The 288,358-nt window shown below is 41.5% G+C and overlaps 3 protein-coding genes across 4 annotated transcripts in view; 1 reads left to right on the top strand and 2 right to left on the bottom strand.

Annotated features, from left to right (window-relative positions):
* Positions 1–36,487, top strand: part of TMEM255B (transmembrane protein 255B) — a 72,197-nt gene extending 35,710 nt beyond the window's left edge. The window contains exons 5-9 of the mRNA XM_030458515.1: positions 22,303–22,383; positions 26,202–26,287; positions 28,444–28,603; positions 33,416–33,559; positions 36,320–36,487. Coding sequence (XP_030314375.1) covers positions 22,303–22,383; positions 26,202–26,287; positions 28,444–28,603; positions 33,416–33,559; positions 36,320–36,487 — 639 coding nt within the window. The remainder of the gene's footprint in view (positions 1–22,302; positions 22,384–26,201; positions 26,288–28,443; positions 28,604–33,415; positions 33,560–36,319) is intronic.
* A 4,014-nt stretch (positions 36,488–40,501) lies between these two features.
* Positions 40,502–85,089, bottom strand: GAS6 (growth arrest specific 6). The gene is made up of 15 exons (XM_030449973.1): positions 84,844–85,089; positions 84,228–84,394; positions 70,048–70,072; positions 69,198–69,260; positions 63,255–63,377; positions 61,545–61,664; positions 59,710–59,835; positions 58,462–58,583; positions 57,577–57,695; positions 56,988–57,177; positions 49,167–49,331; positions 47,480–47,648; positions 45,728–45,900; positions 44,720–44,948; positions 40,502–41,095 (listed from the first exon to the last, which is right to left on the bottom strand). Exons 1-15 carry the CDS (start codon positions 84,902–84,904, stop codon positions 40,944–40,946), a joined length of 2,004 nt encoding a protein of 667 aa, XP_030305833.1. The 5' UTR covers positions 84,905–85,089; the 3' UTR covers positions 40,502–40,943.
* A 58,327-nt stretch (positions 85,090–143,416) lies between these two features.
* Positions 143,417–275,224, bottom strand: RASA3 (RAS p21 protein activator 3). 2 transcript variants are annotated; one of them, XM_030466200.1, is made up of 25 exons: positions 274,897–275,167; positions 236,070–236,187; positions 226,399–226,502; positions 213,547–213,641; positions 199,206–199,282; positions 177,435–177,515; positions 174,625–174,697; positions 170,255–170,334; positions 165,985–166,089; positions 165,342–165,498; positions 164,362–164,510; positions 162,274–162,388; positions 161,326–161,400; positions 160,685–160,808; positions 159,439–159,545; positions 158,714–158,791; positions 157,683–157,760; positions 157,064–157,137; positions 156,011–156,058; positions 153,209–153,315; positions 152,184–152,266; positions 148,761–148,972; positions 147,863–147,966; positions 145,883–146,066; positions 143,417–145,273 (listed from the first exon to the last, which is right to left on the bottom strand). In XM_030466200.1, the coding sequence occupies exons 1-25, from the start codon at positions 274,949–274,951 to the stop codon at positions 145,198–145,200; spliced, it is 2,559 nt and encodes an 852-aa protein (XP_030322060.1). In that variant the 5' UTR covers positions 274,952–275,167; the 3' UTR covers positions 143,417–145,197. The 2 variants fall into 2 exon arrangements, with proteins under 2 accessions (XP_030322060.1, XP_030322070.1); XM_030466210.1 differs by lacking the exon at positions 156,011–156,058 and having other exon boundaries at positions 274,897–275,224.
* Between the last annotated feature and the right edge of the window lie 13,134 nt (positions 275,225–288,358).

The raw sequence follows: 288,358 nt of genomic DNA, 5'->3' as shown, positions 1-288,358 counted from the left end.
TAAGTGTTTGTCAGTTTGCACTCTTTTGGCTTTGCATTCCTTTCACATATGTTACTCAGCTATTCTAGAAATTACACCACTTCCTCTCTAAAACAAAAAAACAACAGCATATTAGAATATTATTATACCCTTACATCTGAAGAAGAAGCATCTCATATGTAATAACTAGAGTTTATATTCATCTCTCCCTTATTTTTTCATAAATAGCTGTGTGGCATTGCTTGCTGTCCTGGCATCCCCTCAACGTGTCATTACAGAATAAAAAAGTGATTCAGTTCATTTCAGTGGACTCTGGGGAGACAGCAGGCCAGTGAGTTATAGAGGGAGCACCAATTCACAAGGTCATTGCACTTAACCAAGAAAAAAGCACCTCACAATCTTGGGTACAGTTCTGTACCTGGTTAAGTCAGGGGCTGGGTACGACTGCATCACCTGTGCAGAGCTGCACACTGGAAAGAGTTTGCTGCCATCCAGCCGTGGTGACAAAGTGCTGGGGATGCACAACCCTGTGTCAGGAAGATGCTTCAGTCACGTCATGACGTGCTTCATGGAAATCTGTTTCAGCTGTTTACACTGGGGCCCACGTTTGTTTATCACATCTCTCTCTTCTGGTGTCTTTCATGTGTTTAAGAAAAAAAAATACTTAGTAGTATCATTTGCTGGAAAACTAACTTGCGTGTCAACATGGTTGCACTCAACCTCATTCTTCTCTCTAATGAGGAATTCATTAGGATCAGGTGAAATAACGGTGTACATCACCTCATTTCCCTGACTAAGACACCTGGGGAAGTCTGTAGGGGTGACAGCGTAAGTACACTCTGAATTTGATTTACAGGAATGGTGGGGCCTTATCAAAAGAATAACTGTGTCATGCAGACTATGGTGTCATTGCCACTGTGTTACCTTCCCTTTGCATCTCAAACAATTGCCTTCAGGGAGAGCAGGAACACCATATTCAGTCTATTTCCCAGTGCCAGACACTTTCAGACCTCTGGTGTGGTGTTGCTGCTTTGGCCACTGACTTTAGGGGATAACTACTGGAGAATCAGACTAAACCATCCTCTGCTCAGGGAAAGGACAAACTCCTGGCATATCAGAGCAGGTGCCCAGGTCTACACTAAAGCCCTGAAATTTTTGTTCAGAGGAGTTGGGCAACATTCACTTTTCTGTCTCCAGAATCAGGGTGCAAGATTCCAGTTCCTTTTTCTCTTGCAGGGAGAAGTAATAACTGAAGCCTCAAGCCACCAACAAATACAACAACCTTCACATCAGTTTGGAATAAGAAATGCTTCCTGTTTTTCATTTTATTTTTAACTTCGTTTGAGTTGGGAGGGATTTGAAGAGGACAAATCACATTATCATTATAGATTTTTTTTTTAGTGTGTGCCTGCTGTGGCATGGAGAATATTACTGTCACACATTTTTCCCTGCTCTTGTATAAATGTGGATAGAATGTTTAAATACTTTCTCTATTTCACTTTATTCCCAAGAAGGCATAAAATTGACAACAAGTCTTCCAGAAAAGGAACTTATTTCAGAAAAGAGATATTTAAATTATTTAAGACTCATTTTAAAACACTTTGCTTCATAGGAGGCTCCGGAGCACAGCCATTTACAAAATTAAGAGTACTGAAGGATAATCAGTTAGATTGAAAATAGCAGCAGCTTATTTTAAAAATACTGCAGATATAATTTACTGTGTAATGTTAATTTCACCATTGGTCCCTTCAGCTGCAATTTTCACCTCCAAAAAACCAGAGAAGCCACAATAAAAGTAAACAAATCAAAGCTGGAATTAATGTGCAGTGATGTTATTTCAGAAAAACATGGTGATCCCAGGAATCCATTATCAGCATTTGTGTTTGGTTGAGACATTTTGTTATTTAGCAGATAAAAATAGCCCTGTTGTGCAACATTAATGGAGATAATTCAATAGCTTCCTCTCACACATAGGGAGACCTCCAGCCCAAGCTCACGTACGCATTTTCTGCAGGAACTGCTGCCCTCCTACCCATGACTGCAAACATTGACCTTTGCTTTGCAGTTTTGCTAAGATTTCTTAGCTTTTCAGTTATCCCCCAGGCAGAACCTAAAGTAGCCAGAAACAAGAAACCCAGCTATAAGATAAGGAAATTGCCTGCAAGAGCTTCCTGTGAACATTAGGAAGATGACAGGTAGCAAAAGCATGGGCAGGTATTTTAAGCTGTGGGGACAAATGCTTTGTATCATCTTTTCCCATGCTCAACTGAAAATCATGGAAGATTGGTACTGGCACATGGCCAGTCTCATTTTCCTGAAGTACAGAATAAAAATAACCTCAGACATGCTTGAAAGCTCCAGGGGAAATGAAGGGCTTAGCCAGGGGAAGTCACAGAATCACAGAATTACTTTGGTTGGAAAAGACCTTCAAGATCAACCTCCAAGAGTTCAACCATTAGCCTCACACTGCCAAGTCCACTGTTAAACCTGGGCACCACATTTACAATGTCTTTTGAATACATCCAGGGATGGTGACTGCATCACTGTCCTGGGCAGCCTGTTCTGGTATCTAATAAGCTCTTCAGTGAAGAAGTTCTTCCTAACATCCAGTGTAAAGCTCCACTGGTGCAACTTGAGGCCATTGTCTCTTGTCCCATCACTCTCTGTTTGACTATAAAATCTGCTTTTTCATCTCATTGAGTGGAATTTGCAGACCTCATCCAGACAGATTTATTAGAGGGAATACACTAAAAAGAAAAAGCTGAGCTGAAGTGCTTGGGATAATAACAATGAGAACACCAGAAGACAGAAGTAAAATTGCAACTTGGGACTGTTGCCATTATCCTTTCTCTCTGCACCTCTTTGACTTTGTCTTCTTTATAACAATTATTCAGGTAGTTCAATGCAGCAATAAATATACCCCTAAGCCTTCCTGTCTCCTCATTGAACAAGCCCAGTTCATTCAGTCTGTCCTGCCACATCCTATCCTTCAGCCTTCTGATCACTTAGTGGTCCTCCACTGGTCATACTGTAATTTTCCAAAGTCTTCCTTACATTGGAGAGGGATTAAAATTGGAGACCATGGTGGCCTCATGAGCTTCAGCAAAAAGGAATCATCTCTTCTTCCAGCCTTCTGGTGATGGTTTGCTAATGCAGCCCAGTACCCATTGGCCATCACTTTTGCAAAAGCACCCTGGTCACATTTAGTCCACTGGCCCACAAACTTATCAGTTTTTATTTCTTTGCTAAGATGCTACAGTCAGCCTGAACGGGTGCCTGGGGTTATTCCAGCATTTTACATTGATGCTGCACAAAAACTAATGGAATACAGTAAAAGAATCTAGGTTTAGGTTCAACTGCTTTTCAAGATGCACTAGATTTCTCTCTTAAATTTCCAGAACCAACAGAAAAGAATAAAAAGTTTTGGATGCTCTATAAATTACCATTTTGTTACAATTTTTGTGTTGAGTTCCTCTGCCACAGAGAGCAGTGAGGTGCAGTGGAAAGCTGAGCCAAGGCCTGTGTAACTATACCAAGATGTTCCTCTGAAATAACAATTTCAAGGACCTCCTAAAAGCAGCCTCAATGATTTTTGTCTGGGTGGGTTGAATGGACACATCTTTGAATAAATGCTTGGATAGAGTAATAGGTGATGACCCTGTGTAATATCATAAGGTACTTACAACTTCTGATTGGGAATGGGGAAGTAACAAATAGGCAGAATCCTCAGGTTAGCTTTTACAAGTAGCCAACAATATGGGTTATTTCATTGCTTTATTACTAGCAATTTGAGAAAACACCATGATAAGGTACTGTACTAGGAACTGAAACCTCAAATGGAATATGCTAAGGAAAATCATAAGAGCCTGAGGAGTGGAGAATCTTGCTCTGTTGTTCTGCAAGTCCAGACCTCTATTTTTATACAGATAGACTCTAACGCATTCAAGAATTTTCTAAAGTCTCCACAAATAAGAAACTGAGATGGTGGTGGAATGTGAAATGTTGGCAAAACTGGCCCAGGGAAAGAATAAAATCCATTTATCTGTAAGCTTGTCCTGCCAAAGATCAGTGGGGGTTTACTCATCTCCACTAGGGAACACAAACACAAATACTTCCTTTGTTTATGGAGATCTGGGGACTTGTTTTGTTCTTGCTACAGACTGCCTTGGATCATAGGGTTGAAATGGTGGAAGAATAAGAGACCATCTGTAGGTTTTTTGTGATGCGGGATAATTCTGTTGACAGTAGTTATTCTGAAGGAAACTAGATCCCAACTGTAATGCCTCTGGGATAAAAATGTGTGACTTTGAAATTGTATATTGTACATATCTTGTCTAGCTGAAGCATTTCAATGCCACTGAATTTATGTGGAGGAAGGGTTTCTTGGTGCCTTAGGCATGACATCACTTGTTTCAAGCAAAGAGTCAAATTTCCATCCTAAAAGCAAAAACAACACTTCAGATTCTGATTCATAATAGCAGATTCTGACCAACTGTTCTCAGCACTTCAGATATGCAAGAACTGGAACAGAAAAAGAATCAGGCTCTAATCCTGGGTTCCCATTTTGCACTCTTCCTAACTTTGTGTGCCAGCTTTAAGTAGATGACAGAAGTTATTAGAACTCATGGAGATGTTAGAAGGATGTGTATAAAAAAAAAGAAGGTGCAGTGGAAAGGTAGAGTTGCATGTCATCCATGAGATCTAAAATGCGTATCAAACCAGGCAGTGTTAATTTGTCCCTTGGATTCCTCTCTGCTTCTGCAAAGCCCCTTCTCTGTCACATTGATTTAATTTAATTTTCGTATGATCTTGTTTCTTCCTCTTGATGATAGTGGTTTAAGGCATTAATTAAAATAGGACCTATCATCAGGCACTAAGACATGAAATGAACCTGTACCTGAACCTGAGGACTCTAAAACACTTATCCCTAGTATGAGTACTGCACCCACAGGGTGCAGAATGCAGACTTCTGAAGCTTATCATCTGAGTATACCTGTAGATTTGGGAGTTTAGAAGCTAAAGTCCTCTTCCTTTTATGAATGTTAACTCAAAATGCTGTTTAATAAAAGTGGTATTATGTAAACTCACCTTCTGGGAAGCATAGAGACCTGGAAATGGGAAAGTAGTCTTAAATTTGGGGATTGCTGATGAGTTGAGCTCTGGATGATAGAGCTGCTTTACTAAGTAATACTGAGTGATGGCAGCACCCACCCAATGAACAAACTACTCCATTATAGACCTATAATACCAGCAAAAACCTCAGCAAAAAATGATATGAATGGGTGTGGGTTTTGGTTCCTACAGCTTATCCAAAGGACTTCGATCAAGCTGCTACAGATACCAGACCAGGGACATGTGTGCTGCTTTTTCTCTCAGAGAAAGAGTGTGTAAAATACTCATAGTTTTGTTGTATTTTATGCCTTTAGACTGATAAGCTGCAAAATTTGCATGGCTTCTCAATATTCTAAGTTCTCCTAGGAGAACACTGAAGGTGTGTTAGCTGAGCACCTCACTATAGGAGGGACATAGAAGTGCTGGAGCGTGTCCAGAGAAGGGCAACAAAGCTCATGAAGGGCCTGGAGCACACACAAGTCCTGTGAGGAGGAGCTGAGGGAGCTGGGGGTGTTTGGTCTGGAGAAGAGGAGGCTGAGAGGAGACCTCATCACCTCTTCAGCCACCTCAAGGGAGGTTGGAGTGGGGAGGGAAACAGCCTCTGCTCCTTAGGGAACTGTGATAGGACCAGAGGGAATGGATGGAAGCTGCACCAGGGGAGGTTTAGGCTGGATGTTAGGAAACATTTTTCTCTGAAAGGGTTGCCAAATGTTGGAATAGTCTGCTCAGGGCAGTGGTGGAGTCATCAACCCTGGAGGTGTTTAAAAGGTGTTTGGGCCTGGTCCTTAAGGACATAGTTTAGTGGTTAGCTTATGGTGTTGGTCAAAGGTTGGACTGGATGATCTTGGAGGTCTCTTCCAACCTGAACATTCTCTGATTCTGTGAGGTTTCTGAGGTTTATCAATCTCAGCAAACACCAGTGCTTTCAGTATTTTACAAGTTACAGAGTACAGGTCAGCTGCTCCCAGTAAAAAAAAAAAAAAATAATTTCAGAGATTTTAAACAGGCTTGGCTGTCAAAACACTGCACCCTCTTTCCCCTGGTTTCATGGTTCTGTCTCACCTCTTGTACTACAGGGCAGGAACCTGCTTAGGGCAGACTGAAGGGAAAACTCATCCCTTGTGCTTTTATTACAGACAGAGAGTGCCAGTCCAGGGTGAATGGTGGGGTGGCATAGCAGGAGGGGTGGCAGGACCAGGTCTTGGGGCTGCAGCATTCACTTGGCTCAGCTTAAAGCAGGTTTTGAGCCAAGTTAGGAGCAGTGAATCCAGTGATGACTGAAACAGTCAAACCTTGTGGGGCCTCTACTCGAGGTGTTAGAGATGTAGAGTCTGAAATGCCATGGAGATCTGAGGATTTCCATTGAAAGCACAGGGCCCCAGGCAGAGATGCCCACCCAGCAGCAAGCTGCAGCTTTCCTGCTGCTTTCTTCCCCCGGCCGCGGGCAGAGGCGGCAGATGCTCCATGGCTGAGCTCAAGAATTGGTAGCACCATCTGGTGGTTGCACATGCAAAGGCCGAGAATTTCCATCCTCCTTCCACCTTTGACGCTTCTTGTGCAGATTACAGACCCTCAGTCAAGAATGGCAGCAGGGGTGCCCCTCAGCTTTTTTGACAGTCACTCCATTTTACTATGTAAGCCCATGGCTTGCATGTCATGCTCCAAAGTGTTTCCCACTTAAGGCCAAATCTTCTAAAAAGCCACTTGAAACTGTTCCTAACAAGCCTGTTGGACTTTCCTTTGAAGAAAAACCCCAAATAGTTGTATTCCACATCCAGTGCAGTTGTTACCTTGACAACTGGTGGTAGAAAGCACAACTCAAAGAGCCAGTAATTTCTCATTGCAATTAAGTTAGCTAGGTACTCTGGAGAAGGACACAAAATGAGTTTTACTTTCTCCATGATGCTACATGAGACGAAATTACAGCTAATTACTTTTAATTCCATTTCCACCCTGTATGACTCATTAATATAATAGCATGGCAGAGCAGAAACCATAAAGGCTTTTGTTGCGTTTTTTCTTAGCACAGTTTGTAGCTGAAAGTTAGCGCCAGCTCAGTAGTGATTTTTATAACAGTGGTCCACAAAGGTGAAAAATGTTTTGCTGATGAACTTAGACTCATAGAATCATAGAACCATAGAATTGGCTGGGTTGGAAGGGACCTCAGAGATCATCGAGTCCACCCCTTGAACCACCGTTGCTGTTGCTAGACTATGGCACTGAGTGCCACATCCAGTCTCTTTTTAAATATCTCCAGGGACGGAGAATCCACTACTTCCCTGGGCAGCCCATTCCAATGCCTGATCACCCTCTCTGTAAAGAAATTCTTTCTAATATCTAACCTAAACTTCCCCTGGCACAACTTAAGACCATGCCCTCTTGTCTTCTTTAATACCAAGTGCTTAAATTTTCAAGCAGTGTGTTTTAAAGCCAGTTGTCAACTACCCCACAGTATTCGTATTACACCTTGTATCTGACACAGAGATTGGAAGCCCACACTGCATTCCTACATTACTAATTACTTACAAGGGGAGATTAAATTCTTTTTTATGGACTTAATTTAAGGGCTGAAGCAAAGAAGGACTCTTGCAACCAGCTTAAGACAACCTGCCAAGATTTCTCTTTTGTTCTGCAAGTGACCACATTCATATAATAACGTACATGAATCCTAATGCAATTCAGTATACTGTAAATCAAAGGACAGATACTTTGACCATCAGAATTGAGATGGTGGAAGAGCTCCACATGCTGGAGAGGCTTCCAGCCTAATTGAGAGCTGCAGATTATCAACAATCTTGTGCTTCCAGCCCCATGAGAGCCTGGAAACTCTTCATTGCTGTCTGTTCTGTCATACACTTAAATCAAACCCACCTCCTTTCAGGTAAAGTTTTCCATCATAGTAACCACAGTTAAATTGGTGCAGTTGTCAATTACTGTGGTTTTGCCAGAAGAACCTTCCTGGGCCAAAGGAGGTCTTTTTACATGCCTTTTTACCATGCTGGAATTTCCAGCTGACACATAAAGAGCAGAGTAGAGATAAAGGATATCCCAGCTCAAGGATGGAGCCACTGTGTTTATAAAAGCAGCAAGTTTAAGAAGGGATGAAGCATCAATACTGTAAAAAATCAATGTAAAGTAATCTTCCAGGGAGATACTGTAGCTAATTGAGCTAAAATAACCCATGAATTACTGGACAGGAATGTCTACTAGCAAGACAAAGCCGAGTTACCTACAATGACAGGTAATATGTAAGGTATTAGTGGCCAGGTCTTCTCAGCTGCTATGGAAGAAACTCAAGCATTAGTGAGTTGCCACTTTACCTGAGTTTCAGACTACCTGCACAAGCTCTCTTGAAAATTAATCCAAACTAGAGGGACAATGCTAAGCTGCATGGATGTGAGCAGTGTGGATGGGACCATGTGGCCACAGGACTGAAGATTGTCTCTGGCTTTCATCTAGAAATTCAAGTATAGCCTGTAATATAGATTACTGACTCCAGCTCTGGTGTTTCTTTGTGCTGTGCAGAGGACACTATCAGCTTGGAAGGAGTTCAGAGAAGAAAAATTTGTGATTTGGACTGGCACCTTTTAGCAGCAGTACTCAGAGATTTAATTTATTTTGGTTTTCAAAGAAAAGGTTGGGAGGTGAATTGATCTTGCTCTCTCTAAGTTATCTAGAAAATCAAAGGTTATCTGACAGCAAAAGGCTTTTAATCTCCCACACAGGAGCACAAATAAGTGCAGTGGGATGAAGTCAATGATAAACGGATTCAAGTCATGAAGCAGACACAGTTTTGACAGCAATGAATTACAGGAACAACTTTTTCAAGTGCATGGATGGTTCTTCACTGAAATATTTAAATCCCTAGCTTCTTTTTACATGATCTTATGAAGCCTATCCACAAGTTATGAAGCTGATGCAGATGTCTTGGGATAAAATAATTCAGCCTGTGTTATTCAGAAAGCCATTCCAGAGCAGAGTGTTCAAAGAAGGATCCTGTGAACTGTTATTATGGTTGATGGAAATTCTACTGCTTCTAATCAGCAGATCTCTCTGGGTAGTGCCAGGACCTGTTCCCTGCTGGAAAATGTTTAAGAGTTCATAGATTAAAACCAGTTGAAAACCATTTATCAAGATCTCTGACACAGATCTGCTGATCTTCAAATCTGCAGAGGAAATACAAATTTTAACATGAATATAACTGAAATAATATCTCTACTAAAACCACTATTCCTCAAATATTGAATAGCACACCTGTCAACGCAATGAATATATTGGATGCATCTTAGGGTTTGCCAGAAAAGCTGTCATCTCAGTGGTGTTTTCTAGGCTGGAATGCAAGCACAAGAGAGAGCTTCAGGAGGATATTTGTTACCCACAAATCTGCAGTCTGATATTCCTCTGTTTCCAGATAGGTTAATTACTGTATACACAGTCTGTATGTATTAACAAAAAAAAATTTTGTTTTTGGAGAACCTCAAGTTCCTCCCCTCAATTTGCAGAGCCTCTCACTTTGGCAGAGGCAAACCCCCCTGGTCATATTCTTTTTTTTCCTACTAAAATTTCTTTCTGATTTGTAGATTCTTTAAAATCCAGTTTTTATTTCCCTGCTGTGATTTGGTTTCCTGAGGGAAAAGGGCTGATATTGTGCCAGACAAACAGAAATGTCTAAAATGCTGAGCAGCACACACATTATGTTTGGATTTGAAGAGCAATTTGCATGTCAATGAGAAGGCAAAAGAGAGATTCCTGGTTCCTTGAGCAGCATCTCTACCACGCAGTTCTCCCTGTGCTATTCTGCAGCCCCCAGAGAGAAGCAGAGATAAAGCTGTCTCAGGTCCTCCTGGCTCTTCATCTACACCACTGTGTAAGGCAAAAGCCTCCACTGCTGGAAAAAAACAGGCTTGGTCCAACTTTTCCTAGCCACATGACACAGACATTGGTTTACCTTGTCAGAGATGTAGCAGCCCACATTTAGATGCTCACTGATGCCATTAGTTTGGTCACTCAAACTGCATTACTGCAACTCTGAGGTTAAAATTCCTGGACGATGCAATAAGGGATGTCCTACTACAATTATATGCAATAGGGAGGAAGACTACTCTTCTATTTTAAATTAGGAGTTTGCACTCAGACAAAGCATTAAGAGGGTGACCCACACATCTGAGTATACTGAGTTCAATGCCACTGCTGTTTAATTACATGATCTTATCTCCCAATGTACAACAGGGCAGAATTTTTAGTGCTTGGTAACAGCAAATCAAGCACTTCCAGTTTCTTTGGCTCTGAAAATTAAATAATCTTCTTTTAGCCTTGCTTCCAGTGTCATTACATAGGCATAAACTCCACTGAGTTTATTGTAAATCAGCTCCTGAGACATGGAGGGAAATTCTACACATTTTACTTATATTAATAGAGAATGTGCACATGGTTTGATCCATGTTTAAAATTACTCTGGTATTCGAATATTCATAAATTATTGTCTTCTGTATTTGTACATGGGTTATAGTCTTCTACAATCTGCATCTGCTTCCATGGATTATAGCTTTCTGCATCCATGTGGCTACTGTACATTCAAAACTCAGTTCTGGGGTGATTTACTTAGCAATGTAGAATAGCAGATTGGATCAAGGGAGCTTTACTCTCTGCTTCTATCTTTATCCTTACTTTACAGAGCACTAGCCATGATGGAATTTATGCAAAGCATACAAAGCAAATTAGTCACACTTTATTTCTCAGAAAGGTGGGTGACTGGGGCAAAGGACTTTCAGTCTGCTCTGAAAAGTGTAATCTACCTCTGACGTGCTGCCAGCAGAAGATAATTGCCTCCATTGCTTCCTGTTCTCAGAAATGTTTCTGGACTTTCACAGATGTTTCTGTTCCGTGTAAAAAAATTCAGACCAGCTACACAAATACATAGAGGAGAGTGGGAGTGACCACCTGCAGACTTCAGTCTACAGAAAAAATATATGGCATTTCTTTCCATCATTTGTCAAAGGAAAAACAGTGCTTTGAGTTGCCCTGTGCAGAAATAGTGTCTATTTACAGGAATCTAAAAAATCTGCAAAGCATGTAAAATTCTTAAATTCTACTAAAAATTTAGGTAATTTTAAATATATTGCATTTTGCTCTAGCACAAGATTTCAGAAAGACAGGGGTTTTATTTGTTTCACCTTTAAGAAGAAACCATGAATATATGAATAGTAATACCAGGCAGCAGAATTTTCTCTCTCTGTGAGTGGATGATTATTCAGTAGCAAAAAGTGTCCATGAAAAATATTTTCCCAGGTACTTAATAAGTTTTGATTTATGATTATTTATGGCTCTACTAAGAGCTTATTAAAATATGTGTTGCATCACAGGAGGTGATGGAAGATCACACTCGTAATATATTTATTCAGTCTTTGGTGAGAAATTCCAAGTTTGAAAAAGTATGTTTTGTAAGATAATTATATTTTTTAAAAATGTTTTCTCACTGAACCTGCCTACAATTTCCTTGTCTGTATGCCCCAGTGGAGTTTGAACACTGCTGATCTGAAACACATGTGAGCTTTAAAGTGACAAGCCAGTGGGGATGGGGAAAAAGCTTATTGCAGCTGAGTAATCATGGTATGTGTGAATCATTTCACTAATTGTTTAGGTCTTCTTAATTGTATAACTCATGTCTTTCCATTCATCCTGGGGCTTCTCTCATGGACTTCTTACTCTTTTATACTTTGAGGTCATTGAGTCCCTTCCATTTGGACAAACCCTGGCCTCTGGTGTTCCATGGTGTTTTTTGCTGGGGGATTTCCCTTTATAGGGATGTTAGGGAGCTTTGATGGCAAATCTCTGGGCATCAGCTCCTGCTTCCTGTGTGTCTTCTGCTCAGCACTTAACAAAATTTTCCCACATAGTGTTGTTATTACGTTAGTAAGATTATGATGGGGATATTTAAAGGTCCCTGTTAGTGGTGTGCCATGCCCTGAAAATTGAAATCAACACTGCAACATTAAGTCTCCAGTGTTTATATGGATATGTAGATATTATATATATATATATATATATATATATATTGCTCAACTGGATGCATTTAATGCAGCCTCTTTTCTCTCTTTTTAATGTAAATAAATCGAAAAATTTATTTATAAATAAATGTAAGCTCCCTACATTATACATGTAAAACCCCTACATTTCAGTCAGCAGGATATTCAGTATTTCAGGCCTGTAAAAGGATAGTATCTTGCAAAATGACAGTATTATATTTAGAGACTTCTGTATTTCCTACATATTCTAATAGCATTAAGGCAAAAGGGAGGAGAGACAGGCTGTATTTAATGTATTTGAGTTACATTACCAGAAACTGAAAAAAACCCCAGTTCTTGCATTCTTGTGGAAAAGTTAATTACTCACATGGCACAACATCATTATAATCAAGATAGAGCAATCAGTTCATATAACAAACCCTATAATCAAGGTAATGTAATCAATGTGAGTAATCAACTGTAATAAGCAATTAAATTTCTAACTGCATCAAGCAATAACTAAAATTACAGCCTAGTATTAAATCAGCTAATTGCATGATTAGAAACCTGTGTAAAAGCCAGTGGTAAATCTAAGTTTTTAACTATGCAAAAAAGCCATTGCAGTTATCCTGGGAAGGTCTACAGCCTCAGCATGAGAGACATAGAATCATAGAATTGGCTGGGTTGGAAGGGACCTCAGAGATCATCAAGTCCAACCCTTGATCCACTACCACTGCAGTTCCCAGACCATGGCACTGAGTGCCACATCCAGTCTCTTTTTAAATATCTCCAGGGACGGAGAATCCACTACTTCCCTGGGCAGCCCATCCCAATGTCTGATCACCCTCTCCATAAAGAAATTCTTTCTAATATCCAACCTAAACCTCCCCTGGCACAACTTAAGACCATGCCCTCTTGTCTTGCTGAGAGTTGCCTGGGAAAAGAGACCAACCCCCCCCTGGCTACCCCCTCCTTTCAGGGAGTTGTAGAGAGTGACGAGGTCTCCCCTGAGCCTCCTCTTCTCCAGACTGAACACCCCCAGCTCTCTCAGCCTCTCCTTGTAGGGTCTGTGCTCGAGTCCCTTCACCAGCCTGGTTGCCCTCCTTTGGACCCACTCCAGCACCTCAATCTCCTTCCTACACTGAGGGGCCCAGAACTGGACACAGGACTCAAGGTGTGGCCTCACCAAGGTTGAGTACAGGGGCAGAATCCCTTCCTTGGACCTGCTGGCCACGCTGTTCCTGGGCCAGCCCAGGATGCCATTGGCCTTCTTGGCCACCTGGGCACACTGCTGGCTCATGTTCAGCTTCCTGTCAATCCAGACTCCCAGGTCCCTTTCTGCCTGGCTGCTCTCAGCCACTCTGTGCCCAGCCTGGAGCTCCCCATGGGGTTGTTGTGGCCAAAGTGCAGGACCTGGCACTTGGCTGTGTTGAATCTCATCCCATTGGAATCAGCCCAACTCTCCAGTCTGTCCAGGTCCCTCTGCAGAGCCCTCCTGCCTTCCAGCTGATCGACACTTCCCCCCAGCTTAGTGTCCTCTGCAAATTTGCTGATGATGGACTCAATCCCCTCATCTAAATCATCAATGAAGACATTAAACAGAACTGGCCCAACACATGTGCTAGCAAAACTTGACTTAGGAAAGCAGTCATGTTCGTCTGCCAGGCTTGCATTTGACAGAGGTCTGGGGTTTTAGCATAGATCTTGGCTTTCTTGCTGGAGCCTTGTGTGGTCCCAGCTCCCCAGTACCACCAGAGCAATGGCTCTGATGACATTCTGGTTTGCAGCACAGCAGCCTGCATGTGTGCCACTCTGCATACATCTCTTTTTCTTCCTGCCACCACCCATACCTGCATCAGCTCAGGGCACTGGGGCTGCTGAACCTCTGTGGGGATGTACAAAGAAATCACCTCCTGTTCCTTCTTCTCTTCTAGCTGCACTGTGTGTGCTGTGAAAGCTGATGGGTCTGCCCTCCTGCATTTGTGCCAGGCAGAGTGTGTCCAAAAGTCTTTCAAAGAAAAAAACCACAATATTTTAAGACAATTTAGCCTCTCTGAATAGAAGTGTCCGTCTGAGAACAGACCTGTCTGTGCACATCATCTAGCAATGGGCCAGCTCTAGCATCTGGAGGCTTTTCATTTGACTTGTAGCAGTGCTACCAGTCCAGAAATTTGTCCCAAATACAGGAGGGTGAAACTGAGACTGCCACTTGAAACTATTTTAAACAGAAGAAAAATGAGAAAATACAAAGTGAAACTGATCCATGTATGTGTGTTTTTCAGCCATGACAGTATTCAGGTATTCTGAATACTTGCCGGTTTGTAAGAGCTGAAATGAATCAGAAGGCAGAATCCCAAAGATTCCATAGCATTGAGTCTTTCAAATTAAATAAGAATCCTAAAAAGAGCCCCTGGAAGGCACAGTGTGAGGCAAATGGGGTTTGTGAGGGCAAAGAAATGTTTAAGCCACACCAGCTGCTTTTCCTATTTTCGGCACTGGAGTCAGGTTATTTCAACAGAGCAAATGAGACAGGCAGAGTTCCTAGGCTAGAGCCCAGCATTTCTGGAAGAAGATCAGCTCCTAAGTTAAGTTCATAGAGGACAGATGGAGAAGCACCAGAAGGGATAAGTGGTGACTGGAGTCTGAAGTGAAACTCTCAGCATTGCTCTCATGTCATGGACTCACCCAAAGAGTGTGAACAAATAGTGTTGTGAATGCTTGTGAAGTATTTAAACAGAACTGGGGATGTATCATTTGCAGCAGGGGATCACTGTTATCTTGTAGTTGCCTAGCAGAAGGAGTATGGCATGGACAGAAGCATCTTGTCTGTCTCTACATCACCTTGAAGTTTCTGTTCAACTGTACCTGTGGGAATCCCCTGGGTTTTTAAGGTGGGAGGAATGCATGTAGAAAATGAATCAACACACACACACACACAAGCCTGCAGGTTAGATCAAAAGAATGTGTGAAAAGTTAATTCTAGAGCTCATAGTTTCTTAATGTAGTTTGCTAATTCAACATGGCAAAAAAATTTGAAAACATTCTGTTCTTGATGGCCCAGTCTGTGGAAGCCCTTGTCAGTAACATAACCTCAGGCTAGGCTGCTGCTCAGATGTAGGACTGTGGGAATCCAGAAATGGATTGCTCTAGTTTTTTAGCCCTCACCCTTCCAAATCCCAGATGTGCACTGTGCACTCCCTGACAGCCCAAGGTGATGCTCTCAAGAGAGCAAAACACAGAGGAAAAAGTAGAAAACAAACACTGGTATCACAGGGTAGGAAAACTGCTGAAATGAAGAAATGGAAAGACCTGGAGCCCTACTCGGTGAAGTAAAACCACACTGATATTTGTATTCAAAAGGTAATTATGAGCTTGGTGGCCATGAGATGCAAACTCTTAATAACTCTAGAAAACACTCTCTTGGTGCATGCACAAAATATGAAGCAAGTAGGAATGATCATAGAATCATTTAGGTTAGAGAAGATTGGTAAGAATGTTGAGTCCAACTCCAAATTAACGCTACCATGTCCACCAGCACTGTTAATCTTTTTCCCATAACTGTGCTTTCCCAACTTCCTTAATTTCAAATAAAATTGAAATAAAAAAAAAATATTTATTTACTTGTACAATTCCTGTCATTCAAGCATCTCTCCATAGTGTTCAAGACTTTGTTTTTTGTAGCTTCTAGACTTGCTTTCAGGATCATAGTTTTTTGAAACCTGGGGTTTTGTAGCAACAACAACATTCCAGATTGCTGACAGCCAAGTGCTTGCAGCAAATTTATGATGTGTTCTGAGTTTCCTAGTGAATGAGAGAGCCAGAGATGCTATGGCTGGTTCAAGTGTCAGCCCCTTCAGCATCACTGACACTGCAAGAGTACCTCTGCTCAAGCCAGTGCACCAAAGGCCAGGAGCTGGTTCCTGGCACTCCTGTAAGAGCAGTCCCTGCCACTGAAAGGACTAAAAAGAAGCCCACTGAGCCCCACAATGGGGGTGGGCAGCCCTAGGGCACTGGCCTGTCCTGGGGGGCACCTTTGCCATGCGCTCTCCTGCCCAGAAGCTCTTGCAGTTGACCATTACCCCTCTCTTCCTAGCTGCCCTCTGAAATGCAAAGGTTATGAAAATAATACCAACACATGTAGAAATAAATTTGAATAAGGCATATAAGGAATAATATTTTAATAAACGTCTAAAAACTATGTCTAAAAACATTTCATGTGTCATGAATTATGGGCAAGGCATGCTGTTGGTCTGCCAGGAGGTTAAGGAATTACTACCAAGCACAAAGGAACACACGGGTCTGTAAGAAACTAGCCAGTATAAAATGGTTATGGTCATCAGTTTAGTTGCTGTTCCATTAGTTGATGTGGGTTCAGTATTTAGAAATCTGGAATTGGAGAGTTCAGGGAGGGTATTACTATTTCTGCTCTTAAAATAGTGAAATTACACAAGACAAATTGTTTGCTGAAAGCCTCTTCTGCTCCAGGCATAGCAAGCTGAAAACTGAATTGCATGTTTAGGTGCCAATGAGTAAAAGCCCAAAACAATTTCCAAAAAGCCCCACCATTGTTTCTGGTTCCAGAAGGTATAATCATGTGCTTTATATGAGAGTTTTAAGGCCAGGAAGCAAACAGAAGTATAAGATGTTTTGTTTCTTAAAGTTGATACCCCCTCGTCACACTATTGAGGATACCAACAAGTACCTTGGACTCAGACATTCCTTAGCACTCACCTTGTTACAGCCAATGTGGAAGCTGATCATAACATTTTTAAAATTTTTTTTCTTTGTTTATGATTGAAAGCACAAAGATGTTTGCACTTATCTTTCCTATGAATCTCTGGGTTTTCCTAGCAGTGATCTTCCTTAGGAGACACCCATCTCATTGAGAATGTTGTTGAAAAAGACTGAGAAACATCTCTTCATCAGGAATGACAAAAGATCTGTAGCATTTCCTCTCGTTATTTGTACAGGAGGGGATCCAATCCACTTTATCTCAGATCCAGGGACAGTAATACAGGCTGCCCGCTTTCCCAGATTCCTCATCTCCTGGCATCTTCTTTCATGAGATTCTTCTCTTCTTGGGTCTGCAAGCTCTTGGGTCTTTATGCTGCCATGTGCTCTCAGATAGTGAGTGTGAGGCAGACAGACACAAATGCTCCATCCAGCCCTCCAGGAAAGCAGAAGAGCTGGTTGCTAATAACATCTGTTTGTTCATGTTTGCACTCCTGCTTTCAGAAAATTAGCAGAGAGCCTGATCTTGAAGAGTGATAATCTCCAGAACACCCAGCTGCTGGCACAAGGCTGAACTGGCACCGAAGGGTTATGTTTTGGTTTGCTTTTGGGATTAAACTAGAAAAATCTTGGCAACTCTCTCTACTATTCATTGCTGGCAATGCTGTAGGTGAAAAGGACCTGCAAAAATGTTGTAGGAAGAAAACAGAGAATGAGAAGCTTCAAGGTAATGAGCCACTAAAAACATTAGTCTGCTTTTGGACTCCTCAGTTTTATCTATATTTGTCTTTTTGCATATGCCCAGGGCTGTTCTGTGGTCCCCAGGCCAGCTGGCATGGTGAAGCCCACGTCTGTACTCTGAATGTCTCTTCGTGTCCCAGGCAGCAGGGCAATGTCCAGATTACTTACTGGGAATCGTTCTTGGCCCATGCTAATTTCTAAGCCATGCCCAGAAATGATTTTGGAAGAGTGATAGTTTGCCCTGGCCAAAGCCATCATGGGCCCAGTTCTAACAATTTAATGGACTAGATGATCGAGTTTCAGGCCTAGGAACATTCCCTGGCACTGATTAATCTACGCTTCTGTCGATGCAGCCATGGAAGCTTAGACTAAATAAATACTGTCATTAGGAAAAAATAGCCCTCACTATAGAATTACTTCAATAAATTATTAGCCATGTTTTATGTCTGCAAACTATGGCATAAACTTCAGTCAATACAGCTTATGCTATATCTCGGTTTTCAGAAATAGGACTTGCATGGAGATGGAATTTTCCCTATATTACCCAAAATATATTGTTTCTCCAAGGAAACAAGAATTGGGATAGGAAAATCCACTTCTCATACCTCAGTTTATAGCCATACAATCTCCTCCCCACAGGCACTGTATCAAAAAACATGAAAGATACTATATAAAGAACACGTTCCTTACACAAATAATGTGTTGCAGTGATTCCACCATCAAAGAGCATGTGGTTTTTTTATTGTATGCTCCCTAAAAGAAATTAAGCAACCAAACCAAAACCATCTATATTTGGATGAAATCTTCTCTTCCTTGGCATAAAGCCTCTGCTCTTAGCCATCTGTTCATCACTCCCAGGTTCTAATACACATGCAAGAAAAATACTGAAATAAAAGCTGTGCAAGAACAGGGAGAGCTACAGTTTGCTCTGTAGAGTTCAAAGCTGAGCAGTTCTGATTTTCCTGAAATTAAAGGAAATTACTGGGTATCCAGATTTTTTTTTTTGACACCTCTGAAAATTTCCTAAAATAAGACTGGAAATTTAATTTTAAATCATCTTTTCCAGTGTTTGGAAGGAATGAATAAAAACCATTCATTTTTCCTTTACATCAATCAATAAGCTCAAGCATGAAACCACATCTTTACACAGAATTCTTCCCCTTTTTGCCATCTTGCTGTGTTTGTCTTCTATGCATATCAACAAACCTCTAACCAGTAGGTCTTCCCCACCAATGCATGTCTGTTTAGAGACTTACTCAAAGAAGCAAAGAAGGGTAATGAATTATTTATTATATATTAATATCCTAATATATTAATATTACACATTAGTGGGAGGTAATGCATGGGTCTGTTCCAGTAATAGTGGTTGAGGATGTTCCTGGTATCAAAAGCATATCAAATTAGTTAAACAGAATGTTATTGCTCTATACTTTAACATCTGTTAATAGATAAAATATATAAATACTTATGTATGCAGTATGTAAAGTAGCTCTGTCTCTACCATTATAGCTATAAGCGTTAGAATCATGTAGAATCAAGGACTGATAGGTACCCTGTATTCACACACAGTCTGCAGTGAGCAATATGAAAAAGAAAGTATTTAATGAACAGTTTGTCAGGAATAGTTTTCTAGCTTTAAAGCCCGTCTCCTTTGCCTTTTTTATTAGAGAGGTCTATAAAATTCAGTGGGTGCTAATGTGGTGTTACATGCTGTTGGATAACTTTAAACACTTTTTACCTGTCTGTGTGGTGCCTGATTCATATAAACACCTTAGTAGACAGACAGAGCACAGCACCTCTGTGGCATGCAAATCTAATCCAAATGGAAGCTTTTACCAATGAAACATTTCAGCATTCCCAGTTTACCTCAAAAGCTTTGTGCTTTAGGTGCCGAGTCCTGTGGATATCTGGAAAAAGTCAATGTTATTTAATCTTTGTTATTTTTGTACACTTGATCATCCCTCATTCATTTTGATTTGGGGTCGTCAAATGTCACAGCTCTGACCTTTTTGCTGCACAGCAATATGAAGCAATAATAGCTGGTATGGATTTATCCATCACCTCTCACCCCAGGGAACAGTGCTGCTTCCAGTCACAAGCAGACCTGGATAAAAAGCATGCTTGTTTCTCCCACAGAGAATGAACCAATAAAATGACCAATTTCTTTTTTAAGGGTAAGGAGATATAAAGGGCAGGAAACCTGTGTGAGCCAAGGGGGCAGGGACAGGGTCAGAGTATTCCTGTACTTGATGGAGGCAGATTAGACAGCTCTCTCACTGCCTTTAACAAGACAGAGAAGTGTTTGAGGGGAGTATCTTAGCATCCTGGGCCAGACACAGCCTCCTTGTGTGACAGTGGTGTCACTCATCAGCAACCTATAGTAAGAGTATTCATGCCTTGAAGATAAGGTCAGGGAGCACCTGTCTCCAGGTGTTAAGGTATATTTGCTAAATTAACAGCCTGTGATACTTTGAGAGAACTTGTTAGTGTTCATATCGAGAGGTAGGCTCTGACCCTCTGCACAAAATCATGGAGTTGCTGAGGCTGGGCTGCACCTCTGGAGGGTGTTTAATCCAACCCCCTCTCCTGAGAGCAATGTCAGCTAGAGCATGTTGCTCAGAACCGGGTCCAGTTGGGGCTGGGTATCTACAAGGACAGAGACTCCACAACCACTTCAGGGTGGCTGTTGCAGTGTTTAATAACCCATAGAGTAAAAAAAGTTTCTTCTTACATTTGGATGGGATTTCCTTTACATCATCTTGTGTCTATGGCCTCTTGTCCTTTTCCTGGGCACCACTGAAAAGAGTCTGGCTCTGTCTTCTTTATTCCCCCCAGCATGTATAGATCCACACTGATAAGGTACATCTGAGCCTCCTCTTGTCTAGGCTGCACAGTCCCAGCTCTCAGCTGCTTCTCTCATGACAGATGCTGTAGTCTGTTATGTATCTACATGGACCTTTTCTTCATTCACTGTAGTACTTCCATATCTCTTTCATACTGGGAAGCCCAGAACTCCAGATATCTCTCATAGTGCTGAGTAGAGAGGAAGTATCAGCTTTCTGGGACCTGCTGGTCATGCTTTTCCAAGGATACTGCTGGCCTTTTTTGTCACATGAGCACATTGCTGGCTTATGTTCAGCCTACTCCCCACCATGACCCTCAGGTCTTTCTCTGTAAATCTGCTTTCCAGCTTGTCAGCCACCAGCCTTTTCTGGTGCATAAGATGATTCTCCAAGATTATTTGCTCCATTGCCTTCCCACCACTGTGTAGTTCTTTGGCTTCTCTTTCTTGCCATTCTTGAAGATGGGAGGGACATCTGCTTTCTTCAGGCCCTCAGAAATCTTCCCAGAACACCATGACATTTCAAAGAGAATGGCTTTCCATGGACATCACCGAGCATCCTCATTACTCCTGGGTGCATCCAATTAGTTCCCATTTATCTCTGGTTTCTTTAAACATTCCCTAACCTGATCCTTCACAGCAGGGATAACTCTTTCTTGCCCCAGATTTTCCCACTGGTCTCCATTGAAGACCAAGGCAAAGAAGGCATGGAATATCTTGGCCTTTTGTCAGTAGGTTCCCTGCTTCATTCAGTAGTGTGGTTGCACTCCTTGTACACCTTTTTATGTCTGAGTTGTATTAGGGAACTCCTGCTGCTTGGATCCCCACAACTCTATGGGACCAGATGGAATCCACCCAAGGGTGATGAGGGAGCTGGCAGAAGAGCTTTCCAAGCCTCTCCCTATCATCTACCAACAGTCCTGGCTCACTGGGGACATCTCAGATGACTGGAAGTTGGCAAATATCACGCCAAACCACAAAAAGGGCTGGAAGGAGAATCTGGGAAACTCCAGGCCTGTCAGCCTGACCTCAGTGCCTGCCTAGCAGAGTTATGGAGCAGATCATCCTGGGGGCAATCACACAGCACCTACAGGACTCTTTAGTTGTTAAACCCTCCCTAGGCAAATATGGTCTAATCCTGAAACTGATGGAGCTATGCATCCCCCTAGCCTGCAGAGTGGCCATTTGCTAAGCTCAGAAACACACATCTAGCCAAGGATATTTCATTGACTTCTTCCTTTATATCAGCTCATGGGGACTGTTACAAGCACAATATGAAATATGAGCAGTGAATGCATCTTTTGCAATAACTATAAATGGTAAATAAGACAAAACCAAAAAGTTCACATTACTTCCCCTTTGTGCCTTCATTTCTTCATTTTTCTTTCTTTTTCTTTTGGAGTTTGAAGTGTGTGTAGTGCTTAAAGTATGGAATGCTTAAAGTACTAGCTATTTTACTTTGTTTTCACCATGGATATTGTTGAAATCCTTTAAAGAGAAGTCCCATATCTTGAAGACAAAGAGCAAAAGAATTGTGCCAGGTAAGAAACTGCACCATGAAAAAGAGTGACTGGACCATTCACACAGAGCAGTACTATTTAACATCAAGGCAGGGGACGGTTAAATGCTGGATGATGTCTTCATAATAGAGGTGACTGGTACAGAGAAAAAGAAATTATACTCACATAGCTTTGTGGCAGAGTGAGGAAGAAAAAGGTAATCCTGAGGAGATCCATTCTGGAAGGAAAGCCAAGCCAGGGGGGTGTGAGCAGCTTACCCAAGCATCTGCATTGGTTTTAGCTTCCACAGAGCTCTAAGCATCTGGCACAGGGACCTGGGGCCTTCACACTTCCTCCAGACTGAGTATTTTATTGGCTGTTTTTCTCTTTACAGGAACCCAGGCCTTTGTATAACAAAAGGTGCCAGTATTATTCAAGTGGAACAGGATTCCTCTACGATGCCTACCAGACAGAGGTAAACAAACTGGCCTCATCCTGTGTTCATTTCTGCTGTGCTTTGAGGGGCCAGGGAGAAGGGAGGAAGGTGTTTGTGAACATGTCTGGGCATGTAGGTCGTGGACTGATAGAAATCCTACTGTTTTTTTCTCTCATGAGTGACTTACTGCTCGTCCAAGCCTCTGATGACTGCAGATCATTACAACCACTGAGGTTTTGAGTCATCATCAGTGTTTTCATCCAGTGTTTCTATTACTCTGGGACTGGAATGATTCCTAGTCCATCTATACTGTATAATAGCTGTCTGGGATTTATTTGTCACCTTGGCATCTTTCTCTAAGGAGCTTTTTGTAGACTTCCAGTGTAAAAGGAAATATCTAAATTAATCTATTTGCATTGTCCAGAAGACTTAAAAACTGCTCTGTATTTATTCAGCACAGGCCAAGAGCGTCAGCGGTTTGAATGCAGGTTTTTTTATTATCTCAGTGACATGAATATGGTTGGAAAAGTGCACATACCCAAATGGCTAGCTTCTTGAGAAGTCCAGATTTAGTTTCTTTTCCTATTTTTTGTGTTATTATTGTGGTAAATTGGTAGGAGTGAAAAGAAAAACAAATAGAGCAGGACTGAGAACATTTAAACAGTGGTACAACTTACAAAAATCCAGTTGTCCTTCATCACTGTTCTTCCAAGGCTAGGAAAAGATGTATGGGGACTATTACCATTAATAATTCCAGATGGCTTCACAGGTTAAGCAGCTAATATTCCTAAAATTATACTGCTTGGGCACCTCATTGTTGGTTCCAGAAAATGTGTGACAAAAATATTTCATTGACCTCCTTGCCTAGACACCTGCCCAGACCAGCTTATGATCTGTGGCAACACCTTTTCCTGTATGTTTCACTCTGTCCTCTTCTAAAGTGTGTGTGTACACTGAGACACAGACATGACCTGAGAAATGCTTCTGATTTCTGTAATAACCATGTAGCTGACATCACACTGAGCACAATTCCCTGCAGGTGACCCCAACCTCAGGCTTTTTGCCAGATAGGTTTCCCCAGCTCTGCAGATTCTGGAAGTGTCTACAGTTGGACCACCCAGTGTTCCTTTTGCTCTATTCTGGCAAAAACCCTTTATCTTTCTAAAGTTTAGTTAGTTTGTAATAACATTTTTTACCGAATGACTGATCAAAAGTCAGCATTTACAAAATCAGAGTTAATGATCTGTAGCATTTGAACTTGGCTTTTGTTTTTCCAAAGTTAGCCAGCTAGTGAGCAGGAGACATGCTCTGCATGCCAGGCAAACACATAACTAGGAAAGCAGATTGTTTACTGAGTGCAACTTTCCTTTTGATTGCCATCTCCAGCCTGTGAGTTGTCTCCAGCTCAGTTCTTCTCTTTGCTTAAAGCAGAAAGAATTTGATTTTCTTGCAGTTACCAGGAGGCAAGAACATCTCTTCAAATGGTGATGAGGAGATAGACAAGAGCAAAAAGCCAGAATGTGAAAAAGCTAAATGTCTGGGCACTGAAATGAAATAATAGTCCTTGACATTCAGAATACCCACAAATGACCTGTTTTCACCATCCTTGCTCACACCACACAGTAATTTGTTTATTTTTGTTTATTCACACTTCTCCTAAAAAGGAGTCTCTTTGCATTTTTTAAAAATATAGTGATAAGTATAGAAAAGTACAGTAACTGCCTTGGCCATAATATAATATGTCTTTTAGCCTAGAAGCAGCTGGAAACAGATCTTGCTGATCTCCCTCTTTTGTACTTCTACCTTCTACAGTATAAAAGGGCCATATTGATGCTTGGAGAGGGAAAAACTACTCTTATTTCCTAGTAGAAGTGATACCTAAAGCCATGCATCCCAACAAACCACCTTTTTAGCAGCCCCCTCCATCTTAACAGCTACCAATCCCAATCATTCATGTCTAACGGGAAAAGAGTATTTTAGCTCCAGGTCCTGGGCCATTTCAACTGCATGCAGATGGTTAAAACCAAAGTCTTTAAGTTCCACTCAGTGCAAAAGCACTCGGTCATCCCAATAAAATGGCTGTGAGCATTGGCACACTCTGTTCCAGGATCAGTTTTGAAAAGCAGCCAGGTGTGACATTTCACTCACTTCTTAGTTGGATCTTGATTAAGCCGACGCAGTCGTGGGCAGTCATGCACTTTTCTTCTGCAGTAAATTGCAGCTCAGAATGAGGGCAGCTGGAGCTGAATGTCAGTCCAACAAAGCCCTTATGAGAAATTCCAATAAGTTCAGACACAACAGAACGAGGCTGATGAAATGAGATCCTATCCCAGGGTGAGATATTCCTACAACAAGTCAGATGGGCGTGTATCAAGCTGTGAGCTGCATTTCCAGATTGCAGCTAGACTGAGACTGTCCTATTATAAGCTAACTTCCATTTTGGGTTAGAAATGTTGATTTGTATGAGACCCTAACCACAGATACATCCTTTTCTTGGCACCAAAGCAATCTCAAGGCATCATTTTAGCTTCCTTTTAACTTTGAACTTTTAACTTTCACTGCTCAAGCAAATCCTGCTAAGGACAAGCGTGGCAAATCTGAGACTAGCTGCAAGATTAATGTTTTCTGGTGCTGTGTGTTTAAGGCTTTCTTTTTTGCTGGGAACAACCATATGAGAAGTACAGACTCATTAACAGTGAAAGTTTTCACACTAAAAATGATGCACAGGTCCAGAATTCAAGAGCTGCGAAACATCTGGTTTAACATCTCCTGTGGAGACTGTTCCATAGACTAACACCTTGTTCATAGCTAAGCAGAACTGTCTGACAGAGGCTTTTCAAAAGCCTAAGCAGAAGTATTCCTAAGAATGCTCCTTCTACTTTCATTAGGAGGATTTTTCCATTCAACAATACACTTAATTTACATTTTGGGAACAAAATACTTCTCAGTAGTTGCAGTACATTTTTTCTATCAAAAGGAAAACTTTAGAATATATTTTCTGACCTGCTAGCTTTTAAAGCCTGACAGCTCCCCTGGATTTTAAAGTCAATAAGCTAAAAATCTCAGGAAAAAGAAGCCATACATATAAAACATTTCAATTTGTCTGTAATGCCAAGTAGAAGTGATTAATGCTTACCACACTTAAGGAGTCAGTAATATCATTAAAATGATTTCTTGTCTGGATGGAGAATGGCTTAGGTGTGCCTACCTTTATTGTTCTAACATTTGTCCATCTGTGCAGTTCCTGCATACACAAATAAATCATTTCAGTGTTCTGCTCAAAAGCCTGCAGGTAAAGGGCACTTATTTACTGGAGTGCTTGGATAATTTCTGAGAATTTCTTTTTTGTGTGAGTTTGAAAATTGTTCTTCTGTTCCTAATAATTTCCTTCTTCAGACGGGTGCTGAAGGAGGGAGCTCCCATTGATTGGAAACTATTCAGATAAATTGTCATCTTTGTCCATTTCTTCACTGCAATGGAATGGTATTCTTACCCATTTCAGTAGCTTGCAGTGATATCTCTCTCAAGACCCATGGTCTCTGCATCACAGGGATGGCACCTGCAGATCCTGAGTCTCAGCAAAATGGCACAAGGCAGTGCAGCAAAGTGCTGGAAAACTCTGGCAGCCCTGGCTGTGAATCATTGCTGGGGGCTCTGGGCTCCATAGTGCAAATGCACCAAGATGCAGGGGCTGATGTCTCAAGTGAGGGACATGCAGCTTCATCCATGCATGCATGAATTTTGGAATCTAAGGATACTTCTGCACAATGGGTAATGAAACAGGAGCTGCTTCTTTGTGGTCAGTAGGATGATTCACACAACAAACACTAACAGTCAGTCTCTTCTTATTTTGGCAGGTGACATGTTACACCTTAAACAGCAAGTGCCAGCTGAAAGTAAAGAGTAATACATGCTATTGCTGTGACCTGTACAACTGTGAGAAGTAAGTACCCATCTGCAGTCAATGGCCTTTGATAAATCCTTGGTTGTCTCTCCCCTTAAATGATGAGGAGGCCTAGAGAAGCAGCACAAGAGGCTTGTAAGTTGAGAAATCCAGTTCCTCTGTGGCTGAAGTCCTGATGCTGGCAGGGAAAAGGTTAGGGGTTGCATATTACTGCTGGCATTATTTCAGGTTTTTTTCTTTGATTATGTCCATAACTTTTTGCTGTGTGATCAAAATCGAATAGTCAATAGTACTGTCAAGATTGACTTTTGATTTTGCAACACAGTTTTCCCTTTAGATTTAATGATTTTTTTTTTCCTACCAACTGGGGGAAACAAAATTAATAGGAACACAGGCATCCATGAACAGAGATCATGTCATAGGCATGTGCAGAGCAATTTGGTTAGCAACAATTTCTGTAGGCATGAAATCTCACTGAATTACTGTAGGATAGATACAAAAGATCTGGTGAATATTTTCTGAAGCTGTCCTTTTGATTTCATCAGTACTAAAGTATGAGATGTTAGATGAGAGGAAATGTCTGGCTATGCTTCTGAAGATCAGCTGATTAGCACTGGCTTGCCGTGCAGCCATTTAACATGAGTAAAAAAGGAGCAACAGCAAAGTCCAAGGGTTTATGATAGAAGACAAATGAAATGAATTTGCACAACTGACTGACCACCTGGCACAAAAACATTTCAATTGCAAGTAGCATCATGTATTAGCACATATTGAGGAGAATGCCCCAGAACAGGTCTTCTGCCCGAGTCACCCTCTGTGCACCTCAGCATCATCTTACCATGCACTCCTTCCCATGCAACCTCTGCAACCCTCAACAGTTCACCCACAGTCTCTTTTTTTTTTCTCTGTATATTTCTCAACTTTCTTCCTTGGCAATTCCAGTTCATAGGTTGGCTAGCAAGAAGTAGGAGGAGACATAGTCACACAAAGTCACTTGATGTCATCCATGCAATAGCCTGATAGGCAAGCAGGATCATAAGTCAGACTTCCTCAGCCTCATGGAATCTAAACTATAGGTTTACTTAATTAACCAGCATCTGGACTTATGGTAGGGCCCAAATGGACTGAAGATGAACAGTTCCACAGTAGGAGGACCATACCTCACAACAAATGATTGAACATTTCCAAAAATTACTGTACTTGGATTAGTTCTTCCCAGAAATGGTGTGGCTTTCTCCATTCTTCTCCCTTCCTCTGCAGGCCTTTCCACAGCCACTATCTCCACTGCTGCCCCATGCACTGGGGATGGAGGAACAGAAGAGTGAGCACAAATAGTTCACTTCTGATTTCCATCATAATCTGATGGCAATTTTCTAACTGCAAAAACAGACTTGGCATTTAAAAGATCTTTCCAACTCAAATAGCTGCTCTCAGAGCACATCAGTAGTGTAGCAATAAGACAGGTGCTGGAAAGAATGGCAGGAAGCTGTGGTTTTAAATTTTGCAGTAGGATATTTCTGACTTCTGGCAAGACAATGAAGATTAATTTCACAATATGCCTTATTTACAATAATCAGTTCAGTGTAGAAATAGGAACAATGAAAGATTTCTGGATAGTACAATCCATCATGTAAAGGCACATCTTTTTATTGTACTCTGTTGCATCTGGTAATTTGGAACTGCAGACACCATAAACAAATTTAGACAGCTTGTAAAAATCACACTTCCTGTTGTTGAATTAATGCTTATTCAACTTGATTTCCCCAGTTTCAGAGATGCCAGCAGATATCCAGGTATGTTGGGTAAAAAAAACCCAAAACCAATACTCAGCAGCAAGCTATAGCTGTGAAGGACAAGGGCAGCATCTCTATCATCTGTGTCATCTGTATGCCTGTGTTCAGAGACCATTAGCAAAAAAAAAAAATAAAATATAAGAGTCCCTTTTGGTGCACAACACTGATCAGCCAAAGTAGGGTTGTTATTAGTTGGACCGTATGTTTAATGCTGCCATTAATAGAGCCAATTTTTGTCTACCAAAAAGGTTTCTCCAATCTATCTCAGCAGGGTTTGGTGGGAGCACGGGTGAGGACTTTGCCAAAGAGGACAATAAGCAGGAGGGATGCAGATCCTCTGGTGGTCTGGATTATGTGCAGAACCTTTCCCACCACATTGACGTTGTCTGCATTCCCTTTCAGTTCAGAGCAGTCCTCCAGCTACTATGAATTTCTTGGTGTGAGCAGCTGCCAGGATGTGGTTCACCTGTACAGGCTGCTGTGGTCCTCCACAGTCCTCAACATCATCGGGTTGTTCCTGGGGATTATTACAGCAGCCATTCTTGGGGCATTTAAAGACATGGTAAGGCTCACAGTCCTCTGCCTTATGCGAGGACTTCTGTGCTTGTTGACATTATCAAATGTGTTAAAACCATGGAGGTCTTGCAAATGTACAGATGTACTAAGGAAGCACTTTAAACATGTTTCCTGTGTGATCTGGGAGTCTGGAGTCATATCTTTAGGCTAAGCTTTTGCCAGCTGCTCACAGCTAAGTAGGTCAAGCCTGGTCAAATACAGGGATGGAAGGGAAAAAACAGGCCTCTGTGTGCACAGATGTTGGCAATTCATTTAGTGACATCTTTTTTTCCCCTTCTAATTCAGCATTGAACACGGGGGCCAGCACACAGTTCGAGGATGCTAATTTGTAGCTACCACATAAAACTCAAGTCCTAGGTGTGACTACTTACCCTTCAGCAGTTCTTTTCCCAAGAATAAACTATTCCAGAGGAGAAAACTAAATAGAAAGACAGGCAAAAGGAAAGAAGAGAAGGATAGAGCAGGGAAGAGAAAGTGAGACAGGTCACATGTACACCAGGGAAGAGATTGCTCTGAGCTGGTGGCCAGTGAGCCAAGGACCCAGTCAGACTGGAGATGATCCAGGCCCTGCTCTGACCATGCAGCATCCCATAGCCAGAATGTGCAGGCTGTCTACAACATACGTTGGGTTAAAACCACATGGCAGAACAGGACCATATAAAATTGAAATTCACCTTTGTTAAGAGCTGTAAAATGTTTTCTGGAAATATTCCTCTCTGTGACTGAAGGCAAACAGCACCCTGAGCTTTCACATGAAGGAAATGTGCAGCTCAGCTGTCCTTTACATGAGGGAACTCTTGCAAGGAATTGATAACAAATTACAGCCAGCCAGGAAAGCGTTGTGACTGCCTGATGGGAGGGAGTGGAAGCAACTTTCCCAGTTTGATTCATCCCCTCCCTGTGAGAGGAAAAATGGTAGAACAGAAGTGTGTTGGTGCTTCATAGCAGGCTGAGCTCCATCCCAGGCACACCTCTGTGCTGTACAGGAGCCATTGCTGCACTGCTCATGAGGGATGCCAGCCTGAGGAGATGTTCCTGGAAGAATTGGTGTCTCCAAGACCTGGCACATTGCCTTGCAGAGTGAGGACTCAGGCAGAGTCTGAGTCCACTGATGGGATGGTGCAAAGCCTTGCAGAGTAGCAGTGGGTCTGCAGCTTCCCCCCAGCCTGGGCTGGAGTGAGTCTGTTGGGACTTCTGCTAAAAACCTAGTCTGAATAAGATGTTTAATTTCTCCTCTGCAGCAGAAAAAAAGTAGAAAAATGCCCCTCACTGTCTTAAGGGAAAGATGAGTTTGTTTCAGTTGCCTCAGCACAGGAGCCATGCTTTTGGAAGTGTTAATAACACTGCAATCCAAAATGCAATGCCTGCTCCTTGCTCCTGCCTATGCTTTTTCAGGGTCCTTTTGAGTGATTTACCAGAGCTGGTCTCCTCATCTGCTGCTTGCTTTTATTACAAGAGGAGTAACTCTTGGGCAAAGATGGGGGCCAGGAAAACATTAAGCAGAAGAGGGAGAGAAAAGGCCATGGGACTGAATTAAGAAAAAACATAATAAAAAACCTTATAAAAATAATTTTAAAATGTGTGGGAGAACATTTTCTTTCTTTCTTTCTTCTTTCTTTCTTTCTTTCTTTCTTTCTTTCTTTCTTTCTTTCTTTCTTTCTTTCTTTCTTTCTTTCTTTCTTTCTTTCTTTCTTTCTTTCTTTCTTTCTTTCTTTCTTTCTTTCTTTCTTTCTTTCTTTCTTTCTTTCTTTCTTTCTTTCTTTCTTTCTTTCTTTCTTTCTTTCTTTCTTTCTTTCTTTCTTTCTTTCTTTCTTTCTTTCTTTCTTTCTTATCTTTCTTTCTTTCAGGATGTCACCTTCCCACAGAAATGCTCACTGGCATTTTGCAGGGAGAGCTGCAAAGCCCACTGAAACACCCCAGGGCATTGCTCTGAGCTTGACTTGCAGAAAACACAGGGCTAGGCTGGGCAGTCAAACAAACACCATCCTGCTTATCTCTTGGGGAATGCTGGCAGCCCAAACATGTTAGAAAGGGGAGAGTTTGCAAAACAGTGCCCCTGCCTCTAAACCCATTGCGTTTCCTGGACAGGAAAAAAAAAAAGAAGTTTTTTTTCACTTGTTGCGGGTTTCCTTTCTTGTGACAAATTCCCTGCAGACCCTGGCACGCTCCCTATGGTTTTGTCGCCTGCCAGAGGGCTCTGCAGGTTTAGTAGGAAACATTTTGTGTGCTCATCGTGTGGTGTCAGCTCTCAGTGGCCCCTGTGTCACCGATGGGGCTGTCCTCTGGGAGCTGCTGGGAGCTGCAGTGGTTGTGCCCATATCCCTCCTTTGCCAAGCTGCTGTGTGCTTGGATGCTATGCAGTTGTCTTAAAGTCATTGTTAACAAAAAGCAGGTTAAGATATAATGTAATGAGAAGCAGGTACTTGGGTATCTAAAATGGTAAAAACCCCTGATTATATCTTACAGAAGACAGAGTTAAAGAAATGCATGAAAAACTTAACTTGCTGATACTAAGAGTTGATCTATAAACTCCTTCCTCTGCCCTGGTATTCATCTGATGACTTGTAGATGTTTTCTTAACACACCTTGCCAAAGAATCTGCCTGCCCTGAGTTCAGGGTTGCATTACTCAGAACTACAGCTGGTCCTGGCAGGGAGGAATAGGGGGGAGGAGGTTAATGTCCTTTTGTTTTTTGGTTTGTTTTTTTTTCTATTTAGTCTCCTTCTTGTTGTCTGCAAGAGAATGTGAACAGATTAAATATCATTCCTTTATCTCCTCCTCTCCCACCCTGCTCTGAAAGGAGAAACAAAAAAGAACCACTGAGAACTGAACTACTTGCCAATGCATTGATGTCTTAGCACTAAAGGTGCAGTCTGATACTAGAAGTAGTCACAGCTCAGAAATAAAGGCTTTGGCAGGTCTGTGTTGGATCAGCCATATGACCTGCCTTGCTCTGCAGCCACAAAGCCCAGCAGATTCTCTATCCACAGCCTTTCAAGGTGCCTGCATGGCACTGTCAGGCTCCTTGGCCAGTTAACACCTCCTTCTCTCTTTGTCTTAGGTGGTGTTTCAAGTTGTCTCTACCTACCTTTGTATTTTATTTAACGATGTAATTACTGGAAAACTTGATAGAAGCATCTAACCAGCCTAAATACCTGCAAGTTGTTTTTGGCTCCAGGCTGAAACCGGATAGCCTGATAATAAAGTGCTTTGATCAGTGATTTGGGGTGGATGATTCCCCTAACCTGTCTTGTAGGACTGCTGTGATGCTTGTCATTGGCAAGTGGATAGTGTGGCTGCTAGAGGTGGAGAGAACATCAGAAAACATTGAGAAGTTCCTGGGAGAAGGAGAGCAGCACCCAAAAGGACCCACAGCAGAAGGCTGGTGACAGATGCAGAAGAGGCACTTGTGTTTTGACTCGGGCAAAACACATTTATGTCCACAGACAGAAGAATCTGGTTGCCAGGGTCTCCTTCTTTCAAAGAAGGGAATGCTCCAGCCCCAGCTGATAAGGGCCATATTCCTGGCCCCAAATCTGTGGATCTGAGGCAAGCTTGCTAGCTGCTTCTGGCTACTCCTGCCTAAAGGTCAATGTCTCTCCATTTCTGACCCCTGACATCCACCCAGCTGGACAAGTAGAAAGGAGGTATTTTCAGGTAACCTCGTATGGTACATAGTGACCTACATGATATTTTCCGTGTACAAACACAATTAATGTGTTTGTTAACCTCTTTCTCAATCACAGAGGGATCTTGCACTATCTCCAGAGGATACACTGGGTTATGCCTCTCACTGATATATCTGAAAGAAAGTGCCAAAAAAAGAAAAAAAAAAATCTTGGCTGATGCTTTCAGCATTTGTTTGGCAGCCACAACATTTTAATATTTTGTTAAAAACAAGATTTCCTGCTCTCACGAAGAGGAATCTGCTAATAAAAACAAAGAGAAAAGAAACCACGGGATCTGTCTCACTCAACAAAGCAGAGAAACATAAAAATGTTTCACAGAATTTTGGTGTCCTTATTTGTCCTTGTCCTGTTTATATAGCACAAGGTTTTAGGGTTTAACACAAGTCCCCTTTCACATTTAGCTTTAGCTTTTGTTGTTGCCTTTTTTTTTTTTTTTCATGTCTTCCCCAGTTGTATGATCTGGTTCAATATGAGCTATGACTTCTTTCTCCAAACCTCATCTCACATTACAGTGTAGAGACATGCCAGTAAAGCAGAAGATACAGTGAAGGATTTTGTGGAGTCAGAACGAGATCTGCACATGGGGGGTGCTACTGGGCAGCTGGCAGCAAACTCCATTTAGTAAGTGAAAGGGAGCTGGGAAAGAAGAACCAGTGGTCTGGAAAGGGAGATCTTTGTAGATCTGTGTAGGAAAGCAGAGAGAGAAGACATGAAAGCATCAAGCAGTTGCTATTGGAAAGAGTCTGCAGCAAACTGTGAAGGACTGGGTGCCTGGTGTTTGAGTGGATGAGGCAGTCAGAGCTTGTGCTGTGCTCCTCAGGGTGTCTCAGGGCTGGAATCCTGCCAGTGCTTCTGTAAGTGGTGCTAGGGAAGCACCAGCAGTCTTTTTCCAAGGGAAGTAGATTAAAATAGCTGTATATTTCTAGTCAGAAAATTGACTCCAGATACACCCTCTGTCTCATCCTGTCTGCTCCTCTGCACTCTTTTTTTTTTGTAGTACTGGTATTGTGTTGAAAAGCAGAAAAGTTTTTTAATTGCCTAGTTGCTTGTGTTAAGGCCCAGCCCTCCCTGCACTGGCCTGATATATTTTTGTCTTCTGTGCTCAACAGGTACCTCTGTCCCAAATTGCTTTCAGTGCTGCACCTCCTCCTCAGATCCTGTACAATCCTGCTCAGCAGATCCTGACCTACGCTGGGTTCTGTCCTTCTGCAGCAACTATTTCTACATACCCATCTTACCCATTGCCTCTTCAGGTACAGTACAAAATGTCACCATTCTGACTCCATCAGAAAGAAGTTACTACTCAGTGCAAACTCTGTGGTGGTAAATCTCGGCTTCTGAGGGTTTGAAAAGAGGTAAAGAAGTTGGATCCCAACTCACAAACTCACCTCTGGGATGACTTAGTCTGGGCCTTGCCTGTTTTCTGGGCCTATTTTTCTTGCCTAAATAGTCTGGGCCTATTTTCTCTGGTTGTCCTTTGGACTCCATCTGCTGACCAGGAACCCCAGTGTGGGATTAGAGCTGTGCTGCAGTAGTGATGAAGGTGAACACAGTCTCCACATTGAATAAGATAAAGCAACAACAGAGGCACTGCAAGCACCTGATACACAGAGGATTTGGCAGGAAAGTTTACACACTTTAGTCCACCTTACTTACCTTATTATGGAGATCAGAAGATTAGGACTCATCCGATGGAAAGGAGACAATAAAGGGGAGGAAATAAGTGAAACTGAGTGATATGGAAAAGACTGTAGATGATGTAAGTGATAACTTCTAATCACACAGCTTTGGTTCCCACAGCAAAGCTACTAGGTGGCAAGATAAGCCAGAAATAGGAAGTGTTTTTACACATCATAACATTCAGAGCTGTCCCCAAGCCACAGAAAGGTTAGTGAGAAGCACTGGGATCCAAAAGGGAAAGCACTTAATACATTTCCTGGAAAAAAAAAAAAAAAACAGAGGGGAAAAAAAAAAAAAGCAAACCACCTCTCATTGTGTATAAGCTCATTATGTTGTAGTTTGGACAGAATTGATTTCTGCATCAATATATGACTTAAAAGACCATAACAAACTTACTAAAAGTTACAAGTATTAGAACAAGCAGTTAGGAACAACCAATTTAGCCATCATCCTCCTCCATTACTTGAGAGTTGTGGGCTGAATCCATGGGTCTGGAGGTCTTCATGACCCATCTAAATGCCCCAAGTAGTATTGAGCTGCTGGATTCAAGCCTTCACAGACCCTCTTCATCTTGTCCTTAGGGCAACTTACAGACTCTGGGGCTGGGATTCATCTGGCTAAACAAAGAGGCTGCTGGCATGCATGTAGTGCATAAGGAGATCAAGCAGTCAACAGGCACCTGCTGCCACTCTGGGAGTTCCGGATCCTGTAGTCCCTGTGTCACATCTGTGTGGATGTCTGGGATATCCTGCAGCATCCTAAAAGGGTTGGATGCTTACATGTGGGCAGTGGAATGGAACTCCAGCTGTCCACTGTGTAGGAGACCCTGCATGAGGTGGTCTATTCTTCTGAGTACATGTACAGAGCCATGGATTATTACCCTGCACCTGTTCCCCATTTTGGGGCAGGGTCACACACATGGTGGTTCAATACAACAAAAGGAGCAAAACCTTCTTCAGCTAAGAGCTGGGGGTAGACAAAAGTTAAATGATGCTAGTTAATGAAGTAAAGCAGTTAGCAATCGATTACCAACTAATAACTCTAGTTTGAACTCTCATCTTAACCAGAGGAAAAGCATAGTTCTTCCAACTGGGAACATATCCCACTTTGGATTATTCTGGCATACAACATGCCAAGCTTAAGTGCTTACCCCATGTGCATGGACTGAAGCCCCATTATGAACCTGAGTTCACCTGTGGCTCCCACCATTGAGCAGATTCATTCCTATTCCTCTACTGAATCCAGTATGCTACTGAACAAACTGAATAACTGCTTGCTGGAGAGGCAAAAAAAGTCTTAAAAAGTCACACAATGGTGAATGCTCCTCAGTTCACCCTGTGCTTCCTTGTCTACAGCAGAAATCAGACAAAAAATAAAATAAAAAAAGAAAAAAAGGTAATAAGAGAAATAGATTTTGACAAGGATGTAACCAGCATTTTTTTTTTAATTTACTAACAAAATTATTCATCTCTTACTGGTACAGTTCAGTCACAACTAGTCTTGGTAACAGGCCTGCCAGCTGGTCAGGTAGATTGCTAGCTGTGCAGGGACTGGTGGGGTAACAGCAGAAACCAGAGAACTCATTACAGAAGCCAGACAGATGGAAACAGTGGCTGCAGTTTGACTGGGATGTGTTGGCATATGAGGGGAGGAGTGAAATCCTCTTCAAATCAATGGCAAAATTTGGTTTAGAGTAGTAGTAGGGGTTTCTCCAGAACATTAGTCCCTACATGCATTCTTTGTTTTAACAAACTCTGCTTTTTCCTGAATATAGGCTTCTTCCTAAGCTCTATTTTCTGTGCCTTTTTCAGCCTTATTGTAGCTGAGACAGCCAAAGGGAAAGACCTACAGGGAGACACATGCCTATTTGTAGAATTTCTCTTAGGTGTCTGAATTTGGCACAGGAATAAAACCTTGCACCTATGCAAGTACTATGGATGAGAGTAATTATATCTGTGGTAATTTAAATTTCACCGTGATGCCTGGAAATGAGCAGCTACATGTAACCTAATCAGCCAGTCAGGTGCAGTGCCTCACCCAGGAAGCCAGAGCATCTTCTCCTGCAGAAATTCCTGTTCTGCTCTATTGCCTGGCTGTTTGTTCAATGCCCATTAAAACTGACTCAGGTTACAGATGGAATCTGTCTTGTTTCACCAGACACTGTCATTGCTATACTTAAGCAGATTCTTTAAAACTAAAGGCAAGAGTTGTGCTGCAATGTGTGAGAGATTTAGTCACAGAGCTTATTATAGAACACACAGCGAACAATGCAGAACTGCAAATGGGGTTGTGGTCCTTTACTGAAGATGGTATTTTTCCTTGTCTGCATACAGCCTGCCAGCAATTTTCCAGGAACATCATCTACTGACGTTTCTTTATCAGATGAAACTCAGCCTCCATCTCAGTCCAGCTCCAGCTATGGTCTTCCCCCCAATGCTCCAGCCCTCTATGCACCGACTTACTTCTTGCCTGGAGAAAAGCCTCCACCCTATGCACCATAGAAGAAAGAATTTCTTTTAGGTAGCTGGTAGGCTTTTATTTTCTTTTTAAGAAACTTCTGGAAAAACTGTGCTGTGCAAGCACTAGACCTCACAAGGAAACCACTGCAGGATGTGTTACAGCCACTCTGCTTCTACCTGCATCTCACAGTGAGCAGAGCAGGACCTGGAAACATCAGAGCAGGCACCTCACCAGCAGGGTGACCATTTACCACCCAGTCTGCCTGCAGTCAAATGAGTGTTGCTTTCTGGCTACCATAAGCATGTGATGTTTCCTTCTGGGTACACTGCAGAATGAATTTTCTTCAACAGGAGACGTGAAGAAAGCTGGATTTTCACTCTGGATACTTGTTCTGCTTTCATAAACCACTATGGAAGGCTTCTAGTCTGTGTTGTCTGAGTCAGTCGTTTTGATTGAAAGAAGAGCTCAGGTGTTTGTTGCTTGTAGTATTTACTTAATTTTTATTTTTTTTTTTTGTGGAAGTGTTGTACCAATAAAAGAAGTGTGGCAATTATTTTACAATAAAATTTACTGTGTATATTTATACAGTACCTAAGGCCGTGTATACGTGTAATACAGGAAAGCAAAAGAACAGAGGGAAAAGTGCCCCACTGAATACTCTTCTCTTTCAACTTTCAAACAGAAAGGTTAATTTTCTTAGGACCATTTTACCCAAACTTTGTGACAGTCTAGTTTGGATAGTAAAACATCATGTCAGTGTGCCAAAGATGCAATTTCCAGACAGGTATCTAAACTGTGTTGGTATTAATTCTTTTCTAGTCAAAAGAGGACCATAACAAAACTACTTTATCATAAACCCTAGTTTTTTTATTTTTAAAAAAGGTCAAGACCTGATCTAGGCATTTTACAATAACTGAAACAGCGTGGATGAAGGGTCAGAAATCCTTCATATATATATTTTTTCCTCCTATTTCTTTAACCAAAAAAACCCCAAACAAAAAACCAAACCAAATCAAACCAAAACAAAAAACCCAACCAAAAACATTGGCAAGGCTAAGAAGCAATACCCATAGCAGTGCTACTGGCAGGAACAAAGTCTTGTCTCTGTTATGTGCACTCTGCCCCATTGCTGGGCATCACATTAGCTGGGATCCCTTTTAGCATGTCTGTTATATTTTGGGGCAGGAGTGAGTGCACCAGCATGAAAACCCATCAGACTGCAGCATCCCTACACTGCATGCTGCTCATGCAGGAAGGGTGATGGTGCTGCCTGCTCTGTAGATACTACAGTCTAGACAGCAATGAAGTTATAGAAATTTCCTGAAAAGTCAAGGAGCAAAGCAAGGAAAGGAAGGTATTTCTCACTGACATTTTAAGCAGCTGCTTCATATTATGAAAATATTAAAAAAACAGCCTACTTGACAGTTTCCCTTGAAAGGAAGTGACACCATCAGACCAGCAGAAAATAGAACAAAGAATGATCAGCCTTTTACATAACATTTTCCACCTTTCAAGGAATTGGTTAATTTATGTGTTGTACCTCTATGTATAAAAAGCACATTCAGTACAAATACACATAGGATCAGGGATTAATTTATATGGGCTGTGAAAGCCATGTTCTGTTTCATTTGGAAGAAAATTCTGAGATGCAAAGTATTAGGCCAGAAGTGTTAATATTGGTGACAAGGTGCCTTACATGTATTCTTGACAAGGTGAGTTATAAGTTATATAAACCTGGTTAAGAGAAACAGAAGTCAGAGAGAAGACCATTATTTTTCCTTTAAGCATTAATTCAATTAATCCAAAATGCCTCATTCTTGTGCAAATGCATGCTGTGAAGAACATAGTCCCACTGATCATGAAATGAGTGGAACTACGTATTTATTTCTTTTACTTACTATGAATACTGCCAGGGGGCTACCAGGGTTCATTTTGGGGACTCAAAGCCCAAGACTCTCACTTTGAGCTGAGCACCTAGACTGTTAATGGAACAAAAATTAAATCAACAATTCTCTTGGGTCAAAGCACAGTCACTGAGAAGGAATGAAGGAATGCTCATCACTTTTTTCTCTTTTCAATAATAAGTAGAAGAAGCTGCCTCTTCCTTCAGCTTGCTACTGTTGTAGGGTATTAAAAACAGCCCAGCTTAAGATTCTCCAGACTTACAAACTCTGGCCTTCTCTTCTTAACCAAATTTTGGGGTTTGAGGCATTGTGGTCCACCTAAAATATTTTTGCATACACGCACATGTGTGCACAGATGGGAGAAGGTTTTGCTGTGAATTAGATTGGCTTAGAAAATAGAATTCTATTTTCTTTTTCACATAATATTAAGTCTAAAACTGCAGAGTACCGCGGGATTCATGTTTCCAGGATCCAGAATAATTCTGACTGCATAAATAGTACCAATTACATTAACACAAAGGTCAGATGTGTTTGTGATTCATTTATACCACTTGGTAGATTTTTGGGAACTACCGCAGAAACTATACAACGCCAGACATTAGACTATTTTGCTAACATGCTTCTTTTGAAAAGAATAAACTAAACCTGGGTTTGTTTCATCTACTTGGTTTAAAAAATAGTAGGTGTCTTCCAAGTTTGTACTCTTTTCAGTAGAGCTACTCCAAGTAAAAAAGATGAGCGATGTATTTTGGTAAAGGACTAAAATAACCATGAAAAACACACAGAAAACAGAACACTGAAGTGTGGATGTGCTATTAGCCACGGTATCTTCAGGATTCTTGTCTCTCATTCTAGCAGAAAGCACTCAGGAATAACATGGTTTCCTTAATTCAATTAAAAGCAAAAACATAGAGCTACTTCTGGGCTTTCCTGTCCATGCACACTCCACCAATAAGTTATTCCTGTCTAGTGAGTGAGCAATCATCCTGTCAAACTTGCATCTGGTCACAGCTGAGTGTCTTTTTTTGGGTCCTTCTGTATGGGTAAAGAGTAAGTTGATGTAAAGTGGTAAAGCTCATTTCTGCCCTACTGCATTACTGCTGGCTGATGTGGCCCATGATACAAGATGTCATGCTGCCCAATGGCTAAGAGAGCACCTTCCTCCTCTCTGCTAAATAAAGCAGGGATCCTTACTAGGAAGCATGTTTGGATAGTCTTCCCCTTCTTCCATCCTTTTATATCTCCATAGTTTAGGCAGAGATATTGTCATATGTGTTTGTCATGTGTTGTCACAGGTGTCATTACTGCATTTGGCTGGGCAAAATATGATGTACAATGACCAGGAAAAAATTATAGAAGACCCTGTAGAATCAGACCTTTTCCATTTGACTCTCTGAGGTGTAAGGTAACCTTAGCCAAATGGTATTTGGGTTTTCACTGCAGCATCCATCCATCTTTCTCAGTGAATTAATATGACGCAAAACAAAGACCAAACTAAGCAAGATTGAAGTGCCTGGAAGCAGGCTAGGCAAAGCCCCACCCCAGCTTCACAAGGATAGCCTAAAAATTGAATGCACTTTATGGCTCTAGCACCTCTCCCGAGGAAACACCCACACATATTCTCAGCACACTGCAATTCTGCCTGGCCAACTCTCAGAGCCTCCAGCCTCTCTGCTCCCACCAGGCTCTGAGTGAATGAGTCAAGCTAAAAACTTAAGCACCAAAACCATGTCATCACCAGATAATATTCCCCAGCTCTTGACACCTCATCATTTGCTTCAGCAGTTATTGACACAAAAGTCATATGGCTTTCAACTTCCTGAGCTGAAGCTTCCTTCTAATTGTTTCCTGCTGACCCAACTTTTTCCCGTTTTCTCTTGAACAGGAGTTTTTCTAAAGGTCACTACTGAGTCCTCTGTCTGTGGAACCAGAAAGAGAAACCCTAGGAATATGAATGGCAGCAACCATTTACTCACTAGCCCAGAAGATACACAATACTGACATAACCACATTTTGAAAACCCCTATGTCCAAACAAAAACCCCAAAAACGATCAAACAAAAAATCCCAACCCACCAATGTAATCTCCACATCAGGCGTAGCCTGAATCCCGATCTCCAAATAATAGAATACAGAATAATCTCAGTACAAGTAAATTAAAAACTTGTATGTAAATATTTTATTCTCTTGTATTTTGCAAATCAGAAAGCAGTGTTTGGTAATAAAAAATAATACAGAATTATTATTTTTTTTCCAGTCCACGCTCATATATTACCAGGTTTTCCACATTACAGATAAAACTGTCTCTCACAGTCTAGAGGTAACATTCATTTTCCGTATATTCTGTACTTTTGGCTTATTTAATATTAGTCTTTTGAACTATTTACAAATATATTACAACCTTTAAACCTCAAAGCAAAGGAGTATTTCAATAATCAATCTGACATAAGGATCAGTAGCTCCTACATAACTTCAGTGTTTAAGAGAGTGCGGAAGGTCTGAATAATTTATATCTTTTTTTAAAAAAAAAGGAAAAAAAAAAAAGAAAAGCATTGAAAGTTTCTGAATATAAAACTTTCGTATTGCAGTGGTACCTACTGACCTGCCTCGACTGGAGGACAGGAATGTGAGGTGATGTCACTGTGTTTGTAGAGAGCCTCATCTAAGTCCAGTGCCTTGTTGCTCAGCTTGATGGTCATGCAGCCATGGTAGGACGCGGTGACAGGGGTGGAAGTCACAGGAACATCTGTGTGAAAGGGGAGAAAAGCATCTCTGATGGCTGGTTTGAACAAATACCTGCCCTACCTCTGCTCAGTCAGATGAGCATCACTTCAATGAATTCAAGCTCTCCTCCACTTGGGGATTTCTACCTCCCTGCTGCTCCTCTCACCACAAGGCAAGAGCAGAATCCCAGATATGGGGAAAGCACTGTCTGCTCTCATGCACAAAAGCCCTTCTGAAGGGCTGAACCCTTCCTTGGCTGCTCTGTGTCTCTGCAAGTTCTCCAGCACTGATGAAACTGTGTGCTGGCCTCTAATGACATCTGTTTAGTCACTGGTGGGGTTGTGTTATTCCTTCCTCTAAAGCTTTCCCTCTCTCTCTACCAAAAGATTATCTGAAGAACTTCATGACAGGAGGGCTCCTCCTATATGCAGCCTCGACCACTTGCCAGACTTATCTTTACCATGATCAGCACAGGGAGGTTGCTGACATTCATCAAGCTGCTGGAATACATCAGTTGAGTCTGTAAAACTAACAAAACTAATTTTTTTCTTAATGGACATTCACTGGTGACATACTTCTCATCAGTTTACCAGAGGCAGAAAACAAATAGCACGGAAGAAGATACTAAATACAATCCAACAGACTACAGGAAATTAGTCAACTTTATGAAGTCAAACTTTATTTTAAACTGAAAGAGGGTAGATTTAGGCTAGATATTACCAAAAAAATTCTTCGCCATGAGACTAGTAAGACACTGGAATAGGTTGCCTAGGGAGGTTGTTAATGCCCCATCCCTGGAAGCATTAAAGCCAGGCTGGATGAAGACTTGTGCAAGTGGAAAGTGTCTAGTGGGAAGTGTCCCTGCCCATGCAGAGGGATTGGATCTTGATGATCTTTAAGGTCCCTTCCAACCCCATCTGTTCTATGATTCTATGAGTACTTATTAATTTTTGCAAAATCATATACACACTGACCTTAATAAATAGCCTTCCACAGTAACATGGGAACATGAAAATTTACATGAATTGTGTCCTCTACCCTTCCCCAAAGGTTAAATGTTTACTTACAACCCAAAGCTGACCAACTCAAGGTGGTTGTGCAATGGAAATCAATGAATGTCTCAAAGATTGTTTAAATTTGCAGTAGCTAAACAAACCCCTTATCTTTAAATTGAAGCAAGAACAACCTGAACAATAGGTTGTCCTGTTGGCCAGAGATTATATGCAATTTAAAGGGTTCTGCCTGGAGACATGGGAGCCCAAGTTGAAGCTGATGTGGTCAAACACAGGTCTAGGACTCTAGGACTGAGTGAAAGAACATTTGCATGAGATCTGTAAGCCACAAAGAGATACTATGAATTTTCAGCTTCCTGGCTGAAAATGACCATATCTTTGTAGTTCCTTAAACTCATCATTGTGACTGTTTCCCTTTCCCTTCCCATTTACTAAGTTTCATTTGTGAAGTCTGCTTAAGAGAAGGTGGCAGCTGTGTGTACAATTTGGTTGGCTTTGTAAGATAAATTTTGACTCAGAAGTTAGAAGTGTTGGCTTAGTGGCTTGAAAACTCATCTAAGGAACCATGCAAGAGGGCTGTTAAATGTACCACAGGGATGACTGAAACACAGCGTGGGCTTTCAGAGGGATTTGTAAGATACTGCAAAAAAAAATAATAGAAAAAAATTTTTTCTTGTGTTATAATTGCAAATCAGGTCAAATATTTGATTTTCTGTTATGACTAGCAACGGATCTGTCTGAAAAGTGATCCTGTAAAGACTCAGAAAATTTGTTTAAAGGTTTCTTTACCTGGTGGCATACACATTGTGTGGAAAAAGACCTATGCATTACATAAATGACATTATTTAGGGCCTACCAGAACTGACAATGCCCTAGAAAAGATAGTAAATGCCTGATATTAGTAAATGCCTCTTACCTCTTGAAACTCAAAATATTATTTCTGCATCTTCAATATTATCTGTGCTTAGGATGGGACATACATAAGATGTAGTATGACATACTACATATTTTGACCCAGAACTCTTTGTGGCAAGTGGAATAGAGATGTTACATGTGACCACTATACTTTGTTTTTTTTCCAGAGAGTATGGAAACGGGGAAAAACAAAAATGACATAATGCTTTCAAAATTTGAATGATCCAAACCCTCTTGAATCTGACCATTTGGTATAGTTATTTAACCTAGAGGGATTAATCCAGCCAAGTGCTGAAATATTTATTAGTTTGGCAAATGATGAGGTTTCTCGAGTCAAGCACTGGGTTTCTCTCAATGGCAAAAGCACACCACAGACAGATATTCCCATTGCTGAGCAGAACAGATCAAATGGGAGAAGTAGTTGAACCTGCAGAAGCCAGCTGAGTCTAAACAGCCATGGCTATGATATCTCACACTTAGCTTTGGCTAATTGAAAATGCTCCATCCAGCATGGTTATCCTAAGCAAACCACAGAGAAGCCAAGGCAGTGACAGAATGGGATTGTTTTCTGAGCTGTAAAAGTTTCTGCTGTGCATTTGAGAGCTCATTGAAAGAAAGCAGGTGACCCGTCTTGGATGTGCAACAGACTTTGCAGACAATTCAACCTGACACTAGAAAATGCATCATTCGGGGATTCAGTCTTGCCCCTGACAGTGTGTGAGGATCCCAGAGTGTGTGGCCTCCCCTTTTAAGCTGTGATGAGGAGTAATTTATATCACTGGCACAAATACTCTGTAAACTCTTTGTTCATGGTAGGAGCAGTCACACCACATGTCCTGCTGGCACATGTGGCACATCAGACACCCTCTTCCAGCCTGACTGATTTAGCACCTACCAAGAGGCTGGCATTGCTGTCCTGCCCTTGCTTGGGCAAGTAAGGGCAAGATTTTGTTTAGCTGCTGGCAGTAAAATAGGATGCATTGCTGTGCATCAGAGACATAAAGTGTTTCCTTAATTGCATTCCTCAGCAGTAGGGACTGATAAACCAGTTCATCCAGAAAAGGAAAAAACCTCCCAAACTTTGCCAAAATTCATGATGGGGTGAAAGTTCAGAATCTTCTAGGTTCAGAACACAGGAACAAAGTGATCTCCCACAAGAAGCCCTGTTGTTGCTGAAAAGCCAGCAAAACTATAAATGGTGGCTATCCCTTATTTGTGTCCTAAGTACTTTCTGCTGGGAGGAAATCTGTTGATTGTGTAGTGCTGTGATCCATTCAAAAAGAACATCAGCCAGGGAGAATCACCACACTGGGCTTCAGTCAAAACAATGTGAGGCCCTGATAGTCCCCTCAAGGAGTGCTCACATGTGTTCATTACATCAATGAAGCACTGCAACCAACTCCTGTGGTTTTTACCAAGTTTAAGAAAATGACCCTGCTTACAGATATCCTTCAGATAAATCATTCCTACTGATGACCAGGCAAGTCATCAAAGTCCTTTCTAGTTTTAACTTCAGCTGTCCTCAGAAGGACACCATCATTCCACAAAACAAAAAAAAAAATTAATTGTCAAGCACACTTTCACATACATTAAGATCAAATGCCTGCATTATAGACAAAGCCTGCTCAAGCAGAAACAGAGAAGGAGGCTTTCCTGACTGCCAGCTCCAAAAGGTGAGTTGGGAGTCTGTAGTTTATGCTACAAAACTGGATGCTCACCTGGCAATCCTCCCACATACGTCTTCACCGGTGACTGCAAAGAGCTCTCCAGGATGGACAGACTGTCCTCTAACTCAGAGCTGCTCAGTTCACTCTCTCCTGCTATCCCATCTACTCTCAGGGATAAGTAATCTTTCTTGAGGAGGATGTCCACAGAGTGTTCCTTCTTATCGCAGAGATTTATTGCCAGTCGGGACACAACTGTGTTCTCCAAGGCCACAATGATGAACTGGACAGTGGGGGAAAGAATTAAAAAAGAGGCAGTGAGCAGAAATATACCTAGTCATGCTTATCCAGGACCAGAATGACCCCCCTATGGCCTTGTTCACAAAGATTTTGAAAAGCATCAGAGAATTAGTCTCACAACTATTGCTGATCATGTTCTTAGCTCATTTGAATAGATGAAAACCCAGCAGAACCAGTGGGACTAGTTGTTGGTCAGAACCACTGTCTTCTCACAAAGAATTCTTACTGGGTCTTCAAGGGGTTGCTATATTGCACTGGAACAACACAGACTACAGCTGCTGTACTATAAATGAAAAGTTGGCTTGGAAAAGCTGGTTTTAGTTGAAATCATTCCTGATGTACACTCATGTAATGCCAGAAATCTAGTCCTTTATACCATTAAACTGGTTGCTTCAGCACTCCAACACAGGTGTCCTTTCATAGCACCTGAAGTGATACCTAAGCCTTCCTCTTGATTACCTTGGGACTATTACTGATGAGCTCAGAGAACAGAAATTATTTGCTTCTGGCATTAAACAGCTTCTGTGCCATAAAAACATAACAAAATACATCTGCATTCAACAGACCAGTACCATCTTTTACCCAGACCACACGTGTGAAGAGGTCCCTCTGACATCTACAGCAAAGCACCTCAGTCTCAGACCATGTTCTGAATTGGTGGGTGCAAATAGGAGGCAGGCAGCAAACCTGACAACTCTTTTTTGAGAATGACTCTCAGCTCCCAGGAAATGGCAAGGAGCCTTCTCTAGAAAAATGCTGTACCTGTTGTTTCAGTTTTTTTGTGGAGTGATAGTCAATCAGGGACAGTGACAAAGGGACAGATGCTTCTTCTGTAACCAGAGCAAACAGCACACCAGTATCTGTTGCTGGTTGAATTGCAGCATTTACTTCTATTCCCCAGCTTGTCTTGCTTTCATTTCCAGAAGAGGATTGGACTACAGAAAAAGAAATGCATAGCATGAGAAACATTGGACTAACAGGTCAAATGTGCAGGCTGTGCAATTTCTGCCTGGAGAAGAGGATAGATGGATGACACATGGAGGGATTGACACATTTCCTTTACTCAAAAAAAATTTTCCAAAGCACCTTGACATAAAATCAGAGAAGAAAATGGCATCAGTTTCCTCTTGTCAGCTTCTGCATTCTGCTACCTTTCAGCATGTCAAAGGACAAGGTTAAACTTTTTTATCACAAATAGAGATTGATAGTCCTGAAGTTGTTGATCCAACACATTCAAAGAACTGCTGCAAGACACTGCACATGTTTTTTGCAACATTTCTGATTGTCCACAGATCACTGAGGATATAAGTCCAAATCTGATATACAGGAAACATTTCTATGAAAGCTGGTGTTAAACTGCAAAAGTATATAGGCATTCTACACTGCTCACCCAACTAATAACTTCTAGATCACAAGCCTCTCAGAAAAATTGGATGTTTTATCTCATCTGTTGAACTCTGAATTACACTCTCTGGTATCTTACTGACCCAGTACCCTTGTAATTTAAAAGGTGATGCTGGCTACAAAGAAAAAAATTCAGTACTGTTTCTGCAACCTCTTTACATAATAGTATTAGCTTCACTGGTCAACCATATCTGGAAATATTTTAAGTTCTTTGTAAAGCTTATCATTACAAACAAAACAAAAAAAGGATGATGATTCTTTGTAGAAAAAGGTATAAAAATGCAGGTGCTGAGGCCTTTAGTGCTGTCAGTTGCTCTTTAAATGCTGCATTGTCTGCACTTTGCAGGGTTTGAATCCATGTGGTAAACAAGGTGACAAGACACCTGACACTCCCTGATCTACAATGGCACAGCAGAAAAATCCACACAGTGATGAACAGAAGGTTTCTGCAGAGGAGGACATGCACACAAAACTAAAATAGACAGTTTGCACTTGTGCAGGTTTAAAAATATACACAGTTGATTGCACATCTAAACAAACAGAATAACCTGAGACCTAAATCTGTATGGTTACATTTGGGTTGAAACTTGTTATTACTCTATCTAGGCCAATTTCATTCAGTTTGTATCAGGGATATGTTTACTATTTTTGTCCCAGGTGCAACTGAGTGAATCTCATCTCTGACATTTTACTACAGACAATAATGATTTTCTGTCCATCATAAACTCAAGATACAACACTGTGGCTTGCAGCTCTCCCTCTTTAGCAGGAAACAGTGGATCTTGCTCGAATCACCTGCTGATAGAGGGATGTGAAGCCCCTAATGCCAAGGATGAACTGGAACCATCTTGAATGTGAAATGCATTACTCAAGCTACACAGAGAGAACCTAATCCATCCTGGTGAGATTCATAATGGCTCTAACCATCATACATTATCATTCCTTTGCTTTGAACCATACATTCAGCTATTCTCTCTCCATCCACATCTACCAGATCTGCACTGATCAACACTGAGTCTAGCATTCATGGAAGTCTTAAATTGTTTACTAGCCAAGCACAGTTAATGACAGGACAACAAGTCAGATATAAAAAAAAAAAAAAGCACTTACTGTAATTAAGATTAAACACAGCAAAACCTCGGCCAGGATAGAAAGATCCTCGTCCTGCTACAGCAAAGCACTGCATCTTTTCATTCATCATTACAGTCTCTTGGATAGTGGTGTCCTCCTCATTCAGCCAGTTCCATGCCCGCATGCAGCCATCTAGCCGAGAGTTTATCTGGGAAGATAAAGCAGTATCTCATGCCTCAAAGTACTGTTCAGTGAAGAATAAATGATTTTGGGTGCAGATGAATACTGAATTATATTATCATACTAAATAGAAGAAACCATTTTGATGTCTTATGCACACAAAAACCAACTGGCAGCAACCCAAATCCTGCAACTCCAAGCAAGGAACTGGTCAGTATTCCCCAGGAAAGTCCCCTGAGCTTAGCTTCTTTCCACAGGACAGGAGGGCATCAGTTAATGCAGGTGCTGATTTGGTTGTATTGATTCTGTTCTTGATAGCTGCTTCTACATGCTGCACATCACATTAGTGTGATTTACTTCTAAAGCTCTGTACCCAAAGCTCTGTAACCCCTGCAATTCTAAATTGCAGATCCTGGTAGCTAATTTGGAGTTAAAAAACTCCAGTGCTCTGTGTCATTGCAAACAGCCTTCATGACACACAAGATGTTGCCTCTGATCCTGGTGTAAGTTGCTGGGTTCTGGATTAAAGGAGGGGTGCTTGAACCACAAGATGAGCACAGCACTCTGCACACACCTTGCTCCTTCCAGCTTTTAGTTGCATTATCCCACACCAAATGTCAGCATTAAAGATGTGAACAGTACATAAAGAGAAGCCTCCTTGCAAAGCGTCTCAATCAGCACCATTATCACCAATTAACTGAAGCAGAGACAGAATTAAGTGTCTGAGCCAGGATAAAAACCTCTGGAGTTTTTGGCTCACAATCCTATATTCAGACCACACCTCGGGCTTAATGCTTTAAGACAAGCAGTGGCCCTGAATGACTTGTTGTGAGGAACAGGAGCCTTCCTCAGCTGCTGCACTTCCAGTCAGAGTGCAGCAAGCTTCTCACCTCATTTAGAAATAAAGAGATGCCAACTGGGGTTGCCAGGTGTCAGTTCTGTGTGTGGTGGGCATTTAAACCAGCCTGAGCAGTAGCTGAGAAACAGAGCAATCAACCCATCTCACGCAAACAGTGCCCTAGCTTGTATGTCCTATCAACTTGAATTAGGAGGAAATAAAGAAAAATAAGATGCTATGTTTCCTTGGGCTTCAGTATAAGCTGAAACAGTAAAAGCAAACAGCAAAACTTTAATGCAAGGTATATGAAGCACAAACTTCGGTCACAACACAAAAAGTGCCCCAAATGCTGTTTCCAGACTTCCAGTGCTGTGTCCACTGACCCCCTGCAGCATCACAGGGTCACAGCATGACCACTGTTAATTTTGTCATGTGCTCCAGGTTTGTTGTGTCCTAATTCTGCAGGCTAAGGGTGTGATAAGTCTCACCCCAACTTACCAACCAAAAAAAATAAGGGGTCTCACCTTTGCTACTGCCTTAGGCTCCCTCTATAGTCAGTGGAGAGAAAGCTGTATCCAGAAGGTGCTAATTCCACCTGTTTCAGGGCAGGTTGAACTGCTCTCAGGAAGGACCTACATTACCCCAAGAGAAGATGAAATCAAGCCCTTCAAGCATGCAAAACATCATCAGTGATTGTGCTATACTTACTGGTAGAATAAGGTCCTTTGTTTTGAAAGGAATGCCTCCTACTGTCAAGTTCAGCTGATACAGTCCTTTGTCTAGAGTGAACAGATCCCCTGAGACAGCAATTTTCATAACTGCATCCCTGTTGACCTTTATAACCAAACTTCTCTCAACTTCTTCAACAGAGATCTGAAGGAAGAAAATTGTAAATAGCAAAATTCAGTATCTAAAGAACTCAGTATCTGCAGCCTCAACTACAGATACCACCAGTGGAATCCTAGTGGAGAAATATTTTCTGTCCCCAAGCCTCTTTGTCTAACTTTAGGTTACATTTCATTTTGATATATAAACCTTTCCTCTAGAAAGCAACTTGGGGTGGCCTTAAAGGCAAAGACAGTCCAGCTACTTCAAAACAGCTACACAAGTGGATTGACTACATGACACTTGTAGGTTGCTCTATGCAAAATATGCAATAATGAGTTATCAGTGAGGAATTTCCTATTGCAATGGCATGTGAAAGGAAAAGATGGAAGGGCAGAAAATGTGAAAGATAATGCAGAAGCTTTCCAGTCACACTAAGTCCAGTCTGACCTCTGAAAAAAAGAACAGTAAAATATGCCATATCAAGGGTAATAAAAATATTTAATAGGAACTATTTTTTCTTTCAAAAGCTCTCTGCAAGTTTTACCTCCATGTCTTGATTAGTTACTTCTAGGAAGATTCTATCACTATTAAAATTTCAAAAACAGCTCATAATTTTAATTACAACCAAGCTGCACAGAGAAGCACTCTAAAGCAGCCAGCTCTGTGAAGGGAGAAGAGGAAGCACAGCACAAAGCTGACATGCAGTAGGCTGCTGAACAACAGCCCGGATGCTGTGGGACTTGGGTCCTGCCACCGATGGGGTGTTCTGTAGCTGTCATGGAAGACAATCCCTTTCTTCCTACAGAGAAGAACACCTCCTTTACTTCATTATCTTTAAGACATCACTCCTTCTCAGTCTATGACACAAACTCCACCAAACCACTTTTCATCCATACAGCTCTCCTTACTAGGATAACCAGATGCTGCCTCCATCAGTGAGCCACTGGATAGGACCAATTATCTATTTCAGTGGCTGCTTAGACTTGTTCTTCCCTCTCCCTGCTAGCAGCTGAGGTCATGAGCATTTTTCTCTTTGCATTTTGAGAGTAGCTGCACCAAAATTGTTCCCATCAGCCACATTGAGCTCTCTCTCTCTGTAGCTGTAATGTGAAGGATGAAAGGGTTAAGCAGGTTTATTCCTGGACACTCCCTTTGGGCTGCAGTCTTCAGTAAAGATTAAGTGAATTTGGCAGTCAAAAAAATTATTCACAGAACATCAATTTTTTTTTCTTCTCTTGAGGATTCCAGTCCAGTCCAGTTTATATTCATCAAACACTGTTCACACCCGATGCATTGCACCCTGCTGTATCTTGCAGGACATGAATTTACTTGTCTGAAGCTTGCTTGTTTAGAGTAATATCTACACCTTCCCACTATGGACCATGGAAACACATAAACCAGTCTCAAACAGGCTGTTGTTTTTTTTTTTTTTTTGGAGCACTGGCAGGCTGTGAAGTCTTCTCAGCAGGTGGAAACATGAGCCCACAGGTCCTAGCAGCCAGAGTCCAACCGGCTCAGCTCCCCTGGCTATTGAGCTAATTCTCACTCAGATCCCTCTACTCCATGTCACGGACACAGCTGCCCTAATGCACCAGGGTGCAGAATCATAGAATCACCTTGGCTGGAAAAGAACTTCAAGATTATGACAGTTGGAATTCATGATGTTAAAGGTCCTTTCCAACCTCAATGATTCTATGAGCACCAGGTCAAACCATCTAGCCAGCACACTGCAAAATCCTCCACTAAACCATGTCCCTAAGTACCACATCTACACTTCTATGAAATACCTCCAGGGATGGTGACTCCACCACTTTCCTGAGCAGCCTGTTCTAGCGAAGAGATTCTTCAGTGAAGAGATTTTCCCTAATATCCAATCTAAACTTCCCCTGGTGCAACTTGAGGCCATTTCTCCTTGTTCTTTCACTTGCTGCTTGGGAGAAAAGACCAGCCCTCATGTCACTACAACCTCCATTCAGGTAGTTGAAGGGAGCAATAAGGTCCCTCCTCAGCCTCCCTTTCTTCAGGCTAAACAACCCTAGTTCCCTCAGCCAGTCCTCATAAGACCCTTCACCAGCTTCATTTCTCTTTTCTGAAGTCATTCCAGCACCTCACTTCTTGTAGTAAGGGGCCCAGAACTGAACACAGCACTTGAGGTGTGGCCTCACCAATGCCAAGTACAGGGGCTCCATCACTTCCCTTCTCCTGCTGGCCACACTATTTCTGATACAGGCCAGGATGCTGTTGGCCTTCTTGGGCATCTGGGCACACTGCTGGCTCATGTTCAGTCAAAGCACCATAAGGAGCTGGCACAGACCATCTCCCTGCTCCTAGGATGGATTGTGGGCAGCCACAAGCAAATGGAAATGGGAAAAAGCTGGCTGCAGTGTTACCTGGGCTGCGTTTAATCTGTGAAGAAATCCTGCAACTGGCAGGGCCACCAAAATTCAGAGCCTTCTGCAACTTTATTGTATTGTATAGAAAATAACAATATAGAAATATGAAAATATTAGACAGAGTTCTTAGCTGATTCTGATCTTGAACATAAACTAGATGAGTGGACAGTGAGGTGCCATGAGAGATGGCTGTGTGACAGGCCTCAGAGGGTGGTCAATGGAGCAGTGTCAAGTTAGAGGCCTGTAACCAGTGGTGTCCCCCAGGGGTCAATACTCAGTCTGGTCTTGTTCAACGTGTTCATCAATGACCTGGACAAGAGAGAAGCTGGGAGGAGTGGCTGACACTCTGGAGATCTGTGCTGCTGTGCAGCATGACCTGGATAGGCTGGAGAGCTGGGTAGAGAAGAACCTGATGAAGTTCAATAAGAGCAAGTGTAGGGTCCTGCACCTGGGAATGAAGAATCTCAAGCATCAATATAGGTTATGGGTGGGCCAGCTGAAAAGCAGTTTGGAGGAGAAGGATGTGGGAGTCCTAATAGATACAAAAATATCCGTGAGCCAGCAGTATGTCCTTTCTGCTAGGAAGGCAACCAGAACCCTGGGTTGCATAAAGAACAATGTGGCCAGTAGGTCAATCAAGGTCATTCTCCCCCTCTACTCTGCCCTGGTGAGGCCACAGCTGGAACACTGCATCCAGTTCTGGGCTCCCCAGTTCAAGAGAGACAGGGAACTGCTGGAGAAGAGTCCAGTGGAGGGGAACAAAGACGACTGGTGGGTTGGAGCATCTTTCTTGTGAGGAAAGGCTGAGAGAGCTGGGACTTGCTAGCCTGGAGAAGAGAAGGCTGAGGGGAGACCTTTTTAATGAGTATAAGTATCTAAAGGGCAGGTGCAAGGAAGATGGAGCCAGACCCTTCTCAGTAGTGCCCAGTGAGAGGATGAGGGGCAATGGGCACAAGCTGGAACACAGGGAATTCTATTTAAACATAAGAAAAAACTTTTTTAATATGAGGATGACAGGGCACTGGAACAGGCTGCCCAGGGAGGCTGTGGAGTCCCCTTCTCTGGAGATATTCAAAACCCACCTGGAAGCAGTCATGTGTAATGTGCTGTAGGTGACCCAGTTTTAGTGGGAGAGCTGGACTAGATAGTCTCCAGAAGTCCCATCCAACTCTGGTAATTCTGTGAAACCCATAATCAGTAGAAACTTCCAGAGGAGAAGTGGTTAAACCCCATGGAAGCTCTTAGCAAATTCCAGAGTAGTTAATTATGTTCAGCCTGCTTCACGCTGCCCTCTGGCAGTTTTGGCTATGGTTCCTTATATTCAAAGCTTAATTGCTGGTGCACCACCATCATCCATCAACCAAAAGGAGAAGCATTTCAGTAGTTAGCAGACTCCTGTAGTTCCCTCCTTCTGTTGCAAGGAGTAGGTGGCTGATGCCCTCGGTAGTCTGCCTGGGGATGATCAGACAGGCAGCTCTCATAGTGAAGGGTTCCCATATGGTGAGCCATAAGGGCAGACAGCTTTGTGTTTTGGATCCCTGTCCCAGATATCTCACAGCACAGAGCCTGCCTATCAACTCTGCTGAAAAGCAGGTGGACAAAACTGAAAAGGGATGAGACTAAAGGCAGCCACAGGGTTAAAGCCAAATACAGATCTGCTTGGAATTGCTTAACCTTCAGTCCTGACATTTAACAGTGCAGGTAGGTTATTATTTTTGTTAATCATACTTTCCGCATTCCAGTACTAAACTAAAACTGAAAATAAGACAAAATGGTGGCTTTTTTTTTTTTTTTTTTTAGTGCTAAACAAACAGAAGGTGAATGCATTCTCTACTATCATTTCATACATGCCACTTCATCCAGCTGGATTGTAACTACATCGTAAGTTTTTCCTGAGGCTTGCTTGTTTGTGTTCTCAGTGTTGGAGAATGGTAATTTAAAAATAGATTAGGAGGGATTAACATCAGAGAAAATACCTAGGTAGAAATACTGGCCTGAAGTTTTGAAAATGCCTTTGTATCTTCATAAAGTATGCAAGATTTGCTCAGGAGACCAAAAGACATACACTGCTTGTGTTTTTTCTTGTTTTGCTTTTAAATAGCTATTGTTTTTTTCATCTGCTGGAAGTTAAATAGTAAAATTACTACTTTATCACAACCCTTATAAAGCTCTCCCAAGTATCCAACTCCATGTTCTAGGTCTAAACAAAACTAAAAGCTTGATCCTGTGCACACTGAATTCCAGGGTAAGGCTTCAAAACTGCATTTGAATCTGGACTCTGATCTCTGTTGTTGGTTTTGTGCTTCACAGAAGGTCAGATTGAAAACTAAATTCAAATCCATAATTAAAATTAACGATGTGACTATATGTTTTATAAAAGGTGACACATCAAAAGAAATAATCCTTCCTCAACAGGATTTCCCAAATCAAAAACCATACTGGACAGAGGAAAAACAGGAAATGAGGGAGGGGATAAAATGGAGTAACATCACTCAGTCATACAAATTAAATAGCATTTAAAGACAAGGGTGACACTGGATGAAGAGAACAGAAGAGAGCAAAAGAGAACACAGAACCTACAGAGCAGAGACGAGGGAAAAGGAAACAGAGCAGAGAAGGGGGAAATCACCAGCACCCAAGCAAGACAAACAGCATCTTAAATCTCAGAGGTAAGCCAACCATGAAATCAAGAGACTAAAGGCTCCTTCCTCTGCTCCCCTCCTTTGAGATGGCTCCAGTCCACCTGCACTGCTCAGGGAAGGTCCTGCTCTCACAGCACCCACAGCTTAGTCTGCACTGCCCCAAAAAGCCTTGGGGTTTCTCAGGGCATTTATACAATCTCTAAAAAAAACCCCACAGACTGTGTGGCTGCAGTAACCAAAGCAATTTGTTGGTTATGATGGTACCTGGGGATAACAGCCCTAACACTGCTGGCTGGCAGGAGAACAGTAATTCTTGCCTAAAAATGACACTACTTTTATTATACTGGCTTCTCTCCCTGCTGAAAGCAAACACAGCCTTTGTTTATCTCCCCCTAACTCTTACGTGTTTGAGAGCATTTTTGTATTACTTGAAGAAAGAAAATACATTGCAGCTACTACTGCCCCCAAAACTGACACAGGAAAATTTGTAACTACTTCATAATAAGGTCTGGCACTTAATAAGTATGCTACATTCCTGTGTTAAATTGTTTAATGTGGTAATGACTGCTTTTTGTGTCAAGTGTCACTAACTCTGCTTTTCACATCTTCCATTGCCATCCTCCCTCTGCAAGCAATTACAAGTTCAAATTTCAAATTAGCAGAACAAATCTTACAACATATATGGTAAGCACTGGCTTGAGGCTTTTCCTAAGTGTAAACATACACTACAGCATCCATTTTGCCTACAGCTTTGCTGAACCTCTACAACTCTCCATTTGGAAACTAAAATTGTTTCAGTGGCAGTAACTGAATTAAACATCATCTCATCTGCTGGAAACACTACCAGATGTCAGTGGTTGACAATGAGTGCTCTCAAGGACTTCTCTGTGCATTCATTAGAAACAAAAGTTTTCCCACCTTGCTTTTTTTTTTCTTTAATTAATAATTCAGGTGTTGCACTAAAAAAACTAAATCATAAAATTATTCAGTTACCAGTCTCATATGCAAGTTAATGGAGAACTTCCCACCCCCTCTCCAAGAGACACATCAACTTTAAAGTCAAAAGATCTATTTAAATAAGAAAAAATGAAAGCAGGAAAAAAGGCACAAGTGAGAACATGCATATATAAATTGCTAATCTAGTATAGGTCATACTACAGGGAGGTTTTTCCTGATCCTATCACAAGCAGTAAGAACCAGGATGCTTCCTGAAGCACCAGCAGGTGTTCTGAGTGGGCATCAGGAACATGAATCCTTACAAGCTCCAGGATGCAGTGCATCATCTTGTGAGATTGCTGGGATTATTTTATTAGTAAGCAGATATCCATTTAGTTTCTAATGGATATCTTTATGAGGGAAATGGACTATATTGTATATAAACAACTCTAAGAGAGTTTAAAAAATGATACTGCAGCATAAGGGATTTGCCAAGGGCTCAGACTATCTGAGCCTTGTGACTAAACAAACAGATGAATAAACAAAACCAACCATGCACTCCACATGCCAAACAACTGACCCCTAGAAACTTCCTTAAGACAACAGCTCCTGAGTTCCTTCCCTCTTACTCCCTTACCATAGCCAGAAGACATCTTCTGAACTAACATGAAGAAATCTCAGCACTGCTGCATCCCAGAGGAACTGTGTCTTCTCTGGCAGGCTCGAGTTGTACAGATTAGTGACCAGCCAAGTTTGCAATGGATATAAAAGTATAATTCAATTTCTTAGGAAAAATATCCTGCTGTGACCTTAGGATGTATAATGTACCGAAAGAGGGAAGATGTAAACTAGATATAAGGAAAGTGGTTAGACACTGGAACAGGTTACCCAGGGAAGTTGTGGAAGCTCCATTCCTGGAAGTATTCAAGGAGAAACTGGGTGGGACCTGAAGCTACCCGGTCTTGTGGGAGGTGTCCCTGCTCATGCAGGGGGGCTGCAACTAGATGACCTTTAAGGTCCCTTCCAACCCAGCCCATTCTATGATTCTTCTGTGATCTATGATACTAACATGCATTGAATGGATAGATTGGAAAAAAATCTTCACAAAAATACAGCGAATACACAAAGTGCAGCTGTACTTGCTAGACCTCATCACAGAATCATGGAATGTTTTAGGTTGGAAAAGACCTCCAAGATCATCCAGTCCAACCTTTGACCAACACCATAAGCTAACCACTAAACTATGTCCTTAAGGACCAGGTCCAAACACCTCTTAAACACCTCCAGGGATGGTGTCTCCACCACTGCCCTGGGAAGGCCATTCCAATGTTTGAAAACTTTCTCAGTGAAAAAATATTTCCTACCATCCAGCCTAAACCTCCCCTGATGCAGCTTCCATCCATTCCCTCTGTTCCTATCACAGTTCCCTAAGGAGAGCAGAGGCTGCTTCCCTCCTCACTCCAACCTCCCTTGAGGTGGCTGAAGAGGTGATGAGGTCTCCTCTCAGCCTCCTCTTCTCCAGACCAAACACCCCCAGCTCCCTCAGCTCCTCCTCACAGGACCTGTGTGTGCTCCAGGCCCTTCATGAGCTTTGTTGCCCTTCTCTGGACACTACTCCTGTAGTGAGGAGCCCAGAACTGAACACAGGACTCAAGATGCTGAGGGTACAGAGGGACGACATCAGGGACAAGCCAGGCAAGGGTGAGACCTCAGCAGTGCTCTGGACTCACCGTCTGCCACATGCCATGGTTGATGACTGGTCCGCTGCTGGTGACGCGGCCGATCCCATTGTATTTCAGCTGCAGCTCGAGCCGCCCGTTGCGCAGAGCCAAGACGACCCAAGTGCTGTCTCGATGGCCTCCGGCAAAGAAAAGGATACCTTCAGGATCAAAGGTTCTAAAGTCGAACTCGGCCACAAGTCTGACCGCACAGGTGCCAAGAAATAGATTAGTTATGCAGAGTTCAAAAACCACAGAGTACTTTCCACACAGATAGCATCAATTCTAACAGACACAATGCTCTGATAAAATGTACTAGCTTTTAATGCACTCCTGAAAGGCTTAGGCTGGGAAGATGGATTTTAAAATAATTTCAAGAATAAAGAATATATTGCTGGGCTTCAGTAATTATCTCAGGAGCTCTGCGGTCATGGCTGCCTTTCTCATTTACTGGTTTGGATAATGTTTTGCCTTACGGGACTCCGTAATCCAAACAAATAAGGAACAAATCATAGGAATAATTGCCATTGTAACAAATTAACTCCATTGCATGCATTGATACTGGGCAGTGCATCCGACTGCCATTCCAAATTGTCCTCACCTCGTCAGTTGCTTCCTTTTGAAGCGCAGCCTGATAACAGGAGTGCCACTGAACATCCTCCCCAGGTACAACGATTTAATACTTTTTCCAACAGCAAAAGGCACGCACGGTATTATGTTCTATAATCAAAACACATTTTTGGTGTTTATTCTCCTCATACAGCAGAATCGGGGAGTAAACCTCTTCTTTTTTTCAGGTAGTTGCTATACATATAAGCATGTTAATGCACTTCAGTGTTTATATTCTCAAAACACAGTTGTTTTGGCACTGAGAACATTTCTTTTTTTCCTTGTCTCCACCCTCCTATCTGCCTCGGAGGAATGATTTCCTGTTGCAAAATGAAATTATACTCATAAGAGTATGCATAAGGTTTTGTACTGCAGCATCATGCCTGCAACAGAAAATGTGCTAAGAACTTGCTGTTGATGGTTGGTTGGTTGGTTGGTTGGTTTCCACAGAGGCATCCTGCACCACTGTTCAACCACCTCAAATGCCTGGAAGATGAGAGTGTCAAGTGCTGGTCTGTAACTTACACCTCAGTCCCTGAGACATTTGCACTGTCCTGATGGGTCTAATTCAGAAAAATGTGTGCTGCCAGAGGCAACTCACAGCCACACCAAGAGCTGTCAGGGCTAACACTGGCAGGCTCTTTTTGGAATGGGGGCAGGAGAAGTCTGACTTTAAGGGGAAATACTGTTTTCAGGAGAGCTGCTGTCCCCAGCTGATGTGGCCTCGCCAATATGACTCCCTCCTGCTGGTCACTCAGCTCAGATGGCTTTGGTTTCATCAGTTATTCTTAACTGAAAACATAAAATGAAGGCCTGATCTGCAGTTACAGCAATGAAGACTAACAGAGAATCACAGAATCATAGAATGGATACATACCTCACACGTATTCATGTCCTGGGAAAGCTTTACTCCTCCTCTGCCATCACAGTGACAGGTATAACTCCCTGGTGAGTTCACACAGGTCTGTTCACAGAGTTTTTCTTCACATTCATTTATATCTACACAAAACCAGCCAAGAAGAGAGAAGAAAACAGCAACTGAGTTTCTTTAAACATGAAAAAAACCACTCTTGGTGTTGTTTCATAGCACCCTTCATTGGAGCATTCCCAAGGGCTCCCCAGCCTATACTCACCCTACACCACAACTTCACTGGAGGGAAGAGTTGGAATTAGCATCTAGCACAAATCTGTTTTCACAGACAGATTTAAGATGCCCAAACGCACACAGAAAATTAGTGGGAAGGCTGGAAGCTGAGCTCAGCTCCTTGTCTGCTGGTTCAGAGACCAGGGCTTTAACTTCTAGACAAGACTTCCTCCCTTCAGGCCCCTTCTGCTACGCCTGTGCTGCTCCTTCAGCTCAGGTTCAACTCAGGGACTGCTTGCTTCATTGCTACTCAGAAGCTGGATCCTCATCAGACAAGTAAAAGCTGACTTTTTCATTCATTATTTTCTTTTTTTTTTTTTTTTTTTTTTTTCCCCTTGGGCTTGTTTTCATCTGCTTTGCAAACAAATGGAGGAAAACAATCAGCCATGGCCCACAGGGATCTCTTCAGGCAGAGATGAACACTTAAAGCCCAGTAGGGTTGGCTGGCATGTGATTGAAATCATTACGTTAACTTAAGATAAAAGGCAGGGAACAATGGTAGTCTTGGAATTCTTTCAAAACTTACTCCACTGAGAGAGCTTGCAGGCAGTGTAGCCAGCAGAACTGTGCATGGTTTTGATGTATATTAAGCTGCTCTATCAGAGTAATACCAGAGGACAGGCTTTGAAAGAATAACAGCTACTGTTTTAACTTTTCTTGACCTACAAAGGGAGGCAGAAACATGCACAGACGCTTCTGACCTTCCACCAGATCTTGTACTTGTCATAAATTCAAGAAATCTCAGTATTCTGGCTCGTACAGCTTGATTCAAGTCATCAAAGATGACTGCAAACGCAGTGAGCTCAAAGATGACTGCAAACTCACAGCTAGGGAAATGGAGCAGAAATCTAGTGTGTAAGTACAATTAAATAAAGAAAAAAAAAATAAAAGCTTTTACTGAAGCCTGAAATAAAACTTCTGGGTTTTGATAGCTTTAAATAATGTAATAAACACCAACATGATGTTTTTTCATGAACTTACCCTGACAAGTCTTTCTCAAGTTATCGTACTTGTAGCCAGCATCACAAACACATTCATAGGAGCTTATTAAATTTTTACAGTGAGCTTCTCCACAGATGTCTGTTGATGCCATGCATTCATCTATGTCTGCAAAACAAGAAATTAAGCAACACTTCTTCAGATGAGCATAATCACTTCACCATTTGAACACAGGAGTGGGCTCAGGGTCAAATGATCCCTCCTTTATTTTTTTAACTGAAACAAACCAGCACCTTTAAGAATTTGCTTTCAAGGTTAGTTATAAGAAGTTACTTCATACTTTCAAAACCAGATGTTGTTCCTTTCTTTAAGCTGTTAGCCACTATCAGAAAAAACAATGCAAAGTGAGCCAGGTGAACAACTGTAAGCAAAAAATGCTCCCACAAAGCCAAAAATTCCCACTCTGTCCTGGGGGCTGAAACTGGGTTAAAATGCAGTATTATTTCCACCAGAACACAGAAGGAACACACAGCCTGCAGAGCATCACAGATTTCCATACTCCTTCTTCAGACAAGCAAAATACCCTTTATCACACATTCACAAAACTGAGATCTCAATCTGCTGCTCTGTAGTGGTAAAGTGGCATTTAAGCAGCCTAGTTTGTCCCAGAGAACAAGTCATGCCTGAGAGATGTTGTGGGATCTCACCACAAAGGCAGGCAATCGACTGGAACTAGAGGTCCATAAAAACCAAACAAGTGCCTTTTCTAACATGTTAACTAACACCCAGCAAAATCCTGGTGTTGACAAAACATTTGCAGTATCTTCAGAGTTTAATATTTACTTTTGCCTTCTAGTACAGGTTAAAACTGCAACCACATCACACTTTGTGATTTTCCCAGGTTTGAGTGAGCTGGCCTATGCTTATACACTACATTCACAGTGCTATTATACAAACACACATAAACATGAAAACAAATGTAACTGTGAGCCCATTTGCCATCCACCTGCCCATGCCAGCTGGCACCAGAGGACAATTCAAGAGAGGAATTGGCTCTTCTGTGCAGCTGCTCCCATTAGAAAGGGATACGGTGTAATCACTTTAAACAGTGGAAGTGACACAGAAACAAAAACCTGCTCTTTGTGGCTTTGCTGGTAGCATCACTGTTCAGCTCAGGTGTGTAAACTGCTTTGAAACATCTTGTGACATCCATCTGTGAGAGGTATTCACAGAGACTTGCCTGTTTTTTCAGGAGACAGGCAATACTTTAACATCCACTTACGATCATTAATGAGTCCATGTCTCAGCATGCAATTTCTTAACACATTTAAAATCTCAGTTGCTTAAGTTCTGGTTATGTAAATTCTTGCCATGGTTTCAATCAGATACTTCAGATCCTCACATTCTGTTCTCAGCTACTGTGTGAAACAGTTGCCAATCTCCAACAGGGCCTTTCTACAGCTATTAATACTCGGTTGCAGGGAATTTATCCATCTGTATCTGCCTGAATTCATCAGCTGCTGCACATACCCAAGTTTAGAGATTAAGAAACCCACAACAGAAAACAAAAGGGCTCATATACTACCGCACCATGAGCCTGGAAAGAATCAAAACCAGAACCAGCCCACCCTCCCCTGAAAGCCAGGCCGTGAGGACTGACCAGCTGAACTAATTCAGCACAACCCATGCCACGAACCACCCTGTGAATCCCACCAGTGTGATGGAGCAAGCCCGGACCTGCAGCGCCGGGCTGGGGCACCCAGGACACCAGTCCCGTCTGGGCTGGGGAGTGGGCAGGGGATGCTCAGTGCTGCAAAATACAGCCAGAAGCCTCTGAGCATCCCCTGAAGCAAACCTGAGAGACCATCAAAACTTACCCTCACACGTTTTGCTGTCCTTGAGGGCATACCCACTGTAGCAGGCACAGCGGTAGCTGCCGAGCTTGTTGAGACAGAGGTGGCTGCAGCCGCCATTCTGCGTCCTGCACTCATCAATATCTGCATCAAAAGAAAGCATCAGTACTAGGGTCAGGTTTTCACTTCTGTAAGTAATCACAGAGGGTAAGAGTGGGGCAGGCCTTGGGAAGGCAAAAGGCCAAACAAGAAACCCTATTACAGCTGCAACTCAGTGATTATAAAATAAAAATAAATAAATAAAAAAAATCACAAAGGTTTTATTCAAACACTACAAGTGCATTGGCTCAAGTTCATTAAATCAAAAAAAAAAACAAAAAAGGCAGAAAAAGAACTGTAACTGAGTATGTCCTTCAGAGCTCTGAGAATGCACAAGAGTATCTTCAGTGATGGTGGAAGCAAAGAAGTTTTTTGCAGAAGCAGTATAATTATAATGAATATATTTTACATCATAACTAATTTTAAAAATTATACTATGACCAATAAGTTCAGGGTGAAAGCTTTAAATAAAACAATATATTCCTACTACTATAGAACTCGTGAGAACACAAAGTTTTGAGTTTACAGCTCTTGAGCACTGTGAGCTATACAGTGCTCCACTGAAGTTAGCAGCAAAATCCCATCAAATTCAGTAGTGCCTGGATTTCACCCTTCATGTCCCCACCTCCTCATTGTGTCCTGCTTGTACATGGGGCTCTGGAGTGAGCTGATGGGTAGAACAGCACATTGCCTGGTGTAAGTAGAAGAAGGGATGTGCTTCAGACTGATCAGTTGCTGAGTTCTCAAAGCAACTGCTCAGATGACTGCCTCAAACACTCAAATAATCTGCCTGTGAGTGATCCTATAATCTCCTCACAGTATTTACATCAGAAGAAGAGGATTTGGATCTCCTGCTGTCTTGGTTGCCACAATACTTGATTGGCTGAATGCGATTTCTGGCAAATACTTCTGGCAATTATTTAACATTGGCAGGAAGAAAAGCAGTGGCCCTGACAGGCAGCCTTGAAGGCAGAAATAAGAAAAGGAACCAAAAAACATGAGGAGGGAAAAATAACTTCACTGTCTTATAAAAGAATACAGAAAGCCCTCTTGAGGCCTGGGAATTCTTGTACAGATAATTTCTGCCTGAATATTGTCTTTGGAGATGGTGGAATACACAGTGGGATGTAAGTGGAACTGGAATGAGGTCCTCCTTGCAAGGATGCTTTAGCAGACAAATTTAATCTGCTTGTGCACCATCAGCCATACCCCAATTGCTTGCTGAAAGTTGCTGTCCTCATTGCAGAGGTGCAAGAAAGGAACATGGAGCAAATTCCCAGGGACAGCAGTCTGTGATCTGTTCCCCTGGGGCTCACTGCAACAGGGGGAGGCAGTTCTGCTGGAAAAGCCACTGCAGCTGTAGTTCTGCTGCCACTTTCAGAGGGGTGGGAGAGAGAGTTGGAACACAATTTCTTAGATTTGCCAAGACCAAGCTGAGATCCATTCAAGGCACATAGAAAATGCTGATCTTACAATTACCACATTCACAGAAGGGTAAAGACATGAGAGGTGTGTAATCCAGGTTCAGTTCTGTGACTTCTGAACTGTGCAGCACAGTATCAGTGACCATTTGAGAATACAGGAAAACCCAATACATCTTTGCTAGAGATATAAAAGATAATGAAACCCAATTACCTTTTTCACAAGTTTTACCCTGCCAGCCACGCTTGCACTCACAATAAAAGTCCCCCTTGAGATCTTCACATTTGATGGTCCCTTCTTTGTGACAAGGATCAGGAGAACACTGGTTTGGCAAATCTGGTTTATGTCAGGAATGAAAAAAAAAACAAACAACAACAGAACAGTACATTGAAGTTACTGACAAACTGGTAATTCACTCTCATTAAAAGTCAAGAAACTTAAACAGTAATGGGGAGTCACTCAGAAATACTCACACCCAGCAACACTGGAAGCTAAATCTTAGTGCTCACATGCCAAACAAGCTGTGCCAAGAACTTTGCACAAGCAGCAGAATTCATTTTATTGCAGAAGGGAGTGAGCTACGCCCCTATCTGAAGGTCAGTCACATCCTAAAAGAAACAACTCAAAGTAGCTAATTTTTAAATAAAGTTCATTCTACTCCCCCTGGTTTTGGAGAAAAGAAAAAGCAGGTACCAACTAAGGTACTCAAGGAAGAATGGATAATCTTTTCAATTACCTTTAGTAGCTCAACTGGGGACCTTACCAGGGCTGATAGATTTGCTGCTAGCAAAGGTTTAAACCTGTAATTTTTGTCAGAGCTACTGAACTTGTATTTTCTCTTAGACAGAAAAAGAACAAACAAGAAACACTAATGTATTAGTGGTGTAAGGGTAACAAACCAGTTTGCAGAGGTAGACAGACAGACAGACAGACAGACTCTCTCTGTTCCTATGAGACCAACACAGAGCGAAATCTCCCACCGATTTTAAGCCAAGCTCCAATAGTTGGCAATGTATTTTCTCCACAGGAAAGAAGCAAGAGTGACCACCATACTTTGGGGAGGATTGGAGGAACATACATCAAAATATCATGACTGCTGGAAAAATAGAAGCTACCTGTCCAAATTCACCTACTCATTTAGCAGAATATCCAGGGCAACTGCTTTGCAGAGATAGCTAAAGGCAGGATGAGAGAATACCCCTGTCCCTATAAAAAAATAGTTGGTAGCTCTCATGTAGTAGTAAACTGTTACACAGGCATTCTAGATCAGTGATCTTCAGAAAACATAAATGTGTTAACTGTTTCCACAACCTTAACCAGAAGGAGCAGCTCATTCTGTAGACTGCAAAGATCACATCATCAGAGGGCTTTTCCCCCTTCAGCAGTGAGGCTGGGGAGAGAAAGCACTTCTGCAGACCTTCTACACTTGAATGAACTTTAGACATGGTCCAGTCTACCCTGGATGTCACTTTCTACAGAAAGCATTTGAACCTAAGCAGAGCCATAGCAAGCCAAAATGTATGTATATTCCCAATGGGACTGACTTTCTACACTGGAGCAGTTACACGGTTAGTCCCACTGTTCTCTGTGCTCACCAGCACATGAAAAGCAGTGGAAAAGCAAGTCCTATGACATGAAGGTATGATGTCCAGGCTTCTCTTGTGGTGAACATATGGGGCAGTTTGTTGTGCCAGTGAGGGGCTGGGGGGCACATCTACAAAGCAGTGATTCTGCCCAGTCCTTTTGGTGCAGGATACAGGGATTGCTGCAGCTGCTGCAGTTAGCAGAGATGCTTTAAAGGAAGAACTGCTGTCACTAACAATGCCTTCTGCAATCCTACAATCTTAGCAGCACATACTTACAACTCAACAGGAACCCAGTTCAGTACAGATAAAAGGAATAATTTATGAAATGTGGACCAGACAAGTATATTCAGTGCACCTGATTAGTAACAGCTCTCTGCAGGCCAAGTTTAGTCTGTGATACTAGATTTGCAGTGCAAGAAGTCCTCAGTGTGTACACACTGAGTGAGCAGCAGCAAAGAGCCCTTTTCATGCACTCGTTCTGCTGACACCAACGTTCAGTAGGACCAAGGTGCAGTATGTACTCCTCCTGATACTGGGAAACATGACTTGTGAATTGATGGGCATATGGGGCAGCAGGGAGGCAGATAGGGAGAGGAACTGTTTGCAAATTAATAGCCCAGTTAGACTTCTGATATGGGGTTTATTTAAGAACTGGATACACTCCTACTTTCATCAGGATTACACTCTTTCTACATGTCTTTTTAACTTCCTCTGTGTGACCCTGGAAGTCCCCTTCAGGACAACCTGCTTTGAAAAAATTTCACTATTTCTGTGAGAGCAGGCAGAAGCAACACCCACTGATGTCCAGACAGCACTGTTGTTGCACTGACTGCCTTAGATGTGAATCTCAGTAATCATAGACTGGTTGAAATTGGAGGCATCTCTGGAAGTCACATGTCCAACCCCATACTCCAGCAGAGTCACCTAGAACTGGTTGTCCAGGACCATGTCCAGACAGTTTTTTAATATTTCCAGGGCCAGGCACTCTACAACCTCCCGGGGCAAGCTGGGTCAGTGCTGGGTCACTGTTACAGGCAAAAAGTGTTTCAGTTTGTCCCATTATCTTTTTGGTTTGCCTTTTGGAAAGCCATTAAAACCAGTGTGATGTCAGGCATAAAAATAAGGCAAGAGCATACACTCTAATATTGGATAGCATTTCTATTATGATTATCAGTAAAAATAGTCAGATTCTTGGGCTACACTGCATATTGAATTACCTGAAGTTTGCAGTTACATGGCCTTTAAATAGTTAAAGGAGGCTTGTAAGAAAAATGGGGACAGAGTCTGGTTTGGACAGGACAAGGGATAAAGGTCTTAAACTCAAAGAGGGTAGATTTAGACTAGATATAAGGAAGAATTTTTTTACAGTGAGGATGGTGAGACACTGGAACAGTTTGCCCAGAAAGATGGCAGAAACCCCATCCTTGGAAACATTCAAGGCCAGGCTGGATGAGGCTCTGAGCAGCCTGGTCTAGGTGACTGCTCAGTGCAGGAGCATTGGACTAGATGACCTTTAAAGGTCCCTTTTAGCCTAAACCATTTTATAGTTCTAAGCTAGCAGCACACAGTGTTGCACGCAGTTTATCAAGATTACCACACTTTATTTGCTTTACATGTGGCACTTTGTGCAATATAAATGTTTTCACCACTCCTTTCACACCATCAAAGATGATTTGCAATGGCTATCATTAAATATAGTGGTCTGAATCAGTTAGTACAAAATAGCTGAAGCAAAGAAAGGAGCTCTATAAAAAGGTCATAAAGAATTGCAAATCTCCACAACTAAAATAATCTCTATTTCTAATTGTGATTTCATCCACCCCTTTCAAAATACAGCCAAAACATATTAGATCCAGACAGTGTCTCACTTTCCTCCTCTGTAACCAGCACAGCTTCAGCCTCTAGCTAGGACTATGCCATGTAGAAGATAAGCATTTATCCTGAGCCTCAGGAAGGTGTTCCATTGTAGGCAAGGAGAACCCAGGAAAACTCTACAGGAAATCCTAAGAGCCTCACAGAATAACCACCCACTCACTAGAAACAAGGCCTCATTATCTTTCTCCATCACCACTCCATCTGTGCAGAGCTGTATAAAAGCCCCAGCCAAGGCAGATGCCTGGCCACACACAATAAAACACAGCTCCACGGGCTGTCTGAACATCCACCAGCTGGATACCTCCCAGTAAATCACTGCCTAGTGGGCACAGGGCTGCAGGTAGAGGAGCTGGGGTAGGAGAAGCTGGGCTAAGGTGGAGGAGATGAGCCTTTCTTTTCCTAGGCATACCAGAATTTGTATACAGTAAATAGAAATGGATTAGGTATAATAACCCAAGTCTGTTTTGTTGTGTTTTGGGTTTTGTGGGGGTTTTTTTGTTTGTTTGTTTGTTTTTTAAGCAGCACAAACTAAGCCTCACAGTGACATTTTAAAGTCACTTGATAAGCAAAAAAAGTCATCAGGGTAACGCTTGATTTGGTGTATTGTCAAGTTCCTGATTCTTCTGCTCCTGATGGATTCTGATGTGCCTCTCAGAACCAGATGGAAATAACCCTGCCCAGCAGAATACCACCCTATCACAACACCTGAGAAATGGCAGGACAACCACAGACACTGCTATCACATTAACACTGTGCTGATAATTTGCTCTTCTTGTCCTGAGAACTTGAGAACAGGAGATACAGCTTTACACTCTCCTGGTGGCTTCACAGTCATGCAATTCTGCCAGCTCCCTAGAAGGTGCTCCTGATATAGGTCAGTGGAGATGTAATCAGTACAATAAATGGATCTCATTAAATGATTCAGCTCTCCCTAGCATAGACACGACTTGGTCAGTGGAACCCCTCAAGAACTCCAACTGCAGATTAACTCTCCACTGACTGTGATGGGAATACTGCTCATGTAGGCACCTATGCTGGAAACCCCTGCATCTACCTCTCCGAATCCTGTAACCCTGATCTAAAGATCTTAGGAAAATGATAATCCTCAAGTACTCTGCTAAGCTGCATAATCACTTCCACAGTTAAAATCTGTGCCTTATTTCCTCTATTAATTCATATAGCTGATCACCCTCCGGCCCTTAGGTTGTGCTATGTCTTTGTATGTCAGATTAAAAGAACCTTCCACTACCTTGTTCTAAGGGAAGACAGCCTGTTAAGAAACACAATTTAAATGCATCATCCAAGCACAGCCCCACAGAGCTACACAACCTTCTGGCAGCATCTGTGAAAAATTAAGAATTGGCCAAGCACAAAGCCTGTCATCCTTCCAAGTGTGTTTCAGGCTCCTTCTCCATTACTTCTGTGAATTGGCAATGGCAAGCCAAAATTCAATCATCTAAAAACATTTTAATAGGGGAAAATATTATGGTTTTTTCCCCAAACCACTGCATCTGCAATGGGCAAAAATCCCTGAAAACTATTATTCAGCTTTCATTGTTTCAGATTTTTTCATCACTATCCTTTAGACTTGCACTTCTAACACACTATTAGCTGTTTGGAACAAGTGTTCCCAGTTGATGCCATCACTTTCAGCAGGAACTCACACCTCCTGGCTGTGCCACACAGGAGAGTAAAAGCAAGCATTGGGCCTTCTGTGTCACTATGAACCATCTGGTGTGACAAAGCTGTTGTGGGTACCACAGGTCTGAGAATTCCCAGTTCAGAGTACACTGACATCCACAAATGCTACTGCTCCACTGGGTCAGGGCAGGTCTTGAGATAGCAATTATTAGCCTTGGGATTCACTCATCAAAAAAGGATGCTGCAGTGCAGTTCATCAATGTCAAAGCTCGACTAAATTCTGATCCTGCTCTGGTAGCACTGGTGTGAACGCATGGCTAATGAAACTTGACCCCAGTAAGAGACTGGACCACAGGGGTAAAAATGAAAAATACATACACATACATGTGATTTTCTCCCCATGTGGACTTATCTGCTCCCAAAAGAATATTCTTTACATTCCTAGCATTGTTATGAAGGAACTGGAAAGGTATTAGAAGAGTTCATTAATTCTGATCTCTGTTAGTGATGAACAAATACTCCTTCCCCTTCTGCACAGATACCAGTTTGACTTCCAAATTGATCTGAATTTTTACAAGTTGCAATTTTTAAAGCAGTCGTGCTAGGTGTGAAACTGATGTTCTTACCTAAAGCTGTGAGAAGCCTGACACAAGCCTGGGTTTGAATTTAAGCTTTTTTTAAGGTTCCATAGCAGGTGTAAGCCAAAGCTAGCATCCAAGAAAAAAATAAAATTAAAGGCCAAGCACAGAGTATAACCTCCTGATCAACCCTATTTCTCATCCTTCTTCCCTTCACACCTTGGGAAAGTGGTGAGAAAGAAATATCTTGCATGTTAAAATACCAGGGCACTGAAAGTGAGATGGCAATAGATTATAAAAGGGAAAAGGCTTTGTTTTGTTGCTTATATTGGACAAGTGATAAGGAGCCTCAAGCCTAGAGAATAGGAAGGTCAGTACTAAAATATTATAACAAATGGAGATGGCTGAGCTGCTCCACTCCTTCAGATAACAATGAGAGGACATATAACTACAAAATACAAACCAAAAATGCTTACTATGAACGCATGTAAGGAAATCAGGACTCCTTGTATACGGCGACCCATATTTCTGAATACAATCTGAAGAACAGAAAATGAAAATGTTATTATTATAATGATGGCAAGGCAGATGTTCAAAGCATGTAAAATCATACCTGGCCAGCTGATTCACTAAGAAATTATTTGAAGGGTAGGAGCAAAATCTATGCAATATTATAACCTCCCAGATACTCTAGAATTTTTAAGTTCATCAACATTTTTTAGCTCTGATGTACAGTAGAGCTAAAAGCCATCTGAAGAGGATGATCACTCTACCAGATGCTACTATGGTTCTAAAAGCATGTTAGTAGCTACTCAAATTTGACCTACTAAATCTGTTTTTTAAAAATCTGAAAAGCATACAGTCTTCTAAAACAGCTGGCATTTGTGATTTTAAGTACTACATATTAAGCACAAACAGACAACAATATGATGCCATGACTATGCTAAGGTTAGTAGAATAAGCCAGTGGATCAATCAGTTATTGTTTTAATCAGGAAATCAGGTATGTGATAAGTTAATTAAAGAAGGGAAAAGGTAGAAGACTTCAAAATATTTACTATTGCTGCAAGCTGCAGATATAAATGCAACACCAACATTTTAACATGAAAAAAAAACCCATAAAGGAACTCTGGATGTAAATCCATAAATAAGTAAAAACTGAAATCACATAAAGGACATACTGTCTGTCATTAAAGTTAGAAATGCATGTTTACTGCAATCAGATTTCCATCACTTTCCTTAGCAGAGGCTTCAGCTGTGACAAGCTCCAGTGTTAGGCACCACATACCTGCACTGCCACAAAGTGAAAGTAAAAGGTGCAACTCACCCAAGTATCTCGGGTAAAAATATTCCTGTAGGAGGGGAAAAAAAAAAGATTTATTGAGTAGTATTTGCTTCTATTGTCATACTATTTAAGAGGTGCATTTAGTTTGGTGGTCTTGCATGGCAGTTTTTTTTAACAAGGTCCAAATACAAGCATCCTCATTTCTTTTTATTCAGAGTGAGACATAGCAAAATATCATACATGCATTTTGTCTTTTGCAAAGGAAAGAAACATTAGCTCCAGTTTCAAGGTATTTTTTGACAACAGCTGACTTGGTAAGTAGTAGTGACTGGATGCGAAGCCACGTACCAAGAAGTAAAGGTGCTGATGATGGCATGAAACTGAGGAAGGAAGAGGAACCTGGGGACAAAAAACTAAAGGGAAAGTACAGAAACATTTGGTCACCCCATGCCTCCCCTGAAGGCCATCTCCTGAAGCAGGACATGAGCAGCACCCTAACACCATAGCCACTAAAACAAAAGGACACCTTTTTGTCTTACAACAATGAGCACCCTATAACTTATCAGCACCCTTTGCCATATCCCCCACTCCATCACATCATGGAGACTGCCCCCTCAAAAAAGAGAATGCTTGTAGAAAGTCTGCAAGTGGGGGGAAAACTGAGTTTCATTAAATGGACTGCAAAGGGCATTCCCACTCCCATCGTGGTCCACATCCATGTGTTACTGCTCCTTACCCTGTGTCAACAAAGAGTAGCAACACAGCAAGAGCTCCCAGTAAGACAAGAGGAGCATGGACTTAAGCTCTGCCAGGGGAGTTTTAGGTTAGATATTAGGAAAAAATTCTTTACAGAGGGGGTGATCAGGCATTGGATTGGGCTGCCCAGGGAGGGGGTGGTTTCTCCATCCCTGGAAGGTTTTAAGAAGAGACTGATGTGGCACTCAGTGCCATGGTCTGGGAACCACAGTGGTAGTGGATCAAGGGTTGGACTTGATGATCTCAGAGCTCCTTTCCAACCTGGATGATTCTGTGGTTCTGTGAAGAGCAGCAGTTTGCTGATGTGATGTGGATCTAACCTTGCATGTTAGAAAAACACTCAGCCTGGTGAGGTCTTGCCAGTTGCATGCTTGCTTGCACCAACACAGAGAAACAGCAGGAAAACGCAGCTGTGCTGCACTGAAGGGTGGGAGATTGGCTTAAGCTGCTCATTAAACCACTTTCTTGAAAAAAAATTTAAAAAATCAAGGACAGGAAAAAGCATTTCTTTTTAATTTCACTTCATACTGGATTTCATAATGTGTAAGTCACTACTTCCAGTGCTGCTAAAACTGTAACAGGGGTGTGCTATGAGGAAAACTTGGGAATTGTATCACTGCTTTTTGCTGTTGTTGTTAAATAAACCATTTCTCAGATAATTATGAAGGCATATGCATAGTATAATTCTCTTTCATACAACATGAGCAATTTTCATATAACACTATCTGCAGTAAGATTAGGACAGTAAATATCCTGTACTTTACTAAACTCATTTTGCCTATCTTGGACCAAGATTAAAAATTATTTTATTTTCTCTTATTATTATAGATATTTGTATAAACTCATGCATATACACAGATATGTCCATACAACAGAGACAGGCATACATTGTGATACAATTTGACTGGGACTATCTAATGCAATCAACTGATTGACAAAGCCATATAAAAGTTTTGCACTGCTTTCATCCTTCAGAAAAATCTATCACTTCTGGCAAATACTGAAATTCCAGCTATGGAAATGCCCTGTGTAAATATTCAGCCCAAATCATATGAGCATCAATAAAGAAGTAGAAGTAGCTTACACTTACTCTAATTTTCACTTCTGCCCTGAGGATAATAGACTTGGCAGCTGCTGGGGTTGAGTTTTGTCATATCTGTTATGGGTTAACAAACTGAGTGTTAAACAAATTCAGAACTCACTACAGTCCTGCAGTCCCTTTTTTCTTCTAAGTTTAGTTTTAGAAAAGACAAGTCCAAAAAATAATCAAAATAAAAGTAAACCTAAACAGTGCCCAGCTGTGTTATAACCACAAACTGAACTTCAGGCAGCACTGCAGGACAAAAGGATGGTGGCATGTGATGAAATATTCCAAACATTTTTTTCATTATTTCCCCTTTATTCAGTATACATCACAAGAATGTACAGATGTGTTTAGCAAGCAACAGGTTAATCCAGACACTGTCAAGAACACCTTTTTCTACACTCACATGACAGGAAATAGGAATTTTCACATTATGGCTCCAAGTTGGTGATGGCAAAGGCATAAAAGTTCATTTTCTCCTTGACTTCAGATGAATTAGTTGAGTGATAGTAAAATTGTATAGAGTTTACTTCTGAACGAAAGATTAAGGCAACTATTTATTTTCATTGCACAAATAGGCTTCCAAATGCAAGCTGACTGTATATTGATTCAATGACAGCTGAATACCAGAAGAGTGAATCTCCAAGACACCATACGACCACAAGCTTCATTTCATGAGGTACATAACAAAGGTAAGTGATTCAAAAAGGAGGCTATTAATAGAAATCTAATGCATCTTTCCCTATATTTATCATTTGCTTATGTTCTACAGAATTACTTGCTGATCAATAGCACTTCTGCAGGTCTACAGGACTTGCTGACAATACCATTCTAAAATAAAGCAATGTGATGGCAGGTTCTAATATTACTCATTCTTGTATGATTAACTTTCCATTTTTCTCTGTAATCAATTTTCCTTACAACAGGCTTCTGGAAACACAATGACAACGTATTTCCATTCAGCCAAAGATTAATCAAGAATGAAGGACGAATGGTCTTCACTTCAAGAAAAGGGAATTTGCTTAAACTGCAAGTAGCAGCCCCTCTTCAAAAGACACTGAAGAGAAGTTTTCCCAGTTAAAAATTCAAGTTGTGTCTTGATTCAAGTTATGCTGCACAGAAAGGCAGACATGCATTACTTCTTCTGTGAGCACACAACTCTGCAATGCCTTTTTAGTCTTCTGCATCAACTTAGTGACTTGCAGACATCAGGGAAGATGAAAACCCTAAACATGCTTAGGTCTTTATTAAAAGACTACAACACATCTTCTCTCCACCCCAAATCCTCAACTGTATTTTCAGGATCCAAGAAAAATGCCAAGAAAAATGCTTTGAGGCTTGCTGCTGAGGAGCTAGCAAAGATTCTGTGTTACTACTATGCTGATTTCTCAACTAGTCATCTTCAGGCCCATCAAAAATTTCACCACCCAGAAGAAGAAATGCAGGGAGTTATTTAGCTGTGACCACTGTGGTAGCAAGTCACCACAGAATTACATTGAGTGTGTTAAACTTTCAGCCTGGACTCTGGTAAAATAAGACAATGTTTAAATGTTGCCAGCCATTCTCCTTGGAAATTCCTCTCCTAATTAATGATGAAAATAAAAAGCAGGAGCAAGGGGCTTTTTAGAATTTAAAACTAAACAGAAATGCATTTTAGACATAAAGATCCTTTGGATAATCTGTCATGTACACAAGCTTTCTAACCTATCTGTCAACTAGTAATGTTCTAGTGCATGCAAAAGGCACTGACAGTATCTTGCAGCAACCTCCACATGAGAATAATTTTCACAGACATAGTTTGAATGATGCCAACCTCTGTGCCTGCTTCTATCAAGAAAATCTTAATGCATTTCTAACTCTGCTTTTTGTGACCCAACACACAGTCAGGCTCCCACCTATCAACCAGCCAGGGACTGGGACACCAGAAGCATCAGTCACCAAGGTCCTGGCACCGTGACACCAACAGCCTGCAGACCTGTGTGGAGCATCAGTGACACACCACGTGCCACGTGTCACCAGAACTACAGCTCAGCAGACAGCTTGGGTAAAGTGGGAGAAACAGGAGTGACTGCAAATTTCCTCACATCTACAAGTCCTCCCTTTAAATGAAGTGGAAAGCAGGGCATGAAGCCAGTCCCTCCAAGCAAGTCCAGGCTTGCCTATTTCAGCTCAGTTCAAGAGACCTTTTCCTTGCTGTCCAGGACACAGAGCTGTGCCTTAACAGAACAATTTTAAACTCTACAGACCTGCCCCCTGCACACAAACACATAGAGGGTAGAATCAGGTCTTTCCATGCATTAAGCACAATTAATGGTTTCCACAGTAGCAGTGCAAGACCTAAGAGTGCATGCTTTTATTTCAGGGCAGAGTCACACCAAACATTATTTTTATGGAATTTAGAATCACAGAATCACAGAATCACAGAATCAGCAAGGTTGGAAATTAGCTCTGAGATCATCAAGTCCAACACTTGATCCACTACCACTGTGGTTCCCAGACCATGGCATTGAGTGCCACACCACTCTCTTCTTAAAAACCTCCAGGGATAGAGAATCCACCCCCTCCCTGGGCAGCCCATTCCAATGCCTGATCACCCTCTCTGTAAAGAATTTTTTCCTAATATCTAACCTAAACCTCCCCTGGCAGAGCTTAAGTCCATGCTCTCTTGTCTTACTGGGAGCTGCTTGGGAGAAGAGACCGACCTCCCCCTGGCTACCCCCTCCTTTCAGGGAGTTGTAGAGAGTGATGGGGTCTTCCCTGAAGTTCCTCTCCCACTTACATGCAAAACTTATCCCTTCCCTTATAACATAGCCACTGTGGACACCTAAAATGAAAAGACAGTATAAGTTTATAAGTGTCCTCAAAAAAAACCCAAAAACAAAAACCAAACAACAAAACAACAACTCAAGCAAACTCCCCTCAAAAAATCCAGGCTCTTCATTTTAAAATTGGCTTTTTCTTCCAAATATTAATACCTGCAGTGAAATAGTTAAGAACAGCTTCTGTGGACCCACCCCTACAATAAACTGCATTGAAACAGCTGAGGAGAACAGCAACATGAAGGTAAGAATTCACAGCAGGGCTGTGGAATAAAAGGGGCAGAAATACCTATGCCAGCTTCCCTGCCAGAGGAAACCTACAGCGTGACTGGGGTCACCATTTATTTTCAACTATCATTAAACTCTCTCTGGGTGCCAAAAGCCAGAAATCAGTGGATTTATACTGTGTGTGCATTAGTCCCACTAAGAGTGCTTTAGAGAAGAACACCAAATCAGAACAGGCATTAACATGAGTCACTGTATAAAAATAGACCTTCTGAAAACATAACAATGATCCTGTCGACACCAGGAAAATGCTCTCACTGTTGCTTAAAGTAATTGGCAACATTGGGAAGCTCAGCCAAAAGGGCCTGCCAGCTGCTTCTGTTGGTTTTGCTTGAGTTCTAGGTCAGGTAAAGCCTGATCAGCACTGAATCTAATCAAAATTATATTTGAGCTGTAGTGGCAGCAGATAAAAGACATAGCCTACAGAGGGACTGTTCATGTTCCTAAGCAACTGGCTGAAGGTGGCCCTGCCTGAGCAGGGGGCTGGACCAGATGACCTCCAAAGGTGCCTTGCCAATCCCAGGGATTCTGCAATTCCATGGCTGCAGCACTGCCAGCACTGGAGGAGCTCACAGATTTGTGTTAGCAATTCTAGAAAGCACTTTCTTAGTTACCTAGTTACCTCTTAAAAAACCTCCCACATTATGCCCTTTTCTCATTTCCATATAATGAGTCCCTCTTTTCCTCTTCCCTTGGAGACTGAATGTTTGTCTTGGGCATGGCCTGACCTCCTTGTTTACAAGTGCTCCTCATGTTTCCACACCACAGGCATTCATTATCCTTACAAAGAAATGACAACTAACAACCACATTTGGCTGTAACTTAGTGCATGACAGTTGTTTAACTTATAACCTGAGAATGCAAAGCTCATTAATGCTCAAGAGTTCCTTGCATTTTTTTAAAACTCAGCCCTTGGCTTTTGATGCATAGCAACTCATGCTGAATGATTAGGCCTTCCTCCTGTATAATGTAATTAAACAGTCCTACAATTCAAAATTTTAAATTTCAGAAAGATATGGTTGTAGAAGTTATCCTCAAATCAACGTCACATTGCTTGTACAAGCTTTCCTTCTCACTGTGAGGAACCCTACCCTCAGGTTAGTTTGCGTCCTATTTTGCTTTGGGGCAGTCTGCATTCTCCATGCAAGGAGCAAAGAGAAGTTCTCACCAAAATTTGGCAAGTGAAACTTTAAAGAAGCAAGAAGGTCATGTTGCATCAAAAAGCTTGAAATCCCATCTACCACCAGAGTTACTGTTGTTTATGGTAGCTTTTAGATTTTGCATCCATTTGCAAAGTACCCATTTTACTGTTCAGCTATTCTGGTATATAAAGACTATATGCCTGCCCCTTCCACCAAGCAGCTCATCTTTCCAAACAGGACCACCCTTTCCAGCATCACCCCTTTCATAAAGACCAGGCAATTCTGCAGAATCCTGAGGACAGAAAATTAAAAACTTTCTGTTGTTGCACCTTCCCTTGCCCTCTTCTGAGATGCAGGACTATTTCCCCACTACATACTGAGGTGCCACTTCAGCAAAAGATGTTGCTCTGCAGTGAGGAAAACCCCACCAATTATTAGAATGCACAATTAGAAGAAACAAATTAATCAAAAGGGAAAAAAAAAGTTCCTGTATGTCACAGCCAAGCAGAACAGATACTTTACGTTTGTGGTGATGTACAGGGCACAGAGATTATTTCCACATGTGGCCTGAGGCAGGATTTGATTGGACAGTAACAGTGTGAAATGGATGCAACTGCTGCCAAGGGCCAAATATTCCAAGAAAAAGCATCTGTAGAGTGATTCCAATGAGTTGGTTTCACGTGCTTTTAATTTATTCGCAACTCAATCCAAACACAAATTCCCTGTGTTTTCCTCCACAACTTCAGGACTGAAAGGCTATGTTCCCTCCAGCTATATCAATCTGCAATTTGAAAAGAGGATCCCAATTTGATAACAGCTCTCCACTCAGTGCTGTTTGTTTGAATCCTTACTTATTGCAGTAGTTACAATATTTGTACCCATGCTTAAACTAAATCTCACTTAGAAACTTCAGTCAAAGAAAGCAAACCAGGATCTTACTCCAGCTGCTTAGCTTCCAAATGGGAAACCAAAGCCTGAAAATAACTATTATGTGAATGGAGAAATAACCTGGATGGATCCCTTCCCCTTGCCACTTCTCACTGGTTCTGTTTTCAAATTGCCATGGTGTTAGTCATTTAACACTTGCTAAATTACTTCACTGGGGGCTAAAGTATAATGAACATTTTTGCTGCTTCTTTAGTAAGTCTCCTGCCTCAAAGTTCCTCATACCCCAGCTCTGTGTCCCACAGTCTCCAGAGCACTCGTGATGCCTGCAGCTCCCTTGCTGTGTCCATTCTCAGTTTCTTCTAAACCTCTGATGTTGAATCCATTCTTATTGTTCACAGTTTCTAGAAAGTCACTGCTTGGAATTCATTGACTTCACTTGGAGCTTGGAGCACACATGAACCACAACTACCAGTTCATGCAGATTCAATGTTTCTTTTACCTGATTCTCCTGTAGTTGTACCAACAAACTCTGTATTAATTCTCCATAGGCTACTCTTCTCTTTTTTTTTTTCTTCTTTTAATTTAGAAAGAAAATTACATTATCTCTTAGCCACAAAAAAAACTTTTCTTCATCCTTAATTGGCTTTTTTCCCCCTCTCACTCACATATTTATTAAAACTTACTGCATTCCTCTAAGAATCTCACTTAATAACTTTCTCATTTTTTCCATTATCTCCTTTCTTGACCTAAAATCTGTATAATCCCTGTGCTTCAATTTACCATTCTTAGCATCTTTTTCCATCCTATCTTCAAACAGCCCCTTAAGTGGAATATTTACCACTTTTGTTCTCTCTTCTTCCCTCCCTCCTGCTGCACAGGAGGTTTAGTGTATAGTACTTTTGTGATGTGATGTTTCAGTATTTCCAGCTCTGTTCTGAGCTCCTGGGCTAAACTCACACAAGTGGAAACAGATAAAGATCAGGTAGGCATGAGTCCAGCAGAGTTGGTGGAGCTGTGTCTGCTTCCAACAGCAAACTGCTCACCCTTCTCAATACCTTTTGGTAAAGAAGCATTTAGCTTTCTAGGGCAGACAGGAATATTTTTGTTACCCTCCTGAACTCTGCCACCACAAACAAATGCTGTGTCTGTACCACCAAGCAGACAGATGCATCCTGCCCCATGGTCCTAATCTGCTTGCCTTTCAAACCACTTAGATCTACTGGAGTCTGGTATGACTCTCTCCCATCCTGTGTTTCCTTTATGAGAGACTACAGGGAGAAGGAAGAACCGGATAGGAGAACAACCAGTGCTCACCCAGATCCCATCACAGCAGAAAGCTGGGAAGATGCTGTGGCATCCATGTGGGCACTCAAACTTTTCTATGCCCTTCACCTCTCCTTCAGCCATTACTGGAGAAAAGTCTACATCTCCCCTTACTTGCTTTCTCAAAATCTATTCAGAAGGTACCACTGTGCCTGGGAATTCATCCTTCCATATACTGAGTCCTGGCAGGTTAAATCATCAGCTCAGAATTCTTCAGTAACCCCTTCCCTGTCTCAGATGAATTCTGCACCAACTAGAAGAGATACAAACATTTATACCAGCAATAGTTCTAGCCCTTCCTTCACACTGTGCAAAAATGTAATAACCAATTGGAATACTGAGAATGGTCACAGCAAGTAAATCTATATTTCTGCCTGGATCTAGAAAGGAATATTTTTTACAGGGCTGATGACATCTGTATTTAAAGATAGTGTCAGTATATTTCATGTCTAGACTACACAACATTCACTAAATTACTCAAAGAAATGTTATACTGCTTAACTCTCCCACTAACTCCTCTCCTCCCCCTACATGCCTTCATACTTTTCTGATTAGTATTTACAAATGTGTACCTACCTTGCTATTCTTAGAAATAAGACCTAAAATAAGAAATAAGACCTAAATATTGTCTCCCAAGCACCCCTCTTAGAAGATCAGCATAAAGTTTTAATTACTCTACTCCATGCGTGCAGCTCATCTGTGTTATCATGACTGTATCACATAATGGAACAAATAAAGAAATGAAACCAGTGAGTCAGCAACACTACAAAACACAAGCAAAGTGACCATTATCACACCCTACATATTGCTTCATCTGCTTTTCAGCTTCTCGATAAACCCAGCCTAGCAGAAAGAATGCTGACATTACAGGATGCTTCTTTAGGATCAGTTATTTTTAAGACACGACTGCCTCAAAAAAGCCTGGTCTGGTCTCACTGCTGTGAGTGGGAGACTGGAATAGAGCAGTGGACTAGAGACCTCCTGAGTCCCTTTCAGCCCGAGTTTCTCTGTAATTCTCTGCTGGTTTCTCTTGACAATCCATTGATTTTAATAGGCCCTTGGATGCAAGCCCTTCCAGAAGGAAGGGCTCATGTGGATGCCTGTGAATCAGATGTTCAGTCTGCACACGTATGAAAACCAGCTGGCTTTCCACAGGACTCTGTTGAGGGACTAATCCATAAGCAGTAAACACAGGCAGCCAGGCTGACCTACATCAGTGCTTCTGGTGGGCCAAAGAGCTTTCAAAGTACTCAGCAACAGCAGTTTCAGTGGTGACCTGCACCAAGATCTTTGCAATTCTTCAGCAGTAACAACAGCAATCGTGCAGTGACAGATGCTGCACTAATAAACTATGGTACCAAATGATAAGCAGCTCCATTCAAACACCTTCCCTATGCTGAGCCTTTCAAAACAGAGAAACGCCTTGCACAAGGGCATGTTTTTCCTGTATTTATTCTTTTAGTGAAATCCAGTGTTTCCAAGAACAACAGCAATTACTCTCCCTCCTGCCCTTCATTTTGCATGCTTGGATGACCACATTTTTAGAACAGGTCAACCAAATGCCTGAGCAGTTTATCAGTCAGTTAACAAGCTGTAATACCTTGACTGCACACCAAGGTCAAATATTTCTGCAGTGCTGCTTTTTATAAGGCCTCATCAACATTTTAAATAACATTCTTATCTATATATCCAAAATATTTTGCAACTTCAGCCTATCTATCACACTTAGCATATCTTTTTAATAGATCCCATTTAGAAAAAGTTTTCATACCTCCCATGAACACATTTTCCATCCTTCATTTTTCCTACCCTATTATCTTTTAATTTTTTTTTTTGTTTGGCACCTCTAGCATAAATGGAATGATGAACCAGGAGCTATCCCACAATTCTGCAGTAGTACCTAAGGATGTTATAATCAGCCTCATGGAAAAGATGGGCTGCCAGACTCATTAACCTAGGCTCACACTTGTTTTTACCATGTATAGTCATACAACTAGCACAGAATGAGATTTGTTCTGCCTCCTATGAAGCAAAACAAAACAAAACCAACAGCAAAAAAAAAACCAAAACCAAAAACCAATCTAAAAATGCTTCAATTGATCTTCCTTCCTCCAGTCTGGGTGAGCTGATATTTATATTTTCCGCAACATGAAAGACAAAAGCTGCACTGGCCTGCAAGTGAATGGCTATTTAGCCCTGGATAATACACTATTCTTAGCAGCTGATGTAAGTAATCACACATGTGGCAACACCCGCATCCAGGTTTCAGAGAACATGTATCTTCTGCTGACAGCTTGCAGATGTTGCTTGGGAAAGATGATCACTGAAGCAATGAAAGGCACGGAAAAAGGGTGCTCTGGTGTAGGTAGACAACGTGCCATTCCTGTTTACTGATCTAACCAGTAGGTAACATTCCATAAAATGTTATTCTTGGCTAGATGTTATTTTTTCCTGTGATTCTGTGAGATGTTATAATTGGATGGATCAAGCTGGGTTTTACTCAGGGAAGTGCCACGCAAGCTACGCTACCGCCTTGCTGCATCTTACCTAAACTTCTGGTGCTGTCATACCACACCTTTATGTCACAGGTCTGGAAATCAGGCCTTGAAATTCTCTTCACACAACCACAGAAGAGTTAAGAATTTCAAGGTTAGGAAAATTTGTACATTTCATTAGATCATCTGATGGGAGGAGATGGGGAGGAAGGACAACTTTGTATTCATGTCACAAGCCTTTTTTGAGGTAAAATAGAAGCAGCAAGCTAGTAACTATTCTTAAATAAACCTTCAGTTGTCAAGACTGCAAGACCATTGTTCCCATGGGACAGCAAACAGTCAGATGCCTACATTTGTGCCATTTTGGTGCTTTAAAGCATAAAATCTGGGAAATGCAACAGTATGGATGAGCAGTGCACTGATGCATTCCCCACAGCTTGCCTTCTACAAGGTTAGCAGCGGTGCTAAGCTCAGGGCAAAAAGTGCTATAGCTGTCTCTTTCTGTCATGACTGAAGTAGTTCATCCCAGTGACCGTGTTCAGCAGGCAGAGACAAAAATGTCAGCCATCCTGAAATGCAAGGAACCATCATCTATCGAGTCATCTGTACCATTGCCCTGACTGATAAAATGTCCTCACCTTACCAGCAGGGACCAGCTGCAGCCTGACAACACGCTGAAGCACAACTGCAGTTACTGTAATTCCTCAACCAGGCATTGTTTGTCAACAGTTTTCATCTTTCCTGAGTCAACTCTGTCTCAGCTAGCTTCCTTCTTCTGTCAGCTACCAGGAGAGAATGTACAGGGCAGCATCAGTGAAATGACAGCATGATATCTTCCTACTGTTTAAGAAACACTTCTATTACCTCAGCTGCACAATAAAGAGATGTGAAAAAAAAAAGAGATTAAGTCAGATGAAAATGCAGATGGGGAAAAAGGTCTCAAGTTGTGCCAGGGGAGGTTTAGGTTGGATATTAGAAAGAATTTCTTTACGGAGAGGGTGATCAGGCATTGGAATGGGCTGCCCAGGGAAGTAGTGGATTCTCCATCCCTGGAGATATTTAAAAAGAGACTGGATGTGGCACTCAGTGCCATGGTCTGGGAACTGCAGCAGTAGTGGATCAAGGGTTGGACTTGATGATCTCTGAGGTCCCTTCCAACCCAGCCAGTTCTATGATTCTATGAATACCCTGCCCATCAAATCCACAGATACTGCTGGAGAAGTAGTCACCTATGCCTTACAAAACATTGAAGGCTTCCAGTGTTTATAGTAATGACAGCCTGCATACATGACCCCTGTCACCATGCATTAGAAAACTGCTCCTGAACAGCAGCTGCTGCCTTTATGTCACATGCTGATTGCAAAATGGATAGCAAGGGCCATAAATCCCTCTGATAGGCAGTGGCACACTGGCTTCCCTGTCAAACTGAAGCAAAGTCACAACAAGGAGTAGGACATTCTGCACATAACAAGCACACTCACAGCTGTTACGAGGCTTGTGTCTCAGAAAAGGTAAGATCTTATGTCACTGCAGACCTAAGTATTGTAAAATACAGTACTTCAGCACAGAAACACATGTAAAATAAACAAGGGGGTACAGACACTAGAAGTTTATTTAGCCTTAGTGAAATTTTTTAGAGGTTTTCAGAATTAGGGAGAGACCTAGCAGCACTAACAAAGGAAATGCACAACAAAAAAACCCAAACATCATAATCATTTGCAATGACAGAAAGTTTGCACTGTCCTGCAAAACACACTTAAATTAAATAAATGGATCTTAAAGAATTTATGTAACACATGAAGAGATTTTAAACCAAAATTACTTGACTGTTTTCATTACAGCAGGAGAACTGTATATTTTTTCCAATATACAAAACAAATAATGAATATTGTTGAAAAATCCCGACACATTTACACAGTGTAACACACTATAAACTGACCTATCAATGCATTGCCCTTGGCTACTTTCTTGGCCAGAAGCCAATCAGCAAAACTGGTGACCTCAAATCACCTTTATTCCAGAATGCTACAAAATCACATTTGGGCTATTTTTTTTCCCCTGCATTTGCTGCTTTGTGGTGAATGTTTATACTGAGCTTAAAGTTATGTTATTCATCATAAATATGGAAACATTTGTGCCAGCCATGCTCACCACATTACGGGAAGTTATCTATATTCTGTATTAGCTCAGTTTTATGGGACAGAAGCAAACACGGCTGCATACGGATGTGACTTGCATGTACTCAGAAGAGCTTTACCACTGAACACTGTCTTGGCAAATGCTCCATTTTAAGTTCTAAACGGTTCCAAAAAAAAAGAAAACAAAAAAAAAGAAAACCAACATCACAATTTTTTGCCATACGTACTACTGCCTTGTGACAACAAGCCAATGCACCGTGTATCCAGCACTGAGCCTGCTAATCAAGCACACATGTCAAGGCTTGTTTGGCTGAAGAATAAAACATCTCCTCAGATGAATCCCTCCCTTGCCTGTGTTGCATGTGTCTCTATACACACACACACTCTTCTGTCTTCTTCCTAGAGCATCGTACTATTAACAGGAACATGCTGTGCAGTATCAAGCTTCAGCTGAACACCAAGAAAATTCACTTCCCACTGCTAAATCAATGCCAGATAATCTCTGCCATGAACACAGCCTATCCACAACAGCACAAAGAGTAAAGTAACTGGAAAAGTAAGACAAGCTTAGCAAAGCAACATGACTGCATTCATATGCTATCCAAAGTGACATGAAGACTGAAGTGAAAGTCAGGGTTTTTTAGAAGACTGGGAAAGCCAGCTCTGCATGGGATGTGCAGGCTGTAACTGTGCGAACCTACGCTCAGTGTCAGAAGTGCAGCATTAACACATTGCCATACACGTGCTCTCCTGCTGCTGCAGTGACAGGTCCTGAACCTACTGATTCAGAAAATGCTGACCAAGCTGAGTATGGCTGAAAAAGGTGACTGTGTTTATGCCACACTTCTGAGAAACCCCTTTTCTGACACATGCCACAACTTTAGGAAGATTTCAAATACAGCTGGGATGGGAGGGCAAAAGAAAGAGGGATGGTGATGTCCAGCCAGGGAAGCCATAGCATCATGTTGCACAGCTCTTGCTACATGGATTTACACCGTGGGTGAAGAAGGCCCTTACACTCTCAGGATACAGCACCCATGCCAGCTGGTGCCAGGCTGGGCCACTCACCCAGACCATTCTCAGGGCAGCATTTCTGGCCAGTGTTGACACAGTCCTTGCACAGGCTGAGGGGCTAGTTACACTGTCTGGCTTCCAGTCATTCATCTAATGGCTCTGGTTCCTTCCCCAGCTGTGCAGGCAGCTGGCTCCCATCCACAAATGGATGAAGAGGAGGCAGGAGGGCAGAGCCGGACAATCCCACACAAATCTCCACGCTGGCTTTGCTCCCTTACCGTCTCGGGGTCGTTCTCAAAGACTTCCCGGGCCTCCTCCTTGCTGCAGTGCTCCTCCACGCACTCCCTCTCCAGGTGCCCTTGCTTGGTCTCCTCGAATATTTGGTAGGCTCGCTTCTGCCTCTGCCGCAGGAACTGAGCAGCCTCCGAGGCGCGGAGCAGCACGGCTGGGACGCCGATGGCCGAGGCCAGAGGGTCGCAGGGGAGGTCGGGGGAGAGGGGACGAGGAGGACAGGAGCAGGAGAAGGGGGAGGCAGCGGTGAACAGCCGAGCCCTGTTTGCCCGCCCTTCACACGCACCCCAAACCTCCCCGCCGGGGGGCACCGAGCCCCCTCCCTGCCCTTGGGTGTCCTCGGCCCTTCACAGTAGCGACCCCGCACCGCCATCTCCCGCCACCACCTTCCTCCCCACAGCCCGGCCGTGAGGCTGCACATCCCGACCTTTCTTCCCCACCCCACCCACACTCCTCCACAGTCGCTCGGCGTCCCCAAGCCCCGGCAGCTTCACCCCGCATACACACTCACACGGTGCGGCGAGGGATGCTCGGCGGAGGGACAGGTCCCCCCCTCCTGGTTCCTCCCCCCGCTATCCCCCTCCTCCGTCCTGCGGTACTCACTCTGCGAGGAGTCCACCGCCAGCAGGACGAGCAGCAGGGCGGCCCCGAGGGGATGCGGCATGATGCGGCCGGGGCCGGGCCGGGCCGGGGGGCTGGCGGGGAGCGGCGCGGAGCAGAGCGGGGCGGGCGGGAGTCGGCGCGGGAGGGGAGGGCGCTGAGACTGCGGGAGCCCAGCAGGGGAGCCGGGGAGCCGCTCGCCCGTCCTTACCCAATCGTTCGCCAAGTCGCCGCCGAGCCGCCGCACAAGGGACACACCTCGCCCCCCTCCCACCCCTCCCACCTCCCGGCTTCCCCAGCCCCGCCCCAGCCCGGCCCGGTCCGGCACCAGCGTACCTGCCCTGCTGCTTGTGAAAGCTTGAGGAGTGTGTGTCTGTGTCTGTGTGTGTGTTTGGGCGGGTAGGAGGGGGTGGTGGTGGATTTCGGGGTAGCCGCGCTGATGGGCGGACTTGAGGACTTGGGGAGCCGTCGGGCTGTCTGCTCCGCCGCTGGCGGGCACGGCTTTGTTACAGCTCAGGGGCTGAGCATGAGAGAGGGAGAAGCTGGCTCTCAACCCTGCCCGCTCCTGCCTTCAGTTAGAAAATCGGGTTCCCCCCACACCCCAGTACATATTGTCTGCACAAGTAAATTTTCAGTTTGTTCCAGCGTTTGGGGATAAAATCCTCAGGAAAAAGATGGATGCAGTTTGTGACATTAGGTTGCAGATCATCCTTTATTGTCCCTTGTCCATCCATAGTTTATAGATAGAATGTGTCCCATGTGGGAAACCCCGTTAGCCAAAACGAAGAGCTGCAGGAGCTACATTTACCTTTCCCATTGCCACCGTTTTTAAAGCTACTCCTGTTCCCTGTCCTGCAAACACATTAATGAGACAGATAGCTCAAGTAACACCAAATCATAGAACCATAATCATAGAATCATCAAATGGATTGGGATGGAAGAGACATTAAAGATCATCTGCTTCCACCCCCCACAGTGTGGGTAGGGACACCTCCCACTAAACCAGGGTTCTCAAAGCCCAAATCCATACATTCTTCAAGATACTTTTAACAGTACAACTCACATGCAAAAAATAAACTGTCCAATGTAATTTTAGTATTTAGATCTGTCTAAGAGTTATTATTGTGTCTCCATGATAAATAACTGCAAATATAATGTAACTAATGTAAGCAATACGTTTATACTACATATAGTTGAGGTAAAGTACATGAAAATAGAAGAGCCAGCCTACAGGTTCGGTGCAGTCATTCCCATGCTGGTATCTTCTGCCTGGCAATGGCCAATAGTAGACTTACAGGTAAGAGGTATAAAAATATAAAAACCACCACTGAGTGGTAGTTTCTTTCTGTTTTCAGCTTCTGAGGTGCAGAGGAAGAATTCTCAAAAGTAAAAATTCTGCCCACTGTTATGCTACCAGGCACAAATATAACCCTTCTTCACAAATTTGTCAAATACTTCTTTATTACTTCTGGCTTCCAGAAGTAGCAGAAAGGTCGAATATGTGCACAAAGGCCAGAGAGGACCTTTTCCCCACCGATTTTAAATCCAATACTTAATAATTTTATAGGGTAACTTGAATTTCTGTTTTCTAAGAAATACTGAATCATCATGCCCTATTTGTTTTTACCATGTCATTTTGAAGACCTCTTTTATATGCTTTCAGAACCATCCCTTTTCCTAAGCTATGGAGCTTTAGTCTATTATTTCTTTCCACACCCCTTTAAGCTGGCATTGCTCAGAGAAGCAGTCCCATCAGTCCCCATTGCTTGTTCCTGTCCTTTGGTCACGTCTGCATCTTGTGCTGGCATGCAGTGAGTCTTATCAGAGCAACCCAAGAAAAATGATTAATTTTAATTCAGTTTAGAGCAGTTCCTCCACTGAGCTGCTGCACACCTGCACAAACACCAACAAGGGAGAGGCTTTCACAGGTGGCACTGAGTATCTGCAAGCGAGGGGAAAGTGAATCTGTTCCTTTCAGCAGCAGACTTGGCCAAAAAGGCTTGTGAATCTATGCCTGCAGGCAGAGGTTTTGTAGGACTGGCTGCCACATTCCCCACATTCCTCCCTCCACCTTGTCCCCCCGTGTCCACATCTGGAGATGTGGCTGTGCCACTTCAGTTCACTCACCTGATGGGAAACTCTTCCACTTTTTCAGTGCTTGTCTGTTTTCTACCAGGTTACTGCTCAGATCCAGCACAGTGACAGGACAAACAAGGGTGGAGTGGGATTGCAGCAGGAAATCCATAGGCACAGGAGCCGTTCCCCATCTCTGTTTTCATCCTTCTCTATATCTTTTCTATTCATACTTTTTCCAGTTGAAATGGACAAAGACAAATGCAATATTCAAGATGTGGGTTTACAGCAGCACTGTCCTGCTTTGGTCTTTTTTTAAATTTTTTTTTATTTTTTTTTTTTTGTCTTACTATTTCCAAACATTGTGTGAGTTCATTTTTACTTCCTGAGATGTTATTTTCAAAGATCAGTTCTGTGTTATCTGCAAACCGTCCTCGTGGTATTAAACTTTTCCATAAAATCCCTGGAGATGTTGAACAGCAGAGATTTTTGTGGGTTCTGGAAACTCCTTTATGTTGTGTAATCCAGTGATGAGATTCTTTTCTTTTAGACAGTTTTTTATCTCACTGCTTTCATTCCATACAACTGCACTGAGAGCCTATGGTGAAGGACCAGGTCAAAAGATTTTTGAAAATCCAGGGATGTAATATTATCTGAACCACCAGATATGGTTCCTGTATAAAAATCACTCCTTGAACCTAGACTGGGTTTGCAAAACATGGCATCCTACTTGATATGCAATGCTGATTCTTCTCCAGCATGTCATTTAGTCTATGAATTCTATTCTTTATTATAGTTTCCAGAAAGCTCCTGGCACAGACATCAAACCCTGCTTTGGGTGAGCCCTGAAGTCGTGTTGGCAGTCACATTTTCCACCTTCCATTCTTCTGGCACTGTAGGATTTAAGGCAGATTAAAACAATGAGTTGCATGAAGCAGCAGTTTTTTCTTCAAAATTCATGGCTTTATACTATTTTATCTCAGCTATCTCAGTTAGGTCTTAGAGAACATAAAAAACAGGAGAGAAAAATAATGCAGAAAATATTGAAATAACATTGTATGAACTCCTTGTACTCTCAGCATGTCGATTTTTAGACTCCCTTTTTGACAATAAGTCCAGGCACAGAGATTTCCAGACATAAATCTGAACTTGCAGAATTAAGTTCCATCAGTTACCAGGTGCTAACCAGAAATAAATATGCACCAGATCTAACAGATTTTGAGGACCATGATTAAAAATAACCATGTGAAGTATTTGTTAGAGGCCAAAACTTGAAAAATTATTTACCAGGCAACAGAACGTGAGTCAGTTATTCCAAATTCTGATAAGTATAAATGGGTCCATCTTTCTTACCTAGTCCCCCCTGAGAAAAACCAAGGCAGCATTTGTCTTTCAGGGCAAAACAGGTCCTTAATTTCTCGTGGTACAAAAATAGCTGGTAGATTTCTGTAGGTACCAAACAGCAGAATGAAACTAAAATGTCCTAAAAAGTGTAAATTGGCCTCAGTGAAAAAAATGAGTTATGGAAAAGATGAAAGGATTCCCAAACATTTGCTTCCTTCCTTCTATTCAGCATCCCTTCAACCAAGGGCACTACAAGAGGTGGTTCTTGTTTTCTTCTGTAGAACCAGCTTCTCCATATAAAGTACTTGTTTGAGTTCAAGGAAAAATTGGTTTGACTTACATCCACTGAATTGTCTCACACTGACAGAGTATCTCAGATTTTAGAGACAAGCAACTATTTCTGTTCTCACTCCATGTTCAAGTCTTAAACTTTTTCCTTCAATATAGCTACAAAGATTAAATTCCTTTTCTTCTTTTTCTTTTTTTTTTTTCTATTCTACAAGGAGGAAGGAGTAAAAGAATGTGAGATTAAATCAGAATATTAAAAAAAGCTAAATTGTTGTCGAATGCAGTGTACTTAACCTGCAAATCCTTATGAGACTCAGCAAGCTGATTTCATGGTCCTTGACCTAAATGCACTTCAGAGTGGGCACATGCCAAATATGCTCAGCACATTAAGATCTGGAACTTGCTGCTCAGTTGTGTGAACTACAATTCACAGCGTGATGCCAGGAAATGACCTGGAGCTTTCAAGGACAAGAATCTCTAAACTGTCATTGTCTTCTCTGTGCCTCTCTTGGTTCCAGGTCAATGGGGTTTCCTTTGACTAGAGCTCAAAACGGTGACTGAAAATGACTTTAGGCACAAGAAAAAACAACCTGCTAATTTGGGCAGTGACACTACCTCTGCAGCAAGTGAGGCAATGTGAAAAACCTTGGGTAGAACATGTCACCATCTTCCACGGGTGAGTCCTCAGTGGCACTGACCCAAAGCAACAGATCCCCTGCCCCAGCCCGTATACAGCACATCCCAGCTCCTTGTTCATTAAATGTGGCTGCAAGTCACAAAAAAGGTGAGATGGGGATGCAGGAACAGAAGTTCTGTTTTCTGTGCAGTCTGAACCACCGTAATACATTTAGCACGAAGCACCTGGGAGGAAGGAAACCCAGTGGTGCTTGTTGTATTTGTCCTGGCAAAAGGAGGTTGCAGAGAAGAAGGAGGAACTGGAGGAGGCCCTTATATAACTTATATAAATTCTTGCTTCCTTTGCACAGAACACCTTTGCTTTCCTCTGTTTGGAAAAGTCATCTGGCCAGGTTGGATGGGACTTTGAGAAACTTGCTCTAGTGGAAGATGTAACTGAGCATGGCAGGGTGTTGGAACAAGATGATTTTTAAGGTTGCTTCCAACCCAAAGCATTCTCTGATTTTGTGGTCCCTGTCATAAAACACTAGATTGGGGAATTAACTGCTTTGTTAAGGAAGCCCAGGTCCTTCATTCTGTTCCTGCCTTTACATGTCTGTTATCCAGTTAAGAATATTAAGTTAAAGTGTAGCAGATTTCTTGCTTGAGAATAAAGCACCCATCGTACTGCCACTAAATGATTCTGTCATATCTCCTTATGTTGCTATTTGGAATTAAAATTCTGTAGAAGTTGAAAAACTCCTACGTGTGAGTAGGCAGAGAAGGGAGCTCACACACAGGAACCACTGTGGGCAGACAGACTGTAAATAGTTCTAGGGGGTCCCTGAGAGGTAATTTGCATCAAAAAAACCACAGCACCCCAAATATCCCACTGTCTTGCACACACAAAGAAAATAAAAATATTTGATTGTCTGGAACAGTCAAGCACAAAATCCTTACTGAAACAGTGGTGTTTGGAAGAAGAGATAAGGATTTGCATTTCTGCTTCACCCAGAGATGAAAGAGCTCCTGGAGCAGTGCATGGAGCTTCTGTAGGCAGAGTTAAGTTAATGAGAAAAGGCTGGGTTCCCAGTCTCAAAGTGTAAATTTCTTCTTGTCGTCAGCACAACTGAGCCCAGAGTGCAAAACAGGAACTTTTCCTGGTACCACTGTGATTCCCTGCTGCTTGGGAAACCCCTGTAGTGGATCAGGCTGGACTTTCCCTTCAAGTGCTGCTGATGTGGATGAGCTGGAGCTTTTTGCACAGTGCACACTTTCCTTTTTAAGAACAACAAAAAACATGTCAGCTTCATGTCTGGCTGTAAACCGAAGAGAAATAAATCAAAATTATCAAGTGTTTGCATTTATGAAAAAAGAAAGCTGGAAGGGTTTTTTTAGCTGGATGGAAGCCTTCTCAGAAGATTTCAAGGCATTCAGTGCAGTGATGGGTGGTCAGGCAGCTCTGCTGAAAGGTCTTACTAATGTATGTGTGAAACCTTGTTCAAAGACACAGAGTGATGTAAAATGAGAATGGTGATGAAAAAGCATCTGTCAAAAATACACGAAACTGCAACTAAAAATTACTAGATGCCACATTTTCATCCAGGCTCTTTTCAGGTCCCTGGGTAAAAACGAAAAACTACTTTCCCCTCTTCCAAACAGAAATCATTCCCAGAGCCACAGAAACACGTATTTTTGTTTAGATTGGGTTGACTTTTTTATAGGAGGATGCAAAATTCAATCAAGAGCTGTCCAATAATGCTGATGCCATAAAATTCCTCCTATTCAATATGGTCAAATTAAACATTTTCTATTAAAAGAAACATAGAAAAGGTCTCATTATGCTGCTTAACTGTTTTGAGATATTAGTGTAGTGAAATGAGGCAACCAGGTGCCACTAATTGCCAGGGAGTGAGCATGAGCTTGTGTCAAGCCCACCTGTGCCTGATTAGGGTGGGCCCCCACTGCAAGAGTGAGTCTCTGGTGGCACAGCCGGCTAAGACCCAGTACTGTAATGCTGAGGCCCCGGGCTCGAGACTCCTCAGAGCCTCACCCTGAGGATGATGAGCGCTAGTGGCACAGTGAAGGTAATACAGTGCTCCAAGAACAACTGACCTCTCTGCTGGCTTGCTCAGGACTGAGCTGAGCCTGTGTCTCAGGCCTCACCTTTTATTGGCCCCCTGGTCCTGCTCATGCGCAGTGGGGGCCTGCCCTAATTAGGCACAGGTGGGCTTGACACAAGCTCATGCTCACTACCAGGCAATTAGTGGCACCTGGTTGCCTCATTTCACTACACATTAGCATATATTAACTCAGGAAGAGAGGGCTTAACTTTCAAAAGATGCTTAATTTTAGTGAAAGAAGAAACTAATGAAGAGAATGAGCAAATATAGATTAGTGAGAGAGAAAAAAAGATTTTTATCAAGAAATGGAGCTCGATGCATGGGAAGAGATGGAGAAGAAAAGTTATTAATCTTTCACACATTGTGTACTCAAGAAGAAATTTCATTAAACACTCCATAACTTGTATATGTCTCCAAGAAGGGATCAAAATCTCATTTTTGACAGTGAAGCATTGTGATGGAGGGAGAAAAAGAGAAAGGCTCCTTTTTCTGAAGGCGTTACTCATCCCCAGGTCCATATGCTGGACTAATAACTAGAGGAATAACCTCTGCTAGGTTCCAAGTTTTGTTCATAGCTCTTGCTTTGCCTCCTGAATGCTCCTCTGCAACTGAGACAGCTGAATCTTGTTTTGAAGCACTGCACCAATATGGAAGGATCTGTTTCTTCTCATGTCTTTGCTGTCCTCATCCAGCTGGCAGCATGCTGAGTTAAAACATGGGGCATCCCTGGTAGTGAAGGAACTATGGCAAACTGTCTGATGGTTGAGAAAGAGTCAAGACAAAAGGCAGTGAAAACATACAGAGCCCGTTTCTGATTTATGCCCCGGACAAGAATACAACAATCTCAAATTCTGAAGCAAGCTCTCTGAACATAAATGGACTTTTGAGTGATGCAAGGATGTGATTTTTGTTCTATTAGACCAGCTGTATATTAATATACAATGTATGAGGTCATGACTGTTTCTATTCCTATACATTCCACATGTGCTTATTCTCTAGGACATTATTAGTTGCTTGAATACAGCCTAAAATAAATATAAATAGTTTCAAGAGTGACATGAGGAGTAAAAGAACATTGCAGTAAGAACAAATATAATGCATACAGTGTACTAGGCCCTACAAAGCTTTATGATGCATTTGTTGGTCTGCTTGCTAACTCAATGCAATAAGCAGGTAACTTAAAAATTGTTTGTACGTGAAAAAAAGGTCACCTTAGTGGCTGATAACCCAATACAATAAAAAGGTGACAGACAAAGGCATGGTCTTCAGGACACGTAGCTCTTGTAAATCCTCTAAACTCTTTGAGGGAACCCAATACTGGAGCAGCCTCCATGGACTGATCTGGGTTTGGAGAAAAGCAGAACTGTCACTGCACAGCAGTTCCTAAAGTCTGCTCCCTGGGATAACTGCTGGAGGTTGGGGAGAGTTGCCTGGTAACACAGAGCTGCTGCCTTCTCATTTCCACCTCTTAAATTGCATTGAAAGGAGCTGAATAATCCCAAATGGGAACCTAGTTTGTAATTTAATATAATAAAATAGGAGCCATTTAAACTGTTTATGTGGGTAACATTGTTCCTTACTGGCAAAGGCAGCAAAACCGTTTCAGCCTTTTGCCACAAGGACCATTTCTCTTCTATATGGTTTTTATTTTAAGTGGGTGGAAAATCTGGGAAGCGATCAATAGGTGCCTCTGGTGATCAGCCCAGAGATGCTTTGGTTTTGTCACCCGCCTCATTCCTATTAGCAGAAGGGACCACTGAGCTCCTTGCCAAAGCCACACACATCCATTCTTGTTTTGCCCCTACTTAAAAGGCAAACAGAAGGGGTCACACAAGTAAAAATTCCACAGATTTGAAGAGCCTTAAACAGAAGCCAGTCACTATTTCTGTGTTATGTGCATACACACTCCTGGCATCCTGCTTATGTGTATGCATAAATATACAGATTCAGTGGCTGAAAATACATTTACTAATTATAGCAAAGATGAGATTTTGCCCTCTGGACTACACTATTATTATTTTATCTTTAAACGAGACAAGTCTTTGCAGCTGAGTTGTAGTGGGTCCATGCTGCAAAATGAGTACAGGGTTTCTGTAATCTTTTATTGATTAGCTTCTTGTTTCAACAAGGTTTGTCAGTGGGATGCTGTAGCCTCTGGAATGAGTGAAGGACAGGGAAAAGGTAATAACAGAGAGGGTTGTATGAGAGTAGAACAAGAAGCAGACATAACTGAGAAACTGAAAAGACGTTTTTGGAAAGTTCATGCAAAGATATGTATTAAAATATCAAAATATAGATTTAGTTTTTATATGGAAAATAAAATAGCCGATGTGTTGGTTTCTCCATCCAAATGGAAATTTGTATGTTTATATTTTGATGATGAGGATGACAGTATTGATGATGATGATGATGATAATAATAATAGAAGTCTTCCACAGTCTAAGTAAAGCCTGAGTTTAATTTTAGACCAGAATTTATTCTCTTTTGGGTTTGGTTTTGTTTTGAATTGTTTTGTTTTGTATTGTTTGGTTGTTTTTTTTTTCTGGAACAGAAATTCTGTCTGTCCAGTTTGAGAGAGACTGAAAAGTGGATCAGGCCTTTTAACAACTTTCTGGGAGACAAAGTAAAGTTGGAGTTGTGGTCAGGCCAGAGCAGATGATTATCCTGCTGTAAGGTTGCCATCACTGAGGGAAGGAATTTCCAGATGTCATATTTATGATCAACCTGTGCTTGATTGCCAGGAGACTTCCATCTCCCAAGGCTGTAGGAAAGGAGAATGCCACAACCCAAAAGGGAGGTGTGAGGTACAGAGGACATTCCCATGAATCCTGGGAACAAAAGTGACATTGATGTGGGCTTGGGTGTAGGAAGCAGCCCAATGAAGAGCTGCTCACCAAGCATGCATCTGCTCTTGCAGGGGGCACTGGCAACAGCAAGAAAAGAAGGCCCATTTTGGTTTAAATTTAAAAAAAATATAGTTCAGCAACATGTTATTTCACCCAGGAAAATAAGGGAGCAAGAGGGATAGTTAGGTGAAGTTTCACTATCCTTTAAAATTATAAATTACTCTGAAAGACATGGGAATGTCTACAGTACTAGGGACAGCTGGTTTTGAGCCCTTTTTGTGCTGCATTTTTCAAATACCAAAACCTTCTAACATTGGTACTTGAAATAGGCAAGAAATATATGTCAAAAAATATGTTTTATTTATGTGCAGGCTGGCCTTCAGGTAAAAAGATCCATATTCTCTAGTCTGTAAGAAATCTTTGTGTTTTAGGAAGAGAGTGATATTGTACAAAGATAAAAAACAGCAGGCACACACAAAAATAAAACCAGTCTGTACCTCCATCCATAATATGCATGTATATGTGTCTCCATATCCACTGAATATGCATTATCATGTCCCAGCACCCTACAAACATGAATAAGTTAAGCTTCTTACAACACTTCCCTAAGACAGGAAGGTATTATTCCTGTTTACAGACTAAAAAGTTGAAGCCTCAAGGTGAGGAAGTTCAAATGTAAAACCCAGGAAGAGATGGAATTTACTTGACTTTTTTTAAGTCCAAGGTGGGTTTTTTTATGTCCAACGTTTACAATACCATCTTTTTTCTCCAGTGTTTGACTTGATTTCAAAATTTCTATGGCAAAGAGACAAAAACCATGATATAGAATAGCATTCAAATAAAAAGAGAGAATTATTGTTTCCTTTTAAGCTGAGAGACATAAAGCCTTCTCCTTGTCTTAGCTGGTATCAGAACAGCAATCAAAAAAATAAGATCTGATTCTTCAAAAATCCAGGTATTTTTGCTGTCACTGATGCCAGCTGAGTCTATATGCTCCACCACAGAAACAGGTGAACAAGAAATTGAGAAAACTTCTGGATTAATTACACTTCTATCATTATAATTAAAGCCCTTCTTGGATGTCAAGGACAAGGACCAGGAAAACAATGGTCTGAAAGACCTAGTTCAGCACCACTGAATTTTAGTGTGGGCAGACCAATGCACCACATGAAACACATTATTTAAAAAAAATAAATAGGGCAAATCAGTTCTGGAGAGACAACAACCCATTTCACAGACTGGAGCAAAGGGGAGATTAATCTGTCTCAGTCTCATGATATGGGCTGAGGCTTTCTTCAGTGTGTGGTGCTGTCACTTTGTCTCTGACGAGTCCTTCTCCCATCTTAACCTCTTTCAGTACTTCATCCAGTGACTCTATGGTGTATACAGCATCCAGCCTAACTCTGGATACTGGGCTCTGTTGCAGATTCTTCACTAGGTTTACTCATTAAAGACTTGTATTGACTCTCTCCAATGGAAACCAGGTCACCCAGTAGTTACCCTTTGTCTATAATAACTTCTATCTTTGGTTTGGCACCAGCTGCACCAGGCAAAGCCATATAATTATAGTTTAATTCTAAGTTATTTAACCATAAATTCAAATTTTAAGTCCCATAAATTACATGTTGGTTATAACTAAGAAAAAAATTCAAGTATCCTTTGAAGGAGCCAGTATTAAGCAGAATACTCCTGAGTAAAACAAATCAGCCACAACAAAGCCCCTCAATATCTGAAAAAACCCTTCAGTTGTTATCTGGCTAGAAAATTAAGTTCAGCTGTTTTCTCACTAGTGTTCCAGTTCTTATTTTTATTAAGTGTGCATTGTTTATATGTTGTCCTCTAGAAATATTTTATAACATAAATGTTTGTACTGAGGGAGGGAGGAAAGGATGGGAAAAAAACCCAGCAAACAAATCCAACCTAATTAAGGCTTTCAGTCTGCACATATGCTGCAAGGAAGATCCTCACAGAATGTGCCAGGTGCAGTTGCAGTCTGAAAATGGAACTCAGCTTTCCAGAGCACCAGCAACTCTATCAAAAGCAGAAATCTTTGATACATCCCAGTATCAAACTGGATAGACACCAGCTCTTATGGCCAACGCAGTATTTGTCGATGCACAGTTTGGGGGTGAAGCCTGCTAAGCCCCACTTGCAATATCCTGCAAGCAGAGCACTTGCTGCAGGAGATGCCCCCTGTCAGCAGAGGAGCTGCCCTCTCCATGCAGTGTGTTGGGGTTGTAGCAAGGCTCACCAGAGCTTTTCAAGGTGTTTGGAGGGAGACGAGGGTGAAAGATGCTGTACCCGCTGCACTGCTGCCGTCCCCTGTCTCCCACAGGCACTGCCGCCGTCCCCTGTCTCCCACAGGCACTGCCATAGAATCATAGAATTGGCTGGGTTGGAAGGGACCTCAGAGATCATCAAGTCCAACCCTTGATCCACTACCGCTGCAGTTACCAGACCATGGCACTGAGTGCCACATCCAGTCTCTTTTTAAATATCTCCAGGGATGGAGAATCCACTACTTCCCTGGGCAGCCCATTCCAATGCCTGATCACCCTCTCTGTAAAGAAATTCTTTCTAATGTCCAACCTAAACCTCCCCGGGCACAACTTAAGACCGTGCCCTCTTGTCTTGCTGAGAGTTGCCTGGGAAAAGAGACCGACCCCCCCCTGGCTACACCCTCCTTTCAGGGAGTTGTAGAGAGTGATGAGGTCTCCCCTGAGCCTCCTCTTCTCCAGGCTGAACACCCCCCAGCTCCCTCAGCCCTCACCTCACAGGACTTGTGCTCAAGTCCCTTCACCAGCCTGGTTGCCCTCCTTTAGACCTGCTCCAAAGGACCTCAATCTCCTTCCTGAACTGAGGGGGAAGAATCACTTCCCTGGACCTGCTGCCCACGCTGTTCCTGACACAGGCCAGGATGCCATTGGCCTTCTTGGCCACCTGGGCACACTGCTGGCTCATGTTCAGCTTCTGTCAATCCAGACTCCCAGGTCCCTTTCTGCCTGGCTGCTCTCAGCCACTCTGTGCCCAGCCTGCAGTTCCCCATGGGGTTGTTGTGTCCAAAGTGCAGGACCTGGCACTTGGCCGTGTTGAACCTCATCCTGTGCCATGCTTTAGCCTGCAGGCAGAAAAGGGCTCCCGAGGTCCAAGGTTTGAGTTTGGTGCATAGCATGAAGTGAAGAGACTGTGGCCAATGGCACTGGTGTGATTCCTGCATACTGGCTAACCCATAACACAGATGAGTTCATGTGGGGTCCCATGTGCTTACATCTTGCATAGCTGTCTGTGCTCATCTCACGTGGTGGAGACTCCTGCCCACAGGGGTGCTGAAGGATCCTCAGCTCAAGATGTTCAGCTCTGGCTGCATCCAGAGCACTGTGCAGGGAGATGATAAAACCTTATCCCAGAACCACCAGCACATGCTAACCCAGGGGGCATCCAACCTCCACCAGCAATCTCCTTCCCTCTCTCCCTGTGTGCCAAGGTATCACCTGAGTGACCTCCACAGCCTGATGGCAGCCACAGTGAAGCTGTGAGACAATCTCTGCACTTGAACTTCTCTCTTCATCCTGTGCCAGGGCACTGGTGCCCCTGTCAATTCCCTTGGAGGGGGCACAGGCAGCTCCTCTGATGTCTGACAGTTCAGCTCCTCCTGCTGCACCTGGGAAGGCTGCCTCCACCTTGAAAGGGTCCCCACAGGGTGCCCGTGCTCAGCTTCACATATGTAAAACTATTGTGTTGTGCAGCTTTCAACAAGGGCTGATAATCAGATTGCAAAGGCTCTCTTTTTTTTTTTTTTTTTTTTTTTTTCCTGGAAAAGCAGAAAACCAGTGTAAATGACATTCACCATGGCTTTTGATATGTGCAGCTTGATGCTTATCATCCCAGTTGATGTCAGTTATTAATTGAAATAAGCTAAATTTTGAGGGGGAAATCACATAAAAGAGAAGAAAGAGACATGCAGAATAGAAAGGAGCTTACATAACCCTGAAACATCAAGAATTAGAGAAAAACAGTCAAAGTAGTAAAAAATTAGAAAGTAGTCAACAGCCTGTCCTTGAGACAAGCCTGCAAAAGAAAAAGGATGGAAGGGAGTACTCCTCTCAACTTATATTGATTACAGCCTTGTGCACTAGGTAGAAATCACTGGATAATGGCATTCACTGTATTAACATCTCATCAGCATATTCATGTACTATTAGCATGCTAAAATTCCCACCCATTAGCTAGAGGGACCTCTACTAACAAAAAGATTCCTACTCTTTGAGCATGCACAGGGAAATCTTTAAGCATTGTAGCTTGAAATGGAAGCAAAGAACCAGTTAACCAATCAGGTAGGTGAATGATAGCATCTAGTTAGAGGTAATGTAGTTTTACATGTTTCTGTGTATAAAAGTGACCCTTGTTTTTTGGGAAGCTGAGCTTGTTTTGTGGAATACCAGCTGGCTCCCTTTTCTGCACAGAACTGGAAATCAAATATCCAGAGTCTGTGTGTGGATTGGCTTTTTGCAGAATGAGTGACAGACCCTGTGTTTGAAGACAACACAATTGTACAAAAAGGGAAAGCAATGACATGGTTGCTCTCCCTGCCCTGTGGGACAGTCAAGCATAACTGGGGCCTTCCCATTTCCAGAAGTAAAGAGGGTTCAGTGGCCAAATTAATGAAAGTGGAGAATTGCCAAAGAAAACATTTTTGTCCAGCTCAGATTATCTGATGTTACCAGCATGTAGTGATACTTTATCGTAGGGAGTTATTTCCTCTGTTAAACATAGAAGCAACAGCAAATATGGATAAACAATGCATGCAACCAAACCCCAAAAGTTTGACTATTCTAGCTAAGCGTGGCAGGAAGCAGGGGAGGAGGGGGAAGAGACAAAATTAAGCATTCCTCAAAAAGCCCAGCTACTGCTTTCTGTGCTGGAATTGTCTCCATCAGAGAAGAAAGCCTGGAGCACAGAGCACTTTGCTGGCTGGCAGCCAAAAGCTCTTGCTGAGCCCAGGTCTGTTGCGAAAGTCAGGGTTGGGATGGGTGACTGGGGAAGACATACCTCAGATCTCCTGGTTTGGAAAATGCACAGGGGGAAGCAAACATCTCACCTGCCTTTAGACATGCCTGGAGCAAATATTTGTGTCTGATCCTCTCACCCCAGGCTTTCCTCATGAAAGCAAAGGGATGGATACTTCTTCAGGGGCAGGGTTTGTCTGAGCTGTGTCAAAAACCATTTGCTTTGGGATTAAATGATTCACACCCTGAATGCACACTCATTGGTTGAAAAGAGGTTACTCCATAGTGGGTGTTTGAGTAACAAACATCAATATTTCATCCAAAAAGCCCAGAAGCCAGCACAAGATTTCCTCATGGCTGTTGCCATCCGTCATCAGCTGTGGCCACTGAGAGCTGTGTGGCTCTGCCCACCTGAGTGGCAAAGGGAGGAATAGGGAAACACAAACTTTCCTTCCTACCAATAAGATCCTAACCCTCCAAAGCAAACGTGACAAGGAGCAGTGGCAAAGATTATCTCCTCAGATAATGTAGTTTCACAGTAAAGTTATCCCTCCATCCTTGAATCTTACATTGAACTATCTAGAAAATTCAAATGTACCCCAGACTAGGAGCCTCTGAGGGGAAAAAAAAAAAGCAGTACCTATAGAAAAAATTAAAAGAGAAAGCATATGACACAGTAAGTGTTACTCATTACCATTATAAATCAGTCTTTAGCAGAACATTTTTGCTACAAAGCTGTTTGTTGGGAGCATAAAGTTTTATGCTGCCAAGATAATATATGAAGAGCTGAAGAGATTTTCCAGGGTGAAGGGCTGGAAAATGTTTCTGTGGCTGTGACATGGTTTTTTGTGCAGTAGCAGGATCTCTCTGGATGGAAGATGGAGAGCACATGAGGACACCAGAAGGTGACAGAATGGTGTTAGGAGGTAAGGCAGAAACTGATCATCCCCACAAGGGAAGTGATGACCAATCTCATTTGGTTTACAATTGCTTGAAATTCTTGTTGGTTAATTACGGTTTAGTGTGATGCATCCATGGTGAGTTGTGTGGGGTTATAAAAGGAAAGCTTTGGCTCCACATCCCAAATGAGGTCTAGATTGTGAAACCTCTGTGTGGTGGCTCAGCAGCTGCCAGTTCTGGCTCAGGTAAGACTATGTCAGCACCCTGCCACCCATCTCCTTGCCTGAGAGTAAGCTGTGATCATGGATGTTGTTTCCTCCCTGAATATCCCTATGCCAATGGGTCTTTTTTTTTTTTTTTTTCCCTCTCATAAAAATGTACTTTGACATGTCCATCTCTTGCCTATAATTTTCAGTTAAATTGGGGAGGGTGAGACACAACCTCTTCCATAGCATATACTCATTCATAAATTAGGACATGGGCACAGCAGCAAAACGTGTTAGTGAAACCTTGTGGATATCAAGCAGGTGCTGATGGTAAAAGCAGGTCCCATTCTGAAGACTGAACAGACTACCCTAGAGTCATCTCATTCTCTGTCAGCAATCCTTGAATGCTCTGTAGTTTCTTGAGTTTAGTTCAGTTTGAACTAAGAATTAGCAAGAGAAATGTGTTAATATCTGTGTACATAGATGTAAAAATATCAACGTACAGAAGACAGTATCTTGGTAGCCTGCATGTAAGTCTAAGGGAACACTATAAAGACAATAGCTGTGTAAACATTTATATCTTTTCCAGTAGACACTTAACAGACAGTTAAAATTCATGATGCTGAATAAGATAAATCACCACTGACTCTCTGGGAGGAGCCTGTGCTTTGCTCTTCATTACACTGTCGCATAGTGGTGTTGAGATTTATCTTATCAGACTTTCTCAGTGTCCAAGAAGTCCAGAAAACCTCTCAAATGTGCATGACCTCAAGTGTGCAAAAAGACCCTTTCACATCTGTGTTTTGAGCCAGGCTCAACATGTGGTGTGCATATTCATGAGTAGGATCCAGATCACAGAATCACAGGATGAGAGGATGTTAGGGGTTGGAAGGGACCTCAAGAGAGATCAGCAAATCCACCCCCTCCACCACAGTAGGATCATGTTGTGTAGGTCACACAGGAACACATCCAGGTGGGTTTTGAATGTCTCCAGAGGAGGAGAGTCCACGAGCTCACAGATCCCAAACAAGACTTGAGAATGTCAATGCCTTTGTAAAATGAAACCTCTCAGTCAAGCCCTGGATATTTTCCTCTAGACAGTCCTTAAAACTTAAAATTGAAAAGAGAGAGACCAAACAGATCATGAATCTAGATGCAGTATAATTAGATTCAAGTCTACAACAAATACTCTTATCAAGAAATGGAGAGTAGGGTGAAATCTGCAGAAAGTACTTACAATCCTACTTTACTTTAAACTCATTAAAAAATAAACTCAGCAACATAAAAGCCTATTCTAAGCAATCTCTGCTTCTCTTCTGGAGAATTTAACTAGTTTATAAAAATTAAGCTAGTATAAACCCCTGCAGTAAAGAAGGCTCCAAATCTTGCAGGAATTTGTTGGTGGTTTGCAGTAGGCTGTGATGGGACCTATCTGAACAGGGGAAGGTAGGATAAGCTGTACATGGATATCCAACTGCACAATCATTTTCTTAGTGAGCTTGCAGGCTTGTCCATGTAACACCTAAAACTAAGTCTTGCGAACACCCACCATTCTGTGGGTGTGAGCAGAAGAGAAATAAAACTGCAGCAAACCAGCCAACAGATTGCACTGTACAGGAGAAGCTAATTCAGCATTTCTATGGGGACAGAGTAGCCTCACCCACACTGAAATAGCTCATCCTCACTTACTATGGTCCTCCTTATGGACACTTACAGTGTCCTCAGTGGCACATCAGTTCAGGGAATGAGCTCAGAGCTCATACAGAGCCAAGAGGAATGCAGAATCCTCTCTTTTAGATGTATTTTAACATCAACATAGTCAACATTAGTAGGTTGTATTATGGATCCACTCATAGTATCTGCAGGAAATATCAAGACCAGGGCACCTTGGACCATGGCCAGCAGCTTGACTGCTCTCATCCATTGGCCTAACTCCGACACAGGAGGTGATAGTAGAAAACCCAAATTTCAGCAGTCTTGGCTTTTATTTCTTCATCTGTGAGAAGTGCACGGAGGACTGTGATTGGGATCAAAGGGTTTGCAGTGAGGAAAATAAGAAAACCCAAGGGATGCTGAGTGCTTTGAAAGACTTCAAGTTTGTTTACATCCACTCATTTTTTTCTATTTCCTCATGATCTGGGACTTTGGGAATATGGTAGCACAGATACATCTTAAAGAGGAAAGTCTGGGACACTCATGGAAAGATACACACTGAGGTCCCAGTATCAAATGAAGATCTTATTACAAGCAGCAACAATGTCCTGCTCTGGGTTACTTTCATGGGTGGTCTCCAGACTTACACAGACTATTTTGACTCAAAGGACCTTATGGCTCCTGGCAATTATAAGTGACTGAATTTTTCAGTGGTCCTGTTTATACTTATACATTCTTGTCTGGCTAAAAAATCATTTGGGTTTTTTTCTGTCTTTCTGAGTCCTTTGTGTTTTATCTCTGACTGAAACATATTAAAAACAAACAAACAAAAAACCCCAAACAAACTGAAATATCAGCTATTTTCAGAGGAGAAAACAGTGACTGCCTGCGATTACTCGGAGCACTACAAGAGAAGGATGATAAATTTATCTGCTTTTATATGTAAAGGACTTTCTTAAGTCTTCCAGGAATTCTTTACTGTTTAGACAATTTTCCCTGTCAATGGGGAAAACAGAAAATTTTGGTACCTTGCCAAGAGGTGCTCGTATCTTCAGAATATCCTGAAGATTCCCATGCTGTAACTCATCTCCCAGCTCCTCCTTCCATCACAGCTACGTGCACCTTCACTCCAAGGCTTTCCTTTGGCATGAAGTTGTTTGTCAGGGCAGTGGTCACACAGCTCAGTTTGAGGGTACTCCCTTTTCCAGATATCCTGTCACAGCTCTTCCTCTTCTATTGCCTCTGTGGCAGAGCTCAGGGATATTTTGACACATTTTAAGAGCAGTCACAAAATTTAGATCTACCTCTTCTTTGTAAATAGTTGAGGGGAAAATTTTGTTGTTTTGTTTTTTTTTTTTTTTCTCTTCTTGTTTTAAAGTTTATTTACTTTCCAAAAAAAACCCATGTGACAGAAACATGACTTCTCCCATTATAAATGTGTTCTCCCATAATAAAAAAAACCACTACAAAACCATTTCTTAAAGAATTGAATGTGTTTCTTCTAAGCCTATGTTAATTTGAGAAGCTAGCAAAGTTGAGATAACTGCTTAAAATAATGGGGTTTCCTCTCTCTGACGGCCTTTTCACCATTATTCCATCAAAGTCAATAATCTGAGTCAGAGCATAATAATGGAAATTTTTCTGACATCTCTTCAATGCAAGGGAAGATCTAAAAATGAAACATTTCTCAAGCCTTTGCTGAAGAACCTATCCACTACCACACATCTTTCTGCTTCTTTTTTACAAGTAACACTGTTTCCAACCTTGCTGAACTCTCTTCTGAAACTTGTTTTACTGTCTTGTCTTCCTTCTTCTCCTTATCCATCTGCACTAAGCAAAAAGCACTTTCATTTCCCCTTCTGCCTCTCTTTTTCTAACTCTTGTCTCACAAAGCATCTCCAGTGGCTCATGAGGAAAGGAGGATTCTATCATCTGTTGTGCAGAAGAGACATGCAGAGATCAAGCACACTCTTCACTATTTTTTGTAACAACCTGACAATACTGAGTCATTGCATCCTACAAGCTGCTGAAAGATGCAAACCTAACTGTGAATCTTCACATTCCTCTTACTGAATCTTTTTTTTTTCAAAGTATAATGCTAACTTATCAAGATCTTTTTGAATTCCAGTCCTGTTCACCAAAGTGCTTGCCATCCTTCCAAATATAGTGGTCTACAAAATGAGAAGTGTGAAATATTAAGCATGCTTTTAAGTGAATTATTTGAGTTATCCATAAAAATATTGAATAGTAGAAGGCTCGGGCCCTTGTAAATGTCCATTTCACACCCCCTTCTATTCTGACAATAAATCCAACTTTCTGAATACAGTTCTCAAGCCACTTTTTATTTCTCTTATTTTACTGTATATATGTAATGTGCATGAGAACATTGTGAGCTAGTTTCAAGATATTGCCAAATTGAAGAGATATTTTGCCTCCCCTATCTACAATAATATATTGAAATAAACAATTAAGTCCATTTCTTTCTCTTAGAAGGACTTTGCCTTATTTCAGCATGACTTGTCCTTGAAAAATTTGTGCCAAGTTATCCTTTGTCCTAGTTTAGTTGGGTTTTTTTTCCACATAAATTGCTGGATTCTTTTTGGCTGTAAAGTCTGTGAGTAGTAAATGAAATTGCCAATTCAAATCCAGATAGAAATAAATGGAAAGTTTTTTAATAGCAGAATAGTGTAGATTTTGCAAACAAAAAAGGAAGATGGTCTCAACCCACTTTCCAGTAGGCGAGTGTACAATGATGTTCAACGGGGATGAAGAAGCAGAGCAAGTGCTGATGCCAGTAGGCATCTTTTCATCTCTAGCTCCTCAGAGCTAACATCTTTGTCAAAGCACACTCTATATAATCATTTAGTTTTTACCCAAACACCTACATGCCTAATGACAAGATTATTTGGTTATATTTGGCTTTAAAATTGCATCCTGTGGGAGGCAGACTGGGAGGGCACACTGTATGGGAAGGATTTTCAAGTCTTCCAGTATTTGCATCCCTCTGTTCCAGTAAAATCAGGGGCAAAACTCTTGCTGACTTTGGAGAAAGCAAAACTGGGTGATCTCTCTGTGTGTTTGAAAGCTGTTATGTATTTGATCCACCCAGCTAATTGGCTGATACATAGATTAAATAAGAACCTACAATGGAAAGCTCTTCCCTCTCTCCCACACACACCAAAGCTGTCCTGCTGGGAGCTGCAAAGTCCTCCACCTTCCTTTACAAAGGATGGCAGAAGATGTGAGAAGCACTGGGGTTCCTGATGACTGGACCTCAGCCCAGCCCACCCCATCCCATCCCTCTGGCCCATTGTGCCATTCCCACCAGGGCTCCAGGGGCTGCAGGGCTGTTTCTGGAGGGAGCAGTGGGAAGCTCAGGGGTCTCTCATCCCAAGGTGAGATTAACTTCTAGAGTTTAATGCTCTAAAAATTCAAAGAGTGTGGCTGCTTGTCCATAAACCACCCCTGCTTGCCACGACTTCATGATTTACTGTCCCCTCCAAACCAGGCCTGTCACGGGTCACATCCCAGAAGGCAATATTCAGGAACTTTGTGGCAAATTGCATCCAGTTTAACGTGTGGCTTGTACCCCTGAAAAGGGACATTGCCTGCTCATGTGCATCAGAGATGGTAGGATTAATGCATTTTATTGTACCTCAAAGTGCTCCATTCTGCAGGTCACTCCAAGCCTATTTCTGATGTTAGTGGGACTAATGTAATGCTAAATACTAAGTACTAAATATTCCTCTGCTAGCTAGGGAGTCCAGCCCACTCATTTGACTTAACAAAAGTAAAATAAACATAATCTTTTCCTTCTAAAAATAAATGGAAATAATAGCTTAAAAAATGAACCTAAAATAGATACTTAAGTCATGAAAAAGACCTTTCCTTTTTTATTATTTCAAACCATAATAGGCTGCATTCATTCTGGCTCCTTCAACAGCAGCCAGTGGTAACTGAAAAAGATCTTAAATCACTGAATCAGAGCTTAGTAAGCCATGTAATGTTGTGACCTATATATTCCAACTAGGTGACTTGCTATACTCACATGGTTCCAAGTTGAAAAGAACGTGTGTTTCTTTAGGAACATATATGATAGTTGGAAAAAAAAGCAAATACAGGATAATAAAAAAAAGGATACAGCTGAACATGGAAAGACAAGGCTGCGAGTTACTGCTGCTGTACTTTTTCTCAAAATCCATCTGTTTATCATAAATTTTCATGTCTGTGCAAGCATATTAAGAGATATTTGGTGATGTGGTAGATTTTGGAACCATTACAAAAACAACAGACCTGAGGAGCAAGCCAGTTTTGCAGCATTTTATTTACTATAGAGGACAAGCCATAAAATGAACTTGTAAAATTTTGAAATGTCACTGTTACCCTGAGCAAGCATTCTGTAAGAAAAGCCCAGTTTTACATCAGGTTTCAATTACATCTGTAGTGGATTTCAGGGCAGTTCCATCAGCTTTGATAGCCTGGGCAAATCAAGAGGATGATTAGTGGTGGGTGAATTGTGTAAATAGGAAGCTTGTGATTCTTCTCTTGGTTATGCCACCTCCATTTTCTTTTTCTAACACACAACTTTCTCAAGAAGCAGTCAGTGAGAAGACTGCCTCTTTCAGAAGAGGCCTGTAATGAACTGTAGGCAGGATTTTGCCTTTTCAGAGATACTGATACTGCCTTCCCTAAGAACTCAGAAGTACATGAACATGGTGGCTGTAAATTTGGATCCTCCATTTATTCTAAATCCTTACATTACACAGGCACAATTTCTATTCCACTATTTAACAGGAAAAAAATCCAAAACATTAGCCACATGAACATTTTCCCTATTTGAACATTAAGAAGCACATGATGGTGTTCGAAGTTTTAAATGGGAGGGAGGTTTCAGAAAAAAAGATGAAATTGCTTCTTATTAGCTGATGGTTTAAAAGCAAACCAAGCCTTGGAAAAAAAGAGTGGGAAGCTAAATATGACTTCTATGAGCTTCAAAAAAAAAAAGGCCAGTAGAGTCCTGCTAAGCCTTTAGGAAGACAATTGCAAAATCCAAAGCCAAACACCACCATCAAGTGCTTGTCTAGACATAGTCCTCCCACCTCCTTTCCACTCTTTCTCCCCAGCCATTCCTCAAATACCTCAGCATTAACTTACTGCTCATCCTTGCAGACAAGCAAGAAATCACCACATCACAGAATGTTAGAGGTTGGAAGGGATCTCCAGGGATCATCTAGTCCAGCACCCCTTGCCAGAGCAGGTTCACTTAGAGCAGATTGAACAGCATGGTATCAAGGCTGGCTTGAATGTCTCCAGAGATGGAGACTCCACCACCTCTCTGGGCAGCCTTCTCCAGTTCTCTGCTAACCTCAAAGTAAAGAAGTTCTGCCTCATGTTTAGACAAAACTTCAAGTTTGTGCCTCTTACCTCTTGTCCTGTTACTGGGCACCACTGAAAAAAAGCTGACTCCCTTCTCCTGACACCCAACCTGTAAGTATTTATGAGCTTTGATAAGATCCACATCAGTCTTTTCCAGACTAAAAAGACCCAAATCCCTCAGCCTTTCCTCATAAGAGAGATGTTCTATTCCTGTAATTATTTTTGTAGGGCTTTGCTGTAGCCTCTCCAGCAGTTCCCTGGACTTCTTGAACCAGGAAGCCCAGAACTGGACACAGTATTCCAGGTGTGGCCTCACCAGGGATGAGTAGGGAAGGATAACCTCCCTTGACCCTCTTGCCACACTCTTCTTGTTGCACCCCAGTATATCCTTGGCCTTCTTGGCCTTGCTATCATCCAAACATCCAGGCTGTTTATTTCTTCCTGCTGTTATTCTTGGGAAATAAGTTTCCTCAGAGGAAACTGAGGAGGAAGCGTAGGTCTGAAATGATGTTCTGCCAGTAGAAAAAGGTGAATGTAATGGAGGAGGTGTTTCACATAGACTCGAGGGGGCTGATGTGTGTGTGGCTGTGGTGGAGGCTGCCCATAAAGATGGTGAGCTTGCGAAGTTCTCCAAAGAGGGAATCATTGTTGCTTCCACCAGTGCTCCCAGCAGAGGGGCCTCCTGTGGGTGCAAGAGCTGTGAAATGTCTTCTAGGACACAATGCAAGCTGCAAAGGAGAACTCTTTGTCTGTACACCCTTTTTTTCGTCTTCCCCCTCTCCTCTCAGCAAACTTGAAGACTGTAGGAGCTGCAACCAATGATGAGGCTGAGATGGAGACAGATGGAGTGGCTCTCCCTGCCCCCAGGAGTGTTTGGCTCTGGCCATGAACCACACATGCTCTGGGGTTCACAGTGGCAGCTGTAGATCCGAGCTGTAGGGAAGAGGTGTGTTGGAGGAGGGCTGGTTCCTCAAAGCATCCCAGGGCTCATGGAGAGCGTGGTCCTTGTGCAGGTGCTGGGACGACAAGAGGATGGTAGAGGTACAGGGTGTTTCAGTGGTCAAGAAAGCTGTGAAAATGTGTTTGCTGGAGTGAGGGTGGAGGAATGGCTTTGATGGAGTGATAGAAATGCTGTAGCCCACAGAGCCACTGAAGGGGAACCTGCTAAAGGGAAATCAGTTGGTTCAGGACTGCAGAGATCTGGTGAAAAACAGGATAAACTCCCCTTCTGTTGTTGCACGGTTGGCCAATGACTTAAGAAGAGATTCGGTGCAATTTTCTTTCCAAAATAATATGTTGTTTTGAAGTAAGCATGTTTTGCAAATGTGCCAATATACTGTCTGGCCCAGCTCCTATAACAGAAGAAGAATATATTATTTTTTCTTGACAGGACATCAAATAAAGAAGAGAATGGACTGAAACTGCATTCCCGTATATTTGTTATTTCCAAGCTCCTGATTGAGAAAAACAGAGTTGCACAATGTTTTTTGATATTTCATCTATGATTGTTCTCTGAGGGATCAAGCATTACAAGAGACAGTCATTGTGGACAGCCTGGGCAAATATCTTCTTAAAAATTCCAGCAGCAGAAGAACAAAAATTTCTGGAAATCACTCTGTGCAAAAACTCTTCAAATTCCATTTGAGCAAAAAGGCACATTCACAAATGAAACACACAGACAGCTTTCAGGCTTCAACAACAAGTCCTGTTTAGCTCAGCCTCCTCTGTCAGGTAGAAGGATTCCTGTACTCTTAAAAACACCATGTGAGCACCAACACTTTGCTGTTTGTTTGTTTTTTCCCCTGGAAGGATCTTCTGTTTTTTAGCTTCTCACTTTTGGAGCCTTCAGCATGAGACGCTATGGGAATAACATCTATTCTGTTTGAGAGAAAAGGGCTGGGGAATCAGCTAGAGCCCTGGACATCTGGTTGCCTACATACTTCATAGCTAGCTGTCTTTTTCTCTGCTCTTCACAGATCTCTGCAGCATGAGCCTGACCTAGAAGATCCCTAAGCATCACAAGCATGACATGAGCCCTTCAGTGCTCCTTGGCCTTGGTACATGGCCCTTGTTAGTTTAGCTGTGAAGAGCTGTCCTCCAGTTCCTCCTTCTCTGGAAGATCTGAGCATACACAGTTTCCACAGCAACTGTTTTTTTGGTATATTAATGAAATTCAGGTTTCCAAACCCCTCCATTTCTGTTGAATGCTTTCACTTGACTTCTTAAAGAAAACAGTGTCATGTGCATGGAGGATGTTGGGCTAATGCCCATGTTTTCTTCTCGTCCTGCAGTTGTGCCCTGCAGAAACATACAGCATTTAAGTTTTGGGAACCCAAGATAGCTCACTGATCTGCATTACAATATTTGGCAAGACAGTGATGTGTCTGTGAGCCATGCATGGCTGTGAAAGGCTGGATGGGTGATTTCATTATTATTTGCTCAAAAAGACAGAGGAAGAGGAGCACACAAACCTCACCAGAGGGAGAGAAGTTAAACCACTGACCCCAGACCAACATGGTTCTGGATGGCTTAACTGAATATGTCAGCAGAAATCACCTCCAGCCCTGGTGACAACGCTGTGATGGCAGAGGAATTTATAAACAGAAGTTGTTGCATACATCCAAAGGAGTGGGACATGCAACACATATTTTGGCTGAAACTAGCACAATAAAACTCATATTGTGGGATTACTCCTTCCACATAATGTTAGGACAGTAATTACAGGCTGCAAAGGTCACTCAGGCTCGCCCTCTGCCCGTCTTCCAGGCTAACACATGATGTTCTGCACTCAATTTGTTAGGCTGTGATGTTGCTGGAACAGTGTCCCACCACCTGAAGGGATGCACTGAGAGCGTTTCACTCCATCCCTCTGGCTCTAGGTGTCAGGCTCCATTTCAGAGGCACAGTTGTATCTCATCATCAGACAGAGGACATGAGGAGTCATTGCTTTTCTTCACAAGCATTCTCAGTGTCTGAACAGCAGTTGCTCCTCCCTCTGCTACCATTTGTCCACATTGCACACTATGATCATGGAATCATAGAATGCTTTGAGTTCTGAGGCACCTTAAAGCCCATCTAGTTCCACCCTCCCACCAGACCAGGCTGCTCCAAGCCCCATCCAACCTGGCCTGGAACACTTCCAGGGAGGTGACAGCCACAGCTTCCCTGGGACACCTGTTTCAGTGTCCCACAACACTAACAGTAAAGAATTTCGTCCTAATATCTAACCTTTTGTAAAAAAGTCCCTCCCCAGGTTTCCTCTTGGCCCCTTCAGGTATTGGAAGACTGCTATAAGGTCTCCCTGAAGCCTTCTCTTCTCTGGGCTGATCAGCCCCAGAAGTCATGCTGGTCATGCTGCTGAGCCCTGGCACCCAAGGAGTGACTTTTCTTAGCCACTTTCTCAGTCAGCCCAGTCTAATCATGAAATGCCTCAACTGGGCCCATTGCTGCAGAACCATCTCACAGGAAAGCTACATTCCTGTTCTTGGACAAGCATGTTTAAAAGGGCACCAATGCCTGCATCATATTCCTGATACTGCAGCATTTTAAAGATGTGTATTCAAGTCACTTGTTTCTGCATGGTGACTGATGACACTTGGATTTGCCACTTTCCAAGACCTCACAGCTCTCTCTCCAGCTTCCTGAGAAGGGGAAGTGGAGAGGGAGGTGCTGAGCTCTTCTCCCTGGGATCCAGTGATAGGACATGTGGGAATGCTTCAAAGCTGTGCTAGGGGAGTTTTAGACTGAGCATTAGGATTAATTTCTTTACAGAGAGGGTGATCAAACACTGGAACAGGCTTCCTAGAGAGGTGGAGAGTGTCCCAAGCCTGCCTGTGTTTAAAAGGCATTTGGCCAATGCCCTTAACAATATGTGGGGATCATGTCTCTGAGACTTTGCCTCGTGTTAACTTTTTTTCAGCTAACAATTCATGAGGTTGAGTGCAGATTTTGATCTCACAATCTGGTTATCTCTTTCCTGGCAGGTAAAAGGGAGACCTTTCCTCTCAGTCTGCAACAGCCTTGGTGGTGCCTCTGTCTTGGTGGTGCATCCACAGCACAGAATGTGATGTTTATATTTTTTACTTCTCTGTGAAGAAAATAAGTAGGTCCTGGTCTCTCATCCAGTCACCATTCTCTAGAAAGACAAGAGGGCAGGGTCTCAAGTTGTGCCCGGGGAGGTTTAGGTTGGATATTAGAAAGAATTTCTTTACGGAGAGGGTGATCAGACATTGGAATGGGCTGCCCAGGGAAGTAGTGGATTCCCCGTCCCTGGAGATATTTAAAAAGAGACTGGATGTGGCACTCAGTGCCATGGTCTGGGAACCTCAGCGGTGGTTTAAGGGTTGGACTTGATGATCTCTAAGGTGTCTTCCAACCCAGCCAATTCTATGATTCTATGATTCTATCTCAGATCAGATTTCATTCATTCTGCAGGTACCACACAATTTACATGGAAGTAGGCATGGTTTGAGTTAGCTTGTTGCATTTTCTGCACATGGTGTCAGATGCATAGCTCTGTACCCAAGAGCTCTAAAGAGAAATCTGCTTTTCCAGAGTAAACCTGCAGCAGCCCAGCTCTGCAGGTATCCCAGAGCTCGGCCCTTCATGATGAGATGAGTTTACAAATGAAGGGTCATTGCTCATTCAATAGACAGTAATTCTGCAGCCAACACACTCCTGCATGCTTGAGGAAATCCATCAAAATATAGTAAGCATAGGAGTCATACAAGGGGAAGAAAAATCTGCAATGCTATAATTAGAGCAGCCAAAGAAAACCAAGTTCTGGAACAGCAGTTATTTAAAGACAAAAACTCTTATACACACAAATATTAAAGCACGTGTTAGCCTGGTTTCCAAATGTGATGTGAGCTGTGAAGCCACAGTACCTCTCTCTGTCTTCAATCTCTTTTTAAGCAAATTTTGAGACATTTGTCCCCCCCAAAATTTTGGGCAGGCAAGACTGCAGAGAGCCAGTTTGAAGACAGCACATACTTACAAAATCTGTATCCATGCAGTGGAGGAAAATTCAAATAAAAGCTATTGTGAAAGGGAAATCAGAGAGTTCTGTCCCTGTCAGCCCCATGTTGTGTCAGTCAGGGTGTGCACAGCTGTCAGGGTGACATGAGCAGGTGCTGGTGACATAGCAAGGAACTGGAAAGAGACTGGGAGTCTCTTTACAGGGGTATTCCTTTGGTATTCCTTTTTGCAGTTACTGTCCTCCTCCATCTCCTTGGGAATTGTGACTTTATTTTTTTAAAAATAATGTTATATTAATTTGGTTGTATAAGGGGTAGGCAGTAAGCATAGGCATAAAAATTAAAACAAAATCAAAGAAAAAGTAATTGCAGAAGCTGGGACAGCGGCTGAAGTTGATACAGTAGGATGCAGAAGGTCACCAAACAGAAAAAAATGCTACAAGAAGCCAGACTTGGTTCTCCTGCTCCTAGGATTGGTTTGGGCTGTTTCTGGGACTTTTTTCCTTCTTTTTGCTTTCCAGGCTGGCTAAATTCTTCAGTAACTCTTTAAATTCAAAAGCAAACCATAGCTAGAACAATCACAGAATTGCACATTCTTCTTTTCTCTTTCACCACCACCAAGCAATCCTAAGTCACAGATTTAGGTGACCACTTGGAATTTTCACACAGTTCAGGTCATGCAAGCCTGGGGCTTTGTGATGTGAGGATGTCAGCTGCCGAAGAATACCAAAAAACAAAGTGGCTCTGGGCATCACTTCCATTGTGGGCAGTGTGTTGCATTCCACAGACTGAGGATAAAAATGTTACCAAACCAGAACATCACCCCTAAGCCCCAGGTGATGGGGAAGTTGTCAGCCTCACTCAATGTGAGGCAGCAGAGGAGAAACCTCCAGAGATGCTGGGTCAGGACCTGCACTTCTGCTGAGTAGCAGCCTTCTATTATTACCACAAACTGTCCTGAACTCACCTACCTTTAAAACCACTCCAGAAATTATCCTTAAATGACAGCGTTTATCGGGCAGCGCTTACAGAGAGTATTCACAGAAGTTTTAGAGAAAAAAATATGTAAAGGAAGACAGCTTTGCTTAGTGCAGCTGCCAGCTGTGCATAGCTGAATGTGGAAGAGTTCATCTTTTCTCTGGTTTCTCCTGAGGTCCTAACCCTTATCTTTTAGTAAAAAGCTTGTCCAGTTTTACCTCAGGCTGCCTAGCTGCGTAATCTCAAGCATCTTTATTCCCTCTGGCACAGACCATCAGAGCAGACACATTTCACAGGAACTATCATCTCACTGTGCCTGAGACTGCATCATGCTGGGTATCTCTGGTCCCCACATTTCCACCCCTGCCAAGGCCACTGATATTTCTGTTTCTGTGGTACCTCTGGTGGGGTGAAGCCTATCCTATGTGTGCACTGATTGATCTGGAGCTACAGCACCTGCCCTGATGCCCCACACCTCTGTGTCACCCCAGGATCAAGTTTGTTTCATCCCAACAAGCAGAAGGAACAGTCATTTATCTCCAAGACATACATCAGAAGACTCTTAATACACAGTGAACCTCAATAAAAGGAAAAAACTGAAAAACTACAATATTAGGTGTGCCATCTCAGGGCAACTTCAGCTTCTCCAGGGAGAGGGCAGGTCAGTGTGAGAGGCATGTGCCTGGAGATCAGCAGAGGGGCCCCATCATAACTGATTGCTGCTCCACCAGCTGCCTCTTCTTGTAGATGTGGATGTGGCCTCATTTACCGGAACAAAAGCTGTAAATGTTTGCTGTGCAACAAAGCCTAATGAGATCTTCTTTTCTCAGCATTTTCAAGGTGCTCAGCAGTCAAAAGGCACTGCTGCCCAGACACCCCTATCTGTCGGGCTGCTCTCAGATAATGCAGAAGTCAGTGATTTCTGCTTCTTTGCAGAAAAAATAATGATTATTGTTTCTGACTCAGCCCACAAGATTTTGTCATGTCTGATTTTGCTGGAGGCTCCAGCCCTTCACGCCAAGTTATGGTATCACACAGCAGGAACAGCTAAGCAGCCCCAGATGGCCTGGTTGCTTTGCATTAGCCTCCCAAGGTTTTTAGCAGCACTGTCATATACCCTATTACTCTTGGACAGCTTAGAGGCTGCTTTTCTGAGCCAGGTTTGTCAACAGTCCAGGTGGACTCTCCAGGGCTCCATTCTGGGACTCGGTGAGCTTTGCCTTGGCACGTGTTTAAAGTGCACTCTGCTTTTGAATAAATCACATCCCCATGTACTACCATAAAGGAATGTGGATGATACTCTTGTGGTTATCCACAACATCTTTGCGGAGATTTTGGGAAGAAAAACAAACAGCACCCTTCCAGATATTTTGAAATGCTACTTCTGACTGCAGAGGAGAAAAAGTTTAAAGAAAAATTAAGCTGTTGTGAAGCGTTTGGACTGATAACCACTGGTAGAAGAACAAGGTAGCTTCTAAAAATATTGTTCAGCTGAAATGTCTGTGGCTGAATTTTATTACTGATCCATGCAGGAATGCACACGCTATAAAGAAAGGCTAAATATTCAGTGATTTGCTAAGTAGCCAGTGAGCTCTAAAATGCAATTTCACCACACAAATGTTGGCCTCCGGCAACTGAAAGACATGGCAAAGCTGGTACTGGGTGCTGTGGAGAAGCATCATCAACTATCATCTTGTAAGGTGGCTGATTTGCTTGGTAGCAGCTCCAGCTGTGGTCGCAGTCAAGATACCTTACCTGTAGAGGCTGATCTAATGGGATCTGCAGAGACTTCTCAGTGTGGTATAGTATAACACATTTGCTATATTTCTCAAAGTGCTAGGTTTGGGTTTTGCAGCCAATCACTCCTTTGCTGGGATTCGACAGATACTTTGACAGCTTGTTCAAAAGAAAAATCTGGTCTCCATTATGTACAAGTGCTATGTCAGATTAAGCTGAAATAGGAAGACACCATTCTTTTAGCTCAGTTTGGATCATTGTGACTGTATCCTGCCATTGATCTATATCTGGGTCTCAAAGCTATGTCCATGGAGAGGCCTGAAAAAGTGTCAATGGCAGGATGCAGCCCTTTGTTGCTTTATGTTACAATTGCAATGAATTAGAGTTGGTTCTAGCTCTGAGGACTCTGATCTGGCCTGCAGCTCCTGGCTTTATGAGAATGGCTTGCCTCCCTCTGTGAGAAAAGCCTTTGGAAAAACAGGCTATCATCTGACAGCCTCCAAGCTCTGAGACTGCCAAGCAGCAACTACTTTCTCTTCGTATGAGCATATCAGCCATTGCAAAAGCTCTGGTGGTCATTTGTATTTAATAAGTATGTACTCGGTTCCTTCTGGCAGCAGTTCTCAACCTACCTCTTTTTATTATGTTTTGATCCCTCATCAAGCATTTGTTTTTCCCAATGCTTTTGCATGCTGCATTAGCTCTGTACATGCAAGCTGGGCTGAAGAGCAGCAGAGAGGAGGGAGAGCTCAAAGTGTGTCCCTCTTTGAGTGTCCAAAGCTGCCTGGTTACTAAGGGCTCCTCAGGGTCCTTAAATCCCCAATATCCCTGCCAAAAACCCCATAAACTTGCATCTTCTGTGGCTCTACACGATGCAAAGGAGAGTGCTGGACGTGTACCACTGGTGGTCGCAAGGAAAGGTCTTTCTCTCCATGGTCAGGTCCAGACCCTTTCAGAGCCTGGACAGGGTAAGTCTAGGAAGACTGAAACCCCCAAACATGTGAAATATGATTGTTGTAGCTAGATGACATAGTGTCAGGTGAGTAAAGCAAGATTCTATCTGCTGTCATGTATGTCTATGTAAAAGTAAACCAATTATAAGTCAAAGAAAGGAAGAAGTCTTGCAGTCAACGATCAAAACCTGTTCCACCCACTTCCATTCACAACCCGTTTGTTCTTTTGCATTTAATCCCAACCACAAACCCATCAAAACTCTTACAGTACTTTAGTAGGAATACTAGTTCAGAATTTAAGCCAAATAACTCAGACTAATTAATTTGTTAAAGAGTTTTCCTTGTGGGAAATTAATTTTCAGCCAGACCACTCTTCTGAAAATTATCTAGGCATTGTATCTGTTCTGAAAAAAAAATCTCCTTTATAAATTTGCAGTCTTTAGGGATAATTTAATATTGAATATTATTAACAGATCAGGTTAAAAAAAACTTCACCCTTTTTGAAACTATCTCTTGCCACTAGTGGAAGGAATTTAAATTAAGTTTTTTATTCACAGAGGACACACACAGGAATTTGAGACCTTATCCTTATGCATATTATTTTACTAAAAGATTCACAAGAACCTTCTGACCCATTCCACAAGTCAGTCATACAATGCGATGCTTGCTAGCGAAAACATAATTTTGATGATGAATTTATGGACAAGTATTTTCTAAACAGAGAAAATTTTCAACTTATTTCTGAATTGTTAATTGAAACCTCTTTTTTTCCATGTATGTATGACATGAGCAGATGTGAAGAACAATGCAATAAAGAGGTATCTAGAGCAAAATGTCTTTACGCATCACATTATGCAATGCTCCAATTGATCTAAAGGAGAAGGTTATTATTATTGTACTGTTCCAGTGATTTCTCATGTGGACTTTGACTCCAGAGGATGTATGTCTGAACACTGTACCAGCCCCCAGTTAACCTGTACTAGTATGTTGGTCATGCCCAATGGTTAATGTACCCATTTTAAAACATTTTGTAGTGTAAAGCATCATTAAAGGGAAAGGATCTTGGAGTAACCTTTGAAAAATAAAGTCTGTTTCACTATTAGTCACAGCGCTTGGATATTAAAGTCACCTTCAGTGTCAGGGTGACAGTGGTAATGTGCTGTCTGTAACCTGTTGGAAGCAATTTCAGAGCTGTTTTGTAGGCCCAAAATTTGAGGAAAGGGCAACAAGAAGAGTTGGAGCTCAGGTGGGTTCACCCCTTGCCCTATGTCTTTACCCTTGCACATTCGTTTCTGCCAGCCCCACATCTCTGGTTACTGCACAGTTCATGGAGTTTCCTTGTGCTTTTTATTTCCATCAGCTTGGAAGGGAAAACATCCTCAAGATGTGAAGGCAGTGAGTCCTGAGCAGCGCAGGCTGTAGGTTGCCTGGGAGCTGTGCAAGCTGTAAGGCTCAGCAGAGATCCCGTAACATGTCCTTTACCTCACAACCATTCCAAACTTTTCCCTTCTGGCTTGTTGAAGGAACTTCAGAGGAGAGCAGAAACACTTTGAAATTTGAACACTGAGAAGCAGTTGAGGGGTTCAGCAGAGGACACAGAACTGAGCAGTGAAACACCATCACGCTGAGCTTCTTCCCCTTGCAAATCTCCTCAAGCACATAAAGACGCAAAATGATGTCTCCTGCTGGCCCCAGCCATCCCTGCGTAGGACCATGGCTTTGAATTTCTGTTTCCATAAGGGAGATCTCTTTTTCTTTTACTTGAATTGTGGTTAAACACAATATTTGGGATTTGTTTCTGTCCTGCCTGAAGCAACACCTCCTCTGCATGTCCCAGACTGCTGCTGCTGTATGATGGAGCTTTTGTTTTGGACTCCTCACGGGTTTCATACCTCATCACAGCCAATGTTGCTACTCAAAGCTTTCCTATGTTGTGCATGCTATTAACCAGGCAGTAATTTCAAAAATATTTTTATTGCTGATAATTACCCTTCAGGGAGACTGTAAAAGTGAGTTTTTATGGGAATCTCTGGGCTGCCTGTGCCTGGAGGAAAAATATAAGAGCGATAAGCCACGTTTGCTAACCCGAGCATAATGGTGGTTGCCTCTCTGTCCCTGTGCTCAGCTTGTGGCAGGATGCTTGGTGGATGTTTACAGCTCTCCTTCTCACAGCTGCTCCGAACACCGATTCTCACTTGGGAGGGTAAAATCATTATAACTTGTTAAATATCATCCTGTTTCTGAAATTGGCACTCCTGCTAATTTCCCTTAGCTACTTCTGCTAATGCACTCTAGCTTGCAGCCCAGAAAGCCACCTGTGTCCTTGGCTGCATCAAAAGAAGTGTGGCCAGCAGGTCAAGGGAGGAGATTGTCTCTCTCCACTTTGCACTCACGAGACCCCCAACTGGAGGACTATGTCCAGATATGGGGTACCCAACACAAGAAGGACATGGAGGTCCTGAAGTGAGTCCAGAGAAGGCCATGAAGAAAATCAGAGGCTGAAGTGCCTCTCCTATGAAGGCAGGCTGAGAGAGTTGGGGTTGTTCAGCCTGGAGAAGGCTCCAGGGAGACTTTATGATGGTACCTGAAGAGGCCTACAGAAGAACTGGGGAGGGACTTTTTACAAGGGCATGAAGCAGTAGGACAAGGGGTAATGGCTTTAAGCTGGAAGAGGGTAGATTTAGGTTAGACATTAGGAAGAAATTCTCTCCTGGGAGGGTGATGAGACACTGGAAGAGGTTATCCAGAGAAGCTGTGGCTACTCCCTCCCTGGAAATGTTCAAGGCCAGGTTGGATGGGGCTTGGAGCAACCTGGTCTGGTGGGAGGTGTCCCTGCGCATGTCAAAAAAGTTGGAACTAGATAATCCTTAAGGTGTCTTCCAACCCAAATTATTCTATGATTCTATGACCCAACCTTCCACCAGTGGACTGCAGATGCCCCAGTTTAAAGTAGCTACACAGTACTGGCTTGGTCTAAGGCAGACAATGGTGGCTGGTGGGGTGCTGTGGGGAGAGGATACCCATGTAATGCTGAGGCTACTGCCACATTTGCTTCTGGTGTCCATCACTGTCATGTTACTTGTGACACCAGTGAGAGTTGGGTGCTGGAGAAGGAGGTCCTGTGGATATCTGGGGCACTGCAAAGCTGTGGCTCTTGCCCTGCCCTGTGCTGGCCTGACAGGGCTGCCTCAGGCCAGCCTGAGAACACACAGACCAAACCCAGGCCCCTGCCTGCTCCTGCACCTCTGACCATACAGGGGTTTGCCTTCTCTTTAGTGCAAGCACCAATGCTTTTAACACCACAGCTGAGGTGTGGCAGGAGATGAGTGAAAGAAGGGTGTTCAAATGGTTGGGGCTTTAAGGTGCCTCCTTCGGTGACCACATAAATTCTATACATATATATATATATAAAGTTAGGGAGGTTCTATCTTCAGTGCATCATGGAGTTGCACCAAAGTGTCCCTGAGCCACACACCTGGTCCTACATCTGCAGAATGGGTGCAGTCACCTGTCACCTGGTGTGACACATTGCTGAAGTGCATGAAAAAGCCAGCACTGAAAGCTGCTGCATCAGAGGGAGGGTTAATTTGTGTTCGAGTGGAGAAGAAACAGAAGTTACACTAAAAAAAAAAAAAAAAAAAAAAAAGAAAATAAGGGAAAAAAGTAAGGGGAAGTGGATAATAGCACAATTAATTCTAACTTACAGGGAGGTAAAAAGTAAAGCTCATGGAAGAAGGTAATCTTATCCCAGTGTCCATGCAAGACCATGAATAGAGAACCTTACAGGAGGGGGCTGCCCAGTGCCCCCGGAGGTGGTGGGCATCAGGAGGCTGAGGAACATTCCTTATCCATGCCATGCTGTCCTCCCTGCCCCTCCCTGCCCTCAGCAGCCCTTGGATGAAGATACAGCCACAGATTGCTCCCTTCATGCTGCCCCTTGGCCTCCATGCAAACACTGAAGATATGGGCCCTGCCTCCACCCATGGAAACCTGGATCTGGTTCTGCACGCAGCACAAAAGAGTCACAGCAAGCTTTTAAAGCAAATAGCACCTCATTTGGGGGATTTGAAGGTTACAGGGCAAATTAAGGATAAAACATTTTCTTTAAGCTTAAAATCATGTGCTTGTGCTGGATTCGAGTCACGTTTCAGAGATTTTAAATCTCTTAGAATGCTTAGTTTTATTTTTCAAGAGTAATAAGCAAAGATGGGTCAGATCAAAAGCTGCAGACTAAGCAGTGCTAAGCCTGGGTGGGAGTCAATAGAAAACTATATGGACATTTTCCAGTTTGGTTTATCCTCTTGTAGGAGACTTTTGGAAGCTGCCATGTACTCGAATGCTCTTTGTGCTCAAGGTTTTCCTTTCACAACTTCTTTTGCAGTTCATCAAAGTGCAGTTTGAATGAGTGGTGAGCTCAATTTTTAAAGGAACAAGACTCAAAAGTCTGAAGATCTTGTAGATCCCTTCCAAACTGAATTAAAAAGTGGAATGGTAGGCAACAATTTGAAATCCCATACACAAAAACCTTTCTGTCCTGGGGGAGCTTGAATCCAAGCAGCTTTCTCTTTGAAAGAGCCAAAAATGTCAGCATGAATCCCTTCCTGGAAAGACTTGCATGCTTGAGCTGATGTGATTTTATGAAGAAACTTTGTCATCACAGCAACTGAAAAATCAGAACATATTTGCCAAGCCTGAGAGGAAACATCCTCTTTTTCTAGGTCTGGATGCCTGTTCCTTCTCCACTTACGCCTTCCTTGATGCTGTGAACACTGATCCACCAGGAAAGAAATATCCAGCAAGTGCTGCTGTTGTCCATGTAAATTAGGGACCAATGCCCACCTGGTTCTAATGTCACCCACTGCCCTTGATGGCTGGGGAAGAACCTTCTGAAGTCCCAAGCAGTGAGCAGCGTTGTTTCCAGTTGCAAAGTCGGACTGCTGGCATCTATCCCTAAGCTGCACATGTGGATGAGTGGTGATGTCTCCCACAAATCCTGTCACTGCTGCCAGCTAGGAGAGGGTGGGAGGCATTGGGTTGGTATCATGCTGTCAGGGTTTGCATGTTCCCAAACTGGACACTGAAACTTTCTGCCTTGGAGCCCAGGCAGCAAGGTGGGTAAGGGGGAGTGAAAAGATGGAAGGACTTTAATCAGGGCATCTTGCTGAGGTTGGAAGGACATAAAGCACACAAACTTACACACTGCTATTGCCTGCACCACACTGCAAGACACTGGGCCTTCAGATCATGGAATCTGAAAGGCTTTGTGGGCCAGAGATATAAGAGCAGGGAATAAGGTGAGGAACTCACAGCCCAACACCTCTGCTGAAGTCACCTCAATCCATGTTCCTACGTGCCATTCTCCCTGAGTAGGAGTTTCATAAATAACCCATTTGAGGGTTATCTTTCTCTCGACAGCCTTCCAGGCCTTACCTTTGAAGCCACAAAATGCTTCCAAATGATGCCAAGCACAAGGGGAGGAGGTACAACTGTTGGGGCTTGACTTTTTGTGACAAGCTTTCCTGACACACAGAGGTAACATAGGGTGCAAAGTTGCTGAAGGCAGCACCTTCTTCTGTTTATGTGTTGTTTTTTTTTCCTGGACTCAGAAAAGGTCAGTGACAGAAGCGTTAAAAGAAGTTAATTTAAATGATTGACAGGAGGCAATTGTGGGCAAGCCCTGCTCATGACGAGTCTCAACTTAGATTATTGATTTATTCTTTATGCAGTACACACCTTCATGTTTCAAAGGCCAGGGAAGTTTTTGAAGAAATGCCAAAATATGAGCAAATAACTTGTATTAACTCAAATTAAAAATCCACAAACAGAGGTACTGTATGGGAGATTTGCAGTTTCTGGAGGTGCTCTGGTTTTGGGTCCTGCCTAGCATGAGCCACTAGCCCAGGGTGCTCTGTGGGATAACCTCATTCAGATAAAATGGTGGATTGCTACACAGTCTTTCCAAGGAGGTTACATGCTTGCTGGGAGCCTCTTTCAAAGTGAAGTCCCCCTGAATCATCCCAATGAGGTTTTTGGATCAGGCCCTTCAATGCCAGAGGTTAAAGAAACATGGATGAGATAATTTTCAGCAAGAGTACGTAAGTGGAGTAAATGCCTGCATATCATTTTCCATGGCATTTTTCTATACAGGGATTGGAAAACCTGGGCATGAGGCCTCCCAAGTTATTATGCTTCATTTCTGGAAAACGAGGAAGATGAGACAAATGCCAAACTCCAAAGTCAGGCCACAAGCCAGTCAGGTACCTTCTCCACAAGTAGCGTCTTTCCCATGTCATTCCCACTTCAGCATCAGCCATTGGGCTTTATACAGAAATTTCTGTTTTATTTGAGTTGACAAGATCCAGGACTACAGAGTCTTAAATGGTAAGACTTGAACTGCAATTTGTGACTGTCCTTCCCATCCTCAGTACTAAAATATGGCCAAAATCCTGACTTTATTTTAATAAGTGGACACAAGTCATGAGATGTCAGGTTGTAATTTTAAAAGCCTACCAGTACAATAATAAGCAGAATAGAAATATGACTGCTGTCCTTTCAGCACAGGGTAATAAACTCTTTATGGACACGGTTAATGCAATCCCAGAATGATGCAATAATTTAGACAATAATTTACAACAGCCTGCAAAATCAGACAAACTTCCCATTGACTTCAGCAAGGGCAGGATCAGTCCCAGTGGACACTCTGGCTGGCTTTGGCCAAGAGCTTACGGGATTTAACCTCAAGTTTTCCAGTGGAGAGGGCCACCCAATCCATCTATTCCCTCACTGTATCTCAGAGAGGCTCTGAGGCTGCTGTAAGGAAACATCTGCTGAGGAAAGGATGGGACCTGATGGGCTGTTGTAGGTCCCAAGCTCATGCATGTGTTTCAGGTGCCAACCAAGGCTGTGTCACAGCAGCAAGTGCCAAATTTTCCTGTATGGTTAAAGGTGGCTTTGCCAAGGGGTCCACACAGAGGACTTGCTGGCCAAGAAGCGTGGGGGCATGAAGTGAAGCCATGGGTGTTGGCACTGATCTGCAGTTGTTGAATCCCTTGGTCCTGGGCATGGACAGTCCCCTTTTCCTAAATAATCTCTTGTGATGAAGTCCCAGACTGTTTACCACAGAGGATGAAGTTTCATGGTTGCTCTAAATTGTTCTAAGTGTGGGCTGCTCTGATGGGAGATCTCTCATTCTCCCCTTTGCCTCTGGGGCCAGTTCCTGCCCTCCTCTCTGCTGCTGGGATTACCCATCTTTTCTTAGTTTTGGTAGATTCATCTTTCAGCCATCTCCTGCCTGACTTCAATGTTCAGTCTCTCAAGCCCAAGGTCCAGGAGATGAAAAAGTGTTTTGAGGAAACTGAGCCTTCAGTGGCATTGCAAAAATACAGCCTGTTTGTAAGCTCAGTGCCACAGGTAAGGGTGAAGTCCTGACTTTAGCAGCAGAGATCAAAAAATTCTGCAGCAGAGGGAATGTCTGGAGCTGCATAATGCAATGATAGAAGAGAAAATTTAAGTGCTGTCATTTGGGGTAGTAAACTTTATGGATGTGGTGGATGCAATTCTAGTGTACCACAGTATTTTGATACTTTACACCTTCAGCAGCCATGTAAACTTGCTCAAGCTGATCATGAAATCATATCCTATGAGATGGTGAGCAGCTATAATCTTACCAAACTACTAAAATATCCTACAAGACAGGGTATCATCTCTCTCAACAGTCCTTTGATTTATCTTCACACATACTGTTCCAGGTGAAGGGTTGGGATGCTGAAGGCTTGGGTATCATGTTCCATGCTGGGAGCTGTGCCCAGCAGCTCAGACCTAACCCACAGCAGACCTGAGCTGAGCTGGATCACTTGCATGTAGCCCAGCTCATGGGGATGTGCAGAGGACCAGGGATGCTGGCAAAGGTTTGACACCATCTCCAGGTATGACAGGTTTAGTTAAACCATGCTGCCAGACATGAGAAGGACTGAAGAGTTTGGTAGGCAGGAGCATCTCAAGGCAGCATAAAGTGCAAAAGCAGCTTGGGTGAGATACTGGCACAGGTTGCCCAGGGAGGCTGTGGCTGCCCCATCCTTGGAAATGCTAAAGGCCAAGTTGGATGGGGCCTTGAGTGAACTGATACAGCTCAAGATGGTCTTCCCCATGAAGAGGGGTTGGAACTCAATGGTCTTTAAGGTCCCTTCCAATCCCAGCCATTCTATGAGTCCATGAACTTAGGGAACAAATCTCTGCAGTAGCACCTTCCAGACTGCACATGCAGCAAAGTGGCCCCAAAAATGAACAGGCTGGTTTGCAGGCCATGTCCATAGCCAGCCAGTGGATCCAGGTGATGCCATGGTCCCTCTCCACAACCAAAAGCAGGTACAGGCGCCCTCCTCCCAGTCTAAGCAATGCAAGCCTAGCTTTGTTAGCATCCCTGTTGGTAAAATAAATTAGGGGGCAAAGAGAAGCAAAAGCAACAGGTGAGGTTTTAAACGGAGGGGCAGTCTGGCCCTTTTTTTTCCCTTCTTTTGGGGCCATGCAGAGGCAGCAGCTGACAGGCATTTCTGCAGACTCCTGGTTTAGCAGCAAGGCAAGGAGTTAAAAGAGACAGTGCAGAGATTTAGTTCCCCAGGCACCTCGGGGTGAAATTCTGGCCATAGTGAAGCTTGTGGGAACACTGCCATTGCCTTCCACAGAGCCATGATTTCACCCCATAGGTATTAGTTTTTCCTCTCCTCCCAAGACCAGTACAGATATTAGAAAACCACAGCTATCAGGGTGCTGCAAGAAATACTTCAGGTCACAAATATAGTTTATGTGTTAAAAGGTAGGAAAATAAACCTAAGAGGACAGGCCAGAGAGCAGGGAGGATGCAACACAGCAAAGTGCAGCTAACACAAGGTGGAAGAAGAGTCAAAATCAAACTTCTGTCCTCAGTAGGAAAGAATATTGTGTTCTGCAAAAATAATCAGCCGACACACGCAGCTTAAAGCACGTTAAGAACCTTGTTTTCCTACAGTCATAAACAGCTTCTTCCAGCAGTACACAGCAGCACAACGCCTTCAGCTGCATTTCTGCCCTAGGAGCTTGTGCCAGCCAAGCTGATTTATTACCAGCATGACAGACAGAACAGCTTTTACTGACAGAAGATAATTTTATTGCTAAACTAAGTCTAAATACAAACCTATCTCTCTGCTTTTATCACAGAAGGATGGTGGGTGGCATGGGACCAGAGAGACGGAGATGCTTCTCTTACCTTTGGGCTGTCTCCAGCCTAGGTCAGTAGATGCACCAGGTGGAGTTTTCTTGTAGAAGGAGGGAAAATACTTACATTGACCTAATCTTTTCCCTGTTTTCATATCTACATGGCACCATTTCACCTGGCCACTGAAAGGACTGGTTCCAGCACCCATTCAGGTGGCTCTGAAAAGCACCCATGATGGTGCCACGCATGATAGTGCCATAAAACATATGATCAAGAGGGTGTTTTCCATGATTGATCCTCATGGGCTGCTTTTTTGAGCTTTTTCTGAGAATTAACTAAGTGCTTTCAGTCAGGCTAGTTATTAATGTCTGATGCTGAGGAAGTGTGGAGTTCATGTGGATGCTTTGTGGAAGTATCTGATCATAACGTCAACCACTGCCTGTTTCTGTTGAACATGATAAAGAGAAGAGCTGCTGTAGTGAGTATAAATTAATCTAAATAAGAAAACAAAGCTGATGGTAACATCAAAAGTGTAAACTTGGAGGGATGGGGTTTTTTTTAGACACTTATTGTAGCCCAGAGGAAATCAGCTGTGTTGCTTTTTCTAAAAATAAAAAGGGTTCAGACTTGAAATCTGCCAAATGACCCAAAACCCATGGAGATGGAGGAGGACAGAGTCTACCATGGCTGCCAACCCACAGATATGGAGAGAATTTGCTCAGTATTGTATCTGCTAACAGAACTGGGGAAAGAAAAACAAAATTTTTTACAATAGACATCTTGCTCCTGATGAAATCTGCCAAAGATTAATGACCTTTCTCAAGATAACCCACCTGACAGAGGGACAGAGGGCATTTCAGAGTGTTAGGCTGTGGTATCTGCTCTGAATTTTGTCTGACCTTCCTTCAGGAGCTCACACAGTCAAAAGCCCAGCACTGAGTCTTGATGGTGTGAGCTCCTGAAGGAAGGTCAGACAGGAGCCCTCAGTGTAGCTGGGTATCTCCATATGCACATTAAATATGAAAGGAACACTAAAAATAAGGACATGTTTGATTGCAGCATGTAAAAGCATTTATATCTTCAACAGTTATCTTGAGTAATTGCCAGGGACTCACTCAGGCAGCCTGGCTGCATGGGTCATGTCCCTACATCAGCTTTTTCTAATTTACAAAAGAAACCAGGAAAAGTATTTGAAAGTTTGGGATTTTTTTTCTTCTCTGGAGGTTGTTGCTAAATGTGACAGCTAGAACATTCTTTAAAAATGGGCTTCCCAGCTCCCATGGATGACACCCCCTTATTCTGCAACATTGCAGCCTGGGTCCCACTGCACCATGGCTTGCGTCACAACAGGTCCCTTCCAGAGGGTAATGGTGTCCAGAGGGTGATTGTTTTTAAAAGGTTCCTGAAAGACAGGTAAGAAAAGTCAGGTTAGTGTTTGTGGAATTTAAATAAATACAGGGAACCCAAGCTGCCACTGGGAAATGGTTAGGAGTCAGAGACACATGAAACATTGGCAAGCAGAACAAGAGAATGTGGTTTGTCTTTTTGGCTGATTATCCTGTGTGCTTAATCTTGTGGCCTTTTTTTCTTTTTTTTTTTTTTCTCATACAATACCACACCTGGTTTGTTTAGACTCTCACCTGGTGTAGGAATGTCTTAGGGAGCAGCTACAGAAGAATATTAGCACATTTGCTTTCACACACAAAGTTGTGGTAAATGCTCCCTTGATGTGTTCTGCAGTCATGGGGTCAGTGCAGACTCAGATTTATTTCAAAGCACAGTGATACTGGAGAAATGTCATAAGTGCCAATTGATCTACACTTGTTTCTACAGTTCATCACTTTTATTATTCCCTGATTGCTCCATTGTTTCAGTAGCTTTGAGCACATAGAAATAGAAAAATAGGAGAAAACAAGAAAGCTTGGTTCTCAGCCTTAGTATCTTCAGTATGTTTTTTTATACCAAGAGCAACCAGATAACCTTTGGCAATATAAACTTTAATGTTTTATGTTCTTAAGCTGAGGCTCCCAGAATTTTACACTTGTTCAAAAGCAGTATTACCATGTCTCTCTTTGCATCAACACCACAAAAAATGAAGTCAAGCTAACATTAAACCCATTCTCTCACAAGACTGAAACTTTTGACCACATCAGCCAAGAGGTCCCACATGAGCAATACCGAGCCTCTTCCATGGGGCTTTCTTGTGACTTAAACTTCTCCATTTAAATTTATATTTCTGACTGTTTTCTGAAAGAAGAACAAGCCAAAAAAATACTTAGGCTGGGCTCCTCCCTCTGACTGGCTGTGTGGATGAGCAGAGCCAGCACCTCTCCTGCCAGGCTGTGTCTTGGTGCCTCTCACGCGAGCTCGTGGGATTCTTGGAAACCCTGTGTCCTCAAGGCCAGGAAGCAAGCAGCACTGGGACATTGTGTAAACCTTCCTGTAAGTCACTGAACACTTCCTCCAGATCCCAAAACAGGGAGGGGAGGAGCCTTCCTCAGCTGAATAAACCTCCATTCATGATTAGCTGAGAGGTGATCCTTCCTCCAGCTGCTTGGGGAAAGCATCTCCAAGGCTGTCTGCTGCTTTTAGGATACACCATGAAGCTCTTGTTAAACAGATGTGCTCTCTTACTACTGCTAGCAAAAAGCAATGAATTTCAAAGAGGCTGTCACCTTGTCTCCAGGTTTGCTTCTATTCATAACATCTCTTGTACTGTGTCACTGTTGGGAGGGATGCTTAGGAAGGCAGAGAGCTGCTAAGCTGAGGTAAGAGCTGGGCAACTGGACAACTCTTACCCTCTCTGCCACCCTCCAGAGAAGCTTTCTTGACAGGGATCTCCCAATGGCTAATTTGATGAAGAAGGAGCCCCAGCCAGCCTCAGTCAGTGGGGAACCATATCAGGCTTCACTCTGCAGACTCCCACTCTCCAGCTGCCACAGGTTTTGCATCTCCTTGCAGCAACTGCAGTTCTGCAGCAGGTCGGAACAAGCTGGTGAATGAGAATCATAGAATTGGCTGGGTTGGAAGGGACCTCAGAGATCATCAAGTCCAACCCTTGATCCACTACCGCTGCAGTTACCAGACCATGGCACTGAGTGCCACATCCAGTCTCTTTTTAAATATTTCCAGGGACGGAGAATCCACCACTTCCCTGGGCAGCCCATTCCAATGCCTGATCACCCTCTTGGTAAAGAAATTCTTTCTAATGTCCAACCTAAACCTCCTCTGGCAAAACTTGAGACCATGCCCTCTTGTCTTGCTGATAGTTGCCTGGGAAAAGAGACCAACCTCCCCCTGGCTGCCCCCTCCTTTCAGGGAGTTGTAGAGAGTGATGAGGTCTCCCCTGAGCCTCCTCTTCTCCAGGCTGAACACCCCCAGCTCCCTCAGCCTCTCCTCATAGGGTCTGTGCTGGAGTCCCTTCACCAGCCTGGTTGCCCTCCTTTGGACCTGCTCCAGGACCTCAATCTCCTTCCTGAACTGAGCGGCCCAGAACTGGACACAGGACTCGAGGTGTGGCCTCACCAGTGCTGAGTACAGGGACAAGAAGTTTCTGGGACAGATCAATTTTCCAAATACCTAGTGCATTTTGAAACTTGATTTTTTTTTTTTTTGCAGGTAGTATTGAAGGGGAGGGAAGACAGGTGGCATCATGTGGGGGCCAGAACAAAATAATCAGTCCTTTGCTGGCAGGGGTCTTTTTGGCTTGGTCTCTCTATGGCTTGGGCTTTGACTTTACCTTCCCCAAGGCAATGTATGGTGTTTGCATAGGTGAGTTGCAATGCTAAACAGCTGTGGCTGCACCACTGTGACCTCTCCTGTGGGCAGCTGGGCAACAACTTTCAGAAGTGGTCCCTGAGCCTAAGAGTTCCATGTCTGAGACAGGTACAACTGTGCCCAAGTAACAGTAAAGGGAGAAACAGAAACTTTATGTTTGACAAAAGCACTTTGTGAATCTTGCTCTTTTAAAGTCTCCCTGAACCCTCCCATCAAAAAAAAAAAAAAAAAAAATCTCAGAGTATGCAGCTGCTTACACTGGATGTACTTGGATTAGACGCATAGAACCACCATCAGTGGTAGGACATCTCCAAAGCCAGTCTCTCATGACAGTAGTAAGAGATAACCTGCCACCTGGAGGAGAATTTAAAAATTAAAAAGAAACTGGAGGACAAGGTGGTTTTCTGTCTCACTATGAGGTAGCACTATTGAGCCATTCACAGCAACCCCCAAAGGCAATCTGCACCTCCTCTGGAGGCACAGCCACTTGTCATTTTACAAAATATTAAGTTAACCACTGTACTAAGTTTTGGTGATGAATCAGGTTATTCCTACCTTTATAAGCCATTCCCCCCCCACCCTGTTTCTATGATGTTTCCCGTGTCTTCCATGAAAAGCAGAATTGTATTTATCATGGTTATAAGCATGCTCTTTCCCAGGGTGTTTCTGGGCACCTGGCAAGTGCTGGTGAATGCTCCACATGCTTTGCCAGGCTCTGAGTAGCAGAGTGCTCTCTACAGCCGGCCCCATCACACAGCTCTCCTGGTGGAGAGGATATCCTGGGACAGAGGATAAAAAGAGGAATCTGGACAGGCCCAGAGGGTGAGGTGGTGGAAATCAGGAGCTCTAAAAAAAAAAAAAAAAAAATAAAAAATTAAAGATCTGAATCACAGCCTAAGAGGGGAACTGAGTTTGAGCTCCTAGTTTCAGGCTGTAGCCAAAGCTACAGGTTTTTGGTTGAGTATGTGAAGAAATAGAAACAGAGAAGAACTAACAAACTTATTCCTGGACAACTGGGTGTGATTAAATTATCTGCCTTTTGAAGATGTGGAGAATTGAAGAAGAGTTCAATTTTTTGCCAGACAGAGACATTGTCTGGAAAACATCAGATGATGGCCCACAGGATGTCCACTTTCCTCCAAGGCAGATTCTCTGCATTGTTTTTGTATGTTGTTGCCAAGCAGATCAGTTTGTCAGAAAAGGGTGAAGAAATCCAGCCTGCAGAGACTCCTTGCTGGCCTCTTGCAAGCCCATTGCTGTAAATGACATATTCCCTCCAGTAAAAATGATCTCAGGGAGAAGAATAGAAAGACTGTCTGATGAAAAGCTATTTCCATCTACAGCTGCAAGGTGATGAGATCTATTCAAAGGCAATTAAAGAGAGCTTCAAGGAGGCTGCATGAATGTTCTTCAGCCCTGGAAGACATTTACATCAGGAGAAGAAAAGGATGCTCTCTAGAGCTTCTAAGGAGCCTGCTTGCACTGAAGTCTGATGAGATTTATTTCCCTGTGCAGCACAGCCAGGGCCACTGTACTCACTGCCCAATATTTGTTGCTGATGGATCTGAAACACAACTCTTTTGACAACAAAAGTAACAGATTTGGTTGCAGCAAGGAATAGTGTTGTGCTTTTGAGGAACACAGCAAGGTTTCCCATGGCCATGGGAAGCTGGTGGCAGTTGCACATTGGTAACCTGGAAGAAAATGTGTCAGTGGCACTGATGGAGGCAGGGTCCTGGAACAGGTCCAAAGGAGGGCAACCAGTCTGGTGAAGGGACTCGAGCACAGGCCCTATGAGGAGAGGCTGAGAGAGCTGGGGCTGTTCAGCCTGAAGAAGAGGAGGCTCAGGGGAGACCTCATTGCTGTCTACAACTACCTGAAAGGAGGCTGTAGCGAGGTGGGAACTGGACTCTTTTCACAGACGACCTTCAACAAGACAAGAGGACACAGTCTTAAGTTGTGCCAGGGGAGGTTTAGGTTAGATATTAGAAAGAATTTCTTCACGGAGAGGGTGATTAGGCTATGGAATGGACTGCCCGGTGAGGTGGTAGATTCTCCGCCCCTGGAGACATTTAAAAAAAGACTGGATGTGGCACTCAGTGCCATGGTCTGGCAACTGCTCCGGTGGGTCAAGGGTTGGATCTCTGAGGTCCCTTCCAACCCGGCTAATTCTATGATTCTATGATTCTATGAGAGCAGAGAGCAGAAAATGTTACTACAGAATGATGGAAACAGGGGATTTTGGACAGCCCAACGACTACTCAGCAGCAAGCCTCATGCTTTGTAGGATGGAAAATTACCTGTAGTTCCATCAGACACTGTAAGGCTGCTGACATGGAAGCAAGCCCTACAGAAAAGAAAACTATGGTGAGTTTGGAATATTTTCTGATGCCTCAGCCTGAGTTGGAAGAGCTGTGTTGCAGATAGCCCAACAGCACTGAGGACTCAGTGGCAGCCCCCAGGGGTCAGCACTGCTCAGGCTCTTCAGTCCTTAACAGGCTGTCTGCATGGAACAGGCTCCCAGGTTTGCTGGCAGGCTTTGGAGGAAGACAGCTTTCCTGTTTCTTTCATAATTCTTACCCTCAATAGAAATTATGTCTTCAGACCTCCCTCACTTAAGGGCCAGCCAGCTGACAGATGAAAGCTTCATATTCTAATTCCTTCTAATCCTCTGTATATTTCAGTGAAAAACAGTCTTCTAAATACTGCACCAGCTCCATTTGGTGCTGCTGATGTACACCAAGAGCAGAGCAGTGGCAATGAGCAATCCTTGCTGAATGCATATGTGTGATGAGGGTTTAAAAATGTCCTCCAGCAAGCAATTGTCCTGCATCTGGTTCCACTGAAATTAAGGTAACAGTGGCAGCAATAGAGTCCATTGCTAATTTCTGTATATTCCAAAATGAAGGCTTCCAAGCACAACTTCACACTGCCCAGAGGGTTTGTAGGATCAGAGCTTCTCAACAGGAGATGGAGCTGGCAACAGAGAAGTTTGTGAAGTGCCCTGAACAGGGTTTTGGGATGTTAGTTTTAAGTTAAAGGTATCAGCTTTTAATTTTGGTAGGATTTGAAAGGGTTTAAGACCACAGGGGCCTTTCTCTCATCAAGGAAAGCTGAGCAGGGTGCTGTTCCCTCTCTAGCCCAAGAGAATTAAATAATGACTTTCCTCACCTGACTCCACCAGGGCACTGGAGTGTCTCCTAGATGCTGGAGGGATTACTGGGCACCAAGTATCATCCAATAAGTCCCCTAAACTGAATTAAGCCTCATTTTGTTTGCTGATTGTTCAAAACCCTGAGGGTCAAGATTTTAAACCCATTTAACAAGAGAAAGTGGGGGTGACACAGGAGGATGTACATGTTTCATACACACATTGTAAAAAAAACATCTCTCAGAGCCACCTTTCAGATTCCTACTTCTGAAAGAGGTAAGAAAGTCCCCTGTTAGTGAGTCCTAGAGTGCTGGACATCCTAGGTAACAAGGTAGGCTAAAGTGTATCTGGACTATTTGACCATGGGGCTCTCGTTGCCTGAGGAAGTGGTGGTTAATCTCATACATTACACTGAGCATTTAAAGCAAAGATTAACCCACTTCTAGATAAAGTAACTCAGCTCTCACTTATCCATGACAGCAGAGTGCCAAAGATTTAACCTCCAGCAGGTTTCTCATAGCTGAATTTGATCCCATACTTTCTGATTTTTTTCAAATTCCACATTTCCATTCACAGAAAAATTTTCTGCTAAGCTTTTAGCCCAGTGGTGCTTTCCTCAGCCTTTAAAAACATGTACAGTGACAAATACCTCTCATTCATGGGATATGTCCTCTACTTGCTGTTGAGTGGAAATCCTGCAGCATCATCCCACTTCTGCTTGTTATAAAGGAAACAAAACAGGTAGCAGGAGAAAGGATATTGTATTTAACCCTGTTTTTTTCTCCCTCTTTTGCATTTGCAACAGATGCATTTTGAGCAGCCTGAGCACACACCCATTGCTCTGATGAGAGGTGAACTCATCTTCTCCTTTGCCCCCAGCCTTTGCCACCAGAACTGTTGCTCTGTCTTATGGAAGCAGGACCCCGATGAAAGAGCAAGGCAGGTAATATTTAGGCCACAGAAAATGTGTGTGAGACAGACCAGAAGCAGGAACCTAAGCAGTAGACATTCATCTAAGCAGAAAGCTACCTGGCAAAGGAAGAGTGGCTTTGATGTAGCCCTTTAGAAGAAACCATTACAGATCACAGCTTCTGCATCTGCACCAGCCACAGAAGATGAGTGTTAGTCCTCTGTGTAGAACAACCTGGACAAATAAAAAAACCCTGTTTTCCCATTTTCACTAGCATCTGCTTTTCAGCTGGTCCCTGTTAGCCCTCACAGCCAAGGATGAGAAGCTCCAGCATCTGGAGACAGCAATCTCAGCCAGCCAGCACATAAAGCATCCAACATAGCTGAAAGCAGCCTCTGCCACAGACATGCATCTCCTGTCAGCCCACCTCCAACCCCCTCTGTCCCTGTGTCTGCCCAGGCAAAAGGCACAAAAAAGCTGCTATTTAGTCTATTTAGTGGTGGTGCAGAGGAGAGGTTTGCCAAGAAGTGCTCTACTCCTCAGGTCCCAGCGTGGGCTCAAAACTCAGGCAAACATTTCTAAAGAAGGGATAGCTGCAGGTCAAGCATCACGTGTCTTCCAGGGAAAAACACGCAGTGTAAACAAAAAGAATTCAGCCCATCTCTGCAGAGCAGAGGGAGGAAAAGCCACACAGCTGGCTTGCTTTATGCTGCCTCTTCCATGGTGTGCCCTGGAGAGGTGCTCCCTGGTGTTACAGCCTCACCAGTGCTAGGCAGGCACATCTCTCCTTGGCAAACTCCTTGGGTTTCCATAAACCTGCCAGTGGTGACTGATGGTGTGTGGGGAGCAGGGTCTACTCATCCCAGAAGAGCTGCCAGGAGCCACTCCCAATGCCACAAGAGGATGGTGACAGCAGAAAGGGCTGGAGGAGGAGGTCAGGTTTGGGCTAAGGCGCTTTAGGGAAAAGGTCTGAATGTGTGGTGCTGGGGAGGGGACGTGAAAGAATTCTGGTGGAGAAAGTTTCTCCCCTGTCCTTAAGTCACTGGCATGCCTCATCCCTCCCCAAATGAAGTCTAGATCCCTCTCCAGACCAAGGTGTGAGAAGCTGCTCAGACATGGTTACAGGCTTAGCACAGCTCCTTCTCACTCCTGCTTCTCTGGCCTCATCCTGTATGGGAGGTAGCTCAGTTCCTCTGGGCTCTGGATGCCAAGAGGTATCTCTGCCAAGAGCCAGAGATGGTTTGCCAAGAGCTCTCTGCTAAGGACTCAGCACTGCTGATAACCCCACCTGACCCTTGTAAATGAAAGAGTAGCATACAAAGGATGCTTACTTCATCTTAAGGAAGTGCTTTATGGCTGTTCTTGGTCAGACAGCCAAGGGGCTCTAAAGCACTCTTCACCTGATTATATTTCAGAAGACTGATCAAATATTGTAATAGTCTTGTTTTGCTCGTGCTTGCAAAAACAATAGGAGGATATCCCAGCTCCCAAATTTAAGAATACCAGTAACCTTCACATTTTTCAGATCTATTTAGAGAACATAAGTCCTTTAGCCCAGCTCTAACATGGACACCATGAACTAGTGCTGTAAAGCCCTGTGGCCATGGGCTTTGCTCCTATCCATGCTGGAAAGAAGGACAGAACAGGAAAATCAGGGGAACAGAGATTCTTAAAACAACATCAATATCACACCCATGATATACAACAATAAGAAGTAAACCAAAGGCAGTAACAAGGAAATTCATTGCTGCTTGTAAGCCCTAGATCCAAGTGACCTCCCAGAGGAGAATAGGTACCCTCCTCAGTTTGATCCATCTGGTGGTGCTGAGGCAGCGAGGGGGGGATTTACATTTCTCATCTCTGCCTGCCCTCTGCCAAGCAGCAATATCCTTTTTTCCCAGTTTCAAGCACCCAATTAAAACCTCTGTGGACACACCACAGAAGGTTGGAACTGTATCTGCTGGGATTCACCCTGCCAGATGGAGCTTGTTCAGGAGGTGGCACTTTGTCCTGGCAGCCCTCATGGTGCATCAGGAGCTGTAGGAGCAGCCCCAGCTTTGTACTTGATAAGGTGTCTTCCTCTCCTCCCCCAGCAGGCAGAAGGACAAACAGACATTGCAGCCCTGCACAGCAGGTTCTGGCCAGCCCAACAAGAACCTACACTGGTGCCTGTTGACCCACACCCGCCACCCACCTGGGTCAACCATGTGGCACCAGCAATGCAAGGAGCCAGCACTGGTGCAGAGAAGGGCTCATGGGCTTCTGGTTGAGATCCTTGCAGAACCTGGCATGCTGAGCAGTGCTGTGGGGCAGGGGGATGGATCCAGAAGGAGAGCACCCCCATCTAGTGGCCTGAGCCCTCCCTGTGGCACCCAGGGCAGGAAGGAAAGAAAATCCTTGTGAAAAGAACCAGGGCTTGCAAGAAAAATCATTGCAAAATGAAGATGAGTGAAGAGAATGCCAAGGCACACACACACACAGATGGAATCCTCTCCTATTACCCTTTGGGGGCTCATCTCACCAGTTTTAGACGTCTTTGCTGCAAGTGATCGTGCCAGGTTCCCTGTGGTCAACAGAAGGGAACTGGAAATTTTTAGGGTTTGAATAATTTAATTCTAAGGTAGACATGTAAAATTGTGAGTCACATTCTAGAGGGGCCTCTCCCCCAGCTGCTAAAGGAGGTTGAGTAACTGAGATGTAAGCACCTACATGATGGGCTTCTACATTTGGAGAGACAGATCCCATCTTCTCTGGCTTATGGCTGCTCTTGAAGTAATTTGCAATGCAGATCTTGTTTTCTGGGGATATCAACAAGACATCAGAATTTTCCTGGTTCCGTAACAGTCAAATAGTGTGGTAAAAGTTGTATATGATACTTTTCAGCATTTCTGCAAAAGAAAATCCACTTCTGATTAAGGCAGGTTCAAAGTCCTTAATCTCCATCTTTGAACACTCAGACCCTGCTTTATACAAATACTCCAAGGAGTAAGACTTTACAAAGATGCTTGCATTGTTGCCTATGGCATGAAAACAATTCTTTTGCACCCCATCAGCTCCATGGAGTAACTGGGGTTATTTTATTTGGAAGGGGAGACAAAATAAAATTACTCCAGAGAGCTCACCAGCTTCATTCCTCTTCCTCTGCAATGTCAGATGGCCACCCAAGTGGCCTCCTTAACCAAGTAAAGACAGAGGAGCTGCCTCACAGACAAAGGTGCTGTCAGGAGTAGAAATATCTGTCTGACCTCTAAGAGGGAGATGGGATGAAGTGGGCTCCAGAAGTCCCTTCCACAATGAGTCTTACAATGATTGCCTAATTGGTGATGGCACCCAGGGCTAGGGCAGTAGTGAAGAAGAGGTCTGAGACACAGGAAGAGGCAGCAGGCAAGTGGGACAAGGGGAAGGTGCTGGGAAGTAGAGGCCATCCCCATCTCTTCTCCACAGGGACCAGTTGGGGACAAAAGACAGGGATAGTATTGGAAGGGCAGGGCCGAGGCAGTGAATTTAGAGAAAGGCAGGAAGGAGGGAAGGAAGGATTGGCAGAAGCTGTGCCAGGCAGAGCAACCTTGCCTGGAGAGACTCCCAGCAGCCCCATCCTGCAGCACCTACATGCAAGGAGCTGGGACAGGAGCAGGGACAGCCCTGCTCTCCTCCTTGCTGAGCAGACAGATGAACAGAGACTGCAGCTACATCTGGGCCCTGCACACATGGATCATAGAATCATGGAATCATAGAATTGGCTGGGTTGGAAGGGACCTCAGAGATCATCAAGTCCAACCCTTCATCCACTACCCGCTGCGGTTCCCAGACCATGACACTGAGTGCCACATCCAGTCTCTTTTTAAGTATCTCCAGGGACGGAGAATCCACTACTTCCCTGAGCAGCCCATTCCAATCCCATCCCAACAAGCCTGATCCCCCTCTCCGTAAAGAAATTCTTTCTAATATCCAACCTAAACGTCCCCTGGCACAACTTGAGATCATGCCCTCTTGTCTTGAAACATATGTGGTGGATGTGTGGTGGCTCAGAGGGGTGTCATCCAGGTGATGTTCTGAAGAACTCAAGCCAACAACTCTCTCTCATGGCAGGGAATGCTTAGGCAGGATGAACAGGCAGGGAAAACTAATTGTGGAACAGCCTGATTAAGGGAGCATTGCTCAACTTTGGGAACCTGCTGGCCAAAAGCAGCTTGGATTCTTCTACTTGATCCTGCCAAAAGCCCCTAAGCTCTTGCTATACCTTGAATCTCTCAGTTCCCACGCTAAATGCCAAGCAGGCTCTGAAACACCAGGACATTTGGCCACTTCCTGCCTTGCTCCAGCTCCCCTGATCCAGACCTTCTTCCTTTTAATGTGACCAGCTGATACTTACTTACCTGCCCAGACCTGCTGGTTTCTTCATCCCATCTCTTCTGCGTTCACAACTTCCAGATAAAGCCAAAACATTGGATATCTCCTCCTGACACCACAGTCACTTGGGCAGCAGCTTCCCTCTGCTGAGAACCAATGCCAAGTGCCCTCAGAAGGCTCTCCAGACTGCTCCATACAAGGCTTTTTGCTTACCATCACCCTTTTCTAGTACTTTGGATAGAAATGATAGAACTGATAGCCAAGGGGGCTTCTCTGGAGTGAAAAAGAATGGTATTTTTCAGATAAACAAAGTTCAGGAGCAGCTTTCCAGTGGGAAACCTGCCTTTGAGTCTGTGGCGGTGCTCACCAGGGGATTTCATGGCAGCAAAGAGCTGGTGGGTAGGGTGCCAGAGCAACTATCACAGGTCCAGCTCCTTAGCAAACCCTGAGGAAACATGGCAGGGAGAGCCAGGTCCCAGAGCTGGATTTCTCTCTGCTTTTGCCTTGTTCTCATGCTGGAAGAGCAGCAGGACTCTAGTGCAGCTGCCAGGCTGCATGTGCAGACAAGGCAAAAGGTGAAGACAGTGGTGACCTGAAAAACTGGAGTTTTTTGAGAGAGGGGACAGACATATAGGCAGGCAATACAGGCTTCAGAAGAAGGTCACTGGTGTGCAGCAGTGATTTTAATAATAGGGAGCATGAGGTGGGATCAGGCTGGTAGCAAATGGATTTGGACCACAGGTGGGAGACATGTGCTCTGGTAGCAAAGCAATCTCAGGTGGCTTGTCCCCACCTCCTCAGGTAGCCTGATGCAGGTGTTTGTGAGGCTGCTGTGAATGTGGTCAGGTGCACATTATTAAAAATCTCACCTTCTTTTAACAAGTCCCAGTTATTTCACTAATTCAGATGCATCGGTGCTATTAATAGGATGCTGAACCACAGCTGGGGAGGGGGGGGGAGCAGGAATGTCTTTAAGGGGGCTTTGCCATAAGAGAAAACATACCATGGGGTTGTCCTCATAGCCCTGTGGCTCAGCAGGAGACAAAGTTTTTGCCTCTCCAGACATCACACATGAGCTTGTCTATTTTTAAAGCTGCTTTTCTCAGCTGTGAGCCTCTCCATCACAGGCATAGGATGTCATGGCTGCCACAGGATGGCTGCTGGAGAGGCTGAGAAGCAGGAATTATAGCTGAGCTGTAGCAGAGAAAAGCTTGCTAAAGAGAGGAAAACACGGTGTGTTTCAGGGTGGCCTTTTTGTGTGTGTGCACAGTTTCTGTTTTTATCAAGTATTTCCTTTTTTCTTCACCTATAATTAATAAAATTTGCTTCCTTTAATCTCATCAGCATCACACTACGTAGGCATGGTGACTAAACCATGTTTCCACCCCAGAGAAATACATGGCTACACTTATCCAAAGTGCTTTTCCTAATCAAATAAATTAATTTATTCACACCTCAGGTACCTGATGGCAACTGTGCACCACTGTCACCTTTACCAAGACTTGATTTCACAGAAGAAAAGTAAACATCTGTATCCAGGTAGTACATTTGCTGTGGCCTCAAGTGAATTAAAAAAAAAAAAAAACAAAACCCACAACATACTTCCAGAATCAGGGCAGGACAGTGCAACAGTGACAACTGTGACAGAGGATAAAGAAGTCAAGTGAATTTAATAAAATTAGACACCACACAGGCCACAGATTTCCAGAGAGAATTTTCCCTTGATGTTAAACAGAACTGTGTACAACCAGGGCTTGTTTTTTGTAAGATTCAGCACAGCAATGTTTTCGAACTAGCAAAAAGCAGATTTCCCTTTTTATTACTCAAACATCCTTTACATTGAGCCCAGGCTGCTGGTGAGCCTTTTGTTTAATCAACACATCCACATTAAGGTTGCAGGCAAACCTCCTAACACCAGGCAACTTTGTGGTTAAAAGCAATAGATCTGCACAAACACGATAAATCCAATGATTTGAACATTTCATGTAAATCAGAGTGACTCAAAATGGAGCAGCAGATGAAAAACAGGGACTGAGATGGAAAGGCACACACAGCTTGTTCAGAAGTTAGGTGTGCTGGTTTCTAGAGCCAGGATGAATCTCCTAGGATTCCATTTTATCTTAGGTTACTTTAGGAATCTAGAACAGTTACTTGCTCTTTGATGGCTCCTTCCAGTCTTTTCTTACACAGCCCAGATCTAAAGTCCTACACATACCGGAATAAAGCACTCCCCCCCTCTTTTGTCTTAGAGCCTTATCTATTCCTTGGTACTTGCCTGAGCTTTGGAATAATTAATTTTCCTTTTAATGACATTAGCTCAGAGCCAGAAATGCCTTCTTTAGTCAGCTTGATAGCCTTTGTCTCCAGCTGTAATGAATATAGAAGATGGCTCATGGGAAGAGGCTGGTAAATTAACTTTAAGCACCATCCCAGCCTCCAGCTGTCACAGCCCCCCTGCAGCATTCATTTCCTGGAGCCATTAATGAGGACTGGCAGGATCCATGCATTCTCTTGCTGTCCAGGACAGCTTCTCACACAGCCCTTTATAGGCATGCTTACCAGGTTATAAATTGAAATTACCTCCTTGGAACTGTGGGGAAGGGGATGGAGACAAAAATCACACCACCATTCAAGTGCCTCAGACAGCTGCATTGCACAGCTGGGTGCCTTAGCTCTAAATCAGCTTCTCATTGTCACAGCTTAACACTGGGCCAGCAATCAAATGCATTATAGATGCTCTCTATTAATCCTCCTTCCCTTCCTCATAAAGAGTGAATAAAGGAGAGAGACTTACGAGTTGGAAACTAAATGACACAGCTTTAATGAAACAGTAATGATAAAAAAGGAAAAAATATTAAATATATACAAATATACAGAAAAACAATACCACGCTCCTTCCCCTTTCCCCTCCAGTAATTCTCCCATCACGCCCGAGGCTGCAGGGCAGCCCTGGGAAAGTCCAGGCTGGACTCCTGGACTCAGCAGCAGTCAGAGCTGGAGGCAGGAACACACAGATATGGGCTGGCATGGATCAGGACCACAGGCAGAGGAATGGATGGAATCCTCCCAGGATGCTGGCCACAGACAAAGAAGGAAGGAGTTTGACCCACGTGATCCCTCAAATTTATACCAAGTATGATGCGTATGGGATGGAATTCTCTGGTCAATTTTGGTCACTTGTCTTGTCTGCTCCTCCCTAAAGGAGGGTTGCAGGTGTGACCCCTTTGCACCCTTTTTCTTTCTAAAGCATAAGATGTTCTTCAGAACTGAGCAGTGGCCTTGATTCTGCATCCCATTCTCTGGCTGTAACTATAAACATCGAGTGTTATCAGCCCCAGAAGCAGACACTGAGTGAGAAACTTGCTGTTAATTTCAGCAAGTCCAGCTACTTAGAAGATACTCAGCTGAAAGCAAAATTGTAAGATCAGAAAATCAGTCCTATCCTGGCCCAAACCAGGACACTCATGTAGACAGAAGTTCTCACTGATTTGTCTCAGTTTCTCAGACAGCAGTTGCTGACTCTTACAGCCAGGAACCTTGTAAGGATGTGGTGGACCCTAGCTGCTCTTTTTCTTAACTGCATGCCATGCTCATGGCACATCCTGCTTTTCTTTCTTCCATTCAGTGATTTTTACATTGAAGTTTCCAGACAAGAACTTTGGTTTTCAACCCTCTCAGTCATAACACAAACATCATTAAAAACTCACAGAGTGAGGAAGAACCAAGCACCACTGGTGCTGACAGAGCTGAGATTCTGGCACACACAAAGCTTCTCACTCTTGCTGCTCAGCTGATCACATCCCAGCACAGCTTCAGACACAACTCACATTTGTCACCACTTCAGCAGCTGCTCTCCACCTCTACTCCATCCACCTATAAACACACAGGCAGGTGACAAGGTGTTATCTGTCAACTAAACTCCTGTCCACTGCCTTAAGGGAACTCTAACAGGAAGCCTGGCTTCAGATGTACAGCTTTACAGATGCTCCTCCTCAGTCTGAATTCTTTGCTCTGAAATGCATGAAGGCATTTGCCTGGCCAGAGACATCCCCTCCTCTGAACTGGACACAAGCCAGGACCATTTGGGTGCTGTCACCAGATCAGCTGTGCCCTAGTGCACTGGTTCAACAAGGGAGAAAACAGGAATGAGGATCTTCTTTGGCATCAGAGGTCTCAGGATAGAACAGTCTGGCTTCTAAATCTTTTTTTTATGACAAAAATAATCTGTTTCAGACTGGGATAGAAGAGAGATGGAAAAAAAACCTGACCTGACATGATTGCTTTTGGCCATAGTTTTGGGGTTTTTTTTGTGTTACTTTCTTCATTACAGATGCAAGATGCTGTCTCAAGTGCCCCTATCTAGCTATCTGTTTAGCAGGCACAACGTGCTCAGTAATTGTGCAGACACCATCAGAAACACATGCTGCAGGCAGCCAGGAGACAGAGGTTAAAGCAAGTATTGGAAGACCAGATTTAACACAACTCTCCCACTAACTCTGTTAATTACATTAACCTGAAAGAAAAGCAGCTTTCAGGAAATTTCTTATTGACTTAAGCTAAGACATAGTAGCAGGAAAATAAAAAGTTTGCACACACTGAATGAGGCTCAGCAGAAAAGAGAACTGGGAATGGTGTTACAGTAATTTTGCATTTATCTCTGCTAATTTCTTGCACATCCTGTGCCACTTCACTACCTCATCTTACTTAAAACATTGCTTTTAAAACAGAGCTTACAATTCTCAGCAAAAACACATACTTGTGTAATTGTGGTCAAGTTCACCCTTACTGAGACACCAGTGGTGCGACTTCCACCATGAGTTTCATTTTCTTTCCTGGCTGTGGTTTATCTGTTAAACCACTACTGTCACTCAGCTAGGGCATGCCTGCAGAAGATCTTCTTCAGAAGTTCCTCAGAAATGCTCACCTGTGTTCTCATACACCATACATCTTGAACAAGGGCTAGACTAAACCACTCCTGAACGAGCTGGTCGACAGATTTCTATCCCAGAGGAGCTGCTGCTCAGCCTTCCTGCAAAAACTCCCCAACAGAAGAAGCAGTGAGTGCACTTGACACACAGTGCCTCAGAACCAAAGCTAAATCCCCATGAGGACACAAGCCGCAACATGCCCAAGGTTTTCATAGAATCATAGAATCATAGAATTGGCTGGGTTGGAAGGGACCTCAGAGATCATCAAGTCCAACCCTTGATCCACTACCGCTGCGGTTACCAGACCATGGCACTCAGTGCCACATCCAGTCTCTTTTTAAATATCTCCAGGGGTGGAGAATCCACTACTTCCCTGGGCAGCCCATTCCAATGCCTGATCACCCTCTCCATAAAGAAATTCTTTCTAATATCCAATCTAAACCTCCTCTGGCACAACTTGAGACCGTGCCCTCTTGTCTTGCTGAGAGTTGCCTGGGAGAAGAGACCAACCCCCCTGGCTACTCCCTCCTTTCAGGGAGTTGTAGAGAGTGATGAGGTCTCCTCTGAGCCTCCTCTTCTCCAGGCTGAACATACTTCTCCAGGCTGATCTCCCTGTGGATCACGGTGAGGGCAGCTTTATCCTCATGTGGATCTGAGCAGAGCCTTCCTTTCATCCTCTGCTTTTTTGCTCACTGTTTTGCCACAAAACCCTACAGTGGGCCTGGGGGGATCCCCTCTCTGACTCTGCCTTCTTTGCCACTGAACAAGTCCTGTTCAGAAGGGTGGTGGTTCCATGGGGTCAGGAACCAACCTACACATAGGGTGCTGTGCTCCCAACTTTTTCCTCCTGTCCTTTACAAGTGGACCCACCCCTCCCTTTCAGCAGCAAGAGCTGTGCAGTAACGTGAGGGATCAGTTCAAAAGGTCTTATCTAGCTAAGAGATCACTGCTTGCTTTGTCAGAGTAGTTTGTGATTGGTGCTGGTTCACTGCAGAGTCTCGTGGGTGCAACGCTGACCCCAGAAAAAGGGAGGGGAAGGGAGTAGGAGCAAGGATGGGAGTCAGCAGCTCCAACAGAGATTGTTTTACTCTCACGAGGATCTCCATCCATGGTCCAACTCTGAACAGCCCATTTTGTGCCAACAGGCACCCCTGGTGACGACTGTGAATCTCAACAGACTCCAAATGTGCACGCGGTTTTCAGAAATAAACATTTCTTTTAATTGGCAAGTAGAACACACATTACAGGTCATTAGTATTTTATAAACAATATTAAGTTACAAATACATGTTAAAAATTGCAGTTCATGGCAGCTAAAAGCTTGGAGTCCAAAATGCATCTCTGCAATGCTTCGTTACTTCCCTTTCCCCAGTCTGCTGGGTGAAGACGAATAAAAGATCATTTCCCATCTACGAGGAGGTGGTCTGCTATATACTCAAACAAAAAGAAAACCCCATTTCTAAGAGCATCACTAACAGAAGCATTCAAGGTACTTCAGCCATCTTAAATCACGTAAGATGCAATGAGGACACAGTTAAGAGTTACTCCGTAACACTTTTAAGCAAAGATACAAATATTTTCACATTAAACTGATAGTTCAATGCTTTCTGTTCCAATTCAGCTTAAAACCAACACTAGCTTCTACCCCACAGAAGCTTAAAGTCCACCATGCAGACTTCTGTGCCATCAAAGTAGATGTTTGTAAATCAGACCCTTATACAGAGGAAACTTACGGTGTACAACTAAACAGCATACATAAATATATATCTTATATTTAAACAGATCTTTATTCCCCTCCTTAATATCTTTTGTTGGTATTAGTGAGATACACAACTCATTCCATTTTCACAGCACTCAGAATATTAACAAGTTACTATTATTGGTGTTAATATACCAAACATCCTTTTACAAGACTCTTTAAAAAAGTACTTTAAAAATTTTTGGAAAAGTAGAAATCTATTTTCCAGAAAAGCAAGTGGTGCTAGGATATCATGGACTCCAGTGCTAAATATCCTTTCAGAGAAAACCCAGTTTGACAGCTTTTGTGCCTGGGAGTCAGCATGTCTCAGCTGCCAGACTCGTATTTCATTTCTCCTTCTCACTGTGATGGAAAAGGTCACCAAAATCAGCTTACCTTCCCTTTCAGCTGGCAGACTTTCAGAGAATACCATTCATGGGACTGCATCAGAGAGACATGCAGCTTTGACACAAGTTCATTGGTTTCCTACTCATATTTATAAGAGTCAGTTTTACTATACCGCTGAGACTGCATCTTCAAAACCGAAGTCTGCTGAATGTGTCTGGACAAATGACTTTGTATCTCAAAAATATCAAGAGTACCATTCAGATCTGAATTTCTATTAAAAACTGTGCACATTTAGCAAAAATTCTGCTGCTGTAAAAACAAAAGGCCTGCTCCTTGGCCTCCTCAAAATACAAGCTACAACGGAAGAGAATACACCAGAGGGTTTTTTTTTCTCTGCTTCATTTCTAAATGCAGGCATTAGAAGTAAAGTGTTACTAAGACTTTCCTAAGAGAGCACACAGGGGGGTGACATAATATACATTAATTGGGAACAAAAAACAGTAACAAACAACCATTCTAGAAAATGCTGCATAGTAGCAGCATGCTTGGTTTCCAAAATATAAGGAATTGTATTGGAGTTGTCAAGATGAAGTCCACACACCTCGATCATTGAACTGATCACTAGATTCCAAGAAACCAAAGCAAATTTAAAAATAGACATGACAACAACTGCCTAGAAGGCAGAGTTTTATCATCTGTCAATAACCAGATGAATAAAGTGCATAGCAACTATTATAACAGTTTCTTGAAAAGAGAATATGTTTAGCAAGTCTCAAAGTTTGTAAGCTTGACACTTATCCATACATTTTGCTACATGTGTGGCTTCCCTTTTGCTTTGCTGTTTAGCTTCACTGCTTGACTCTTCAGCACTCTCTGTGATTTCCATTGCACTTCATATGGAATGTGCCGAGATCTCTGACTGCTGCCTGATGTAAGTCTGGAAGCTCTTGTCACCAATGGGATGCTCCCTAAAAGAAAAAAAAAAAAAAAAAGAAAAAGTACTATACATAGAATTTTCTCTGTCAGGACATTCAAATGTCAGAATGGAAAGTGATCAGACAAAACCTTTGCCCTAAGTGTGATTTTCAAACTTGTAATGGTAATTACATATTATATTGAATATTGCATCTTACTTGAACTGGAAGAATTGACTGAATTGATTCTCCTCTTTGTCAGACACGCACAGAATGCTCTTTTATTTACATGTACACAAAATGCAGTCATGTGGCTGCTTCAGCTACTCTTTCCATTTTTAAACACTCTATAAGAAGGAGGTAAATAGCTGTATCTTCTAGAATTTACTGCTCGTTCCAGGAGAACAGGTTGAAAATTAAAAAATAAAAAACAAAACAAAACCCTCACACTTATTTTATGAATGAAACTGAATTTTAAATTAAGCATTTGATATTCCTTATAGTCCTTTAAAATACTGCGATACCAATCCTAAGTCACAATCTTATTTTGTACATATTTGCAGGATCTTTTTTGAAGATGAAAATGCTGAAGGCAAGAACATAAGCAAGGGAAATACCATTTCCTAGGACTGTTCCTCTGTTTGGACAACCCATTATACTTACTGGCTTCCATATTTTGTCTTCTTAAATTTATCCCTCTTATACTGAGCATGCTCCTGCTCTAAAGTTCCAACACCTTCAATAATCAGCTTTAGTGTTTTATATGTTTCCTTAGGGTCATCAATGATGAATGTAGAATATTCTTCCTCCTCAGGTCCATCATACACAGACTTGCTGCCACAGGCCTCTGGGGAAGAAAAAAAAAAAAAAAGTATGGTAATAGGAATCAGACAGGGAAAAAAAAAGCAAGACAAGAGGACTAAAAATATTCAGTCTGGGGTTCACACAGTTCCTTAGTTTGCTTCCGTGTGAGCAGCAGAGAACTGTGGCTGACATCAGCTGCAGAAGGAGCAGTTCCCTGTTCTTCTGCTGGGCTCTTGGTACACACAGACAATGTCCCTGTGTCTGTTCTCTCCTTCCAGCCTTGTGAGGGGAAGGGCAGCAAGCCTGGCAGCTGCTCCTGGCTTCGTGGGAAGCTGTCCTTTGCTGCACAGGCAATGCTGCTTTCATCTCAGTTACCACTAGCACTACCCCATGACACACTTTGGGATCTTGGACACAGGCCTAACTCTGCCACTGTTCTGCATGGTTGGCCCACAGAAAGTCAAGTATTCACTTGTCAGAAGGACAGATTCCATCCCTAAGCAGCAGCTAAGCAACAAGTATGGCACTGCACAACAGACTGAATTCATAACATTTACAGGCTGAAGTAGTCACAGAAAATGTTTTACTGTGTTAACCCTTACAAGATTTTTTTCAATAAGCATAGGCAGAATATGTCATGACTACTGCCTGGCTGCCTGCTTAAGGACACATCCTAACAAGGGGCAAGTCATACTACCCTCTTACCCTACTCCAAGAGTCTTCCTGGCTAAGAGATAAGGCACTGATTCACATGAACATCTGCTACACATTAATCATGTAATCTGCTTCTGCATTGTAGCTGAGCATGTTTGAAAGGGAGAAAGAATATTTTACTTTCTCTCTATTCTTCCTTAGCTTTACTGTGGTCTCTGTGTCAATTTTCCAGTTACCTTCCCCTTGCTGCAGTGGCTGTGCCAGACCTGTGTCCTTTTCCCCTACACTGAAACTTGATGCTGGCTCTGGCAGAGAGGATTCGGAACAGGGGAAAGCTGGGCGTTGGTTCAGACAGCTCGGAAGTGGTGGGGATCTTAAGTTTGCAATTGCACAGCAGCCAGGAACATACTGGAGTGCTTTCCAATCTGTGTGTTTGACACCACTGGCTTATCTCATATTATAAAATAAATTCCTATTAAAAGATCAGTGCCACAGTGAAGGCTTCCCTGCCACTCCCCGTGCTAAATTTGGATTCCAAGTCTGGCACCATGTACACCGGATACTTTTCTTGGCATGCCTACCAGCACTAACTTCCTCTGCTGTCTCCTCTTTCTTTTTTCCTTCATGTCACATCTCCACTCCCCTCAGCTCTTGAGGGCTTCCCAACCCAAACTTCACTAGTTAACGTTTCACAGACATCCACAGGTTATCTTTTGCTGATTAATTCTCCAAAGGCTTTCCTAAGGAAACCACTTGTATCCATCCAGTTATTGGGATCTGAATAAGGGAATGTGCATATGACTTCTGGTAACACAAAACCATGTTCCACTGAAACCTCAACTTTGCTTGTGCTTCTTTTCAGGATCAGTAAACTCCTGGTGTAGTGCATGCTGTGATTTGTCAATTCAGAGCATCCAAGCAATGCTCTGTGCCTATGCTATTTCAGGGTGCTCTGGTTGAACAGTGGCGTACATTACACAAAGAAATTTGTACAGACTATGAGACTGCACCAAAAATAATTCACACGAGTACCTCAAGAGAGTAGAAGGGGAAACAAGTTTAATAATGGCCACTGTGTTCTAGGATGTGATTTGCAAGGCTGGTCTGGCTAAAATACACCATTTTTCACAGGCATGTTTTTTCCTCACTAAGTGTATTGGAGGTGCAATGACCTTTCATCCTCACCTTGCATTTTCTCCAATTTGGGCATGTACAAGTTGAAAAGAGAGTAGATGCGCTCAGTTTCTCTATCTCCATCTATATCCAGTTGTATGTTTGCTGGCAGGCCTCTGCAAGGCATCAGGAAGAGAGGCAGAAGTTATAATGCTAAACAGTGTTACAGCATGAAAAGCAGTTAACAAGGATGGAAGTAAAAGTGAATACTCGTGAAAGGCAACAGGTTGCATGTAATGGAACTCAAAGCTCACAGAATTTTTCTCCAAGAGGTAAGGTAGACAAGTTCGAACTTCTTTGTGCCTGGATCTAGCCAGCATACTTTCAGTCTGACTTGAGGAGAGTAATGTATCAGTATCCAAACATTTTGCTGAATTTGTCTGCTATAACCAGCTGGAGGAGCCAAAGCACTGAACTCCCAACCATCCAGATCTTGTATCCTGAGACTATCACTACAGACTTGCTGCTTCTCTGATTTTAGATGAAAATTGTTTCCTACAGAGAGCAGCTCTTCATTTAGCAGAAAACATGAGCCAGACCCTTAGAAAAAAAATCAGTTTAGAATTAAATCTAGAAGCAGACGACTATTTCAGGAGTTTACAAACAACATGTTGAAAGGATTTCTGGCTTTCTTACTAATGACACAATAAGAACCGAAGTATCTTATTCCACACACAGGCAACTTCTATCAATGCCCTGAACTGTAGAAATTTCAACATTTTGACCAAGGCAATGCAGATACCGACAGTATATGAAGTAACACTAAAGATGGCCTTTGGAACCCCAGCAATGCCTGCACATTACTTACTAATTGTGGCAGCTCTCCTTACTAACTGTGTATCTGTAAGTCACACTGCAGGGATGCACATACTCCTGGCAATAAGAACAACAGCATGTTAGCAATCCTTACCCTGTGCAGGGGGTGCAGCCAGGAGTATTATCTGCAGTAGCTTTACAGCAAAGCCAGTGGCCATTAAGATAGGCAGAGGGATGGTAGACTGTGAGGCGTTTCTTGTTGCATTGGCTGACTTTGGTAAGGATATCAATCCAGTCCTTGGCCTCCACACAATTATTTGCTTGGATATACAGGACCCTTCTTTCAGGCTGGATCACCTGGAACATCTGCAAGGAAAAGGGAATAAAGCAATGAATAAACCACCAGAAAGAGTTGGTGAACCTAGGACTGATGATTTATTAAAGGAAAAACACAGTATTTGTCAAGAATGCACCAATAAATACATTTCAACACAAAACCGAGCAGCAAATGTACCCTTAAAACAACAAGACCTTTCACCTGGTACAAGGACTAGGACACTGCTCTTGCAGGAGATGATTTACAAACAGCTGATATCAACTTGCTGGTTGGGCCTCAACAAGATCTCTTGTCAGCCTCAGGGATGCAATTTTAGTAATGCTACAGCTCCAACTCTTGGAAAGCTGACAGAAGGAACCAAGGCAGGGCTGAAAGGAAATGCTAGTCAAAAGGGGACAAAAAATCCCCTAAATCCAACAGTTTGGATCTAGCCTCAGCCACAGCTTTGTTGTCATATTGCCATATTTCAGGTCTTTTTAACACCTATTTCAACATGATTCTTTCTCCTAATAACTTCCAAACTTCTGCACCCAACTACAGCTGCTATTAGCAAGTCACAGCAATCCAGTTCCTCTTTAATCACCCTAGGGCGGTTCAAATAATTACACATTAATTCTGCATTACAGCTTGGGCAGCTCTCCTGCCTGTTCCAAACAGCTTGCAATCTAAAGTGGCACAATCACAGATCTATTTCCTTCTCTTCAAGAAGCAAATTTCTGATTCACAGATTGCTTGATTACACTGATCATGTGCTGAAGTAACTTCAAGTCAGTTAACTGCAAATTTTGGAAAGGCAAATGTCAACCACCTTAATTTCCTCTAGCTTCTGCAAATACTTAATTTTAATGGGTTTTCCTCTCTCAGGTATTCCTAAATTATCCTTTGCCCCTCTACTTCTTAATATGATCATTCAGATCATTAGATATTACACATTACACTGCCAGTACCACCTGGAACATTATTTTCCACACAATTGTTTTCTCTTTGCTACTTCAAAAAGAAAAACAGAGGCACAAAAAACCTCACATTAAAACAAAACAAAAAATCAGAAACTCCAATTGAAATTTACTTTTATCTATTACAAAGACCTGAAACACTGGCCAGAATTCTGCACCTAGCTGGTCGGGAGAATATTACAGACTGGCACCAGGTGCATCTCTTCTTCCCTTGTGACACTTTTAAGTGCACATCCTTTGAAGCAGCTTGCAAGTACACCTGAAAATCTGTGAATGAACATGTTTTTTTAATTACAATGTCTCTTCTATCAGCAAAGGGAGAGCTCCAGAAGTCACTTCACTGGATTTAGTACCCCTATAGATGTCAGAAAATAATTAGAAAGGTGCAACATGCATCAGCAGTGTACAACCTGCTAATGTGATCAGTCCAGAACTGAAAAGAGTGCACACAAAAGAGACTTCTTTTAATAATTCTTTTCCTGACATAACTGGCAATTTGAGTCTGAGGAACAGGGAACAGAACGAGGAAGACAGAAGAGTGCACCTCAAATCTCTGTTAACACAGAGCTACAGGGAAAAGAATTTTAACTTCCTGCTGGGGTAAATGGAGCCTTCTGCATGACAACAAAGGAAAAGATTTAAGGAGTACAGCTTTGTGTAAGGGGATACCAACCTAAGTGAACTAACATATGGCAACTGTTATGGAGAAGCCCACAACTAAGCCAAGAATTTCAAGTGGCTGCAAGACCTTTACACTACTAAAACCACCAGCTGCTTCTCAAAAAACACAGAGGACCTGAACAGTACTTAAAGCCACCCCCACAGCCCCCAAACTGTGGTTAAGATGAAGGCTATTTGCCTTACTGCTAGGCAGGCAGATTTACCAGGAGTGAGGAAGACACATATGGTGCAATTCAGAGCACATATATGCACGGAGTATTTATAGAAAATTTGCAACTTTATGCACGCTTAGCACCCATCATGGAATATCCATTGCAAATACATCTGCTGTGGTGTTCTGAGAATTCTGTTCTTGCCACAGTATCCTGTCTATGTATGGTAAGATAAATGGGAATACACTAGCATGGCAAGGTGATTTTGGTATTTTCTACTGCTTATGGGAAGATTCTCAACCTTACTTTCCAGAATGGATGTAGTTACCTTCATTTCCTATGTAATAGTGAATTTAAGCAATGGAAATAGAATACAGTTTCTGATGTTAACAGTAAAGGGATACTTTTTAATATTTTAATAAGGGGATATATTTTAATAAATCTTTACAATAAAGGCTTATTTTGGATGAATTCTAGCTCAGTAGACTCAGCACAAATTAAAGACTGCTGTCACTGGAGACTTGCTCAGAATTATAGCTCCATTCTTCCCCAGACACGGGAAGTTTTATCTAAACTGTGTGCCTACTTTCAGTTCAATCAAGTTATTCTGCAGAGTACATACAACTGGCAACAGTTCAACACATGCTGCAGCATCCATTTCATAGTTTGAGAACTATGTTGCAGTTTGTTTGCTTTTGCCTGTGTAATTACCAGGAGTTATAAACACCAGAGTCAGCTCCACTACAATGAAGATGTGCTCTAGAAGCAAGTGAGAACTGAAACTTATTCTATCCTTTAATAGAGAGAAATATGCTACCAAATCAATACCTGAGACAGAGGAAGTACTAAGAAGTCAAGTACTGCATTTCACTTTAACACAGTGCTGTTTGAGGAACATGATACCTGGAGCAGGTTTGAACACTGCCCTCCATGGTGTCCTCAAACAGAATAGAAGGCAGGAAAGATTTAAAAGCAGAAAAGCTAAAAGTCCCAACAAATTATCTGTATAAAGAGGTCTGTAGTGCATCCATGTTTAGAACTAGAAAACAACAGGCTGTTTTATTATTTTTAAATAAAGCTTTTTAAGGACTGTACTCAGCTTTACAGGCAGAAGAATATGAAGAGTTCCTTCCCAACAAAGAGGTCTGAGAGAAAGGGCAGGGACTTGGTTATCTTACCTGTGCCTGACATTACAGAGCCCAGACAGCTGATCAGCAGCGGTCAGAACTGAGTGTGCTGCAGCTCAGGAAACCTAAGGACTGCTGACTGGGCTGTTAAGAATCTGAATGGGCTGTACTTTTGGAAACTCCTGCTACTATATACAGAACAAGCAGCTGCGGTTGTACATCTTCCAATAGAAACTCAATCCAGGTTACAAAAAGGAAAAAGGCGATTAGCCTGGTGGATCTAGATGAGCCTAGCAAGTAAATTAATGAAGATGACCTACTTACATTTTTCATTTTGAAGGATTCCTCCTCCAGTCTTTCTACTGCCAGAATGTTTTCAATTGGAATGCTGCACAGAGGGTGATCACCTGCAGAACACACACACACGCTGAGCAACTTAGTCACAATCCATCTTTACCTGCTGCCCTTATTCTAAGGGCTTATTATGTTCCTTTGAAGATCATTTTGACTGCACATGAAAAAAATCTTTCACTCAGCAGAGATTTACCACCATGGCCCTGATCTTCAACTCACTTCTGTCTTCAGCTGCATTACATTATGCTAGCAAATCTCTTAGAAACTGACTACTGCAGCAGAAAGCAATATACTTCCTGAGAAGAAGACAATGAAATAAATCATCCCTGTCAGCTCAGCTGAACTAGGTTGATGGTAGTGATGTAAGATCTCGAAGTTGAGTGTGAAATGATAACTGGCATGATCTGAACATGCTCCCTTATCTTTCTTACTCCTTTTATATGATGAAAGGAAGTGGCATCTGTTGTGTACTACTGAACTGACAGGAACAATTTGTGAAAAGCAAAATACTTGATATTAGGCAACGCTAAGTAAACACATTTCTGCAAGTTCAAAGCTTGCAGGCAAATCCCTACCCTACTGCAGACAGTTGTGCCAATGCTACAGAATTTATGAGAACAAGCTGAGATGCATCTAAGAACATTCAATACAAACCCAAATCCCAGTGTAAGGTAATTATATTCTGAGTTTTGTTTCCTTGCACAATCTACTATGTAGCTGTGAAACCTGCAGATGATATTGATAATTGGCATATGAGAAATATCATCAAATATTCTGCTAATTTATAGGATACTGTGCTATCCAAGAAGCTTTGTAACAGACAGCACTAAGATACTAAAAAAATGGCAAGAACATACAGGCTGACAGACTCGCCTGCACTGTGTCTTCTACAACTACAGACCTAGATTTCAGTGTTCTGTTCTTACACAATCCTTATGTTTATTCTTTGCTTTAATATATCAATAAAAAAAAAAAGACTGGCAAACCTTCATTACCTTTGCTTTTCTGATAGGTAAACTCATGGTTTGTCAGGCGAAACCATCTCTTCTTGAAGTTTTTCATACCAAATCTCTTTCTTCCTTGTGCTCTCTTTATCATGAACCTAGTAAACAGGACAATGGTTGTTACAATAAACAACAATTTATATATACATGCATACATATAGAATATATATTGAGTTATATAAATATATACGGACATACACACACACACGTGATGGCATTTGCAAAGCTTTAGGAAGGGACACACAATGTTTTCTAATTATTGAGGCCTGGTCTTGACAAGAAAAGGAAAAGTCACATTTGGATAGGTTTAGTGTATCTGTTAGTTAAGCCTTTCTGCAGATCTAGATAAGGGATAAGACATGTAGCTTGACTTGGAGTCTACATAGGGGCATTAGTCATTTAGCTGAACTGCAGCTTCTGCCCTTCCCTCAGTTATAAATCCAGCTAATTGGTTTCATACGACAGCAGAAAAAGGGCAGAGCATGGTTAGTACAGCTCTGCTAAGCTTGCCCTGTTAACTTTACAAGCTGTATCACTTTTTTTTGAAGCTGTGAAAAAGCTGAAAGGGTTTAGAGTATGTTCAATTAAAAGGCAGGTACAAGACCTCTGGAGCACAGGGACAGTACCTTCACATGCTTTAATCACTCTCAAGCTCTAGAAACAAAAAACCAGGATGCTCCACAGCTCCATTTGCAATTGCACATTGATGCTGCAGTTGGAAATGTGTTTTGATAAACAACAAATAAAGCAATCTGACAGCTGGAAAGTAGAGCCCCCTGTGTCCCCCTTCTTTGGCAAAGGAAGGGGGGGGTCATTTAGTGATTTGTCAGTTTTAACTGATTTCAAGCTTAGCTTACAATAAACTGTGATGCACCCAGCATCTTCCTAACCACTAAATCAATCCAAAAGCTTCACAGTGACTTTGGAGAGCCAGGTGACTTCATACTGCTCAGCATCACTTTTGGTGGAAAAAAAAATGTGGATACATAAGCAGTAGAGAGTTCATAACAGCCACTGTACATATTACATTAACTATTGTGCAAAATACAAGATTGTATAATGGAGCCAGTAAAAACTACTTACTACAGAGCAGTTTTTATCAAGAAGGAAAGCACTATACAGCACAAAGAGCACACAGAACAGCAAATTATTTGGCTTCAATAGCAGAGCTAAAACACTCCAAACAGCTACTGCTGCCGCTAACTTCTGGTACCTACAGTCAGAAACAGCTACATTGCATCTAACTGAACCACAAGTCTGTTTAACACTCAAACAGAAACCCAAGTTCCTTCAGACTTCAGCTCCTTAACTGTTTCGTACCCAGCTGGGCTGGTGCCTGCCACCCATTCCCAGTTGTGCGGGCACAGCTTTCAAGGACTGTTTACACCTATACATTGTTTTTCAACCAGACATAGTAACACACCTCCCTCATTCTTAAAATACTTCAATAGTTACTGTCTTGGTCCTTATACTTGGATTACTTGAGGAATATTTAATATAACCATATGATTCAGGTCATCATCAGGCCCAGTGGCAGTAGTCTTCATATTTCAAGTTTAAGATAAATTTCAGTATCCCTGGGCTGGACAACATGCTTGTTAGCTTTCTCTTCCTTCTCATTGCCAGCACTTAAAAGGTGATTTAAAACTGCCACCTCCTACAGATTCCTCTTTGAAAAATGCAAACTCCATATTGCAGAACTATGAGCAAATTTCTAATTAAAATCTTCACAGCTAACATAGCCAAGAGAAAAATGTGCTTTTATTTTCCACAGAGGACTCAAAACCACAGAAGTTATAAGCTCAATTTGAAAGATTTCTTTGTTTCTAATATTAACAGAATGTGTGAGAAGTCAGAGCAAACAGAAGCACAAAGTGGAAAAAAGTCTTATGGTGAAAGACAACTCAGTGCTGGGTGGTGGGCAATACTGTTTCTTCTCATGTTTATGGTACAGCTGAGTCTGGATCTGACATAGCCTTGCTTGGAAACATCAACAAGCCCCTTTCACCTACAAGAATGGCAGGACTAGTTCTCCTTTTAATTATCTTTATTTTGGAAAGAAGCAGGAAGACAGCTGTTAAGCAGCAATGGTATGATCAATGCCAGCAAACCCAAGTGCTAGTGACTAATCTTTGGTATTCAACATTCATTCAAAGGCAGAAATGCCACAGCTTGCCATCTAGATACTCTTAATAGAAGCAAAGATAGATTAAAAAAAAAAAAAAAGCAAACAAAAACATTGCAAAGAAATATGGAATACTGCAATATGGAAACCTTGCTACCTAGTCAATAAATCTGGAGAAGAATCAGAGCAATGACTGAAAATTCCCATGCAGTCTCCATGAAATAACATGGCAATAATGAAAAATGTCAGGAAAACCAGGCAGCTGAAGGCCAGTCCTTAACCTTGAGAACAATTTACATGAATGCTACTTCTAAGAAGTGCCTAGAAAACATATGGCAACTTCTTAATCGCCTCCAGTGAGTTAATGAAGAGATGTACACTGAATACTAAGCAAATCTTAGTGCTTCTTGAACCTCTGCCTACAGATAAAAGTCCTTTACTCTCTACTTACACCAGATTTCTGTTTTAAGGAAAAAAAAAAAAAAAAAAGAAGGCCAGCATCAATAAATAGATAAAATGTTCTCTGTTGGGTTTACACAGGAATTTCAGGACTGTTAAACAGAGTACTTCCTCCCTGAAGTTAAGTCAGACAAGTCTATTGCTACAAAGGAAGAACATGCTGTCAGCCAGTAGCTACAGCAAAGCACCAACTGCCCCTACAATCTTACCTGCATGAACTATTACCATCAACTTTCTTTACTGTTAGTTTAAGAGTCCTTACAACAGCAGCCACAGGCCGAGCGAGAAAAGACAGAAAAAAAATCAGAGAGGAACAAAAGAAAGACAGGCAGAAAAAAAATAATGGTTTAGAGTTAGAGGGAAGATGTTACAAACTATACATTTATTTTTAAAAACAAAAGAATGACAAATGTGCAGAATTAAAATAGACAAACTTGCTTCTAGGGACAAACACTCATGAGAGAAGTGAACTGGAAGGGGTAGTCATGTTTTCACTGAAAACCTAATTTTTACATGACTCGGAGCTACCATGCAAGCTTACTTTCAAATTGTAGTTCCTCTTATTGACCTCTGACAAGAAGAATCTGGATTATTTTTTTTTACTTTCTTCCTCTCAGCTCAAAGCATCTAATTGCACAGTGCAGTAAATTATTAAGACCATCTGATTTTGTAGCACAGAAAATGCCAACAATTAGTCTCTGAAACTAATATGACATATGGAACATGCTTTAAAAAAAAAAGGAAAAGTACTAAAATCAGAACCTGTTCCAAGCTCATCACAAATTTTCCTTGAAATGGCTGTGATAATGATTAGCATATGGATATTACAGAGCAGCAAAAGCAAATTCCATTTGCAGGCTTTGCCCTCACTAAGATATTCAGTATCTGCCTTCATAGTGGAACTGTACAGCTTTTGTTCACTGGAGCTAAGGAAAAAAGAAAACCAACAAAAAATCCTGCAACTTAATTTTAACCAGTGCTGATTTACTTTTATTTTGCCTTAGCTGTGCTAATTGAGTTCTCCTGGCTTCTTTTTCCTCCACTTATTAAAAAACATACTAATATTAAGATGTTTAAATCAAATTAAAAGGTGTTAAAATCAGCTATAGCAGGCACAGAGAGTAGAAATAGCAACATAAGAATCTTCCTACATTCTTCTCTGAACACACAGATGGAACAGGGGTGGCAGGAAAAAAAAGATAGCTGCCTTAGAATAGTAGCAAGCACACAAGTACAGGGTTCTGTTGCACATGTATGCTTACCCTTCTTTCAGCAATATAGGTTGCTCTATGCTCTTGTGATCTCTCCTTCCCGAAGATGAAATTAGATCTAGAAACTAAATAAAACAGAATAAAAAGCATAAGGATATCAGTACCACACTACCCAAATTAACATCTTTAACATTTGTACAGCACCACAAGAAAGTATTGTAAAAGTAGCTAAATAGAAGGTAATGGCAGGAGCTTGAGCAATTTGGGAGTTTTCCTGGCTTATAAAGTAAAAATAGCACAAATGCTCTTAAGTAGAAAAACTGCAGATGACCAACACTTCTTGTGCTTCTCTTTTGTTAAATGTATCTTTCACTTCCTTTTGGACTAACCAATTTTCTTCACAGATCTACAGCATCCTGTGAAGCATGCACATGTCTCAAGCTCTATGCAGCAGCCTGTTTATCCAACCTAGCTATTAAGTAGAAGTAGATTCCACTACTGAAATTAACACAATTTGATGCCAGTTTCTTGAATATTGCAGCTATCAGGAATCTGTGTTTCCCAGCCCATGCTTCCTGGTTTAAAAACTTTATGCATTACACTCTAGGATTCCAAGCTTCAGTTTCAACAACACAGTAGGATTTTCAGAACATTCACATGCATTACTCACATTTTTTACTGCATCTGCATACTTCTGCTCATTGAAATAATCATAGAAAGTAGCCATGTAGGATTCCTTGAAATTGGCCTGAAATGCAAAGCCAAAACCACATGTATCATAATACGGTTTATACAGAAAATATTATTGTTAACAGCAGTAGACCATAAGGAAAGTCAACCCAGATAAGAGTGGGGTTTTTTTCTGGTCAGAGGTAAAATAAGCAAAGCTCTACTTTCATCTTTTACAGCATACATTCAGTAGTACCAATTTTTTATTTCAAAAAGGTATCAGAATGTATTTCAGAAGTTCAGTTACTTCAGTTAAAAATGCATTCTTCGGAAGTCTCAAGCTTTTGCTTTGCCTTTTAAACTTGGTCCTAAAAGAAGCTGACAAAGTGGTGAGAAGGAGTTCTATTGTCTCAAAGGATTTGTACTTGAGGTACAGATTCATCTACAATTGCCTGAGTGAATCCGAACTAGGCCACCCCAAACTATCCAGCACCCCCAAACCATCACCAGATACAGCAGTCTGCTGCTTTAGGCATGCAGGTTTCACCTCAATCAAACATCCAGGGCATGGCCATCAAGATCTAGTCTCACCACTTGGCTGGCAGAAAACCGAGCTATTATGAAAATAAAAGCCCTTCCCCTTACTGCACATTTCTTCTCAGTTGAGCTTTAATTTGCTGGAACAATCTGCAAAGCCTTGCAGAGCTGCTAGCATATACCAGAGGCAAGTAGATAATTTCATGGGGTTTTCCTGATCACTGTATTTCTTCCAGAAGGAAGTGATGAAAAGCCCTGTAATGGATTTCTACACTGGTCACACAATTTTTGCTTTCCTGAAATCTCATTCAGATTAAGACAGACTTAGTTTTCCTGTGAGAATGAGAGGCTTATATTCAAAGCAACAATAACCAGTTTTGCATAAGCCTACTACAGCTCCAGCATTTTAAAGGCTTAATTACAACAAGTGAAAAAAGATTAAAAAAGATAATCTCTTTCCTAAATTAAGCTTTTAAATGAAAATGGTATACTTACAGATTTAGATTTTGATAGGCTGCCTAGTGTTTGAATGGTTTTAGAGATAAGTGTCAAAGTTCGAGAAGTCTGAGGATCCTAGGAAAGAAAACAATAGTATTTGGACTAGCTATTTAAGCAATGCAAGAGGAAGGTAAAGTATATTTCTTCTTTGCTGTTCCACTTGCAGAACAATAACATAAAATTAGAAAACACCAAACAAAATACTACAGTAAAAAAAATTATTTTAAAGGCTTCCGACTCTTAAGCCACCATGCTTCATAGCTACCTATTGCTCTTCAGAGAACAAAAGGCAATCACTTGCAAAATAAAAATAGAGATTTCTGTCTTGATGATTGTCCATGTCCTTCCCCCTCCCAGTAGAAACTATTAGAAGTCTTGTATTAATTGCTTAGCATCCAAAATATTTCTAATGTTGCTGAGAGTCAATCCAGCATTAATGCAATGCAGCACAAGTGAAGCAGTGACCATCTTTTCTGCAGCAGCTTAAATCATCTACTTTGTTTGTCCTTAAAATTCACTGTCCCTCCCATATCTCCCAAGTCCTTCACATAACAGTTACCAACATATGCTTCATATCCAAGACAGACATTGCCGATCTCCGAACTAACAAAGATACTTTTCCCACAGGCTATTAAAGGAACTGAAGAAAGAATCTTGATTGACAGACCAAATATCGTGACAGAACCATATAAATAGCTAGAAAACGTTTATACAGTACTTACTGGGTGGTGTGGTGTAAGCTGGAAGAGGTTTGGAGAAAGAATGGCAGGAGCAAAGAATCTCAGGAAAATAAAGCTGCTAACAGCTGTATACCTCACATCTAGGTCACCTATTGAAAAAAAGACCTCTCCTCAGCATTTCAACAATGCTTCCTTAAAAACCTTTTAAAATTATCAGAATGCCTTCAGAAATCTAATTTAAGCATGTGCTGGAAATGTATATATTTGCGTGTTACCGGATTAATTGATGATGGAGGATTTGGAGCCAGAGATCAGCTAGCACAAACCAAGAAAATGTCTATGACAGCCTTTTGAAAAGAAGTGAGTTCACAGCATAGGCTACACAGAGAACACTATTCACTTTTCCTCCACAAAGGGAATTTCATACAGACAGCTGCTATTCCATCTATGCAATTGGAGTATGATGACAAACTTAAATAGTTAATGAAACGTTCACCACAGAGGCCAACTCTCCATTACCCAGTTATAATCTTGAGCACAATGGCTTTACAAGATTTAATGTATCTATTAAAGTTGGTAATTACTAAAGATACTGTTTATTTATTTTTATATAAAATAAAGAGCACGACAGCAAAATCAATGACTTTCTGTTTGAGCTCCCCTACTATGGAGCAACTGTTTAAAAGCTGAATTTGTATTACTCTAAAATTTCCTTATTGTAATCTGCTTCCCTTCATAAAAATACATAGTTTGGTCATTTTGCAGAATTTCTGTTTTATATTGCATGCTCATTCTCCCAAAGCCAAAACGAGGAGGGAGCAGAAAGAATTCTCTCTTGACAGCCAATAAAGCTTTGCAGCACATGGGCCTCCTAGGGCAATGAGCTTGCAATGACTCAAATAATTTATAGATTGGCCTTTATTACAGATTGGCATGTGAGCAGAAAATAATTCAGCTCCATGGGATCTGCAGAATGAGCCATTACAAAAACCTGAACATTCGAAAAGTAAGCATACTTAGCAAATATTGAAACCACAAATACATACCACCTCTCTTTTTAAACTCTCTTTAATTTTGAAAGATACTTAAGGAAAATGCATCACAATCAAAGTCATGTTCTTTGTGGATTGAATAATCAAGGAAAAAAAATCCATTAATAATAGTTCAAATGGTATTTTGGGTAAGATGCTGTTCACTGACTAAAATCCATCAAGGATCATGCAGACTGCTAGACTGCACCTGCATTTAAAACAATGAATGGAAAATAAAACAATATATAGAAACTCACCTTGAAAACGCTTGGCAGCTGATTCTCTCAGTGAAAAGAAAATATCACACATCACTGTGGGGCAGCTTACACCAGATTTTGTAATTACAGTAAAAATGCGATCAACATATTGCCTCAAATTTTCCTGAAAAATGCAATGATTTTCATAAAAATTAGTAATATATTCTGCTATGGGAAGTGGTTATTATTCCCATATATATTTTGTTCATAACAGCATCATTAAAGATTCTCCCTTTCAACATTATATGCTTGCAAAACCATCTCAAAGTCAATGGTACTCTGTTGGGTAAAGGTACATATTCAATTACAAGAGTAAAAACATTATTTCTCTCAGAAACAAGCATCAAGTGATAGAGCTGCATGGTACATTGCTCCTCTTCATAGGGGCATTCTCTACATCTTCAGTAAAGCCACAGGGTAAGTTATCCTTGTCCTCAAGGACAGGGGGAGAAGTGATTAACACTGTATAGACACTGCATTTATGGCAGAATGTAACACAATTATAAAAGTTCATGATGTTAAGAAAGTTTTCAGGGTATTCTAATAAATTCTAATAACTTATTTGAACACCAAACATCCAAGAACCACAGCTAAACTTGATAGTGTAAACAGGAATTATATCTTCAAAATCTAACACATACCCTGTTATTTTCCAGGTTTTCTCCATCTTTCAATTTCACAGGATCAATTTCACAAGGTTTATGAACCTGGCAGATCTAGAAAAAAGTATAGCAAACCATCGATATATTCATTTACCTTCAGATATAAGAAGTTTAGTAAAAAGCATAATCTGTTAAGTTTTTTAGGGTAAAAGGCAAAAGACAGCTTTATAAATTGTATTTTTTCTTTTCACAATACATTGAAGGCAAATTAAATATGACCTTTCTTTTTTTCCAAAAAGTAGCAGTAATTTGTTCTACCCTTCAAATGAAATGAAGAATTATTAGTTAGACTCTCTCAAGCAAGGCTATTCAAGAAACACTCTATTTCACCAAAGAAGTCAACTTTGAAAGCCTATCTATATTCTTTAGTAACTTGACATTTTTTTATGAAACATTAAAATAACAGTCAAGGAAACTGTCATATCATTTAAAGGAAGTCTGTTGTCTGAAAGTATTGCCCAATTCCTGCACTAAAATACCCACACCCACCATTCTGGACTGGATAGATATTAAACCACAGTTACAGTACATGAATCAAAACCACAATTATTTAAGAATAATTTTGTTCCTTTATACCCACTGGATGAAATGTATTACTTATGGCAGAAACGTTCTGCCAGAAGCTATGTTCTATATTCATCGAAGTTATTACTTCATTAATTTCTCAGAACCAATAAAAGTTAGATTCTATAAAACAGCATAATTTAGTTAAATAAATAACAATTTTTCCCTTAATACAATCCAACTGTTTCTGAATTGGGTGACTCAGGTGTGGCTAAATTAACACGTGGGATTTTAACAGAAGACAGGCTCTGAAGCATCATTTCTACACAGTTATTTTAAAATGGGAAGGAATAAATGGTACCTGCTCCCTGAAGGTCTTGTACAGTGACATTGTATCAAATAAATAGTCTAAACTGCTCTTACCTCATCTATAATTGGCTTTAGTGTAACTTGCAGATAATGCATCCCTGCCAGTTTCATTGTCTCATCAATGCACTTGGAAGTTAATGAGTTTCCTCTGAAAATGGTGTTTGGATCTCTGAAAATGAACAATTTGCTGCAGTTTAGACTCTTCATAATAAACTGCTAATATATGGAAATATAAGAAGCAGTGAAAGGTGATGGAAATCTGATTTTGAATGCAGAAACAAAAACTTCCTTTGACACCAGCCTGCCATTAAATGCAGTGACAGAGCACTTAGGGCACTTCCAGGTTATAACAGAAAAGCAGCAGTCACGGTGGGTCTGGAGGAACCACAGGTTTTTGTCTTTGTATTAGTACAGTGTGCATGGCAACACACAGGTTCAAATCAAAGGGTTTTTAAAAATCAAAGGGGGAAATGCACCCACTTTCCCATGCTACTAATCAGTGTTAATTTGAGGAAGGGAAGGAGGCAGTCATTTCAGTCTCTCAACAACACTGGATATTATTACATGTGATCTACCAACTTCTCCTACAAAATGAGTACTTGTAAGCTGTGAGGGAAATGAAAACACCAGCTCCACTGACATAGCTGTTTTTCTAAGTGACTTACAGGACTGTCCTGTGATCACTTATGTGATTAAATACAGGGCAGATCCCAATTGTGCCCCAAGAGCTGCATGAATAGGTGATGCCATGCAGACTTTCACATTTTTCTGAAAGGTTATTTTGACTGAATTCTTCCTGTACTAGCCATATGGTCACTGTGATTACTTAAGCTTCAGCTAGCTGCAGTTTTTTTAGTATTACTTTTGTAGGTTTTTTTAGTATAACTTGCACTTTGAGAATGCAAGTCATTTCATACTGATTTTGTATCTTCAATTCCTCGTATAGCCATTTATGTCATGCAGATAATCAATGACCTCACCTAAACCCATACAGTCAAAACCTGTGCCGACTGACAACAAATCAAATTTGGATATGACATTGTTTGCTTGCTGTATTTACATTGATGTCTTTTCTACTGTTTATGGCTTACTACAGTTGTACCCATTTAGAAGCAGTGAATAACAGGATGCATTACCCTGCTAGAATTTTGTTTCGTAAAAAAAGTAAGCTCATTGTCTGTCACAAATGCCAGAGACTTGAAAACAAGCACCATCTTTTTGTTTTATCACAGGAATATGACTGACTAGAGAACAGCAAATCTCCTCAGCAACCAACATGTTTCAGCCAACCTGCTGCACAAAAAAAATACACCTACCTAGAAGGAAAACACTCTATCTGTCAGACATTCCAAGAAAATTCAACCCATGGAAATACTTTATTTTGTACTGAGGGAGCTACTACTCTGCTATTTTAGCATAGATATCTGTCATTCCCCTGGACTCCAAATTGTTTCTTCTAATATCAGTCAAGAGCATGACTACATAGGCATGAAGATTATGGCATGAAAAGTTGACTAGAAACTGCTTGGTGTGAAAATTAGATCTTACACTACTAAACTATCAACACAGCAGTAAGTCAAACAAGGGACTTACAAAAAATGACCAGAAAAAAAAATTTTGTTTTCTGCTGTCCACTGCCAGATCCAATCACATCTTTGTTCCTGAGCCCTCTAATTGGAAAGATTAGACACACAGCTTGCCTTGAATATTCATGACTAAGAAGAAACTTGCTTTTTGTTTTGAACAAATTTAACAGACATTTTTAGTCAGCACTAAACAGCTTATTAGCACACTATGAAGCTGAAATTATTTCATATGAACAGTTGAAGGAAATACAGGATTACATAGTTATGCTAAAATAAAATTCAGACTGAGAAGAGTGAAAATCCCTGTTCTCAGACCTTACAAGTCTTGCAAGCAGACTTCACAAAGCATTACAGGAATTCCTCCTAAAATCAAATGCACCAGATTGCCAGAGCACTGATTGTGTTTATAAAAAGAACTCTTGCAACTCAGCTGGGAAGAACAGGAACATCTCCAACAGTTTCTTTTGAAATGACTAAACTCTAGTTCTAGAAATTGAGTGGAGGATCCTAATGCAGAGCACATATGTTTGATAACAATCTGTTTTTTGGTACTTACTGAGTTCTCTTCACTTCAGCATTCGCAATGGCACTTATGAAAGGCACAATTCTGCCATAGTGTAAGAAAAGCCTGACAAGAGGTATGGCTGCTTCCTGTTTTTCTCTGCAAACTTCACCCAAAATGTGTGCAGCTGATGCTGAAACAGGCTGAACAGTGGAAAGAAACAAAAACTTTGAGAGATCTTTCCAGAACAAGCATCCTTTCTTTTCCCATCACCTCCTTCATGCAGAACCCCACACACCGGTTGCAATGGCCAGTTACCCAAACCTGCCTGTGCATAACATGGGTGTATGTTACATTCCAGTTTTTGTTGGCTCTAAGTGCTGATCACAAGAGGGCAGCAATTTAAAAACTGTTACAGTACAGTATCTTTTTTTGCTCACGTTTTTAATAGATGTCTTTTCACTGAATGTCACTGTTGCCTGGGAAGCAAGTGAAGAGGAAGAGAACTCTAACCCTTCTCAGTTTCAAGCCACACAAAGTACAGAACCCAGTTCTTGTACTGAAAAAATAAAATAACTTGTTACAACTGCTAACAGTATGCAAGATGGCACTCATGGTCCAACCCTCTCACATTTCAGGATTAGCTCTTGGTCTGGGTTTGGTGGGTTTTTTTAGTTACGCAAGCAAACCTGTTCCTCTCCACTAAAGGGAAACCAATTGATCAAACAGAAGCTTTGCATTTTCACATGTAAAATTAGTTAGCCACAGAGAATATGCTGCTGCTAAAACCACTGGTGTTCCTGGGTGTGCCTTCACCCACCATACTGCATGCAGATAAAGATCTTCTCTGCAAGGACTGAAAACAAGCACCAGGGACATGCAGAGCTCAACAAGGCCTTCAGGTCTGAAAAGGAAGAAGCTGAAGCTTCTGGTAATTGCACAACTATGGTGCCAGTGAGATAGTGACAAACAATTCAGAGAGCCCCCTGTAAGGATGATCTGCAGGCAAACAACAAGCAATGCAAGCAAATTACCTCGACATCTGCAGATTTGAGTAGGAGGTCTCTAAGTGGACTGTAATAGTCGGAGGAAAAAACATGGTCCTCAGTGTAAACCACATTTAACCTTAAGGAACCAAGGTCATCAGGTTTCAGTGACTTGTTACCATTATCTCTGGGCTGCAGGAAATACCTGATATGCAAAAAAGACAGAAATTTGTGATGAAAATACATTATCTCAGGTTATGCATGATTTTAGATAAAATGTATAGACACAGACAATATTTGTATACATATCAAATTCTTAAAAGTTCTGAAGAAGACTTCTAAATTAAGTTTGTCAGTCTATTTTGCACTCACTACAACATGGAAAGTTCTGATAACAGAGGTTTAAGTACATATGACCAAAAACTCCCACACTAAAACTATGGCACTGACGATGAACTACAGTAAATATTATCATATTATAACTCCCATGTGCAATACAGGCAGACTGAAATCTCTAATCACATTATCAAAACGTCTTGTTCTTACATTTGCTAAGATTGTTTTGGCTTGCTTACAAAAAAAAGATACAAATTAAATCCATTTAAACTTTATCACATAGCAGTAATTACTCTTAAGTCTTCACAGCAGACATATGTTTCTACTTATTCTCCAAAATAAAAATGTCAAATACCATGCTTCATAAGAACTAGACTGTCGGAGAAATTTCAAAGGGAGTCTCAGTTCTCCTAGAAACTCGTCTCCAAACTTCAGGTTACTGGCATTCCAAAGATCAACTCTGTAATAAAAACAAGTAATTTAAAAAGACTTATAATAAACAAATTAAAAATACAATAATAATCCCAGCCTTTATTCAATTTTGTAGGTTTCTTCACCTCAAGCCTATGAGTTAAAAACTCTCAAAACTGTACAACAATGATTTCCAAAGAGCGAAGAGACAAACTTCCCTTAGATTTTCTGGAGCCTTACAATTCACCTCCACTAAACACTTGTGGAAAAAATCATCAGTACTGTTTCCACTATTCGTATTAATGAAGGTTCAAGAGGCTGTTTGGCTATCCCACATAATAGAAAAATACAGATAAAATTAACACCAGAGGAAAAAATCTCAAATATATTTAAGAACTCCATACTGTCTGTTCTATCTTAATCTAAATGTTACCCCTGGGAAGATTCCAATTGAACACAAATAAAATTTTTCACAGTGAGAGCCATTGGAATAGCAGCCTCAGGGAAGTGGCAAATTCCCCAGCACTGGATGTTTTTAAGACTCATCTGGATAGGGTGCTGGACCACTATGTCTAGACTGTGCTTTTGCCAAGAAAAGTAGGACTCGATGATCTCTGAGGTCCCTTCCAACATATAAATCTATAATAATCTGAGATTACTAGCAGCTAAGCATCAATTTTACAGAGTTAGGCTGAATGTCTGCACAGTCTCTCAGTGCTTTAACTCTTGGGAAGAGTGTGTCAAGGTTACAAACTTGTTGCACCTAAACTAGTTCTGTGTGGATACTCAAAACATTGAGGCAGTTCTACTGCTCTGTGTAATCAGTGCATTGACTCAAACCTGCACAATTTTTGGCACCTGGTCGCTCACATTTGGGAGGTTCTGGCATGTATCTCTAGGTGATACTTCCTTCCCCTTCACCTCTCTTTAACATTAGGATGTAAAGTACCTGCACTGAGATTCACAGTAGAAGTACTGTGTCTAACCTGGCATGTGCAGATCAATGCTGTAACACCCACCTGGGAGCAACAGTGTCCAACTCCAGGGTAGTTGTTTCCCTACGTATTCTAAGGTTTCCTGTGAGAAGTATTTTTAATTTAAAACAAGCTTAGCTGAGAATTTTGCACGTAAGTTGCAGTCTGAATATGCCTTATTAAAAAGACTTAAATAAGACTTATGTCTTATTAAAAAGACTTACGGGAAAAAAATATAGGCTTTCAAATAATTAATATTATTATTAGAGTAACTTTTATTTGGATAAGGGTCAAAGTCACTCAGTTATGAATATATTTCCATAACCTTTCTAGTCTCCAGCAAGTCACAGTAGGCTTGTCAAGGAATGAATGTTGATAGTCCTACTAAAGGTTTATCTGCCCTTATGCAACCGCAGAGGACGTCACTTTTAAATCCTCTGAACCTTGTATCTCTCAACAGTGTCTCATGCATCAAGTTTCTTGCCCTAGACATACCATCAGCTCACATTGCATGCCTGCTGTGTTCCATTCTTCCAACTCTAATTTAACAGTCTTTTTGCAAGGCAAGAATTCCTCAAAAGGAAAAGACTTCCCTGAAAATTCAACCTCTTCTCTCTGCATATCTGGTTGGTTACTATCTTGCTAACCAAGTCAGATGGCTAAAAGCAGTTTCAGGAGAAGAGGAATTTTTTGAGAAGTTTATTTACACAGACAAACTTAAAATCTACCAAATATTTACAAGCTACTGGTTTCTAGTGTATCCGAATTCTTTCAAGATGTCCACTAGCAATAACACTTTCAAACACAGGCAGCCAAAGACTGTTCTGTTCCCCCACAGCAACTTTACAGAAAAAAAAAATAGTGCAAATGATCTGCAGGAGAGGAACTAACAACTTAAAGTAGATCACACACTACACAGTAAGCAATGCATGCATGTAAATTCTGGAATTATTGTTTCGTGTGCTTAGAGTACAAAGCAGAAGCAGCATTTTAAAAATTGTAACATACAGACCCCAGAGTCTAAAAGATTACTTTTTCCCTGAGGTTTTTAGAAGGCAATATTATAGCAAGTATTACTCTAAAACTGGTCAGACTGCAGTCTCTGAAAGAAACAGCAGAGAGTGGGAGGAGAAACAATGAATTTCACGAGAACATCTGGTCCCTAAGTGTTGATATGCCCTGCCTGCAACTTCCTACACCCACTCAAAAAGAGAAAAACCCTGAGAGACTAAGTCTCCTCTGTACCCTGTGAAATGGTATTTTCTCAGGAGAGGAAAAGAAAACAAACCCCCAAAACCATAAAATGTCCATCCAGAGGGTATGGGAGCAATCTTACTCTGACTAAACAGGCTGGAGGAAGTGAGTGGGGGTAGAAGGGGAACCTGAGATGGAAACAAAAAAAGTCTGTTCTATAGGGGACAAAACCTCTGAGCAAAGAGTTTGCCCAACCAAGACTGACACTTTACCTCCTTTTGTCTGTTATTTAAGTGCTTAATCTTTTTTCTTTTTTTCCCAACTATTTTGTAAGCCTCCTCACAAACTATTCATCTTTACCAAATTGTGATGTGTTGGTTATAAGGAGTGACAGACTTTTCTGAAGCTCAGCCTCCCCATATGTTATCATTGCAGACAGTCATTTGTCCAGGAAAAAAGCAGTAAGTAAAACAATTGCTTAGCTCCATTTAGTTCAGTAGTACAAAATAAGACTCAACTGAAATGCTAAGCAATGTGCAAACACTGTCCACCAATACCTGGGGTCCCCCTTCCAGAGTCACAAAAATTATCTGAGGATGGATGCTAACTTGCATTTAATTTAAAATCAGTGCATGGCTGGACATCATGTTTAAAAAGACTAGACTGGCACTCTCAAGACACCATTCAGTTGCTCATTCCAGCACACAGATCCCCTGAGATATGGGACTTCTTACTTTGTTCTTGCCTAAACCATACAAAGCTTTGCAGAAATAGTCTGGTGCTAGGAGTAAGTCATCTGCAGTGCTGCAACACAGACACCACCAAAGCAGCATGGAGCTCAGCCTGGGCCTTTGCACTGCCTCCTATGAACTGGGCTGCCCTTGAACCAGATACTTTTGCACTGTTCCTCAGAAGAACGGAGTAGAGCTCTTGTCCTTCTCACATACAGATAGTTTCCCTTTCTTGACTCAGAGCCAGGGCAAAAACAAAGCCATCAATGGCCTTGTATTGCTGTGATGCTACACTCATTAACAGGCTACATGAACCAGCAGCTGACTGTGAAATTAGGACAACCCTCATCCATTCATTGTAGAACACAGATGTGTCTTGCTCGCTGGCAGTAAGCATTTTTCCCTATATCTGATCTTTCCTCCATCCTCCTCTCTAGCAGCCAGTCATACTTCTGAAGGGACTAAAGAATGTTTTGGGATATAAGCCCTCACAGTGGGAAGACTGGGCAGGAGTGGGGTGCCACCATTCTCCTTCAACCTTTCATCCTAGGGGACAGGTGAATTTCACATAATCTGAGGCAGATATACAGCACTTTTCAGCTGTATTGCATCCACGTCACCAGATCTAAGTGGTATGCAATAGCATGACGCATGTGACACCCCTAAGCCTTGCACCTCCTATTGTTTCCTCTCCACTATTTTTATTCACCAGTCCCCACAGTTGACAGCCCTCAGCAAGTGCTAAAACAACATTAAGTGGGTGGCAGTGGGTGGAGTTGTTTTTGTTTTGAAATTAGGGTTGCTTCTTTCCCCTGTGATGGGTTTAACACGGATTACACTCAGCCTTGCAAGAAGGGGTTAAAGTCTGGCAGGCAAAAGAGAAGAGAAACTGATTCTGTCTCAGAAAAACTGAGTTCAGGAGTTTCCTTTCAGAGATGAAGGACCTTATATGGGTTGCTAAAATTAAGTGATATAAGAAAACAGACCCTTTTAAGTGACAGCACCACTGAGCTTCTGAGGGACGGAGGAAAGGGGAGCCCAGACATAAAAGCCTGCACTTAATGACAGCTGCACATTAGAATATACACAGTGTATGTAAGATATGAAGGAAAATGAGGATTTCTTCTACAGAGGATGTACCGCACATTCACATACACCTACAGGACAATGGAGGGAAAGGAGCATACAGGTACAGTGGCAAACACTCATCTTGATTTATGAATGGCAAAACCATGTCATCACAGAAAATTAAGTCTACTGCAAACTTACACAGGTTTGGAAGACAAGTTTAGTAGCACAAAGTGGTTTATATTACCTAATTTCCATTTTGTCAACTTCGTCAACATCTTCAATGTCAAAATGGGATTTCTTGTTGTAGCTACTGGGTCTTGTAACCTAATAAAAACGAGAAAACTTTAACAAATTGATATGATACAAAAGTGTTCCTATGTTCGTCTACAAAGCTCTGTCAGACTGCAGTCTTTTACTATCAGCAGTGACTTCAGTCCTGATTCTGCAAATACCCATGCATGCAAATAAACACAATGACTAAATAGATTCAATAGATACAAAAGTGGTGCTGGTCCCCTACCAACAATCATATCCAAGATTAACTAGGTACTCTAGACTTTCTTTACAGAAATAGGATTTCCTTAATATTACTACAGTACTTTGAGTTTACAGTGACAAAAAAATTTTAAAAGCACGGGAAGGAACACCACTTTTATAAGCCATCTAAGGAAATAAAAGGGCAATTAATAATTGGGTTTTAAATACAGCTGTACAACAGATGTGCTGAGGCACTATGAAGAGGGGTACCTATTTCCCACTGACTCTTCGATCCACGGTAAAATGTTTCACAACAAAAACTGGGAAGTTCTGACTGTCTTGATATCCTGGAAGTCAATTTATCATGCTCATACAAAAAATACCACAAAGATCCAAGAGATGCTCGTTTGTGTTATGAACATCAGAATATAGAACCAGTTGCATAGTGCAACTATATTTGCAATTCTGATAAACAGCAAAGCACAGGCAGAAAGAGTGGGAAGACAGGGGTAAGTGTAAAGAATTAGCAAAAAAAGGTATTGTAAAAACATTTCTTAAAATTTGTTTTCTTGAGTGATTATAAAAACACTTTGATGGTTGTATTTTTGCATAGTATGTCAGAAACTTGAGAAAAAGGTTACCCCACCCAGCCAAAACCACAGCAGAAACTGATGAAAAGCAAGTGTGTGCGATGTGTTGGTACAGCTCTTGGTTGCACACAGAAGCTGAACTTTATTGTAAGTTTAAATACAGTTGGGGCTTAATACTTCCTACTCAAAAAAACCAGCTTTTATTGTATACTTCTTGGTTTTATATTCTAGACCAGATGCAGATGGTACACAAAACAAGGGAGGAAAATACATAGCTGCACAAGCAGAGAGGAAACAGAAAAGAATGTTCAGCACAGGACACTAAACAGAGCCTTTTGTGTGTGTTTATGTGTGAGGCAGGCAACGTTTTCAAGGTGATACATGAAAACTAAAAGGTCCAGCAGCACTTCCCTCTAGACTGGAACTGAATCAAGAGCACAATGAATGTTAAACCCAAGAGCACAAAGGACTTCTATATGGACTACAACTTCAGGAGCTCAGCAATAGCTTTCTCACTCTACTCTTGCAACTGTCTTCACTGTGTCTTCACAAAATTGTTCTACATAACTTCAAATGACATTTTCTACTACCATTGTGTAGCTTATGGTGTAATTTTTAATACAGAAAATTACATTTAAGTGTTTAATTACATATTAACACGAGTTGTTAAAAAAGTGGTAGTATAAGTGTAACTTAGGGCACATCCCTTTTAAGTAATAATTTTTCTGTGAAGTTTTGCTGGAGTCTGCATGTACAAAATCTCTCTGTTCACCTGTACAACTGCTTAGTGTGCAGATAATATAGATCAAGAGAGGTACAAGGTCCATCCATTCCAAGGATGGAACTGGAGGTGGGGGAACTCCCAGTCCACAGTGCTGAACTAGCTGCCACAAACCATTTTACTAAAAAGTGGACACAACTCTGCTGTGATGGTCCCTTTCTTAAGGCAAAGCTGGCATGACATTTATGAGCTGCTAATTTTTTTCAGCACACACAGGTCTGCAAACTGGTTACAACACCACCTTCTCCAGTTCCTGCAAGAAGGGCATTTGCTGAATGCAAACCTCAGAGCCACACCACCACACTGCAGCTGTAGCAGTGGTGAAAATGGCTCTGAACCATCACGTGCAAGTTTCTCTCACAGCACCCCTTAAACAAACCCTTAGATTTCCCAAACCAATGTTAAGCTATTTTCCATTTAGAAAATTAAATCTGTGTGAATTTTTGATGGTAAAAATGAAAGCACCTATTCACTGCCTTTTACAGCTTGCCTGCTTCCATGAAGGTATGGCCAATCCCTGTGGTAGCAGGCTGCAGGAAAGCTGATGAAGCTGTTTTGGAAACAGTAAATGACACAGCTGTCAACAGTGTGAATTTCATGCAGCTCCACAGGAATCAGAGCACTATGTTAGCATGCACAAGCCACAGGTCTGCCCATGTCTCTCATTAGGGAATGTATTTCCAAGTTGCAGCAGTTCTACTGAACCTTGTCCCTTGGAGACATTTAGCCGGAGATGTACTCGCTACCTCAAAATGATGTAAATCTACAGTGGCTCTGTCTGCACTAAGGGTATGTTTTGTATTTCAGAGTTTTGACTGATCCAGACATCTCCCAAGCTCTGCTCTTACCCACACAGAAAACACTTTGCTCTGAGTTAGCAGAATAACTGGGGCATGGGCGTTGAGGGAGGGTTTTGCTTCTGCTGGTACTTGCATGCAACCCAGCCCTCAGCATAAACACAAGCTAAGAAAGCCTCCAGCCCCCTCCACAACTCTAGCTGGAAGATGATTTCTGGTTTTTTCCTTCCTCTCCCAAAGTGGCACCACTTGCCAGATTCAGTGTTTAATTACTGAACATTCACTGCTCCTGAAGCGTGCAGAAGGCTGAGGAATCAGACAGGTGAAGCTTTGTGGTTTACAGTCTGAATTCCTGGATTACATTTCTCATTAAAAAGCTCTTGCTGACAGATGCCTCCAGAACTGCTTATGACAAAAATGTTAAGCCCATTTTTGTTTCTTTACATCCAGCATCACTCTTGTGTCACTGTCAAAGGCTGCAGCTCTGAGTCAGGTGATGGACTGAAATGCTGAGCATCCCTGAGTGAACACAGACACCTCAGTGTGGTTTCAGAGCTCAGGACCATGGGATCTCTCCTCTACCAACCAAGCCCATGCAGCACTTCACAAAGTCTCATGGAGTCAGGCAAGCAGGCACAAAGGCTCCCTCCTGCCTAAAGTTAAGTCTGCAGTGAAGTAACACCCCAGGGAAGAGACATGTTGGGTTACCAGAGGTTACCTTGGATAGCTATTCTGGCTGACCCTCAGGGCTTTGACCCCATTGAGCAGTGGGAAAGTGCTTCTGCCAATAAAGAACTTGCTATATCTGCTCCTCAAATCCAAAAACATTATATTGACAAGAACACATTTCAGCTGGTGTGACCAACCTTGGATCAGCCAGTATAACTTCTAGCTTCTAGGGAAAGAGGTTGGTGGTTTGTAGTAGAAGGAACACAGAAATGAGCCCCTCACCGGTATTAACAAAGGTAGGCACTGTGCAGATCTGAAGTGCACAACAGCACTTGTATGGCTCCCCTTTAAGCAGCTTTCCCTACTGATGTGGTTGCCTGTGCTCCCAAACTGATTCAATAAACCACATGCCAAGGTGCCATCCCTAAGCCAGAAACAATTTCATATATAAAAGTGTCCTGAATGATGCAAACCATATGGGCAGAAAGGGCTTTTCAATGATATGCCAGTTGCAGCGTACTACTCTGGCTTTTCATCAGCTTTGTTATGCCAGAAATATTCTTGAGGTATCTACAGAACAGTTAAGTGTAGACCAGAACTAAGATATCCAAGAGAAAAAGGAAAGACAAAAAGATACACATACTTTGGGAGACAAAATGAAAAGTTTCAAGAGGTACCCAAATTACAAACACATGCACATATATGTATGGACACACCATAATTACAGCTACTCTTGCCAGAAAGAACCAAAATAAGCACTTTCATGAAAGTTATACTTTGTCTTAACTGGACTTGCTGAGCATGTTCTGTATTATATAAAACTAAGAAGGTTTCACCCACTTGGAGGAACAACACTGCAGCAGACTGGTAGACAGCCAAAACATGCACTTTAGTGTGTTTTTTCTCTACAGTTTCTAGTATTACTAGGAGATAACTTATTGTCAGGGAAGGACAGGGTGGAGCAGCTATAAAACCACAGGCTAAAAAGAAATTTACTTTTTTTAAATCCCATTTTTAACACTCCTTTTCCAAAACTCTTTTGGGGTGAGTTTTGATGAAGCATAAAGCCTGCTGCTCAGAAATACCCACCTTGAAACTTTTCTTACAGAGCACCTGAGCAGAAGCAATATAGTGCTCCCTCAGCAGATGGATAGTCTGACCCTGGGTACTTCTTACCCCTGTATCATGCTTTGAAACAGTTCTCAAAGAAGACAGCTGGCACAACATGGGAGCAGGATGCTGTGCCAACTATATACAGTGTAGTATTTCAGCTTATCACCCTTTCCTTGCAAATACCAACCTCAAAATAAAACACTTCATCAAAATGTGGATTGTTGGTCTTCTTTTTAACTTTAGTCTTCTTGGCTTCCGATCTGAATTATGGAAAGAAAAAAAAAAAAAAAAAAGGTAAGAAGCAACATTAGCAGAAGTGTGATCCTAGAACAGAGACACGGAGGAACTAATTGTCATCCACTTGATTTGTCTGATAAAAATGGCACACCATGTGGCTCCAGCACAGCAAGGCACACACACATTTAAAAGAGGGATTCACTGCACGCCTATTTCCCTAAAGTGGCAGTAACCAGAGTTTGTTATCTGGTCTTAAACACAATCCCTTGGACCCTGATTCTGTCACTTGCTTGATCCATCAGAATCTTTAATCTGTACAGAGCAACTGGCAAGAATGGGGCTCTGATCAGCAACATTTGAGAGGGAGGCAGTCTCACTCTTGATGTGACTCAAGGATTCCTCATACCCTAAAAGCACAGGAGACAGGAAGACTGACACAGCTATTTCTGTGTTTCATATTTTATTATCCTAGCCTGAGGAATCAACGAATGCTTTTCAGTGGTATTAAATAATAAAATAAAACCAAAACAGAATCAGGAAGAATATTTTTATTGCTATACCACCACTCTTTACACTGCAGCCCCAACAGCACCCAGTTAATGTTACGCTGTTGAATTATTGTGAGCAGTGCTGAGCAGAAGTCACTTTATTTCTTGCTCTGTAAGAACAAGACATGGCCCTCACTCAACCCCCTCACCAGCCCTGACAAAGTTCACCACTGCCCATTCATCCCCTACAGGCAGTGCCCTCTGCCTGTGCCTGCCTTTTACAGTACAGGACACCTAACTGCTTGGCATTGGGTTAAAGCCAACCAATGCATTTCACACAGGCCAGCCAGCAGCTGTTTGATGATTTCCAAATGTTATGAACCCATGCTTGATTTGTTCTCATTACCTACAAGCAAAAAGCTCTGTGTTGTCCTGTGTCACCAGCCGTCCCCTACAGCTCTGCAGTAGTAAGAAGGCAAAGATAAAACAGACACAGATGGAGCTGCATATCAGCCATGTGGAAAACTGACCTACTAATAATGTCATCCCAGAATCCATTCCTCATTTCTCATGTGGCAAAGCTTCTTAGATAGCTCCTAGCTGCTTATATTAACCAGACAACTCTATGTATTTTTTTTTATAGGGGTGACGTAAAACTGGGTATAATTCCCAGTCCTGCTACAGGCTTCCTGTGTGACTTGAATGGGCCAGCCCACCAGCATGCAATATTTTTTTCCCCACATATAACACAGTCTGATGGGTCTCTATGTACGAATCACACAATAAACAGCAACACATTTGTTGAAAATTTTATGCCAGGCACTGCATAAATGCAACAGAATAAAGCAGCTTTCCTGTTCTAAAAGGAGAGACACTGAAAAAATCCAGAGAGGAAAATGATGTACAGATTAAGAATATCCCCCTATTCCGAGTAGGAGCTGAGAGATAAGAGAGACTAATCGCCTCCAGGACTTAGGGCAGATTGCCTATCCTATCTCATCAGTCACACTTGCCAATCAGCCCCTCTCTACTGATAAACCCATCTGGGAGGGGACTGGGAAGCAGGATGTAGAAGGGGAGGTGATTAAGGCAGGCACAATTACTGGGCAATTACAAAGCAGTGGATGGGAATAAGCTGCATGCTGCTTGCTGGAGATAGGAGGCAAGCCTTCTTCCCCCACCAAAATCAGATAGGAATATGATGAGGCTGTGCTCCTTCTTCTGAAGGGGAAATGTGTTATCAGTTGTCATTCGTTATCCAGACTGGGGGGGTGGGGGGAAACAGACAAAGAAAGCTAAGCTTGGACATTCAAGGAGACAGGAGTTAGTCAAAAAGCTTCCTTACAGTCAGAGTATTAGCTGCCCAGTATCAGCAGAAAAAAAGTTATGGGCTTAAAACATCAAAGATATATATTAAATATTAAATATTTAATATTTAAAACATCAAATATTGAAACATCAAATATACGGCTCATTAATGGAGATAAGGTATAACACACCTAGACAAACATGAGGAATACACTCTCAGAGGTTTCTCGGTATGATAGGTAAAAATGCACCTTATTTATAGTATTCTCAATAAATTATTGCAAAACATTATGAATAACCCATGGTTATTCACCCAAGTGTGATTCTTAAGGCCAGCAGAGCTGGTGTGTTTCTAATATGGCACAGACATGAAGATTACTCCAGATAAACAGAAATAAAACAATGACACCCAACAGCATGGGAATTTTTTATAACAGGACAGAAAAAATTCACCCCAAACATCCCAAGGAATATCATGCAGAATCTCATAACTAAAACCTCATTCCAAAGTTTATCTATGCTATTATGTCCACGTATATAAAATTAAAGGACTGAGCCACCTGGGGTTTTCAGTATACACATTAACTTGCCACACCTTGAAAGTAAAAAGTCTTTAAATAGTCACAAAAACATGCATACTCTGCAAGATGTTGATGTACTTGGCTTTCTCTTCTGCTCAGACCTAAATTTTGGCAATAAATTTACTCAAAAACTGGCCTCCAACTGTGAGGTGAGGAGACACAAAAATTAGGCCTAAACATAAATCATATACTTTAGGATACTCAAATTATTCAGGGATTATTCAGACCTTTACATATATCAAAACTGTACACAGAAAAATGTAACATATTCCAGTGGTGTCTAACTACTCCCATCTGTCCATCTGAGAATGCAGATTTCTAAAAGACAAAGGAAACAGAAACCATCCTTATAAAATTGAAGCTCTTGTCTGTGCAATACTTGCCTGGAAGGTCCTGCTAAGGTAACAGTAGCATAGGGATCACATTGTCCATTCACAATGGGCAGCCCTTGGCATTCTAAAACTCTGAAAAAGAAGAAAATGCAGACAAAACAAGTCAGCAAAATGGGAAGAGACTGGAGTGAAAATAAAAGCAATGCATTTTCCTCCTGTTCCCTTTATGCAGTACTTTACACTAGGGATTTGAAATGTAAGTAAGCACAAGACTTGAATTTATACCTAAACTTGAAAGAAATAACTTGGTGTTACATACTAACTTTAACAGGGTCAAAAATGCTGTTGAATTACTGAGAAATCTTTACTCAAAGGGTTCTTATTATGCAAGTACAACTTAAAGTTCATTAAATAAGAGTCTGCTGTCAAGATGGAAGCTGTCAGCACTCTGAAATTCTGTGACAACTTAAAAAAAACAACAAAAAACTCCCAAACCAAAACAGAATTTACTTCTGTAACAAAAGATTTATTTTTTTTAAAGAAAACCCACACAGACAGATCCCAGCAGCAGGCAAGTAATTTCTCACAGTCACTCTCACGGAGGCCTCAGTGCTTTTGACAGAATCTGGCATGGGATTATTTGTACAGGTGAGTTAACTACAGATCAGGAGACAGTGTGACACAGCCACTTTTCTCCATAAAACTTTTAAATAGCAAACCTGAAGAAAAACATTCAGAAGCTCTGCACTGGGGAAGTTAAACAGACACTGGAAGCACAAAACTGAGCAAAATGAGTTTTGCTGCAAGCCATAGGGGGACATTGGTACCTTTATACTCTCATTTCAACAACTCTTTGGGAAAAAATTAAAAAAACCAAAAAACAACTCTCCCAAAAGCAGTCAAAAAATGTTTCATATTTCACAAGTTAAAACCTGAGGAATGTAGCACTAACTGGAAACAAAGGCAAATGAGCCAGTTGCCAGGGTTCTCCCTTCTGAAACAAGTTCTGCTTCCAACAGGTGAGCCTGTTGGGCTGATGCCTCTATACACAGCTGGAATATTTCCTTGAAGACAAATTCCGAAGCTCTTTGGGTAGGTGAGTAGTACTATGCTTGCAGTGTGAAATAACTTGCACACTTCCTAGTGCTATAAAATCAGTAAGAAAAATAATATCCAATTTACTGTTATTTTCAGTGACAGCAACATTGATACAAAGAAGGAAAAAAAAAAAAAATCAGTAACTGATAGTGCTCCACAATTTGATCCCACAAAGAAAGTATGGACTTCAGATACAGATTAACTACAGACCTATCACTTACTCTGCACAGAGGGGGAAAAATGTAATATTCTGCACCAAAATGGGAATAATTTTTATACCAGAGGAGGCACAATCTAAATAGGTTCCTGCAGACTTAGGAAGTACATGAAACTTGAAGACCAGACGAAGAGTCCACACACAGGGGGCTGAATCAATGTTACATTCATAGCTAAAGTCCCCTACCTATAGTTCTGCAGAATAAAAGCTAAATAATGAGCTTTATACAGACAGCCCCCAGTAATGCACTCACTCACCAGCTTCTTATTTGCATAGTCCCTATACACATGGAATAGCATTCAGTTATTAACCTAGATTGCTGATTGACTGATACTTGTTTATATATGTATTAAAGGGAGTGTTCAAAATGGCAAGGAAATGCTAGCTTCTTAATTTAAAAAGGGCATATGTGAATAGAAAGAGCACCTAAGGGGACTTTAGACTGTAGTCTTCTTGCAGAACATCTGGAAGTGCAGGATGAAAAACCCATAAATATGAGCAGAAAGCCCTTAGGAAAAGGCAGGTCCTTTTCTTTGGAGTAAAGGACAGCCCCCTTCCCTTCTAGGGGTCTTTACACTAATATGACTATATTGACATCAGAAACTACTAGTAATTATTCTAGGTTAGCAGATGTGGCTTGAACACATTCCTGTTTGAACAGAACTGTACATCAAGTGTCAGTCTCAACCCTCTACTCCTTCCACTGCTTCCTTAAGACAGCCTGTAAGTTCCTTAAAATGGAACAATAATTCAGTGGCATTACAGAAGTCAGCCAATTTTCTGCTGCTGCTGCTGAATGGCTTTCCAAGTCAGCTCTCATCCATGTAAAAATAACTATGGGAAATTTAAATAGAAAAAAGCACGTTCAGAGAGAGTAGGCTTCTGGCTTTCATAAAAACAGTCCTTTCAAGAATATGCAAACAATAGAAAGTGATCCCAGACAGAATGATCTACACTTGATGACATGTAGAGTTTATAAATCAATGCACAATAAAGTCACAGAAAATAAATGATGGAAAGTGTGAAATTATCCACACAAAAAACCCATACCCTATAAATACGTACAATGAGAGGATCTATTCTTATATTGGCACATAGAATTTTTTACCCTTTTTTTTTTTTTTTTTTAAGTGTCCTGTGTAAATTATCACGCTGACAGTCAGCAACAGTTCAAAGACAAACAGTATCATGGGCTGATCAGAACACAGTCACATAAATCACTGGCATCTTGAATGTGTGTGCTGTATAAAACATATGGTGAAGAACAACAGGACTACTTCTAATTGCTTGTAGCTTTTCCAGGGTTGTACACTCCAGCTTGGAAAAAAGTTACCCATTCATAAACAGCTTACAAAATCATGAATGGTGTGAACAATATTTCCTCATGAAATAAGAATTAGGGAGCACATCATGAAATTACCAGAGAGCAGGTTGAAAATAAACAGAAGGAAGTACTTTTTCCACACAATGCATAATGAGATTGCAAAACTTACTGCCATGGGATGTCACAGAGGCCAAAAGAATACATGGATATAAAGCAGGACTGTGCAAACTCATGGAGTGTAGATTTGTAAGGTGCTATTAAAGCTTAATGATCCAGAAGTCTCCTCCAGCTCAGAAAAGCCCAAATAGCTAATCAAGAAGGGTGTAACACTCAAGCAATCATACCATATCTGAAATATCACTCACCAGCAAATACCAGAAACAGTACTAGGCTAGAGGGACATTAAACACAGAAGGATAGTTTTTATGTTCTCTGGGGAAAAATCAAAAACCAACCAAAAAAACCCCACAGATGTTCTCATGCAGTCACATTAGCTTAAGAGGTTTCTCTGTGTGCAGCTGGAGTAAGAAAAGGAAAAAAAAAACCTTGAAAGAAAGAAAATGTGGGAAAACAGGAAACAAATTGTGTCTCAAGCCATCCAGGTAATTTAAAGTGGTTATTGTTTAAGGATGTTGGAGAAAGAAGGTAAAAGACTGAAAACAGTATTTTTAATAAGGAATGTCAGGAGAGAGGCTCATCTTGTTCTTGTATCTTACAAAGCATTGTGGGGAGATAGAACAAAATTCAACAAGGCACTGTTTCAGTTGACTCAGGTTCATATATCCTCATTAGTTACAGGAAAAAGTAATCCTACAGCTGCTTTCAGGGCAGCCATTTTCTTCAGACATGGGAAAGTTGTCAGGTAAATTAACATTCCTCCTCTTCAACCAGGTACCAAAATACAGCTTTAACTGGCAAGAAAGAAAGGAGCTAGAACAAAAGGATGGCTATTCTGAGACAGGATGAAAAAATCATATAAAATGATGCCTCAGTTCTGCCACCAGAGTATCACATTATTAAGATTGACAGTTCATACCTGGATTAGCTGAACAAGCATACAAGAAAGAAATGTATAATAAAAGTATAATGGGGGAAGGGGAGTGAATAAAGCCAGTAAATGTGAAATACCTTTGCTCTAATCATCTGCAGAATCAATTTAACATACATGTAGTACTAGGATAATGGGGGGGAAAAAAAAACAAACCCTAGGCAATCAAGACTATTCAAGAATTACAAGTTGAATCATCATGCCCCGGAGGAAAAATGTCTGGTGGCTGCTAGAATCTTTTGTGCCCAACTCCTGGTCTCTAATCATCAGCTGTCTCAAGCCCAGCCAGGGCAGGGCAAGCCATCCCTCCCAGCCAGCCTGGCTGGGCTGGGCTAAGGTTAGTGCTGGGTCACACAGGGAACCTCTCAATGCAGCTGCCTCACTATATTTTGCTTGTGGTTTGTAAAATTAATAGGTTTCAAGGAACAAGACATTTCAGTTTTCAATGTGGTTCATGACAAAACCTTCAGAAGAGTAAATAAGCTATGGAAAATTCCCAGAGGGTAAAAGAAAACCTCAAACCCCAACACATCACGAGCATACCCCCTCGCTATGATTACAGAAGTTGAGAGGGAGACAGGGGGAGAAGGTTTCAAAAAAAGAAAAGGTTTTTCAGCAAGGACTCACATCTGGCTGTACAGGCATTCCCTCTGTCCCTGGGTTGCCAAGCAAGAGCCGTAGGCTGTATTCTCTGAGACAGCCTCTACACAATCATATTCAAAACCAGGCTCCACAGGCAACATAAGGATGATCCAAGCCTGTGGGTGTTCCACACCCCTTCCCTGGAATCATAAAAATTATTTGAAAATTATAGGCTGATTAGTTCAGGATGTATATGTGTCATCAGCACCCTTTTGCACCAGAATGGACAATCGATACAAAAACAGACACAGAGAAAAGAAACCAGAAGGAACACAGCTGTTCTTAAAACATGTCACCCATTTTTATTGCTCTCTCAAGACTAAATACTTTCAAACCTAGTCAGGCTCAGTTTTTCCCCTACTTACAGCCTAGGGTAGGGAAGGGCACACCACTGCCATTCTTTTTTCTCAAATCAAACTGGTTTTGCACTGTGATTCCTCAACAGAAAATAAATACATCTTTTTTCATTTATACTCTTTCTTCCTATCACTGTACACAATACATGTATTTTTTTTTGCTTTCACATACCAACTGACTTCCTCAGATTAATCAAAACATTTGGCAAATTTACTGATTTAACTTGTTAGTCTTCTATTTCCAGCCTCCATTTTTTCCACACCTCTTTCATTTCCTAATTTTGAGGCTTTGTCCCATCTCGTGTATTTTTTGACCACACGCAGATTCTTCTCTGAGTCATTTCAAAGACAAAAGACTTCCTCCTCATTGCTTGCTCTAGTGAACACATTATTACTTGAAGACTCAGAACTTTGTGTAGTAAGCCTGACCAGATAGAGAGTATCAACTTAAAAGCAAACTTTGTGGCAGATTTGTCAGAACTGTCATTAAAAACAACCCATCTTTGGCTTATGCTAAGTACTTGTTTGGTAAGGTACATTCCCCTACCAAAGGGTTGCATAAGTGTCTTCCTTCCTCAGGTTTCTCTGGATCTCTTCTATTCTCCTTCCCCCCTACTAAGAATAGGATCTTGTCAGATCTGTTATATCCTGAGGACCTTGTCTTCATACCTTGTCTTCCAAGAGTAACAGAGCCCCTCTGAATAGTCTCCCCTTGTGAACAGGCTTCTTGGGGCTGATAACACAGGCTATCAATGTTTAACTTCATAATATTCTCAATTCTTTTGCCTAGTCTCACAGTAAAAAAAGCAGTGCTTCTCCTCCCCTTGCCACATTCAGTTCATTCTGCAATGTCCTTTTCTTTCAGTGCAGCCTTGCATTGTGATCTGAGTACCTTAATCTTGTCCTCTGGTTTAAAAGAAACTCTGAGGTAATGCTGAATGACAGAATTCCAATTTCATATTTGTGCTGGTAGCTCCTCTTAGACCACTGACCTGACTTCTGTCTTGCACTGCAAGCAGGAACTGTTCCCAGGCCTTTTTCTTATTCCCTTGATCTGTGTATGACCAGAACCTTGCTAAACCAGTCATATTTGTGTGTTTTAGAGGGGCTTTGCATGGATGTATCAGCATCTACCACTAAGCACAAAGGCACTAGATGTAGCTCAGAAATTCCCTGAATCATAAGTTTCTGGAGGCCAGGAGAGTGTATCACTGTATGACTACTCTCGTAGTTCTTCACCTCCTACTGAACACACATCCTGGATTTTGGTCAGACCAAATGTTCCAACTGAGCTGCTGTCTGTACCTTCAGACAAACCTTGCACTTCCTCTTCATTTCCACACTGTAGTCCACCAGACCTTCATTCAGGACTTAACATAAACATACAACCCCCTTTTTGTGAAGAAGCTGACCATGTGTCCTTTTTCTTCCAGAATAGAGCAAAAATTTTCAAAAGTTACTCAATCCTGGTTTTAAGTTACACTCTAACTCCATCATAAAAAATACTATGATAAGTATGTTCCAGGCTCCTCAAATTTTCATGACCAAACCTTACTCTGAGTCTGCTTTGTCCCTGTCACCAGGGAATAAAGAGACTGCCAATACTGCATCCCTGTACTGAGTCAAGCTTTCAATGCCCACTCCCAGTACGTGAACTCTAGAGAAAGAAGATTTCCAAGGTACCTATATTCCTTGACTTACAGAAATATTTTACTTGTACCAAAACTAAATTTCCTACTTTTTCTTCTCACTTACCTACTTTTTGTACTGGGAACAGATTTGTGTCCTCTGAAAGGGGTTTCAACATCTCAGGAATAGCCCAGTAATGTGCTCTGGTTCACCTTTACTTTCTGTTCTACTCAGACACACAATATTACAGCACTGTGTAGTGTCTGGTGACCACTGACCAGAATTCTGCCACACCTGGCAGAATGAACTGAGAAAGAAAGGATGGAACAATTTCCAAGTAGAAAGAAATTTTTTTGGTTTTGTTTTTTGGGTTTTTTTTAAACAAAAATGCTCTGGGTTACAAACAAGAAAACCCTTGCCATCCCCTTTACCTCTGAGATCACTAATGCTTAACTGGAGCTACTTCCCCCCTTTTCATGTGATAATTCACATTGCCACCAAGATCTGTGGCACTAAATGAAATCCTGCTCCATTAAAACAAATCACACAACTTTCACTGCACATGTATTTCTTTAAAATAAAAAGACTGTACAGCACTTGCTGCATTGGCTCTGAAACATTTATATACAGGGTACATTATATACTCAAACCTTCCTCCATTTCAGCTTCTGAATAGAGCTCTGGATAGAGCATTTAAACATTTAAACATGTCCTTAAGCTCTTGTTAATCCTGGAAATGGGGCCTTTCAAGTTTTGCTTTTGTAGCAGGTCATCTTAGCAATGGCAAATCCAACCACACCAACAGCCACAGACGCAGGGTGACCATTTCCTTAATGCTTGTTTGCTTCTCTGAAAGCTTGGTCAAGATCTTGAAGGTTCCTTTCTGACTGACCCACTCCAGTTTTTGCAGGCTTGTAGCACCCTGATTAGCTTTGGTCTTAACTAGAAAGCTCTGTGTGTGTTACACTTGTCACATACACACACACAACTCTTGGTAAAACAAGGCTGTTAATAGTGATTTCACTTGGATAGAGATGAGGAAGAAGAATTCACTGTTAAAGGTTGGATTCAAGCAACAATTTTTTTCTCAGGTATTTACTGAAGATATTTGATAGCCAAAGCCAACCAATACACAGAAAGCAAATGAGAGGTAATGAGCACAACCCCTGTATTCCCAAATTAAAGCAAGTAATAGTAGAGATACTTCAGCAAAACTACAGACAATACAGAAAGCTGTTTCATTAAATACGAAGATGAATATTGCTGATACATATGCATCCCTAAAACCTCCATCACTTTAAATAAAAGGCAAAATTTTCTCATGTCATTAGACATCTAAACATTTCTTAATAGTTTGAAAAAATCACATGGACTTTTTTATGCTATTAATGGGAGCTGTTCTCCACGCTGCAGTTCAAAAACATCCACTTTGCTTCCCGATATCAGCTCAAGAAAGACTTACAAAATCACACTTTTAGAGACTAGCATCTGTACTAAAAAAAGAGAACAGACTAAAAAATGGGTGTAAGCCATCCTCTTGTCGCAGGGCAAGGAGGTAATCCATTAGCAATTAAGCTAGTTTATGAGTCAATTAGAGAAGAGTTGCCAGCTTCCTAAAAGCCACTTCAAAGAAGTTTTTAGTTAGGTTAGTATTAAAAAAAAAAAAAAAAGTTACATTATCTTCTGTGACAGTGCCTTCAGGGCTTGAACACAGACACAAGTTTGCTGATATTTTGAACTGCATTGATCCAGTGACTATTACCAGCACTGACATCATTTCCCCCTGTCTCAGTTGAAGACGTGAAACCCCAGTTATTAACAGAGAGCAATAGCTGAATATCAGGAGAGTAAAGAGAAAGGGTAAGTAAGGAAAAGGCACTATTTCTAGCACATGTTGATTTCTAGAGGAGACAGAAGACTCAAATACGTGTCTATACATATACGAAGTATGTAGAAGTTATTAGGAAACAGCAACTCAAAAGAACATAGAATGAATCACAGAATGGTTTGGGTTGGGAGGGACCTTAAAAATCATTTAGTTCCAATTCCCTTTCCCCCATGGGTAGGAACACCTCTGACTAGATCAGGTTACTCAAAGCCCCATCCAACCTGGCCTAAGAAGGGGAAAATGAAAAAAAATTCTAATTTGATGTAGCATGGCCAGAAGCCAAGAATGGGTCAAAATATCAAGGCAGCTGCAAAAGCATTTGTATTAAAGCAACATGGTGAGGAATGTAAGAGGAGCAAAGCACAAAATGGCAACAATTGCAATATGCAGCAAACAGAGCCTAGACAACAGCTTTATCTGAGCTGACTGTAGCCTAAGGCAACAGTAAATGCAAGCAATGAGATACTGTCTGTACAGGCAGATAAGGGAAGAAAGAACACCAAAAGGCAGCATGGGAATGAGACAGAGAAAGGTTATTACTCCTACATAATGAAGCCAGTGACACAGATATTTCCCATGTCGTTTTTTCTTTGCTTGGAAACATAGGTTGGTCTCAAGAAGACACAGTGTGCTATAGGGGATACAGAAGGTTTACTGAAATTGACCTGCAGCTACCTCTGACTTGAGGCCTGTCCACTTTTAAACTCCCAGGGAGGAGGGGGGCAGAGGGTGGGGGTGTATTCAACTGTAAGAAACACCATAAAAGCAGCACATCCTTAATTTACCTTGGGATTTCCTACCTAACTGGTGAGTAAGGGTTTCTTCTGAAGTCCTGGGTATAGTCACGTCAAACAATTGTCCCAAGTTGGCCATAAATGGTAATATTTTAAATAAAAACTCAGACATGCTGGCAAGGAACCAGAATAGATAGAACCTGTAACAACTGTGAGAGCATGAAGTACAGAAGACTGGAGGAAAGCTTCTAAATCTCTTGCCACAACACACTTGAACCACAGGGCACAATAACTCTGGGGCCAGGGGAATGCATCAGATAAGAGTCTGGATCAAATCTCAGTAAGTTTTGAGTGATAGGAGGTGTGCACATAAGAGTAAGAGAAGGGAATGAGATGGTTTAACAGGAGCCATGGCACCAACAGAATGAAAACTCAGCCACCTTCTCATCCCTAACCCATCCAAGTATGATGATATCTGTATTAAATAAATCCTTGAAGACTCTCACATAAATTCTCACATCGTAAGTTTAATTACATGTACTACAGTAGCAAATACACCCTTCTAAATGAACACCACCACCACCACCCAAAAAACAAGCTCACAGCTTCAAAAGAAAAGAAGTAATTACTCTGCAATGAAAGGTGCCTTCAGACACTACATGGAGGCTAGAGCCTTGGCACACCTGAGGTAGGTAGAGCTTTTAATACTTTTAAAACATCACTTAAAACAACTCAGGAAAACTTTTGATTACATTTATATAAATAATCAGGCAATCTGTGATCTTGATTAACAATACTTATTATGAAAGGGCAGTGATCTTTCCTACACATGCAATACTTACATTAAGGAATTCAAATTAAACTGATTCATCACCACTACTGAAACCTGGTGGGAATCAAGTTGCCAACTGAGTCCCAAAGTAATACTGATGCACTGATTTAATTTTGATAAGAGAAATGGGCTAAGGTTACCCAAATTGTGTTACAGTCGATATGAAAATGCTCTCCAACCAAATTCAAGAAATAGTATTAATAACTTGATGCTGTTTAGTTTTACATAACTAGAAAGATGCTAACATGCGTCATTGTGCCTTACAGACAATACAGTAATCAAGCAGAGGAGGTGAAAAAATAAAAATCACACAGTATCATGTATTTCACAGTAAAATCAAGGCATTAGATCCTCAGAAACTGTGTTATCAAAATAAAAGGACAGAAATGTCAAATCCAATTCAGCATTCAGAAACACCCGGCTTATTAAGGGCAGGAAGCAGAACTGTGGAGTGTTCTTTAGGTATCTAAACAGCAATACAATGATCAGGCTTATTTATGTTTCATTTACCTAAATTTTTAAAATTTAAAGTGGCCAGAGCTATTAATTCCAAGGAGCACAACCAATATAGGCATAGAAAATACACTTTGTAATAGACTTTCCCATGAAATGAACTGAAAAATCTACTTCAGTGTCTCTTGACTTGTCAAGAGGAGAGATGAAATAGGATTCATAAACCATTCATTCAAAAAACAGCTATCACAGCCTGGCAACTTGCCAACTTTGAATCATTCCTCTGGTCCTACAAAGCCACTTATTTCATGACATGTCACAATGCTAAAATCACTGAAGTGGGTACTAAAACATCTCACACGTAAGGCAACAGAAGTGCAGCTTTTCAGAGCTAGCATAGCTCTTCCACTGATCAATTCCTGTGCTTCTTATCAGTTCTGAGTACACTCTTAGGACTGCTGGTGCCCTTAAATCCTGTTGTAGCCTCTCCCTCACAAGTTTTGTCAGAGAAAGGGACCATCTCTCCTGGTGATGTGCTATAATGTTTTGTGCCTAGAGGATCACACTGTGAATATAAAACAGAATACAGAATTTTCAGGAAGGACGTTTAGGGTCATTTTGTGGAAACGTCAAAAATGTGGGTCCTGCAGACAAAAACTTCCATTAGCAGTGAAACCTTCTTAATAAGGCTCCATCCTCTGCAACACCACAACTGTAAAGCAGTAGATTCCTAAGACTCTCCACAATTTTTAAGACATTAAGAAAAAAACCTGCCTAGAATGATGCTGCTTAATTCTTTCTCCTGTAAAAATGTAGAGATATTGTCTTACAGGTACTGTTTTAGAATAAAAAGAACATTAAATGATTTAGACATTAGATGGCCCAAATCCTCACAAAGCAATTCCTAAAAGGTAGCTGGAGAGGAAGACACAGACATGTAATGGAAGACAAAACACCTCAGCCAGTTGGATAGGATAAAGCACCAGGAGAGATTTCCTGCATATGAGAGAACATCATAATGGCAAACCTGGTACCCTACCAGGAGCAAAGCATGACACATATTGAGGACAGTTTCCACTGGCACACTCTCACTTTACTTTCTACTCTGAAAGGCTCTGATTCACCAAGTGGGGGGTCATTCTGTTGTTTGTACAGCACTAAGATTCTTGGTGATGAAAACCAATGTGAAAACCAACTTCTTCAAACAAGTTTTTAGTGTCTTGTCACTCTAGATCTTCTTAGGGAAAATTACTATGCAAACTAGGGCCTGGTCAGGTAGGCATTCTGGTATAACCAGCTGTAACTAGGAGCCCATATCAGCTTCAGAATTCCAGTTATTACACAAACAGGCCATGCTTACATTAAGTTTCTCCTCATATTTTGGGACGAAAAGGGACGATTGGGATCACATTGTCTGGCCTCTTAAGTGAGGGATGGGAGCCAGTCAAGTTGTACAACCAGGTCAGGATTTTGACTATCTCCAGAGCAGCATCTTGAAAGATATAGAGGCTTAACTCAGAGGAATTATAGTTATTAAAATATCCTCACATTGTTTTACAGGAAACTGTTCCCAGAGTAATTCTCATTACGCCAGAAACCTGTTTTACTACTTGTTTCCCATTACATTAGCCTTTAGTTTCCAACCACTGTGTACCACTGTGGTAAGAATAAACAGCCATACAATCAGAAGAACCCCTGAATATCATGCGTACTGTGGTTTCACCACTTTGAAATTTTTCTTGCATAAACCAAACACTTGACTACTGAGAGACACATTTACCAGGTCTTCAATACTTTCTGTAGCTCTTCTATGAGTCCTTCTGAATTTAACAGCTTCCTTTTTAGCCTGGTGCCCTAAAAGCTTAGGAGAAAATGCTTGCTGGCCAAACACAGCCATCAATCTCACACTGATGATTGTTTTGAACAGTTGGTGATTTCCACAAAATTTGAAAAACTGGTAGAGATTTCAAAGGATACTCCAATTCTTTGGATTATGTTACATCCAGTGCCTGTGTAAAGAAGAGAGAACCACTGAATGACCCCAATGAGGAAAGGGCTGCACACGGCAGCTCAGTGATTCGCTGTAGTCATTGACTCCACAGTACATAAGCAGCAAGATCAGGCAGCCATAGCCCTGTGCCACCCCTTACCAACACAATGTTTAGGCTGGGAGGGCAGGAAACTGTGGACAAAAGAGCAGTGACTCTCAAAGAACTAAAGATGTAGCCAATACAAGTGCAGCTGTAGAGAGCTGAGCTGAATTCTTGCTTCTGTTGAATGCTTGCATGCAATTATTACGAAACTCAGAAAAGCAAGTTAACTTTAAAATGAATTAAAATTCATTGCAGGCACCGCTGCCTCTAAAAGCACCGCCTCCTTGCCAGTTTCTGTGCTTGTTAGAATGGTATCTTGCAATTTCTTTCAAAACAGTACCCTTTTCTCTTTGTATTTGAGAGAAAAAAATGATTAAAGAAGGAACTAGCAATCTGTCTTGTACAGTGGGAAGCTAAAGTCAGTGAAAATTACTGATCTCAAAATGCTATTAAATTAAAAATGCATACAAAGAGACTTCTAATCTTTCCCACTTGCAAGTGCTTTCTGTGTTACAAATACATCATTAGGAACACATATTAAATATTTCACAATCAACTCCTACTGAAAATGCCAGAAAATGGCACCCAAGTCAAAGGTTTACACCAAGCAGTAAGTTAGGCACCTGGTGCTTTTAGCCCTGTAGACTCTGGAAAGAACTTGGTCACAGCACAGAACCAGTTGCATTCCCAGTACAATCATGTGTTGAGAAACATGAATGTGATTTCTGGCTCATTCAGATGGAGCAGGGAAAGAGATTCTTTCTCATTATTTCCACATACACTGTCAGACTTATTGCAATAACTTCCTCTCAACAATTAGCTCTGGGAACAATGAAGTTAATGAAGGGTGTTTCCTATGCATTGTGTACACTGTCTTTACTCTCCTTTTACTTGCCAAAAAAGCCCAACACCCTGCAACTTCCCTTTTAAGAGTCCAGCTTCCCTTAGTACTACCATACCTTGATGTCCACATCATCTTTTACATAATGATTTTTTTTACATAAATCAAATGCTACTCTTGGAGTAATACATTAAAAAGTTGTATCCCATCACACTGCTCCTCTGAGAAGCTTCACCAGTATTGCTTTTGGATAGTGCCTGCTAAAAAAAGCTGTAGGAATTCCAACACTCGTTGAGTCTGAAACAGAACATAAATTTACCTTTGTATATGCTAAATAGTGTGTACTTCAAAGAGCCTTTTGGTACAGGTCATTGTTGCAAGACAGTTAATTTTTCCTTGAGCCCTCCCTCAAACATAGATGAATTAGACTAGATGATTAAAGTGATAAATTGAATGATTAAAGTGATAAGTGAAGCAAAAACTGCAGAGGTTTAGGGTACCTTCAGCATATATAAGGTATTAACAATTCAAAGTTCTCAAAATCCATGCATCTCTTACAAATCTGGATATTAGAGGAATACTCTCTAATGCCACAAAGCCACCCCTAACACTGTGACCTCAAGCACATTTAGAAGTTAAAAATCATTCATCAAGATTTATGCTTGAATAATTTGGAGTTTATAATCCCAGACTATGTTTACTGAGTGTAAAATGAAGTAACCTCCTGTTCTTTAACCAGTGGCACCTACTGGTGAAATAGACTTAGAAGAGTTACATTCCAGCTTTGAATTACAAACCTAGTTTTATACATATTCCAGAATTGTGTGATGACAATTCAATCTCAAAATGGCAAGCACTTTTAAAACACATTCTGATGGAGGTGGACTACTGCCAAAGGGCTGAATCAAAGTACTATTTATTAGTATTCCAGATACAGAGATACTTGTTTGTGGTTTGAGTAAACCAAGAATTACATGAACAGAGGAGAAGCAGTGAAGAAACACTAAATACAAAACAAAAGAAGGTAAAATTATGACTTTTTTCTGTGGGACACCTGGCAGCAGCAGACAGTATTTACAGACATGGAGAGTTTTAACAGAGAGTGAGCAATATAAACTTAATTTAGACTACAGGAAAGTCAAGAGAAGTTTTGGTGGGAATGAAGAAGCAAATGGGAGAGATCTACTTAGATGGCAGGCAGTGTAACCTCAATGTTACCAGAACTTGGAAGGAAAAAAAATGTACCATGCTAAAGCCTTGGACAGAAATACCTATCCATTCCTTTTCCCTGCTCCCCAAAACCCACAGTATTACAGCAGAACATAATATAAACACCAGATACTATGCAATTTAATATCTGAGCAACTTTCCCCAACCAGTTTATGAAATATATAAAAGATTAAAAGCATGACCAGGATGTAATCCTGCAGGAAAAGGCACAGCTTGATGCATGGCATGCTCTCTAGAAAAATGACACTGTGACACGTTTTAATGGATGTAGGAGTTTATTGAAAATGAAGCCTTGAAATCATTTTGTACCCTCATTAGCATTTCCCACCAGCAGCAAACACAACTTGAAATTTCTCAAAATACTATGACATGACCTGATTGATGAATACATTAAACTGGCCTGCTTGTAGTCAGCAATAGCTTCCCCAACTCAACTGATTCAGCTCGTATTTCAGGCAGGAAAATGAGCTTCACTGGATCCTGAGGCAACCTCAAAGCTGGCTGTACATTTTATTTCTTATTGCAATGGAGTAGAAACTTCTCAAAAGCAACACGTAAGCATTTTTTTCCTCTAAACCTGGAGGCAGCAAGCCCAAGAAGCAGGGGGGCTCAGGGACCCACTTTGAATGTTGGCAAAGAGTTCTGACAGCTGAAACATCACAGGAAGAACAACCATGGTCACCTCTGGCCTCAGACTCAACAGGACCTGTACCCTTACACCCAGCAAAGATACCTTAAAGAGCCTGGGACCCAGTACTGGTGCCTCACATAATAATAACAGTGTCATCAGCACACTGCCTTCAGGAGGAACAGCTTCCCAGTTCCTGATGACTTTTTTGCAGAACATCACCTCTAATTTGGAAAATAAATATCATATGGCACACCACCCTCAGGAGAGGGGCAAAGCCTGCTTTATACCACTGACAAGTAACCAGAGTCCACACTAACACCACCAGCATATGCTAAAGAAAACTGAAATACTCGAGATTGAAGAAACTGCATCAAGCTAATGGGTGCCCATGTTCTCTGCATTAAAACAGCATTCAGAAAAAATATACAGCTAGGAACAGCAAAAAAAAAAGTATTACCTGAAACCTTACTGGCTAGCTTTTCTGCACGCCTGCCTTCCACTCTTACCAGCATCAGAGAGCTATGGCAAAAAGCAGACAAAAACTGTTCTTCAGCATCATAGACGCAACATTCCCAAGATCTCTCTTTAAGGCAACATTTTAGACAGTTTCTTTACCTATTCCTGGGATCTGAGGAAGATAGTTATCTACAGTAAAGCGAATTAGCTCCAACATAAACAAGAAAAGATAGTTAGAAAAGGAAAATTATCAGATGATGTCAAAAGATGATGTCTGTATGTTTTAATTTTACACAAAAGGATTTAAATACATTCCATGATTGAAGGACTATGTGTGTTCCTGTAGTTTTAAAGGTGTCTCCAAACGCAATCACAGGTGACAATAGCAAACCTTCATCAGTCAGGATGGAATCATGTTTTCCTCTCTCTTATATTAAGATGCAGACTGCTGATCCACAAGCAAGAATGGGCATTATCTCAGTCCTTTTGACTAGACTTGATATACGTGGCTCTGCCCTTGTAGAGCTGTGACTAGCAAACATACAACCCTCTAAAATTTTCAAAATGGAGCATGTTTACCTTAACCTGAGAAACATTGCATTGCATAAGAGAATTTCAGAGTCACTTACTGTCACACTGATCCAGGGCAATGGCTGCCAACCTAAAAGCAATGTGCTGCCTGTGCCACTTTCCAACAATGCTCATGGACAAGAAAATTCAAATCTATAATGGGAGCAACCAGAGAGGAAGGTCAAATGCTGCCCACTGCATGCTTCTTTCTCTACTGACATGGCAGAGAATGCTGGGGAGCCACTGCCCAGTCCCAGCACTCCCAGCCCTAGGCAGAGACACTTGAGAATTAACACCTTTCTCCTTACCTCCCTCTTCTGAAGGGCTTTGAAAGCTTTTAAATGCCCACAGCTCAGTCACTGTTCTCTTAATGGCCCCTGAAGTGTTTATCTTAGGGATGTCATATCTACTTATTGTTTCCTTTCCTGCTTGCTCTTGCAAACAGCCCATTTAACTTTGTTCCACATGGTCAGAATACGTCTGGTAGAGCTCTCAAGAGACTTGCACAGCATTTAAGTTTAATTCATAAATTAACACAGAGCAGCCACATCTTCCACACCAGGGCTACAAATGCTACATTTATCACATAAAATTTCAGCATGGCTATGTATTTGTAGACTCATGAATTGTCTGGAAAACTGTGTTACTACATATGAAAGACAGCAGTGGCTACTATACCACATATGATATTATTTAGCTATATAGATTTATGGGTCGGGTGGGGAGAACAAAAGAAGTGGGGGGTGGAAGCTCTCCAAAGCAGATGTTTCCAAGGTTTTTTTTTTTAAACTAAGAGACAAGACATAAGACAACACTTGAAGGAGCAGCTGGGGACACTTAATAAATACAGACATTTAAATGTGACTAATTACATACACATGCTGGAATTCTCAAAGGAAGATCAGGGAGCCAGGCTCCCAGCTCATACTGACTTTCAACAGGAGTTCAGTGGCCTTTTCCTTCAGGCATGCTGGAAGTCAGATGTCATCTTGCTAAATACAGAACACTGCTTCTAAATGTTGCCTCTGGTAGCTTAACCACAGCAAAGCCTACAGATTTCTACAGAGCTATCTGCAGGAGCCCCTCTTCATTAAATACAAATGCATGCATCTGCTGATGCTAGCCTGTGTTGCTCTCTGAGGTGAGAATAAGTTGTCTGGACAAGCCCAGAGGCCTATAAGCATTTGAGGAACCACCTTTCTGTGCTAAACACAAATGTGCTGTGCAGAACCTGTTCTAACAATGGTAGGGAAAGGCTTACAAAAGGTCTAGGGCTCCTCTCTGACTACTACTGTTATGAGGCAGGAAGGTTATTTGTATAAGGAATGCGGTGGCTCAGAAAAAAAATGAGGGAGAAGCACGCGCCACTGCTTTTCAGATGTGTTCATGGAATATGGGTACACAACATGACTCAGTTCAAACACTCCAACCTGGCATGCCTGTAGAAGGAGCATCCTCCCCTGGCCCTTGATGCTCATTTTCCTTCCTCTTCTTCAGAGAAAAAGAACAGTGAGATTTCTAGTAAGATGCACAGCATTAACGCCTGATTCAGCTTTAAAAAAGCATAAGGGGACAAAATACATCCTTGCTCAAGCAGCTGCTAGGAGCCATGTGTCAACACGAAGGGGTGAGTATGGACACGAGCAGCAGGAAGCATGGAAAAGTCTTGGCTGCTTATTTCCATGGTCTTAGTACCTTAAAATCTTCATAAAACCAGAGACAGATTTCTGGCAAGTGTCTAACAAGAGATGGCCTTTGCTTTACAGCCAGTGGAAGGTGAGGCCAGATGTTGGCAGCAGCTGTGCAGAAGGCCAGGAAGGCTGTGAGGAGTGTAGAGGGAGACAACATGAGATCTTTTGTGAGTGAAGGAGAGGGGAGGGAGAAGCCAGAGCCTATTTACTAAGACTTACTTTTTCCTAGGACTCAAGACTACTCACTATGTCGTCTGCATCCTGAATCCTCTGACCCAGGTGGAGACATCCAAACCAGTCACTAGGACCATCACATTTTGCAGGAGTTCCACAGAAGGAGCCCACAAGAAGCAAACTGTTCCCAGAAGGAGCATCCAAAAGCAAGAGTTGGGATTCTTAGAGGATGACAGCAGGAGCTATCAGGGGACACAAGTCAGAATTTGGTGCCTGCATCTGTACTGTCAATCTAATTTTTAAATCCACTCGTGTTTCTCCTTATTATCTCTTTTGCAGAGATTCAGTCCAAGAGATTGTGCTGTAGCAGCTGGCAGAGACCAGGGTCTCTGTTGAAGCACAACAGCTTAGTGGTATGAAAGTACTGAATGTTTCCTAAGGAGAAGCTATTAGGTAACAGTCTTTAAACTGATTTTTTTTTTCCCTTCCTATGCAGAAGCTAAGGAAGTTCATATGTTTCTGCATTTCAAAATAATCGTCTACTTAGGAGCTCAGCACTTAACTTTAATTTCCTCTTACATTCAGATGAATTTTCCCATCCACCCATCCAGCTGACTCTGTGCTCCATGGGACTGCAGGCTGGCTCAGCAATGACCCAGCTGCTTTCGAGGCTTTCTGGAATGCAGAGGTGGCAGCAATAGGAACAGGCTCAGAGGGCATGCTGCTGAAGACTTATGGATAAGCTGGTAAGAAAACTGATCTTTATTTTCTAGATAGGTGAAAAAATTTCCTAACTAAGCCCAACCTTCATTCAGCCTGCATATGTCTTTGAAAACAAGCACTATTCTGGGGCTTAAAAAAGCATGCACTCCTTTGGTATTTTTAAACAGCTGCCCACCAGAAGCAATTTTTGTTGTGCTTGCAGACATGAACTGAACTGTTCAGCAAGTTCTACCTACAAAGCCATTCACAGGGTAGTGTTTATCTTTGCAGATAAAAGCTCCATTAAAAAACAAAACAAAACAACAACAACAAAAAACCCCCAGATAATTTTCAAACTCAAAGTGTAAGGGAAATTCCAACAACAAGCATGAAAAACTGTTCTGATGAATCTAAGATGAAATTATTCTAAGCTCTTGCTCATGGTTTTATAGCCTTGTCTTTCACTGCAACAAATTAATGAGCTGTCCAGAAGAAAATCAATATTTCACAAAACTCAGTCAGAAGTTGCACTCCTCTAATACATCCAGTCTCTGCTTACACTCCTGAACTACCTTATAACAAAGGTTCCACCTCCCATACCTTTGCTGTTTTTCCAACTGTCAAATTCCATTTATACAGACATTAGTTGAATGTTGTTTCACTATAGCACTCGTTTCTTAAGGGACTAAGCACTAGCACCAAATAATGTATGAAGAAAACTAAATGAGATTTCAGATCACACAGAAAAATGTGTGTAGCAGCTACAGCTGCTAATATACCTTCAGAAAGCAATCAGTGTGGCATGAAGAAATTGAAGCACTTTTTTCCCCCTTGCTGATATAATTATTCCCCTCTTTTCCTTCATCATTACCTTTTTCTTTCTCACTCCTAAGACACATTGCTCTGAAAGCCTGCACCAAACGAATTGTATATATTCTAGAAATTTTATTTCCTAATTTCCTAGGAAATTTTATTTCCTAATTTCCTTATCTAAGGTGCTAAGGTCTACTCTCACTTAGCACTTAGATAAAAAGCCACAGCCACAGTGCCTAGGTCAGCTACAGAAGAGAAGACAACAACAGGAAAGATAGCTTCAACAGACAAAAGCTTCCAAGGGCTCTGACTTTCAAGCTTTGTTTCTAAGAGCCAAGGGATGGATTTAAATCAAGATAAACTGTGGTTAAAACCTCATGATTTTTCTATGCATTTCAGCCAATACATTGTATTTACTGAACAATACCTAGTGACACTCACAGTGACAGAGTGCTTTGCAAGCCAATTTAAGTATTTTGTCTGCATTGTAGAAAGTGAAGACTTCAAATCAAGTCCATAAGGACAAACATTTCAATAAAAATTTCAACAAAGATTGACCTGCCTGGTCAAATGAGTAGGAAGGTAGAAAAACATGCTGCATGCTGCCATATTGTTGAAGTTGTCACTGTCTGGTTGCTTTTCACAAAGAAAGAAACTGCATGTGTTATGTGGTAAGAAGGACCCTTTCAGAAACCCATTTCTATTATCTCAGGCATTTCAGTTTAAAATCCATGGGTACTGTAATGTTACCAGTCTTACTCAACTGAGGACAAAACCTCTTCTCTCAGAGCAAAACCAAGCAAGGCAAACACTCTGAAGGTCCTTCAGTATAGCACCTAACTATTCAAAATAGACCATGCTAAGAGTGGAAGGATGTTCCAGTTAAACCACGTTTGCAGAGTCCCAGATATAACTCACAACTAGGGTTCAAAGGATATGGACAGAGGCCTTTGTGGCTGTATCACACCAAAGGTGTGCAACCACACACTTCCCGAAAAGACTAAGCAATGAAAAAAATAAACTGGTACTTAGGGCAGCTGTCATCCTTTTCCCTCTCTAAGCATAGTATCCTCTCCAGGCTTATGCTGAGGACAGTCCAACCTTAGTGGTAAGTCCACTGTCCTGTGTCCCACACACATGTACCCTCTCACACACCAGAGATACAGGGGCGCAGAAAGACAAGAAACTGCCTTTTCCCACCTTCTGCTTTCCCGTCTCCTGTAAAGCCCTAGGACCTACAGCTATACAAATAACACTGCAACATAAGATGCCAGCCTAGGACTTGGTAGATCCAGGTTTGACCCCTGGTTTCTCAGAATGAATGTGATCATCAGCACTCAGTCATATTCCAGGGGCACAATGGAAAGTTCACGACGACACAATGAGAGTTCACTGGTAGTTGTTGGATGAAAGCTGGGTCCTCCAGAGGGTGCATGGCTACACTGACATGGCAACTTTTGTCCTGAAAGGAGTACAGCTGCATTCCGGTGGCACTGCACTCTGGTTAACAAGTTCACAGGAGCTCAGAGCCTACACAGCCACTTGCACCAGATTATCCCTGTTATTCTCATGCTAGCAGACTGGGGAAAGAAAGATTTCAAACACACGAACTCACAGAGCTCTGGCAGGGCCTGGATGGTCAGTAACAAAATCATGTTAAATACTGGTATGAAAACAGGGCTGGTCAGAACTTTCCCTGAAGCACATTTTTTCTATTGATGCAATTTTCTACCTATTTGAAGTGTATGATGCCAACACAGATTTTGACAACTCTTACACCAGACAGGAGATACAAAGCCAGTTCCTGACAGAAGCCAACCAGCTCTGCCACTGCTCCTGAAGGAGTCACCTGAAAAGCTTTGGTGTGGTCAGAGAGCAAACAGCCTTCCAGACTCCTCCTCAGAGGAATACAAAATCTTGACTCTTATCTGAATCTTGCAGCTTCTAGGTTTCCTTGCATTTGAATAAGATTGGATGGGTGATTCTGAGACTTTAAAAGGCTGCTTTAATAACTGATGGCAAACTTTCTGTGCTAAGTCAGCTCTGAAATACTCAACCACACAAGTTGTGCTACAAATTTGCTTAGCTGGTAAGGTCCTTAATGCAAATCAGGACATTAATATTATGCTTTGATGTCTTCTCAGCCTATGCCATGACTAAATTGGATAAGTGCTTTATTAACATTTAAGACTATTAGGAAGAAAATTATGTAGATTATGTGGAGAGAAGAAAAGAATATGAAAAAAATCTCACATTTTATAAATTCATAAGGATATAACTTAATAACATTCAATGTGCAATCAATGTTTTGATTCCTCCAACAGTTTTCAAATGAAACATTGCACACCATATGTAATTAGTGTGTTTCTGGTAACTCTGCATTTACATTTCCAATCCTACCGTGTTGCAAGCTTATGGCAGACCACACCAGTGTCTGTTATGACTTCACTCAGTCTCAGCTCCAGGTGGACCTTCCCCTGAAACACACCAAATAGACAGTACGAAAGATTAGTTGTATGCATAGCCAGGCACACCACTCCAACTTAGAACAAAGCAAGGGAATGAATGGAAATAGTTCCAGGAAAAGCTTAAAGATTAAGTAACAGCCATGTAGCAAAGGTATTTCACCTGCCACAGAATCTGTATCAGTACAGATATATAATTTCAATGCATAATGGTTGAGGGATATGGAGTATTTGCATTCTGACTCAGAAATCTTGTGTTGGAGCTTTATCTATATTTAACATGTTTAATATTAAACTAAGATCTGCAACACAACAGTAATCGAGAAGATATCACAGCAGTGTGGTAAAAATTAACACCTAGAAAAATACTGGAAAAATAAAAATTATAAAATGGTATAAACTGTCAGAACAAATATCACTAAAACTATATTGGGTAACTAAAAATAAAAATACAACCATGTTGCTAGCATTCATAGCATGTATTACAGTCTTCAACTCCTTACTATCACATTAATTTAGTTATGACTTGTGCCACAATGTTATACTCAAATATGCTAAGTAAATAAAGGCAATCATGAATACAAAACTGCATTCCTCTTGTCTAAAAACCTGAGCATCCATTCTTTCTGTCAAAAATTTAGAGCCACTCTTAAAATGTATATATGCCCAACGTAAAATACATTTTATTATTGACCTATTCCCATCTACAAGGAGGGCTGGAAGGAGGATCTGAGGGACCACAGGCCTGTCAGCCTGACCTCAGTGCCAGGGAAGGTCACGGAGCAGATCACCATGAGTACACACAGGACATCCAGTGAAATGAAACTCAGCCAGCATGGGTTTATGTAAAGCAGGTCCTGCTTGAGTAACCTGATCTCCTATGACAAGACTTAATTAAGTGGATGGAGAAAGGCTGTGTATGTTGTCCACCTAGACTTTAGTACAGCTTTTGACGTAGCTTCCCCCAACACTCTCCTGGAGAAACTGGCTGCTTTTATGACTCAGACAGGTGTACTCTTCATAAGTAAAAAACTGGCTGGATGGCCAGGCCCAGAGAGTTGAGTGAATGGGGTTAAATCCAGTTGGCAGCTGTCACGGTTTAACACTGGCCCGGCAATTAAACCGAATAACAGACGCTCTCTATTAATGTCTCTCTCCTCCTTGATAAAGAAAGGAGAGAGAATAAGGGAGAGAGACTTATGGGTTGGAAACTAAACTACACAGCTTTAATGAACAGTAATGATAAATAGGAAATATTACTAAATATATACAAATATACAGGAAAATGGAAACCACGTTCCTCCCTCCTTTCCCCCAATAACTCTCACGTCACCACCGAGGCTGCAGGGCAGCCCTGGGAAAGTCCAGACTGGACTCCTGGAGTCGGCAGCAGTCGGGAACCGGAGGCAGGAACACACAGATATGGGCTGGCACGGATCAGGACCACAGGCAGACGAACGGACGGGATCCTTCCAGGATGCCGGGTGAAGGAAGGGAAGAAGGGAAATCAGGAAATCCAGAAGTCTGGAAATCTGGAAATCCGGAAAAGATCTGGCTCGGCCCTCGTGATGCCTCAAATTTATACTGAGTGTGACGTATATGGGATGGAATACTCTGGTCAATTCTGGCATCTATCTTGTCTGTTCCTCCCCAAAGGAGGGCTCAGGTGGGACCTCTTTATCCTCCTGGACAGTAAAATGTTTTCCTCAGAGCTGAGCAGTGTCCTTGGCTCTGCACACCAGTCTCTAGCAGTAACTATAAACATCAAGTGTTATCAATCCTAGAAGCAGACACTGTTTGAGAAACTTGCTGTTAATTTCAGCAAGTGCAACTACTTACAAGAGACTTGGCTAAAAGCAAAAGTACAAGACAGAAAATCACCTTTATCCTGGCCCCAACCAGGACAGCAGGCAGTCACAAGTGGTGTTACCTAGAGCTCGGTAGCGGGGCCAGTTCACTTTCATGTCTTTATCAGTGATCTGGATGAAGGGATCGAGTACACCCTTAGTAAATTTGCAGATGACATTAAGCCGGGTGGGAGTGTTGATCTCCTCAAGGGTGGGAAGGTTCTGCAGAGGGATCTGGACAGACTATATCAATGTGCTGAGGCCAACTGTATGAGATTTAACAAGGCCAAGCGTCAGGACCTGCACTTGAATCACAACAACCCCATGTAATGCTACAGGCTTGGGGAAGAGCAGATGGAAAGCTGCCCAATGGAAAAGGAGCTGGGGGTGGGGGGCTGGTTGACTGCCAGCTAAATACGAGCCAGCAGTGTGCCCAGGTGGCCAAGAAGGCCAACAGCATCCTGGCTTATATCAGAAATAGTGTGGTCAGCAGGACTGGTGAGGCCTCACCTCAAGTACAGTGTCCAGTTCTGGGCACCCCACTACAAGAGGGACACTGAAGTGCTGGATCAAGTCCAAAGAAAGGCAACACAGCTGGTGAATTTCTGGAGAGTAACTCATATGAGGAACTGCTGAGGGAATTGGGGTTGTTTAGTCTGGAGAAAAGGAGGCTGAGGGGAGACCTTGTCACTCTCTTCAACTACCTGAAAAGGAGGCTGTAGTGAGGTGGGGGTTGGTCTCTGCTCCCAAGTAACAAGAGATAGTATGACAGGAAATGGTCTGAGGTTGTGCCAAGAGAGGTTAAAGCTAGATATTAGGAAAAAATTCTTGGCAATTTCAGGCTGATAGTTGGACTCTATGACCTTAAAAGTCTTTTCAAACGGAAATTATTCTATGATTCTATTCTGACATGCCAGCACTGAATGTCATCAGGACAGCAACAGTCATTCACCTTCATAACCACTTCCCCTCCACCCTTTTTACCAAAGGATCCTAAAATTCGCCCTGCTAGTTAGTCAGATCTCATTAATATGAGTGTCATCTTTGACTCAGCTCTACCTCAGCTCACACAAAAAGTCTTGTTGCCACCTCTTTTATAAGATCTTCCAGATTTCAACCTTCCTCTTTTTTGCACATGACCAGGACTCTTGCCAGAGACTCCACTGTCTTTTCTGACTGGTTACAGCAACCTCATGCTCTGTGAGAAGATCTGTTCTGTGCAGATGAAAGTGAAGATCAAGCCCTGGCCTCAAGTTGCACCCATGCTGTTAAGATCTACTTCCTCTACAGCAGAGCTGTCTGCACAGAAGCTGGTAAAAGTAGTCGTATGCAGAGCTGGGAATGCAGGAATGATAAAGTAGCATGGACACACAGAAGTTCAGTTCAAGCTCATTCCCTGGTCTTCTTACATTCACCTTAGCTGTACAAACACTGAAGCCAGTGCCAAGATACTTGCTCCTGAACAAGCCTAAGAGACATTCTGATTCTTACTGTAAAAGTAATTTTCTCCCTTTTCTTGTATACCCCATTCTTAGTACAACCTTTCTGCACTATCTTGAATGTAAACTTTCAGTCCTCAAACCTCTATCACCTACTCATAGGTTCAGTATTCTGATTTAGTAGTAGTTTTTCCTCTCTGAAGGCTGGAACACAGGCCTTTCAGGTACATGTGGCAGATAACACTGCTGTTCATCCAGAAAACAAGAAAAAAAAAGACCTCTCCATGCTGTTCAAAAGCCTGTATTGCAGAGGCATCACAATAGCTCACTGCCAATTTGAACAAGGAAGGACACCAACTTGTGTGGGAATTTAGAAATACAGCTCCTGATAGGTGTCTTTTACGTCATTTTAAGCAACAATTAAAAAAAGCAACAATGCAAAATCCCAACAGGTTGCATATGCAAATGCCAGCTCTGCAATTTTCTTCTAAACTGAAGCCTGTCCTCATGAATAAGGGGATTTCTTTAGAAGTCACTTCTAGACTACCTATTTTAACATTCAGTACCACCGCAGTGCCCATCGTACCCATGCATAACAAAGACTAAGCATACAACCAGCTGAGAATTCTGGACAAGCAGGATAGTTTTCTGGCTTTATTTTTGCTATGTTTTCCCTTACTCATCACTGTTTTCTCTTCCACTGGTCACGTTTTAACACCACTAGTCTCTGGAGAACAGGTTTATATTATGAAGCTGAAAAAAATAACACTGCCATCTTCATTGCTGTCCTGCTATCCTGCCTCTACTAGAGATTCGACACTAATACAAAGTTTGAAGAAATTTAAAGACAGGAAAAGGCCTTTAGGAAACGTAGAGAAAACACCCCTTTGCAGAAAAGACACCAAGAAGGTAAGATAATGTTTTAAATGAAATATTTCTGATTATCTCAAAGGCAAGAATGACCTCAGTAAAGAGAGAATGCTTCAATATACTTAGGTGAGCCTGAATGCAAACCTACTTACAGTACCAATTTGCTCAATCTTGCACAGACTATAATGGAAGCTCCCTATTCTAGAAATTAAGCTGCAAACATTTTTTGTAAGTTGGCAGTACTTCACACATTTCCCAGCTACAGTAAGTACAGAAATTCAGCTCCACCTCCTTTGGACTGAGAGTAACTGTTTTTTCTTGTAGCTCTCATTTTTCTCTTGAAGACTCTGAAATTGGTCAGCTGCTTAAAAACTGACTAAAAGCTTCAGGCAGCAAAACAGAGGTCATGGGATCACTGGGACCAACAGCCCTGTTACTGCTCCCAGAACACCTCCTTACTTCCAGTTAAAAATTCAAACACAAATGCATTAAAATAAGGCTATTCTAACATACTTGCAGGCATAATTCACAGGAAGTGTAACTCCTATATAAATGCTTTTTTCCCAAATCAGCTATATTGTTAGGTAAAACAAAAGAATGCATCTGAAGAAATCTACTAATGAGCAACACCATTAGTTGGTTTACAAAAGTAACAGATAATGCATTTTTAAAGAAAACTATGCAATGAATCAGTATGCAAAAAATCAACAGTTAAGCTAACAAGCAGATGACCAATTGATCACCTCTCCTGCATTAAATATACCACAGGTACAGGGAGATACCAATATCTTTATTTAGTGACAATTTATAATAAAGAAATTACTACTTTGTTATCCCCACACTGTGGCTTGATCCTGCTCAGACAGAATTCCTGTTGCAGAGCCAGAGATTGAGTCCTGTGTCACAGCCATAAGGCTTCTTTCCCTCTCAGCACAGAGCAAAAAAACCCAAAGAAGAGGCTGGAGGTTTGACAATTTTCAAGGAGAATGCATTAATTACTAAAAACTTTTCTATTAAAAATATTTCAGGATGTTCCTAGAAGCAGCTACACTCATTAGTATACTCTTCACATTTGGAAGGGTAGGACTTCTTCAAGGAACTATCTGAAGGAATGCCAACTTAACTGCTGAATGCTTCCTTTTTCAGAAACTCTGGCTGATATGGGTGAGGAGGTTCACAGGTCGTACATCCTTCCTAATCACATCTAACACCATTTAATGGGGCCAGCCAGCTTCCATTCTTCAGTTCTTGATTAAAGAAGTCATCAGTAGATTAACTTTATTTTAGGGAAGTACAGACTATTCAAAAGGGAATCAGTAACAAAGTTTTTAAAGGACTCAGAGGAAAAAATACACTATGCTTGTTAAATGTAATCTTTACTACTAAAAAATAATTAAGTTCTAGTCTTAATAGTCTCGTAACACTAACAGGTATCTGGAAGAACTACAAGCATAATTATCTGAAAAAACAACTCATCATAAGCTTGCCAAGAACAGCAAAATCAAAACCAAAGTCCTCTATATGGACAAAGGATATACAGGTCCTGTCTCCAACAATCTCCCTTCTCCTTGGAATGCAGCTGCGAGTTACTGCGGACTGAAACATCAGGAGACAGCTGTAAAGCAAATACACAAAATGCTACCAACCTGTATCATGGTTTTAGTAGTTGCTAATTTGCAGTGTAATTTATATGGTTTGAAGGAGAAAACACATAACCACATATTACTCTGCAGTTATTCTTACAACAGAGTGCTGCTATTCTGGCATGAAACACTTCTAGTGGTGGGACTCAGATAGAGGCAGCACTTGAAGTTACCAGGACACCACTGGGAGCCATTTCAGAGCAGAGTTACGTGCACAGATTTTGGCCTGGAATCTGACACACTCTCTGTGATCCAGTGACTGAGTGTCGATTCAGATGCAACATCTGATCTAACTCAAAACAGATGTGATCTGGTTTTCCAGGGCAAGAGTTATGAAAAAGCACCGACAAACACTAGGACCTTCTGTGCTCAAAGGCCCGAGTAAATGCACAAAAGACTTACAGTCTAAGTTCAAAAGAGAGGAGGCCAAATCTATTCAAGATCTCTTTATTCGTGTCCTTAAGGAAGTATCAACCAGTTCTCCACTCCTTTTCTTACTGTGAAATAGTTTTTAGAAATCTTTTACTTTAAAATAAAAAAAACCCAATCCAAACCTCAGAGGAAAAAACCAAGTCTCCACTGTTAATTTTAAACAAAAATACATAAAATATACAATCTGCCTGCCTGAATATCAAGTAAATTATCTTCATATATGGGGTTCCCACAGCACTATTTTCTCTTCTACGAAAGGAGAATGGCTGATATCACAAAAACTCCTAAAAAAGGTATCTGTCTACTATTAAACAAGCTGGACCAAAGGTTTGTGATCACCCAACCATTCTGCTTCATTAGCCTGTGCAGTTTTCCTGGGGACCTTCCCCTCAAAGGTGGGAGTCCATCTGCATGGAAATTTTCTGACTATCTATCCCACATGGGGGCCCTTATCCCAGCCCAGCTGTCTACGTGTGCTCCTCCAACAGCTGCTCCTTCCCTTAGCAGAAGACAGCAGGAGGCTGGGAAAGGTCTAAGGATCATGATCCAGATTGCAGCCTGCCTGCTGGACCACAGTTCAGCAAACAGAATCTGGAACAAAATCCAGTTTAGCACCGAGGAGAGTGAAACAGTTTTAATAAACATCGCCTGGATTCATAAATGCTGGGCAAAGCAGAACCAATGTCTGCTTGGTTTCTGTATGTGTAAGCCAATCAAAATTGTTTAGTAACTGGCAAAGATCTTCAAATGGCATAATGTTAGCCTTCCTGTTTCACTAAAGGAAGAATACCTCCATGTGGTCAAAATCCTTAAAATTAGTCATGTTTTCCTCTCAAATACTTTGATGAAAGGTAGTATGTAGATTTTCACTTCCTCAGACAAACTGTTCTGCAGATAAGGAATCCATGTATGTTGTTTTGAAATACTGTAAATTTATTACTCAGCAGTAGCTGCTCCTTACCACATGCCATGCTACCAACTAGCTTTTTAAAAGTAAGACCAAGACCAGATAGAGCATCTTATCCACTTGAAAAGCAAAGTCTGAATACAGCAGTCTGACATTCACATGTGAAGTTTTGCTATAAAGCAGATTATAGTCAATAATTGGTCTTTTCATTTTATCACAAGCCTTATTTACCATTGTTGACACATAATTCTGTTATCTGAAATGATTTTGTCAGTAAGCATGTAGCCTTGAGAATCTTCCCACCCTATTAAAAGAGATTTCATCTCTTCTCAAAACAACTGGAAGACAGAAAAGGCACTGTTCATGAAGTAGAGGGTAACACCCATTTATTTCCTGTGTGTGGTTGAAAGCTGATACCAATCCTGGAAACAGCTTCTTCTTTTTACAATTTGCATACAGCAATGCTTACAGTAGGTTACATAAAATGTGTCAGAGACTCACATTTACACTAGAAGCCTTTAAAGACCTACACAAAGATAATTTATGTCAGTGTCGGACAGTCAGCATGCAATCCTCTCAGATGAGCTGCTTAGCAGATAATTCTGTGAATCACTGGAGTGAAACAGCCCTGTACAGTTACTCCGAAAGACAATTTGCCCAATCTAGTTTATCTTCAAACCCATATTCTTAAGAAAAGCAACAATTAGCATCAGAACCATTCCAATTCAACACATGTACACAGACAGAGCCAGTTTTACATATACAGAAAGTTTGGGTTTATACAGACCAGGAAGAAGGCAGATATGGGAGAGGCAATAGCAACTTGCACATTATTATAAAAGTAGGGCCAAAGAAAGCAAAAGAGTAGCAAATATCCAGCATCCAGGATAAACTTCCGTAACTGTCACACAGCACTGAATGGAGATGAGATAATTCAAAAACTTGTGGTGAAACCTTGGCTCTGCTGAAGCCATGGCAAAATTCCCACCCTGGCAAGGCCAAGGTTTCATTCATGAAGCCTGAAGGTTGGGATACGGATTTTACATCCAATGAGAAGGCACTGAACAAAGGAGAGGTTTTCTGAGCTGAGCAGAATGCCTTAGATAAGTTCTTCTAGCTAATATGCAGGACGCATTTCAGAGCCAAAGTGATTTTAAGCATAACAAAAGGATTCTAAGCCTACTCTCTAAAAATACCTCTAAGTAATGTTTTCCACTAATGGTGAATTGTCCACCAGCTGATGCTCACATCAGTCCCTACCCAAAACCAGGCATGTTTAATCAACAACAATCAAAGGCCTGTGTAGGGGAAATGCTAATGTGTTGAAAGAAGCAGGAAGGGCTTTTGGTGTCTGAAGAAAGTATTTCTTAAAATCAGTAAATCTTTTGCACAAGGCTTTGAGTACAGAAGGTTAAAATGTGAGGCAATTTGCTTCCTCAGTGTTGATTATCTGCCTTTCACATGCCTTTTTTTTTTTTTCTTTAAAGTTGATAGCCAAATGGTTACACTTCAGACACATCAAAGCTCTCACGAGAAGGAAGGGGAAATGAGCAATTTTCAAGGTTTTATGTCAGATTTTTTCATCTCCAACAATGAGTTTTACATAAGACCTTGAGCATAGCTGGCTTTGGAAAAGCACTCTGTCATTCAATATTGAGAACTCAGCTGTGAGTGAACATGACCATTTCACATTTGTCAGTGCTGTGGAGGAAGTAACTCAAAGCACACTTGAAAAGGGGAACTTTCAAAGCAAGAGCCTGCACAGGAAAACATGTCAGAATGATCTAACTCTCTGTGCATTTCTCCCCCGCTTTGGCATATACAGACTACATGGTTTGGAGTATGCTGGTGTATTTTGATATTAATCAGAATGTCTCTGGATCTTTAACTGCTTCACTGACTACATGTGGACAAAGGGTATTTGGCTTAGAAAGCTCAAAAAAGTGAAGGGTAAAACTCAAAAAGAGGAAAGGCCTTTTACAGATGGTATGTGCACTTGGGATTAAATTGTGCTGGGAACACATGGACCACTGAGAGCATCTGACATCTACAGCTCCAGGCAAAGACATGAATCAGTTACTGTTGAGCAAACTTCTGCATGTGAAGGAAAGGCACACATTTGTGGGTGAAAAGACATGTACACACAACAGCATGGCAATTTTTCCTTTCAGTCCTCAAAGAGCATGAGGATGAGAATTTAGCAGGTCCTGAAAGAAAATGAGTCATAGAAAAAAAAGAGATGCATTCTGATGAAAGTGTGCAACACAATGATCAAAGACTTCACACAGGTTAGAAAGTTGTGTCTGCTGCTGCAAGTGTCTCCCCCTAAGCTGGGGGTACCTAATTGGTCATAGTCTACTTCAATGCAAAAGTTAAACCACTTCAAGTATGGTTCAATTGCCATTTTACATCCCATTGAAACGTTTGGACACTCATACTGTCAGATACTGGGTATTTAGCTTGGGGTATGGTAACATCCCACTGAGGACATTAGGCAAGCTCCATCAGAAGATGGGAACTTCAAAATCTTTCAACTAAATCTGCACAAACCCACCCAATTAGAGTGTCATACCTTTAAAACAAATTTTGCTGTCTGAAAAATTAAGCCATGAGTTATGCATTTAACTTCTGCTGTCAATCACTGAATGGTTTGGGTTGGAAGGGACCTTAAAGCTCATCTAGTTTCAACCCCTCTGCATGGGCAGGGACATCTCTCATTAGACCAAGTTGCTCAAGGCCCCATCCAACCTGGGCCTGAGCACTTCCATGGAGGTGGTAGACACAGCTTCCCTGAGCAACCTGATCCAGTCTCTCACCACCCTCACCATAAGAAAGAGTTTCTTCCTAATACCCGATCTAAATTTACCCTCTTTCTCTTTGAAATGTTTACCCCTTGTCCTATCACTACATGCTCATTTCATTCTGCACTCTAGTATATTAAATCTTCCTGACCACATTTTGCATATTTTAGTCTATTTTTAAAGGAAATATTCAGAAATCATGTCATTTCATATATGTATGCCAGAGTTAAATAAGTAAGTAAATAAGTGGAGTTAAATAAGTAAAGTTGCTCTCCACAGAGCAGCTTGAACTCAAACCACTTACACATCACAGTTTCATCACCCAGGCTATATCAAAACAGCATTCAGAGTATACACTGACAGAACTATGTTACTTTCAAACTAGTGAGAGCAAACCCAGCCTGGAAGATGTAGGGGTATTGATTTACCAACAGAATAAAAGCCTGCCAACCTCAAGGGGCAATTACAGTCTACTGCTGAACAACACAGTGCTGTGTTCTGATGGCTGCTGCTGCCCACTCACTCAGACAAAGGGAAAGTCAGGTGCACCCAATTACGATGATTATCTCCACTAAGTAATCTGCCAACCCTAATGCTGAATTAAAGTCACAAAGGGCATGGGGGTGGGTAATGCTCAAGCTGCATCTGTGGGCTGAGCAGCTGTGCAGCACCTGTACTGCTTTATGGGGGACTGTGCACCCCCCCCAAGCAGTATCAGTGGTGCTGAGACTTGGGGCCTCTTGCAGCTCTGCCTAGATGGACAGTGCCCTCATTTTTTTCTTTGTCACTATGAGCAGTCATGCCAGATTCTGTTACACCTTGCTGTCAAGCAATAAATGGAGATGGATTAAAAACATCTGACAGTAATGCCCGTATCTGTGTGGGATACCATTAATATAGTCCCACTGTAACATTCTCATCTGTCATAAAATTTATCAAGTCACAATTTCACCTGGCGCTATGGACACTGGAAAACATCTTTAAAAGACAATAAGAATTAGCAACATTAAAAAAGCATAAAACTGAATGCAAAGACTTAAGCTAATCTCCTGGGCAACTATGTCTGATCAAGTTAAACAACATTACCACTTATATCTTGATTTATTTAAAAATACATTACTTATTTTTTTCAGCCTAAAGAAGAGGAGGCTCAGAGGAGACCTCATCACTCTCTACAACTCCCTGAAAGGAGGGTGTAGCCAGGGGGGGGTTGGTCTCTTTTCCCAGGCAACTCTCAGCAAGACAAGAGGGCATGGTCTTAAGTTGTGCCAGGGGAAGTTTAGGTTAGATATTAGAAAGAATTTCTTTACGGAGAGAGTGATCAGGCATTGGAATGGGCTGCCCAGGGAAGTAGTGGATTCTCCGTCCCTGGAGATATTTAAAAAGAGACTGGATGTGGTACTCAGTGCCATGGTCTAGCAACCGCAGCGGTGGTTCAAGGGTTGGACTTGATGATCTCTGAGGTCCCTTCCAACCCAGCCAATTCTATGATTCTATTCTATGATTCTATGATTCTATTCTATTCTATGATTTTGTACAGCATTGTACATAGCTTCTGAATAAAATCAAGAAAACAGCAAAAAATAAATCTACTCAAATTGAATTAACACTAGAATTTTGGGTTTGTTTGTGGTATGAATTGCACTCAAAAAAATGAAACTTCACAGTAAATACACCAAATACTATTCCCTCTCTTTGTGTGAACACATAAAACAGTATTGATATTTGAAAATTTGTATCATTTCTGGAACTGATATAAGTGAGGTCCAAACCATGTCGAGAATGACATTTTCAAGTCTACTCATTAAACTTCAGATAAACAGCTGAAAAAAAAAACACAGTTCTTGCATCAGAAACGTCATTATCTGTTGATTTTAAATCAATCCTTCTGTTCTGAAAAATGAGGTCAAATGTGTCCCACAACTGGGCATCTGAGAACCACAGCACCCAAGATCATTAATATTTCAATAACCCATTGATTTTAAGCTGGTCTTCAGTTTGACTGTGCCAATTGGTCTGCTTAAAACCCAGACACTTCCAGGCTTTTCACACAGCAAAGGGAAGTCCTGCATAGGCTTAGCACTATCACTCAGGTTCTTTTATATCACAGCGTAATTAATTAGAAAGAATTACAAATGTGGTCACTCTGATACTTTTTTTTTTTTTTTTAATTCCACACTCTGACAGGTATGACCTCAAGCAAGTCACATTCTTCCTGACACTTATTCCCACTGTGTTCAAACTGTGGGATTGACAGTAGCTTACCTTGATAAGGTGCTGTGATGCATAACTAAATAGCCATCAAGTGCTCTTACAACATGGAAAATACTATAAAGGCCACAGGCTGACAAAAGTGGTAAGATGCAGGAGTTGTCTTGTACACAGCTCAGTGTTTAATCCACTACATTATGTGGAGACAGCTGCTAAAATGACAAAACTCATAGCTGGCACATTAACAATGCTTTTTGACTACTAGTATTTGCATGATTTACTGAAAACGTTATCTATTTAAAATTTCTTAAATAAATTACCTTGATATTGGAGAAAAACTGAGTAACACTGTGTAAATACTTATCATTAACACAAATACTCTTTTTTCTCTTGTAAATGAAAAAGTGTTTAGAGAAAGATACAACTGAAATACCAAAAATGTAAGAAAATAAGAACACAAAAATACTCCTTTGTTTGGTTATCTTCACTTGCATAAGAATTCATACAAAAGATTTACACATCTTCTCCCACTATTAGGGAAAACAATGCCCTCTTGCAGACTACATAAATTCTGTGGAACATCTAGCTAAATGGATGAAAGTCACCAGAGTAGTGTTCATATTTACATTAGTAGTCATAAATGCTTATCCTGGAGCACAGGGCCAGCTCTTAACACTTGGGCTCTTGTAAAGATACAAACAGTGGAAGTGATAAACTCTACAATTACAAACAGCATTTGCTTTCCAGCAAATAGTGTGTTTCTCATCTCTCCAAAAGCTAGAGCTGCCACAAACCTTTCTGTTATGATTTCAGAGCTTGCACTACTAGTGCTGCCCTAGAAATCACCCTGGTCTAAAAAGCTTCCATGGGCTCACTCTGTGTAACAAAACAAACAATGCAGAACCTTATCCAAATATTGGCCTTCTTCAACTGATAAATTACAAAGGGAAAGTTTTCATATCCTGCAGGAAATAAACACTAAATCTATTGTTTTAAAGTCATTGTCATAAGAGGCTTTAGGGTAAGCAGAAAGTGAGATCAGGGTAAACAGAAAAGACCTCAAAGTTAAAAGGCTTTTAACAGTCCTTCCATCAGCATTGGAATTAAAGAGGATCAATATTTTACAAGAGAATGTTACACACTGAACAGCCTGTCATGAGGTTTTCTTTGCATCATGTGCACAATAGTGAATTATTTGTCTCTCAAATAAACAAAAAACCTAACTACACATAACCACACTACATGTTTGGCACAAGTGTGCATTTTAAGTGTCCTTTTCTGACCTTATATGTGCAGACCTGCATGCAGACTGAAAAGCCAAGACATTAGGTACAGCAGTATTTAAGCAGCATTTCTCCTTGCACTTACTGGACACTGTTGCACAGGTCAGACATTCATGTCTGCAGCCTCCTAAAAAAATACTGTGGTTCAAACATGATCTGTAATACATAGTTAAAGGAAAAAAAATAAAAGCAGTAACTTATTTAAATTGACTTGAAATTGACTGCTACATCATTTTGATTTCTTGCTTTGTTATGGCTCTTTCTGTAAGACCTAATATTGTTGTAGAAAATACAATCTGCAACAAAAGTAAATTAAAAAAAAATTAAATAAAAATTAATAAAAATTAAACCAAACCTAAAAAAGCTGAAGTGATAGAACTACCAGTTTCTCCCACGGTTGAGAACAGGGACTAGAAAATTAGCAAGGAGTGGGGGCTTTAATGAGATTTACTTTTGCCATTCTTGAAACAATGTTCCTTCAGAATTATTCAAAACAGCACCTGTGAACAATATTTTGGAGCTGGTTCTGCTCCCTGAGGAACCCACAAGTTACTTATAGGGTTTTCAAGTTATTTGATAACTGAGATAACCATACCCCTCCTTATATCAGTGACCCTGATAGCTCACATAGTTTTTATTATTTCTGTAGGCAGAATCCTGGCCCCATTGATTTACTTACACTTGTAATTTACCCTAGAATTTGCAACTATCAGTGACACCTAAGCCATACCAATGAGCAATGCCTTCTTTTTCTAGAGAAGCAACACATTTGTCCTGGAGCCACGAAACCCATAAAGCTGCCATGGCCCTGCTACAAACACTCCTCTGCCAAAATAATCTCACCTGTACTTCTGAATCAGCATCAACATGTTGGAGTTGAAACCAGGTGTCTCTGTTGTGATACTTCTGCAGATCTTCTTTCTGTATAGCTACCTTTCCTGGAAATAAAACAAACCAGATGCACAGTTTAAAACATGCTATAGCTCTCCCAGAGTACATTTCCATCAAAAACAAGGTTTAAAACAATGATTTAAGGACTGTCCTATTCAAGAAAGACTTTAGAGCAAAGACAGATTTCTTCAGGGCATGCTTCTTTACACAATACATAATTCTTTCTGATGAGCAGCTTTTTCCACTTCATATTGCGAAACACTTGAAAATTCCTAACAACATACTCACCTAACCATCTGAAGCACTGAGCTCTGTGGATAAACTAGTAAGTATGGTAAAAATATCATTATTATCTTTTTGACATGTCAATTAAACTTGTGGGAGGAAAAGCTTGAAAACTGTCAAAGAGTTTTAAAGGCAGATGTCTAGAATTATTCCAAAAGAAACGCCTACTGCTATTGTGAAAAGTATTTTAAGCTTTTGACTATATATTTTTGTAGAAGTGCAGCAACTAGAGATGTCAAGTCACAGCAGATCCCTAGATCTGTATTCTGAGGTTCCACTGACTTACATCCTTCACTCAAATTTTGCAGTTTGCCTTCTACAAGCCAGAGCCACCCAAGTTCTACCCCTGACTGTACAGGGAAAAAACCAAAACCAAAACAAAACACACACACACACAAAAAAAAATGTAAAAAATCAAGAGTTTTCCCTCTCACCTTTTTAACCTCTCTCTCACTCCTACCAAATTGGTCATTTGGTCGTTATGACAACAGCATCCAGCTACATGAAGTGAGCTAATGTACATGCATGCTAAGGGCTAATATATACATAAAGCTGAAACTTTTATCTTTCCGAGTCTCTCTCAGGCATTATGTAAAGCACCCTCTGAGGAGCAAATAACTTTTTCCAAGAGTGTGTCTTTGTATACATAAAACAGAGCACGGCATGCCCGAGAGCACGTGATCCTCAGAAAGCAGCTTTGGGCTGGGTGGTTCCCCAGGCACAGAGCAAAGCAAAATGTTCAAAGTGAAAGAATCCAGGACAGTCAGAGATGCTCATGAGGCTCAAGAAAGCTGTTTTTTGGAAATGTGGTTTGGTAAGAGAATTTTCTCTGCTGGAGTGAGCTGTTCACAGTTTGCAACCACTGCTTTGCTATGGAAACACATTTTCTTTAATCAAATCCTGCTAGATAAAATACAACTACAGATGCAATCTTGGTGGTAGAAAGTTTTCCAAGGCTTCCCAAGCCCATGCGGTTCGGTCAGAGGTCAGTAACACATTACCTCAGCAAATTTAACAGGACACACTTACAAAAAATACAGACCAGACAATGGAAGACAACAAAAAAGGTAAGCACAAAGCATTCACCCTTCTGAAATTTAAAAGCTTATCGTAGTCCCAGCAGTAAGTCCCAGTGCTCCCTTGAATTTTGGCCTTTTCCTTTAGCTGTTGTTGGGTGGCTCCACCCAGCCCTTCTGCCTGCTAGGCTGCTCCCTGTACCCTGCTACAGCTGCCACTGCATTCTTCTGTCATGCTCAGGCTGCTTCTGGTGACAGTTCCCAGATCTCCAGTCCTGGTTTCTAAACTACTCTGCCAGCCTTCCACAGCTGCCCTCCATGGTATCAGCCAGGGTTTCTGATCTAGCTTCCACAGAGCTGCTGACCCAGGTCTTGCTCCTTTTGCCCTCAGTGCTCTCCTCCCTCTGCTTGCCCTATAGGGATCACCAGATCCATCTCCTGGCAAACATTAAATTATGGAGGCAGATTCATTTTCAGGCTCTTCATTGGATTATTTATTGGATATGCAGAGCAAGTGACTTGAAACTTCTTAGAAGAGCAATAATTAAATCACACAAACCTACAAAATAACATGGCAGGAAGGGTTAAAGAAGACATCAGAACCACACTGAACAGAGGACAGTAAGTTACACTGCTGAGAATCTCTGTAACGATGTCTGTGTAGTTTCAAAGCTTCTACTTTTATTCTCCAACCACAGCAGCTTGCGGGCAGCCTGGTTTCTCTAAAACATTCTGAGAGAGGAATACATTTAAACACATGACCTTCTAATAACAGCTTTGGACCTCATTTGGAATTGTTTACTTTCACTGCTTGCTATCCTCACTACACCCTTTAATCTCTTCCAGAAATCCTCCACCCGGATTGCCGTGTAACATGCACTTTCCGAACAGCTTCACCCGTATCTTTCCACCAGTCTCACCCGCAGTTACTTCCCGTGCAGGGCAATGTCCTTGTGGAAAACTCAAGGACAATTTCACCAACATCTGCACCTCTATGCAGCCTAAATGGTTTTAGCACTCTTCTTGCAGCAGAGAGTTCCACTGCTCTCTACACCAAGGGTGACAAGATAACCCAAGTGGGTCTGACCGCACAGTCAAGTACCTAATTGTAGCACAAAGTGTTTGGAGGCAATGGGACATTCCTCCAGCTCCAAAAGGGTTAACATGGTGGTACAACTGTTTTGATGAGGAAACTGAACAGCACTGTTTGCTCTGCACACAAGCAAGTCTTATTAATGAGTGAAACTTACTGACTGGGCTGGCTGGAAGCCAGGGTTTTTCACTGTATACCAAAGGAGAAAAACCTACTACAGAAAAACACAGGGGGGGGAGGGGAGAGTAAGAAAAAGGGCCTAAACCTTGGCTAGTCCACACATATACAAAGGTGTATTACTGATAGGCAGATCAAACAATCTGTCCTATTAAACAATTCTCTGTGTACAGTAGCACCCTGCACTGTTTGTAACTCTTTACCTATACCGGTACAGGTACATCCAACACACACTCCTCCTCATCACCAGACCCACATAAACCACAGTGCAGGTGCTGAGCATGGCCAGGTCCTGCCCTTCTCTATACAGTCACTGCTCTGCCACCAGCTGACCCACATCTGACCTGGCTCAAACAACTTCTAGCCTCACCAGAACTAGGTTAAATCTAGGCCAATCACCACAAGCTGTCGGCACTGTCACTTGACCTGACACTACTCAATAAGGACCTACAATTCTCCTTGAAGATAAACCTGACACAGGAGGTCAAAGAGGTTTACCACTACTCATTTGCAGGACGTTTTCCTCTTTGTGGTTCTTAAGCATGCTCCCAAACTTGAGCCCATGCTCTTTCTCAAGACCTGGGTGGCTGCCAGGCAGCAGCAAGAGACTCCAAGAATTGCACCTGAGGCAATCAGCCACTCCTGTGTTTCCTCAGAGGTCCTCCAGGCTGCAAAGATTCTGGATCTGCTTAAGCTTTTAGACCCTGGTTGGGAAGAGGTAGGAAACAGCAGAGCATGCTGAAAGGTCTCATTTCAAAACTCAGTTACAGTTTTAAATATTAAAGATTCTTAGCAATAATGAGGGAACAACCAGCAACAATGAGGGAAATTAATTCTTATCTGAATGAATTTCTTCCAAAAGTCTGACCTGCAGGTTAGGGAAACATCAGACACTCATCCACATTTTTCACCAATACAGCAGCAATTTCCCTATGTCCCCTCAGGTCAGACTGAATGCATCTTCACTGGCACATTTAAATCCTGTGTTCAGAACAAAGATGCAATATGCCACACCTGATCTGTTCCTTCTGCAAATCTCTATTTACAGAAAAAACCTACTAACAGCCTACTATTTCAAATATGTGGCCAGCTCACGGATGAAGTTACTACCTAGGGCCTGGATGATCCTAAAGGTGTAAATTCCACTTTACAATACCTGGTAAAAACTGATTTAAAAGCCTCCTATTTTCCTTAGCCATACACCCGTCCTCACAACAGGCTATACTGAAACAGTTGAGGAAACCAATCCAAACTAAAACACACTGAACAATGAAAATAAACATTCTGAGGGAGGAGAAGGGATCAAGAACTAAGTTTCAGGGGTCATGTGTGGGTGTTTTTGGTATTTTAGACACACAGATAATTTCAAGTGACCTGTTTCACAGCTTCCCCACTCAAGAGTCACAATAACGCAGACCCAGAACCGAAAATAGCCTAAATTCAATAATTTAAGCCCAGAGGCAGAAATATGCAACAGAGATGGGCAGGGATTTCTGGCTTCACAACTCAGGAGAGGGTTTGTGGAAGCACCACACCCCCCGTGCCCATCCCTCACTGAAGATTCAGAAGCTCTTCCCAAGGCAAGTCAGTGCAGCCCATTAGCTTGTCCCTGGACATGCCTGGGCTTGCTAATTCAGGGTCTAACATTTCCATACAGAGACTGACAGAGTTGATAACTTGTCTCAGGCATTCCTCATCCAGTCACAACTACCTTATTTCAGGCTCACTTGTTAGCGACAAGAGGATTAGGCACTAGTTTGAGGATTATACCTCACCTTTTAATATGTATTTCCTAGTTTGCCAGAGTGTTTGCCTCACAGCTGAGATCTGTGAATATTTATGTCAGGTGCTAGATTACTATAAAATACATTCCTTTACTAAAAGAAGAAGTCAGAGAGCAAAAAGAAAGGAGTTTTAATTTTAAAAGTGCATGAGGCTTCACCTGAAAGAGGATCCAACAGTTATTTTATAGAACCCTACAAACAGAGCCTTTCAGGAGCTCTTGTACCTTGGTATCTTTATATCAAAATACTTGCACAGTGTCCACAGAACTTCATATACTGCTGCCAAGTGAGCTGAAGCAATATAGTGTAATATTTTTAATACAACACACTCCATTAACACTGACTGCAGTGTAGTTAATATATAGCAAAAGGTTGGGTCCGAGTCACACGTTAAATGGCACCAAATGTCTAATTAATTCAGCCTTCTCTTAGCTCTGAGCCAAGACTGCTTTGCCTCCTATGTGCTGCAATATTAGGCAGTAAAAGGACACAGAAGCAGAAGTTGCTTCATGATAGCTTACCAAGTGCACAGACACATTATATCAGTGAATTAATTTAAAATAACTAAAACAAAGGAGAGTCACTGTCGAGAGCTAGAAAGACTAAGGTTATATCAGAATCTATTTTAATCAGCGTTTTAGGCTATGAAAGTCTTATGAAACTTTACCTTGAAATCTCCAGCCAAGAAGAACTGCTACTGTCCAGACTACCTGGAATTTTATAATTACCCATATGAAAGGTTGTCATCAAATAAAAGTAGAGAAACTGTCCAAGACAAGAAGGACTAGATGCTTGCCTTTTTCATGAACAGCACAAGTTCACTCACCCCTCCCCATATCACCGAAAAAGATTCAAACAATCTCCCTACTCGAGGATTAGAAAGGTAAGTATGAGAATTAGGGTCAATGTAAGGCTTCAGAGCCTTAGAAGCAGCAGAATAGCTGCTGAGTGGCTCCTGGGCAGTGCACCATGAGGCACAAGCACTACCAGACCACCTGCTACCATGGGTAAGAATCAGTGGTGAAAAGCCAGGGCAACAGTGCTGCATCCTACACAGGGTACTGTGAGGTGTATAATATTCATGACTACAGTTTTGTTTGGGTTTTTTGAATAAGTAGTCCAAATATAATCAGATTATCACTTACTATACTATTTTTTTCTGCTTTGTGGGATTTTTCTCTCTGTTATTCATGGTATCATAGAATGGTTTGGGTTGGAAGGGACCTTGATGATCATCTAGTTCTAACCCCTCTGCATGGGCAAGGACACCTCACACTAGATCAGGCTGCTCAAAGCCCCATCACAGGCCCTGGCCTGGAACATTTACTTCAGGGAGAGGGCCTCCACACCCTCTCTGGGCAACCTGTTCCAGTATCCTACCAACTTCAGAAATAAGAATTTCCTCCTAATGTCTAACCTGAATCTACCCTTTTCAAGTTTTAAACCATTCCCCCTTGTCCTAACACTACATGCCCTGGTATAAAGTCCCTTCAGCTTTCTTGTAGTCTCTCTTCTGGTACTGGAAGGCTGCTACAATATCTCCCCAGAGCCTCTTTCTTCAGTCTTCATAGCAGAGGCTTTTTAGATCTCTGATCATCCTCATGGCCCTCCTCTGAACTTGTTCCAAGAGCTCCAAGTCTTCCTATGTTGGGATCTCCAGAACTGGACACAGTGCTCCAGGTGGGGTCTCACAAGAGCAGAGAGGGAGAATCACCTCCCTCGACCTGCTGGCCACACTTCTTTTGATACAGCACAGGATACGGTTGCTTTTCTGGGCTGCAAGCACACAATGCCTGTTCATGCTGAACTTCTCACCAACCATCACCCTCAAGTCCATCTCCTCAAGTCCTCAGAGCTGTTTTCAATCCAGTCTTCACTGAAATTGTGCACTTTCAGGTTCTTTGGGTGATTTAGAACCTGCTCTTCTCCTACAGCGGGGTAATCTCCCTTTTTCCAGACCCTTCCTTTGCCCTCTTTAATTTGAGCAGTGTGATGAGAGTCCTTGCTGTTGAAGACTGAGGCAAAACAGTCACTAAGTACCTCAGGCTTGACCAGGACTCCAGTTTCCTTCTGAAGAGGTCCCACATTTTCCCTAATATTCCTCTTATCAATGACCTACCTGTAGAAACATTTCTTGTCTTACTATCCAAGATAAATAAGTTGTTGATAAGACACAGCATCTATCCTTAAAAGAAGCAAGCTGCAGCATTGCTTGGACTATCTCCTGTCATTAATTGGACACAGTCTTGAAGATCCTACATGGCTTGCTTCCTTCCTGTCAAAAAACCAAAACAAAACCAAGAAACCCTACCCCCCCACACCTCTGGTATCAGTTCTCAGTCAGCTGCTTTCTGGGCCTTTAAAATGACCATACATTTGAGAGAGGCAGTATTGTCACGGTGGCTGCAATGGGAGAGCAGTCCTAAAAATCTAGACTTGAAGTCCCTGTTGTCTGACTTACAGTAGGCACCAAGACCTTGAGCATGATGCCTGAACTGAGCATCTCCTTCATCCCCTCCAGCACCAACCCCTTCCAAGTACTGCCACAAGTAGCCACCACTACTACATCTTCTTCATAGTCCCAGTCCTTGCTTAGTTCAAGTGAGGCATAAATCAGACAGCAATTGCTTTATATCTGCTAGCATTGAAATCAATACTGCAGAAAAAACCAGAAAGCCTGGTTCAAACTGTAGTAGTCAGAGTTAAGCTGGGAGGATGAATCTATGGTGATATTCCAAACACAGTCATAACACTGTGATATGGTAAGGAGGACGGTTGCATTAACGAACAGTCAAGGCTCTAGCACATCATGCTCAGTAGTTTTGTTTATAAAATGTGTACTTGTAGGGGGGAAAAGGAAAAATATGTATTTTTGAAAGTTCAACTTTGTTTTCCTGCTTTTGTGACCATCTGCTATGTTAAAAGATACTGTGAGTATACCCTAACATTTTTTTTTCTGTGTAGAAAGTATTTATTTTAGGCTTCCTATGCAACTGTAAAGAATCTTCTCTAGATAATTCTAGTTCATAGCTTTTTGAGGCTTGTCACTGTGGGACAGTCATCTGTTTCCTTTATTCCAACAGTAGCTATATTTATACCGTACTGAGTAGCTATTATTTCCATGTCATCCAACAGCACATCACAAAAACAGTAAACCAAGTTGTGACTGCTGCCTAAGCCACAGTCAGGGTGGAGGAAACAGAAGAACACAATTTTCTATTAAAATCTTCATCTCTGCCTCATGTTGTACTGGAAGATCTTTCTTCCACTTAGCTAGAAAGAAGCATAGCTTAATAGAGATGAATTATTTTTTCAATTTTTTTTAAACCAGTAAAACAACCAGAAGATGATGCTTCAGCTACATTAGGCAATAGTTGCCTAATAACAATAGATTGCTTGCTTGCACATTTGGTAATGAATGGTGACAATTCTACAAACACACCTCCTCAGTTTTGGAAGTAGTCATTAAGAAAAGCAGAGTCACATTAAACATGCAAGCCTTACAACTTCAGTTCCAGAGTGTTTGCCTTCTGTAAGACTGTCCAGGAGCTATGATTTGGTTTCATCTACTTTTGTCCAAAGCAGCTAAGTTTAATTACCTCTGAAGGCAAGTCTGTTTTATTCTCTTGCTTTGGCTCAGCTCATCTCATTTAAGCAGGCAGACAGCTACAGCCTGCCAGGATACAGTGGCCTCAAGAGTTTCAAATTGTTGGAGAACACACCTAATAATCTCTGTGAAAGTGACTTACTTAAATTATAGTACATGTAATTAACAGAATCACTTGCAAGTCTTCTCACCACTGCTCCTTCACTGAAAAGCTCAGGCATTTCACTTCTGCACTTTATCAAGTAACATTCTGTTCCATCAGCATCCCTGACCAAGCCTCCACCACAAACCTCCAGAACCAAGTTCTTATTCCCCACTGCAGTATGGCAGCCAAGATTTGATACAGTGAATTTACTTCTTCCCCTCAGAACTTGACAGGAGGTGCATTTTGTTCTGTTCAGGTTCCTGCTTGACACAGATGTTGGCAAGTCAGTTATATTCATCTGTTACCAAAACAAAGTAAGTGGGAAAGTTGGGGGAAAAAACCAAAACCACCACCACCAACAACAACAAAAATAAAATTAAAAAACCCCACAACACAAAAATACCAAAAAAACAAAAATGAAAAAACCCACACCCAAAAAACACAACCAAACAAAACCAAATAAAATAAAAAGCCACCAAAACCAACAACAACATAAAAATAACTAACATGTTTTGTGATTTAAATAAGTGATAAATAATCTTGTACTTGTCACCTGAAGGGCATATGATACTCTCTGTCTGTTAAATGACTTGGTGTGGCACATTTCCTGTTTTTTGAACTGATCTGTATGTTCCGAGTCACAGTCTAGCAGCCTGCACTGTTCATTACACACCTAAGAGCATACCAGCTCAGGGCATATCATAGAGATGTTTTTCTTCATAAAGTCTAGCTCAGTTTTAAAGGGTGAGAAAAGCCTTCTGTCCCATTGTATTAGCACAGATTGCCTCATTCAACATTTCCAAAAAGCTAAAAACTAAATACCAAAACAAATTCATTAAAGAGCATATATTCATATTTACCTTATTTAGCTGCACTACTATCCTAATATTCCTTCTACTGTATCTAGCCAGAGGTATCTTTTTTCCCCTCTTACTCCTGAAGGGGTATCAATTGACAGTTTTTCACCTTACCCCCACCTCCTCAGTACTTTTGTCATTGTAACAAATAGATGGAAATAGCTATCCTGTGTACAGACATTTCTTGAAATTGGCCTACTACTTCTATTTGATCATTTGAAATCAAACAGATCTAATTTTAAATGGAATTTGCCACTACTTTCACTAGTTCATTTCCTATTCATCATGTCTCAAGGTACTATATAAAATCATAGAATCACAGAATGTTAGGTTGGAACAGATCTCAAGGGTCATCAGGTCCAACCCCTCCTATTATTATTTTTATGCAAGATGTCTCAGCATCCCATCGAGCTGGGACTTAAAACTTTCCAAAGTAGGGGAATCCACCACTTCCCCTGGGAGACCATTCCAATGTCTGACTGTCCTCATAGTGAAAATTTTTTCCCTTGTGTTCAATCAGAATCTCCCCAGGAGCAACTTGTGCCCATCGCCCCTTGGCTTGTCCGTGTGACTCCTTGTAAATAGGGAGTCTCCAGCTTCTTTGTAGCTGCCCTTTAAGCACTGGCACATTGTAATAAGGTCTCCTCTGAGCCTTCTCTTCTCAAAGCTGAACAGACTCAGTTCTTTCAGCCTCAAATCAGTATTATAAACCCTCGCCAAGTAACAGTCAAGACAAAGAATATCAATTAAACAACTTCAGACTAATTTACTTCCACAGTAACTGTATATTTGCAGCATTTTTTCTAAAAAACACAAATTATATTTCAGATCCACTGAGCTCTGTATTTTCTTCACTGTATTTGCATTTCAACCAGCACCCAAGATTCTTCCATGACATGGTTGTTCAAGAGTTGTATCTGTTAGCTAATAAATCTTAGATGACTTAGCAAATTATGATTAGGAAAATGCAACTGTAATAAGCAAACATGCGAACTCAAAGATATCTTTATCTGCACAATCCTCCCATCCTGTATGCCAAAATATTACAGTACATTCCAAAATGTATCTTCTATTCATGTGTTTCAGTTTCTGAATTTGGTTCTCCTCAGAAGTTTCTGTCAGAGGTTTTGAGGTTTGGTTATTTTTTTTCATTTTCTCACCCCCCCTTCCTTCCGCTTTTGGTGGCTTGAGCATCCTCATCTGTCACACACTGAGTTGCATTTTGGATGTTAAAGAATTCACTATCACAAACTTGTCCCTCATATTTGAAGAAATAAAAGCATGCCTACTTGGAGCTCCAGTCCCTCTGGAAATCAGTATTATGAAACAAAGAGAAAGTTCTGCTAATACTAAATAGTGATTCTAAAGGAACTCTGCCAGTCAGCCATCTTCAAAAATTCAAATTCTCACCATTCTGACACACATGCACTGTCTCAAAACCCCCTCAAACCAGCCAAACAAACAATGTCAACAGATGTCTAAACCAGACCAGACCACACAGGAAACACAGGCAAATTCACAAGCTCAGTAATATCTCAACTTAAAATTAGTCTCCCTGGATGGAAGACCCAACTCCCCTCCCTGAGAAAGTTCACTGCTGGATGAGTCCGAGTAACCACATTTTCCTCAGCAGAAGCATCTCATGATGATACAATATAACAAGTGATCTCTGTAATGCAAACAAAGGGTCCCTATTTACAGAATTCAGCAGTTCAGTGGAAAAGAGCTTATTCTAGCATTACTCTGAACAAGCCTTTTTTGTAAGGACCTCTTCCAAAACTTCCTTGCTGAAGCCTCTTCAGGAAAAGGTCTCTTAAGACCAAGCAGATATTATCACATATCTTAATATTGCAAATGTTATTACATATCTAAATATTACAGGTATATTACAGGCATACATATCTAAATATTCCAGACTTTGTTCCAGTGTAATAGTTCCCTTTCTCAAAACAACTCCACTGATTAACTTTGCTGCTCCTGACTCCTGTTCAGTAGAAACTACTGAAAATAATCCTCTCCAGCTACTCCAGAGCACTGCTCTCTTCCCAGAACATTTTCCCATTACAAGCAGGGCTTAGAGTCACTATGAAAGTGACAGTAATTCTGGATTTTGTTCTCCTCTTTATTGCTACTTATCACATTTCCAGATCTTTGAAATGCTCTTCAAAATAAATCTGTGATAAGGAGAGAGGGGAAAACTCAGACTGCAACTGCTGATATGCACTGTTAAATCTCAATGTGAACAGTTAACACTGAAGTTTTGACTCCTAGTGTTACATCAGTATGGTAACACACCAGTCTGCCCTACCTATGGATTCTGCAACGTATACAAAAGTCAACACTGCCTTTTACTGAAGAGAGTGAAAAATAGAAAGCTGATCAGGCATTCAAGCAAGTAGAAGTCTCTTTGTATCTTCAGCAAATCCTTCATTTCACAAACTGCTCAGTACCTTTGAGACAAGATTAGTCTAGCAGTTTCTGAAGAGTTCCCCTCTCAGATCAGACCTTGATTATATCAAGAACTTACAAAACAGAGAAAAGGGAACAATTTGTAGTTCTCTATCTGCCATTTCATGGGTCTGGCTTGTGTTAAGTGTTTAGCGACCCTTGTTCCAAGAAAGTGAGAAAAGTCTCAAGCAAGAAAAATCCTATTCCATGGCCTGTTCACAGGTAACTGCAGCTGCAGGAAGCAGATGACACACATAAGATCAAAAAACTTATCTGTTGAAAGGAGGTATTATTTTCATGTTAGGGGAACTATATATTAGAGAGAACAAAAAGCTTTCCAAAAACTCACTCAAAAATTGGGAACTGACCCACTCTCTTTCCAGGATGCTAGATGCTGTACGCACAAGCTCACTTGGGGACAAAGAAAATGATTACCCAGTTTCCTAGATCATATTTAAAAGGTAAACCAATATTTAAGAAAAATCTAGTGACTTTATGTTAAACTAGTGTCCTGTAAGGGGATATATGAAGAGAGCTGCACCATTATCCCATGCATTTAATACAATGCATTTTATAGCATTATACAAACTGTTGCTCAACATCTAACATCCTCCCTACAAGCTCTGTGAGGACATACACATCTCACTGATACCTGCAGTCATATTATACAGGAATTAGAAAAAATGGTAGACATATATGAATCGTTTCAAAAGCAAGAGATAAAAAACTGACAAAAAATACAAACAGTTACAATGACTTAAGGTAGAAATGTTCCCGACAATAACAATCAGTTTTTTACAAGATTTTTATCCCTGAGGAGATAAATGAAGTGTCATGCAGTTTGCTGCAGGAGAAATGCATAGAAAATAATACCTGGAAAAGCAGATGTCTTGCCCATGTCAAACAGGCACTGGCAGTCTTACAGAGCTATTCTGTAGGCAATAGCTTTTTCTGATACTCTCTAAAAATTGTCATCATGGTACTGTGGTTAACTAGGACTAGTAGCTATTACTTTGTATATTATTAAAGTAATCCTAGTTTAGCAATATTGCATGCAGGTAAGTGTAATGAGCCCTGGAAAGCTGCAAGACTAAAAGTCTTGCATTTAAAAAAAATGCAGTGACAAATTATATTGCCAACATTTAAATAATGTTTTATTGCCTATTTCAGTTAAACTATACTCCATGTCTACTCTTGTAAGAGACAACATTTACCTCCCAGCCTGTTTTAGAATACTGAAGGTGTTTTTATCACCGGATTAAAAAGAACAATACTGATCAATACTTACCATTGTCAATGTCAGTCCTATCAAGACCCTAACTCATAAGACTACAAACAATCAGAGTTAAAATCCAAAAGAAGTTGTAAAGAACATAATTTATGACCACATACCTATGATGGAATCCCTGCGAAAAACATCTCTGTCAAAAATATAAAATGACAGATGGCGAAAGGTCCGAGGAATTTCACAGTAAAAGTCTTCTCCATAGAAGGGGCTGCATAAACAAACAAACACAAAACAAAACACACACAAACACATACACACACATGAAGAAAGAAATTAGTGTTGATATTCTGGAGCAGTCACTGTGTTTATACTTCACACCCAGAAACACCACTCTGGACTGTGACTGTCTTTCCTGTCCATGAATGTGGACCTTCAAGCAATGCTCCACTTTGTCTCTTCCCACCCATTTCAAATGCCCACAAAACAAGACTTCTTAACCTGGAAAGCAAAACAAAACAAAACAAAAAAACCAAACAAAAACAACCCAGATGCTTCTTTTTATCTGGAGGACAAGTGTTCCTAAATAAAGAGGCCAAAGACCACATTATCCCTGAACACACAGTGCCTTGAAGGGTGGAGAGAAGCCTTTGCTGCCACACTATGCTTACTGTAGACCATTATGACAGAGATCACAAAAGAATACACATGAACAGGATGAACAAAAGAGTGTGGCTCATGGCATATATTTACTTTAAAAACCGCCTACAGCCATTCCCTCTTTCTTCATCCCCTGCAAATTTTTCTTATTTAAAGTCAGTCAGGTTTAGCCAACTGATGGTAAATAAGCTTTGGAGCTGGCATATCAGGTTGTTACCTGATGGAGCCACTTATCTGTCCATTTTTGCTTACTGGGCTTGTATAGAACAAATTCTTTTGCAGTAAGACAAAATTAAAAAAAAAAAATACAAATACTACCTCTGCATGAAAAGCTCTTTGAAGACTTGAGGGGCTTTCTTTGGATCCTACCAATTTAAATGGGGAAAAAAAAATCTCCGACATACCTAGCATTAACCTCTTCAGTTTCTCTCTATCCAATTATATGGTTAAGGATTTACTCCTAACGAACTCCTAAGCACATATCAATATTATTTATTAATTGAGAGATCTACCGTTTTGCACAGACTTTTCATTCCAAGTCACTCATGCTTCAGTAGATCAAAATGAGTGGATACAATTTGAGTGATATGAACTAATACAGTAAGCACTGCTGATGTAGACATAAAAATAAATCTAATTCTAACAGGCTGAAAGCCAGAAATTTTTTTCTTGCCCAATATAAGATCTCGTTGTCCTGGCTAAGCATAAAAATGGGAGACAGAATTGTGCTGAAGCTGTAATTGTTACCAAAGGCTTTTCAAGCTAGAAAACTAGATATCCAAATATTAATAGTTCCTTCCACTAAATTTAAATTTTGTCAGGAGAGATAGTTCCCTTGGCTTCTTTCAGGATATTTTACATCATTTTATAGAGGTTTGCTCGTATTTCTAGCTACAGTAAAAATAGTCCCCCAGAACTACCACATTTCCTCAAAGAGCCAGCTGACAAGTCTCACCCAAACATACAGGCACTGCAAATTATCTAAGCTCCCCATGTTTGCATGGGATATGCCACATCAATTTCATGAAGTCCAGTGACATTACTTAATATTGATAATAAGAATTCATAGTAAGAATATTATTTAAGTCACTACTCCACCAACCACATGGAAGAACACATATCGGACAAACAACGAAGGCCAAGGTGTACCCACAGGTTAAACTTCCACCATCACAAAAGTTTTCCATTCCTTGAAACAAATTCACTCAGCTGTAAGTTACATCAATGAGCCCCACTCAGTCATTTGTATTGATGAAAGCAGGGGGGAAAAATCTAGCAGCTAGAAACAGCAGCACTTTGACTTTGTCCCAGCTGCCCCCTCTGGTTCTCCACTCTCAGTCATCTCCCCTTCACCCATTCTGCTTCAAGGGGCTTTTATTTATCATCAAGAATTCAGGCACAAAAGGCACTTCGGCTTCTACCAAACTAGGAACTGGCTGTCCCAGCAGCCATGCTTCTGCTGGCAGTCCCCAGGGCCTCATTTTGTATACATAACTTAGTGAGGGTTTTTACACACAGGTTTACCCCAAGGGGGCTACACAAATGCAAAAATATTGCCCAAATACCTACTGCATTATACAGTATATATGTACTCTGCTCAGCCATAAAATTGTCCTTTCTGATGGAAGAACACAATGGATTAATTCACTCACTAATGACCTTAGAATGAAATGATACTTAATGAACTGTGGGTTGTATACCCAATTCTCTGTCAAGCCTGTGGGAAGCTTCAGTATACTGGAAGTCTAAATGCAATGTAAATGCAAGACTTCACTGCACATGCTTTAATTCAGCTCAGCTGATTCTGGGGGAAATCAGTAGGGAAAACACTCCAGCTGGGCCTTTGGCAACTCCTGTATTGATATTTTTCACTGGTGGTGGTCAGGGGTAGAAGATAACTAAGACCACACCACAGCAAAAGAAACATGAGATTCAGAAAAGCAGAGTGGACAACAGAAAGCATCAAATGCATGGTAACACAAAGGGATTTTTTAACAGAAGAAATGCTCTGAAGGCTGACTTTGCCATGTAGGGACCACATCTGGTCACTACCTTTAGGCACAGGGCTTACTGGCCTGAACAGCACCTGCTGGCTGCTTTTCTTCATTTTTTCTACATTATGTGTGGCAACTGTCAACAGGAGAGAAGTTTTGCTTTGCTTTTCCCCTCTGAGACCTAGTAGCCCATGTAGATTCCCAGCCTCTCATCACTCAGGTAGCACCCCTGAGGCACACTACGTTCTTAATTAATATAAGCAAGCAGATTTCCAACATGAGTGCCCTCACTCTGCCCTGGATAATTAGCCAGCAAAGTTTTAACTGTAAGGATACACACCAAGATAAAGCTGACATTCTCCCACCCCAATCTTCTGTAGCTCTGCAGGAACAGTATCTTCTTTCTGAAGGAATCAAAAGTAACTACACAAATACTTCCAGCTTCCACTTAAATGTGTGCTTTCCCTCCATGTATCTCTTCAGAACAGTACTTGCTTTGTCTCCCACCCAGACCCAAAAAGCAAGAGGTCACAGCAGTCAAACCCCATGATTTATTTCCCAAGCTAACTTATCTTGAGTGTGAGCCCCAGGGCTCCAGAGTGGTTTTTCCAAAAGAACAGCTAAATCCCTCCCACAGTGTCCTCCCAAAAGCCAGAATCAGCCTAATAGGGCTTCAGCAAGTACTTTTATTTTGACATAGCAATTAATAAAAAGCAGCAGCATCTGCCTACACAGCCCTCAGGAGTCTGACAAGATTCTCCAAAACAAATACTAGAACTAGCCTGGCTAAAAACTTGGGAATCTTTCAGAACCAAGTGAGTTCGGATTCAATTCTCAGGTTTTGAGTTACAGTTAATTCCCTGTAGATTAATCAACCATATGGCTCAGGAGAAGTTTTATTAATTCAAAGAAGAGGAGAAATAAGGAGGACTCCCTCCCCAACCTTGCACCGTAGGCTGCACATCAATACAGTCACACAAGGGAAGGGCACAGGTAAGAACAGTGGTGTCATTAGTTCACTTTCTTCTGGACTTCAAACAAGTGACAGGATGTAACTGCTGAGACAAGGACCCTGCAAGGACAGAAACAGTGCACCTCCACTGTAAATGCAATTCAGCTCCTTCCAAGCTGAATATAAAAGCATTTTCAAAGCCAGCTTCTTCAATAAAGACTGCTAAGTTTAGAACAGTTTTAATAATTTCTTTTTAGTTTTGCTATCACAGGCACAAGATGAGTGGCTAGGCTGGCATCAACTGCTCTGCAGTTATGAAATGAGGCTTATTCCTAAATCACTGTTTCTTGTTTCCCTTGACGGGACTGGACTCTACAGAGAAAGACCTATACCAATTTTTAAACCCTTGAATCAAGCTTTCAGACACACAAGAGCCTGAGTCTGGAGTTCTCTACTGCACATACCCTCAGCTTCACACCCCTTTTCTCAGCTCTTTTCCAGTAGGTACCCATCATTTTGCTGTGCTCTGAAGGAGTGGAGCTCTGCCTCAGCAGTCCTCTTCTCATCAAGTGTGGGGCTTTCTCACTACACACTTTATACACCCCCTACTACCAGCACATACACTAAATCCCCCCTTAGGACACTTCCTGCAGAATGCTTCCACAGCTCTTGTGACAGATGAGACACACACACAAAAAAATCAGTCAAGTAAAAGAATAAGTAAAAGTGAAATGGATTCAAATCTTCAGGCACAGTCCCCTCTCACCAAAATCTTGCTTGTTCCAAAAGTTCACAGGAGCAGGAATACCAGGAAATCAAACCCAAAAAGTTCCCTCTGGACATTGCTTCACTCACATACAGCTGTCCAGCTTAGAGCCCTTCCCATTTCGAGGTATCTGTTTTTTAATCTCTTCTGATGTGTTTTTTGGCAATGGGTATTTTCAGGAGGAGACAGGGAGGAAGAGAAACAAATTACTCTGTAGGATCAAGTGGAATGAAAGCAAATAAAGAAGAGAATCTTCATTTCAAACATGATGAATGGGAACATTTTCCCCAAGAAAAGGTTCAAAATTCATCACTTTTACATGTTTTACTAAACTCCAGAGACATAACTTGCAACTTTCATTCCATAGCTTCAGCTGTCTACAAAAATCACCGTAAATACTATAAATAGAAAGGAAGAGACTTCATAATACAAATTTCAGTGCAGAAACATTTCTACATAGAAACACAGTTTCAAGTTGTGTTGCAAAACCTTAGCTTGTTTCTCAATACTTAGGATTCGCTAAAGCAGTTTAGTTTTTCGTTTGGCACCAACTCCAGTGGATGAAGTGAAAGAGTTGCATGATGAATAATAATGAAACTCCTCAAACCCCAATTCTTTGTGTATGGATTTTTTTTTTTTAACTGCTTTTGTGATTGAAACGAAGAACTATTAACATGCCACAGACAACTCCACATCCTCTGACTATTTTAAACGGTTTAGAAATACTGGATTCATCCTGCTGCATGAACTGGAGACCAAGAGTTCACAGTGCCATGTGAGTGGGAAGCAAAATCAGTCTGTACAAAGGGGTACAGTTGTTTGTTTCTACTGCTGAGCTTTTTCTGCTCCTTGGCTAATACGCTTTATACTATGTTTTGCAGTGGACGTAAAGGGAGTGGGGTAGAGAAGAGAAGGTTTATTCAAAGCAGGCACAGCAAGCCAAATAAAATCTGAATGCACTTCAGTCTCCTACTAGACACAGAGCTGCAAGACAACAGGCAAGTAGCACAGGCTCTGTAGGAGCCAAGGGTGGCAGATGTCATCGTAGCTTCCTTACACAATTTATTAAAAATACCTAGTATTATATTTAAAGCACAGACTTGGCAGAGGACGTGCAGCAGGAAGTATATGGCACAGAAGGCAACATCTAAATACAAACATACCACTTATGCCCACTGTTAAGAGTACAGGCTGCAGTCTTCCAGACATTCACTAAGCTTAAGTGAATTATTCTGTGTGTCACTGTGCAGACACCCAGATGGACAACGCTGCATTACAGAGCCACAAACACTCCTACCACACAGAGAAAAAAATATCAAGCAGTGTGCATTTTCTCAACCCTGTGCTCAGAAAAGACACACAGACACATGAGCTATAGTTATCCTGCTCACTTGACAGTTACTGGTTTGGCTCAATGAGGCTTACAGGGATTATGATAACTTTAAGCAGCAGCCATTTGGCCCCTACTCACCTCCCAAAATATTCTGTAAGACGACACACACAAACAACAGAAGTCACATTACAGCTGCACTTACTTTTTTTTTTTTTTTTTTTTTTATTTGTGATCACTCAAAGCACTCTACAAACACCAACAATTGTTACTCACATGGGTGGCTTTTCATGGGGATAAACACTGTCATTCATAAACACTGCCTTGGGTCTCAAGGCTCACTTCATTCTCTTTTTTCCATTAACTACTGCTTCCCCCATAGTGCCCTTTCCAGCTGTATGACTTCCCTACACAACCATATAGTCCTTGCCTTCAATAATATCTCTGATCAGGCTGAAGTTGCACCCAGACCCATCTTACCCCTTTTCCTCTTAGAGGCTTGCAATGTTTCAGAATTGAAGTGTATTGATATTAGCAATTCAAGGTACAGTTGGATGTGGTCAAGTGAAGAAGACAGCAGGCAGGACACTGAGGAGTGACCTGGGAGCATGCAGGAGAAAAGATGCTGAACACGCAACACCATCCAGCTCAAGGACTCTTTAGTTAAGGCCTCCTGGCTGAGGAAAGCTGTTATTTCAAGAAGGTGAGCTGACAACATAAGAATATGGAAGTAGCTAGTGGAACTAACTCAGATAGAATAGCTAATTTTGGCAACACTCCAACTAAGGGAAACAAGTTTGTATTTAAAATTTGAGAAATGGCCTGAATCCAAGATGTTATCAGAATAAGAGAGAAGTTTAGCTATGCAGCCATGAACTCCAAGCATTGGAAAATAAAGGGCTTAAGCAAGCATAGAATGAAAAGAACAACAACATTAAAAATGGCAGTAGAACTACAGAGAAAAAGTTCTGAGAGCTACTGATGTGTTACCTGACCTAACACTAAAACAAAGACACAGCAACATCTCATTAAAGATAACATAGTCTTAACTGTGAATTTACAGCACATTTCACTATACACTCACAAGCAGACTGCAGACTTGTGGCTCTGTTACCTTCACTGGAGACTAGCAACAAAAACAAAAACAAACAAACAAACAAAAACTAGTGGTGGGCAAAGAGCCTCTGGCTTCATTTGCTGTTTCATTCAGGCTTTGATCACTATGTTTAGCACGTGAAAAATTCCTCAGTGAAATAGTGGAGAACGAAATAATCGCAGACTCGAGACGCTTGGCTCATCTCTCTCAAGCACACACTGTCAGCCATTTGATTCTTAACATACGACAGTTTTTGCCTCTTTATTCATATCCTTGAAACAAATTTAGAGATGTCACATTCCTTCCATTCTTCACCTATGATTTGAGAAGCTGCCTTGATTTCCTGTTGCAGCTGACACTGCCCTTTAAGTGAATGGAAACATTTTATGCAAACGGCAGAGGCAAAGTCTTGGCGCCAACAAGCCAAGAAAGTTTATCCTTAGGGAAGATCTGCACCTAGGAGTAAGTCCAGAGTGGTGGAGCCTGAAGTTTGAAGCTGCTCAGGGGGGAATCTAAATAGATGGTTCACCAAAGGAAATTAATAGGAAAAATTCCTGTCAGGCTGCCTACTTGCAGCTCCGAACTTAAGAGAGTTTTTAGATCCGTGCTCTTAAAAAACAGAAAGGCATTTCTCATGTATTTCTTAGGACATAAAATACAGGAGTCCTTGCAACATACATCTTTGCTGGGTCATATGAAAGGGATCTAATTCTATTCAGTGCCTTTGTGGATTATGGCAATATAAATATTGAACAACAAATAGAAAACAGAGAAGCACATTAAATCCTGGCTCTAACTGACCTCTCCCTCATATCTTATGACTTGCATGTGACCTTCCTAGAATTTACCAAAAGCTTGTGCCAAGGAGTTTATGAAAACAGTGCTGCTTGAAGAGTTCAAGAGTCTCTTCCTGGGAACCTGGAGAGCTTGCTCTGACCAACCCACGCGTGCCCTGTGCTTCTCCAAAGATCCCCAGAGAAGTGGGAAGACTCTGAACAGCCCCACATAAATACTACTTTTGTATTGTTCTGTGGTTTCATAGAAAGGCATCCTCATGTTGTAACCCTTGTTTCAGTCAGATGCTAACTAATTATCCTCACAGCAGTCCTTAAAATCTTCCAGCACAAGGCAGCAGTGCCACAACCCAGAAGCCAACAGAGCATGGCTGGCAGGAATGATTTAAGTTCCTGATCATAATTTATATGCCCCACCTGACTGCTGAACAGAGAAGTTAAGGTTCACCATGCTGGCTCCTTTCCATTTTTGAGATGCAAACTTAGGGCACCAGGCTCACACAGATTCTCTTCAGAGCACCAGTAAGGTCACCAGACTGGGCAACAGGAGGTGCTGGTTCAGGCTCTGTTGATTTAAGAATTTACTTCTCTCAGCAGTCTTCTCATGCCTATGCTAAAGCCTAATAAAAGAAAAATCTGTTGCAGAAGATTAGGACAGAGCTCAGGGAAGCAACACCTCTTGCTGTCCTAGTATAAAAAAACACAGGAGATCATGAGTCAGTCTAAAGACTCTGACACAAATATTCCAAGAAAGCCAGAACTGAACATTTATCCAAGTCCCTCTGGGAAGGAGGGATAACTGCTTCCTTTCTCCCATTTGCCAGTTCTATTTAAGCTTTCCATCAGGAGAAGACCTGCCTTAAAAAAGCATATATTTCTGCAGTGGCTTGATGGAAACTTAATGAAGCTCAAACAAGTGATTTTTTTTTTAACAAAAAAACCCACCAGAAATCACTTCTCGAATTCCCAAGTACACAAGAGAGTGTTTCAGCATGATATTAATTGTAAGTCTTTTCATGCAGATAAAAAGCCATTTTATCCAGAGACACTGGAAAAGTTAGGCTTCTCCAGGACAAATCTGAATGAGAAGACAAAAAAAACCACAACCCACCAAAAAAACACTTTTAGTTTGAAGCAGGAAGAGAAACTACTGCTTCAGGGACAACTGACTTAGGGACACAGCATAAAAATAAAAAACCCCCATACAGATAAGTCTGCTTTTTGATACATTTTTTTAATACGCTACATTATAAACATTATATATATATACCACCTTCATTTAAAAAAGCACTCTATTTTTAGTCAATTTAAATACATCAAGAAACAAAAGTCTCCATTATGGAGCCCAGTACACTATATCAGAATATAAGATGGAGAATAAAGACTTTAAGATGACAAAAAATACGCAAGAGAAATATTGGTGACTTAAGAGAATAGATCTCACTTCTTCAAGCTACTTTGTCTCACATTCTTAAATGCATTAGGTACTTCTGAGGGACTGAAGGGTGAGGTCTAGAGCTAACTTCCCCAAGTATATTACTTGCAATATGAAGACAAATAGCAAATTCCTAACTGTATTACTCAACTCTCACTTTTTTCCCACTTTGTCTTAAGATAAAAGTTCTAAACTGTTTCTTGCTCTTATTTTCCTCTCAACTCCAAAATAAGCCTTGCTTGCCAAAGTATACATATATGCCCAGCCTTGTTGCCTTTATGGTTTTTTTGTTATTTGGGGATTTCCAGCAGAAAAGTGGTTTAGCTTTTGCTAGATGCTTTTCATTCCATTTCATTCTACATTAGGCTTCTACAATCTCACAGGAAGCATCCAAGATAATCAGTCATTTGATGTTCAATTCTCTTCTTTAAACTGCAGCCTCATGACAGGAAAAAAAAAACCAACCTTAACACTAGGGTAGCTAGACCAATGCAGAATTCTAACCATAGGGCCATTCTAACCATAACTCCCTTCTAAGTCGAAAACTAAAAAGCTTAGGCAAGTTCCAAACAAACAGTGCAGGCTGAAAGGAGCACTGGGTGCACATTAGTTAATACAGCTTGCTTTCAGGACATTGTCCCAGAGACACAGGAATCATGACATTCTACCACTGGTACTCCTAAAACTGGAAGAAGTATCATAATTCATCCTTCCTTCACCCCCCCAAAAAATTATCTTCAGGGCATTAGACAAAACACAGTAAACAGAGATTGAGAAGAGTTAACAGAACATGTTTGCATATTTTTGTTACCATAATGACTTCTCCACTATTTTGGTCCTGAAAACCTCCTCCTGGTCCAGGTTTACAGTACAGTAGCAATCCCTCATCTTGTTTGGCCCCGGATACGTAGGAAGATTTTTGGCTTCGCCTAGAGACAAGAAAGAAAAAACAGAAGGATTACATATTAAAATGTTGTCCATAAAGTGGTCATCTGTCAACCAATTCAGTGTCAGCAACATGGCTAAAGCAAAGCATTGCATTATACTTTTCTTCCCAAATGTGAAGTCTCTAGTAAAGTTATCAGCACTACTCTTTTTCCAAGGCAGCAGCTCCTGACAGTCACTGAGTTCAGAGCTCAGCAGCAGCCAGCAACAACTCAGCAGTTTGTTTGTGTCCAATTTATTCCCATGTATAAGGGTTCATACCATGTCCTTCCAGATTTGTGTTTAGGTTTTGATCAGTCCTCCCATAAGACACCAGAAACACAATATCACACAGTCATAAAACCCACTGATTTTATCCTAAAGGCAGTACAGGAAGACAGCAAATGAGGACTGACCCCAGCTCCACCACTCTCTACAGATGTGGAGATGGAAAACAGTCACTGTAGTTACAGTCAACAGCCTTACACCACACATGGGACTTCAAAGGAACTGATGAGGTAATTAGCACTTCTGAAGATGCCTAAGACCCTTGCACAAAGGTACCATGCAAGCCATGAATATTCTTCATAATAAACATTTATTTGCAAACTGCAACAAGAAATGTGTATGTATGCTATATTTAACAAAAAAAGGAAAACAAAACAAAGCAAAAAAAAAAAAAAAAAAGGCAGGATTAAGGAACTAAGTGTAACCAAGAGACTACAAAACACGAGCACAAAACAAGCATAAAACCACAGCTTTCCTCTCTACATATCCATTAATAATCAAATCTGAGCACTACATTTCCTTGGAAGACCGATAAAATCAGAACTCTCAGACAGGAAACTAGTAATAGTCCTTATGGCTTTGCTAAAGCACCCTAGCACTACATGGATGAATGATTTAATTCTAAAGACAAAACTTGGAACTCTCAAAGAATGACTAAATGTAAGTCTACAATGCATGTGGCCTTGTTTACCTTCCCTCTTCCAGAACTTGGAGATTATTAGCACATACCACAGGAACTAGATAATTTTTTTTCCTGGGAAAAATACAAGGAACAAAAATAAAAAATAAAAAACACACACACAAAAAAAGCCCCACACAAGAACAATACAATAAATAAACAGAAAATGAATAAATAAAAATCATATAGAATAGAATCATAGAATCAGCTGGGTTGGAAGGGACCTCAGAGATCATCAAGTCCAACCCTTGATCCACTACCGCTGCGGTTCCCAGACCATGGCACTGAGTGCCACATCCAGTCTCTTTTTAAATATCTCCAGGGACGGAGAATCCACTACTTCCCTGGGCAGCCCATTCCAATGTCTGATCACTCTCTCCGTAAAGAAGTTCTTTCTAATATCCAACCTAAACCTCCCCTGGCACAACTTAAGACCATGCCCTCTTGTCTTGCTGAGAGTTGCCTGAGAAAAGAGACCAACCCCACCTGGCTACACCCTCCTTTCAGGGAGTTGTAGAGAGCGATGAGGTCTCCCCTGAGCCTCCTCTTCTCCAGGCTGAACACCCCCAGCTCCCTCAGCCTCTCCTCATAGGATCTGTGCTCGAGTCCCTTCACCAACCTCGTTGCCCTCCTTTGGACCTGCTCCAGGACCTCAATCTCCTTCCTGAACTGAGGGGCCCAGAACTGGACACAGGACTCAAGCTGTGGCCTCACCAGGGCTGAGTACAGGGGCAGAATCCCTTCCCTGGACCTGCTGGCCACACTGTTCCTGAATGATGTTAAACACATTAGAAGAAACAGCCAAAGATTGTGCATTGCTTTTTCCGTATCTCCAGTGCTGAAATGAAACCTCAGCAGCAGCAGCAGCAGCAGCAGCATGTCACATGTGTGTGTGTATTACTGATAACATGTGCAGGCAACATGAGGTTTGCAGCTGGCAGCAGTCTGATCAAAAAAATCTAAACAAAGTGAAATGCTCCTTTATAAGATGTGGATGAGTCTGTTAATGACAGTCCCTTCCAACCCCTAGCATTCTATGATTCTCACAAACCACTTGTATATGGGTGATCATATATATGTTTTCTAAAGCTAATCATAGAACATATATAGAGGCATTATTTCACACCACAATGGCTCATTTCATAGTTTTCCTAAGGAAGTTTGCCCTCTCAGCTGATGCAACTTGATTGCAATTCTTCCCACTTCCTTCAGAGTTGTAAGACACTGTATTTAAAAAAAAAAAAAGCTCTCTTCGTTGTACTTTGAAGGTGTGACTAGAACACTGTTGGCATGCCCTGTGTGGCTTTACAGTAAGCTGAAGTGTTAGCAATATTTTAACTGCAGCAGCTCTAGCCAAAAATATATGGAGGATTATTGATGGCTTGCTCAGCCCACGCTGGGCTGTTCTGCCACGGTAAACCCCCAACTTTTGCTAGTTTTACAAATCCAATGTGTTAGCCTCACGCAGGCTTAAGTCTCAGTGTGTGTGTCCTCTCCCCAAGTCCCAAACATCCAAATTTCTCTTGTCTGTTCTCAGATTGCAGTCACATGAAGCCAGCCTCTTTTCTGGATGACTGGGTAGAGCTCCCCAGAGAGCACAAGTGTGCGTGTCAACAGGAAGAGTTTCAATAGCAGAACGATAAGGAAGTCTTCCTCTGGGGCTGGCACACTATTCTCATGGCCCTTCCAACAGAATGGGACAAAACTTTTCATGCTTAAAATTAAAACAAACAAACAAAAAACAAAACAAAAACCCACAGCTTCCCCTTTTCTGCATTCTTCCACTCCTTAATTCAGCACAAACACACACACACAAAACCAATTCCAGCTTTTCTGATTTTGATTTTCATTTTTCTGAAATGTACAACAATCACATAAGTGCTAAAAGTTAATACTTAGACAGGTCAGAGCACTCTAGGAACTGTATATTAAAAACTCTATTCTCTTTGCTAAGACAGAGTAGAAAACCCACAATATTGACACCTAAATGCAATGCAAAAAATAACACCATTTAGCATCACTAGAGAATGTCTGCCTGCAGAACCTATACAGCAAATTCAAGCTTACTACCAGAGCATTAGAAAGTGGAGCACAGAGGGAAGATAGAAGACATTTTACAGTAAATTCTTTCTTCAAACTGGAAAAAAGCCCTGAAAAACCACTGAAACTAGAACAAGGGATTAATTGACCAGCCCAATATATTAATCATGTTACTGACTTGAGTAGGAGAGAAAAAAAAAAATATGGTTTCTTCCCAATGCTGGCAGCAGCCAATGGCTGTTTAGATTCCTCTAGCACTGAGCAGTTGAAAAAGAAAAATTTGTCAAGCTTTCAAGCATAGCTAAAGACTCAGCTCTCTAGCCAGACATTTTATGTCAACAAACTCTGCTAGAGCTTCACTTGCTCTTTAGATTCCTCTAAGACAAAAACGTTACCTCTGCTGCACTGCTACGAAGCTGAACAATTTGCTTGGTACATTTTTGGTTCTGCCACTACTGAAAAAAAAAATAAAAATAGAAAGTTCAGAATACTTGATGCAGTCATGAAGCAGTTCCATATTCTCAACATCTATAGCTGATGAGATCATTTAATTTGGGAAAAAATTTCATCGTTTTATCTGTCTGTTTAGAAGAGGTATATTCATTGAGTATTTTCAAGAGGCAGCTTTGTGAAGATTTGTGAAGTACCTGTCTGCTGGAGAGGGTTTGCAGACAAAAAGTCAATAGCCACACCTCTGAAATCTTCAGTTTTCCACTTCTGCTAAAAAGAAACATAATGTTTCTTAAGGTGTCCAAGACCTTGACAGTTTAAAATCCACAACCACTTTGCTTTGGAGCATAAGGCTTCCAATTTGGAGCCATAGAGGCAAGATAATCAGAGCAAATTTGCCATAGCTTTTTTCTGTCCCAGCAGTTCTAATACACGTGGTCCCAATTTAACCGTGCAATGCATTCGACTTGCTGCCGACTTCTTAAGCACAGCAAAGCTGATTTTAACTACAGAAAAGTTATCATTAGGTATTTTGGACATTCTTAAAAAAATAGATTATACACTTCTAAATACTTCCCTGACTTGTTATCTTCTCCCCCCAGACACTGGGTTACCACAGATTAAAAACATACTCCTGCTGAGCTTGAGCTGGGCAGAGGGAACACAACAGGCTGGAAAAAGGGGAAGGAGAAACTCAAAACTATATTCATCTCCCTTCTTCCTTCCAACATTATACATTTCCACCCTGCTAAGACACTGACAATAAAACAGAAGCAAGAAAAAGGCTCTCCTGAAAATACTGCAGAGAAGAGCACTGCTTAGATGTTTGCGAGCACAATTGGTAAAAACATGAAAAACACTGAATATGTTTCTAGGAATAAGCAAATATATAAATACACGTATGCCTTTTCCTTAAGGTTTTGCCACCTTACATTTTTTGAAGCATATGGTATTTTAAATTGAATTTAGATAACGTGGCATTATGTCCTCATTGCTTTTCACATATTTCCCCCCAGGTGCAACTCAGAGCAGTGAATGCACAACAGCCAGGCATTATTTCTACCTATTGGAACAAAATTTGCTGCTTGTAGCAGCAATATATTTGATTTTATTGAGATGGCACAGGAGAATAATTTCCCAAAACATTTTGGAAAACAAATAGAAAAACAAAAACCTACCTCAAAAAAAACCAAACAACCCAAACAAAAGAAGCTGATCGTTCAGTGCCACAGCATTTGACTACAGGCAGCATGCTGAAGGATGAGTACAAAACCCAAAAGTACTTAAAATCCTAAAGGGGTAACATATCCAAACCAACAACTACTTTGGTTCTGCTAAATTCAGAAACACTCTCCAGAGAAGCTCATAGGCAAACATGTCAAGAATAAAAACAGAGCAGTGATGTACAACAGGATGAAAAGCTTCTCCTGTTCTACCATAAGATCTCTATACCCATACAAATGCTAGAATCTGGAAGAGAAAAAAAAACAAAACAACCCAAACAACTAATTGAAGCACTCCCTTCAAGTTTTCTTTCTTCTGAAAAAGCACTATTCTTATGACATCCACAGATCAAGAAAAACCTGAAAAATTAAATGTGTGTAGTACACACAGCTCTGTAAAGTGCCAAGATACCAGCATGTTCATAACCATTACTTATAATTAAAATGGAAACATAATGGAAACCACTCAGTGACAATTAAAGCATGCACATTACATAGGAGCATATTAACTTTTTTGTCTGTGCATGAAATCAAAGAGAACGGCTGCAGCTGCATTAACACTGAATGTTGAGAAAGCAGTTAATTAGCAAGGTGTGCTTTTCAGGGGTGGAAATGAAGTGAGAGGTATGATTGCAACACATCAAGAAGGATATATTGAAAAAATAACCCCTTTTAATATTACACTCTTCATAGTTAGAAAATTCAATTCACAGAAACCAATTTTGTTACTAAACAGCCAGTGTGATAATTACATGAAATTAACAGCATGTTTGAAAGCAGAACGTGCAGTTACATTTGTATACAATTCCTTTATGTAGATGTGCTGTGTGCACCTCTCAAGCGGGTAAGTTTCAATTCCTTTTTTTGCATTTCCAAATAGGAAAAAGCAATAGTGAAGTTCAAAAACCAGTGTACCCACTGTGCAACTCTGGAGTTATGCAAGTAGCTCAGAATCCTTGTGTACTTTTGTAGTAATGTAAAAACACTAAATGTTTTTTAGGCAATGCATAAGAGTCAAAAATGTTCTTTCCCATGTATATCAGTCATACAACACAAAATTAAGAATAAGACAGAATTTATAAATATCTAACCAAGAAAATTGATCTGTTAAAATAGATATTTGTTTTCCAACAGATGTGGCTATAAACATTTTGTCTAGCCATCTTTCTTTGCTTTAAGTGTAGCTATGTATGTATGCATGCATGCATACACACACATACACACTTTGCTCTCCTGGAGAGACAGATTGCATTAGATTTCTAAACCAGGTCAAAACCAGCCATCTGTGAACAGATTCTGATGATCTGGAAAATGAGATTTTTAGATGACTGTTCTTAATCTAAGCCCTTGCCTGCCAGTCTCTTTCCACGTGAAATGATTGTCACATTAGAAGACTCAGGGAAAGGACTTTCTCAACAAAACAACACTGACAACCTTAGCAACAACCCCAGAGCAACCTGACACCACAGCCAATATTGCTTCAGCAAGGAAACAAAGCACACTACATTAATTACAACTTTCTAGAGAAGAGCATCATGTGGAAACCTTCTTGTCTTACGGGCAATAAGCAGCATCAACCCCATATCCTTCAGCACTGGAGACTACCACCAGCAACTTCCTTGTGAAAAACTAATTAAACCTGCTTAGCCCTGGTACTCTTAGTGGCATTTTACTGCCTTCACAGCATAGTGATGGGTATATTTGGTATCTGTTAAAACCACTTCAGTCCACTTCACCAGCATACACAGTACAATACTACTATAATATCACCACCTTCTCCTCTTACACAATTAAATTTTTTCTCCTCTAGTTAGGTACCTTCAAACAGATCTTCCTTCCTTTGATCTGAAACTTGTCCTGAGGCAGCAAATGACAGACCTTTCTGTCAGCTGTAACAAAAGCTAAGCCCATTCAGCTACAGGCCTCATGGTGGACAGATTCAAACCTCTCCCTCAGACTGGCCAGTAGCTAAATTCCGTCTTTGCTATACCCATATGAACGGACATCCCAGTTCTCCTTTTGCAGTCCAAAAAAACCTTCCAATTATCTTGCTTTTACTGTTCTGGACGTATGAGAAGCAGCTGAGAGTATCTTCATTGGTGAGCAATGAGAAGTTGCAGGCTGAGAGCCTTTCTTCTCTTGTAAGAGTCAACAAACGCCGAGGAAGCTCATAAGATCTTGTCATGACCTCAAGTACTTAAGTGCTCACAGCATACAGGCTGTTAATCAAATCCCAGGGCTGGGAAGAGACAGATCTATACACAAAGTTACATGGGAGCCACTTGCAAAATTAAGATTTCAGTTCATACCAGAGGAGAAGCATAATTCTCCCCAACTCATTAAGTCAACTGGTTGTGTGCTACTTGCCAATACCATAGTCTAATAGCAGGAATCAAGTTTCTCTAAAGATTCCCTTGAGATGATGGTAACTTAATACCACCAAAAAAATTTATATGTACAGTCCAGCTGTTTTTTAACAACACTAACACTATTTTGTGTAAATGGACGCTTTGAAGAGAACATTTTGAAGTAATATATTGCCAGAAAAAAGTGGTAGCATTCAAATTTTCATTTTTCCTGTGGCACTCTGGCATTAGCATTCCAAGTTTCTCTCATGTGACTAGTATTTCTGCAGAAGAACAAATAGATTAATGTTAATTAATGTTATACTCAGGATTCACATGTACTTTTCGATCCAGCTTGTATTTTGAAGATTATACTTTGCATCACTACACTTCTGAAGCAACTTCCCAGCTGCATTAGAGGCTCTTGAGGTTTCCTCCCCCACTGCCATTTATGTAGGGACTGGCTACAGGTTCTTCTACACCTCTGAATTGGGACTTTCATTTAAATTGGTGGCTTACAGAATTTTTTTATATTTTCTTTTGTTCTGTTTGAGATGGCGGCTTTGGTTTGTATTTTGGTTGTATGTGTTTGTCAGGTTTTTGCTGGAACGTTTTGGGTTTGGTGGGGTTTTTTTGGGTTTGGGGTTTTTTGTTAAAAAAAGAAAAAATTACTTCCTGCAGTTATAGGAGACCTTCTCTCAGCAAAGTTTAAGCCCCTGAACATCTGCTGTGGCAGGCCATGTGGGAGAAGATTCAGGCTGCAGGAGGAACAGAGTAGCTGAGAGGAAATAACTTTAAACAGGCTATTCCATCATGGAGCTGATCTGGGCAAACAGCAAGAAATTTCAGTTATTTTTAGAAAAACAGTATGAGACAGGAAATACAAGCAAATAACTTACAACATCAAACAAAACGTGACCAAAATCCAACATCAATTCAACTGCTTCCCTTTGGGGAATTTCTGGAGTCTGGGATTACTATAGAGCAACTATCTGAAAGTTAAGACCCTTCTCATCACTAAAGAACAAAAGCATAAGCATAAGCAGCATAAGCAAAAACACTTTCTGTGAAAACAAGTATCTTAATCTGCCTTCACTTACATTACTCATATACAGAACCAAAAGGCAGGTCACAAAAAAAATTATTTATGTACATGCCATTTTAAAAAATGTAGATCAAAGAGTTATAAATGAGGTGGGAGGGTAAATAAAAAATTTTTTTTTAAAAACCAAACAAACCAAGCAATGAGAAAGGTATGAATGATGGTCTCTTTCTCCTCCAGGGCATTAATCACTTCTATGACAACAAGCGAAACCAAAAACTTTTACAATGACACAAAAAATACAAATGTGTGCAAGGTTGTGTTTTGCTTAGATTAAAAACCATTAACTAAAATAGTGATTGCTGAAAAGCTGGAGTCTTAACAGCAATGTTATGAAACTGTAACAGTTTCCTCTAATGATCCCCCTGTCTGACAATTGCTCTTGCTTCACCAAGAGTTTCACAGGTTCAAGTTTAGATGAAGTTCTGTTTGTCCCTTTGACCCCACAATGTTCTAAACAAAAAAAGAAAACCGAAAAAAACACCAACCAAAACCCTAACTATTGAGAAACAGGGTGACTCAGAGCAGTACAGTTGAAGGGAATCTTGAAAACCACCTAAGATTTAGGAATTAACTGAGCAAAGAGCATCTTCCTCCATATTTAGAACACTATTCTTATTACAAAATTAATCTCTGTGAGAAAGAAAGGTTTCAAAATCTCCAGCTTGTTTTATTTTACCCTTTCTTCAGAAACAGTGAAAAACTTGCTACAAGATCACACTGATTTTGCAATGTAAAGATTCAAATTCAGAAACATCCTTCTCCAAACTTGTAGTAATTAGCCTCTCTTAAACCCAGTAACAGGCAACACTACAACTACTTCAAACTTGACATGGTCTTGATATTTCATTAGTCTACATATTCCTCATCTGTTCCTTCAAACACAAAGAGCATCATACGAACAAAAGAACAATGTAATAGGAAATTCTTAATAGCAACAAAGGCATGGTCATAACTAGTTCTCAGACTATGTGATTATAGATGAGTTTTGAATAAAAACATTAAATTAAGGAAACAATTTTCTAGTTGCAGACTTTGGCAGCTGACAAAAGCTATGTTGCAAACATGCCTCTGTACTGAACAGAGTGCTCAGATGAGGACATCATTGAAGTAATTCACTATTTTTGTTTTGCTTTACTAACTGGACCTTCATTTAAAAAGCACTTTTTCCACTAGAGTGAAATAAAAATAAATCCCACTTGGCCATTCCTGATATTGGTGCTTTACATCATCTACAGATGACTTACACATGCACGTGGACTTCAAAAGTATTTCAAATATTTTTTTTTCACTGTTGACTAGCCTGTATTACACAGATGAATGCTGACAATGCACAAGATTTTACATAGATGCTGCTGGTTTCTTGTTGATTAATAGGGCAGCAAGCTAGCAAACAAACCCAACAGCATCTCTCCTTACATTTTAAGATGTTTATAAGTATTTGGGATGACTAACAAAACAATCACTTGCCAGTTTGTAGTGTTGTGCAATTAAACTCTTCAGACTGCAACTGAGCAAGGATACACTGCAACTGATCTATCAACCTATTGATTTTTTTTTGGAGAGGAGGACAACATGCCTCCCCCATGAAGCCCAGACTACCTTAACTACTGCCACCACAATTTACTACAAGAATTCCTAGAAGCAGCTAGTTGCAAACCAGCTACATATTGAGAGAACTGGACCCTCACCAAGATCCTAACCATTCAAACTGCTGTGTCAGTGGGCTCACTACAGAACTTTTTTATTTTAAACACACATTAGCACAGGATTCCCAACTTGGAGAAACACAATTTTTGATTAGAAAGCACAGCCAAAGACAAACTGACCCAGGTAGGGAAAGAAAGGAGAAAGTCAGCTACCACTGTCTTCCATGTTTGCACTTTTGCAGACTTCAGAGTGCTGAAGCTTGTCAGAAGAGACAAGCTGCAAGTCCTTGTGCCCAGAATGCATGAAAAGAGAATACTGACAAATTCAGTCAACAACTCATCTCCAAAGTGCAAGGATTTCCATGTAATCCTGTTGCTTTGGGATTTTGTCCTTGTTTTCAAAGGGCAAATATTTTCCCTACTCAAGTATGAAGTGAGCTTCAAGAAAAATGGGTGTATTCTGGTATGACTTTATTAAATTACCTTTTCTTCATAAGGTCCCTCTCAAAACCAACTATGCCATCCCTTCTTAGAAGAACAGCACATTCAATATTCAACTCATCTCAGTATTTTCAGATTTCAATTAGGCATTATTATCATTATCTAAATATCATTTACATATTTAAGCAATGAGTGTTCTCCCTCCCAAGAGTGTTCTTGCAAGGAATATATACTGCTTCCCCCTCTCCCCCTGGTGCTTATTCAACATCCTCTCTTGTTAAAGTGGTCCTTTGAGTCAGCGGCAGTTAGATTGCTTGACTAGCAAGTTGAGCTAAATTGTTAAGATGTTAATAAGATGTATTTCCACCTTTGCCAAAACAAAAGGCAACAACAGACTTCTTCACAATGAGAAAGAGGAGGTAATGACGGTAGAGGAACACACTGACAGCCTGAAAATGTTTAGCAGAAGTTTTAAGAACATTCTAAAATATTTTCACATCTGTTGACAGCAGAATAACAAAGGAACAGTTAGCTAGTGTATGTGGCAGGGAAAGTAAAGTTTTTTCACTTCTTCAGTATTACTATTTTGGATCCAAATAGGCCACTTAATTCTGGAGTGAGGATTAAAACCAGAAATCAAATGTTGCAATTTTTTGCTTCATTTTCATACAAATTGAATAGTATTATTAAGCTTCTTCACTTCTAAATTCTTCTTCAATTCTGCACTTCTAGTGCAGTAGTAATGGTGATGTTTCCTCTCCTCCAACAGTGCCCATTGTTCACAGTGCAAAAATCCATACAGCTCTGAACTATGTGTATATGAATAGACTTAAGTATTTGATAGTTTGCTGCTTGTAAACTCTAAATACAAGGTGTGATGTTCTACCCACCAATGTGGAACTGACTGATCCGTGTTAAGCAAAACTATCAGTTGAAAACAAATGAGAAATCCCCCATCCAAGCTTCTACCCTGAGCAGTAGTTGCTAGGGAAGGACTCTTACAAGCAAACTAATTTCATATGCACGAAGGAATAGAATCATAGAATTGGCTGGGTTGGAAGGGACCTCAGAGATCATCAAGTCCAACCCTTGGTTCACAACCGCTGCGGTTGCTAGACTATGGCACTGAGTGCCACATCCAGTCTCTTTTTAAATATCTCCAGGGAAGGAGAATCCACTACTTCCCTGGGCAGCCCATTCCAATGTCTGATCACTCTCTCCGTAAAGAAATTCTTGCTAATATCTAAACTAAACCTCCCCTGGCACAACTTAAGACCGTGCCCTCTTGTCCTGTTGAAAGTTGTCTGGCAAAAGAGACCAACCCCCACAAATACTTAAGCATTCACTTGTTCTTGCTTGACCTGAAGTCACAAGGGTCAGGTTCCCATCTCACAGTATACAAGCTGATGCACTCTGGCTAAAGCTTTAAACCCAATGTACTCATCTCTGCACCAAAGAAGTAACAGCCAAAACACAGGGTCAGGTTGTCTTCAGAGGAAGCCTATGAAGTAGGAGCAAACAAGCTTTGAAGAGACACAGCTCTCTCATTTCAGTGGTTATTCTTACAGAAATGGGACCAAAATTGAAAATAAATTTTGTTTGCAGGTAGTCACCCAGGCTGAGCATTCTTCAAAACTGCCAATGATTTTAGGAAGCTGGGCAGTCCCTGAAAGCTGCTCATCCACACCCATGAAGTTCACCCAAAGTTGAATTTTTATTATCTGTTTAGACACTACGTGTTTCACACGGAATGAAAGGAAATCTAAGAATACGAACTAGCACAATGGTTGTGAGTGTCTGATAGCTGTAAGAATCAGCTGAAAATTGAAGCCAGAACGGGACCACCACCAAAAAGCTACATTAAAAAAAAAACAAAAGCAAAAATCCCACTAACAAACAAACAAAAAAGCAAAACAACACACACCCAAACACTAAACTCTTCTTTTTGCACCCCACTGGTCTGCATATTTATCTACTCTATGAGCATAATCATGCGGACATATTAAAACACTGCTAACTACTCACAAGATGGAAAATGCTGTTCAAAAGAGACAGAATCAAAGTTTAATGTGGAACATTGATTACCTTTACTCCTACTCAAGGTCTCCTCTGTGTCCTACAACAGTGTTTACAGCCATTCATTTCACAGCTTCCATCCCTTCACACTGTCATAACACTGCCTGTCTCTCAAGGTACAAACCAGACATTGCTCCCAGGGATGGATAACCCAGGGATATTCATATGATTCAACATTCTACACAATTTAGGTGCTTACTGCTCACACAGGTTCCTGCACAAGATGATTCAGGACACAAACTTAATTGGCTTTCCTGAACAATTGTCTGAAAGAATTCCTCTTGCTGTCCATGGGCCAGATGGGGAGCCCAGCCAGCTAACATCAGTGCCCTGGTTTAACTGTTTATAATCACACAGTACATATTTTCTCACCTTTCTACTTGTGATCTAGCTACCTTGTATTTTGACAAGGTTTGTCTTTTCAGCCTGCTATTTGCCATAATGAACCACCAGCCCTAAAACCTTCTAATACCAACAATCTTCAGAACAACATATAGCACAATAAGGACTGGACACTGACTCTCCTGATGTTGTTTGAAACCTCCATCAGATAATCCTTCAAACATTTCCAGGTACAGATAATTCTGCAAGCAGTTTCTGCCCCAGACACTTCAAGTTCAATTCAAGTACCATAAGAGATAATTCACATGTCAATAATTGTGTTACTACCACTATTTAAAATTCATGTTTCACAAAGTTCAAGCTGCTACCACAACTGCAACTCAGCTTTTGCTCTTAAAAGCATAATGAAGGAAGCTTAAGTTTAATCCAGATGTACTTCAGCACACTGAATAACTTTGAATTCACCCACCTTATAGCCAATTCCTTGCTAGTACCAAGAGTCCGAATTTAATACACTAATTTCAGTGAGTATTATTTACCACTGCTATAAAACTGTTTTCAATATAATGATGCTGTAGAACTCAAAAGGCAAGCAGAAAGGGGCAGGGGGGAAAGCATGTAACTGGTAAGTATGGCATCAACCTGCAGTGCAATTTATTTTTTAAACAAGATTTCAAACAGTGACTAATCTGATCTTCCTGAGAGGGGGAACATCACATGAATCTTGGCCTGAGGAACAAACCTAACCAAGAAAGAATGACTCATTGTGCAGGCAATGTGATGAGAACCAAATGCTAAATTATCCAACTTCAGGAACTAGAGGAAGAGAAAAAACATTTACTTCTTCACTCCTCAGTCTAGATAACACAGGAACAGTAGTGCAGAAAAACAAGCAAGAAGAGGCTGAGCATGGTCATTTATTTATAAGCTGTGATCAAAACCACAGAGTTCAGAAGTTAGTGTAGCTGTGTGCACCTAACATACATCACTGATATTAGTAGCCAAGATTCTGAAGAAAAAGTAAGCCAAAACCACAGTACTCCCTTGTAATTTCTATAAAAGCTCAGAAAATCCGTATTTACAGGGAAATGTATAACTTTCCATGAAATGTTTGTAATACAGCTCTTAGCTTTTTATGCAAAGTATAAGGCAGGGTATCAAAAATGGAAAGTGACCTACTTTCCTTTTCTAAACAATGAAAAGTGTTGATGTAATAAAGCTCAATGTTAGTTTTCTTTTATTCTTCTAGTTTCAGTTCACAAGTTAGTCATATCAGCTGCAGAAGAGGGGATGAGCAAGACATACTGTCTGCAAAGCATTCTGTAGGTGTTAAGCATTTTGCATATTTACTACTGTGACAAATCAGAATTAATTTACCTACACAGAAGCAAGGAAATTAAAAAACATGAACAAGAGGGACAACTGGCAACAGCTCTGAAGTATATCTGTGAAGTTTTATTTTTATACGAGTGTTCCTTTCCACAAATTTGTCTAAGACAGCACAAACCTGCTCTGACTTTAGCTTCAGTGGCAGAGGTACAACTGGAGTGAGAGCTGTACCAACACAGAAAGCATTCCCTTTCATGAAATACTTAAGCCTACACATTCACATAGGATAAGGGAGGATTAAGCTTTTAAATGGGAAGGGCAGGTGAAGAATATTTGACAGGATGGAATTTTAAAGGCACAGCATTCCCAAAGATAATCCGACACAAAATATACTTAGAAATGTGATGTTAAGCTTAATTAACAAGCCTTATAGTACTGAAAACTCTTCCAAATCAAACCAAGGTCCTCATTCAGTCTTAGGGCTGACACAGATAGTGGCAATACTTTGCTTTAAAAACACACCAGCAGATCAATGGAGCACTGAAACTAAATTTATTCCTCAGCCCAATGACAAACAAGGACAATACACCCAAGTAAGTTTAAACTCCCAGCTTTGAATCTCCAGTTCTGTACTGCAACTACTCAGTCATCAAAAGCCCAGAAAACAAAACCTTGATCAACACTGTCCTCGCCAGTTTACAGCACACATCAAGGACTGATACCTTACTCCCACACACATCAGTTTATAGTAATTAATTTTTCAGGACTCAACAGAAGCGATATAACACATCATGTTCTTCTCCCAGATACAGCATGTACCAATTTTTATTACAAATGTAAAACTAAAAAGCATAAAGTCCTTTCATATTTATCCAGAGGATCAAGTGAAGCTATGATATCATATGCAGCCAGTGTCAGTAAGTATTTATATGCCAAGCTGTACTTGTCTAATATCCACTTGTCTTCAAATAATCTCCTGAAACTGCTGTGCAAATTCATGGCTTACAAAAGAACAGGACACTGAAGTCAGGGAACGCTTCTGATAATCGTGCAAAGTGAAGGTGATTTCTGGATTATATCACACACTTTCACTGACTTCAAGAAAGTTCCTCACTGACATTTACAAGAAACAAAACTTACAGCATGTAAACAGACATACCTATCCAAAGACACTTTGTTGGATAAAAAGATGCTCATTTTTACCTTTTAGGGTAGAACACAAGTTATATACAGTAGATGTATATAAATCCATGGGCATGCTGTAGCCATTATTTTTAATGCTGGGAGATGAGGATGAATATACACCAGACATTTGGCTACTGAAAAAAGACCAATGCTTCTTTACAAAGATCACCCAAGAATGGAAAGCCATTCAGCTTCAGTTGACCCCTTTCTCACTCCATGTAGTTTCAAAAATAGCCCATTTGTTTTCACAAAGCAATACCACAGAGCAGAGCTAGGCTGTGCAGGAGATGGGTATTCTTGTGCGAGGAGTTAGCTCTTTTGGTTGAAGATCTGGATGGCATCCCAGTTCTGCTGCAGACTCCATCTGTAGTTATGCTTGTCAGAGAGCTAACATCCATTCTCAAGCTACCTCCTTCTCTAGCACTTCACATTTAAAATGCAACTTATCCTTCCACTGTCCTGGTTTGGGCCAGGATAAAGGTGATTTTCTGTCTTGTGCTTTCGCTTTCAGCTTAGTCTCTTGTAAGTAGTTGCACTTGCTGAAATTAACAGCAAGTTTCTCAGACAGTGTCTGCTTCTAGGACTGATAACACTCGATGTTTATAGTTACACCTAGAGAATGGGATGCAGAGCCAAGGACACTGCTCAGCTCTGAGGAACATTTTACCCTCCAGAAGGAATAAGGAGGTCCCACCCGCAGCCCTGCTTTGGGGAGGAACAGACAAGACAGATGCCAGAATTGACCAAACAGAGTATTCCATCCCATACACGCCAAACTCAGTATAAATTTGAGGGACCACGAGAGCTTCCAGCCCTTTCTGCCTATCCTGCTTCCCTTTCTTCACCCATTCCCTGTTTCCTTCGGCATCCTGGGAGTATCATGACACTGTTGCTAACACCTAACCCAACTGCATGAGATGTTGTAGAAAAGGCATTTGAGGGGTAGCTACAAAGAGGCCTGAAGAGCTAATCCATCCTGACCAATGTGCATTACAAAAGGACTTTTGCACAGCAAGTAAAGATCAACATCTTCTTGGTCTGAGAAGCCCCTTGCCTACTTGTTTAGTAGCACAAATGGGAAGGAATGAAACACAAACCATGATTTACCAACACAGAGGAGCAGAAAACAAAGCAACTGGTCTTTTTGTTAAAAAGGCAAGGCAGACAAATAGCTCCCAGTAACAGAGAGGAAATAACATCACTGTTAGCAATGTACACTTCCAGCAGTACTGTCACACACAAAGTGCAAAAATCAGCTCCCAAATGTCTTGTTGTGGAGAAAACGCCAATTAAGGCATGAAAGAGGTATCATAACAGTTGTAAAACAAACTAGAAAAAAAAAAAAAAAAAAAAAAAAGCTTCATGACAGAAAACACTTTAACAGGAAAGAAAACTTCCATGGGAAGCTGCCTGAGGTATACCATATAAAACACAGGGATAGAGGAGTTCCAAGTAAACTAGCCCAAGCTAAGAAGATAAGGCACACAGAAAGAACAATCACTGATTGACTTGGATCTTTCTGTAGGTAGGGTGGCTCCTTTTTGTGTCATCCTGCTCTTCAGTTCTTTGTTCAACTCTACCCTCCCTCCCTGATTACCCCTTAATGCTCTCACCTGGCTACCCACCTCACTTACTTTACTTTTGAGACCTCTTACTTCAAATGATGATTCCTACAGCAAAGGTTTCCAGACCTAACGAGATACTTCCCCTTCATTTATATGGAAAGCCATGAAGACAGACTATGTAAACCAGTGCTAAATCTTGCAATGTTGGGGTTTTTTCAATGCATTCTTTGACAATCAACTTGTCTACTGTTATTTTTCCCTTTAATTCAACTGAACCCCCTGTGATTAAAGCTTATATTGGACAGCATCTCCTTTATGAGGTCTTGCATCCCGTACCAAAATGAAGTCTAAAATACAATCAAGAAACCCACATGGTAATCATTGGCTGTCCACATCAACTGTGCCCACACCTTACTCACTGTCAGCAACATTTATTCTTCATCTGATAAATATTTTCCCAAAAATAATATTTCCTCTAAGTTTCTTGGTGCACACATTGCACTTAATTCTGTACAAATCCATACTGTCAGCTGAAGAAACTACGTCACTGTCTCTCCATCTTCAGCGTTCCTCCTGAAGTCAAATACATCCAGCTATTGCCACTCCCTGATCAATAAGCTGATGCGGGGCATGGTGGGGCCATGATTTCTGTCACCAGGTTCAGCCAGCTCCCCAGCTGCCTCCCAACCACTGCACTCAGAGGCCAGAAGCAGCAGATGACATCCCCTCTACCAGACAATCCCCAGTTAACATTAAGTGAAGTGTGCCCTATTAACACACATCTCTCTGGCTATATTCAAATCCAGCTATGGAGGAGATATTCCAGAGCCATTGCATTGCCAAACCAACTCATTACAGTTGAAAAATCCCATTTCCCATCCTAAGCAGTGCATTTATGCACTGATACCCATGCGAGCTGAAGGTAAGCAGATCTACTAGAGTTTGTTAAAAATACTGTCTCGAGATTATTCACAACAGCTGTTTCCTCTTCAAGTTAGAGGAAAACAGATGGCAATATAACAAGAGCTAGATAATTTTTAAAAATTAACTCTAAAACATGACACTTGTACATGATTTCTTCCACTCATGCATCTCCAAATGGGATAGTAAAAAAAATGCCAAATGTTATTTTGCTGGTAGAATATACAACATCTTGATAGCGTAATTAACATATTAAAAACAAGGGCAGAACAAAGAATACATCAAACTGCAGAGAAAAACTGCAAGTTGCATAAAGCCCTAGATCACAAAGCTGTTGTTGTAGATGCCCTACAAAAACATTCAAAACATAGTTTATCTCCTTTCTCAAACACCTATAAAGCCTGACAGCATCAAGACAGTGCAATCGCAGGTGGGGACAACAGGGGTATATTTATTTTAATATTCATTAACAATTTCAATCAAGATTCAAAGGTTGGCAAGCAGCAGGAAAAATATTTAAAGTTGTACTAATCATTCCTGTTATCATGAGGAGATTTTATTTGTGTCCATCTGGCATCAACTGTAGCCCATCAGCTGAATTCCAGGCACATTCCATATACTTAAGAGTAGAATTCAAGAAACTATAAATACATCATTATAACATTTTAAACATATGTTGAGGGAGACTGTGTATTATAGAGCTACCGCATGTCGAAACAACTATTTAAAAGTTTCCAAAAATTCCTACCAAAACAGCAGTATTTTTGGACAGAGAGCAATGAATACTCAATTGGCGGTTCCTTCTACAGGACAAATATAGAGCAGAAGGAAAAATTTTGGAGAAAAATGAAAGCTATGCTTTTGACCACCCAGTTTAAGAAAACACAAAGTTTAGGGAAAGAGAGGAGCTTATCTGTTTTTATTTATATGCTTAGGGCTGAAATGTGTTATGCACTGTACTCCTGTAATATCAGCCCAGGTTTCAGGACCTACTAATGTCCATTAGATCAGAGTAGTGAAGGAAACAACACCACATTTCACTATTTTTCCAAGCAGGCTCTTTCCTAGAAGTGACTGTTCAGTTTGGTATATGTTGAAAAACTTAAATATTTTTTTCCAGACAGAAGTGGTTATTTATTTTAAAAACCAATGAAGTAGTCTCTGCCAATGCAAACATCTTTCCAAATCCCACTGAAGATATGCAGCAAAAATACTCCCACTTCTATCCTCCTACTCCACTAACATGCCAGGTACAAGCCTCAACCACCCATTCTATGAACATTTCTAACTAACTAGAAATTAAATAACAGTTAGACACCAGCTTTACAGAAACAGCAAAACTAGGCCAAAAGAAAACTTACATTATATGTATGTGTATCTATTTACACAAGAGAAAACAAAACCTGACAACCAAAACAAACAAGAGCCCAGCAAACCACATACATCCCTTGTGCCAGATGGCCAGAACATACAGAAACAAAGATGGTCCTAAACACATCTCTGGATAAACCGTACTGTATCATTGACAGCACAACCCAAGCTGTGATCACTGGGATTCTTCCACCTATAATTAACTGTAGTAATTTGTAAGCCAGTATGCCTCAAAACTGCAGAGCTTGTGGTTAGCAAAGTATACACACTGGAATACTGTTCTCCATAATAATATATGGCAAGTATATATAGTATATAATAATAAAATATACAAAAGATATAATTACCTGCATAATCTCTATTGCATTAACTAACTATAAAATTACATAGTTTATATTGTATAGCCATATATTATATAGAGATAAATGAAAACCTTACACAAATCTCAATCAAATTTTAACATAAAAAATCTGTTGACATTTTAGAACCTCTGATTTCATTTCTGACAGTACTTATTCTGTTTCTGGGTTTGTTTGGGGTTTTTTTGCTATGGCTTTATCTGAGTTACAGAATAGAGAGGGTCTTTTCTTCTTCAAGCATAATCAAACACCATACAATGCTAATGTTTAATTAGCTCAGACATACCTCTGAAGTGCATAGAATACTGAAAGTATAATACTGCAGTATTAAAAATGCAGGCAGTGAGGCAAACAATTACAGGAAAAAAAAATGTTTCCTGCTATTTCCTTCCACGCCATCTTGTCTTTCTGACCTCCATTCTAAGGGTAGAACATCACTGGATTTTGCAACTTGACTGCCATGTTCTTCGGTATACTTGTGATCTCAAGCAAGACAGTGAAGTCCTGGACATGCTCATGTACTCTCTAGCTTTGACTGTATGAATAAACTTCCTCTATTTATGGAAAGGGGGTACTAAATTAACTCTTGCCTTGGCATTTATCATCTACAAGCTTCATTCTCAAATTCGTGGGATATCATTTGTCCAGCAGAGTCTGCCATTCCAATCAAGTTGTGTAACTCCTGCTGGCATAGCTAATCAAAGCTGATGCATGTCCTGCAGAGAAAAAAAGCCCACAAACTGTTACTCTCTTGTGAACAATAAAACTCAGCTAAGTGGTGCTGAGACCGAGATTCCTCATTATCAGGTCTACATCCTATCTTGTTTTAATGGTACCTCTTCCATTTGCTCCTTTTTGTAAAGGTAAAGCAGATGTAAATACATGTATCGAAAATTTGTCTTGTAGATTAGAAGCTGTATTTCTAATCTTAGGCACAGATGCTGCCTTATTTTCTTCAGGAATCAGAGGTAAATGCTGTCAGTCAAACTTAAATTCAAAAGGAAAGAGACAGGGCATATGTACAGTTGATAACTGCAAAATAAGCACCTAAAATAAATCTGCCAAGGAATCCAATTACATCACTGAGCTTTAGCCAGTTACAGTGTACTTGAAGGAATGAGAAGGACACCCATGTAGCAACAAGCTTCTTTTCTCATCCCTTTGCTCCTCTGAAAGATTCTCATTAAAAATGCCTTATGACAATCACCTATATCAGGTGGGTTATCTAAAATAAAGTTCTCTTACTTGTTATCGCTAAGAGGTGCAAATTGCCAACAGCTCACACCCAGTGGAAGATTTCTGCCAAACAGATAGCCCAGCTCTCTGGTCTTCCCAGCAGGGAGGAAAAAGCCACTCTAACCAGATAAGCACATCCTTTCAACTTCTCTCCACTTCCACCTCCTTGCTGTACCCTTCAGCTCAGAGGCGTACCTCATCTAACCTCGACAGTGGCAGAATCAACACTGAGCTCACAGAAAACCCCAATACTAACACACTTAAGGCAGACAATAAGGAAGCATTAAATTACTTATTGTGCACTTTTCATGAGCTCCCTCTGCTTCTTGGTGTAGGGAGATCCTCTACTACTTTTTTTACATGACAGTTGTGAAAGCCTTTTCTCCTTTGTCCCCCACTCCCTGCAATTGCTGTCTCCTTAGATCTTTGTTGAACTTGATTCCCTGTCATCTCCCTGATCTTACACAAGCAAGACACCCTTAAACATACAGCAGTGCTTGCTGTTCTGCAGCAAGCAATCGCTGAACTTGCACAGTGCAGACGTTACATGCAAGTGAGGATAAAAATCTGAGCCAAATGTTTCTGTAAGAACATGCCTCAGAAACACTTCATAGTATTCTCTAGTATTTTCTCAAGTGAACCTCCGTGATAACGATTAAAACTAAAATTCAAAATTTTTTGCACGCTACATTTCACCTTTCTGAAAAGAGTAACACTGATAACCTCTTCTAGCTCTTTTAACCAGACAGAATTAAAAAAGGAATATTAAAGCACCACATTCCTAACTATAAAACGCTGGTCATGACCCTGCCCTTTATGAAAGCAGCACATTGCAAGTGCTGCTGCTATGAGACACCATACATTCGTCTTTCAAATCAGTAAGAAATTCAAATGCAAACACAACCCTTTCATCTTGAGTCCAGGTCTGCAGGGAGAACCACTGGTTGGAGCTCAGAAGCTGAGTTTTACACAACCCTTCTGCCTCTTGCACAAACTCCTTCAGTACAGCTCCCACGGAAATAGCACAGAGAAATCTAAAAAATTCTCTAGGGAAGGGGAGGAAGAAAAGAGACAGGAAACAAAGGAACATTATGCTAATAGTTCTCTTCTGCTAATCAACAGAACAGTGATGACATGATGGCTTGCCACAGCCTGGAGAGAAGTAAGAACATCCACCAGAATATTCACAAAAATCGGACATGGTTTTCAAACCACAGAAAAAAAGGAAGAAGAATAAATCACTAATAAATGTCATAGAATGAAAGCAAGATATCATCCAAAACAGATGGATGAATAAATGGCAAAATGCAGCTGCAAAAGGTTAAAGAGGCTTCAGGAGAATTTATTTTCTTGCCATCTCAACAGTCCAATTAGCAATCGTTGCCACATACTGCAGCAACAGCTACCTAATACCTACTGCCTCCCACACACTTCTCCTTATCCACAAAGAGCTATGGAAAAACTTGCCTTCCAGCCTAAGTCACAGTGACTTCAAGAGTCAGAAGGGTGGGTGGGGGGCAGGGGTGGCTCCCCCAGCATACAGGATGCATTTTATTGCCACAGTTAAGTGTTACAAAACGCGCAGCCCTACTTTCTGTTACTGCATCTGCACTTCCTCTTTTCACCCCTTAGGATTTCCACTCTGCCTACCCCAAGATTAGGAACTGCAGAAGATTTTTCTGAGGTAAAGGCTTGTCCAGACAAGGTCTTACCAAAACATCAGAGTGGTGGCAGAACCACAAACTCCCCCCTACCTCTCAGGGGTCTTAAGGCCAGCTCAAAGGCACAGCCCATCTAACCTGGGCAGTGGCAGAATCAACGCTGAGCTCTGAGGGGTGAGCACATGGTGCAGGCTGTGTAAGCTCAGCTCAGGCTGCCGGGAGGGCAGCTGTGTCAAAAAGCACTGGAAGGAAACCCCTCTGGACAGCTTTCTTCACCTAGAAGCTGCATTCCAGCTCAGATACGTGCCCCTGGACCTTGCCAGAGCTATGCAGCAGGTTTGTCTGTCTCGCCTTACCAAACCTGGCCCTGAACTGATGACTTAATTTCCCAGTGTTACCTTGGACCTAACCAACCCTACAGACTTGTCTAGTGATTCCCAGGCTCTTGGTTGACCTTGGTTAACATTGTAGACCTGCTCTGCTCTTCTCTGGCTACTACAGGACTCTCCATTTTGTTGGCAAGATCACTGCCCTGCCTGCTTTGCTGTCACACTCAATTTCCAGCTTGCTTTTCTGTACAAAGTAATCCACTTTGCTCTCAATGACAAGTGGGATAGGATGACTTCTAGGCTTACAAGAGCCACATTAAATTAATCTTTGGTTCATTCAATTCTGCTCTAAATGTTAGTAAAACACCCTCATCTACACCACCAAGGCACTGGGAGTTCTGCTACTGAGGTCACAAAGACCATTGGAGTATTTAAGTAATCACAGCTATCCAGAACTGAGCTACACTTCTCAAAGCTAAGGAAAAGGTTTCAAACATGTGTCACCAGATGCTCTTCAGAAAGGTAAGAGGCCAGAATAAAAGATGGGATTTACTATTAAGGCTATTTAGACATCAAGCAACTCAAATAGATGTTGCAGTGTATACAGTACACTGGCAGAAATCAATGCTCTACACCAGGACCTTTACACAGAAATGCAATGTTTAAAATGCCATTACTATCAGCTTACAGAAAGACAAAGACTGGTGTTAAGCCCTGCAGAAGAAGAGTCTGAACAAGATCACTGGGGAGGGGCAGGGGAAGGAGGGTTACACAGGGGCAAGAAAAGGGAATATTTTAGTACATAGTCACTAAAACTGTTTTCTACACAACATTTTACTTTACTCAAGTATTTCAGCTAAACCAGCTAACATGGACCCAGGAGAAGGTGACTTGTCCTGAGGGTGTCCAGATGTCAAAAACAGTTTTAGGCAGCCTGTAGCTTTAGCATGGGCACTTAAACCATTTTTTAGAAGTCCCAAAAAATCATGGAAAGTAGAAATCAGTGTCTTTTCTGATCCTGCTGAGAGCTATGTGCTCTGGTATTGCATTTCACTTCCCCAGCACTGGATACGCCAGGCAGGGCTTTGTCTTCAAGAGCCCGACCGTGACCAGGAGGATGCAGAAGGCATTTGACTCAAAGTGCAGATTGACAAGAACAGGATCTTGAAAGGAAGGAAACAAGACTTGGCTAGGCAGTGTAACAGAATCCTGCTTGTTCTTCCTTGTCCCTTCCCCTCGCAGGGCTCTCTCACCACTTTGGCACTGCTTACCCAAAGCCACTCAGTTCCACCTCTGCATGCAGCTGGCGGAGTTGCTTGTGAGGCTCCTGCCCTGTAGGTCTCAGCAAAAGGAAGGCACATTGTGAATCAAGTAAGCACAAAGAAAGGGCTGCCACAGTGGAACAACAAAATGTGCCATCCAGTTCTTGGATCCTTGCTGTTTTGACATAACTGCCTTCCAGAAAAACATAGAATTAGACTCAGAATGGCACCATGACTGGTAGATAGTGTTTTGCTACCCTGGCCCTTGCTTAATTGAGCTATCCCTACCTCAGAAAAGGCTGGAAGATAACTCAAAGATTTCCACTGTATGGTAAGAAACATACAAAGTGGAAGAGCCCAGCAACAATGCTAGAGCAGATTTTGAACTGAACATATGTGCAGGAAGCCATGGCATTCCACTACAGGAACAGAATACAGAATAACTGCTCATTATGCCAAGTACCACCCATCCCATGGACTGAATGAAGCAGTGTTTTACAGGCAAGTATATATTCCTGTAGTGGCAGGAACTGTGTCCTGAAAAAATTCAGACCAACGTTACAATTAATAACCCTCCTCATGGCAGTTCTCAGTTTTCAAGTGCTTTGCTCTGGAAGCTTACTGGTACTTAGTGGATGCTAGGGTAGGCAATGCAAGCCTTCTAGACACTGGCTCCAGCTAGCAGTGATGCAAATGAAGATGTATGTCTGATACCATAGGGTCACAGTGAGAAAAGTAACCAGGCTGTCTTACAGGCAGAACAGCAGCTACATGTTTCAGTGACTTTCCTAAATAGGGATTTCAAATAATTAGTATAAAAACTCTCATTTATCATTACAATTAATTAGGCAACTAAAACTTACTGTCTAGTGTCTTGAATGTTTGGGGCTGAACCATCCAATCTGGATTATTACAAGAGTACAGACCATCAGCAACATGATTACCCTGTCTATGGCTTGCCATAACTGTTGATGAGTCTGAAGCCCAGGAATAACTTAAGATCTTCTAAAGGCCCCACTAGTATCACAAAAGATTTATAGAAGCCTCCTCTTGAATTAGTTTTGATTTACAAAAGCCTCAGCCTCCCCTTTGTCCTCCAGAAGCTCTCAATCACAGCCCTTTAACAGAATTCAGATTGCTCCCCATCAACAGCCAAGTAACTGCTTCACTCCTCAAATAAAACACTTAAGCATACTCTTGATAAAAACCTATTGTGGTCCAAGAATTTTACTTTGATGTCTGTTAAAAAAAAATAAAAAAAATCATGATTAAATTAAAGCCAATCCACTGGCTCAAAATTATGTTTTGAAGCTTTATATTGTCATCACCTTCCTCCTGCGCTGGCCTGTTTTAGTGTGAATCTCATGTTCTCCAAAGAAAGCTATCATGCAGCAAAGAGAAGAACAGCAAAAAAACTTAGCACATACTGGTTGTCTCATCCTTCCCACACTTCGCTCCCCCTGCAGCTATGAGGGCTCAACACTCCAGCACAGTTGGTTTCAGCTGTACCATAGGGGACAAACAAGCAACAACCACCTTGTCAGGAGGTTCTGGCCAACACAGACTCTCTTTGTGTTCTTCTCTTAAAGGATGTTTGCAGCAGGTGAGCTACATGGGCCCTACGTGTGATTTTGTAGGTGGTTTCACTGGAAGACACTCTTTCCTCTCTGCCATGCCCAGCCTCATTCCCTATAAAATTACAGCTTTGGGCCTTATTTATTCAGAGGGCCAGATACAAAAAAAAAGTGTGCAGCTATGTCCAAAATGACAAAAAGAAATACCAAATGCATGTGACACCTGCAATGGACCAAACCACTCCACTGGGTTTTCCTTCTGTCCAAGCCAAACTTGCTCTAAGACAAATATTCCCAAATCCTGTCTCCTGCAGCCTGTTATCCTAGCAGACATTTACACTGCAAAATACATTAGCATTTTTGACACAACACCAGAAACCACCAAACGTTTTACTCTAGGATACAACAAAAGCAGTGATACATCACCACCAATGCCTCCTCCAAAAGCACAAAGGGCAATAAATTCCTACCTTTAAAGCACAGCTATAAGGTCCACCCTTGCAACTGACCCCATACTATGAGGGGAGTGTGGGGAAGCTCCTGTCACAACCTCACATGATGGAGAGCAACAAGGGATCAGACCTAGCTCTGTACCCAGTATTTCCTTCAGGCACATCACCTCAAGTAGTGGGTTTTCCAAATCACATTCTGAAGAGGAGTTATGGTATAACTGCAGCCTGGCACTAACTCACAGATGTGCAAGATCTTACTTGGTTCTAAGCCCTTCTTGACTAGGATATTAGTACATGACACCATTTTATTCTGCCACTGTGCATGGTGCTGCTGAAGCAGTGACTCCACCTTACAAGCATTTGGTACTTTAGTTAACACCAAAAGCAAACAGACACCATGTGTCTGACATGGTACAACTCTACCAGAGTAAGATTTCATGGGACTAGGAGAAATCTACACTTTCAGTTCCAGAGATTCACTTTGCATGAGAATGTAAAGCTCACATTCAAGAGTATGAATTACAAGTTCCCCACAATACTAGATTACCAATTCCCACCACCAGGGCATCCATCAGCATACAAAAAAAATTGCAGGTATTATCAGAAAATTAGTGACAACAACATATACATTTTCCCCTAGACTATTACAGAAACAAGTTACTTTTAATACTAGAGCTGACTTTAAAGTAATTCAATTCATTTTTTTTTTTGTTACTTTCAAACCCACAACTTTCTGGAACAGTCACAGAAGCAGATGTCAAAACACACTAATAATCTGCCAGTTAGAGATACACTTCTACTGAAATTATTTTGCTTTATTGCAAAATCCCCGATTCCCTGAGGCACTTTTTATTCCCTGACAAAAACTTCTGCCTCACCACTCAAAAACAATGAGGAGTTTTGGTCTGAATCAAAATTAGCTTTCTTTCTCTCCTTCAAACAATTTTGCTTAGTATGCCTAAAAAAATAAAAAGCCATGGGGTATTAGGGAGAGAAAAAGTATACCACTTACACTTCCTTCCAACCATAACATGCAACACCAATTTTCTGAAGTTCACTGCAGGCAACACCCCAGAGAGATGCTGGCTCAGTATGAAGGAAAAGGCATAAACAAGTCACTTATATTTAGCCAGGGCTGGTTTTATGACCACTGATCATGCTCCTTCTTTATTTCTCACCATTTCTGAAGCACTAGTGGCCTACAACTATTCTGCAGCAACTAGCTGAATCTCCTATTTTAAAGCACTGTATGCTATTAGTGGGAAATCTGGAGTTTGCACTGGTCAAGCAGAATCATCCAAGGGCTGCTGGCTGACAGCTTGCAGCAAAATTAACTACTTGGAACAATCTAATACCACAGACTAGGACAAGACTAATATTTACAAAAATAAGTGGTGTTGGTCAGCCCCTACCTTGCATTTTGGCTAAGAGATGCTAAAGGAGCACAAATGTGGTTCTTCAGGTACCTTAACATCTTGACATTTGAATACCACAAGGTCCCAAAAAATCAAATATCTACACTACAAAATGTAATTCCAAATTTTCAAAGAGGAAGAGAACAGAGAACATTTACAGAAATAGCTAATGGGTCCCTCCTCATCACCTGCTCAAGGATATTTAGCCAATAGTCAGAATTTAAACCATTGTGTTCCTGTAGGCCAAATGCAACTCCTGATCTCAGGAAGTTTCCCAGTGCTTTAGGTAAATATGGTCTGAAGGAGGTCTTCAGGATCAGACTTTGGGCACTGAGAAGCTGCATAAATCAGGAGACGGATCTTTTGCCAGTAAACACAGGGCAGAAAAACATTCAGCAGCAGAGCTCCTCACTGATTAGAGAAGAGCAGGTGCAAGTTTTTTAGGACCAGTTTACTGCCTTTACTCCCTGAAACAAAGTACAGTATAGCCTAAAAGTAACAACAATCACCTATGGAGCAAAATAACTTTACTTCTACAGAATTCTCAGCCAAACCAAGCAGTACTTTTATAAAGAGAGGGCCAGAGTACCTGAAAAAAAAAAAAAAAGAGGTGCTCTATCTTATATTGTACCCATGTAATCTGCAGATAGAGACTTCAGACAGCTGCTGTAGTTTCACAGTTCTGCCACTGTTTTTGCATACTTTGTAGGAAACAAGTGGGAAACTTCCCCTCATTTCTTTACAATACATGGAATAAATATAACGTGCAACTATCCATATGTACAATCCTTTCAATGTAACCAATTACAGAATTTCTGTTAGGGGCATCAAAAAAAAAAAGTCATAAGATAAGCAATTGGAGTTAGCAGATCTGAAAATCTGATCTGTAGAGGACTGACAGGTCTCACAGTGACAGCCTTCCTTGCTTCTCTCTGTTAAACTTAGCTGCATTAAAAGAGGCAGCTAAAAATATTTCCCCGATATTAAGTTTTCCATGAGAGCAAATGCCAGCACTTCAGGCATATTCCACAGTTTTAAAAAGAAAAAACAGCCAGTGTATTTATAAAGAGAAAAAAGGACTGCTTATAATGCAAGTCTCATCTTAATAGCAGGTGTTTTGTGAAGGAGCTTTTGAACATGTATTGTACTACGACAGATCTTCCATGACTAAAGAGAGCGTGCAGAGAGCAAAGCTGTGATCTCAGGAACACCCACAGTTGGCAAATGACAACACAAGAGGCAACCTCTGGTCTGTGGAGAACTTTCATTTGTTTGGGACAATTTAAGCCAGCGATTCAGTTAGATACTCATTTATATTTTCTTTCAGACGCTGTGTTCTTAGGAAATATCACTTCAGTTACACCACCACATTACCTCTCTTTTTAGTGACTCTTAGGGATCTGCAACAACGCAATCCTAACCCAGCAAACCTAACTTAAACATTGTTGCTTTAGAGGGGATGGATTGTTCTTGCCTTGGGTGCATCCAGTTCTCATGTTGTGTCATCCTATCAAGAGCTGTTTTCCAAGGTTGTGTTCACATTTTCTGTAGCAGTCACCAACTTTTCAAACCAGAATCTAAAAGCAACTGTAGGATGTCACACCCTGTGTCTCCTGCAAAATAGATCTAATTTTCCATTACAAACTGGTGATTGTTCCTGGGCAGGGGGAGGAGGGAGAGAGAGAGGAGGGAGACTAAGAAAGGGAGCTTTTATACTATCTACCAGATTTTCCTTCTCTTTCTACCACTCTGCTTCCTACAAGCTGAACGACTGCCAAAAAAATAAACAAAACTATTTTTCATTGAAGTATCAAAACAAAACATCTGAGAAGTTTCATGGTACAGTTCAACTACACTGTTAAACACAAGGAACATATAACCACCTTTAAGAACTCACTAAATGCTTTAAAACACACATCTTAGAAGATACCCAGAGAAACAGCTTTCAGAATGCAACACTGGAGTACTGAATGGAACAGGAAATGAGGAACAAAGAAAGGAATTTCATAGATTCCAGATGTACTCTAACACCAGCTGGGAAATACAAGCAAGAATCAACTAAAGCGTTGTAAAAGGCTACCACTAACTGTTTTCTTCTAGAGTTCTTGAAAAAAAAAGGAGCTGTAAACAATTTGTAAACAGAAATATTTTTAGAAGAAATTGGAAACAGCAGTAAAAATAACCTTCCTTCTCCTCTCCTATTTCTGAGAGAGTTTAAAACCAAATCATCAGTGGATCTGTTTTTTGGAGCTGCTTTTTTCAATGTAAGAACTCTGCATAAGTAGCCATAACAGAAGCACGATTGTAAATGAAGCATTTCAAGTTGTCACTTTTTCATTACTTGAATATTCAAAGCGGAATGAAACTTGAAAGCAAGGAAAATAAAAACCAGTAAAGTTGATTTATACTACATGTCTGCTGTGTAACTGGAACTGAATGGGCATTGAAATTTCTAAATTGCTAAAAATCACGTTATCATTCACAACCTTTGTTCCTACAGCTATAAATTAAGAAATTAACCACTCTGGGTTAAAAACCCTGGAAACACAACTCCTCAACAACTTAAAATAGACTTTTGCTTCCTGTGTAAGACACTATCTCCAAAGTTTTAGGTTTCTTTTCTGGAACACTGACTCAGGGCCTTCAAGGCAAGCTTCTTTTAAATGGATTCTGCAATGTGAGTAACAAGTACAGTGACAGGCAAGTATTTTTCTTCCTAACATCAGTGTAAAAGATGACAGAAAGCTTAAGCATGCATTGCATGAAACACAGACCTGCACCCATAGACAATTCCCCATCCTCCCATTGTTGCAGAAACAGGTGTTCTTCAGAACTTCAAATTTTTTCATTAATTTGTTCCACGTGGCACAACCTAGATGCTTCATTTGATGTTCGTCCCACCTACTACCAACTTATAAAAGTAAAGTACATTAATACTTATGCAAATTAAATACTGCATCAATGCTACCTGTTCAAACCTAACAGTCATCTGGAAATAAGTGAAACACTCTCCCTCTAAACCATCACATCACACTTATCCATTTCAGCTAACGGGGATGCAGTCACACAGCTGCACACCCTGTGGGCAGGGAACAGTAAGATTCAGTAGTTGGGCTAATGCAGGGATCTTTGTTTTACCCCAGTGCTCCCCAAGAGGTAATAGTAAGCAAATGGACGAGTCTGGCTATTCAGGTGGAAAACCAGTAAGAATTCTGGGCTATAGAATTAAGACTGAACAGCAGAACTCTTAATCAACTTCAGAAGTCAGGCAAGTCAAACCAACCTGCAAGTTTTCAGGATTTTCTTTCTTCAACAGGGCTCAAAAATGCTACATTTTTTTTCTCTTTCAGATAGAAAAGGAAGAAAACAAACAAACCTTAAAGCCCTCAAACTTTCCACTGAATCTTTAAAGTGGTAACAGTCCATGAAAGAAATTTGATATAAGAAAACAGGGGAACAAACATCCAGTTCTTCTCACTTTTGAAGGTTCAGATCTCTTTTCAAAACTTTCACCCAGAAAGGCTTCTATAGGAGGAAAACAACATGAGAAGTTTCAGGGAAGTTGCTTTCCCTTGGTAGAGGTTAGGATGAGAGAGGAAGGAAGTTAGATTTGTTTTGGTTTTATTCCAAAACAAAGCTTTTAGCTGGATCCGAAATTCAGTCACCAGTTCACTATAATGAAAAAATCAAACAGGCACTGCTAAAGAACATAGGTTTAAAAAATATTGCTTAAATCAGAAGTTAGAGAGCTATTCAGAATATGCAAGTCTATGATAAGCTTTTCAGTTTAATAAAATATAACCTGTTACTAACTCCAAGCATATCTCTATCTTCTCCTTGATTGAACCACAAAATAGATAAACCTGTGGTGCTATAAGGTTTTAAAACACAACACTAAGACACTCTACTCCTTGTTTTAACCATTAATATAAGCCTTAGGTGACTTGTTCCCCAGAAAGACTAATGGCTCACTTGCATCCAGAACTTCGTATTCGTACGAATATGTTTTTCATCTACATATTTGGCTGGACATTTGGCTGGACATTTGTTACAAGTAATATAATTATCTGATATTTACATCTTTTATAGTATTAGCAAAGACTACAATCCTGTCTTTATTCTAGGCTTCTTGCTCACACACCAGGATACTAAGATTTTCTCCAAAGACACCAGTTTGAAGGGGGTTTTGTCTCAAGTTAATTGTCACAACATGAGAGGTTCTAGGTGTTCCTTAAAGACCCTAAGTGCATTTTGCCTCATCCTTTCTCCCACCCCCTCCAAGAGAAAAATTGCTACATGAGCCACTCAAAGACTTAATTTGGTTCTCACAGAAGTGTAATTATTGGCTTCAACAGAATTATTCAAATTTACACTCCTGTAATGGAGATCAGCCAGTTCTTCATCAATCAAACTAGGAAAGGATAGAGGGAATACCTGAAGGTCCTTTTGTAGTCTACAGTGTTTATGTGCTCGAAGAATGTTAACCTCAGGTATACGAACAACAGTATATTAGAAAGGTTGTGTTTTTTTTAAATTGTCTTTTCTGATCTTGCTGTAGGCAACATCCTTCAGGGTTTACATGAAAGGTCTTCCTTAAGTGGGAGCATCACTGCAATAAATGGCTTTTGTATGATAACAAAGTGTTTGATAGTGCACATCTGCACAAATAGAAACTTTGCTGTTATGCAAAGAATGGGAAGGGGTGGTTCTGTTTAAGCATAAACATGGCTGATCAGCATTAGGTGCCTCAGCTTTAGAAGACAAGTGCATGATGAAAAAGCAGGGCAGTGCATTCAAGTATTAATCAATTAACACCAAATAAAACACCTAAACTTTAATAAGGAGCAAAGGCTTCAGCACTGATTGTGAGATGCAAGTAGTTCTCAGGTGGAAGGTCTGAGATCCAGATATATCACTGTCAGATATCCTCGTGGTGGTCTCACTGGAGTTTGAACATTGTTTTGTACAGAGCAGCTGGCTAAACTGACATATATCAGAGACTAACAAATACAGCATCATCAGGAACACATGTACTATGGAAGCAGAGCAGACTGAAGAGTGTAGAGTATTTCAAGCAGCCCCATGACTGCCAGTATACAGACAAGAAAGCAGAGGATGTCCCTCTGTGCCCTCCCTCTGATTTCCCCACACTCACACACTCTTTCTTGGTCAAGCTCCTGATGCTTGTATGGAGACAACTCTGGAGGTCACTTGAGTGCACAGGCTCACTCACTAAAATGGAAGAAAACTAAACTTGACAAGAGAAGTAAGTTGCATTCTTTGGACTTGCTTTGCAAATTGTTTTTTTTATTATTAGCAGAGGAGCATCAGTCAATAGTAGGTGTGTTTGGGGTGGAGGTTGCAAAGAATGTTTCATAGCTGGGAGCAAGATGAGGAAGGAAGGGAAAAAGCAAGATCTGCCTTTTAAGCATCAACAGGATCCTAGTTTGGGTTAGTGCATCATTATGCCAGGCCTTGGACTGCACCTATGAGAACATAATAACAAAGCAGCATCTGAAACATGGAGAACAGCATCAGGCAGAACAGAGCCATAAGAACTCAGGAATAAAACCTAATACTGGGATCTGCTTAACTCAGTAATTTCAGAAACAGAAATCTGTTTTCAACCAATAATAATAAAACATTTTAAAGTCACAAAAACCTCACCAACCAGCCTAATGGGTAATTCTATGCAAGGAAAAGGTTTCAAAAGCAGTTTCTGAAAACCACAAAGCTAAGATACCAAGCACTTATATAACGTTCTCGTTTAAGAGCACTTGGCACTCTGACCAGCAGATAATCACCTCAATAAGCAGAGAAGAAAACACTATTAGTTCTCATGAGAGAGATTAGGGAACACTTTTTTTGAATGTACTGAATCTAAAAGAGGACCAAAAAAATAGGAAGTTTGCTTCCTGACATCATGGGCTCTGAGCAGAGCTGTTTATTGGTTTCACTCCTGTGAATTTACTTCTATAGACTCTAAATGCACACGCATTGTTTTCCACTGGTGTATATGAATAATGGATAATTTGATGTCAGGCTGGCAGCCCTGAACACAAGCATCTTCAAAATTAAGTTCACTGGAGCATTTCCACTATTATCTCCATTTCCTCTTCTTGCTTGCAGAACCCTTGTTTTGGACTCCATTTTTGCTCCAGCCACAGCTGTTCCTGACAGTCCCTGAACAGTCGCAGTGCTCTCCCTCTAGAAACAGCCCCAGTCCCAGCTCTTTCCAACTCCACACACTGAACCCAAGTTGGTCAGAACACAACAACCACCAAATTTTGCAGAGTCTGAAGCACTGAACCAGTGGTGAAAAATCTGCATAATCTATTCTGCACCATCCACAGCCTGACAGACTCAAGCCTGAAATAGCATTGCAGTCAACAATAACAACATAAGTTGCCACTTCATTTTACCTACGCAACATCAGTTTAAGCTGTACTTGTTAATTTTTTAATGTGGAGAAATTATCTTGAGAAGTCTCAAATATATTCAGGGTGAGATGCAAATAACTTTTATTTCTGTCCTTCCTTAGTGGTCCACTGACTACAAAACAGTAGCAAAGGTATTGTTACTTCACATGTGACATTTTACATTTCTTAAATAACTATTTTCTATTTTATATATATATATAAAATAGACAGGTACCTGGGAAAAATTCTCATTCTAAAAATATCTGTCAGACAACCTTTTGTCCCTTTTAAATAGGGATAAATCCTTTTACAGCATTATGTAGTGAGTATATTTAGTCATGCTTACTTCTTCAAGTAACCACTTAAGGCACTAAATCCAAACAGACAACATTAAAACAGACAACCTCTCATGGCAAAATGCATTTCCCTGATCAACCTGAGAATTACTAGATTTAAGGGAGGCCTTAAGTTTGTCAAAGACAGGATAGCTCCTCATTAACCTTACAGAAATGCAGAGGCATCCCTCAAGCATTTATTCAAGTTTAATGGTGGAAGGGCAGCAAATACCTGCTTGACAGACACTCAACTTGCTTAAACACTAGTACTCAGCAAATACTCTGCCTGACTTGACCCAAGACTCTGTTTCCCCCCCAAAAAACCAAATAATTAAATTGCTTTCACAATGTCTTAAACTACATAGCTCTATTTGATTTGGTAAAGAAGGCACAGCAAAACTAGAGTCAGAGAGAGAGCACAATTTAGACCAACAACATTCAGCTAGTCAGCTGGACCATCAAAACATAAATGAGGTTTTTGAGTGCTCAGAAAATGGTGAGTTTACTCTTTGAACAGGATAAGATGTGATCAGAGCACCAACCCACATCAGGTACTACCCAGACTTTATCACAAACATTTGAGGGCTTCATGCTTCCTGATCCTGCCTTGCCCAAAGGAGAGACTGTGCAGCCAGAAGTTCCACATTTTAGACTGACTTCAACATCTGCGGCTACAAGGGGTCCATCCTTGGCCCTTTCTGAGGAGGATAAAAGAGCTTCAGAAGTTTATGAATGTCTTAAATTGTGACAAACCCCCACAGTGTGCAAGTGGACCATTATGATCTCTGAGGTGAACAAAACAGAGCAAAGGGTCCTCCCCATGATACTGGTGCCCCTGGTAGTCTCTTGACATGCAATATCCTCCTGTCTCAATTATTACTCCAAAGCCATGGGACAGTTTAACCTCTGTAACAAGCCCAGCTACAGCTTGAAAAATATGATTTTACAGCAAAGCCTCATTCCTCCTGATGCAAAAGTTCCAGATTTCAGGGACATGGAAGTTTGTTACTTTATAGTGTGAATTCATAAATGACCCATTTCTTTAGATTTTAAGTATAAATAATTTCACAAAGTAAAATCTGGCATAAAATTCCCACTAAAAAATACACAGCCTTCAGAACAAATGCTGAATATGAGGCTTTTTTCTTTTCACCTGGAAGTTAAATAGTTGATGCCATTTAAGGAGAAAAATAGCAATTAGTTACAGTATTGTTTATTGAATATTATTAACAGCACAACACAAGTCATGTTGTCAAGCAGAAGGACTCTCTTTGTAGTTTTACCAGCCAATCATCAGCCCTAAAGCCTTATGTTGTTTCCTTTCAGGTTTTGAAACACTGACTCATGGAAATATCAGCACTGCACACTTCCTCAAAGCAGCAATCTTATAGGAAGTGTTTGTTTAGTCTTACATGACACATTGTTTTGTTTATGTATAAGAGATTCCGGTAAAAATAATTTTCAAGTAAGGAGAAAAGGAAAAAAAAAAAAAAAAAAAGAGGACAACAGTTTGGGTTATGAGAAGCGAAACACATCAATTTCAAATAGCATTTAAGCCGTGCATTAATTTAACACAGATATCCCTTTTTTTTCTTTTTATTGTATGGTACTTCCTAGAAAAAGAGAAGGGCAGAAGTAGCCAGGCATTGAGTTCTTTCAGTTCAACAAACTGCAAAAGAAACCAGAAACTGGACAAAAGGTAGCACAGTAACAATCCCTGCTACCCACAATGACAGAGTTCATGTCATTGCTCCACAACTTCAGTGTTTCAATGAGATGGTTTTTTGGATGTGGCACATCATTGACAGTACAACAAGCGAAAGACAGGTTCCTAAGAAGCTCAAGGGTCCATATTTTAAATAGTGAAACAGATGGCTCAACCCAAATCCAAACATGACTTGAAAAAACAATACTCACAATGGGGAAGTGTTTAGAAGATCTAGGCTATAATTACCCATCTAGTTAAATACAGGTTAGTCCTTGCAACCCACCAGTCCCAAAAGAACAAGTTACACCAGCAGTGTAAATGCTTTCATTTACAGTAGTTACAACAGCAGTGTAAATGCTTTCGTTTACTTCAAGCTTCTGGGAAATACAAGACTCAGCCATAGCAATACATTGCATTAGGGCATTCAAACAACTCTAGGCTACACATGTTTTGCATGGCCTGAAGCATCCAAACTGCATCAGCCTCTCTATTAAGAAAGGAATGCCACTGTGGGTGCCCCACCCTGATCTCACAGTGTTTGCAATGATTCTTCAAAGCATCAGTCCTACACTTCATGAGATTTACACCAAGGTATACTCATGCATCAGTGTCATCAATCATGATTTGCCAGAAAAGGTGCTACAGAGGAAAAAAAATTTCTTAGTGGATCAAGCCCTGAATACCTGTAAGTCAGAGATCAGTCAGAGGTTGGCCATGAAACAAGCTCCCAGAGAACAGAACTGAGCACTTCTAGAGCATGACAAATTGAAGTAAATTGAGAAAGGAAATCACATATCCTTGTGTCTGCAAAAAACTTATCCCTTAATCTACTGAAAGGTTCAAAGCCTCCTGTCACTACAGTAGAGACAAACCTACATGATATGAGCAAATGGTTACACTCGGGAGACAAACAAATTTGCTCTCGCAAATAGCCAACAAAAGCCATGTCCCTCCAGGTTCACCACCTCCTTTCAAATCCACTCACAGGTGGGTCTTTTGCAAGGAGTCTACAAGTCTCCATACACAATTTCAAGATTATGATTGCTTTATAGGGCCTGTTAGAGTAGAAACACTCCCTCAACCCATCAGAACAATCTAGCCACTATCTTTTGTCAGGTTTGCAAGAAAAAGTAAAATTCAGCTGCAGAAAGGTATTTAACTTCCGAAAACAAATCCCAGAAACTCGTGCCCCTGCCGCCAAAGCTGAGGAATACGCCTTCAGATCCTTTCTAGCGACGAGGAAGAGCTGGGTTTTGTGGGGACTGATGATCGCCCTCTGCTGTAGGAAACCCTGGCGCAGATGGAAGCGCCGGGAGTTACTCGATTCTTGCAGTTCATTGAGTGAAAAACCTTCTGCTTAGAAGGCAGAAGCGAAGCGCCAGGGATGCTCACGATTTTTTCCTATTTACTGTCCAAGCTAAAAGGCAGCAGGAAAACTAACTGCAATACTGCATATTAATCAAACGCTCAGCTCTGATGAGGACTCCGATAACCAAAGTCAGCAGAGGGATTAACTTTAGCCCGTGATTTAATGAGATTAATCTCAAGTATTTTGCTGCTGTTCCCATCTTCAGTTTCTGATACCAAAAAAATTCCCACACTCTTGTGACATCAATGGTTTAGGTATCACAGCATTACTCTTTTCTTCTCAAAAAAAGCAAAAAAAAAATACCCAAACACCCAAGAGTCACCCAAGAGCCTTATATCAGATGGGTTCTTACACCTTTCTCTAAGTCATAACTTGCAATTGCACCACTTGCATGGTGTCCAAATTTTTCCCTTGTGAAAAGACTATTTTTCCCCTGTTTTCTTTGAAAGGAGACAGAAAAAAAGTCTCTGACCATACTTCATAGTCCTACTGATTTTATTTTCTGGATGTATAAAAGAACACAGAATCAACACACACTTTTTAGTTTCTGTCAAAATTTTTACTTCTAAAAGCCTGTTATCGCCAAACTACCTGCTAAAAATTAATAAGGAAACAATCCTTGCAATAGCCTCTAAATGCTAATACCCTTATCCAATAATGAGATTTCCTGGGCAAACTGGAGTTTCAGTCCTACCCACTGTGACAACTGGTGGCTGCAAAATTGCTTTTACGTGCACGGAGATGCAAGAGGTGGTTTTTCAAGAGCTTTAATAGGAACCTACAAGCCCAGATCCTTTTGTACCCACGCCTGCAAGTCTGATACTTAATTCTCTCTCTTCCCCCCCAGCTCCCCGGCACCGTGCCCTCACCTAAAACCCTCGCTCCCCCCTGCACACGGGCTTGATTTTGTTAGGGAAACGAGGGATTTCCCCCTCCAGCCGGCACACTCAGAACTCTACCAGAGAGAGTTTAATCTGTGCGCTGACATCTGTCGCTTACTTTCTAATAATGCGATTTGAAACTCGATCAACAGCAAGGAGAATGAGCTCTCCAAAGGCGGGCGGGCGGGCGGCAGGAAGCCGGGGGGAAGCAGCAGGAGCCTCAGCCAGTCCCGCTCACCGAGGCACAGGCTTCAGGCACCGGCTCCTTCCCGCAGCCGCTTTTTGGCCGGTTTCGCACCAGCTCTGCCAGTGACAACACACACAGTACTGAGAGACTCGATGACCGCCTTCAAACTTTTAGCGCGTAGCGTAGCAACGAAAAAAAATAAAATAAAAAAAAAATCGTGAAATCCGCCGAATATCCTGCACGCCGCTCGGACTCCCGCCTCACCGCAACGCGGAGCTCGGCTGCCCGCTCCTCACGGCCCCGCTCCGACGGTGTAAGGATCCGGGGAGCCCGGGCAACGCCCGCCCCGCCGCGACCCCCGCCCCGCGCAGCCCCCAGCCTCGCTCACACCCGGCGGGACGCGGAGCTCAGGGGAGCGCAAAGGGGCTGCCGGCACCGGCCGCCTTCGCCGCTACCCAGCGCGGCCCACTCCAGCGGGGCTCCCCCCGCAGCTGGCAGCCGCCTCCACCCCGCGCCCTCACCGATTTTAATCCTGACGCTCTGAAAAACCCGCAGCCCCTCTTCCTCCACCGCCATGGTGGTGGTGGTGGTGCCGCCGCCGCGCCCGCTGCTCAGCAGTGCTGGAGCCGCCGCAGAGACACAACGGGCCGGTCCGAGCCTTGGGAATGAAGAGGAGGAGAAGGAGATGAAGGCAGAGGAGAAGGAGGAGGCAGGCGAGCTGCTTCGCCGCGACGGAAAAGAGGGCGGCGAGCGGACAGCCCGGAGCGACCGCGCTGCCTCGAAGGAGCGAGCTGCCGAACGGAACAGAACGGAACGAAGCGGCGCGGAGCCGAGCCCAGCGCCCGCCTCCCGCCCCTCAGGCTGCCGCCTCCCGCCCCCGCTCCCTCATTGGCCAGCGGAGCAGGCGGCCGAGGCGCTCAATGGTTCCCTGGGCGCCCGGAGGTGGGAGGGGGGTGTAGGGGGGGCTGGGTGCTGAGAGGGGGTGCCGCTCGCTGGAGGTCGGGGTGTGTTGCGGCGCTTTGCAACAGCTGGAGGGAGGGAGGGAGGCGGGCGGGCACCCTCCGCCGGTCCGGTGAGGGGCTGCTGCGTTCCTCCCGGTCGCGGCTATTCCCCTCCTCCCCTCTTCCCCCTCCGACACACACGCCCTGTCGGGACTCCCGAGGGGGCGGCGGGGGGGGGGGGGCGGAGGGGGTAGGGGAAGGCTGACTAAGTCCGTGGCCCTTCTCCAGTGCCGGGCCGCGCCAACCGTCAGGGAAGCGGCCGTTGGCCGCGGCTGCCGGGCCTGCGCGTCGTGGGGAAAGGGTGAAAGGAGGGATGTTGGAAGGCGTCTTTCCCACAAAGCCATAACGCAAGTGTACTTGCGATGCTCCCCTGTTGAAACCCATTCATTGCTAGGGAGGAATAAAATAAAATAAAAAAAAAAAATAAATAAAGACCCTTATTAAAGAAACAAGCCCGTCTGGGTGTTGGGAGCAGGCCAGTCTCTCCTCTGGCTCCATTGGAGCAGCGGCAAAGCTGGCTCTACCTGATTGCACGGGAAGAGCAGGGAACCCAAACTTGAGGCTTGCATGACTACATCTGAAACGGCAAGGAACAGGACCTGTGTCAGCATTCGGTGCCAGACTCTGGGTCTTGAAAGATCAGTAGTTGAAACACCCATTCCTTAAAGGTCCGGCAAAAGCAGAGCACAAAGTGCAGTAGAGTTTTACAGGCTGCACTGTTTAATAAATAAATAAATGCCTTTTGGTGCAGACAGTCACTGCACCCCTGAGGAGGTTTAGGATATCCCTGTTCTAAACACAGAACAGCCCCGGGCACGTCACAGTCCAGCATGTCTGAGAAGCACAATAAAATGCCCTTTATCAAACCTGCAGCAAAAAGAAAGAAAAAAGAGAAAAAGGAGAAGTAACAAAGCAAAAAGACAACGATAAAATGCTTTCCCTCTCTAGCTATAATTTCAGAAGTGGAGGGCGAACGAATAAGGGCAATCTGTACGTATATTCAGAAGCTAATATTGAAAGAGCCAAGGTATTAAAGGACAGCAAGAAATAGGAAGGCAAATATTAAGTCACATGCGGTGTGTTCATCCATATGCAATTTGATAAAAATACTTCTATAGCACGAGAATGACTGGATTTTGTAAAGCACAGGCTTCCATTTTCCAACATCCATGCTGTAATTCCCTCCTCACTGCAATATGCCCTGTGTCCTCTGTAACCTCATTACATTATCCCCCATTCCACCTGCCATGTGTAGCCTTTTCTCCATAATGCTCCCAGCTCACTGCAATACTTCAGCTCTCCTGCCTGCTGATCCTTTGCAATCTCCTGTGATACTGTCAGTACTCCCTGTCCTAATAACCTTAAGCATTTTTTTTAACCATAGCCCCAGATTTCACTTTTCACAATAATTCTGAATCCCCACTTTTTGTCTCAACTGCCAGGTGCACAAGAGGCAACACAAGTAGCAGCCTAAACAGAAGCTGCAAGAATGCTCATCAGGGAGCTCACATTTTAAGAAGTACCTTGACTAAGACTGCCCTGACTGCCATTGACTCAGCAACCTGTTACTGCCTTTTAGATGCTGGATATGACAAACTAACAGTTCTGGAGTACACATGTTGTACAGGTCTCTTTTGATACTGTACATGTTCACAAATGAAAAAGAATAAACAATGGTTTTAGCTTTTGCTCCTTCGCCACACATGCACACACCTTGAATGTATTTGCACAGGATAAACGCAGGCCTGCTGAGTCATCTCACTGAAAGAAGAATGGCAAACAACTTTTATACACAGTTAGGTACACTGGTAGAAAAAAAAGGATTTTCAGCTATAGGCAAGTGGATAAAGTTTAGTTATAATTGAAGAAAAATGGACCCTATTGTTGGGATATCTACAAGTTGACCCCGAATGAGCTCAGAAACTGAGCTTATAGATCTTTTTAAAAACATTATCTTTGTACTTGTGGTGATTTGCTAACCAGAGAAATTTCTATACACTGATAACTGTGAACTGATAAATCTTCCCCAACACCATCCTGGAGAAACCAGCTTCCATGCTCTGAACACTATAGACATCTTAAATAAAATATTTTACTTTTCTCTGTTTTCTGTGTTTACCTTTGGTACACAGAGACTTCAGTTGACCTCATTTCCCCATCTGAAGCTTTTCTCATCTGCAAAAAGTTGACTCAAAGATAGTCATAAAAAAAAAAATCAATTCACCAATTCTCTTCCTAGCATTTGATGCTGTAAGAGTTATTCCCAGCAGATTCTCAAAGACTACCCTGCCTAATTTGCAGTTCTGGCACTTCTATAAAATGAGGTATCTACCTATAACCCAGTTATACATTCACAAAACCAGGCTGTACAGAAATTCCCCACCATTTTTTGTGCACCCAAATTTGCTGTCAGAGCCCACCACTCTTAAATCTCATCTCATTTCATTAAATCTCATTGACCCACCATAAGTTCACCCCATTATTTATGGTAATGGTTGTCCCCCACATCCTAACCTCAAGTGTTGCTTGCAGGTGTATCACATTCATGGCTTAAAAAAATAACCCACACCAACCTGCCATGACTCCCAGTCGTATATTAAGAATATCGAGAGACCTGTAAACCATGAAACTTTGAAATGCTTTGCTCATGATCAGAAGCAACCTGAGCAGAAAGCACCCCAGGAAGGTGTGCTGGGCAGCTTTGCCCTAGTAAGAAAAAGAACATAAAACAACAGCAACAAAAAAACCCAACTTTATGGCAAAGGAAAAAAAAAAAAAAAAGTAGCTGCACCTTCTTTGCCATGGAATAAATCAAACTTCCTCTCATGAGACTCTACAGATGGTTACTTGTGGCTCACTGTGCTGCCCAGCTAGGTGCACCTCTGGTTTCCCACCAGTCCTTTTCTGCTGAAGCTCTGTGACAGTGCTTTTGTGTATCAGTGTGCTAGTTATTTTCTGTTGTCTCTTGGTTTCTTGACAATAACACTAAAAGCTTTTTGCTTTCTCTGTAATAAACAACTCCCTTCAAATCTACGTGTCCTACAGTCCAACAGTGCAAATGAAAGCAGTGTTTCAAAACTGACATAAATATGTATTTTTAAAGATTACAGAATCATAGAATTGGCTGGGTTGGAAGGGACCTCAGGGATCATCAAGTCCAACCCTTGATCCACTACCGCTGCGGTTCCCAGACCATGGCACTGAGTGCCACATCCAGTCTCTTTTTAAATATCTCCAGGGACGGAGAATCCACTACTTCCCTGGGCAGCCCATTCCAATGCCTGATCACCCTCTCTGTAAAGAAATTCTTTCTAATATCCAACCTAAACCTCCCCTGGCACAACTTGAGTCCATGCCCTCTTGTCTTGCTGAGAGTTGCCTGGGAAAAGAGACCAACCCCCCCCTGGCTACCCCCTCCTTTCAGGGAATTGTGGAGAGTGATAAGGTCTCCTCGGAGCCTCCTCTTCTCCAGGCTGAACAGCCCCAGCTCCCTCAGCCTCTCCTCATAGGTTCTGTGCTTAAGTCCCTTCACCAGCCTGGTTGCCCTCCTTTGGACCTGCTCCAGGACCTCAATCTCCCTCCTGAACTGAGGGGCCCAGAACTGGACACAGGACTCAAGCTGTGGCCTCACCAGGGCTGAGTACAGGGGCAGAATCCCTTCCCTGGACCTGCTGGCCACACTGTTCCTGAATGATGTTAAACACATTAGAAGAAACAGCCAAAGATTGTGCATTGCTTTTTCCGTATCTCCAGTGCTGAAATGAAACCTCAGCAGCAGCAGCAGCAGCAGCAGCATGTCACATGTGTGTGTGTATTACTGATAACATGTGCAGGCAACATGAGGTTTGCAGCTGGTAGCAGTCTGATCAAAAAAATCTAAGCAAAGTGAAATGCTCCTTTATAAGATGTGGATGAGTCTGTTAATGACAGTATCTTTTCCAACTTTCCTTCATCCAAGCCATATGGGTTTATATTATCAGCTCTTCAGAGGATTCCTGGGTCTAAATTAGACTACAAAGAAGGTCATTTTCTGTGACTCATTTGTGCCAAGCAAGGAAATAATTTCCTCTCTTGATCTACATGATAGCTTTCTCCCGGGAGGAAACAGAATATAAGAAGCTTTCTAATCTCCTTTTGCATTATGCAAGAAACGAACAAAATATGAACCTACTGTCTCCTGGGTACCACAAAGCTGCTACCTATATTTATGTGAAGGAATAACATATTTAAGACAAATCTGAGGAAATATCACTGAAACACAAAGTAAGACTATGATCTGATGACTGAGCAAGATATTATGATTGGGATTCAGGACAACATAGATAGTTTCAACAAATAATATCTATACCAGGCCTAAATGTGGCCAATATGCATACAGAGATGCTGCATGGTATGACTGCTTTGTCTAGGGTGACCCAATAAACATTTATCCTTTCCAAAGTGAGTGGGGAAGCAAAGATGTCTGTGGTAGCATCCCTGAAACTTACTTCCCAACTGAGTGGTCAGTTCAGCTCTTGCAGTGACACCTTTCACAGTAAGTTAGTAAAAATAGTGATTTTCTTTTGCTCCTGAAGTCCTAGAACCAACCAATTGATCAGGAAAGGGCTGTAGTTCCTGCCCCAGCCTCCATGCATAGAGAAGTATGGCAAAAATACAATCAACCCTATCTATGTAAGTAGGAAATTAGGAATGAGTCTGTGATTACCTGTGTCTGCAAAGGCTAAGAGTTTGCATCTGACGTGGCTACAGAGGAATGAAGAAACAGTGATGAAATTGCTCTTATTATTAGTCTGGCAAAGAAATACTTTAGCCATTACAAAGAAGGGAAGGAAGAGAACGATGACAAGAAGGTTTTAATTAGCAATATGTCAGTAACAGTGGCAAGAAAGCAGAGATGTCACAAAAATAAAGGAGTGGCCAGGTTTAATTGAAGGAGAAACCTGGGAAAGAGTGGACACTACTGAGATATCTATTACTGAGCATGTTGTGTGTGTACTTATAACATCTATGCAGCACTCACACTGATCTGTGCATCAAAAACACAGATCCAGGACAACTGGAGAATGCACTGCAGATATTATGCTTAAAGAAAGACCCCTGAGTAAATGAATAAAAGCATGTCTACCTGTTGTTCTCACTTCTTGTCTTTTAAAAAAATTCCACATTTTTGCTGGTTGTTGCTGGAGCACTGGGCCAGGAAGAGGCCAGAAGGGGGAAAAGAAAAATGGCTTTAATTACAGGAAAAAGGGGCCAGTGAGAACTGGTTGTTACAATAGCTGAGACAATACAACTAATTTTTGTGTTGTATGGGTTTTTCATCTTTTTTTCTTCAAGAGAACACTTTGCTCTTTTAACTCTTGTACATAGCTTCTAAAATTCTGTCTGTTTAGTGTCCTCCTAAAAAATGTAGCTATGTTAAATCCAAGGCATTTCATCAGGAAGCACAGAACGTTCAGGATTCCAGCTAAGTTTACCAGCATGAAATACTTTCTGATTAAACTCGCAGGAGCATTGTGTTCTGGGTCATATCTGCTTTACTTGAGCCTATAAACTTTTCTTTCTTATTAAGGAACAAATCCCTTTATCCATCCACAAAAGATTATAATGTTGCATATAATCTTGAGAAAGAAAACTGTGCAGCAAGGGGACTTTCTACTGTTTTTTAAAATATTGGGTACCACTGTTTACAGTAAGTATGTGTATATATAAACCATATATACATATGCACACAAAGCCATATAAACACCTGCATTTCACAAGTCATTGCATATTGGCAGCTATAATCATCCCTTTCATATCTTCTTTGGTTTTATGCCCTCAGCTCATCTGCAGTCTTCTCTGTTCTGTATAAGAATTAATGTGACAACACAGGACTCTATCATTCCTCTCCAACTCCAACGTAAAGCTTCAAACCCTCTCAGTTGAGCAGCACCAAGTCTCTCTTCTGAGGGGAATGCAAGAAAAGCTCTTACCCATCTTCCCCCTCCTATCCACAAGGGATTGTACAATCCCCAGGGAGAAGTCACTAGGATTACATTACCAACACCTACCCAAAACCACCCATAAAACACTTCCCTGCCTCCCAGATACATTCCAGTTTTGTGCTATAAGCAAGATTTTTAAATGACAGATGCTATAAAGTTTACATTGACTTTGAGAAGCTTTGCATAATTCATCCACAACCAGCATAGTGCGTGACACAGGGATCCCACATGCAGCTATAAACCTTGAATAGAGTTTTCCATGTAGTCACGCGTTCACTGTGGGTCAGATCCTGTGGTCTTCCATTTGCTCAAAAAATCCCATTGAAGGCAATGCTGGCGGGTCAGCTTGCAAATGCCACCCTCCCTCTGCCTGGTGAATAGCTCCCTTTGAGCCCACTGGGATTACTCATGTGTGTGAGTAACTACTAAGGGGGGCAAAAGAAGCAAAATCCAGTCCTCATTAGGGGCTGCTAATCTGAAAGAAATAACCCTCCCTCAGTCAGTGGTACGAAGCAGGCAGAGCAACTCTGTCAGAAAGGTGCTACCTAGGAAAGGCAATGTGGTGCAATTTGGTGCACCATTTTTTCAGAATTTAATTCTTTAAAGCATGGCTAATTATCCAGGCATGACTGTGTGGAGGAGCTTTCTCGCATCACAGTACATGAGCAAAGATAATCTCATACTATGAAACACAATTAGCCAGATGGTTATTTGGAGGTTTCTGGAATTGAAGTAATTTCTCTGATCTGGGAGATTAAAAAAAAATCAAAGCTGAATTTAAAAAAAAAAAAAGTCATACCACATTTGATTCCCGAGTATTTAATTACATATTATAATTACATATTATCATGCGTAACTCGTAATCAGCTCCAATTATGCAATCTTATTTTATTGCTGTTGGAAACACATTTATTTCCACTATATGATGTGTATATTTAAGTCAGTATCTGAATAAACAGTCTGGAAACTCATAATTTGTACCGAGATTTGGTTACTAGCATGATTATCATCTGCCACCTGCTGGAAATTGCTATGCTATCTCAACTAAGCTCCACAGATGGAAGGTGTGGTCACTCATCAAACAAGCCCAAATGCTGAATAGCAAAATATGCTCCTTGTACCCTGAAGCTTATTCCTCTTGCACTCAGTAGGCAAGTTCAATTTGCACATGGGGGTATTTGTGTGCATTCACAAAGAAACCATAATATGACATTGTTCAAACAAATAGAAATTGAATTTGCTATTGAGAATTATGTTATCTGCCTCTGTCTGACCAGAAGGCATGATGTATAATCTGAAACTAATGCACCCAGCTAATCCTATCTCAAATTGGCACAGCACTCTTTCCACCCTGCTGGAAATGGCACAATTGCAGGTCCCCTTGTGCCATCCTTGCAGAGGGTTTATTCCTGTACCCAGTACAGTTCAACAGTGTCTTTGAGCCTCATTTGAAGAAATTGGCTATTATAGCTTTATGGTGGCCCATAAAACCCACAAGGAGAACAAACCTCAAAACCTGACTGCCCAAGAAATTGGCTTCTATTTAAAAAAAAAAAAAAAGAAAAAGAAAAGAGTGTTTGCATGAGGTATATCTCAGAGTGCCAGAACCTTGTAATTTGCTGCCTCTGTGCCAGCCAACCACAGTAAGTGAACCCAGTAAGCCAGAGGGTAAATCTGAAGGCAGCACTGCAAGACTTGCTTTTCTTTCTCACTTGTATGTAACAGGCTGAATAGTAGCAGGACACACAGGTAAGACGAGCAGTTCTTGTCAGGGTGCTGACTTACTGCATTTGACTGCACAGTGATGGGACTAAATGTTTTGGTGTAATTTTGCAGTTGGCAGGTCTCCCCAGGCCAGTGGCAAGGGAGAGACTGGTACAACTAGATTAGAGTATGTGAACATTGGAGGTTTTTTCCCTATAATCATACCCAGGCCCTTAAGCTGATGACTCTTATATGTACAATAAGTTTAGAAGAAAAGCCCAGGGTTCACGTTTAGGTAGCATTTGCATTCAGGGGAAACAGTGCCTTCCCTGAGTATCTTTCAATTATTTATAAGGTCAAGGAAGGAGAATAAAAAATGACACTTGGGATACAAATGATTTTTGAAGAATATGTCTGTGGGATTGGGCGGAGAAAGAAAAAGAGAAAACACATCCTGGGACCTAATAAATTTACAGTTTATTTCTACTTTTTCTCCACTAACTTGTTTTTTTAACCTTCATAAAACCACCAGACACCGATACCGGGAAAAAGGAGTTCAAGCTCTGAAAGCAATATAGCAAACCTCAGCCAGGCAGCAACATATTAGCAAGAATTTACATTGGCATCTGCTTTCCCATGCCTCTTGTGGAGCAGGAGGGCCAGGCCTGCCCAAGGTGCATACCCCTGGGCAGAGGTGTCCATCCCCTGCTGCAGTGTGCAGCATTCCCACAGGGAGTGCTAACCACAGCCCATCCCTGTAACACCCGTGCAACACCACACACCCACCTACTAACACATGAAACAATGCTTCTGCTAGCACTTGCTTTTTAGCAGAAAAGCCTTTGCTGCTTTGCAGTGCTTTTTCTGTTCTTAGAAGGGCAGAACTAGCCATGTTTCAGGCCCCTCCAAGTTTTCTCCTCAGTGGCACCCCTGGGTGGCCACCACCTCTCTTCCAGCAGCTTGGACCTTGCCCGCACTGGAAAGTTGCCCTCACTCCAGCCACAGATTTAGCCGTGCCTTGTGCTGAGGTTTGCTCTTGTAAAACCTGACAAGGGTTTGATTCAAAGAAAGACCCACAAATAAATAAAACTGCCAGACAAAGAAGCAGCAACACCCCCAGCCTGCCAGCAGCAGAAACCTCATCTTTGCTGCAGCCGTTCCTGCAGGGGCTTTTGTAATGCAGGGGGCACATGGCTGAATGCAGATACTCTCCTTGGAGAGGATGTGCCTGCCAGGACCATTCATCCCAATATGTGCCAGCCTCCAGCTGTGGATGAGCTTCCCAGCAGGAACAGCCTGCTCCCATTTGCCTTCTCCAGAGCCTTCTGGAGTTACCCGGAAAGCAGTCCCCTTCTTAGGCAAGGAAGGGGGACAGGACCCTGACCTCATCTCTGCATGACTGCTCCATAGCCCCCAGGCTGCAGGACTGAGGGGCTGCAGGGGGACTGCAGGACTGAAGGCTCAGTTTCTGAGCCTTCATCAGAAACCTAAGGGCTACTGCACAAGCAAACTGACCTCGATGCAGCAGATCAGTTAATCCTCCTCCTAATCAGCCCTCTCCTCTCTCTCTGTGCCCTCCTTCCACGTTAAAACCACTGAGGAAAGTTACTTATCAGCACTAGCCTACTGGGCATTTTTTCTTGTAGATCAAGGAAATCCTGGATCTCACCAAACATTGTCCAAAACATGTAAAATTGTGAATGTGGAGATAAACATATGTATAGATAAATAAAACTCCATATAATTATGGCAATGTTTTTCCCTTTCTCTTCCTCTCTTCCCACCCCCTTTCCCTTCTCTCAATTTCTCAGACAATAAGTGGGAAACAACCTTCTTTTTTCCCAGCCAAAAATTAATTCCTGCTCAAAGCTTCCAGAAAGGGTCAAGTCTAAAGGAAGCATCTGGTAAATCTGCTTTTGCAGTGCAGTGGGAGCCACAGCCCTCACGTCCCCCTCCCTTCACACCACTAAACGCAGCAAAGCGCTCGTGCCACGCTGGGAAGGGTTTGTTCAGCTGCAAGGGGACACACTCTGCGTGACTGCAGGCAGGCAGCTCTTAGATGGAAGCAGCTAGGTGTGCTGCATGCATGGCCAGAGCAGGTCCCACTCACCCCAGCAGGTTTTCCAGTTGCTTTTTTTATCCCCTTGACTCCAACTGGACTCTTCAGCCGCTGATTTGGCTGTCTTGCTCATGAGGTACATGATAAAGGTGTGTGCTTGCAGGGCCAGAGTCACAGTGCTGGATCCTATCATGAAACATGCTGAACAGACCAAAAAAATAAAAAAAAAAAAATAAAATAAATAAAAAAAAAAAATAGATTTGGCTTCTTTCAATACCTCTAAATGGCCATCCAGGGAAAGGCAATGAATAAAAGGAGACTGAGTCTCAAGCACGCCCACAAGCGACCGCAGTCCTGCAGTTTCACCCTGTGCGTGAACTCAAAGTCAGTCAGAGTAAAAACACTTCATAAAATAAATTGTGGAATTGTCACAACCTTAAAATAACTGTGGAAGCTGTCAACTCAAAAAAGAAAAAAAAAAAAAAAAAAAAAAAAGAAAAAAAAAGCAGGACATTTACCTCTTTGCACACACAGAGAACCTTTAAAGCTTTAGAAAGTGGACACTCAGACACTTGTATTTTCTTACGATATATACAAAGTTCACAGCAATAGCAAACAATGGAAAAGGCCCTTATGGGCACAGTGAGGAATAGAACCTCCATGAATATAATCTATAATGGGGGTGCAGCAGGAAAAGGAGAAGCATCTTTAACTTATTCGGGAACTGGGCTGTAAATACAAGCAGCTGTTGTAGATGGCAGCTCCTGAGCCAGCCCAAGCTTTGATTCTGGCTAAGATGATGGGAAAGGGCAGCAACTCTCTAACCTTGCAACATAGCTCAAGGGGGAAGTAACTGCAGCCTGAAATTCCTAGCAGCACTACCACCTGCAGAGCTTACTGTTCTGCAGCTATTAGATGAACAGGTTTGCTCAAAAAACAGACCAAAAGAAAAAAAGTGATTAAAAAACAAACCCAGAAACCTCTCAGAACCCTAGAGAAAAGAATCAGAAAAGAAGCTCAGCACACTTTATGACTGCCACATTGAAAAAGCAGACTTGTATTGGTCATCTTGCATTTATGCTGTAGAAAACACTCCATGTTTTGTGTGAAAGCTGAATGCATACATGTCTTGATACATACCAGAAAATGCATTTTTTGCAACCATTTTTTACATTCATCATCTACCTATTTCTCATCTGTTCTTCTTCAGCAAGTAGCTTTTGCTAGCAAGAAATTGTATTCAAGCCCTGCACACAATGTGGAAATTCCCCTGGCTGTAACTTTATAAAACTGTATAAACCTGCAGAACAGATGTTTCATAAGTATCTGTTTTACCTTGTAGAGGTAGTAGGTGCAGTTGTGTGGTTTGTTAAGGATACTTCACAAGTCTTCTTGGACTAATGAAGCTTTGAAATGTTACTCTGAAGAACCCCCTCTCGTGGCTCTAAGTTTAAACAGTGAAATTAGGGAGAGAGGTAGGACCTGCTGGTGCTGGTGCTGGCCTCCCAGCACCATTTTCTGACAGAGAGGTCCTGCTGAACCTTAAGTTGTTGGACAGTAAAAACCAGTCAGGTTTGAAACCGTTGAGCTTTGCTTTCCTTACCTCAGAACAAAAAATTCACCACCACCCAAAACTCAGTTTAGAATTAATGTGGTCCACAGCTTTTGAGGGTAGAGAGAGAACAGGCAGCCACAGAGGAAGCTGAAAGCCACTTCCTTCTCTCACAAAATTCAGAAGCAGCTGGGAAATTATTCCAAGTGGTTTCAATTTCTTTGTGGGCCCTGGTTCCATCAACCTAAGAGGCTAAGTTTTCCCAATATTTTAAGGGTTTCATCAAAATCAATGAAAAGATTAATTTGATAATGGTGTTCCTCAGATCTGCTTGTCACAGATCATTACAAATATAACATTTAAAAGACTGAGACCAAGACTAAGCACTGAGAGCCTAAGCATTTCAACTTGTTAAAGAGTAAAATGTAATTGTATTGGGTGCAGAGTTAGATTTATATCTATTTAAAGAAATGCATTTCAACCCTGCAACCCTGCACTCTGTAGTACTTTTACTGATATTCTCCACACCTCCCTGTTACATTTATAGGAAAATAAGAACCCAAGCAGCTGAAAAAAACACACTTCAATACTTTCTGTCATTTATTTGAAAACGAGTGTTTGATTTACAGCTCAAAATTGGTACAAATCAATATTTAAATTTTATGTCTGCTTCTGTTGTTTAAGCAGCATGTCACACCAACTATAATAAATATCACAAAACCTATGTGCAACCTTAATTTAATGCAGAAATGCAAAAGTTGATCAAGATAAAAATTCAAGAGAACACTGGCCCTCATTCTGTGTAGGGTAGTTGTGTGAGAGATGAGTTGCTCTTGCCCTGCACCCACATGAAATGTTGTGTAATAGCAACCTGCACAAACAGCCTTATGCTGAAATGGAATCTTCCCTGGTTCATCCTCACACAGATCCATTTTGGTTAGTGAATTTTGGTCCTGTCAGCTATAGGTTCCCTTCTTATTTCCTAATGCTTTTATATCCTGTGCCTTGTCATTCCTAGTTTAAGAGACCCAGGAGAGTTTGAAGGTGTAATTCAAGTCTTCTCCTTAGGGACTATGGGCTTTATCAAGGCATGAGCCAAAAGCAAAGCTCTTAGCAGTCTCCTGGACCCAGCTTCTGGGTGCTCCACACCATGACGGAAACATCAAATGAAGTGTGTCTGCTCAAGCCAGTTTTAGAGGAGGCCAAGCTGAGATTGAATGAGCAGAAGTACCTTTTCCATTTTTGGGTGTGCCTGAGAAAATATCTTTTCCCATTTATCTTTCTGCCAAATGTAGCCTATGAAGAACAAAAGCCAAGATGACCCCGAATGAGAACCAGTGGTCAGCTTGGTAAAGAACTGGCTTTTGCACATCTGTTTGAGCTTTCTGTAGCTCATTACCAATGAGACAGTATGTAGATAAAGCTGAAAAGGCTGTGAAAAACCTAGCTCTAATATAAGAACTACTCTGCTGTGAACACACTTGCTGTGGCTCTCTGAAAAGTGTGTACTTCTCAATGAAAAAAACCTGTTTTAGACAAGTTATTGCAGTGCAGAGGATGACACCTCCCACCATGGGTTTGCTCCAGGTGTTACTGAGGCATGCCAATGTTCAAGTCAAGGTTCAGCAGATATAGCCCATTATACAATCCTCTGCATATTTACAGTAGTGTGCAAAGCATTAT

This window comes from Calypte anna, chromosome 1 (genome assembly GCF_003957555.1).
Source record: "Calypte anna isolate BGI_N300 chromosome 1, bCalAnn1_v1.p, whole genome shotgun sequence".
Lineage (NCBI taxonomy): Eukaryota > Metazoa > Chordata > Aves > Apodiformes > Trochilidae > Calypte > Calypte anna.
The sequence above is the reverse complement of the archived record's forward strand: the minus strand, read 5'-3'. Positions and strand labels throughout refer to the sequence as shown.

Bases quoted from the DNA above. Each gene is read 5' to 3' on its own strand.
- GAS6 (XM_030449973.1), bottom strand. From the start codon at position 84,904: ATGCCGCATCCCCTCGGGGCCGCCCTGCTGCTCGTCCTGCTGGCGGTG. The intron at 57,178-57,576 runs GTGAGGACAATT...CTGTGCGGTCAG, and splicing joins AAAAGGAAGCAACTGACGAG to ACTTGTGGCCGAGTTCGACT. The intron at 45,901-47,479 runs GTAAGTGCTTTT...CTTTTTCTGTAG, and splicing joins TGTGTTTAATCTTAATTACA to TCCAATCCTCTTCTGGAAAT.
- RASA3 (XM_030466200.1), bottom strand. From the start codon at position 274,951: ATGGCGGTGGAGGAAGAGGGGCTGCGGGTTTTTCAGAGCGTCAGGATT. The intron at 236,188-274,896 runs GTGAGGGCGCGG...TCTTGTCTCTAG, and splicing joins GAGCGTCAGGATTAAAATCG to GCGAAGCCAAAAATCTTCCT. The intron at 199,283-213,546 runs GTGAGATTATTT...GGTGTGTTTCAG, and splicing joins ATGCTGATTCAGAAGTACAG to GGGAAGGTCCACCTGGAGCT.